The 288,358-nt window shown below is 40.4% G+C and overlaps 1 protein-coding gene across 2 annotated transcripts; it reads right to left on the bottom strand.

Annotated features, from left to right (window-relative positions):
* Positions 1 to 88,541: 88,541 nt before the first annotated feature.
* On the bottom strand, positions 88,542 to 267,428 carry LOC149169744 (uncharacterized). Of its 2 annotated transcripts, XM_089428791.1 has the most exons (10): positions 267,301 to 267,428; positions 266,811 to 267,159; positions 266,640 to 266,717; positions 177,731 to 178,408; positions 177,324 to 177,435; positions 144,471 to 144,562; positions 144,163 to 144,337; positions 89,382 to 89,552; positions 89,160 to 89,260; positions 88,542 to 89,019 (listed from the first exon to the last, which is right to left on the bottom strand). In XM_089428791.1, the coding sequence occupies exons 2-10, from the start codon at positions 267,102 to 267,104 to the stop codon at positions 88,948 to 88,950; spliced, it is 1,773 nt and encodes a 590-aa protein (XP_089284917.1). In that variant the 5' UTR covers positions 267,105 to 267,159; positions 267,301 to 267,428; the 3' UTR covers positions 88,542 to 88,947. The 2 variants fall into 2 exon arrangements, with proteins under 2 accessions (XP_089284917.1, XP_089284916.1); XM_089428790.1 differs by lacking the exon at positions 267,301 to 267,428 and having other exon boundaries at positions 266,811 to 267,275.
* Between the last annotated feature and the right edge of the window lie 20,930 nt (positions 267,429 to 288,358).

Genomic DNA, 288,358 nt, shown 5'->3' with positions numbered 1-288,358 from the left:
ATTTCATGCTTACAATTTCAAAAAATTGTTCTTGGCTTGATCAGTTTTAATAGATTCAATACACTAGGATTTTGAAGAGAGACACAATCATGTCACTATTCTTCAGAGATCCAAACTTGTCAATTTTACAATGAGAAACTTGGATGTCTCACGAATCACGAAGATGGCATTTCGAATGTTAGAGAGGTAATGCAACTTGAATATGAACTTCTTTCAAATTGTAATAGGCTTGATTTGGTTACCTTTGATTAGGATCTCAGCATATTTCAAATGTCACACCACATAACCTTTGCTTGCTTCCTATACCACAAGGAACTCGACTTTGATCTTGGTTATTAATCCTGAATCTTCATTATAAAAATTTCGGATGTTTGTTTCCTTTTTACAGAGGTTCGCTTCCAGCACTACTATAAAAATTTGGGCTCATCCTCTTACGCCACAAGGGTCTAAAAATGTGTCACTAGAACAAAGAGATACATACAGACCCTTTACCACTGATAAGAGCTCTCATGATCATCATAAGTCTTCTTGTGAATTGAATTGGGAAAAAATATTTGACTGCGCTATAACCTAGCTCTGATACCATGTTGAAATTTTATTGTAAGATTGAATTTCTAATCATGATAATTAGTAGTGAATATATTATTGTTCCCTTGTTAGATTTTCTTTATTATTCATCAAGTAATTATCAATTTGTGTACAAGAAAATAAATAACATAGTGCACAAGAGATGAGACACTAGAAATTAGGCCAGAGGCTGGGGAAAAACTTGTTGACCACTACGTGTCAACAACCTATAGCAGTACACCCTTTTTTTTCGCAAAAGGGATAGCGCCTGATCGATGTGTCTGTGTCATCCAACTATCATCATCGGCCTGACTTCTAAGATGCAATGTAGACCCATTTTTCATGTGTATAATGCAAATAATCTCAACAGACCCGTGTCATGTATGTAACGACCTGGGTAAACCTACCTTTCTAGTGACGATCTCCATTCCAATAGGTTTTTCATCTCACCGATTCATTTTCGAATAATCGGCAGAGTTCTTCTCTCCAGTCTTACCCCAAAGTTGGAATGGATTTTGTCGCTAGGATCTTAGAAGAGTCCTAATGTTCTAGATCGAGTCTATGTAAAAGTAATTTGGGAATAATCCTAACTATTGGGTTAGATCATTTTATTACAAATTACTTAGTCTGTTAGATTATACTTGTGTCGCAAAAATGGGTAGTCTGTGAGGGTCTATTACAAACGGGTTTTCCCTTTATGATGTAAAAAATATGAAAATCATAATGTAAAGTGCCTTGAGGATTGGAAAAATAATTTATCCCCTCATAAGTTAATTAATTAAATTTTCTGGCCAAAAATTAATTAAAATCCTAAACCAGAAATTTAATTAATTCTAGGTCTTAGGTAAATTTAAATTCCCCAAAGGAAAAATTCATCGATCCTAAAAAAATAAATTTTAAGAGGTCTAGAGACTAAGGTAAATTAATTACTTTGATCAATTTTAAAACTTTAATCCCTAGGGTTAAGTCAAAGTCAAATTTTTGGGGAAATTAACTCAAAATTTTAATTTTTGAGTTAATTAAAATGCATTTAAATGAAATTTTTGAATTTCCTCAAAAATTAAATATTTCGACAGATAAGATTAAAAGAAATTTTGATCTTCATCAACGGTCGATATTACTTTGACGAGGATCACTCAAACTAGCCATTGGAGGATTTATCTTTAAATAGGAGGTCATTTGTCAGTCGATCCATCCAATCACTGAGTCGTGTGCTTAACAAGAAGCTCTTCTGTAATCTTTTTCTGGATAATAAAGAAATACATTGGGCTTAAATTCTGTTGGTGTTACTCTTCATGGGAATACTATAAGATATTTTATTTCATGCATTTTTTTTCTAAAGCCATTGACAATAGCTTTTGAAGAGTGATTTGAGTACAGATATCTTGTTGAGTCATTGGGCTTTGAACAATAATTTAAATTTTGAACATAATAGCATATATCTATATTTGTCTAAGTTTTATTATTATTTTCTCACTCTATTTTTAATGGATGGATCGCGTTTTGCATGGAAATGTTGATTTAAATCATCGGATGTTAGGGCAAGTTTTTAGTTGGACCAACCAACTCCTGATTTGTGTTTCCTGAATAGCCCAGCTAAATTAATCTTAGGCTTATCATAAGATTTTTTTGTTTTATTGATGCATGAGGGTTTCGAATTAGCACCTCCTTTAAAAAAAAAAAAAAAACGATGTGGCATAATGATAGATCTGGCTACTTAGAGTCTTCAGCTTGTAATTATTGTAATTATTTAACTGGTTTTTTGAGGATTTTTTTATCATTGTATATATCGTTTCTGGGGGTTATTATCATTTGCAGCTGCAGATTTGAATGAGAATTTTTGTTTCAAGCCAAGTTTAGGCCCTGGAGGGTAAGATCTGACCTCAATATCATTTTGCAGGGGCATTATTTTTTACAATTTGAACGTTTGAAAAAATTAAATCTGTGGATTTTATGAGTTCTTCCTGAAAGGAAATCTGAAGCAGAAGTAAATTGGTTAAACTTAAATTTCTGGAAATTGTTTAAGGGTTTCTTGGGCTACCATATTTTTTAGTATGCTACCTTCAAGCTCCTCAAAAGTCGCAACTCCTCTTTGCTGCATTTTTTCCATTTTGTTGTTGCGTCTTTTCTCTAGAAAAATTTCGAAATATTTTGTTGCATGGGGTTTTCTATTTTTTGTTGCAATCTCCCCCCTTTCGCTGCAAATTTCAAAACATTCATCTTCTTTTCTCTGCGTTTTCTTCTCCCCCCCAAATCCACGGTTTCTTTCGCTGCACACAAACCAAACATAACACTTCGATTTCCTTTTTTTTACTTTATGTTTTAAAATGCGTTAGGGTTAGTTCCTTTTTTTATAATTTCGATTTCATATTTATTTTGTAAGGGTGGGGTGTTTTACAAATTCAATTTTATTTTTTAGTCTTTTCAATTTTTATTTTTATTTATTTTTTTTATGACTTTAGTTTTGTTTATATTTTGATTCCTCTTTTGATTTTTTTTATTTTAATTTTGTTTCATAAACAAAAATTTTAACCATTCAAAAACATTTAAAAAACTAAAAATTAAAAAAAAAAAATCATTTGGTGACTTTGGAATTGCGAATGAAATAAATCAAAAGGAGAATTTAAGCTTTCACATTTAAAAAATTAAATTTTTATGTGGCCTGCCACCCTTTAAAAATTTAAATTTAATTAAGGTTTTTTGATTTTATCTTTGGTCACATAAAAAAAATTAATTAAACATTTGCTTCATAAGCTTAGCACATTAAAAAGTTACCTAAAGGATAATTAAATTCGAATCTAAAGTTTTTTGGTGTCTTTTTGTGTTATGTGTAAAATTTTAAATTTTGTGGTATTGATTTCTCTATTGTCAAATGTCATTAATGATATCTAAAGATTGACTATAGGAGAAAGACAAATTTTGCTAGATCTGTGTTATTGGAGAAAATCATTTTAAATCTAGAATCGTATATTTCTTAAGTTTCATAATTATTCATGTTATTTAATTGCTAGAATATCTTGCATGATAAAGTTTTCAACATTTACATTTAATCATTCATGATCGTCACTTTCATCACATTTATAAATTGCTCTGGATAACTTGTTTTCATTTGGTTTATGGTTAACTGAATATTAAGGCACTGGTCTGAAAATAATTTATATCTTGTAGTTGTGTCTTGCTTGTCTTAATTGCTAGATCTATCTATCTCAGTTAACCAAGACTTGTTTCACATTCATCAAGTTGTTTATCTTTAAGTCTCCTAGAGCCTGTGTTCCACAGGCTATCCTCATTGATTCACCCTAGGTACTACCCCCCTTGACTTGTATAGGAGAGAGTCTAAACATAGTGAATAAGGATTAGAGTGACAACCCTTACTCTGAACATTGTCATGATGCTTAGACACTTTGTGCAACAACATTTTTTGGCGTCGTTGTTGGGGACAAAGTTTTTATGTCCTTGGTCCTCTCAATCTCTTCTCATCATTTGATCCTTTCATCTTCACCAATTCATCTTCATCTCATTTTCATCATATCATCTTTTGTGTCTAAGTTAGATTTCTGTCCAGGTGGTGACTCCACTTCCTTCATCTTCTACAGGGGCTTGTACTAGGAGGAATCTAAGCAAATTGGCTAATCCTTCTCTGGATCTTGAAAGGGCTCTCAAAGATAGATTACACAAGCTCTCTTCTCGTGCACTCCTTGACAATCTCAGCCAAGAAGCTCTCTGTGACATCCATTCACTCTTCTTGAATCCTCCTGTTCTAGACATCATGGATATCTATGAGCCTTTTAACTTTGCTAACATCTGGGGTTATCCCCATCACCTTCATAATATTGGTATAGACAAGTTGCCTGCTTTCCAAGGAAATAATGCAATCACTATTAAAAATAATTTATGTGCTTTTCATACTTGGTGGGCTAAATTCGCTAATGCTCATAATTATGAGGATGGGAAAATGAAATTCTTCGTCTTGACCCTTGAGCAGTATGTTATGGATTGGTTTAGGGATAGGCCTGATCATAACATTGATTCATTTAATTCCCTCCTTAATGCTTTTAGAGAGAAATGGTGATAAGAAAGAAGATCGATTTCTAGCAAAATACATTAGCATCATTAAAAAGAAAGAAAATGAGACGCATGAAGAATTTAATAGAAGGTTTAATGCCATGCTTAAAGAGATATCTATTGATTACAAACCAACTGAGAAAATGCTTCTAGAATATTATCTCGATGCTTTCAATCCTAACACTTCTTATGAGCTAAGGAGGTCCAAGCTTGGTGACTACAAGGCCTGTCAAATCACAGTTGAAGAGCTGGAAAAAGATAAGAAGGAAAAAGAAGTCGAAGAAGGACCTATGCAAGAACTTCTTAAGAAGTTGGAAAATATGGATTTAAATCAAGTTGGGATGATTGTTGATCATGCTAAGGAAATAACTACACTATAGTCTAGGTCGATTCAAATGGAAAGAGCTCAATTGAAAAATCATCAACCTAGCGATCTGAATAATAATAATCGAAATAATTGGCAGAAGAAAGGTCGGTCTAGTGGGCAGATGCCTCCTCACTCTCTTGAAACGAATAATCTTATGGAGGAGATCCCACCTTATTGTAGAGCATGTGATGATCTTCATGAAGAAGCCACTTGTCTTGTTATCAAGAGAATCATGCATCATGAGATGTTTGGAACAAATAATCAGATAAATGTGGTTGGTAAAGAATCTCATCTATCGCAAGAGAATTGGGAAGAGTTCAAGGGAAATAGTCAATCTATCAGACCTTTCACATCTTCATATAGCATTAATAATTCTGGTCAAGAAACTCATGTCTTGGTTAAACTTTTTAATGAGGAGCCTCCTCCTAAGTGAGTTCTTGAAATTGCTAAGGACAAGGGGCTAACCTATCAAAGAATAATTCAAAATGATAATCAAATTAATTCTCAAAGTCTTAACCCCGGATCAGCTTCTGGTGTGAATATTGATTTAGAAAGTTGGTTTAAATACTCTAAATTTTTGGTTCCTATCACCGAAATAGTGAAGATCCCCTCCCAGAAGGCCAAGTTACTAAATGTTATTGGAAGTACCCAAGTGAAAGAAACTCAAGAGGAAAATCTTGAGGCTTTCTACCAAGATGCTCCCGTGTATTTGCAAAGTATGGAATCCGATAACAAAGGGCATTCTCATTTTTTCATTACTTTTCTTATTAATAATTGTCGGCCATATAACTATATGCTTGACTTTGGTGCTTCTGCTTGTGTGATGACTAAGAGAGTCACGGAACAGCTTAATTTAAGGATATCTATGCCTTACTACAACATATGTGCCATGGATTCAAAGAAAATTGAAGTTCATGGGTTAATTAAGGAGTTACAAGTCCATTAGTCTGTGTACCCTAGTATCATGATTGTCATGGACATAGTTGTGGTTGATGTGCCTGATGCTTGGGGTATGCAGATGTCTAGGAAATGGGCCTTTGATTTAGGAGGAATCATACTGAACTGGCTATATGCTACAATTCCTTCCCCTAATGGTCAAGGATTTCTTAAATTAAATAGAGAGCCTAAAAGGAGGTTTCGTGTTGAAGATCCTAAAAGTCCCCATAATGAGATAATATGTGAACGACCAAACCCAGGGAATTATGTTATTTTATATAATTCAATCATTCCTATAGAGGTCAAGATTGATAAAAAATAAGGTGACTTAAAAAATAAAATTTGGCATTTGTACTTTGATGGTGCAGCATCTAAGCATGGTAAAGGTATGCGAATTGTCTTGAAATCTCCCCTTGGCCATATTTTCAAATTTTCCTATCAATTAGAATTTGAAGCGACCAAAAAAGTGGTTAAATATGAAGCCTTGTTGTTAGGTATTGAAAACGAAAAAATTTTGAAAGTCAAATTGCGGAGTATCAAGGGTGATTCAGATTTAGTTATCATGCAAATAAAAAATAAATTTACATGTAAAAATCAAAGATTAAGAAATTATAGAAATGTTGTGGGGGATACCATGGAGTATTTTGATGCTATCAATCTTGAAGCTATCCCAAGAGATCAAAATTGTTTATTTGATGAGTTAGTTGTTGTTGTTTCTACCATGCAGTTGTCTGATAAATTAATTGAAGATAAAACTAAGACGGATATCAATTTTAAACCTTATATCCCAAACAAATCTGAACATGGGCAAGCCTCTGATAATGAAACACATGTTATTCACTTTTTAAATAATTTGGATAGTTTTAGGGTTTTCAAGTAAACTATGCGGAAGACAGATCCAAACGACTTAATTTTCAGATAGGGAAGAGTCCTACCATATGCATGATTGGACATGGCACATCTGAAAAACAACATACAGATTTTCCTGAAGTAGGAAAATGCTCAACATGCACTACATTGAACGCATATGATGCCATGGGCCATCCTTTGTATTGTATTCCTAACCCTATACCATTTTATTTCAGTATATTATTTTATAGGTAGATTTATGTTTTTCATTTTATTAGGATAGTTAATAAATGAAGAGCTTATATATTTCCTGTGCTTAATATTATATGATGATTTTTGGATGGATGCTACTTATGTTATCTTGTGTTTTGCATGGATGCAGATTCTAGATTCTCACATTCCTTTGGTGCAGCAACGTGTCCCCAAGTAGAGCTAGATGTTGACCACTATGTGTCAATGACCCATAGCAGTACACTGCCTTTTTTCGCAAAAGGAATAGCACCTTATCGATGTATCTGTGCCATCCAACAATCATCATCGGCCTGATTTCCAAGATGTTATGTAAACCCATTGTGCATGTTTATAATGTAAATAATATCAACAAACCTATGTCATGTATGTAACGACCTAGGTAAACCTACCTTTCTAGTGACAATATCCATTCTTGGAGGTTTTTCCTCTCAATGATTCATCTTCAAATAATCGGCAAAGTTTTTCCCTCCAGTCTTACCCCAAATATGGAATGGATTTTGTCACTAGGATCTTAGAAGAGTCCAGTGTGGAATGGAATAATCCTAACTATTATGTTAGATTATTTTATTACAAATTCCCTGATCTGTTGGATTATACTTGTGTCGCAGAAATGGGTACCCTGTGAGGGTCTATTACAAATGGATTTCCCCCTTATGATGTAAAAAATATGAAAATCATAATGTAAAGTGTCTTGAGGGTTCGGAAAATAATTTATCCCCTCATAAGTTAATTAATTAAATTTTCTGGCTCAAAATTAATTAAAATCCTAACCTGAAAATTTAATTAATTCTAGGTCCTAGGTAAATTTAAATTCTCCAAAGGCAAAATTCGTCGGTCTTAAAAAATTAAATTTTAAGAGGTCCAGGGACTAAGGTAAATTATTTATTTTGATAAATTTTAAACCTTTGATCCCTAGGGTTAAGTCAAAATCAATTTTTTTGGGAATTATCTCAAAAATTTAATTTTTGAATTAATTAAAATGCATTCAAATGAAAATTTCAAATTTCTTCAAAAATTAAATATTTTGACAAATGAGATTAAAAGAAATTTTTCTCTTTATCAATGGTCGAGATTAATTTGACGAGGATCACTCGAACTAACCTTTAAAGGATTTATCTTTAAATATGATGTCATTTGTCAGTCAATCCATTTGATCTCTAGGTCGTGTGCTTTACAAAAGCTCTTATGTAATCTTTTTCTGGATAAAAAGAAAGACTTTGGGGTTAAATTCTGCTAGTGTTACTCTTCATGGGAATATTGTAAGATGTTTTATTTCATGCATAATTTTTTCTAAAGCCATTGACAATAGCTTCTGAAGAGTGATTTGAGTACAGGTATCTTGCTCAGTCGCTAAGGTTTAAATAATAATTTAAATTTTGAACGTAATAGCAAGTATCTCTATTTGTATAAGTTTTATTATTATTTCCTCACTCTATTTTTAATAGCTGGATCGAGTTTTACAGGGAAATATTGATTTATATCATCAGGCGTTAGGGGAAGTTTTTAGTTGGACCATCCAACTCCCGATCTGTGTTTTTTGAAGAGCCCAGCGAAACTAATCTCGGGATTATCATAAGATTTTTTTTGTTTTATTGATGCATGAGGGTTTCGAGTTAGTACATCGTTTTAAAAAAAAAAAAAAAAAAAAAATCTATGTGACATAATGATAGATCTGGCTACTTAGAGCCTTCAACTTGTAATTATTGTAAATATTTAACTGGTTTTTTGGGGGTTTTTTATCATTGTATATATCGTTTCTGGGTGTTGTTGTCATTTGCAGCTGTAGATTTGAATGATTTTTTGTTTGAAGCCAATTTTAGGCCCTGGAGGGTAAGATCTAGCCTCAATATCATTTTGCAAGGGCATTATTTTTTACAGTTTGAGGGTTTGAAAAATTTAAATATGTGGATTTTATGAGTTCTTCCTAAAAGGAAATTTGAAGCAGAAGCATAATGGTTTAACTTAAATTTCTAGAAATTGTTGAAGGGTTTCTTGGGCTACCATATTTTTCAGTCTCTTGCCTTGAAGCTCCTGAAAAGTCATAGCTCCTCTTTGTTGCGTTTTTTCCATTTTGCTGCTGCGTTTTTTCTCTATAAAATTTTCGAAATATTTTGTTGCCTTGGGTTTTCTATTTTTTCCTACAATTATCTCCCTCTCGCTGCAAATTTCGAAACATTCATCTGCTTTTCTTTGTGTTTTCTTCTCCCCCTCAAATCTATGGTATCCTTCGATTTCCTTTTTTTACTTTATGTTTTAAAATGCTTTAGGGTTAGTTCCTTCCTTTTTTAATTTCGATTTCATATTTATTTTGTAAGGGGGGTTGGGGGGCAGTGTTTTACAAATTCAATTTTATTTTTTGGGCTTTTCACTTCTATTTTTAGTTTTTGTTTTTTTTATTTTTATTTTTTGTTTTAACTTTTTACTTTAATTTTTTTTAATATGACTTTAGTTTCTTTTATTTTGTATTCCTCTTTTGATTTTTTATTTATTTTAATTTTGTTTCCTAAACAAAAATTTAAAACATTCAAAAACATTTAAACAACTAAAAATTAAAAAAAAAAATCATTTGGTGACTTTGGAATTGCGAATGAAATAAATCAAAAGGAGAATTTAAGCTTTCACATTTAAAAAATTAAATTTTTATGTGGCCTACAACCCATTTAAAAAATTAAATTTAATTAAGGTCTTTTGATTTTTATGTTTGGTCATATTAAAAAATTTAATTAAACATTTGCTTCATAAGCTTAGCACATTAAAAATTTACCTAAGGGATAATTAAATTCTAATCTAAAGTTACTTGGTGTCATTTTGTGTTAAGTGTAAAATTTTGAATTTTGTGGTATTGATTTCTCTATTGTCAAGTGCGATTAATGATATCTAAAGATTGACTATAGAAAAAAGAAAAAAAATTCTAGATCTGTGTTATTGGAGAAAATCATTTTAAATCTAGAATCGTATACTGCTTAAGTTTCATAATTCTTCATGGTATATAATTGCTAGAATATCTTGCATGATAAAGTTTTGAACATTTACATTTAAGCGTTCATGATCGTCACTTTCATCACATTTATAAATTGCGCTGGATAACTTGTTTTCATTTGGTTTATGGTTAACTGAATATTAAGGCACTAGTCTGAAAATAATTTCTATCTTGTGGTTGTGTCTCACTTTTCTTAATTTCTAGATCTATCCATCTCAGTTAACCAGGACTTGTTTCACATTCATCAAGTTGTTCATCTTTAAGTCTCCTAGAGCCTATGTTCCATAGGCTATCCTCATTCATTCATTCCCCCTAGGGACTACCTCCCTTGACTTTTCTAGGAGAGTCTAAATGGAGTGAGTAAGGATTAGAGTGACAACCCTTACTTTGAGCATTGTCACGGTGACTAGACACTTTGTGCGACAACAAAACCCACAAGGGGAAAACCCATCAATCTTTTCCACATATATTCTTCATCAACAAGAGAAATCCAATTCACATCTAACCTAACTAGAAGATCCAATTATCAATTCAACCCTCCACCAATTCTCAACATGAATTATATCATAGGATTTTAGTCCCTCAGTTAGCTCATATATCATAGAGGCCTATTCCATCAAATAGCTTGTTTGTCATAGAGATCAGGTCCATCATGTTGAAGAATGTAACTAGTATCAGTCTTCATAATTTGAGTCATGATGTAATATATTTCTCAAAATAAATTTTATTGGCTTATTAAAGCATGGGTTTCATGCTTGGGTCATCTATCCATAGGTCAAAGAACCCTTTGTTTTCTCTAGGAATTTTGAATTGAGTTAAAGTCATAATATCTATGTAAAATAGACCCTTCTTGGGCTCATTGTCTCAAAGAAAGAAAGTTTAGTTATGTCAAAAGTTAAGTCTTGCTTCTCCTCCATCAAAGTCGGCCTTTCCTTAAAATAAGTCGGACTCCTCAAGCAGCTTAGTCGGCCTCATGAAGGGACACCTCTACCATATATATAAAGGAGCATTCAACTTTGAAGTGAGCAACCAACGAACATCTATTTTTGATCTGTGATTTTTATGGAGAAAAATAAGTTCAAAGTAGCACAAAAGAGATGAAATATATATTAATGAAAGAGGGACCAAAGTTTGCTAAAGAAGTTGCAGAACCGAAGTTTGTCAAGGCTATTACAGGACTGAAAGCTTGCCCAAAAGAATTGCAGGATCGAGTTTTGTTAATATGTTGACAAGTAAGGGCCAAATGTCTTAGTGAACTGTTTGATGTTGATGTGTGAATATATGAACCAGGATAAGTCTATTTTGAAGGCTGACTTGATGGAGGAAAGTTTTTAGGGTCTTGGATGTGTCTCAACTTGATTTGATTCTACTAAAAAGAGTTTGACTAGGTTTCCCCCTTCATATGGGGTTTTCCCTAGTTGCATGCCTATCTCTAGTGTCTTTGTGACCTTATTGTTTAACATATCTCTTGATGATGGAAAAAACATAATAACAATAATGACAAACAAATTAATAATCACAAGAATTTGTCAAAGTATAAGAGAAATCAAGCTAAAGAACTAAGTCTAAATGTTGCCCTAGATTTCTCAACATGGTTTTAGAGCTTGGTTAGATTTTATAAGGGCAAGAAGAAAGCCACTAAAGGCTTCATGTCAAAGGAGAAAAATGAAGTCCAAAAGAAAAAAAAATCGTTCACTTTTCTACAAAACAGTTATTGTTGGTAGGTCATAGAACTGTGCTAGAACAACAAATATTTTTTTAAGGAACCAAGATGCTCGGATATAGGATCTCATCTGAAGTTTATATAAGAAACAATCATGAATATCATAGGTCTGAAGAAAAAGTGTCACGGGTCTGAGAGAAGAAGGGTGTACCACAAGTCCGAAGGGAAAGCAATCTAAATGTCATCCGAAACCACAGGTACGAAGGAGAAACATGGTCATCTGAAGCTACAAGATAACAGTCTCATCCACGTTACAATTTGAAGGTTATAGGTGTCATCCGGGTTAGATATGACATCCAAGATGCTGGTGTAAAGGTTACAAATTCCATTTGAAGGTACATTACAATCTCAGTCCTAAGTATGAGAAAATACCAGAAAGAATTTACTTATTATAAAACTACAGTCTCTATATACATAAGCCAAGATCCCTATAATCAAACTCTGTGGATATATATGTATGTAAAGGTTGAGCTCTATTCTGGTATAGAAAACTGACCTTCAAGAACAAGCAAGAGATTGGTAAAGCATTAATCATAGTGTCACACTCAAATCCTGTAGCAGTACTTTATACTATAACCAGAAGAATGAAGAAAATCTGAAGTTGCAGATGTGGACCCACCTTAACACCTTACAGTTGCATTAATCCTTTAAATAGGGATGACACCTAGCAAAGAATCTAGGCCATCCTGGAAAGGTTTATGAAAATTTTCTTACAATTGAGGAAACCCTAACCAGAGGGCAGAATATCTAACAATCATGGAACTTTGAAGAATGTTGGAAGGCACTTAGATCATTGGAAGTTAATCTTTGACTTTGACATCTTAAAAATCATGACAACAGTAAAAGTGAAAGGCAAAGAAGAAGAGCTTGAAGAAGCTACAGACTATGAAAATATGGAGAGAATCCTAGTTGGCATTGCATCTTGAGAAAAATCATGAAATTGCAGTACCTTTTGAAGGAAGTCTATGACCATGAAATCTTTGGAGTTTTCACTTTTGATGGCAACAAGAGACCCTTAATGGAAGAAATTGTAACTTGAATTGTAAAGAAGGCCTCATAGAAAGACGTTAGCTATGAAAAGACTAGCATCTATGGAAGTTAAAATATGAGGCAGCCTTTCAGTGATCATGGTTGACTAGGGTATGTACATTTGCATAGCTAAAATATTTTTGTTTAATTGTGTTAGGATTTCCTATATATGTCTTGATCATAGGGTTTGTACTCCTCATGAAGGTAATTTATTTTTGTAAACACTCTTGTTGATCCTTGGATTCCATCCTCCATTATTGCATAAAAACCCTATATTGACAAATTGACATCATGTTTTTGGTATCGCATGTTTTTCTTGGTTGTATCTGTCAATAAGTATTGCAGGTATAAAGATTATGGTTAAATTCATAGGGAACACTTCAATGAAGGAAACCCTACAAGGTTTATAATAGGAGCAACTCCAGGAATGTCTAAGACCATAAGAACTTCTTCATTAAAGGATACGATCATTTTGAAATCTATTACTAACTTTCTTATGTTTAGGTTCTTGAATCACAAAGATTCTTGTTAGGGTAATTAATCATCAGATTGAATCTACCTGTATCATATTATCTCTTATTGGATCATTTAGGTGAAACCCTAAATTTTAGGGTTCACTATAAAACCTTAGCCTCTTGATGCTTAGGGTGTGTTGATAGTGAAACCCTTAGTCTACTGTTGGGACGGGGTCCCTTGGGGTCAATTTTGGGCCAAAAGCCCAAGTTTTGGGAAAAAATCCCAAGTTTTGGGGCAAAAATCCCAAGTTTTGTTGTAAAGAATGTAAAGTCTCCGAAAGTTGTGGTCGTAGAGTGTGTAGATGGTAAAGTATCATAAAGGGTTTTACCCTTCTGTTATGTAAGTTGTATATACCTACCCATGGTACGTGAACCATGGGATTGTATAAGTAGGAGAGTCTTAGAGATTCTAAGGCAATAAAATGAAGAATGAAGATGTAATGGGTCATTAAGAGTAAGAGTGAGGAAGTCTTAGAGTAGAAGACAGACTCTGCAGCTGTGTGCGTAGAGTCCTAGAGTAGAGTCCGCAGCTGAGTGCGCTGGGAAGTCTTGGGTCTGTAAGAAGAACAGAAGCATTAAGAAAGAGATTATTCCAGCAATTACTGTGTTTTGTCTATTTATTTATATTATGAATGAATACACTATTATGTTATGATGAATGACAGGTTTATGAATTAGGATTGTAGTGATGCGTGATTTTACATGATTTACATTGTCATATGAACGCAAATAATAATAATTGTTTACGCGAAGAATATCTTGTTGCATGTTAATGTTATCAAACACTTAAGCTGATCTGGGTAAATACAGATGATCCAGGTGGATATTGGTGGCCACCCGCCAAGTCCACTTGGACCCCCACCATTTTTTCTTTCAGCTTTTTAGTTTCCTTAATTGTAGCACAGTTTACTATTTTTAGCAGTTTTTCGGGTCCTAAACTTCTGGAGCCGTTTTGAGGCCCTAAACGACATTTTTTTGGGAAAGTTGGGAGCAATGGGTCGATGGACCATGTTGCTCTTCCTAAAGTTGTATTTCTCGGATAGACCTTTCTAACAAGATATTGTACGCGTCAAACGGAGATCATATGCCAAAGTTACAACCCCGGGAAGTTGATGTACCAATTTACCCAAATGAGGCCCACAATTTGGCATTTCATCTTCTAGGGTTAGGTTTTTGGATGTTTAGGATTTTCCATTGTTTCTCAACAATAAATAGGCCTTTGAGCCTCATTGTAACACAGTTCAGAGGCATGTAGAAACCACATCTCTTCTCAAAGATAAGCTACCATCGCCCTAGCTATTTATTTCCATTTTCTGTTTGTAAGCATATCTCAGTATTTTACATTAATGAAATGAAGTATTATTTCCTATGCATCTTTGTGTTTATGGTTATCTCTGTAATTTGTTGCGTTCTTGTTTAAATCTGGATCAGTGGTATCAGAGGGGTCTGTTTTTTCTCTGTTTTTCTTTGCATGTCCCCAACGAGATCGGGATATAAGGAGTTAGCGCTTGAACTGGTCGAACCTTTGCAAGACTAGCCTCACAAAACCCAACGGCCTCCCATGGCGAATGAAAAGAAAGACGAGGGAGCAAGAGATCCTATCAAAATCTTGCTCGAAGAAGCCCTCGAGCGACAAAGGAACGCGATGATGGACAACTTTGCCCAGAACCTTCAGCGGCTACCCAAGGGCGACACATCGGCTTCCCACAGCTACTCTAGAAACACCACAACATTTAAGGTACAAGTTAATTTTGAAATCCCCATATTCGAGGGTCAGATAGACGTAAATGTTGTCAATAAATGGTTAAATCTGCTAGAGGGTTATCTTTCTATTCATGATTTTTCCAGTTGGGAAAAGATTATTTTCGCTTTTCTCAAAGTAGCCCCCCACGTTAAAGACTGGTGGGAAACCTACTGCGAGCAGAAGGATGAAAGTACCGGCTCACTATTTTCAGCTGCACCCACCTAGAATTCATTCCGAGATGCCATCAAGGAGCAATACTACCCTGTCGGAAGCTATGAGGATCAACACATAAAGTGGACCACGCTGCGGCAAGGAAGGGACCAAGACATGCCGGAGTTTGCTAATATTTTCCATACCCTTCGCACAAAGTTGGGTATCAAGGATTCAGAGCAGCATTTGATACTCAAATACCGCAGCTTCCTGCACAAATACATCCAGGAAGAAATAGAATTCCTTAACATCTCCTCGCTCAGCACGGCATACCGATATGCCGTCAAGGTTGAGCAAAGTTTAAACAGAAGAAGCAAGACTTTGGAACCGCAAATTTGAAGAAAGGGAAAGGTGCCCTCAAACCGCAAAACAAAGGACAAAGCCAAGGCAGGGTGACCCAATACAACCCACCAAAGCTGCAAGCAAAGAAAAATGTCGCGAAGCCGAAAAAGGATACAAGAAAATGGTGTGAGTTCCATAAGAGCTCCACTCACAACACAAGTGAGTGTCGGGCCAAGCAGTCACTAGTGGCTGAGCTAAAGGTTTTAGAATCAGATGCATGTTTTGACTCTGAGTTAGAACCTAACAAGGGGAATGAAAAAGAGAAGCAGATTATCGATGCGGAGCCCAACGCCACCATTGCCACCACAAAGATCTAGAAGGAGGAACCCGAAGATCCAGAGGAGGAGGAGCATCTATTCCACTCCCAAATGTGGGTAAAGGGATCCTCGCTACAGTTCATTGTCGATAGCGGGAGCCAAAAGAACCTCATTTCGGCAGAGGTCGTGAAGCGGCTAGGCTTACCAACCACAGCACATCCACAACCGTACACCATCAGGTGGCTTCACCAAGGACGGGATCTTCGCGTGAGCCAGCAGTGTCACCTTCCATACAACATCAAGCCCTTCACGGATGAGGTATTGTGTGACATTGCTCCCCTTGAAGTTTTTGATGTATTATTAGGACAACCATACTTGTGGAAGCGACATGCTGTGTATGAATCAAGGCCCCGTGCTGTTATTATTACTTTGGGAAATAAGTTGTATAGGATACCGGAGGTAGCACTGCCTACCGCCATCTCTTTGATTACTGCAAAACAATGCAGTAAGCTCATTTCCAAAACCGGGAAATTTGTTTTCCTGATGATACACCCTCAAGAAAAGAAGAAGACAGTGGCCACGACCTCTAGACAGGGCCCCTCTGCACAACAACTACAGATGGACAAGGTCATGGAGGAGTATGAGGACATCTTCACCTTCCCCGCAAGGATTCCTCTACACTGTTAGGTCAAGCACTCCATCAATCTGACCCCAGGTGCGCCACTGCCTAATGGACCAATCTATTAGCGCTCCGTTCTGAAGAATGATGAAACCAAGAGGCAAATTCAGGAGCTGCTACAGAAAGGTCACATCCGTCCGAGTTCATCGCCCTGTGGGAGCCCGATCGTGTTGGTACAGAAGAAGGATGGGACTTGGAGGCTCTGTATTGACTATCGGGAGCTGAATAAGATCATTGTCTGTAATAGGTACCCGATCCCACGGATCAATGAGCTCCTGGACCAACTGAAGGGGGCAAAATATTTCAGCAAGATTGATTTGAAGTAAGGATATCACCAAGTACCAATCGAACCCTCTGATGTGTGGAAGACTACCTTCAAAGCCAAGGAGGGCCTTTTCGAATGGTTGGTTATGCCTTTCGGATTGATGAATGCTCCTACAACCTTCATGAGGCTAAGGGATGACATCTTGCAGCCATTCACCAACTCATTTGTAGTGGTATACTTGGATGACATCCTGATCTTCAGCCAGAGATGGGAAGATCACCTCCAACACATCCGACAGGTTCTCCAAACACTGCGGCAACACAAGTTATGTGCCAATTTGGAGAAATGCACTTTTGGCATGACCCAAGTTCAGTATCTAGGATACATTATTGATGAACAAGGGGTGCATGTGGATCCAGCCAAGATCCAAGTCATTCAGGATTGGCCCTCTCCAACCACTCTAACAGAGCTCCACAGCTTTCTAGGTCTTGCCAACTTCTACCGCAGGTTTGTGTTGGGATTTTCTCATATCACTTGGCCCTTGAGTCAAGTCACCAAGGGAGGAGAGAAAGCAAAATTCTTTTGGTCTGAATCTCAATAGAAGGCATTCACAGAGTTGAAAGACCGCCTCTACTTGGCACCAGTGCTCGCATTACCAGACTTGCAACAACCATTTGAGGTTGAGATAGAAGCCTCTGACTATGCTATTGGGGCAGTCATTACTCAACACGGGCATCCAGCACATATCACAGTGAGACACTTTCAGACACAGTCTGGAAGTATCCCACTTATGACAAAGAGATGTATTCTATTGTGCAGGCCTGACGACAATGGAAACATTACATTTTGGGGAAGGAAACGGTCATCCACACAGACCACCGACCCCTCTAGTTCATACAGACCCAAGGGAAATTACAGAATGATTGCCATCAGAAGTGGTCCACATGCCTGCAACAGTTCCATTTGAATATCAAGTATAAGAAGGGCAGCACCAATAATGTTGCAGATTGCCTTAGTTGACCACCGATCATGTCATTAACCACCGTGCTCAACTCTTGTGGGCATGAGACTTCTGATTGGCCACTTCTCTACAAAAGCAACCCAGACTTTGGCCACAGATACCAGACACTCTTGGAGGGTTGACATGTTCCAGATTTTCACCTCCAGGATGCCCTGTTATGACACCTAGGTCACCTTTGTGTTCCTTCAAGCGAGCATGCCAAGATGACTTGGGAAGCACACTACAGTCGGGCTGCTAGGCATTTTGGGGTCGAGAAAATAGTGGCAGCACTATAGAAGTATTTCTACTGGCCAAATCTTCGACAGGATGTTGGGAAGTACATCAAATCATGCACTGCTTGTGCCACTGCCAAACCGACAGTCAAGAAGCAAGGCCTCTATACCCCACTGCCTACCCCTAGTTGACCTTGGGAATCCATCTCCATGGATTACATGTTAGGCCTTCCTTCCACTAAGCATGGAAACGACAGTGTTTTTGTGGTCGTAGACAAGTTCTCGAAGATGGCCATTATGGTGGCCTACAAGAAGAATATCACTTTGGGATCCCACAGTCTATCATCTCAGATCAGGATAGCAGGTTCCTCAGTACATTTTGGTCTAGTCTTTGGTCGATGCTAGACACCAAACTCACTAAGTCAACAACCTTCCATCCTCAAACTGATGGCTAGACAGAGGTTGTCAACAAGATTATTGTACACATTCTACGCATGTACAACTCAAAGAATCCACGCACGTGGGATGACAGCCTCCCCTATGTTTAGCGCAGCTACAACTGGCCTCTCCACAACTCGACTGGCCACAACCCTTTTCAGGTGGGCTTGGGATTCCAGCCACTATGTCCCATTGATGTGGCCATGCCATTTGCAGCTACTCACGCAGATTCAGCTCATGTCCAGTCCGAAACAGATAAGGCAAACAGATTCATTAAGCACATCCAACATATTCACCAGCAAGTCCATGACATTCTGGATAAATCAAATGCCAAGTACAAGCAGCGACATGATCAACATCGGGTGCCACACAAGTTTCAGGTGGGCAACAAAGTCTGGTTGCATTTGGAAAAGGAACGCCTTATTGGAGCCTATCGGAAACTCAAACCACTCTGATATGGTCCTTACACCATTACCAAGGCTGTGGGAGACAATGCATTTGAGCTCAGCATTCCCCCAATCCTTGGCCTACACCCAGTGTTCAATGTGGACCGCCTTCGGCCATACTTTCCACCATTACTAGACACATCCGACATTGCAGAACAGCTCACACCCATAGAGTTAAATCCAAATTGCATGGAACAAGATGCAACTAATCGAACAATGGACACACAAATCAAGCACACTCATCAGCGGAACATCCAACTATATCGAGTAGTCAAAGTAGGCCAACTGCTTCACCAGGGCAAGTGGCTCACCAGGGACCAAGTTCAGCAGAAGTTTCCTCATCTCATGGAGGAACTCAACGCAATGGGGACCATTGCTTCCTAAGGGGGGAGAAATGATACAGGTGGATATTGGTGGCCACCCGCCAAGTCCACTTGGACCCCCACCATTGTTTCTTTCAACTTTTCAGTTTCCTTAATTGTAGCACAGTTTACTATTTTTAGCAATTTTTCAGGTCCTAAACTTCCGAAGTCGTTTTGATGCCCTAAACGACGTTTTTTGGGAAAACCGGGAGCAACATGGGTCCATAGACCTATGTTTCTCTTCCCAAAGTTGTATTTCTCAAATAGATCTTTCTAACAAGATATTGTACGCATCAAACGGAGAACGTATGCCAAAGTTACGACCTCGGGAAGTTGATGTACCAATTTACCCAAATGGGGCCCGCAGTTTGGCGTTTCATCTTCTAGGGTTAGGTTTTTGGATTTTTATGGTTTTCCATTGTTTCTCAACAATAACTAGGCCTTCGAGCCTCATTGTAACACAGTTTAGAGGCATGTAGCCACCACATCTCTTCTTAGAGATAAGCTACCATCGCCCTAGCTGTTTATTTCCATTTTCTATTTGTAAGCGTATCTCAGTATTTTACATTAATGAAATGAAGTATTATTTTCGTTGCATCTGGATCAACAGAACTAAGGGTAATTACAGAGGCGCGTAAGTGATTGATTCACCTATTTAAGGTCCATGAAAGATAGTCGTAAACCTTCGCGAAGGTCTAGAGGTTGATAAAAGGAAGTTATATCGATAAGTCTTAAGGGCTTATCGATCTGCGTGAAGGCAGGTTTAGGGCATAGAAAGACATCATGCTCAGCTCTGGGTGCGAAAAATTGGTTCCAACATCAACCCATACTGCTTTGGATGAGACTTCAGTTCGTGCTTCACTGGTTGATGCTGAAATGGCCAGTAGTGTAGGGATTTGTTTGGAAAGCTTAACTCTGAACCTGGGTCAGGACCCACTAAGCCAACTGATCTGAAATCACCCATAAATGACCTCAGAGAAAATAATGAAGGTATTACAGACTCATGTGCTGGGGTGTGCCTATTTTATTTTATGCAACGGATCAATAAGATTGCAAAATACACAGACACTGAAACAGTAAGAGAAACACAGTAAGCAAACACATAAAACACAACAAGCTTAATAAGGAGTTCACCCAATCCTCCTGGGCTACGTCTCCTTGTCCAGCCTTCAGTGGTGGCCTTTCTATTATGTCTTAAAGTAAAGTTTTTAAAATAAGGAGCTCAATTTGAGTCTCACTTTAACAGATGATGATCAGTAGGATTATACTTGGATTCCCCAAGTCTCTAGAATACATAGACTCCCCTTATTGAATCTTGACCTCAACTGGTCTCAGTGGTATGAGTCCAATTTAGTACTCAATACCTGACAGATATACACAGAAGAGTTGCTTGAACCTCTCAAGCCTTCTCTGGAATCCACAGACTCTCGAACTCTCTCTGTCTCTGTCTGCTCGATGCTACCTTTGCACTGTAGGTCAGCTCAGCTTCTTTGTTCTCTGCACTTAACTTCTTTCTTGCCTCCCAGCTTTCTACTTCTCTTTCTCTGCCTGCCTTTACTCTTTGTCTGTTCATGGCTTAAAGCCAATCTGCTCCCTGACTGTTCATTTCCGCTTCCCAACTTTCTGGATCTCGTGCCTCTACCCGCTGGAATTCCCCAGCTCTACGTCATCATCATTGTGTAACGCTTCATAGAGAGGTGGCCACTTGTTTTCTCACAAACTGAGTGTCAGTTCTCTTTGAACGGTCGTTATTTCCGTTGCTCCAAGATTGCCCGCAAAATTGATTCCTCTGCCAACTCATCGATCATGCCAGACCTCAAATCTTATATAACTCAGCCTATTTCCCCTCGAATCCGGTCATCCATTGGATCATTTCTCTGTCGTTGATCTGGAGCCTCCAGATCTTGCGGTCTCCGTCCATATCGCACGGGTAAGTAGCATGACCTTTACCCACGCAATGTGAGTGGTTTTCTCTCTCATCCGCTGGACGCATGTCACCCAGTGTATGGCATTGGGCGAGACCCAGTCGAACCTTCTTACTGCTTGAAGCCCTTCCGATATCCTACCAGTTTTAGCGCGGGACCCGCCTTCTGACGGAATCAACGATTTCCATACATTTTTATGTTGTTGCTCGTGACCGAGCGCTTGGGGCTTTTCTTTCACTGAGGGGGATGCCCTGTGAAACTGCCTCTGTTTTTGGATTTGACCTCCTGTTTGTCAATTTGTGCCAGTGCATGGTTACCATGGGCCAATGGTCTGCGCGCTTTGACCAAGGGTCCTCGTTGTTTCGTGCTGACCACAAATTGCCATTGTTTAGAGGTTATTTCTGATAAGCTCGATATCCATAAGATTTTGAAGCTTTACATAATTTTAAACAGTCATGAAAACTTAGAGAATGTTTAAGGATCCAATTCGGATCACAGCTTTCCCACTGAAAAAGATTTTGGACCACCAAAAGTTGGTTTTCAAGCATCGAATAAGTGAGGGTATAGCTATCTCACTTGTCCCATCTCTATCCACTTTGCACTGCTTGACTTTGAACCTTGGAGTCCAATCTTGAGGTACTCAACATCTCCCCTGCACGTCGTCCTTACCTTTATGTCTAGAACTGTATCTTCCTGCAATTCATTGAGATATTCAGGTAACAGATCATCAATAGAAGGCAATTGACTCTACTCTTCGGGATCTTCAATTAATGAAGGTTCAAATAGTCTCAACCTATCTGCATTAACGACTGAGTAGATGTATATGTAAGCTAGTAAATCAAGGTGAAAATCATTCTCACCAATTTTCTCAAGTATCTTGAAAGGTACATACCTTATTGGCTTTAGCTTTTTACCTTCACCTTGCATTCTGTCTTTGCTGTATACAACTAGACTTGATCACCAACTTGGAAACTATGCTCCATCCGATGCTTGTCATGCCTTGCCTTGTATTTGGCTTGGCTCTTTTCCAGTTGTTCGTGTACTGCCTGGTGAATCTCTTGGATTTGTTCAATGAACTTGGTTTCCTTGTCCACATCACTGTGTCCATCTACTGCTATGTCTTTACCAAAGACAAAATCCAAGGGAGACCTTGGTGTGAAACCAAAAGAGGTCTCAAAAGGAGATCTTTGTGTAGAAGACTGTTCTTCTGGGTTGTAAGCATGCTGCACATAACACAAATGTTCATCCCAAAGTTTGGGATGCTTGTTGCAATAGCCTCTAAGCAACTGGATCACTGTCCAATTGACCACTTCTGTCTGGCCATCTGTTTGTGGATGAAAGGCTATGCTTTTCTTTAGTTTGGTGTCCATCAGTTCCCACAGACTTGACCAAAACATCCCAACAATCGGGTGTCTCAATCATATATAATGGAAGTGGGTAATCCAAAATGAACCCATACATGCTGAAAGAACAACTTTGTAGTTTGTTCAGTTGTAATCTGTTTGTTACAAGGTATCAAAACACACAATTTGCTGAACCTATCCACAACAACATATAAATAGTCATGACCTTTCCTAGATTTAGGCAGTCCTCCAACAAAGTCCATGGAAACACTTCCCCAAGGATGAGAAGGAACTGGTAGTGGAGTGTGCAAACCTAGTTTTCTATTGCTAGGCTTGCTTTTAACACACATGGTACACCCTCTTACATATCTAGAAACTGTCTCATTCATTTTTGGTCAATAACAAAATCTTTGCAGCTGTGCAACCATTTTACTTACCCCAAAGTGACCTAATATTAGAGAAGTGTGTGCTTCTCAAATTATCTTTACTCTTTCAGTTTGTGGAATGCATAGCTTCCCACAATGATACAAGAGTTGGTCCTTAATGTGATAATCCAATTCTTCTACTCATTTGCCTTGACTTAAAGTTTCATATACATCTTTAAAATCTATATCTTGAGCATATTATTCAATGTAACTCTCATGCAATACTGAGTTATGCTTAAGTATAGTAGATGCGTTTATAATTGGTCTAGATAACATATCTGCAACTTTATTGTGTATGCCCTTTTTATATCTGATGACTAAATGAAATTGTTGTAGAAAACCCATCAATCTATAGTGTCTTGATTGTTGCAACTTAGTTTGGGAGTGTAGATATTGGAGTGGTTGATGATCAGTATGTATAACTGTCTCTTTGCCCATTAAGTAATGTTTCCACTTTTTCATAGTCTGTACTAATGCATACAATTCTTTATCATATGTGGGATAGTTAACTACTGCAGAATTAAATGTCTCAGAATGATAACATATGGGTTTACTATGTTGTATCAACATTGCTCCCATGGCATAGTCACTGGAATCCGTTTGGATCTCAAATGGTCTTTGAAGATCGGGCAGTGCTAGTACTGGTGTTGTACTAATCTCTTCTTTCAAGGTGTCGAAGGCTTTCTGCTGTTTGCCTCCCCACTGAAACACCTTGTTCAATCTTGTTAAAGCATGTAATGAAGCTACAATTAAGGAAAATTTAGAAATGAACTTTCTCCAATATTGTGCTGCTCTTAAAAAGCTTCTAACTTCTGTAGCAGATTTGGGTTTAGGCCAGTTTACAATGACTGCCACCTTAGAGGGATCTATCTTCAATTCACCACCCCCCACTATATGTCCCAAATAATTCAAAGATGTTTTGCCAATTCACATTTTGAGAGTTTAACATAAAGTTTTTCTCTTTTCAAAACATCTAGTGTCTGCTTAACATGCTTTAAATGTTATTCCCACATTTTGCTAAATATAAGAATGTCATCCAGATATACAATAAAAAAATCATCAAGAAAAGGTCTGAGTACATCATTCATTATTCTCATGAAAATAGAAGGGGCATTAGTTAAGCCAAAAGGCCTAACCAGCCACTCCTACAATCCCTGCTTTGTTTTGAAAGCAGTCTTCCATGCATCTTGTTCTGCAACTCTGACCTGATGATATCCACTATGCAAGTCTAATTTGGAAAAATAAACAGCTTCCTTTAACTGATATAATAGATCATCTATGTGAGGAAGGGGATAACCATTTTTTATTTTTATCTTATTCATTGCTCAGTAATCAATGCACATTCTCCACGAGCCATCTTTCTTTTTCACCAAAATGATTAGAGACCCACATGGTGATGTGCTAGGTCTGATGAACCCCTTCTCGAGAAAATCTTGCACCTGCTTCTTGATTTCTGCATTCTCTAAACCAGACAACCTGTACATTTCAATATTAGGCAATGGATCATCTTGCTGCAAATTAACATCATGCACTATTTCCTTTTTGGGTGGCAGACCTTTAGGTTCTTGAAACAAGATATCATATTCTGAAACAACTTTCTCTAAATCAGCTTGTTGTTTAGCATCACAGCCCTCAAATACATTGGTTTTATTAGGTTTCTTTTCCTTTACGACCATCATTAAAAATTGTTTGCATGAATTTACAATTCGTTTCATCTGCCCTGAGTTTATGAGAGTATAATTATTCTTGAGCTTATCAGCTCTTACAATATATTCGATTCCATCTTTAACGAGGAGATACTTGTTCTTAGCTCTATAGAAAATAGCTTTTCTATAATACAAGTAGGGACTTCCCAAAACAATTCCACATATATCCAAAGGAACTATATCTAACTCAACCTCATCTACAAATGCTGACCCAAAAGAAAACTTAAGTTTACATTGTCTAGTCACTTGTAGTTGTGCTTTGTCACTTAACCAACCTAATGGGTATGGTTTCTTATGAGCCATAGTCAGTAATCCAAAATTCTTTACAATTGCTTCAAAAATTAAATTTACTTGTGAGCCACTATCAAACAAAGTGTCAATTTTTTAATGCTTGGAAATAACTCGAATATGGAAAAGCTCATGTCTTTTTCTCTCATTTTATTCATTATTAGTAGATTGTGTAGAATTACCAGTAGATGCTTAAGAATTTTTACCTTTTATACCTATGGCTACAATGGTTGTCTCATCTCCTGAGTCTGACCCCAAATCTTTCTGAATAGCTGCAGCAGTCTTCTTCTTCTTGCCCTCGAACTTCTTAGGTCTCAGCACCGGATGCAGGATCCAACAGTGCTCATCATCATGCCCATACTTCTTACAGTGAGTGCATGAAGACTTTCTTTTCTATGCAGTATTGGCCTTCCTTTCTTTCCATTTCTATTTTCTTTTCTCCTTATTCTTGCTTGCAATGACCTTGGATGATCCCCCAACTTCTAAGTTCCCATTCTTTCCTCTAGCTTCTAGATGCGTAGCTTGAACAGATACCTCATCTATACTAGTGGGATTAAACATGAGGATAGTGTGCCTCATGTAGCTGTGTAGACTACCTATGTACTTCAACAGAGTCTCAGGTGAGTCTAATGAAATTCCTAGAATCAAAGCTCTTTTCCTAAATTCTTGGGTGTAACCTTGTACACTTTTCCCTTTCAATTGGCGAAGAGTTTTCCATCTCATCATGGCTTGCTGCATGTAAGCTAGTGGATAGAACTGTTTTTTGATTGCAGAAACAAATTCACTCCAGACAGAACCATGTTTCTTCATGTGAGCTTGTGTCCTGCCTTCCCACCATACCAAGGCAATGCCTCCGAGGTGTAGGCTAGCCAACTGAATCTTACTCTTGTCTAATTCGATACTCTGCACTCTGCAATAAACATCAATCTGTCTGATCAAATTATCCAGCTTCTCTGCATTCAACTCTCCATCATATATTGGTAAATCAAATTTAACATCTAATTTAATCAAAGATGTCTTCTTTTTATGTTTAGGGCTATTAGGAGGTGTGAGAAAGTCTTCTTCTTTCCCTTTGCCTTTTGAGTGGTCATGGAGGAGAGACTATTCTTCTCCTTTATCTTGTTTGGAACCTGATGAATCTTCATCTTTATGTTTCCTAAATTCCCTATACATTTCCTCTACCATGGACCTCATGGCCAGGAAACTATCTATAAATTGGGGTTCTCGTCCCAACGGACTTTCTTCTGACATTTTCTTCTGATGATAGGCTCTTCCAATTTCCGGGTTAGTTTCGACCAACTCTCCTCCTAATTTAAGCTTTGATCTAGTTAGCATTCAACAACAAAATCTAGCACAAGCTTGTCTAACCTTAACAACCTAGAGCTCTGATACCACTTGATCTGAAATCACCTATAAATGACCTCAGAGAAAAAAATGAAGGTATTACAGACTCATGTGTTGGGGTGTGCCTATGTTATTTTATGCAACGGATCAATAAGATTGCGAAATACACAGACACTAAAACAGTAAGAGAAACACAGTAAGCAAACACATAAAACACAACAAGCTTAATAAGGAGTTCACCCAATCCTCCTGGGCTACGTCTCCTGGTCCAGCCTTCAGTGGTGGCCTTTTTATTGTGTCTTAAATCAGAGTTTTTACAATAAGGAGCTCAATTTGAGTCTCACTTTAACAGATGATGATCAGTAGGATTGTACTTGGATTCCCCAAGTCTCTAGAATACACAGACTCCCCTTACTGAATCTCGACCTCAACTGGTCTCAGTGGTATGAGTCTAATTTGGTACTCAATACCTGATAGATATACACAGAAGAGTTTCTTGAACCTCTCAAGCCTTCTCTGGAGTCCACAGACTCTTGGACTCTCTCTATCTTTGTCTACTCAATGCTGCCTTTGCTCTGTAGGTCAGCTCGGCTTCTTTGTTCTCTGCAATTCACTTCTTTCTTGCCTCCCGGCTTTCTGCTTCTCTTTCTCTGCTCGCCTTTACTCTTTGTCTATTCATGGCTTAAAGCCAATCTGCTCTCTGACTATTCGTTTTCGCTTCTCGGCTTTCTGGATCTCTTGCCTCTGCCCACTAGAATTCCCCTGCTTTTTGTCATCATCACTATGTAACGCTTCACAAAGAGGTGGCCACTTGTTTTCTCATGAACTAAGTGTCAGTTCTCATTTAACGGTCGTTATTTCCGTTGCTCCAAGATTTCCCGCGAAACTAATTCCTCTGCCAACTCATCGATCATGCCGGACCTCAAATCTTATATGACTCAGCCTATTTCCCCGTCGAATCCAGTCATCCATCAGATCATTTCTCCGTCACTGATATGGAGCCTCCAGATCCTATGGTCTCCGTCCATATCACGCGGGTAAGTAGCATGATCTTTACTTGCGTGATGTGAGAGGCTTTCTCTCTCATCTGCTGGATGCGTGTCACCCAGTGTATGGCATCAGGCGGGACTCAGTCAAACCTGCTTACTGCTTGAAGCCCTTCCGATATCCTGTCGATTTTAGTGCGGGACCCGGCTTTTGATGGAATCAGCAATTTCCATACGATTTTATGCTTTTCCTCATGACCGAGCGCTTGGGGCTTTTCCTTCACTAAGGGGGACGCCCTGCGATAGCACTAATCACGTATCAGAAACTGCCTTTGTTTTTGGATTTGACATCTCGTTTGTCAATTTGTGCCAGTGCACGGTCACCATGGGCCAACGATCTGCGCGCTTTGACCGAGGGTCCTCGTTGTTTTGTGCTTACCACAAATTTCCATTGTTTAGAGGTTATTTCTGATAAGCTCGATATCCAAAAAAAATTGAAGCTTGACATAATTTGAAACAGTCATGAAAACTTAGAGAATGTTTAAGGATCCAATTCGGATCACAAAAAAATGGTTCTGTTGTCGTGACCAGGATCTACATAAAGAGATGTGTGATGTCGCATCACTAAAATCCAACAAAGAAAGAAATTGAGGAGTGGTTGGACAAAAAGATCCATGAATTCGTAGCGCAAGAAAATAGAAATTTGTGATTGACGAAAGAACAATGGTTGGACAGGTATCTGTGCACAAAGATACATGAAATTTTATTTTTTTCCTTCCTGATCAAACTATATGAGTGGATCGCTAAATCGGTAGACGGTCAGGGAAGGTGGAGGCTTTACGGTCCAATAGTGTAAACCTCGGAGCTAGTGTGGAGATTGGAAGCCTCTGAAGATAAGATCACGCGTGTTGTCAATCACTGGCTTGATCATGTCATCGGACGGTTTGTGACAGAATTCGCGGTCGATACCACGGTCAGCTACGACGAAGCAGAGCAACGCTTCTTCAAGGGATCGCAAGGTAAGTATTTAAGATCTTTGAATACTTGAATTAAAATGCTCTTGTGTGAAAAGTTGGTTATGCAGTTACCTTGATGTTTGGAGCTACGCGAAGTGGAAATTTATTCATGGATAGAGGGATAACAGGCCCTGAATATAGCCTGTTGATTGAGCCTCCTCTGAGCGACGATGAAGGAGCGACATAGGCTTCACCGCAGAGCGTTTTCCAGTTAATAAGGCAAGGGTTCCTGTGAATACCCCATCCGCCCACACCACCTCCATCTTCACCTCCATAGCATACACCTTCGCCCACACCGCCACCACCTCCGCCACCATTCAACATGGTGAATGCAGTAAAGTTGCCCGTTTTCAAGGGCTTGGGAAATGAGGACCCGGACCATTTTTGGTTCGTTGCAAAGGATTTGTGGGCAAACCCTAGAATATTACAGATGATCAGATGATGAAAACAACACTGGTTACTGCTTTACAGGCCTACGCGCTAACATGGTACATTAAGTATTGCACCGATAACCCAACCACTGTGTTGGTAGACATTCAGACTGCATTGAATAAGGAATTCAGTAGGCCCAAGTCTGAAGCGCATTCAATCGTTGGATTTAAGGAAATAATGATGAAGCCTAGCGAGACACCCTGGGAGTTGGATTAGAGATTAAAATGCAAGATCCGCGAAGCTAACATGAATCTTACGAATGGACAGCATCGCGAATGGTTTGTAGCTTTGCTCTTGCCTCACCTAAGGGTTCCTTTATCACAATAAAATATTGGGACCCACGCAGAAGCCCTGGAAATTGCGATGAGACTACATGAAACGTCGATTCAGGACGCTGCTTTGGGAGTGCATTAGATTCATGTGGAGTTGCAAAATCTTTGCCTAGAGTTCCAAAATCTGAAGAAAGATAGAGCGGCTAGACCAGAGGTGCGCGAAGAAGTTTGGTGTATGAAGTGTAAGAGCCAAGGGCATGATAAAGATCACAGCCATGTCTTCGAAAACTATGTGGCAGGCGGAGGGCCAATTCCTTTGAGGCTAGAAGCTCAAGCAGGGCCAAGTATAGGGCCCACGCTATGGTGCACCATTTTTCAGGTAGCTAGAAAACATGTGACAGAAAATTGTCACTTTCCGCAGAAATTTGTATAGACATCGCAATAGCTCTTCTGCAACTTTTGTAAATTGGTGGGTCACGATGAGCGCAACTATTGTAGCTATGAGTTAATGATGGAGAGAATGCCCATGTATCGAATGCAGATAGACACTCGGCCTTCAGATCAAAACATTGGGGGAGCGTGAGGAGGATATTAGGGGTGTAGACAAGGCTGAGGTGAAGGAGGACCTGCGAGAGGTCTGAGACAAGTTATTTGCTACAATTGTGGAGTGTCAGGACACTACGCACGAGAGTGTATGAACCTGACGCACCTATCATGCCAATATTATACTCAATTTGACCACGCGATAGAAGACTGCCTTGTATTAATAGCTAAGATGCATGAAAAGGGGATGCAGCCTCTGCAGCCTACCCAAAACCTACACATGATGAGGGTTGAACCACACGAAGAAAATCCTAATGTGAATATAGTACTGCGGAGTGGAATGGCGACGGGCAAAGATAAGGAAAAGCAGCCTGAAGAAAGTGAATGGGTCTACAAAGCTCGAGAATAGGAGGTTGGATTTGATTTAGAGCGCGTGAAAGAAACCTTCATGGAAGCGAAGAAAAGCTTTGCTGAGGCTTCTACCTCAGGAAGTCAGGATAATCAGTCTGAATAAATGGACCCATCCATGCTTACTACCTTTTTGGAGACCTGTATGAAGTTGTTACGTGATAGCAAGGCCATGAAAGGATTACAATAGTTGATAAACAAATGTGCCGATAAAGAAAATGCTCTAGAGGGACCGCGCGTGGTCAAGAAAATTGGTAAGCATAAGGAAAGAACAGGGCGTGAGATAAGGCTCACTGCGCAAATATGGGAGTATGAAATGGATCAAGTTATTCTGGATTTGGGGTGGAATGCAAATGTTTTTCCTAAACAGACGTGGGAGAGAATGGGGAGACTTGCACTGCAGTGATCTCTAATTCAATTAAGGATGGAAAATCAGCAAAATATTATCCCCATGGGAAGATTTCAGGGAGTAATAGTAGATATTGAAGGCACGAGCACGTTGGCTAATTTCGAAGTGATAGAGATTGTCAATTATAGCAATCCATACCCCGCGCTCCTTGGGATCGACTAGGCTATTAACATGAATGGGGTGATCAAGTTGAAGAAGCAGACAATGTCATTTGAGAGGAAATCGCTTCGCATAGTAGTACCTTTGGACCCTGCAGAAGGACCGTGTTATACTAAGCCAGTCAACGATTATGAAAGTGACGATGATTTGGAGTAGATCTACAAAATAACAGCACGAGACCAAGATTGGGTGAATCCGACTGCAGATGGATGCATTACATGGGACCGCGAAAGCTCCTGTACATTGGATTCGTATGAGGAGTTGGAACACTGGCAGAATAGGTTGTAGGAAGCATCTACATTGCGTTGTAACATGATGACTAAATCATTGCGTTGTGTACCATTGGAGGTATGGAGTTTACCTTATTATGATGGTCTAACTGACGTGGATAAATTTTTGGATGCATTTGAAAGGGAAGTGCCTAAGAAGCATCGCTTCCAATCATTGCATTTGGCGTTGCACATTATGCCCACAAGATGGTGGGGTACACATAAAGACAATTTTGATGGATGGCGTGAATACAGAGGAATGATGAGCGTGAGGTTTGGTCACCCAAAAGTATGACTGACAGAGAAATATGATGGGAGGAGTGATCCACGTGATCACTTAGCAAAATGGACTGATGCTTATGGAGTAGATCTACAACCAGAGTGGGTGCATTTCTTTTGTCACACTTTGGATGTAATACTAATGAATGGTACCTGGAAACAAAGCTCCACCACGACACGAACGAATGGGATATTTTGAGACAAGGGTTCCTGATGACATTCATCTTTGAGGATGGATTTGAATGCATTGACGAAGCATTACAGGAGGTCAAGATAGCAATATTCAGAATACCGTAGGATCCCTTAGATTTGATTCAACCAGATTGGACCACCTAGTTGCGCCATGCGCTGGAGTGCTACAATGTGACTGCTAAAGAAGAAGAGGATCCAAGGAACATTAATATCCCCGAGGCAGAAGGCGACCGCGAAGTCAAGGGGCCACAAATAGAGAATCCAGATATCACAGCAATGCTGAAAACTAGGAAAATGAACATTGGAACAGAGGTGAAGACGAAATTTGTGAAGATAAGGGACTACTGGGATAATGCTATGGTCGATAAGGTCACTGAGTTTCTCCACGAATATCAGGATTTGTTCCCTACAAAGTTTTCAGACTTGAAGGGAATAATCAGAAATGCGGGAGTGATGAAAATAACTTTGAAACTAGATTCAAATCTTGTTAAGAAGAGGCCATATCGCCTTAATCCTAAGTACAAGGAGAAGGTCTGTCTGGAGTTGGACAAGATGTTGGCAGCAGGTATTATTGAACTAGTGGAGGAATCTAATTGGGTGAGTCCAATGGTAGTTCAGGAAAAGAAGCAAAAGGATGAAATAAGAATTTACGTAGATCTTAGGAAGTTGAATGATGCTTGCGTTCATGATCCTTTTCTAACTTTGTGCACAGATGAGGTATTGGATAATGTTGCTGGATAGGAAGCATATTCGTTCACAGATGGGTTCTCTAGATACCATCAGATAAAGATCGCGCCAGAAGACAAAAGTAAGACTACCTTCGCGATTGAGTGGGGATGCTTTCAGTATACGGTAATGCCTTTTGGACTTAAGAATGCATCGGAAATCTTTTCATGTGTAGTCATTGCGGCATTCAAAGAGTTCATTCACAAGTTTTTGGAGGTATATTTTGATGATTGAACAGTGTTTGAACTAGTAAAACGCCATGTAGCTAGTTTGCGCTTGATGGTGGATACATGCCGAAGGTATCAGGTGTGCTAAACTTGAAGAAGTGTTTATTTTGCATCCCTTTCAGAATCTTGCTGGGTCATGTAGTGTGCAGACAAGTACTAATGGTGGACCCTACTAAGATCGTTGTCATAATTAATTTGGAGGTGCCAAGGAGTGTTAAACAGTTGCGCACTACGTTGGGTCATACTAAATATTATTGAAAGTTCATTAAGAGTTATGCTCATATTACTGCGCCGATGGAAAAACTGTTGAAGAAGGATGCTACATTCTGTTGGAATGAAGAATGTCAGCGGAGCCTGGATGTGTTAAAGGAGAAGATGGTCACCACACCGATCCTAGTCTTCCCGAATTGGAAGAAGGAATTTCATGTGCATGTGGATGCATCATGTATTGCGTTGGGAGTAGTACTGACATAGGCTGGTGAAGGAGAATTGGATCACCCAATAGCATTTGCAAGCAGGAAGTTGTCGAAGGCTGAAAATAATTATTCAACAACAGAGCATGAAGGGTTGGCTATGGTGTACATGCTCCAGAAGTTCAGACATTACTTGTTAGGCAGACACTTTAAGATGTATACCCGTCATTCTGCATTAAAGAACCTAGTCAACAAGCCTGTGTTGGGGGGGAAATATGCAGATGGTTGTTGTTGTTTCAAAAGTATGATTTTAAAGTCATTATGAAGCTAGGGTGATTAAATGGAGGGCCCGATCATCTATCGCACATTGAAACAGGAGAGGAGCCTACTAATTTGGAGGAAGAATTTCCTGACGTGTAGCTCTTTGTGGTACGTGTAGCAGACAATCATTTTGCAGATATTATCCACTCCCCAACTACAGGAACGACTCCAAAATGATACACTAGTCCACAAAAGAAGGAATTGGTGGTGCCTGTAGCAGATTTTTCTATTACTGCAGGTTACTTGTATAAGATGGGATCAGACGTAATACTGTGACGCTATGTGCCTGATTTTGAACGAAGCAGTATCCTAGTTGAAGATCATGGAGGACTTGCGGGAGGCCATTATGCGGGAAAAGCAACAGCACAGAAGATTTTACGCGTTGGGTTGTGGTGGCCAACACTGCATAAGGATTCCAAAGCTTATTGTAGGGTGTGCGATGCATGTCAGGGAACTGGTAGGCCATCACGAAGGGATGAGCTACCTTTGCATCCACAAGTATCATTGCAGCCATTCAAGAAATGGGCAATTGATTTTGTAGGACCGATTCAGCCTCCAGGAAAGAAGACAAGTGCGCAATATACCATCACCGCGACCGAGTATTTCACCAGATGGGCAGAGGCGCAACCCGTGAAGTATTGTACAGGGGAAACAGCTAAGAAGTTCTTATTTGAATATGTGTTGACCAGGTTTGGTTGCCCGAAGATTTTAATGAGAGATCACGGTACACATTTCCTTAATGAAACGATTTGCGCACTGATCGAAGAATTCCAAGTTTATCACCGGAAGTGTACTCCTTATCATCCTCAGGCTAATGGGATGGTTGAGGCATTTAATAAGATATTGGAGAATGTGTTGACAAAGGTTCACAATGCACAGAGGAATGATTGGGACATGTGCATACTAGCTACGTTGTGGGCTTATAGAACTACCTGTAAGAAGCTTACTGGTCAGGCGCCTTTTAGGTTGGTCTATGGCATAGAGGCTATAATACCTATGGGGTACATTGTTCCTAGTCTACGCATAGCAGCATTCACAGGGATGGCAGACCGTGAATCCTTAGAAGAGTAGCTTGCGCAGCTAACAGAGCTTGAGCAAGATAGGTTTTTGGTTGGATTCCATCAGCAGGTGCAGAAGGAACGCGAAAAATCATGGCATGATCGGCACATCAAACTGCGCACCTTCAAGGTAAATGATTTAGTTTTATTATATGATAGTAAGTTTGATAAATTTCCAGGAAAATTTCAGATGCACTAGCTGGGGCTTTACGTTATCAAAGATATTACTGATGGTGGAGCAGTTCAGCTTGTGAAATTTAATGGAGATCCATTTCCAGGAAAGGTAAATCGCAGCTGATTGAAGCCATACACCAGGGATCCGGCTCGATGACTACATGATGGTAGCACAGTCTTAGAGCTCCAGGCAGCTGCAAGGAAGCGTGGGACTATAAACTACACTGCATGGGTTGTAGATTTGTGTGATCAGAGGTCTACGCGAAGCAAGAGGATGTCACAATACTTGAAGAAGTGCAAAGGGAGTTGCGCTATAGGAGGGGACATCACGCAGTGCAACCAGAAAGTGATCGTTATCATCACTTTTCATGATTTGACTACCAAAAGGTGGTTAAGAGGAGCAGGCCGCAAGCATTTAAGGCATTTAAGAATGAAATCAAATGTAAAATCTTTGGAAATCTTCCGCCAATCTCGCATTTATGGACGGATTTTGGGGGGAATGGTCGAATTTGAATTCGAAATCACCTATAAATTACAAGTGGTCATCTAGCGAGAAACACTTTGCATTTTGAGAATTTTTTATTTGTGTTGTCTGTTGCGCATGAACGTAAGTTCTTTGAGGATTTTCTCGCAAGCCCCATGCTTGCTCAGTATCCTGAGTCAGACCAAAATCTTATCCACAACATCATACTAGGACCAAGACCTACAGAAACTGCAAGCGCTAGAGAGATTTTTGCCTCTGAGGGAGCTACCCCTAAGGCTGTGAGTATGGAGGTTCCAGCGACAGTGCTATGGTGCCGAGGTCACCTAGGCTGAAGCCTACGCCAATGACCTCAACTTGGCCGCGCTCCCTAGTGATTTCCTTCACACACTACAAGAAGGTGTGATCACAAAGATTAAGACCCGAGAGCAGCACGCGCTAAGCATGATCAGTGAATATAAGGTTAAAAATGAACAAATGTTCGTTGAGAAGACAGCAGTGCTAGAAGCATGGAAGAAAGTGAAGGCGTAGAACGAGTAGACTGCAGCCATGGTGGCCGAAGCATGCAGGACAGTCCCTGAACTACATATCCCGGAGGAAGCGTCATGGACGCCAAGATCAGGAAGTTGGCTGCAGGTGTGCACAAAGCAAAAACAGAAGTGATTAAGGTTCAATTTTAACTGAACTTGAAGATAACAGAGCTCGAGTTGAAGTCACAGCCTTCAACTCCGCTAGAGGTCATAGAACAGTGAGAGGCAACTGTAAAGGATGGAGTCGTAGCAGTAGATGTCGTGGTGGCTGATTGCACTGTTCTCTTTAAGCAGTCCATGAAGGTAGTCAAAACGTTCCAAGAAGATCCTAACCTACAGAGGTTGAACACAAAAGCTCATGAATTGCAGCAACAATATGACGAAGCAAGAGTGACGGTGCACACCATCACTATATCACAGCTACTCACCAAGCTGCATGAGGCAAAACAGTTGCTCAAATAGGTGGAGGTAGCACAAAGGAAAGAGGCAGTCCTCAAGGCTAGATTGGGGCCTTAGCTAGATGAGGCCTATTTTATCTCTACCACCATTGAGGAAAATTTGGCCAGCTTACAGAGAACACTGCATAAAATAAAGGAAGATAGTGCAGGACCAGCAACAGAGCAGTTGGTGGAGCATATCAAACAGGCAGCCATGCAGAGTGCGGCTGAGGTCACAGTGGCACAAGTAGAGTTGGGAGGTCTCCGCAATAAGATCTCCACGCCAACAGAGTGACTTAGAGGCAAGTCACGATATTTTTGTTGGGGGCCTAGTTGGACAGGGTCCCCTAGGGTCAATTTTTGGGCAAAAGCCCAAGTTTTGGGACAAAAAGCCCAAGTTTTGTTGTAAAGAGTGTAAAGTCTCCACAAGTTGTGGTCGTGGAGCGTGTAAATGGTAGAGTGTCATAAAGGGTTTTACCCTTCTGTTATGTAAGTTTCATAGCCCTACCCATGGTCCACGAACCATGGGATTGTATAAGTACGAGAGTCTTAGAGAGTCTAAGGCAAGAAAACTAAGAATGAAGATGTAATGGGTCATTAAGAGTAAGAGCGAGGAAGTCTTAGAGTTGAAGAGAGGCTATGTTGCTGTGTGCATAGAGGCCTAGAGTAGATTACATAGCTGAGTGCGCGGACCCCTGCAGCTGAGTGCGCAGGGAAGTCCTGGGTCTGTAAGAAGAACAGAAGCATTAATAAAGAGATTATTCCAGCAATTCCTGTGTTTTGTCTATTTATTTCAGTTATGAATGAATGTGCTATTATGTTATGATGAATGACATATTTATGAATTAATACTACAGTGATGCAAGATTTTACATGATTTACATTGTCATATGAACGCAAGTAACAATAATTGTTTATGCGAAGAATATTTTTTTGCATGTTAATGTTATCAAACACTTAAGCCGATCTGGGTAAATACAGAACTAAGGGTAATTACATAGGAGTGTAAGTGGTTGATTCACCTATTTAAGGTCCACGAAAGACAGTCATAGACCTTCGCGAAGGTCTAGAGGTTGATAAAAGGAATTTATATCGATAAGCCTTAAGGGCTTATCGATATGCGCAAAGACGGGTTTAAGGCATAAAACGACATCACACTCACCTCTGGGTGTGGAAACTTGGTTCCAGCATCTCTGGGTGAGACTTTAGTCCGCACTCCACAGGTTGATGTCGAAAGGGCCAGTAGTGTATGTATTTGTTTGGAAAACTTAACTCTGAACCTGGGTCAGGACCCACTAAGCCAACATCTACCTAGGGTTTGTTAATAAAATATAGAAATGAAATTTTACTCTTAATGTTTATGGTTTGTTAATGTTATGAAACCCTATTCCTTTAGGGTTTGTTATTAATGTTTAGTATATATAATGAAACCCTAGATTCTTAGGGTTTGGTAAATTAGGGTTTATGATCAAAACCCTTAAAAGTAAATTCCTAGGAATGAAACCCTAGGTTTATTATCTTCCACATAACTGAAACCCTACTTTGGTCAAAATTGTTCGGGTTTGATGTTTTTATATCTAGGGTTTACAGTAAAACCTTAGTAGAATATTGATATGACAAAACCCTAGATATGAATTGCTAGTTTGTTAATTTGATTGTTAATATTCATTTATGAGATCTAGGGTTTGTAAAAAAAACCCTAGTAAAGTCTAACATGAAATTCTATGAGCATATTGTTGAAACCATATATGTATAATATGATTGGATTACTAACTTACTTCTATTGATGATATCTAAGACTTTAAGCCTTGGTGAAATAATCTAAGGTTTGCAACAAAAATCGTAGTAAATAAAAGATATAATCCGTGTGATTATGAACCTAACTAATTAATGTCTAAAACTTTATTATGCTTCCATTGTAATGACATGTTATATTTGACTTCATGTTTCTACGTATTTGTACTTGGTTGTACTTGATGTTGAAGATTTGTAGATACATAATCTTCAAGATGTTGAAGACGTTCATAATTGAAATGATGAGCATGTTGGATAAATGGAGTTGTAAGAATGATGATGACATAAAAGATGAATAAATGACCTTGTTGTCATGAGAAAGAATGATGTTCTTGAAGAAATGAAGCTTTGAAAGTTTGAAATGTCTCTGATGATATGATAAAGAACCTGTAAGAATGAAGTTTTTGATCTGCTTAAGTTAAGAGGGATGTTAAATGAAAGTGTAAGTCTCCCTGAGTTGAAAGGGAGGGAATAATGTGACATCTACAATAAAGACCCTGAAGAAAGAATTAAGATCATGGCTAAAGCATTACAGATAGATACTCGTAAATGGAAAAGTTGTAAACAAGACTTAGATGTTCTGGAAAGGCTGAGTTTGGTGTTGTTGAAGAAGTTAAAGAGGAAAGCATCCGTCAATGAAATGTGATTGGATTATATGATTTAAGCAGCATCAGAATGATTAAGGAACCTTAAGGTTTGTAAGATATATGTATATATTGAAAGATTATTATTAATTGGGGTTGTGATTGTGTAGGATCTCTCCATAATAAGATTGAATGTTTTTGAAGCATGCATGGACTAGTGGATATATCTTATTTATTTTATAGGGAGAGATGAAGCTTCTTGGGGAGAAAAGATGCTTGGGAGTACATTTCGCCAACCTATGATGATGTATAGATCCCAAAGTAGGGAGGGTGGCATTGGTGTTGGAGCTCTGACCTTGGATACGCACCTAGATCCCAGGATTGGTGTTAGAGTGGAATCCTAATGGTATCTAGAATGGTTGAAGCTTGGAACAAAGCTTAGTCCCACTCGATTAGATACCTTGGTCAAGTATCTAATCTGTAGCACTGTGTGTTGTGACTCTTCATAGAACCTATCATTTTGATATCTTCCATGTACCATTGTATATATTTAATTATGAATACCTCCCTAGTTAAGAGGGAGTGTTGAAGAATGTAACTAGTGTCGGTCTTCATAATTTCACTCATGATGTAATATATTTGTCAAAAGAAATTGTATGATTATTAAAGCATGGGTTTCATGCTTAGGTCATTTGTCCATAGGTCAAAGCACCCATAGTTTGCTCTAGGAATTCTAAATTGAGTCAAAGTTATAATATTTATGTAAAAGAGACCCTTCTTGGGCTCATTGTGTCAAAGAAAGAAAGTATAGTTATGTCAAAAATGAAGCCTTTCTTCTCCTCCATCAAAGTCGACCTGGCCTCAAAATAAGTCAACCTCCTCAAGCAGCTTAGTCGGCCCCATGAAGGGACACCTCTGCAATATATAAAAAGGAGCATTTGACTTTAAAGGGAGCAAGCAATTAACATCTATTTTTTTATCCGTGATTTCTATGGAGAAAAAGAAGTTCAAAGTAGCACAAAAGATATGAAATATCTATTAATGAAAGAGGGAACAAAGTTTGCTAAAGAAGTTGTAGAACCGAAGTTTTTTAAGGCTATTACAGGACCGAAAGGTTTCCCAGAAGAATTGTAGGATCGAATTTTGTTAATATGTTGACAACAGCCAAATGTCTTAATGAATTGTTTAATGTTGATTTCATCTGAAAATGGGGCACTTAGGCTTCTTGTCTAACTTACAAGAACCTCCCTCACTTCCAAAGCTTCAAATTTTCCCAAGTCCTAATGATTAACCAATGCGGAATTAAATATATGCTTGAACACAAAGGTGTATGCTGGTATTCATTTTAAATTGGTTATATGCTTTAAAATCTGTTGTTTGTGATGATATATAAGTGTGCTTGAACTGATATATAAATACATATAACAATAAATAATGCAGCAGTAAAAACAAACACATAAGATAACAATTTAATTAGGAATTCACCCAAAACTCTTGGGCTACATCTCCATGAGCTCTAGTCAACTCAACTAGGCTCTCTAGGATTATGGTATAAGTCCTTTTTACAAGCTCTTGGCTCAACTCCTGCTATTTTTCACAAAACCAGTGGGTTCAGACACCATGTTATCCCCTGGCCCTTGAAGCTCTGGCTTTTGGCTTTGGCTCTTGGCTCTGGCTCTTGGCTCTTGGTTCTGGCTCTTGGCTCTGACTCTAGCTCTTCAGCTCTGGCTCTGGCTCTAGCTCTAGCCCTTGGCTCTGGCTTTTTCTACTCTCTATCAGTTTACAGCTCTCTGGGATTTTCACTTGACTTCTAAGTGACTCCCTCGTCTGATCTTTTTGCTTCTGTGCTGCCTGTTTCACCTTAGCTTCCTGCTTTGGCTTCACTTTTAGTAACAAACCCCCAACAACCTCAACGACCCCTGTCTCTATCGTTCTATGGCTTTTTAAGCCAAATCGGCGATGTCGGTTCATTTTCCCTCTCGGGCTCTCGGGCTTCCCGCTTTGATCCACTCAAATCCTCTCTCTAAGCGTTAGAAATCATTACTAAATGCCCTCAGGGATGGTGGTCACCTATTCTGTAACGAAAGGGGCCATCGGGCCTTTGAAATCCCCAAACTTTAGCGTTCTCGGCTTACACAGGAAAATACACTAAACACGAGAAAGATCCGCAGAAAACATTGTTCATCGGACTTCAAATCTTCATAAATGCGCACTATATTCCTATCGGGTCCGCCTGAAATCACTTATCACAAGTCGCAATGCCCATTCCATGGCCTCACTTTGTATTTAGAAAATACATTAAAAACATTGAAAATATCGTAAAAATGGATTTATGCGGACTTGGAATAATGTATGTTTTCATTTAGGAACCCCTGCGGGTCCAAATTCATCACATTGGCGCATTCCTTCACTTTTCATTTATTAAACAAAATATGTGAAAATACATAGAAAATGCCTTTTGACAGATCTCAAAATATATTAACTATCGCCTATAGCCCCGTCGAGTCCGGCTATCGCATCGCATATATATATATATATCTATATATATCTATATATATATATATATATATATATATATATAGAGAGAGAGAGAGAGAGAGAGAGAGAGAGAGATATATATAATGGCCCTGCTCCTTTCCAATGTTCCGACGCGATATCGCGATGCGACTTGTCACAATCGCATATCGCATAAGCCCCAGGCTGTTTGGTAAGTGCTCCTTTGTAATCGTCGATTGTGATATCGTGATCGCAATTGTCACATAACATGCTCCGATATCCACCGCCTGCCACTGCCGATTGCGATTTTCCGATCGGATCTGGACCTTTGATTGGCTAGATCCGACGGCTCCTGTTCATTGTTGGTTTAAGCCTCCGATAGGCCTTATTTCCACTATTTCTTCATATTTTTGGGTCCCAATAGTGGTTTTCCGCCTTTTTTTGAAGGTTCTCCTTTTGCACTAGTTTTGAATATTTTTTAAGATTTTGAAGACTTAGAGGGTTTTTAAGACCCATTCTTGGGGATTTTGCCTCTTTTTCCAAAGGAAAAGGGGCAGCTTCATTTTGTGATAACTTCTGCACCCTAAGTCAGTTTTCTCCCATTCAAGTTGCAATAGATTCAGAATGAGACGATCTCTGCAATGGGGCTAGTTCCAGGAACACTCAGACTCAAGAGTCTATCCAAAATCCATTTTGGATCACACCTTTCCACTAAAAGAACGTTTGGTCTCCAAAAGACTAATATACTGCTCTGAACAGTAAATGAGAGTGACTCACCCTCTTCTTTCAACCTCCCTACACTTGCCTTTCATAGTGCCTCTGAACCAAAGTTTTTGGCCACTTCCCTTCTTGGATGGCCTGGTCTTGCTGGGAAGAGTTATCTTCCTCCTTGCCTTCCCGCAAAACTCCTGCTGAAATGATTATAGAAGGTAGTTTGAGCTTATCTGCCTTGATCATTAATCCAAGGGGGCTCAAACAAAGGTGAAGTACATCTTCTCCACAAAAACTTTCATTTGTACCTGTTTGAAAAGTTGTCAACAACAACTATTAACAACAACAGAAATACAAGCAACAACTGGATGGCCTAAACTCTTCAACAAAGAAACATATTTCACTTCTTGTGAACACCTCCATGTCTTACATTTGCATAGAAATGATGGACTAGGCGACAATCTCACAAAACATGCCCTTTAAAACAAATGACCCTTCAAGTCAAGCATGTAGAAAAAGACCATTTGGACTCTTTTTCAAAACATGGAACATTTCATTATTATCCCCATCTAGGAGACCAAGTTAACTTCTCCCAAGTTGACATTGCATCACATGCATGTTTACAACAAAGTAATCAACCCTTCAAGTTAATTACACATACATGTTCAAATACAAGGAAAACATCAACATCCCTGTGTTCATGCACCTCAAACTCATGCATGCATTTCATCTTTCAACTTTCGCTTAAGCACACTGTACTTTCGAAGCTGAAATGAAATATAATGTTGCAACAACAAAGTGAGTCTCCTACCCAACTTCTCCATTCGCCTACTTGGTAACATCCTGCAACTTGCATCCTTATTAACAAAGAAATACAAATAGATGCATTAATAGACATGCAATCCTTAATCGGATAAGAGCTCTAACCATTTCTTACCAATCCCTTTCAAAGGTACTACCTCTGTTTTCACATCAGCATCAACATGTGAATCATTTTGAGACACATCGCTCATGGAATCTTCTCTTCCTTGCCTGACATCTTCTCTTTCCACTTTCTTTAGCTTTGGTGGAAGCATTGCTGGATTCAGGGTCCAACACTTTGCAACAAGATGCCCTTGCTTATGGAAATAAGTGCACTGCATGTGCATCCTCTTGACAGCATGATTTGCCTTGTCCAATGGACCTTAGGCTCCTTGATTATTTTCCTTCAAAAGTTTCCTGTATGTGGCCATTCTCTTCCAACATCTAGAAATGTTATGGTTATCCAAACCACAAAAGGAACATGCAACTCTTTCCCCATAATTATGTGGAAATTTACCATGCTTTGCAAAATCAAAAGGAATATGATTAGAACCAGATTTATACCTGCCTCTTTCACCTTTATTGCCTTCATGAGGAGGTGAATTGAGTGAAGAAGTAGCTCCCTTTGGAACACCATCAATCTCTTCAAGGTTATCAGAGTTTCCACAACTCTCTGGTTCAAGTGTGTGCTTCTGAACACCTACATCCTGCAAATGATGTTTCAAGCCATTGCATTCCTCTTGAATATGACCTTCACACTTCTGAGGTAGAGGACATGAAATGAAACTCCTTCTTGGAACTATTTCAATGGCCTTCATGGCAGCTTTGGAATTCTCTCCATAAGATTGTCCATACCCAAGACCCAAATGCTTAGGCCTTTCCTCAACCATGACTGGTTCAACAATACCTTGTGCATGCTTACCCAAGCCTTTTCCTTCATAGCCCATCTTGGACATTAGCTTGGAACCTATGCCTTTAGTATGTTTTTCAAAAGAACCAATGTAAGAATTCTCAGAAGAATCTGTAGACAAACTGGAATGGCTTACCTCTTCTTCAAGCTGATACTTGACTAAGGCTTCTTGGGCAACAAAGAGCTATGACTCCAATTCATGCATCCCCTTTAGGTTCCTATTTGCAATATGAAGTTGCCTCTCCATTTCCTACAATTTTTCAGAAAGCATCTGCTTCTCTTCCTCCACGGAATTCAACTGCTTTCTAAGTATGCTTCTCTTCCTTCTATCCTCATACATTTCTCTCACCATATCCATCATGATGAACAAGTCTTGCTTCATGTCTTCATCAAAGAAACTTATGAAGAAAGGAGAATTTGAGGACTCACTTGTAGAAGTTTTCATTATGCCAATGAACAAAGAACTTCAAACAAGATTAACAAAGAGCTTATTCAAGCAACCTTTTGCAACAAATCTCTTATGCTTCAAGGATTGCCTTCAGGTCCTGTGGGAATGGAAGAATGCCTTCAGCCCTTCTTCCTTCTTGTCCTTCTTGGACTGAGCTATCAATAGCTTTCCCTTTGCCTCTACAAACTCAGAAATTAGTCAGTCTGCAAATAAGCATACAATCAATCAGGCAATCAGTGCTTGACTACCTAACACCTTTCAGACAAGCAATCTTTGCTTTGTCAATCAAGAATTTTGATATAACCTTCTTTGAAGGTGAGGTTAACTAATCTTAAGCTCTGATACCACCTAATCTGAAAATGGGGCACTTAGGCTTCTTGTCTAACTTACAAGAACCTCTCCCACTTCCAAAGCTTTAAATTTTCCCAAGTATTAATGATTAACCAATGCAGAATTAAATATATGCTTGAACATAAAGGTGTATGTTGGTATTCATTTTAAACTGGTTATATGCTTTAAAATTTATTGTTTGTGCTGATATGTAAGTGTGCTTGAACTGATATATAAATACATATAACAGTAAATAATGCAGCAGTAAAAACAAACACATAAGATAGCAATTTAATTAGGAGTTCACCCAAAACTCTTGGGCTACATCTCCGTGAGCTCTAGTCAACTCAACTAGGCTCTCTGGGATTATGGTATAAGTCCTTTTTACAAGCTCTTGGCTCAACTCCTACTATTTTTCACAGAAACATTGGGTTCAGACGCCATGTTATCCCTTGGCTCTTGAAGCTTTGGCTTTTGGCTCTGGCTCTTGGCTCTTGGTTCTGGCTCTTGGCTCTGACTCTGGCTCTTCGGCTCTGGCTTTGGCTCTGACTTTTTCTACTCTCTATCATTTTACAACTCTCTGGGCCTTTCACTTGACTTCTAAGTGACTCCCTCGGCTACTCTTTTTGCTTCTGCGCTGCCTTTTTCACCTTAACTTCCTACTTTGGCTTCACTTTCAGCAACAAACCCCCAACAACCTCAACAACCCCTGTCTCCATCATTTTGTGATTTTTTAAGCCAAATCGGCGTTGTTGGTTCATTTTCCCTCTCGATCTCTCTGGCTTCCTGCTTTGGTTTGCTAAAATCCCCTCTCTGAGCGTTAGAAATCATTGCTAAACGCCCTCAGGGATGGTGGCCACCTATTTTGTAACGGAATGGGCCATCGAGCCTTTGAAATCCCCAAATTTTAGCGTTCTTGTCTTACACAGGAAAATACACTAAACACGGGAAAAATCCGCAGAAAACACTATTCATAGGAGTTCAAATCTTCATAAATGCGCACTATATTCCTATCAGGTCTGCTTGATATTTCTTATCGCAAGTCACAATGCCCATTCCGTGGCTTCCCTTTATATTTAGAAAATACGTTAAAAACATTAAAAATATCGCAAAAATGGCTTTATGCGGACTTGGAATAATATATATATTTGCATTTAGGAACCCCTTCAAGTCCGGATTCATTGCATCAGCACATTCCTTCCCTTTTCGTTTATTAAACGAAATATGCGAAAATACATAGAAAATGCCTTTTGACGGATCTCAAAGTATATTTGTAGAAATTTTGAATAATATAACACTTATTCATAGAGATTATCCTGATTATACACTATTTGCGGAATGCATGCATAATACATAACCTCCTCTACCATTGATCATCAATTTACGGAATTAAAAACAATCGCATGCACACATTGAAACATCAATCACACATATCAACACAATATGTAATGGGGAAAGCATACCGCTGAAAACCCCCAACTATCTGTATATTATGATGATAGAGAACATGTAACAATACATAGTACAATACTCCTCACAAGTACTCAGTACTATCTCCACCTGCTACACACAAACTAGCTCAAATCTGAACAAGTCACGGGTTCAAATCTCCTCCACTGTTTGCCTGCCTCTACTGCGCAATCCAAGTTGAGAATAGATCTGATCCAAGTTCGAATTCCCTTTGGCTTGTACTACGCAATCCTCATTGGCAATCTCAATCAATGATTGTGCAAATCTCATGCACAGCTATAGTCACAACTGATAGTAGACTCACCCTTTCACCCACCTCTAACACTTGTCTCCACTAAACTATCCATGCACTAAGTTAACTGATGTATTCTTTAGTTGATTTATGAGTTAATAATTAGTGAATTAATTAATAATTAATTCACATCACTCATCACTAGTGTATTTGGAAGTTAGACTAAATACAACTAGTTCAACTAAGTCAAACTGAACACAACTCCATCAACTCCTCAATCAACTCCACTAAACTCAATCACTTGAGTTCTAACTGAAGTCCATCATGCAATAGCTCAACTAACCCATAGGAAAAGTGTATTTCTTTCTGGCAGTTGCATGTGCCACATCCGTAGCTCGAACTGAAGTGCTGCAAGAGGATAAGATAATGTTTATAGTCCAAATATTATTAAGATCTAATAATATTCGACAGTTCTATTTTTAGACTGGCAGTCTAAAAATAGACTCCGCCCATATGTCTAAAAATAGAGGTCCATATATTTTTACCAACATGACCAATCATCCATAAATAGCGTCCTGCAACTCATAGACCATGATCCATATGTCTAAAAATAGACATAGTCTAAAAATAGACTTTGCGCCAAAAATAGCCTGCGGGCCCACTTAGTGAAGGCGACTTCTTTCCACTAAGCTCCATCATCTTGTTGCATTTTCAACAATATTAACTATAGCCCATAGCCCCGTCGGGTCCGGCTATCGCATCGCATATGCATATATATATGTGTGTGTGTGTGTGTGTGTGTGTGTATAACGACCCAACTCCTTTGCAATGTTTCGACGCGATATTGCGATGCAACTTGTCGCAATCGCATATCGCGTAAGCCCCGGGCCGTTTGGTAAGCGCTCCTCTGTAATCACAAATTGCGATATCGTGATCACAATTGCCACATAACATGCTCTAATATCCTCCACCCGCCACCGCCGATTGCGATTTGCCAATCGGATCCGGACCGTTGATCAGCCAGATCCAACGGCTCCTGTTCATTGTTGGTTTAAGCCTCCGATAGGCCTTATTTCCACTATTTCTTCATATTTTTGGGTCCCGATAGTGGCTTTCCGCATTTTTTTGAAGGTTCTCTTTTTGCGCTAGTTTTGAATATTTTTGAAGATTTTGAAGACTTAGAGGGTTTTTAGGACCCATTCTTAAGGGATTTTGCATCTTTTTCCAAAGGAAAAAGGGCAGCTTCATCTTGTGATAACTTCTGCACCCTAAGTCAGTTTTTTCCCATTCAAGTTGCAGTAGATTCAGAATGAGACGATCTCTGCAATGGGGCTGGTTCCCGGAACTTCCTTGGACCTTCATTTTTCTCAGTGAGGAACACTTAGACTCAGGAGTCTATCCAAAATCCATTTTGGATCATGATTCGTGAAGATATGAACCATAAGAAGTCTATTTGGAAGGTTGACTTGATGGGGGGGAGTTTTTAGGGTTTTGGATGTGTCTCAACTTGATTTAATTCTACTAAAAAGAGTTTGACTAGGTTTTCCCCTTCTTAGGGGTTTTCCCAAGTCTTAATGATTAACCAATGCGGAATTAAATATATGATTGACCATAAAGGTGTATGCTGGTATTCATTTTAAACTAGTTATATGCTTTAAAAGCTGTTGTTTGTGTTGATATGTAAGTGTGCTTGCACTAATACATAAATACATATAACAGTAAATAATGCAGCAGCAAAAACAAACACATAAGATAGCAATTTAATTAGGAGTTCACCCAAAAATCTTTGGCTACGTCTCTGTGAGCTCTAGTCAACTCAACTAGACTCTCTGGGATTATGGTATAAGTTTTTTTTACAAGCTCTTAGCTCAAGTCCTACTTTTTTTCACAGAAATAGTGGGTTTAGGCACCATGTTATCCCTTGGATCTTGAAGCTCTGGCTTTTGGCTCTGGCTCTTGGCTCTGGCTCTTGGCTTTGGCTCTTGCTCTTGGCTCTGACTCTGGCTCTTCGGCTCTGGCTTTGGCTCTGGCTCTTGGCTCTGACTTTTTTTGCTCTCTATCAGTTTACAACTCTCTAGTCTTTTCTCTTGACTTCTAAGTGACTCCCTCGGCTACTCTTTTTGCTTCTGCGCTGCCTCTTCCACCTTAGCTTCCTACTTTGGATTCACTTTCAACAACAAACCCCCAACAACCTCAACAACCCCTGTATCTGTCGTTCTGTGGCTTTTTAAGCCAAATCGGCGATGTCAGTTCATTTTCCCTCTCGGGCTCTCTGGTTTCCCGCTTTGGTCTGCTCAAATCCCCTCTCTGAGCATTAGAAATCATAACTAAACACCCTCAGGGATGGTGACCACCTATTCTGTAATGGAAGGGGCCATCGGGCCGTTAAAATCCCCAAATTTTAGCGTTCTCGGCTTACACAAGAAAAATCCGCAGAAAACATTGTTCATCGGACTTCAAATCTTCATAAATTCACACTATATTCCTATCGGGTCCGCTTGAAATCGCTTATCACAAGTCGCAATGCCCATTCCATGGCTTCCCTTTGTATTTAGAAAATACATTAAAAACATAAAAAATATCACAAAAATGGCTTTATGCAGACTTAGAATAATATATATTTGCATTTAGGAACCCCTTCAAGTCCGGATTCATCACATCGGCGCATTCCTTCCCTTTTCGTTTATTAAACGAAATATGTGAAAATACATAGAAAATGCCTTTTGACAGATCTCAAAATATATTAACTATCGCCTATAGCCCCATCGGGTCCGGCTATCGCATATATATATATATATATATATATATATATATATATATATATATATATATATATATATATATATATATATATAACGGCCCCACTCCTTTGCAATGTTCCGACGCGATATCGCAATGCGACTTGTCACAATCGCATATCGCATAAGCCCCGGGCCATTTGGTAAGCGCTCCTCTGTAATCACCAATTGCGATATCACGATCGCAATTGTCACATAACATGCTCCGATATCCTCCGCCCACCACCGCTGATTGCGATTTTCCAATCGGATCCAGACCGTTGATCGGCCAAATTCGACGGCTCCTGTTCATTGTTGGTTTAAGCCTCCAATAGACCTTATTTCAACTATTTCTTCATATTTTTGGGTCCCGATAGTGGTTTTCCACCTTTTTTTAAGGTTCTCATTTTGCGCTAGTTTTGAATATTTTTGAAGATTTTGAAGACTTAGAGGGTTTTTAGGACCCATTCTTAGGGGATTTTGCCTCTTTTTCCAAAGGAAAAAGGGCAGCTTCATTTTGTGATAACTTCTGCACCCTAAGTCAGTTTTTACCCATTCAAGTTGTAGTAGTTCAGAATGAGACGATCTCTACAATGGGGCTAGTTCCCGAAAATTCCTCGGACCTTCATTTTCCTCAGTGAGGAACACTTAGACTCAGGAGTCTACCCAAAATCCATTTTGGATCATGATTCGTGAAGATATGAACCATAAGAAGTCTATTTGGAAGGTTGACTTGATGGGGGGATGTTTTCAGGGTTTTGGATGTGTCTCAACTTGATTTGATTCTACTAAAAAGAGTTTGACTGGGTTTTCCCCTTCTTAGGGGTTTTTCCCTTGTTATGCACCTATCTTTGGTGTCTTTGTGATCTTCTTGTTTGACATCTCCCTTGATGATGGAAAGAACATAATAACAATAATGAAGAACAAAGTAATAATCACAAGAATTTGTCTATAAGAGAAATCAAGCTAAAGAACTAAGTCTAAATGTTCCCCTATATTTTTCAGCACATCAAATAGAATGCATGTCACTGAGATCTGGTCTATCAAATAGATCACATGTCACAAACATCTGGTCCATCAAACAGCTCGCATGTCACAGAGAACTGGTCCATCAAACAACTCATGTCACATAGATATCGTCCATCAAACAGCTCGCATGTCATAGAGAAAGGTGCCTTAGAAAACTCTCAGTACCACATAAAAAAGAAGCCATGGGAAGCTCACTCTATTTCATAATGTGCATCAGATTCCCATGCCGCAAACTTGAATTACTCTTCTACAAATGATCATCGAATTAGTTTCCAAATGGTGGAGGATATGTGACAACATATAGTTGTTTCTTCATCTGGAAAGGTGCCTCTTAGAAATTCGTCAACCAAAAGGGTCTCCCCAATGAAAAGTCTCAATTAGAATTCACACCATTTGGTGTGTGAGCCCTTCTGAAAATAAGGGCTAGCTATCGTATGTTCTTAGATATTTTCCTTGGCTACAATGGTCAGTCAGCAAAAGAGAGTAATGCACATGTACTTCTGGGTGAACAAGTGGTAATGCCTTGTGGAATGTTTAGCTGTGGAATGTATCAAGGTTATTCTATCGAAAGGGAGAGAAAAGTGAGCCTTTAAAAGAAGAGTAATAATATTAATCTAGTATAGACACACAAGCATATACATATGAATGAATCGTTGATCAACCAATGAAACAGTTCACACAAAAGAAACGATTGTTAAAACACATACAACACACCTTCAACAAGATAAGTACTAAAGCCATCGAAATAGTTTAATTTCCTTAGTACATATGAAAATGACATACATCACAAACATTCAAAGAATAGTCTTACAATATTTACGACATACGCATGAAAGTGTGTTGGCTCAATGAGCTTGGAAATTAAGAAAAAGTTTCAGGATACATCAGTGAAATGAACACCACTAACTCCAAAAGTGGAGTGTTAGAGTAGCCACTTGCTCCTCTAAAAGAACTATCTTCCTCTCTAATGCCTAGTAGGAGAAGCCAAGGTAAAAAATTCCTTTATATGAGCTATGAGGGTGTATATAAAACAAATGGTTGACCATTCACCTCCTTTGTGACTCTTGGACTAACATCATGATTGTTTGACTTCTCTATGACCTTTTGACTCCTTCATGAATTTTCACATTCTATAGATGACTCTTGGACTTCCACTTCATATTAGATTTCTCATACATTGAAATTACATATTCCACAAATGATTTGGCAAATGATGATTCATATACATCTTGACATCACAGTCTTGACAAGGCATTGACATGACATTGATGACATAGATTGCATGACAATATGGAAATGTCAAGCCATTCTTGTTGATATTATCATTATGTCTTCTTGAAATATGGTCCATGTTCTTCTTCCTCCTCCATAGGATTGAAAGTAGGGAGTCTTTAATGTGATCTTGATCTCCAATTGTTTTCATAATCTAGTATCCCTTTGCCTTGACTTGACTGATCAACTTGACTTTGCAACTACAAAGATGTCTTCTAGCAGGGTCTCCTTCTTCATCTCCTCCATCATCATCCTATCATAACATGATATAATACCTGCAATTGAAATCCATTCATGAAAAGATGAAATCAGTCCGAGAAACCTCTAGTCTAACATGCTTCATGACAACCACTAACTGAATTGGATTTGGGTGATAGGTTGAGAGATTGGCTCAAGGATTGCGCAGTTGTGCAACTCAGGAGGTCAGGGCCAAGACTAAGCAATGAGACTACGCAATGCACACTTCAGGTTGGCCAGGGCAAGACAACTATGCAGTTGAGGGGCTCAAGGGGTCAAGTTGGAGGCTTGAGGCTTGAGGTTGTGCACTGCGCAGTTCTAGAGGGACAAAGACCTAGGTCTTGTGTAGTTCAAGATCTTATACTAGAGGCTTAATGCTTGATACTGTGTAGTGCACAAACGAGGTAGATTAGAAGGCAGAGACTGCATAGTTCTAGAGCTCAAGGGTCAGGATTGGGCACTGGGACTGCACAGTGGACATTTTTGGAAGGCAGGGATTGCGCATTACGTAATTCCAAGAGGCAATGTCTGGGCTTGAGGGTTTAGATTGCACAATGTGAGGTTTAGGAAGGCTATGTGAAATGAAGTTGCTCGGGAATGCACTTTTCTGGATTTGGCTAAGTGTGGGATCAGTAACGCCAAAGTGAACAAGGAAAAAACTTGAGCATGATCACACACTTAGAATAGTTGACGACACAACATTGATCACTCAAAACACATAAACAATATACTTCCCTCCATGTGACGACATTGCGACATCTTTCCCCAAGTGCGACACTAAAGGTACACATTTGGGGAATTTTGAGGTCTAAAATGGGCCTCCTAAGAAAAATGTACAACCAAAATAAACTTGATAAGAACCAATAGGATTCAAGATGATGATGTCAACCATGGGGGATGATTCACCATTTTTGGATTAAAAAGGTAAAAATAATAAAATAATAAAACTATTTTTTCAACTCGTATTTTCAACTTATCTCCCTGAGGTTTTACTCAAATTTCGAGCGGGATTACTCGTTCGATGAAGAATTTAATTCCTCATCCAAGGAGTACCCATGTTGAATATTTTCGATGGACCCTGCTATATGAAAAATGAGAAATACATGAAAAACGTGATTGCAATCACATTTTTTTATTTATTTCTCATTTTATGTGTAGCAAGGTCCATCGAAAGTATGCAACATGGGTACTCCTTGGAGGAGGAATCAAATTCTTCATCCAATGAGAGTTTCCATTCAAAATTTGAATAAACCCATAGGGAGATAAGTTGAAAAAAAATTTTTTTCTTTTTTCCTTCTAAAATTTGATGATGTAATCTAATCTTATTTTATTATTTCCACTACTATTTTATAATTTGCTTAGGATACCCATTTTAGACCTCAAAACTCCCCTAATTCTTTGCGACAACAATGACGACACTTGTGCAATAGCGCTTGAAAATTTGGGAATGGGTGTGATACACGTCTACATGATAAGAATGACTCATTAGCACCAAGGTTACCCCTTGAAACAAATCAAAACTACATATGTATGATGCGCGGCACTCTCCATGCAGAAAAGACGACACTTGTGATAGTAAGAGGAAAGTGCAAACAACACTTACAAAATATGAACACATTGAAAGAGACACATCCCAGAATGAAGATAGTGTGAAAACATAACTTATTAAAGTGAAAACAAGAAAAAGGGAGATTTGCGAAAGGCAAGGTGCACAAAAGTGATATTTAGAAAAACTCACCGAAATAGAAGAACAATCACGACTAAAAGTGAGAGAATGTCGATGAGGATGCACATTGGTTGTCGACATAGGTTGAACATTGCACAGGCACTGTCTTGATGGACTTGTGTTATTCGTGTTCAAGCTTGCATAAAAGAGTGTGTAGATGAACCTGTCACGGACTGAGCATGTGTGAGCAGGTGCCTTTGACACTTACAAATTGAGAAGAAGGCTAGAATACTTACTAAAAATAACTAATCAACCATTAAGTGACTATGGAATGCACGGTCACGAGATCCACAGTAGGCTCCAAAATTCAAGTGTAGACCAAATTTTGGAGGGTGTTTGTCATAGTGACAACACTTAGTAACACACTGGCAGAACTCTAGCTTCTCTTCCTTGGTCAATTTTTTGTGTAGGGCTTACTTTTTTAGGAAGTATTGATTCATCGTACAGATTACTTCTATCTTCCCCACTTAACCCCGTTATGGATATATTCCCCTCCATTTCTTTCTTGATTGAACACATTCATAAGGCAAGTCATATGACAATGTTTCGATAAAGGAGAAAGGAAATGTAATTCACAAGATTAAGATATTCAAAGTATGAGTTTTCATCTCTGGTGTTTCTCCACTGCCAGTAGGCCTGGATAGTACCCCGACGGAGTCACTTCAGGAACACAAGCATTGCTTCTCTGCCAGCAAGCCTAGACAATACAACAACAAAGTTACTTACTTCACCTCCATGCGTAGGAATAGTTTCTCTTCCTTCACCCTTTATTTATTTTATTTTATAGGACTGTGCTTCGGCACTTATTTATTTCATGGGGTGGAAGAGGGATCCCGACTTATTGAGAGCAGAAGAGGTTGTTCCTTCAGAGAAGCATATATAAAACCTTTGATATGAGTTTTCTCATTAAGATTTTCCCCTTGTCCTTCTCTACTTGATTGGATCAGCGTGGAAAACATCAAAACATAAAGAACCGAGCATAGAAACAAGGCTCCTAGAAAAGATACGGGTGTCATGGTTTCACACAAAGCTCTCCTTACACAAGGATCATATTTTCCATCAAAACATCATCGACCAAAAGGTATGAAGCAAGACGAAGAAGAAGGACTAAATGTCAGTCAAACGTTGTAGTGTCACAAGACCCATTTCCATTTTGCCACATTGTCTTTCAAGCCGAAGGGAACATCCTTCATGCAAAGTCTTATCAAACAAAACACAAAATAAAGACAAGAAACAAGAAGGAAATAAAATCCAAGAGCCAAATTAAATGGAGGGTAAACTGGAAACAGGATCCAAGACAAAAGTAAGAAAACACAAGAAAAAACTACAAAGAGTGAGTGTATGATGAGTGTGCAAGGGGAGAATAGTATGCAACTAGACCTACTCCTAACCTAACCAACTAGAAGGTCGAGGTCAAGTGTAATGAAATTTCAAATGTACTCATCGTAGCTCCTCCCGACCTGCATGCACAAAGATACAAGAGATTAAAATAGATATAAGACAATGTGCAATAGAAAAGATAAGTGCTTGAATAACTTGCACAACAAATTGAAGGTCTTTCTTGTCAATAGAAAGATATGTCGTAACCACTACTTCTAACCAGCTCGCATTCTTATCTTTTTGATGAAAACCATAATTAAACAAACCTCGGAAGCTTCTTGCGAATGTACCTCCATTTGTACTACCCACCTTAACAAGCATGAGAAAAGATTGAAACTAGTTATTTGCAACGGAGCTTTCCAGGTAAGATTTCTCCAACCATTTAGTGATTGGATCATGAAATCGAGACAATCCTCTTGAAAACCCTGAGCTCTTTGAAAAAATGAATTTTTCATTAAAGGTATGAGATTAGGATGAGAATATTGTGAGGGAAAATTAATATGATCATGTTCAAAGGGCTTGCCAAGATAGTGAGGGCCTGACATAACTATCAGCGAGAGCTGAAGTGCCTCAACTACTTGACCAGTATATGAATAGTGATATGATAAACCATAGAGATTAAAGGATATAGGACAACTATCATGAAATAGGCTAGTAAGAAAATGATAAGTTTAATGACAATAGTCAGGATCAGAATTACGATCAGAAGGACCGGTCAAAGCATAAGATTCTTGATTATAATACGATAAAGATAGGTCACTCTGAACAGTTTCACAAATGCTCAGAATAATAGAATCATCTTCCTCGCATGATGAATGTAACAAACCATTTTCTTGTAACTAGTTACACACTGCACTAGCATCGTAATCGTTGAAAGAAGTGAACAGGAATGCTAGTATAGCAAACACATTAAACCAGTCACGATACAATGAGTGAAGGAGAATTTGATTCACCAAATAACTCATACATTCACTAGCACTCAAGAGGATTTTAGGTGTGATGAAGAAAAATATTAATTGTATAACATTCACAAGAAAAAAAAAAACCAGGGGCTTACTATTTTGAAATGCATCTGATTGACATGATTCATTTGGCCAAAGATAGTCTTTGAAATGATCAACTTCACAGTTTCATGCTTCTATGAGAGATACACACTACAAAACCGAGTTAAGCACAAGAGCCTTACATTGAGATGAATCAACTGGATTAGAATCTCGAGTCTGATAATAAAAAAAAAAATCTTGAAAGTTTGAAAGACTATATGAAAAATACCAAACATCTTTCAAGAAGAAATTTACATCCAGTGAAACCAGATCTGACTTAGTTCGGGGATCTTACCAGAGTCATGAGATGCTGACATAACTATCTGCGGAAGTTGAAGTGCCTCGAATTCCTGACAAGTCTCGAAACTTTCAAGGATTGTAAAATCCCATTTTGAAAATTGAATTAGATCATGCATCATGTGCGGATAGTTTCTACCAGTAACTTCAATTGGAACACTACTGACTGGATGGAACCCATCTCTATAACTGACTTGACCAAATTTTACAACTTCAATAACCAGATTACTTAAGTCTAAAGGTTCTTCTAATAAAAAATCTAGAGATGTATGAATCAGATAAATTTCATGAGCAAGTTAATTTGAAGTGTTTCCCTCATGCAAAATTGAAAATGACGAGTAGAGTGGATACTCAATAATTTGATTTTTCCTTTTTCATCATGGCTAACCTCACTACCTTGTGTCAATTGAGAAGTTAACATATCAGATGAAGAACTTGAAGAGCATGGAGTATCTTCATCAAAAGTAGATGCATCGCAAATAGTTGAGCACAAGGGATAGTAGGATGAAGAGGAAGTTTCGATAAGAACATCTTCTTTCGTTGGATGAGATTCTGTATCTAATTATTTCAACTCAAAATCTTCTTGAGGAACTGGAAGATCAGCTGGTGCACTTCAGCATTCATCGCATATTTCAAAGAAGTCATGAATATTAGAACGATGGTTGCCCAAGACTATAGATTAATTAAGAAAATCAAATTCATTGAATTCACTATCGAGATTAGTAGATTCAAAATCAACCAAGAATGGAAGGGAATCATCTTAACATGGGGAATTTTAAAAAGAGAAGAAAAATCAAAAATCCTCACATTTCTACTCCTCTACCTATGTAATATGACCACCTGATACTTGATCATAATTTGAACCAACAACTTGAAAATCAAGAGAGCATGAAGAACTAGTTGGTGGAGAAGAATGATCAAGTGAATCATGGTACAAAGATTCAAGGCATATAGATGATATAGGATGACAAATGTCCCTTGAAAAAGTAATACTTTCAATGGAACCAAATTCAAGATTGAGGTTAAGAATGCTAGTAACATCTTGAGGAATGGAAGGATTAGTCTTCACCCTATGCTCTATGAACCATCCCAAAGTTTCCTCCACTGGATTTGAATCATAAGAGGTGGATGAAGATTGAAGAGACAGATTGGCAATCTGATTTACAAATTTCCCAACTTCATCATTAATGCATAGAGGCACCCCAACCGGTATTGGAAAAGGAGGAGGACAAGGAACAAAAGGAATAGTAGGCTCATCCTATGAAATTAGAGGTGTCTTGTGATTTACAATAGTTGGGGAAGCGGAAACATCAGCGAGTTTAGATTCACCATGAAAATATATATGAACCAAACACTCAAACTTTTGTTTAAAGAAATCTCAATCCATGTCTTTTTCGGGAAATTCATAACAAAGGTGAAGGAATTGATTAGAAAACTCCTCAATTGGTTCATTATATTTCATTCTTAATTTATTAATTATTTTAATGACATCGTGGTAATCATTCCTATCAAATTCTAAATGAAGCTCCTTGGTGGTTCAAAAGAATGAATGGAAGCGGGTAGTAGGGTATGACACCATCAGTTAACTCGACCTTCAAGTATGAGGCAGAAAAGAATACAAGCCACATCTTCATAGTCAATTTCACAGTGTTCACATAACTTAAGAAAAAGAAATGCATGCACATTAATGAGTGTATCACCCTCACTATCAAACTTAAATTAAGGCAAGTCATCAAGTTGTTCCACGGAGATGAAAAGTTTACCAAGGGATAGGTTAGAGAAACATTATGGGATTATGATTTGGGGAGGGGACATTTGAGATAAGAGGTTCAAAATAAACTCAGCAGGCACAAATCATCATTTGGCCCTCCTTCTAGCGTCATTTGTTGACGGTGTTGGAAATCTTCAACCAAGAGGGTCTCCCTAATGAAAAGTCCCAATCAGACTTTGCATCGTTTGATGTGGAAGCCCTTTCAAAAATAAGGCTTATTTGTTGTATGTTCTTAGATATTTTCCTTGGCTACAATGGTTAGCGTGAGAAAGTAATTCACATGTACTTTGGGGTCAACAAGTGGGAATGCCTTGTGGAATGTTCAGCTGTAGAATGTATCAAGGTTCTTCTACCGAAAGGGAGAGAAAAGTGAGTCTTTAATTGAAGAGTAATTATATTAATCTAGTACCAAAGCCACCAAAATACTTCAACTTCCTTAGTACAGATGAAAACAACATACATCACAAGCATTCAAAGAATAGTCTTACAAAATTTATGACATGCATATGAAAGTGTGTTGGCTCAAAGAGCTTTGAAATTAAGCAAAAGTTCCAAGATACATCGATACAGTGAACACCACTAGCTCCAATAGTGGAGCGTTAGAGAAGCGACTTGCTCCTCCAAAAGAACTATCTTCCTCTGTAATGCCTAGTAGGAGGAGCCAAGGTGAAAAAGTCTTTTGCATGAGCTACGAGGGTGTATATATAACAAATGGGGTGACCATTCACCTCCTTTATGACCCTTGGACTACCCTAATGAATGTTTGACTTCTTTATGACCTTTTGACGCCATGACCTTTCACATTATATAGATGACTCTTTGACTTCCACTTTACATTACATTTCTCAAACATTGAAATTACATATTCCATAAATGATGTGGCAAATGATGACTCATATACATCTTGACATGACAGTATTGAGAAGACATTGACATGACATCGACGACACACATTGCATGATAATATGGCAATGTCAAGCCATTCTTGTTGCTTCTATCATTGTGTCTTATTGAAAGATGGTTCGTGTTCTTCTTCTTCCTCCTCCATAAGGCTTGAAAGTAGGGAGTTTTCAACATGAGCTAAAACTCCAGTTGTTGTCGCAAACTAGTGTCCCTTTGTCTTGACTTGATTGATCAACTTGTCTTTGCAGCTACAAAGGTGTATTTTGGCAAGGTCTCCTTCTTCATCTCCTCCATAATCATCCTGTCATAACAAGATATAATACCTGCAACTGAAATCCACTCATGACAAGACAACATTAGTCCGATAAACCCCTAGTGTAACATGCTTCATGACAACCACTAACTGGGTTGGAATCGGGTGATAAGCTGAGAGACTGGCTCAAGGATTGCACAGTTGCATAGCTCAGGAGGTCAGGGGCCAGGACTGAGCACTCAGACTACGCAATGTGCAGTTTAAGCTGGCTAGGGTAAGACAACTACACAGTTGAAGGGCTCAAGGGGTCAGGCTGGAGGCTTGAGGCTTGAGGTTGCCGACTACGCAGTTTCGGAGGGACAAAGGCATAGGGCTTGCACATTTGTCTAGTTCAAGAGCTCAAGTTGGAGGCTTGATGCTTGAGACTATGCAGTGCGTAGAGGAGGTTGACTGGAAGGCAGAGACTATGCAGTTTTGGAGCTCAAGGGTCAGGACTTAGCACTGACACTACGCAGTGCGTAGTTCTGAAAGGCAAGGACTACACATTGCATAGTTCCAAGAGACAGGGTTGGGCTCAAGGGCTGAGACTGCACAATGCGCAGTTCAGGAAGGTGTTGTACCAGCTGCAAGACCCTCCCAAATCTTGGCCTACACTTAAATCTCAGAGCCTACTGTGGATCTTGTGATCGATCGTTCCTTAGTCACTTATTGGTAAGATGATGATCTCAAGTTCCCCTCTTCGATCTTAAGCGTCATTCACATGTTTATCGGTATACAATATGTGTCATCTTTGGCGATGGGTATTATCGCTTGTCATGCAAGGGGAAGTTTGTTTTTCTTCAAGGGGAAATCTTTGTGAGAATGGGTTGTTCTCATCACATATACATTTTTCGCACTCATTCCAGCACTCTTACACAAGTGTCACCTTTATACTCCCAGAGTCTATCATCAGAGCCGCACTTGGCCTAAGCTGCCACAAAGGTTGTTTCATTAAGTGAAGTATGTTTTTACATGTTCTGGATGGTCTATATTGTATTACTGAGTGTCAAATTTTGTGATCGTAGTCAAGCTCTATCATTGTGCGCATCGGTTACACTGATCCGACACTTAACCAAATTCTGGAGTTCCCCTAGCAACCTAGCCTCATCCATATTTCCTAAAATGCACACTTCACATCTACAACCCTCAAGCTTTTACCTTGTCCGCTGGAACTATGCATTGCACAGAAAGCCTAGCCTCCCTTGGCATCCAAAACTGCGCAGTGGCTTCCTCCAGTGTCCTCCCCTCAGTCGAAACCCACTGTCTCCAAAAACTGCGCAGCTTTGTCCTTCAAGCATCTTAGTTGCCCAATCTACCTTGCATCCTGAAACTGCGTAGATGTGTCTGCCTCAGGCCTCATCCCGTAGCAGTTACTGCCCACTGAAACTGTGCAAATGTATCCTCCCAGGGCCCCATCCCGTAGTAGTCACTGCCTGCTTAAACTGCACAATTGTGTCTCTCAATGGCCATGAAGAAGGATGACATGTTGATTTCTGGTAGCATCGGATGTACTCTAAGTCTCAAATTTTGCAGGGAGGCTTAGGAACATGCATTCCAAAGAACCCAGAAGGCGTTTTGGGAAATTCCACCTAGAAACTCTTTTATTAAATTGATTAATTATTTTTATGGGACCCTAAGTCTAAACCTAGGAAAATAAAATAATTAATGGGTATTAATCTAACTGTGTGTGTAACTTCTAGAAGAAGACGAGGATCAAGCAAAAATGATCTTATCCATTGATTAGCTTCTAATCTGGGTCGTTGAATTTCAACGAGTAGATTATTTAAAGAGGCTTAAGGGTCATTTGGAAATACATACAAAGATTTCAAAAGTTCAATTTTCTAAAGTAGAGCGCCTGTCGGGAGATATTCGATAGTGAGTTGTTGTAGTGAGGGGCAGGGATAGTTGGGTTGGAGTATCTTCTCCAAAACCCAAAATAAGTAGCAAAGAGAAGTAGAGAGACATCAAAAGGGTTGATGCTAGGCTAGAAGGGCCCAGTAGAGCTTGACGTTGAGCCAGAAGGGCTCACGAAGAGACAGCGTAGTCATCTAAAGTAGAAGTCTGAGTATTGCAAAGGAGCTGACATTTTTGAGTCGGGAGGGCTAGAAACTGCTCCTGAAGGCAAGACGTTTCCCAGTAGAGTTGACGCAGAGCATTTTGAGGCTAAGCAGGGCCAGCGCAGAGATAGTCGAGGACAGTTGGTTCAGCTGACAGAACAACCCAGATTTGTTGGGTGAGGTAATCTCACTAAGTTTTTCTGCCAATTTATTTTCTCTATAACTGGATTGCCAAAATGGAATCCAAAGTTGTATTCAGAAACTACTGCTTAATAATATAAAACCCTCAGAGTTGCTTCACTACTTTTCCCGCATTGGGTTTTTCCAAGGACATTTGTCCAAAAAATATTGTCACTTGTGTGGATTTTTCTCTATTCTTATGTTCTTGTTTTGGGAAAATTAATTAATTAAGTGAAGGCTGCAGTTGTATTAGCTTAGAAATTTGTTGTAGGAAACAGTAAATAATTTGTTTCAGTAATTAACAGATAGGAGAAGTTTAATCAGTTGTTGCAATAGTTGATTCGGGTGGGATTCTCAAATTTTCACATGGTATCAAAGCGATTGCATGTGAAGCAAGAAGAACAGTGCCAAAGAACCCAGCGCTGAGCAAAAAAGGACGTCGAAAAATTTGCAGTAGGCAGTAGTTCGAATCCCCAGAGGGGCTTGCGTAGTCCTAGCCAGAGGACTGGATTTCGAGGTTGTCTCTCTCTGAGTGAGTCGACAAAGAGAAGGGCTTCCAAATCAAAAAAAAATTGTGGCAGAGGGAGCAACACTGAAGCCTCAGCATGACGAAGAGTTGGTGGGACGCAATTTTTCTGCAGGAAATTTGTTGGGCAAAAAATAGTCAGAAGAGAGAGGAGAAACACAGTGAGGGAATTTTTCCTCAGTAGACTTCCCGCCAAGGAGTCTGTTTTCTTATTGGCTAAGCAGCAAAAGTAAGAATCATAGAGGAGCATTTCGACATCTTTGTGGCAGAGATGGAAACCAATGGGCTGAGAGATCAAGACAGGTTGGATGGGGCATCCAACTACGTCATCTAGAAGGCAAGGATGTCATTCCTCCTATATGAGCATTCTCTCAAGACCTATGTCGACAGCATGGTGGTTGTGCCTGCAGATCCATATCTGCTAAAGAAATACCAGGCATAAATGGTGAAGGCCAAGAGGATGATCCTTGATGGAGTAAGGGATCACGTGGTTTGTCACATCGCTAGCAAAGGGAATGCTAAGGAGATGTGGGATGCCTTGGAAACATTGTATCAAGGATCTTTCGAGCAGTGGAAGATGTACATAGAGTAGAAATTGAGATCTTCACAGATGCAGAAGCAGGAGCACATTGATCTGTTCCTCACGAAGTTTCAGGAGACCTAGGACGAGTTAGCAGCTATGGGGTCTACACCTCAAGGGTCCGCGATGGTAAGACTGGCCCTAAATTATGTTTCTAGAGATTGGAAAGTCTTTGTCCAGAGTATCCCGGGCAGGGTGACTTTGCCAAATTGGGATGAGATGTGGGCAGCTCTTAAGCAAGAGGAGTTGAGGAGAGACTTGATCAAGTGTAAGATTGACAGAAACAGCAACAATAGATCAAAGCCCAAGGAGAAGGATGAGAATGAAACCCTTGTATCGAAGGGGCAGCAGGAGCAGTGGAGGCGGAAGAAGGACGTCTCGAAGATAACATGTTTTAGGTGTGGTGAGATGGGTCACTACGCAACATAGTGTCCTCTCAAGAAGAAGGACAAAGATGAGAAGTACAATTTAAAGGTTGCACCCACAAAGATCAAGAAGGAGTTTTCCATGATAGCTGAGATACCTCCAAGAGGGAGGTGGGCTGATTTGATGTTGCAGTTCGAAAGAGCTACAGATGGAGACGATCCTGGAGGAGCCCACCTCTCGGATCAATTCCTTGCTACGATAGCCCAACTCAGGAGTAGAAGGATGGAAAAAGTATCATTTTGTACAGAGGAGCGTTGAAGCGACATATGCAGTGGCTAGAATGCCAATTCTAAGCAGCATAGTGCATAGTTGCAACAGTGTAGGGAGGCATAGTGCAGTAGCAACAACAGCACAGTGGATTCAAAGGGACAGCGTTAGAATAGCAGCAGTCAGATCTTCAGCATCAAGATGCATCTATGTTGAACACTTGTTAAGAAATTTGGGATGTTTTTCTGTTGTTGATGCAATAGCAGTAGTAGTTTTCAGTGTAGGGGCAATTGGCAGTGGCACTGCTAGCAAAAACACAGATGCAGAAATTCAGAGGGAGTTTAGTATGGATGCAGTGTTGACAGTAATAGTGTCAGCAACAGTAGCATAGTAGTTGGTGGACGGTATGTCAGACATCAGAAGCACAGAGGACAATGTTATAAAGTCAAGGTGATGCTTCAGTGGGAGGCATCGCTAGAGCACATTCCTCACTAAGAGGGAGTGTTGATTTCTGGTAGCATTGGATGTGCTCTAAGTCTCAAATTTTGTAAGGAGGCTTAGGCACATGCATTCCAAAGAACCCAGAAGTGTTTTGGGAAATTCCACCCAAAAATAGTTTTATTAAAATAATTAATTATTTTTAATAGGACCCTAATGTCTGAACTTAGGAAAATAAAATAATTAATGGGTATTAATCTAACTGTGGGTATAACTTCTAGAAGAAGACGAGGATCAAACAGAAATGATCTTAGCCATTAATTAGTTTCTAATATGGGCCATTGAATTTCAACGAGTAGATTATTTAAGGAGGCTTGAGAGTCACTTAGAAATAGATACAGAGAGTTCATAAGTTCGATTTTCCGAAGCAAAGCAGCTGCCAAGAGATTTTTGATAGTTGTTGCAGTGAGGGGCATGGATAGTTGGGTTGGAGTATCTTCTCCAGGACCGAGGATAAGCTACAGAGAGAGGTAGAGAGACACTAAAAGGATTAACGTTGGGCCAGAAGCCCACGCAAAGGTTGACGCTGAGCCAGAAGGGCTCACATAGGGACAATGCAGTCATCTAGAGCAGAAGTCCGAGTTTTACAAAGGAGCAAACATTTCTGAGCCGGGAGGGCTGGAAACTACTTTTGAAGGCAAGATGTTTCTGAGTTGAGCTGAAGCAGAGCCTTTTGAGGCTAACGCAAGGCCTACACAGGTCTAGTGCAGAGATAGCCAGGGACAGTTGGTTCAGTTGCCGAACAGTCGGTATTTGTTCGCTAGAGCGAGGTAATCGCACTAAGTTTTTCTGCTAGATTATTTTCTCTGTAACTGGATTGTCAGAAGGGCATCCATATTTGTATTCAGAAACTACTGCTTAATAATATAAAACCCTCTGAGTTGTTGCATCGGTTTTCCTGCATTGGGTTTTTCCAGGGACATTTGTCCAAAAAATATTATGTCACTTGTGTGGATTTTTCTCTATTGTTATGTTCTTGTTTTGGGAAAATTAATTAATTAAGTGAAGGCAGCAGTTGTATTAGCTTTGAAATTTGTTGTAGGAAATAGTAAATAATTTGTTTCGGTAATTAACAGATAGGAGAAGTTTAATCAGTTGCTACAGTAGTTGATTTGGGTGGGATTCTCAAATTTTTACATGACATTCTAGATGACTCTCAAGGAGCTGACGAGAAAGATAAGCAACCAAGGAACCCTTTGGAGGGTAGGTATGGAAAACAAAGCACATCTTTTGAAATATGTCTTCAATGACATGCATGGTTGCAAGCACTAATAGTCATTCCATGTGTTTCGTCTTGCTCCCTTTCACCTGTTGGGTCAATTGTCGTCTTTTGGCATGTTTGGTTGTTATGTCATGTTTGTGAGCTTTCTTGGTGACCTCGATGGTTGGTCTTTGTGTATACAAGTCGTCATATCCATGTAAACATTTGTCGCATTCATACACAAAGTTTTAAGCATTGTTGCACAAGTGTCATCATGGTCATCCTAAGGTCTATGTCAAGTGTCGCACTTGTCACTTTTAGGTCTAAACAGTCTCACAAAGGGTAATGCTTTGTCTTGTTGTCCTGGTGGTCTATGTTGTCGTGTCATCAAAGTATGCTAAGTGTGTGATCACAAAGTTGAGTTCCTCGCAAGTTCACTTGCCTACCACACTTAGCCATTTCCTTGAAAATCCTTCCGATCGGACATCTCTCTCTCACCGAACCCTGACTGAGCTGCATACTGCATAGTCTCAACCTTCAGTGATGCTGCTCTACTACCTAAACTGCGCAGTGTGCAGATATTGTCCCCAGGGTAGCTGCAGTTCACAATCCCAGAGTTGAGCAACCCGCCTTCCTTCCTAGAATTGTGCAGAAACTGCTTCAAGCTCGAACTAAACTATGCATTTCGCAAGATTAGTCATCAAGCCTCCTCCCTACTTGTTGAAACCCTGCAATGCGCAGAGACCCAAGCCTGCTTTTCCTCCCAGAACTACGCCCCCTAGTGTCCTCCCTCAGTCGGGACTCACTAATCCCAAAAACTGTGTAGATATGTCCTCTTTGGTCCCTCTGTTGTCCAGTCTTTCCTTCCCTCAAAAAACTGCGTATACCTTCCTCCCAAGGTCTCATTTTGCAGTTGCCACTGATGATCTCAACTGCACAATCCTGCCTCCCAGTAGCCTCTACGCAATTTTTTTTCCCGACGGTGAAGACTGTGCTCAAGAGTTCCTCAATCAAGCCTGAGTTGCGCTCTGCGCAATCTCAGTGACCAATCTCCCTCCCTGTCACCTGGAACTGTGCAATGCGCAGTTGTTGGGCCCTCTTCCCAGCCAGTCATCTGTCCCTAACCCAGTCCATGGATAACAATGCATCATATTAGACTAGGAGGTTTTGGATTTGATGTCATCCCGTCATGAGTGAATTGCAAGAATAAGTACACTGTTAGATTATGGCCAGATGATGAAGAAGGAGGAGGGGCAAACATGCTAGAAGACTCACTTACAGTTGGACAGACAAAGAAGCTTATCAAGTACAAGCAAAGGGAACACATGCATGCAACCACCTCCCAAGACCAAAGATCATTGAAGACCCCGCATCATCAAGCTATGCGGAGGAGAAGAGAAAGTGCATCCAAGAACACATCTATCACTCAGCAACAACAGGACTTGACATTGCCATCTCAGCAAGCTATTCCATGTCAGCAGTGTCATGTCAAGTCGTGTCGTGAGTTGTCAAAGCCATATCACTACTATAAGCCATGTCCATTGTAAATTGAATGTAATGTAAAGTGGAAGTACAATGGACACACATAAATATGAAGAGTCATGTCAGTTGAAAAGTCATAGAAAGTTGAATAGTCATGAGGGTAGTCGAAGAGTCATAAGGGTCAAGCATCACCCTTGGTTATATATACCCCCTCAATGTATGAGCAAGGGAATTTTCACCTTGGCTCCTCCCACAAAGCATAGACAATTTCAGTCAGTTCTTTGAGGAGCGAGGAGTGGCTCCAATGTCCCACTACTGGGGCTAGTGATGTATGATGTAAATATGTGTCTTGGAAATTTTGCTTAATATAGAAGCATGTTCAGGCCAACATGTTTCCATGCATGACTTGTGGATGTTTTTAAGACTATTCTTTGAGCATTTGTAATTCATGTTTGTTTCACACATACTAAGATAGTTGAACTATTTCAGTTGTTTTAGTGCTTAACTTGTTGGGAATGTGTTGTATTGGTTGTCGTTGTTGTCACATCCTTGTGGACTACTCCGCAAGATACTAGACAGACCTTCCTCACTTACTATTTATAACGACTGTCACATCCGTTGTGGACTACTCCGCTGGACGATGGATAGGTCTTCCCTTGTACTTTGGTTTTGACAGTTGTTGCGTCCACTGTGGACTATTCTGCTCAATGTTGTACAAACTTTCCTGGTTCGTGTGTGGGTCTCTTCCTGGGTGGTACTATTACCTCTCACTTAGAGACTCACTTTTCTTCCCCCTTTTGCAGTAAGAGAACCTTGACACAGTTACATTACACACTCACCAGGCACACTTACCTTTTTGTTTGAAGATACCAGCGTAACACTCTCATGTGCTGACAGCTAGAGCCAAGGTAGATCTCTAAGTATATGGCAACCGGGCCTTTATATCAGATGGGACTCCTACACCAAACAATGTGAGATCTAGTTGGGACTTCATATCGGGAGATCCCCTTAGTTGACGGATTTCCAGCGCTATCAATAAAATGGCGCTAGAAGGAGGGCGAGATGACAAGTTGAGCCCATTGCATCTGGTTTGAATCTCTTATCTAAAATGGCTCATACACAAATCATACTCCTGGGTGTTTCTCCAAGTTTTCCCTTTATCAATTTTCACCCCCCCCCACCCCCGATGAGCTTCTCGATCACTTGTCCCAGTTAAAGTTTGATGGTGAGGACAGAACACCCATAACCAAGCATATTTCTAATTTTCTTCGATTTTGCAAACCTTACGAAATCAATAATGAAGAGTATTCTTACGTGCTTTTCTTCCTCACCCTTGAAGGTCATGCTAATTAGTGGTGTCATACCTTGCCACCTGTTCCATCCATTCCCTTCATTCTTTCCTCAAGGAGCTCCATCAAGCCTTCAGTAAGTATAACCACCGAGATGTTTGTGGAAGGATCAATCTCTTAAGAATGGAACCTAACGAATCAATGGAGAATTTTTCTGATCGATTCCTTCACCTTTGCTGTGAAATTCCGGAAGAAGGTTTGAAATGGGATTTCTTGAAACAAGAGTTTGAGTGCTTGGTTCTTCTCTCTTCATACGGTGAACTTGAACCTCTCGATGTTTCTTCTTCCCCAACTCTTGCGGATCATGAGGCACCTAAGATTGCAGAGGAGGAGCCTACTACCTCGTTTGTTTCTTGTCCTCCTCTGTTTCTAATCCTGATGAGGGTGCCTCCTTGTAGTGATCATGAAAATGGGAAATCTGCGAATCAAATATCTATTCCATCTTCTCATTCTTCTCCTGCGTTAATGGAGGAAATTCCAAAATGGCTCAGGAAGCCTATAGTGAAGACTCACTCCTCTAGTCCGCAAGAGGATGTCATTGTTCACAGCTCTAATCTCAAGGCTGATCCAGATTTCTATTATCCTTTATCTTCTTCACATCTTCACTCTATGTACCATGTCTTGCTTAGTCAATCTGTCTCACCAGCCATTTTTTCACATTCTCTTGATTCTCAAGCTACTGGCTCAAATTTTGATTAAGTACAAAGCAGTCACATTATGCAGGTAAAGGAACAGAAAGGTGATGACACTTGCAATTTTTCCTCTCTGTTTCAAAATTGTCTGCATCAAAATAATGAGTTTCCATTCTTGAGCAATTCTCAATCTTCTAATCTCGGTGGAAAATCCAGTACAATCAATTCTTTCAATCAACCCCCAACCTTGGGCAGTAATCATTCCAATGCTTCTGTATGTCATGACGGATGCCCAAGCACATCAAATGATCTTTCGGTTCCTCATGAAGATTTTAATTTGAATCTAAAATCTGCTTCGGTCAAAGAAGATGTTGCTATTGAAACTTCCCCTTCACCTCACTATCCCTTGTGTCCCACCATTCGAAACACATCCACTTGCGGCGGAGATACTCCATGTTCTCTTACTTCTTCATCTGATGTGTTATCTCCTTGATTGACACAAGGCAGCGAGGTTGTCCATGATGAAATTGAAAATAGTCAAAGCACAGAGAACTCTTCCCACCCCTCATCATCTCTTCTTTTGCATGAAGACAACCCTTCAAATCAGCTTTCTCATGAGATCTCACCAATGCATTTATCTTTGAATGTGCCATCAGAAGAACCTTTTCCATTGAGTAATCTGATTGTTGAAGCTGAAAAGTCCAGTAAGACCTGTGACAGAGGTGGATGCCATCCGTTGAGCAGTTTTGAAATTTGCAATAGCAGCCACCATCAAACCATGCATGATCTAGTTCAAGCTTCAAAATGTGATTCTACAATCCTGGAAAGTTTAGGGACCTATTAGGGAGTTGAGGCACTTCAACTTCCGTTGATGGTTATGTCAAGACCTCCCGACTCTGGTAAGCCCCCAAACTAAATTAGGTCTGGTTTCTCTCACACAATCTGTCTATCTGCATGGCTTCACTCAATGTGGATTCCCGCGTGAAAAATGTTTGGCATTCCGGGTGTGGTCTCTCAAATTTTCAAAATTGCACTTATGACCGAATTCATGAATTTTCCACAGTCCATTCGTCTTCATGCAAATCTCTCACATCAAACTCGGGTTGGGAGTGTCCATCTTTCATGAAGTCGTGGAGTTGTGAAGTAAATCATCTCAAGGGCTATCTTTGCCCGCAAGAATCATACATATCAAATTTCTCCCTTAATGGTCAGCTCCCTAGTCTTCTTGTGAATCTTGTATTGCAAATATGTCCTCTCATCGCACCAGAAATCCTCTTGAGTGATAATGAATGCAAAAGTTGTCACACGAATCAAGTTTTTCCCCATTCACCGTGTCTCCACTGGTTTCATGCATTCGTGGTGCTAACATCCTTTTTTAAATCTTTTGATGAATATGATGCTTGTACAATTTGTCACCAGTTGCAGGAAGGTGATCTGTCATATCTAGCTTGCAAGGTGTTAGGTTCCTATACCAATAGGAGTCATAATTTTGAATGACTAAGGTTAAGCCTTGTAATATTGTACATACCTTTACTTTCTGCAAATTTTTTCCATATTAAAAAATTAAAAAAAAAAATGTAAAGAGGGTATGTCCTAAAAGAAAAATCAAAGGACAAAAAGAATAAGAGAAGGTCAAAAAATGAAAATATATGAACCCCAAAAAACAAAAAGAGACCATGAAAGTGTGCAAGTCTAAATGCCACTACTATTTACTTTTATGCATAATAATGATTGTGTGCAGCTTGTTATTCATGCCACAATCCATGGTAATCAAACTGTTTAATCTTGGTTATTTCATGCTTTGAATTTTATGTTTATAGTTAGAGAATAAAATCTGACCAAACAGTTTAATCTTGGCAGATCATTAGATAGGTAGAGAAAATAAAAGGAGCTCATCAGTTTAATCTGAGCCCTTAGATGATATAAGGTTAGAATAAGATAGTTCATTTTATAAAAGATAAGATAAGATAAGGGTTTGCTAGCCTAAATGCACCCAAAGAAATGAAGAAAACATGTTAGGGTAATAAATGGGTAAGTAGAAGAAAGGTTGTTGAAGTTCAAAGTTGGTTGGATCAAAACACATGCATCATGCTTAGACACATATTTCAATATGCATAATCAATTATGGAAACAAAAATAAAGGTTTGAAATCTAATGTGATTAACTCCCCCTCATTCACTTTTCCCATTCACTTACTAATTCCGTATCTACAAGTATGTTCTAATTCTTTAAATCCTTCAAGTCAAAGAGGCTCAAAGCATTTCTCTAACTTTTGGTGGGACCAGACCCTCGGCTTAATGACTTATGGACATCAAGTGCTAGAATCCTCTTCATAAAAGTCATCCCCCTTCATTTCCCTAATAAAACCCCTTTTCCTAAGGTTAAACTTCATTTGCTTAGGAAAAGTAAAATAACTCCATGTTAAATCCATTTTCATTCAAAAAACCCACAAGAAAGTGTGTAAATATTACATTTTACATTATGCTATAAGGATATACCCACTCCGCCAATTTCATATTAATTTTTAATTTTATTATATAAATCCCAAAATACCTTTTCCCCTATATTAATTAAATCCCTACCCATAGTTTAACTATTAACTATAGTTTTATTCTATTACCCCCGATGAAACCCACTTAACCCATCAATTCTTTGTGAAGTGAAGTTAAATCTTCATTAAAACTCGTTTGATCCCCTAACCCCATGACTAACCCCGCAATAATCACAATCCACCGTAATTAAAGCCCCAGGAGCCCCCCCAAACTTCTGTCCATTTCCTTTGCGCTAGTCTGTCACCCGACTATCATCCGATCATCTGCACCCAAATCAAACGGTGCATAGCCATATCGGGCTTGCTCGATGCCTGGCCTTTACCCGAAGTTAAACCCTGTCATTAAACCCCACCCGATCGATTAAACCCGTGATTAAATTCTTAATTAATCACAAACCATCGAAGATTAAAGTCCTGCCTTCCCCCCACGACACCTCAGTTCATTTCATCCGCACACCTCCCTCGCCCAACTATCGTCCGATCACCATCCCCCTCATCTGACGGTCCACAGCCATATCGGCCGCGCCCGATGGCCGATCATTACCCGCCCGATAAAGTGGTTTTCCCTAGCCCCCCGACTGCTACGTGTCAATCGTTGGAGTAGATCGGATGACCCCTCCCAAATACTACCCAACCCTCATAAGCGGTGTGACGGCCTGGGAAACTACCTCCCCGCTCAATCCGAGAAACCACTCACTATTCATAATATAAAAATTCCGCGCCAATTTACCCATTACCCGTTAAAACCCCGAAAACCCTCATTTTCATGCCTTTTACTCAGTTACACAACGAAACCTATCAAACCCTTCTAGCGCCACCCTGAGCCTTTGAGACATGATTTCACCATGGATTCCTCCCGAGCACCTTCCAGACTCTGTCCACAGTTCTTCCCAGTTTCAGTACGGCCTCTGGTCACCTCCTCGCAAACCTGTGTTTTATTAACAAATTGTTGTATTTTGCAAGTAATTAGCAGAAGACCAGAGCTTGGATAAATAGTTTTGATACTAGTCACAAAACTTATTTACTCCAAGACTCGAAAGGAAATCTGTTTAAAAACCTTCATTCAGAAGAATAAAACTGTTATACACAAAACAGAGAAAGAAATCATTCACAGAAAGACATTGACTGTTAAAACAAAGGAACCAAACAGAGCATACAGTCAAAAGACAAACAGATCAAACATACACGAAGTTGATCAATATCCATTACCATATGTTGATACATATAAAAAACTAAATAATTTACTGTTGAAATACACAGCAAAAAATTAAAATGTACAGTAAAACTAAAAACACAGTGAAGGATATTGAAAAATCATCAAAGTAAAAGTCTATCAGTGTCAAAGAGTATCAGATGAAAGCCAAAAGTGAATGAAGCTTCCAGCCAGAAAGTCCAAACAGAAAAGAACATAAAGGGCTAAAAACCAAACCATAAAGGCCGCGATACCACAATAAATGGGACAGCATGAAAGCATTTCAATAGTTGTCTCTATCTTCTTGCAATAAAATATTTTTATTTCCTAGATTAAATCTAAAGTTAGTTTGAGATATTTTGTAATAATGTTTGTATAAATACTTCATAATTTGAAGTATGTAGTGTGGATTCTTAGACATTTCTATAGAATTTTGATCAATAGACTGTAAAACTAGTGTATCATTGACTGAGCCAGCAAGCTGGATTGATGAATAAAGACAGGATATTTCATAGGATTCATGTGTTGAGTGAAGTGCAGACAATTATTTTCTCATGTTGTTGTTATCTTTCTTAAAAAATTTCCACAATCTTTAATGTATTTCTGAATCTGAATGCTATAACTAGAACAATATCTCAAAATTTGTTTAATTACACCCTGTTTTAACAGTTATGCTTATAAATGTTTTCAACTGATATCTAAGTTAAGGAATTCTTAATTGCTCCTCAGTTTAGGTTGTTTCTTGTTAATCCAGATCAAAGGATTCTTAATTTCCCTTTGCTTTTGATTACCCTCTATTCCTCGTTTATATCTCAGTCTGAGAATTCTTAATTGCTCTCTCACCCTGATTAAAACCATTTCACCCCCCTGTCCCAAAGACCTGCACTTTACTCTGCTAGCTTGCCCTTTGAACATTCCCTTTAGTGATTTGATCCAGTTCTGTTGCCCTTCTATTGACTCCATATCCCAATGGTCTAGAGACATCATTCTATCCATCTGCTTCAAGGATTCCACCATCCAATCTTCAATACAAATCAAAAAACTTCCTGAACATTCATAACTAGTCTGAAATCCCAGCAAACAAAGCTAAATCATATAGAGAGAGCCCTCTCTGAGCCTAGGTTGGCTAGAGCCTATGCCCAAAAGTTGGTTTGTGGTTACCTCGGTCATTTTCTTTCTTTTAATAATTTCTAGAAAAACTTCTGAGTGATAACACAAGGTACTTGGTTCGATTGTTCAAAGCATTCGCAAGATTGTTCAAATTGATTTTTCTTTGTTTGTTGCAAACTAGGAATTTGATGCTTCAACAAGCTCATATGATAATTTCTCTATCTTTGGTGACTGTCATCCAGCTTATCATTTTCCCATCAGCACATCCAATGACAGTGGTTTCACACTCTTTAATCTTCATCGTTCAACATCTCTTTATTCAGATTTATGTCAAGCAGGTGAGGCACTTCAGCCTTCGCTGATAGTTATGGCGGGTCCTCACTGTCTTGGCATGACTGTCGAGAATGATCAGATCTATTTCTCCATATAAGATTCCCAATGTGATCTTGCTTCTCGAATCAAAAATTCAACTCTTCAAACATCACGAGGTTTTCAAGACATCCATCATGAATTTTACAATCCAAACGTTGAATGGCTAGAAAAATCTTACTTGGCAGGCTCTGTTGCAGGCAACAAGTTTCAATCCTTTGTCGTGCTCGCTAAGAAACTCAGTTAAAATGAGGACACACTTGCAAGAGGCTTCCCAAGTTTGTTGAAAAACGATATTCATCGAAAAAGTAAGCATGTGGATTGGATGAAAATAGTGGTTGTGACACATTTCTGCGCACGGGCACGACCTTCCATTTCCTGTGTAAGTTTTTCAAGTTTTTATATCTTATGTTGCACATCACCTTTTATCTGTTTTAACTATTCCTATTTTTGTGAATGCAGGCCGGGAACAATCACGGTGGCTTCACTGGAAATTTCATTTTGCGTGACCCCGACCTTCTAGATGTTAGGATAGGAGTAGGATTAGTTGCATCTTAGTTTTATTTCTTTGCATCCATTCCCTGTAGTTTGTCCTGGTTTTCTTATTTTGAATCTGCATCATGTTTTCTTTAGTCATTTTGTTATCCTATCTTTTGATTTTATTTCGTGGTTTTGTCTCTTCTTTCTTTTTTCTTTGTTCCCTTCCTTGTTGAGTTTCCTTTCATTTCCATTACACGAATAAGTGTTGTGTCCGGACCTGTTGTGGCTTCCAAGTTTGTATGTGGTTGAAGTTCAAAGAGTCTTGTGACACTCCGACATTTGGCTAATCCCGTGTCTGGATTCCTTGTAATTGGTTGTAACTTTTGGTCTATGAAGTCTTGATGGAAAATATGATCCGTCCATAAGGAGACCTTTGGTCCTACCACAAGCCTATGTCTAGTCTGGGAACCTCATGCCTATACTCAATTTTTTGCTTTGTTGTTTTCAAGCTTATCCAACTAGTAGAAATGGAGAAGGGGAAAAAAATCTAAACGAGCAACCCTAAATTAGAGGTTTTTATATGCTTCTCTAAAAGAACAACCTTTCATGCTCTCAAGAAGTCGGGATCCCTTTCTGCCCCAAAATAAATAAGTGTCGACGCACAGTTCTCTTTCAAAAATAAATAAAGGTGAAAGAAGAGAAAGGCTTCATGCGCAAAGAGGTGAAACGGGCAACTCCATCGGGGCACTGTTCAGGCTCGCTGGCAGTGGAGCAATGCTTGCGTTCCTACGTGACTCCACTAGGGTACCGTCCAGGTCTGCTGGTAGTGGAGCAACACTAAAGATGAAAAACTATACTCTAAAAATCTTAAGCTCGCGAGCTAAACTACCCTTCCCAATTCGAAACACTGTGATCTAGCTAAATCTTATGTTGTGTTCAACTGAGAAGGTACAAAGGGGACCATGTCTGCCCATGGGGTAAGTGGGGAAGCCAAAGTAATATGCACGATGAATCAATACTCCTTGAACCAAGACAAAGAAGTTAGTATTCAACCAGTGTGTCGCCAAGTGTTGTAGTCACTGCAACACCCTCCAAAATTTTGGCCTACACTTAAATTTCAAAGTCTACTGTGGATCCTATGATCGGTCAGTCCTTAGTCACTTATTGGTAAGCTGATGATCTCAAGCTCCCCTCTTCAATCTTAAGAGTCGTTCATGTTTTTATCTGTATATAGTATGTGTCATCTTTGGGCATGGGTATTATCACTTATCATGCAAAGGGAAGTTTTTTTTGCTTCAATGGGAAATCTTTGTGAGAATGGGTTCTTCTCATCACATATACATGTTTCGCACTCTTACACAAGTGTCTCATTTATCCTCCCAGAGTCTATCATCAGAGTTGCACTTGGCGTAAGCTTCCACAAAGGTTGTTGCATTAAGTGAAGTGTGTTTTTAGATGTTCTGGATGGTCTATGTTGTATCACTGAGTGTTCAAGTGTGTGATCATAGTCAAGTTCTATCACTATGCACATCAGTTCCAATGATCGTACACTTAACCAAATTTTGGAGTTCCCTTAGCAACCTAGCCTCATCGAGCTTTCCTGAACTATGCACTTCACATCTGCAACCCTCAAGCCTTTCCCTTGTCGGTTGGAACTGTACAATGTGTAGAAAGCCCAGCATCCCTTGGCATCCAAAACTACACAGTAGCTTCCTCAAGTGTCCTTCCCTCAGTCGGAACCCACTATCTCCAAAAACTACACAGTTTTTGGAGACAGACATCTCAGCTGCCCAGTCTGCCTTGCATCCTAAAACTCAACAAATGTGTCCTCCCAGGGCCTCATCCCGCAGCAGTCATTGCCCACTGAAACTGCACAGATGTGTCCTCCCAAGGACTCATCCTGCAACAGTCACTGTCCGCTTAAACTGCGCAATTGTGTCTCTCAATGGCCACGAAGAAGAATGACGTATTAGATGACACTCAAGGAGTTGAGGAGAAAGATAAGCAGACCAAGGAACCCAAGGTATGATAGAAGATCGGGGCCACATGAAGACTCCATCTAATGCATAACCTTTTGGAGTGTAGGTATGGAAAAAAATGCACATCTTTTGAAATACATCTTCAATGACATGCATGGTTGCAAGCACCGACAGTCATTCCATGTGTTTCCTCTAAGTGTCTTGCTCCCTTTCACTTGTTGGATCAATTGTCGTCTTTTGGCATGTTTGGTTGTTATTTCATGTTTACGAGCCTTTCTGGTGACCTCGAAGGTTGCTCTTTGTGTATACAAGTTGTCCTAGCCATGTAAACATTTATCGCATTCATACACAAAGTTTTAAGCATTGTCGCACAAGTGTCGTCACAGTCGTCCTAAGGTCTATCTCAAGTGTTGCACTTGTGGCTTTTAATTGTAGATAGTATCACAGAGGGTAATGCTTTGTCTTGTTGTCACAGTGGTCTATGTTCTTTTGTCATCGAAGTATGCTAAGTGTGTGATCACAATGTCAAATTCCTCATGGGTTCACTTGTCTCCCACAGTTAGCCATTTCCCTAAAAATCCTTCCGACCAGACAGCTCTCTCTCACCGGACCCCGACTGAGCTGCACACTACGCAGTCTCAGTCCTTAGTGATGTTGCTCTGTTGCCTGGAACTGCGTAGAGACTATCCTCAGGGCAGTTGTACTACGCAATCCCAGAGTTGAGCAGCATGTCTTCCTTCCCAGAATTGTGCAAAAGCTACTTCAAGCCTGACCTAAACTGATAATTTCACAAGATCATTCATCAAGCCTCCTCCCTGCGTATTGGAAGCCTGCAATGTGCATAGACCCAAGCCTATTTTTCCTCCTAGAACTGTGCAGAGGTTTCCCCCTAGTGTCCTCCCTCAGCCAGGGCTCCCTGATCCCAAAAATTGTGCAGATCTATCCTCTTTGGTCCCTCTACTGCCCAATCATGCCTTCCCTCAAAAGACTGCGCAGACCTGCCTCCCAAGGTCTCATCTTGTAGCTACCATTGATGATCTCAACTGCGTAATCGTCCCTCCCAATGGCCTCTGCGCAATTTTTCCCAACAGTGAACATTGTGCTTAAGAGTTCCTCATCCAAGCCTGAGTTGCGCTCTGCGCAGTCTTAGTGACCAGTCTCCTACCCTGTCACCTGGAACTGCACAATGTGCAGTGGTTGGGCCCTCTTCCTAGCTTGTCATCCATCCTGGGCCCAGTCCATGGATAACAATGCATCATCTTAGACTAGGAGGTTTTGGATTTGATGTCATCCCATCATGAGTGAATTGCAAGAACAGGTACATTGTTAGATCATGGCGAGACGATGAAGAAGGAGAAGGAGGGGCGAACATGCTAGAAGACTCACTTACAGTTGGACGAATAAAGAATCTTATCAAGTACAAGCAAAGGGAACACATGCATGCAACCACCTCCCAAGACCAAAGATCATTGAAGACCCCGCATCATCAAGCTATGCGGAGGAGAAGAGAAAGCGCATCCAAGAACACATCTATCACTCAGCAGCAACATCGGCTTGACATTGCCACCTCAACAAGCTAGTCCATGTCAGCAATGTCATGTCAAGTCGTGTCATGAGTTTTCAAAGGCCACATCACTACTATGAGCCATATCCATTGTAAATCGAATGTAATGTAAATTGGAAGTCCAATAGACACATATGAATATGAAGTGTCATCTCAGTTGAAAAGTCATAGGAAGTTGAACAGTCATGAGGGTAGTCAAAGAGTCACAAGGGTCAAACATCACCCTTGGTTATATATACCCCCTCATTGTATGAGCAAGGGACTTTTCACCTTGGCTCCTCCCACAAAGCATAAAGAGTTTCAGTCAGTTCTTTGAGGAGTGAGGAGTGGCTCCAATGTCCCACTACTGGGGCTAGTGATGTATGATGTAAAAATGTATCTTGGAAATTTTGCTTAATACAAAAGCTTGTTCAGGCCAACACATTTCCATGCATGACTTGTAGATGTTTGTAAGACTATTCTTTGAGCACTTGCAATTCATGTTTGTTTCACATGTACTAAGATAGTTGAACTATTTCGGTTGTTTTAGTGTTTACCTTGTTGGGAATGTGTTGTATTGGTTATCGTTGTTGTCTCATCCTTGTGGACTACTCCACAAGATACTAGACAAACCTTCCTCGCTTACTGGTTATAACGACCATCACATCTGTTGTGGACTACTTCGTTGGATGGTGGACAAGTCTTCCCTTGTACTTTGGTTTTGACGACTGACGCATTCGTTGTGGACTATTCCGCTGGATGCTCGACAAACCTTCCTGGTTCACGTGTGTCTCTTCATGGGTGGTACTATTACCTCTCACTTAGAGGCTCACTTTTCTTCCCCCTTTTGCAGTAAGAGAACCTTGACACAGTTACATTACGCACTCACCAGGCACACTTACCTTGTTGTTTGAAGATACCAGCGTAACACTCTCATGTGCTGACAGCTAGAGCCAAGGAAAATATCTAAGTATATGGCAATCCGACCTTTATACTAGATGGGACATCTACACCAAACAATGTGAGGTCTAGTTGGGACTTCATATCAGGGAGATCCCCTTGGTTGAAGGATTTCCAACACCATCAACAGAAAGCTGAGTGAGATCAAGTTGCTCAGGAATGCACTTTTCTGGATTTGGCTAAGTGTGGGATTAGTAAGGCCAAAGTGAACAAGGACAAAATTTGAGCATGATCACACACTTAGAACAGTTGACGACACAACATTGATCACTCAGAACACATGAACAACATAATTCCCTCAATGTGACAACTTTGCAACAGCTTTCCCCAAGTGCAACACTAAAGGTACACTTTGCGATGACAGTGACAACACTTGTGCGACAGTGCTTGAAACTTTGGGAATGAATGTGATACATTTCTACATGATAAGAATGACTCATTAACACCAATGTTACCCCTTTAAACAAACCAAAACTACATATGTGTGATGCACGATACTCTCCATGCCCAAAAGACGACACTTGTGACAGTAAGAGGAAAGTGCAAACGACACTTGCAAAATGCGAACAACATTGAAAGAGACACATGCCAAAATGAAGATAGCATGAAAACAGCACTTATTAAAGTGAAAACAAGCAAAAGTGACAATTGTAAACTTTAAAGCAACACTTGCGAAAGCGAAGATGCGCAAAATTGATAGTTGGAAAACTCATTGAAATAGAAGAACAATCGTGACCAAAAGTGAGAGCTTGTCGACGAGAATGCGCACTGAATGTCAACATAGGTTGAACATTGCACAGGCACTATGTTGATGGACTTGTGATATTCCTATAAACCTTGCATAAAAGAGTGGGTCGATGAACTTGTTGCAGACTGAGCATGTGTTAGAAGGTGCCTTTGACAACTTACAAACTAAGAAGAAGGCTAGAATACTTAATAAAGCATCGATCGATCATAAAGTGACGATGGAACGAACAATCGCGAAATCCACAGTATGCTCCAAAATTGAAGTGTAGACCAAATTTTGGAGGGTGTTTGTCGCAGCAACAACAGTAGGATAACTGCCCTGACAAATTGGAGGGACAAATGACACTTTAAAAATTCATATTTTTTCTTCTTTTACAAGGGTCACGAAGAACAGACCCTTTAACATTTTATTTTGCCTAAAACAAAGCATGAAGAACATGCTAGAAAATAATAATATATTTTCTTCTTTATTTTTTACATAAAATACATATTGATACAAGTACAATCATAATTATGAAAACCGAACCTAGTTGCATTTTCAACATATCCAAGGGTGATGAGGTGTCCAAGATGATGAAGATCAATATGAAGTCCATGATTTGAGGGTTGGCCCTCAAAATCACCTCATTTCCTCTTGTGGGGGCCTAAGATCTAGTTGGGGTGCCACAAAGTGGTCTCCGTGGGTCTCCAACTGCTAGAAGTGACCTCCTATCTTCCATCGTTAGGGCTTCCTCTAGTGCAACAAGCCCTCCCTAGTCTCAATGTGACACCATGATCATTTAGGCTCAGAATCCGCTATTTCCCATCATGGTGTGTCAAGGTTGGCCTAGGGGCATGATGAGTCCAGTTGTGTCATCCTAAAGAATCCCCATCTCTAGGTCAAAGTCAACCAATGCCCTAGGTATTGGAGGTGCTCTGTTACATGTTCTATCCAATGATGTTGCTAGGAGGCTCAAAAGTCTCAACACTTCACCTGTTTGTGCCAATGTACTTCTCTGAAGGGCTTGGGTACCTATGGAGTAGGTATCTAAGGCCTCAGTGGTTGAACCACCTAACAAGAACAACATAAATTCCAGTGAAAGTAACCAATCATTAGGGACCAAGATTAATAATGCATCTAAGTGAACCAAACTTGAATGTTAAGGGCAACTGAATACTTCAAACAAGGATCCCTTTCCAAAATCAAGACCCTAATCTCGCAGAGATTTTTTCTCCCTAGGAAGGTGTGGTTAAAGGTCATCCCTGTTAGGTGCTTCTGGCCCCTAAGAGAAAGTAACATTTCACTGGTCCACCCTTCAATTAATAGGTGTTAATGAATAGTAATTATGGCAATAGAGGGGAGAAGATTTCATGGCCAAGTGCCATGGCCAAAGGGACCCGCTAATGGGTGTGCCCACATCTTGAGTGTATAGATGTAAGGAGGGAGCATTTGTGGATGCATGATTTACCAACTTTATCTTTGTTTTCCACCCCTCTCGTGTGCCTTTTACTTCTTTATTTATCTTTATATTATTGCTTATAGCTCAAGGGTTAGAGCTTACTTTGTATGATGTAGCAATTGCATTACCCCTTTAAGATGAGTAAGTTTATCGCTCATCGAGGTTGGGATATGCAAGCATTTCGTCTTTGATGTAATGAAGCATGATGTGCTCAGCAACTGGATGATGGCCATATTAAGTAGGTAGAGCTCATGCTAAGCTTTTTTCCATGTGCTAATTCTTATGTCTTGACCATCTTTTGTATTTTGACTTTTATTTCTATGTTTTGATGTGCCCATGATATGCTCTTTCTATTTCTTTTAACTACATCAACCTCCAAGGGAAAAGTTTCCAAACCCTACTCAACGTATGTGAAAATATGAGTGTCAAATCCCAAAGAACCAATGACAAGTTGTACCTAAAAAATGAAGGTGAAATATAGGGCTTGTAATGTGGATGGAAGGCGTTAAGTATGATGCAAGGAAGGTGGAACATGGTATCTCAATCATGGCTTCCCAAGTAGTGCTCCTCGCATAACCCAAAGGGCCTTAAGGGAGGTCCAACTAGACTAGGGTCAAAAATTAACCTTATTGGTGAGGTGAAAGAAGAAGAATGTGGTCAAGGTTTGTCAATCTTCTAGATCACCCCATTATCCATACTAAATTCCCCAAAACAAACAAGTATAAGCACCCAATTGCAAAACAATCAAAGTACCTTTTGAATGGTAGTCCACCTTTGTCCGAGTGTGAATGTCAGATGGGTGAGAAGCACATGGGTGATACAAGTTGCAGAGGCACATGGCATATCATCATCTAATGGTGGTTGGCAAGGGCTACTAGTTGTTTGATTGATTTTCAAATGTAGGAGAAACAAATTCTCCTATGGGATTACCCATTTTGGTGGGTAACGTTTTCTTTCCAATAGCTTCCTTAGGAGAATGTGGCAAGAGACTAAGCTCACCACCTATTGTGATAGTATCAAACCCTAAGGGTAGACAAAAGTGGTACCATTCTTCTTGAATGCATAAGTATAGTATTAGATGTCAAATAATTCCTCCTATGTACAAAATATTGTAGATGTGCTTGTGAGGTCATCCTCACAGTAATCCAACCTCTCATCCATAGCCTTAGGCAACTAGTGAAACAACCTAAAACCTACAAAAACCCTAAATCCCATGAATAGACCTATTGACGATGTCACTTCACAAATATGACTAAGATGTTAAACCTATGCAACAAAATGTGATCAAATTTGCAATGATATTGTGTTTTTATTGACAAACTATGAATTTCTATTATTAGTCAATTTTCCTTTCACCAAATAGAAAAAATTATACTAAGCTTTAGAGTGGAAAAAACACCAAGTTATCACCAATTAGTTGAGAGCATCTTTACCTAAATAGAGTGCCCCTTCGAAAAAATCATACCAAAATTGTAACCATATCCATAAAATGTTCACCTGCTAGGCATGGTGTGAAGTGATGTTGTTAAAATTTGCAACTAGGGCCAAACTCCATGTGGGTCATCTTATTTATGGCAATTGATATTTTTCTTGGATCCCTCTCATCGAGAGGTGTAGGATTGATCTAAAGATCATCCGATTCCGATAAGTATTCATGGAGTTATGAATTTATTTGTGTTATAAGACAATTCGTCAAGGTCAGCTAGCAACTAAATAACACCCACATGTGCTCAACGTTTTAGGATAAAAGGAGATGACTTGAGAGTCATTTCACACACACTTCACTCTTGATTTCTATCCACATGTTTTGGGTTTTAGTGGAAGAGAAATCTAGGAGGATGAAGCCCTAGGAGTAGTCAAAAGGAGAAGGCCCTATGTTGCCCTAATGGAGATCATATCACAGCCATGGAAGGGATCTCTACGCTGTCCTAATGGAAGTCAAATAACAGCTATGGTAGATACGCTAACCTAGAAGAGACCTTACCTTTAATGCAGTCATTTTAACGCAGCTATCGAGGAAACCTCGACAAGATATACGCTGCCCTAGCCACAAGCTATGTGCCCTAGTTGCAATCCTATGATGCCCTAGACGCAGGCCTACGATGCCCTAGACGCATGCCAGTTCTTGCTGGAAGAAGGACCGAGGAATTCTGCTATAGGAGGCCGAGTTCTAGGGCCAAGAGGGCTAGCTACTAGACCGAGTAAAGAAGGAACAAAATGTTGGTTGTATGGGCCCTTTTGGAGGGACCGAAGGCCTAAACAGGAGGGTTGTAAGTGGTGTAATGGACAGTGAGTAGGGAGGATTTGTTTGGTAAGAAACTTCGTAGTCCTGGAAGCTTAGACGGCCAAGTTTTAGGGCAGTAATAGTGGTTACAGTTAGCCCTAACCAAAGGACCGAGATTACAGAGGAAGGTACAGAATTCGAGGACAAGGAGGACAGCAAATTGTTGATAAGCAAGGTATGGTTGTTCTATTGTTTTGATGCTTGTTGGGTTGCCGTATCAATGGGATAGCAACAACAACTTGCAGCAAACACATGGCAACATTAGCATGGTGCTACAATTGGGACAGCAGCATGGTACAGGAATTTTCAATGGGACAGCAGCATGTTGGGACAGCGACAATGATGGGACAGCGCGATGACATGCTAACAAATAGGACAGCAATGACATTGTGCACCAGTGGCACAATGGGACAGCAGCAACAGCGAGGTGCAGCAAGTAATTGGTGGCAAGCATGGTGCTGCAAACACATTGGGACAACTAGGTTATGATACTTGGTGGAGCATGGTACATGGGACAAGAAGCAATCATTATGCAACAATGAGATGCAACATGATGGGTACAGTGAGGTACATGATGAGGCAGCACTGATGGGTGCAGCAAGATGATAAGTTACAGCGAGATGTTGCAGTACAAGAAGGTGCAGCATAAGGCACAGCAGTATGATGATGAGGTCCAACATAGTGATGATGGGTGCAGCATGGTGCAGCACAGTGAGGTGCAACATGATGACGAGGTGCAGCACTATGATGGGTGATGAAGTCACCTGAGAGAATCAGTTGAAGCAACATGTCTTCAACTGAGTTCAGCTACATCATGTATCATCTTCTTAGAGATGATCTATGCTCTTATTTAGATAAGTCAAAGTGTTTGACTTCAGTTGTAAATGTACTATCTCTCTCTCTCTCTCTGCTGAACTATTGAAAAACATATAAGAAGAATTGATCAAGGGTTTCCCCACATTGGAGTTTGTCCCTAGCTAGCGCCACATCTTGTGTCCTCTTGTCTTGGCTTGTCTTCTGCGATCTATGTTTATGTTCTATCTACAATTTACTTTAACACTGATGTGATTGCTAATTTGGAAATGATATTGAGCTAACTGTGAAAATTGAAATAAATTGCTCTAAGCATAAAACATACCTAAAATTAACATGGTATCAATGCTGAGGTGCAGACAAAGCCCAAGCAAGAGTGAAAGAGCAATCACCGAAGACAGTTGGGAAAGGACAAAAGGCTCAATGGGTTCCTCATCCCCCTTCAAATTCACCAAGGGTGATTTCGAAGTGGAGAATATTATCAGAATGGCACAGCAGAAGCTTCTGATGACCTACCTTAAGATCACTTCAATGGGAAGTCCGGATCTCAGGGTCGAAGGAAAGACAGATTCCTTGTTTGTAATAAGTTATGCCATTATGTGAAAGAGTGTCTGAGGTAGGGGCACATCACTTGATGATGATAACGATCATTCCAGGGATATCTTCAATGATCGGAGGAATGACAGGTAATGCAAGTCATCAAGGAAATGGTCGACTCTTCAAGAAAGCAAGGAACCCTAGGTATGGAGAATCAAATATTGTTTCTGATAAGATAAAGAAGCGTTATCTTGTATTAGCCCTCTCCTTCAGAGTCTTTGGGAATCTGACTTATTGATTGTAGTGCTTCAAGGCACTTCATCAGATAGAAGGGTGCTCTCTGTAATTTGGTAGAGATGGAAACAATCATGGGATTATACTTGGAGTCAATGCCACCTATCCCGGAAAGGGTGTAGGGAATGTTACCCCTCAATTGAATGAGGGTAACTCGATTCATTTACGAGAATCTCTTTATGTACCTAATCGCAAGAAGAACCTGGTGTCCATTTCGACAATGGAAGTCAAAGGTTTCAGGGTAGCATTCATCGATGGAAAGGTACGTGTTTGAAAGTAGAATTTTCAAAGATGCTTTTACTCATGGGTTCAGGGTTGGCAATTTGTATCAAGTTGCAGGAAGTCCATTGGGGACCATGTCAGTTGACACATCTCATCTATAACACCGTAGATCTACTTTATGAGGCCCTACCCGATGTAAGTGAGATGGTGACAGAGATGCCTGAATTCAAAAAGAGCATGAAGGTACATGTCTGAGATGTACCGAAGGAAAATCTTACAAGGGGACCATTCCCTTCATATAGCAAGTCCACAGGTTTGGAACAACCCGAGGGGTTTGAGATTCATGATCGGGAATATCATGTATGTAGGTGGAAGAAAGCCCTCTATGGCTTGAAGCAAAACACCCCAGGCTTAATATGAGAGGATTGATAATTGTCTGATGACGCTGAGATTCACCAGGAGTGAAGTCAATCCAAACCATTGCTCAAAGGTTGTGGATGATAGACCTCTCATACTGGCACCTTCCGAGGACAACCTCTCTCTGACAGGTGCAGACCTCTCATTTGCAAAAGTAAGAGGGAGTTGGATTCCAGATTTGGAATGGTAAACTACAAGCCCGTGTTACCTCGATGGAGCTTAACTTTCAGAAGTTATGTGGTAGTGATGCCGAACCAGATTTGGGAAATGCCTCTGACTTTCATAAACTCATTCGCATTGATGTTCTTGGTGAACTTCTGTCTGAATAGATGTTTTGCAGTTAGCATGTTGGGCTCATATTTTGGTTGAGCCTCACTAGATTGGTGACAAGAATCTTCTCATATATCTTCGGGGCACAATCTCTCATGGATTGAGATACACTGCCGAAAAAATGAAGCTGCATGATAATTCGAATGTTGACTGGATAGGCAGTGTGGAGGATCTCAAGAGCACTTCCGAGTGTTGATTCTCTTTGGACTCTACTCGATATCTTGGATGAGCAGGAAGCAGAAGACTAATGCTTTAAACACCGCTGAGACCAAATACATAGCTACAAGTATGACCTTGTGTGAAGCTGTCTGGGTGCAGAAGCTCTTCAGTGAGCTGTTTGTACACATGACGGATACCACTATGATCTTCTGTGTCAACCAGGGGGATTTGATTGTTGAGGAATCTCGTATTCTATGATTGCTCCAACATATAGACATTAGATACTACTTTATCTAGGATATGGTATATCGATGAGTGAGGAGGCTCCATCGCATTGAGACTGATGTATAGGTCGCAAACATTCTGTCGAAGCCCTGGGGAAAGGTCAAATTTGTGACTTTCCCAAACGACTTGGAGTCATTGAAAGACCCTCTTATGAGGGTCCTGCATGATGCATGCATTGAACTCTGGGAGCTCCGGGGGGCTTGGGGTACTTCTTGGAGCAACAAACTACCATAGGGTGACTCAACCTCCCCTAATGGTGCTTTGTGTACAGGGTGAATGGCTCAACCTTCCCTTGTGATACCCCGTGGCGACTTATGGACAGGATGAGTGGTTCTCCTGTCGAGGCATCCTACCCATGCAGTCTGGGACTCATGGGAAGTACCTCTCATATGGCCAATGAGTAGGGAAATGGGGTTAGGGACCATAGTAGTATTATCGATGGACGCATCGTTGTATCTACCGTACTCCCTATGTTAGGATGACCTCCATTGATCTGGGATCAGTATGAGTGGTTTGAGACACTCTCTTTTGATATTGATCTGGGATCAATTGGAACTGACTTTGGGTCAGTAAGAGTGATATGACTCACTCTCTTGGAACTGATCTGGGATCAGTAAGAGTGGTATGACACACTCTCTTCATATGGAACTGACTTCGAGTCAGTAGAGAATGGTATGAGACATTCTCGATCAATTCTTCTTCTTCATGGTTCAGCAAAGTAGAGCAGTACAGTGCAGGGCACTGATGGCAGAGATAGTACAATCTGGCAGATGGATCAGCGGATGGAGTTCTCCTTAGTTGAGAGGGAGTGTTAAAATTGGCAACTAGGGCCAAAGTCCATGTGTGTCATCTTATTTATGGCAGCTAATATTTTTCTTAGGTCCCTCTCATCGAGAGGTGTAGGATTGATCTAAAGATCATCTGATTCCGATAAGTATTCATGGAGTTATGAATTTATTTGTGTTATAAGACAATTCGCCAAGGTCGGCTAGCAACTAAATAACACCAACATGTGCTCAACGTTTTAGGATAAAAGGAGATGACTTGAGAGTCATTTCACACACACTTCAATCTTGATTTCTCTCCACTTGTTTTGGGATTTAGTGGAAGAGAAATCTAGGAGGATGAAGCCCTAGGAGCAGTCAAAAGGAGAAGACCCTACACTGCCCTAATGGAGATCAGATCACAGCCATGGAAGGGATCTCTACGCTGCCCTAATGGAAGTCAAATCACAGCTATGGTAAATACGCAAACCCATAAGAGACCTTACCTTTAACGTCGTCATTTTAATGCATCTATGGAGGAAACCTCAACAAAATATACACTGCCCTAGCCGCAGGCCTACGATGCCCTAGACGCAGGCCAGTTCTTGTTGGAAGAAAGACCGAGGAATTCTGGTATAGGAGGCCGAGTTCTAGGGCCAAGAGGGCTAGCTACTAGACCGAGTAAAGAAGAAATAAAACGCTGGTTGTCTGGGCACTTTTGGAGGGACCGAAAGCCTAAACAGGAGGGTTGTAAGTGGTGTAATGGACAGCGAGTAGGGAGGATTTGTTTGGGAAGAAAATTCGCAGTCTTGGAAGCTTAGACAGCCAAGTTTTAGGGCTGTAATAGTGGTTATAGTCATCCCTAACCAGAGGGCCGAGATTACAGAGGAAGGTACAGAATTCAAGGACAAGGAGGACAGCAGATTGTTGATAAGCAAGGTATGGCTGTTCTATAGTTTTGATGCTTGTTGGGTTGCTGTAGCAATGGGACAGCAACAACAACTTGCAGCAAACACATGGCAGCAATAGCATGGTGCTACAATTGGGACAGCAGCATGGTACAGTAATGTTCAATGGGACAGCAGCATGTTGGGACAGCAACAATGATGGGACAGCGCAATGACATGCTAACAAATAGGACAGCAATGACATTGTGCAGCAGTGGCACAATGGGACAGCAGCAACAGCAAGGCGCAGCAAGTACATGGTGGCAAGCATGGTGCTGCGAACACATTGGGACAGGTAGGCTACGATGCTTAGTGGAGCATGGTACATGGGACAGCAAGCAATCATTGTGCATCTGATGCAGCATGATGGGTATGGTGAGGGACATGATGAGGCAGCACTGGTGGGTGCAGCAAGATGTTGCAGTACAGGTAGGTGCAGCGTAAGGCGCAGCAGTATGATGATGAGGTCCAGCATAGTGATGATGGGTGCAGCGTGGTGCAACATGATGACGAGGTGCAGCACTATGATGGGTGATGAAGTCACCTGAGAGAATTAGTTGAAGCAGCATGTCTTCAACTGAGTTCAACTACATCATATATCACCTTCTTAGAGATGATCTATGCTCTTATTTAGATAAATCGAAGTGTTTGACTTCAGTTGTAAATGTACTATCTCTCTCTCTCTCTTTGTTGAACTATGGAAGAACATATAAGAAGAATTGATCAAAGGTTTCCCCACATTGGGGTTTGTCCCTGGCTAGCGCGACATCTTGTGTCCTCTTGTCTTGGCTTGTCTTCTGTGATCTATGTTTATGTTCTATCTGCAATTTACTTTAATATTGATGTGATTGCTAATCTGGAAATGATATTGAGCTAACTGTGAAAATTGAAATAAATTGCTCTAAGCATAGAACATACCTAAAATTAACAGATGCCATGTTGTTTATTGATTAATTTCTTAAGTATTGAATAGTTATATGCCAATCAAGGAAAATAAATGTTAACACCAGTCTGTTTTTTAAAACTTGTGTGAATATACCAAGGACATGCCAAATCGAAATAAATGTAATTTTTACTCGATATTAGAGAATTTATTGCATTCTATTATGTCAAGGATATAAAGGATATTATATATGTTGTTATGAGCAGAGATCTATCTTGCATGTGAAAAACTTTACAATTAGATTTTATTTTGATTTTGAGCTGGTAAAGCTCACAGCTCAAGTATGCAATTCCATGTTTATAAGGCACCCAGTCTCACTGTAGCTTGGGAAGTCCACAATGACCACTAAAAATTTTTCAATCAGAACTGTCCAGCCACTTATGACTTTGCTCATGATGGTTACAGATTTATCAATAATTTCAATGGTCACGTAATATTTGCATTAGAGTGACATGCTGGTAATCGAGAGTCCTTCATTTTCCATTTTATTAGGTGATAGTCACCTAAAGTATATTTGCCATAAAGTTGTTAACATTTCATGAGATAAAATTGAAATTATTTTCCTAAAAAAATACCTGCTTCAGGCTTTTTAGTACATGTTTCTAGGTTTCTGATAGCAGCTTTGGATTGGCCAGAAATTCCTATTCCTAGATTGTTATGTCTTTGTACGTGGGGAGAAATAAGTGGAACCAAACTTACTCTCTTTATTGATATTTTTGGTAATATTTATGCAACCTAACTTTTCAGTGTAAATACCAATGATAGCAAAAGAAACAGAGAATAAAGCATGATCACTGCAAATAATCATATGGATACAAATATATGCAATTTTTAGTAGATTGAATCAATTTCCTATAATGACCCTCTGAACAAAGAAATATAGGACAACAGAATTTGCATTGGTGTTACAGTGTACACAAGATAAGAATACAGGGAATATTTATTACGGCAACCAATAATTCAGTCTCATCATGGGTATGGAATTTTCTTGTTATAAATGGAGGTATCCCGTTTAGAGAACTCCAGATCTTGTATTTGAACATCATAAAACTTCCAGCATAATATTATATGAGAATTTCAGCTTTCTGCAATCTACAAATGCTTGCACGACTCTCAAAAATCTCTTGGATAGTTGCATATAACATAATCACTAAAAGGTTGAAAACCCCGCATATTGTTTTACATTGGATTTTTGCAGTTTTTAATATTGAACACACTTTGTTGATCACTACTAATCATTCATCATAACCCATTTTTTACTTCAACTCCTTCCTTCATTATCAAATAACCTTTCGAAAACAAATCCCACCTTTTTCTGACTAGTTACTGATCTCCAATTTGTCATGATTGCTAAGGAATTCAATAATGCAGGGATATACATCATGAGCTGCCTGAGAACAATGCAACAATATGAAAGATGATTCAGAATTGCTTTTCCATTTCGGAATGATCTTTATAAAACAGAAAGTACAAGAAATATTATTGGCTACTGCCAGAAATGACCAATAAGTAACAAAGATGAGGTAAATACCAGACGTCCCCCAACAAGATCATAGTGACCATAATGAATATCATTCTCTCCACCAAAGAGCTTGTAAGTAACCGAATGCGAAGGAAAAAATTTTGCTGTATCTGTAGAAAGAAGAATGCAAAATATCAGGCCTTTAGTGTGCAATGGTGCAACCACAGATAGACTATCGTAGATGGCCTAATACAATAACTAAGCTTTGTTAGCCAGTGTTTGTGAGCACACCTAGTACAGCTTCTGGAGGGCAAATCAAGTCCTCATCTCCAGCCACTGCTAAAACAGGAGTTTCACATTTTCCTAAATTATCCTTGTAATAGATAGACCCTGTTCGATTCCGCAACCCACCTGGCCGAAAAGCTGTTGCAAGCTGTAAAATCAGTTTTGCCGGTACTGTACCTGTTACACAACCAAATTTTGAAGAAATAATGTTAATGAGCAACTGATGTTATCTTCTCTCGCCTTTGAGTACTGTATTTTTTCGCTATCAGTGGTACTGTTTAGAGACATTTTACAACTCAGAAGACATAACTATCAATAGTCGCAGTAATGTAACCACCAATAGATATTCTTTATACTAACTTCAAATCTTGATACTCCAGTTTATACAATACATTATTCTTACATTTCGTTCCAAGTTCCTGTTACTGCTTTCAATTGCATGTGCCTTCCTTTTGAAAAGAAACAATCTTATGCCTATTTTTCTAACATACTTCATGCTCTATTACTGATGAATGAAAGCCCTCAATCACTCATTTCCAACAAACAAGATTGCTTGAACTATCGGTACATTGTAAAGCCTGGTATGTGAACTGATGTGAGGTACTAGGGATGGTATCAAGATCTTCTAATAAATTCTGCTAGAGACTGTGATTGGCAGCTTTACCTTCAAGTTGTGTCAGCTGTGTGAGCAGCTATGTTTCAATCGATACTAAAGATTCATCATTGGTGCTGTCAGCAAACACACCCCTTTGTGCAGCCATGACTATTATAATAACTCCAGTTGTGGCCATAAATAAATAAATTGGAACAACACTATAGCTTAGGTACATGGAAGAAATTGCAATACATGTCCATAATATGTTATAGGATTGACACTATTGTTAGCAGTCAAGGTTACTCCAAAAGTGTTTACACCATGCTTGGGGTACTTCATGTGATATGGGGTGCACGGTGTATGGATGACCCTTGGTTGTCCCGTTATGGACATACACATGGTGGATGGCTAGTTTAGTGATTGCTTGGCCTTGTATGGTTGCTTCTGTCATTCTTTCTTGGAGCATTAAACACCTAGAGAGCATGCTGACATTCTTCATGGGTGGCTTGCTTGGAGGAGCATTGAACATCCTAGAGGAGGGCATTGGACCTTAGATGGTAAGGGGGCACTTGGTTTCTTGCATGGAGGCCTGTGCTTAACTTGAGAATACTTGGATTGACGGTGTGATCACATAGGTGGAGGGAACCTAATTCACAAGGTTCACCGGATTTGAAACATGAGGTTCAATTTTAGGTGAATATAAAAGCTCTGGCTCAGGTTCAAATAACTTCTATACAAATTCAGCCTTTGACAAGGATTCAATATGTCAACGGGACAATCAGTGGATCGCCACCAATACCAAGTGTCAAGATTAGATGAGTTCGAAAACTGGACAGAATTGCAAGTAATTTGATTAAGAGATGTATGGCATGACACCTACGCAATCTGTAAGCATTTTATGCTCCACAAGAAGGGGCTAGGCATTGATAAAACCAATGATTCAGCCATCTGATGCTTTGATGTAAGTGCAGATTATTGGTCAATGGAAAGTCCACGAGAATTACATGACTAAAATCACAGGGGCAAGTTATGGGTTACTCACAGATCCTAACTTATAATTAATAATAAAGTTATCACGTTGTAAAGTTAACATATATACATAATAAAGTGGTATATACATATTAAAAAAGAGGGTCAATGTTATTATAAATTTCATTAATTTTGTATATAATATATAATCTAAAATTAATATAACTAATAAAAATATATAATTTACTAATATAACACAGTTATAAATACACACAAATATGGTTATAAATATTTTGTATATATTTTGAACAATTGATATATATATATATATATATATAACCTGATGGCAAACCTTATCCTAAATTCAAATTTGAACTGAACTTCATTATCGTCAAGCTAGATCATCCCTTCCATGTGAGTTGTAGCACCTAGATAGATCAATCCACAAACTTTTGTGTAACTTGGAACAACCTGTGTCTATGTTATGAAGTGCAATTACTACAAGAGCTAAGAAGAAAATTAATAGAAAAATCAACCCACAATGTACAAAATGTTTGTAATGAAAAGTTCTATTATCGTGTTATGATCTCATAGTTCAACAACAACAATGAGAGCAAGGACTAGCCTTATATAATATCGCTAGTAACAGTTAGTTGAAACCCTCTCTCATAAAAATAATATATATATAAACTTGTCATCCACCACCTGGAGACTAGGTTCTTCATGAGAAAATATCTTTTACATTACAAATTGTCCACACGCAGGGTTCAGCTTGCTTGATTTGACCACAGAATTGATGTGAACAAGCATGTATCACTTGCTTTGGACTTGGAAGAACATAAGATGATGAATAGTGACCAAATGGGGCACAACAACTTGCATTAGAAGTTCCAATGGCTAGTAGATGAGGGTGGTGTTGCTTGAATGAAGGCCTGACTTGCTTGATTGGGGTTGATTTGGTTGAAAGAGGGCTCAAAGTGCTTGGAAGGAAGCTCAATCCACTTGCAACAGCTAGATATTGTCCACTTTTGCTCCATTATTGAACTAGATTGACCATAACAACCTCAACATTCCACTTGGAAAGCAAAATGGTTAGCTAGGAGAGCTCGACTTGACTTGGATGACGTCCCATTTGACACTGGGATGCCACAACTAGCTCACATTGACTTTAGATGTGCTCAATCAGGCAAATAGTAACCCAACGACTACTTTGACCTCCCCAACAGCTCTCTTGACCCACACATGCCACTAAGGTAGGACATCAAACTTGCATGAATGGCTCATTTTCTAGATCTGTTAGAATTCTACAAACCTAGCACCCAACACTTAAATTCCTGGTAGAAAAAATTGATCTACTGATTTAAATGCACAGCTAGGTTCATACCACAATAAATTTCAGTGGAAGCAAATATACCAATCTCAATCACAATGACACACAAATTTCTACCCAATCACAGTTCTTCATTAACATAACTTCGGAACATACGTGGGCTCCCACCCTGGGAAAACGGCCCAACTGAGAAAACACATAATACAAATAACTTGGGATCTGATCTAGCAGATCTGCCCTAGATCAGTGCTCAATCTCCTTTGTAGATCTGGATTTTCAAGCTCCCTCTAGTATTTCCTTGAACCTGACACATTGGAGTATCACACTCGTCCTCCTAAGGCTAGTGTCATTGTATAGTGTATCTTATCTCTCTCCCTAGCCTTTCTTTTAACTTTACATTGAGCTAAATCCCTAACCATAATCTCTAAAGTGGTTGACAGCTGAGATTAGATCTCGCCTAACTTGTGATCAATGGTTGAGATAAAAACAAAGTCACTAAATCAATTTTCCTTAGTTTTCCTAAGTTTACTTTAGCTCAATGAACCAACATAATACTTATGTGCTTTTTCTAAGTTATAAAGCAACTTGTTCAACCTAGAGCAAGTATCCTAGAGAGATCTTATGGGCGACTTCTACACGCATATACACATAGGCCTGTGCATAAGTCCATGCCTGCGCTACAAACTTCAACACCCTCGCTTAGCAAGGGAGGTACTTTTGCCCCCTTGAACTATTCTTTGATCATGTTCCTGTATCTACAGTCACAGTTGCTCCTTCTGAACTGGAAGCCTTCTCTACTACTTGGTCTGGAAAGATCCTTGACGTCCAAATCTCTTGGCATTATTCCTAGAAGCCTGTTGTTCTAGATCATCCTATAAGGTCATCTCATACCAAGAGACCTTCTTGATAGAATTCGAGGAAAATGCTAGTTGCTCCTCACCTACTAAAATTCTATTGCAACAACTGGAATTAATTCTTCTAACTGTAAAATTAATTATGTAATTTATTGCTACAACAACAACGAATTAATCACATTGCAATCTTCACAAATAAAATATTGCGTTAAATAAAAGCACTAGAAACTGAGAAATGCTAGTGCACACATAAAAATGACACCATTATTTTTGGACAAAAGTCCACGGAAAAACCCAATGTGGGAAAACCGGTGCAACAACTGAGGGGTTTTATTATTAAGGAGCAATGAGAAATTTTGAGTACAATCTATGGATGCCCAACTGGCAATCCAATCAGCAAAATAATCTAGCCAAAATATCTGTGAGGCAAATACCTCAACACCACGCCTAATCCAACTCCGACAACTAGCAAAACTAGCTAGTCATACAGCTTCTGAGTGAGCCTCTGCGCAGTGCTTGTGCGGCCCCTAACTCACTAAGCTCTGGAATTGCTGGAAAAATGACATCCTATCTGACTCAGCCTCCGGAAGGAATTTGCTTGGCCTACTGGAGAATTTTCGAACCAACTGCAACTGAATTACCCTTCCCTTTAGCAAAATTGATCTCCCTCTGAAGCTATTTGCGTAGCTTCTCTGGGATATACGGCCCTTCTACTACTGACTCTCTGGAACTAGAAGACTTTCCCTAGACTTACTATCTCTGCCCCTATCTATCTTTGTGTCCCCTCTCTGGCTCAAACTCTTCGGGCAAACTATTGTTGTTCTCTAGAAAGTCAAACTACCCAAGGAAATCGATCTCAAGTGTACTCCAGGTTCCTCCATCTACCCATCGACTTCTTCTTATAATCCCAATGTGGGACTCCAACGGCCAAGATTAAAACTTAATCAATGGCTGAGATTATTTCCTAGTCGATCCATGTGAGTTTCTATAGAAATCTCACATTCTTCAATGTCTTGTTGTTAATTAATCATTTTCCCTAAGTTAGACTTAGGAAAAATTTATTATTAATTAATTAACTTAATTAAGGCATTTCTAGGTGGATTCTCTTGAAAAAAATTGGATTATTGAGTCCTAGTGTTTCTTAACCTCTATGACAATTGTTGAGACTGGAACACCATTTGATGCGACAAAAACTAACACTCCCTATTAGCGAGGAAGGTGTTCTAGTGTTGAACTGCTTCCAACACCCTATCTCTGCATCACCCTTTGTACAGTGCTAATGTCTGGCCATTGTGGCTGCCTACCACTACCCAGCAACCACCGCGCAACTATGATGTTGCATCTGTGTCGGTGTTGACACTGCTATATTGTTGCCAACTCTGCATCTGCACTACAAATCCTCCTCATCTGTTCTTGTTGCTACTGCAGCTGAGAGGTATTTGAAATACTGAATCAACTGTGTCTTTGTGCTGCATTTGTCTCTTGAGCATCTGACTGCTACTAGCCTTTGCACTGTCCACTGAGGAATCAGCACTGTTGGTGACTCTACTACTAAGCCTCCTGCTCTGTTGTGAACACTGCTATGCGCTCCTTAGCATCTGACTACTACTAATCTACAACTATCACTCTAGAATCTGACTGCATCAACTGACACTGATCCATCCTACTACTAAATATTGTGGGCCCTTATAGCAAGATAATGATCCATGAGGAAGACACCTCAATGGACCCTGCCCAAATATGCGCAAATCTGGGACTATAGCTTCATATTGCCCCACCTCACTCTTGTAGGTATAGTTGCAAACATGGCAAAATCTTCCTCCAACCTAGAGGACAATTTGTCTATCTCTGCGGATGTTGCCGCCTAGTCCTACTTGTCCTTCTTCCTTTGAGGACACTGAGTACTATAGTGGCCAAACTCGCCACACCTGAAGCAGTTGACCTTAGATGGGTCCTTCCTTTTCTTCTTCTCCCCCTTGTCCCTGACTGGAACCCTTTGATGCAAGGGCCACATTATCTTCCTCCTCACCTTTCGATCCCTTAATGCTGCTTCTACTGATGGAGGTCTTCACAAGAGCTCACCTCATCTCCTGCTGCTGCAGGTCTGACCACATCTGATCCCACCCTGGTAATGTATCTCATCCCAAAATGCCTTGGACGAAGATTTCCCATTCCTCGGAGACACTGTTCAAGGCCAAACACACAAGCTCTGTAGTTTGAGGCACCTCCCCAACAATTGCAAGTTGATCCTGGATTTCCTGAATTCTAGTGAGAAAGGGAACAATGCCTTCACCCTTATGCATCGTGAGGTTTCTCATATTTTCCTACAGGAACATCTTCCGTTACTCAGAAGGATTCTAATATAGCTGAACGAGAGCATCCCACATCTCCTTGGCAGTATTCTTTCGAGATATATGTGAAACTATATGGTCCTGGACTCCATCCAAGATCATCTGCTCTGCATTGGCCATTTATTTCTTATACTCTCGGAGCTGATCTACATCGGTTGATATTGCCAGTACATTTCCTCCATAGGTCCTCAGGCCAAATTTATCCAATAGGAAGGATATCCTGGCCATTTAAATGACATAGTTGGAGGCTTCCTCCAACCTATCCTGATCTCTAAACCTAGTTGTGGCCATCTTTGATACTAGAATGGAAATTTCCCTCTTTCACCTACTCAGTGGTTGAATTTTCTATTCGCACTCCTTTTGGAGTGAGAAAACCTGCTTGCAGCGACTACCTGCTGCAACCATCTTTGATACTAGAATGGAAATTTCCCTCTTTCACCTACTCAGTGGTTGAATTTTCTATTCGCACTCCTTTTGGAGTGAGAAAACCTGCTTGCAGCGACTACCAGCTGCAACTAGAAATATGGATTTCTGAACTAGAAACCCTCTGAGAGAAATTCCCTCTATGTGTGCGCTTTCTCTTCCCCTCGACGTTGATTCTGCTCTAGCAACTGCTGCAAAACCCTTCTGCACCAAAACAAGGAATCTATCGAGTGAAACCACTGAATTGTTGCTCCCTCTGCCTGCTAGAATCACTCTTTTTGGAAAGCCGAATTTTTCTGCCAATCCTACACTGAAAAATCAAATTGTCTAGCAATTCGCACTACCAGGCTAGGCACTGTGCAATCCTCAAAAAATTTGTCCTACTGCTCCCTCTGAACAACAAATTTTCTTCTTCTGCTTTTGACCTTCCCTGTCTTATCAAAATCACTTTGATACCATGTGAAAATTTCAACTACTGAAATTCTATTGCAAGAATTGGAATTAATTTTTCTAACTATAAAATTAATCATGCAGTTTATTGCTACGACAACAATGAATTAATCACATTGCAATCTTCACAAATAAAATACCACGGAAAATAAAGGCGTTGTAAACTGAGAAATGATAGCACGCACATAAAAATGACACCATTATTTTTGGACAAAAGTGCCCAGAAAAAACCCAACGTGGCAAAATCGGTGCGCAGCTAAGAGTTTTCATTATTAAGAAGTAGTGAGAAATTCTGAGTACAATCTATGGATGCCCAACTAGCAATCCAATTAGCAAAATAATCTAGCCAAAATATCTATGAGGAAAATACCTCAACACCACGCCTGATTTAGCTACCAACAACTGGCAAAACTAGCTAGTCATACAGCCTCTAGGCATTGCTTGCACAGGCCCTAGCTCGCTAAGCTCCATAACTACTAGAAAAATGGCACCCTGGCTGACTCTTCCTATGGAAGGAATTCGCTTGGCCTCCTAGAGAATTTTCGGACCAACAACCATTGAATTACCCTTCCCTTCAGTAAAATTGACCTCCCTTTGAAGTTATCTGCATTGGCTCTGCGTAGCTTCTCTAAGTAATGTTACCCACCATTTTTCCTAAGAGAATTTTCTTCTCCAAGATGGTCCTCAACCGGCAGTCGGCAGCGAGCTCATTGTGCCATTTCTCCACCACCTAAGCCAGTCATGTGTCCCTCGCCCATCTGCCATGATTGTATGTTTGAAGGTGGGCCTCCCGAACCTAAAGGTATGCCTTGTCATTTGATAATTGAGTATTATAGTTTGCTTATCATGCACACTTCTAGGCATGGATTATTGGGGGGATTCAGCGGAAAGAATGGGTTAGGTCTTTTCTCTTGTCCCTAGACCCCTTTTGGATATTAACCTTGCATTCTAGTCTAGTGGGATCTCTTTTACTAACCATTTGGCTGTAGGGATGGTATTTCACGAGAAACCCTGATTTTGGTTGAGTGGTCCGGCTCCCTTATCCGCTTATATTACCCTTTGTCCACTCACTATTACCCCATTCATCATTTCTCCCACCTGGATCCACATTCCTCCACTAGAGCCACATAGGGTTACCTCGCCCATTCCCCTTGCCCACACCTTGGGTCAAGCCTGGAATGATGCCCCAGAGGTTGATGCAGCGACAAAGAAAGACAAAAGCATATTTGGCCACATTCAATAGGAAAATGTACCACAAAAAGCAAAAGATGGTCAGGACAAACACATTTAGCACGTGGGCAAAAGCCAATACATGAGCTCTACCCTATCATCATGGCCATCACCTTGGTTCCTACAGGTTCTATGAACCTCCTCCTTCATATAGGAACCCATGATTGTCCCAACCCCTGGTGGGCAATGAACCACCCTACCTTAAAAACGGGTATTCACTGTTATATCTTATGCCTCATGCTCTTAGCCCTTGAGCCTCGAGCAGTTAATCAAAGAAAATCATAAAAAGGCAAAAGGCATATAAAGAAGGGTGGAAAAATCAAGGCCAGGGCACCTCATGTACCATGATTGCTCCCTCCTATACATTATAAACCCAAGTGTGGGCTTCCCTTTTATTAGCTACCCTTGTACCCCAGCATGTGGCCCAAGGCTGCCCCTTCTCATCCCTTATTTCATTCACCTATCCATCACATGCCACCACCTTTTGAAAGATGTACCTTAAACATATTATCCCCTTTAGAAGTAGAAACTACCTAATAGGATACTTGGCTAACACCATTTGGAGTTTAGGAGATATTAGCATATCCCGAAGCCCATTATGGAAGGGCAGGCCATTATGGAGTTCTCACCTGTGGTCCATGGTTGGTAAGCTCATTTACTCGATTTCCCTAATGACTTGTTGTACTGGAAGGCTAGGGGACGCATTGGATCTTATGCAGGATTGCAGATGGTCTCCATCTTAGGTTTGGTCTCCCTATACGAGGTCCTAATCCTCTAGAGGGCTACATTGGCACATGTAGGGTGTGTGTTGAGAGCCATGGGCCTCCACAGTAGTAGACAGCACTCCATGGATCCCCAAGGATGGTCAGAGATGCTCGAGATACTCCCATTGGATGAGGAAGATGCACCTGGTTTACCTTTTCCCAAACGGCCCCACAGATGTACCATGCACTTGGCGGTTGATCCAGGACTTGTAGGACGATGTGGCATCCCCTACACTATCATCAGAGCTCTTGCAGACGATCTACAGGGATCTTAGACTCATTTGGAGACCCATGAGGTTATTATTGTGCCCCCACACCCATTGGGAGCACCACGGGTTTATTGTTTGAAGAACAAGGGACCAACCCCTTGTCCATCACTTTTGAGGGTCCTACTCTTCACTATGGCACCCATGGACCTCATTGGGCCTCTTAGAGGGCCCTACGACATGCATAGATTATTATTTGACCTCTTGAGAGGCTTATTCTTTCATTTGTGAGCTAGTTTGGTGGGTTTGTCACCAAGAGTTAGATTATTAGAACATTATCATATTTTTGGGGCTTATGTAGGCCAAGGAGGCTAATTCGAACTCCTCATTAGTGTATAAATACAGGTGAGATGAGTTCATTTTCTTGTCATCACTTTGGATTGGATCTCTTCTCTCTCTTCAGAATTTTGCACCTTTCTTGGAGGATGAATTGGAGCTTTATGGATGAACTTTAATGTGTGAATTTGGTTTATCTTATCTTAGAGCTTCTCTATTGTCAAATTGTGGATAGTTGGATACGTTCTATTACATATAAGTACATGCTTTTAATGTTATTCTTGTTTTACTTTGTCATATACATTGGAATGGGATTTTCACTATTTTTAGGGCTAATTGTTGCATGCATTTACTGCTTAAATTGTTGAATTTTGTCTCTATATAGCATCTCTCAATGTATGGGCCATGTAATTTGAATGAAATCTCCTAGGGGTAATTCTATCAACGAATTTATCTTAATAAGCCATCACCTTTTGCACATCAAAGTATAAAAGCTGCAAGATTTCTTTTCTTTGACTTAAAAGGTCGGCGAAGTAGTCTTGAGGCCTCCTTGACTAAGAAACAAAGGCCCTCACTCATATTTATCATAGACTCCATTCTCCCAAGACAAAGACACTAATCTACCAAGAGGTGGTCACCTAAAATCAACTCCTTTTCACCTTTTCTTAGGTCTAGCCAAGTTGGGTCACCTAGGGTATCATTTTCCGGACAAATTAGCCATCCAAAAAGTTCGATCTCCTAGCCTCTCCTGCACTGGTGTCTCCTCTAGGCCACCTCCAATTTTGAATTCATTCCAACGGTAGAGTTGTGAGAAAAGCCAAGCCCTAGCTTCGAGATCAATCTTTGCCCTAGCATCCCTAAGGCTAGTGCCTCATAGGATCAATTCAACATCTTTAAGTGAATATTCTTTCCTTGATCCTTTCCCCCGCCTTGTCTAGGTTAAGAACATCATTGGTTGTTAAACTCTTTCCCCCTAACCTAGGTTAGGTCCACTGGGTCCCGTGAGGTCCCATTCCTTTGAAAAGACAATTCTTCAAGAACCATTCTGGATACCAATTTCAATAAGGATTTTAGGAATTGGGAAACTCCTTCACAAGTCATACTCCCCAAACCTAACCCTCAAATCCTCCCATCCTTCTCCTAGAAGACATTGTACCTTTCTTAGAAAGAAAGAAAGCTCTATCCTTCAACCTCTTCTGGAAAGGGATCATTTGGGTCACTCCACATCCATCCATTGATTTATCCTTCATTGGTGACTCCATAATTTATCGGGTCTCTTGCCATCGGTGAAAGCCCATAAATAGTAGGGAGCCTTAGCTGAGGTGACAGTGGGCTAAGTCTCCATTGGTTGTCATTGGTCTAGCATTTTCCCTTTAGGGAGCCCCCTTTAGGTCCCCTGCTAATTTGAGCAGTAACAGGTAATACGGCCCTTCTACTGTTGACTCTTCGAAACTAAAAGACTTCCTCTGGACTCACTGTCTCTTCCCCTCTCTGTCTCTGTGTCCCCTCTCTAGCTCGAACTCTTCTGGCAAACTATTGCTACTCTCTGGAAAGTCGAACTGCCCAAGGAAATCGATCTCGAGTGTATTCCTCCATCTACCCATTGACTTCTTATAATCTCACTGTGAGACTCCAACAGCCAAGATTAAAACTTAATCAATGGCTAAGATTATTTCCTAGTCGATCCGTATGAGTTTCTAGAGAAATCTCACCTTCCTCAATTAATTGTTGTTAATTAATCATTTTCCCTAAATTAGACTTGCGAAAAATTTAATTACTAATTAATTAACTTAATTAAGGAGTTTTTATGTGGATTTTCCTGAAACCTTTCTGGGTTATGGAGTCCTTTTGTTTCTTAGCCTCTCTGACAACTGTTGAGACTAGAACACTATCCGATGCTACAAAAACTAACACACACAATGCTTCTTTCCATTGCTCATGTGCTAATTCCTTCTAGCATTGTTATCGGTTTGTCTCGATGCTTTGAGACACCCATGAACTCTGTTGCCAATCTATCTCCCTGTTTCCCTCTATGGACTGACTTTTGCCAATCATGTTGGCTACACAGTCGGTATTATCCTTCGTACCATACTCTTTCAGTTGATTCCTACCGACGCTTCTACTCACAGACTATCGCAGAAGATCCTCTGCCTAACAACTTATGTTGGCCACTACATCCCACAATTACTCAATCATGCCTAGTGTGGCATTTTGCCCTGGGCACAATCCTCAACATTACTTTATTGCACCACTTACATCAATTACTCTTTACTGCTAGTTGTTGTCTTTCTTAGAAGTCTACGCACAATTCTCTTTTGTCCACCTTGACATTTGACAGTTGTACACAATTGCACCCACATGCCTAGTTGCTCCTTCATGTTACAATTTGTGCCCTGTGCTCGCCTACAATCCAACTAGTGCTTTAGCAGCGTTAGCTCCTACTGGTACTCTTGCGTGTCTACCCTCAACCTTCGACCCCTCTACACATCACTCACCTCTATGAACTAACTCATGGCCCTCATGGTTGTTCCCATGCAAGTTGACCTACCACTAAGCAACATCTATTCCTTACCCCATGGCTAACCACCCCACAATGGCCTATCTTTTGCCTGCCTCGTGGCTTGACCTGCAATGGTTGTCACCATGGGCTCCACTGTTGTCTCCCTGGCCCGACCTCTTGCCACTTGACCTTCACTGCCATTTGTTGCACTCGATAGTTCTATCAATGGCTAGTCCGTGGCTGCCTTGTCGGTCGTCTAATCAGCCATCTTGTGTGTGTATTTTGCAAGCCACCACTTGCACCCCTCGAGGCCTTATTGTTGCTTATCTCTACTCGCTCATTTTCCTACCCCCTACCGACTATTCCAGCACACTATGACTATTGTCCAACGACTCTGAAGATTTTTGTCTAGTCAGCGGCTTAACCAATGACCACTACCACCCGTAATTGTTGCCCTTGACACCACTTCCTGCATTTGCAACAAATACTCGTGCGTGACTAGTGGCGGCCTAACTCAGCATCAGCAGCTAGCTCTATCATGCCTCTTTAGCACGATAACTGACCACTCGATTTCACCTTTCCCTTTGTGCCTGTCACAATTTCATTTCTCCCGCCACTGCCTCCCTCAATGGTGTTGGCCTTCTTTGCAGCTGACAATGCCTTCTAGAGGCTATATAAATCAATTTTTTTTTGTCGGCCTGACTACTAGTTGATTCACTATCCCCGTGTTGTTGGCCTCCCTGTAAGTTGTCAGCCTAGCTCTTCACTGTCGCTCAGCTTTTCCTCGACTCCACCACAGTGGGTTTTGTGGCAACTGGGTGTGGCAGTTGGGTGGGTCATTAGGCCTGTCGACAACCCACAGTCGCCACCCACCCCTCAAGCTTTCTCTTTCTTTCTTTCTTTTTTTAAATCTTGTTGATTGGAGTACAGAAGTAAGGGTTCTTCTTGCGTAGGTGCTAAGGCTAGTAGAGGGACCCACAAGATAGCCACTTTAGCAAAATATTAATTTATTTAACTATTTCCTAAAGTTGGAATTAGGAAAAAAAAAAAATTCCTAAGTTAACTTATGATTTAATCTTAGCCATTGATCACGATTTAATCTCAGTCTTTGAGAGGGAGATTAGGGTTTAGATCAATATTATAAGAGGAGATAGAGCAAGCTAGTGGCAAGTCAGTGGAGCACAAGCAATGTGTGTCAAATCAGCAAATGAAGAGCCACAAGTTTCGGCAGATCATAGTGACACATGATCAAAGAAAAAATAGAGTGACGGTCAAATTCTTACAACCCCAGCGCAATCATACCATTCACATGTGCACATGAGAGAGAGGATTTGTGCTCGCACGTGTGCACAATTTAGTTAATCTGCACAGAGATTTTGCAAATCTAGTGTGCAGGCAAAGGGTGTAATATCCCGTTTTAGAGATATCCTCCAAAACCCCAGTACGCTCCAACCAAATACGTACAAATGATATAATAACTGGGAAACTCAAAATGATAAAAATGACAGTGGTGCAATATATAATAATATAAACGTGCAATATAAGCAGATACTCAAGAAATGCAAAGAGAAATGCTAAGCCATTTTGTTACACTAAGCAATAAAATGAGTACAGGAGGTGATCAGAAAGATGGCACCTCGACTTGCACAAGGCAAGTGAAGAAATACACTCAGAATAGCAAAGGAATGGCCTCTCTCAGAATTGCGTGGAAGCTACTGGAGAACTGTCGTGCTACTGCTGCTGCTGGAAATCAAATGAGGATTTGGGGTTGTTCCCCTCCTCGGAAAATGTTGAAACTCTGGAATCGGACTCTACTCAAGAAACCCAGAAAGCTTTCCTAGAATAGTCGACCCCTGAAAATCACCCCCTTGGGGTTCTGCGTAGTCCCTCAATGCTCCGCGCTACCACTGAATGAAACCCTCCAGAAATCTACCTGAAACCTCTGCCAAAACTCCCCAATATGCAAGGGCTGATCCCTTATTCAATCTCCCAACACAAATCCTACTGCAAACCCTCAATCAAAAACTCCTGCCAGAAAGAACTGCGTCATCCCTCTCAGTGTTGCGCAGTCTTCCAAGGTGCTCAATCCTCCTGCCAAAATGCTGATGAAACTACTGCTGAAATGCTAATGGAAATACCTTGCTCGAGCAGGCACTTGAAGTCCCCCGGGGCTAAGGGTGAGATCTCCAAACGGAGACACTCAATGCACTAAACAGTGCTGCAGACTAGCTAAACAGCCAGTGTGCTCTAAGTCGAAGTGACTATCTCAAATGCTCATAACTGAATGCCAAAATGAGGAAGCTCCTCTCTCCTTTATAGCCTTTGCCTCTCTCAATCCCAAGGCCCACCTTCTCCAGCGCAGTCCCTCTCTTGCCACGTGTTTCTTCCCTACTGCGCAGTCCCTCCAAGTGTCTGCGTGGGCTCCATTTCTGCGTCCCCCTTTTGGCCCCCTTGGCTCCCCTTTAAGTCACAACGTTGTGCTACTAGGAAGTGACTTTTATTCTAAAAGTGAGTCATGTCCCCTTTCCCTCACCTTTTTATTCATAAATAACTATAGAAGGCAAAAATTAAGCAAAATCAAATATTCCAATTAGCCATGGCTAATTAGGAATATTACAATCTCCCCCGGCAAAATGTTGCTTGTCCTCAAGCAACTGCAGTGATGGATGTTGCAAGATTTTCTCACTCCCAAGTGGCATCCTCATCCGGCAAATTCTTCCACCTCACCAAGAATTCCTGGACCATTCTGCTTCGCAGCTGCCTCTCCCTGGTATCAATAATAGCCTCTGGCTGCAACACCAAATGCCCCTCATCATCCATGGGTGGTAGCTCATCTGTCACTGTCACCTGTTGCCCCAATGCCTTCTTCAGGCATGATACATGAAAAACGTTATGAATCTTGCTGCCTTGGGGCAGCTCCAACTCATATGCAACCTGTCCAATCCTGCGTATCACCCTGTATGGCCCATAAAAGCGGAGCTTGAGCTTCTCAGCCCCCTTCTGCTTCAGTGACGACTATCGGTATGGCTGTAATCGTAGGTAGACAATGTCCCCTACCTCAAACTGTCTCTCCTCCCGACCCTTGTCAGCATACAACTTCTGTTGGTTCTGCATTGTAGCCATGTTATCCTTGAGAGCTCGAAGGATATCCTGACTCTCTTGGATCCAAATCTTGGCTCTCGGAGCCTTGCTATCACCAAACATCATGTCAACAAAAGATAAAGGATGATACCCATACAAAGCATAGAATGATGACATACCAATGGACATGTGATGTGTAATGTCGTAGCAGTACTCCCCTAGATGCAGCCACTTCAGCCATGCTCTCTACTGCCCACTGACCTAGTTACGCAAGTAGCCCTCCAACCACTTGTTAACTATCTCTGTCTGTCCGTCTGTCTGTGGGTGATAACTGGTGCTCGGTGTCAACTCCATACCCACTAGCCGAAAAAGCTCCTACCAAAACCCACCCATGAAACGGCTGTCTTTGTCACTGACGATGGTCTTAGGAAGACCATGTAGCCTGAAGACCTCTCTGAAGAACAGCTCGGCCACCTGTGCTGCAGTGTAGTGTGCGGATATGGCAAAGAAATGTGCGTACTTCGTCAGCCGGTCAACGACGACAAAGATACAATCCTTGCCCTATACCATGGGCAACCCTGTGATGAAGTCCATCGAAATACTCTCCCATTTTCCCTCCGGAATGGGAAGAGGCTGCAATAAACCCACGGGATGGCTCATCTCCCCCTTGTTCCTCTAGCAAACGTTGCACTCCCGGATATGTTGGAGTGCGTCCTCCTTGAGGCCCTTCCATGAGAACCTCTCTCTAATGGCCCTGTAGGTTTTGGTGAACCCCTGATGACCGGCCAATGGTGTTCTTGAGCTGAGATCCCTTAGTCAAGAAGATCCGATCCTTGTAGTAGATGATCCCATCAACCACCCTGTACCTGTCATCTGCCACCTGCCCATCCAAAACCTCACATGCAAACCTGTCCTTGGAGTACTCTACTAAGAGTCAAGCCCTCCAGTCTGTGTCCAAGCTCAAAAGAGACAACGTGGCTAGTCTACGTGAAAGAGCATTTGCTACCACGTTGTTCTTACCCTTGACATACTCAATGTCAAAGTCATATGCTTGGATCTTGCTGATCCACTTCTGCCGCCTCTCCTGTAGCTGCTTCTGGTCCAAAAAGAATCTGACGCTGTTGTGATCAGTCCTCACCCTAAACCTGTTACCCACTAAACACTGTCGGAACTTGGCCAATGCATGCATGATGGCCAGCATCTTCTTGTCGTATATAGAATACAACCTCTCGTGCGGAAGGAGCTTCCAGCGCTCATAGGCTATAGGGTGACCTCCCTACATCAATACTGCGTTGACCCCTCTCCCGACGCGTCACACTCCAAAACAAATGGCTGTGTGAAATCTGGCAATGCAAGCACTGGGCAGCTGCTCATAACCTCCTTGAGCCTGTCAAAGGCTCGCTGCGCTGTATCCAACCAACTGAAAGCCCCCTTCCTCGTCAAATCTGTTAGGGGTGCAGCAAGCTGTGAGAAACTCTTGACGAACTCCAGTAGTAAGTACAAATGCCAATGAACCCTCGTAGTTCTATCACGTTCCTCGACTCCGGCCACTCTCTAATGGCCCTGATCTTCTCCTCGTGGACTCTCACTCCATCCACCCCTATGATGTGCCCCAAATACAACATCTCTGTCAACCCAAACTCGCACTTGGAGAGTTTGGCATAGAACTGCTGCTCCTGCAAGATACGCAGCACTGTCTCAATGTGTTGGAGATGCTCCTCCCAAGTCCTGTTGTAAATGAGAATGTCATCAAAGAATACCAACACAAACTTCCTCAAGTGACTACGGAAGATGTGATTCATGCAGGACTGAAATGTGGCGGGGGCGTTGGTTAGCCCAAAGGGCATCACCAAGAACTCAAAGTGCCCATAGTGACACCTGAAGGCGGTCTTGGGAATGTCCTACTCCCTCACGCGAATCTGATGGTACCCAGATCTCAAATCAATCTTTGAGAAGAACCGTGCTCCTCTCAACTCATCCATTAACTCGTCAACCCTAGGTATGGGGTACCTGTTCTTCAGTGTCTTCTTTTTCACAGCCCTGTAGTCAATGCACATCCTCAATGTGCCGTCCTTCTTCTTCACCAACACCACGGAAGAAGCGAAAGCACTCGTACTCATCCGAATGTGCCCAAGAGCCAGCAACTCCTGGATAGCCCGCTCAATCTCATCTCGATAGGCCTTGGGGTGCCTATAGGGGGTGGTAATCACTGCCTGTATGCCCTGCTCAAGCTCGATGGTGTGCTCAAACGCCCGGTCCGGTGGCTGTCCCGGCAGAATCTCCCCAAACACTATGGCATACCGGTCAAGGATGGACTGTATCTCCGGATGTACCATCTGCCCTGTAGTCCTTGCCTCTGATGCACGCAACTCTATTGCCCACTCTATGTCTCCCTTTCGGAAGACTGCCTCCATTCGATGAGCCGAAATAGTCTGAGGCGGATATGTGTGCTGACCCCATATCTTCTCATGCCTCCCTGTCTTCTCATCATCCCACTCCATCTCTAGGGTCTTCCAATCTGTCATGACCTTCCCTAGAGTGATAAGCCACTGAACACCCAGTATCACATTGGTGTCCGGAATATCGACCACGAAAAAGTGGTCAGTCAGTGTGTAAGTGCCCATCGTCACTGATAGCTCTGGAACATAACGAGCACACATCATGGTCTGATCTCCTGGGACCAAAACCGAAAACCCATCGAAGCTCTCTGTCTGTATACCTCTCCGCTCAACCATCTGTGCATCGATGAAGTTGTGGGTCGCCCCACTGTCAACCAAAACTGATACTCGCTGGCCATGTACTGTCCCCCGTACGCGTAGCGTCAAATACTTGGGAACTCCTCGCAGTGCTGCAAGGGCCCCTCCGGTAGGTGCAAAAGATGCACCACCTGCTGCTGGCAGTGGAGGTGGCAAAGGTCCCTGCATGGCATGACTGTCTCCTGCCTCCACATCATCCTCATCATCCTCTTCCCCACTGCTCTCGGAGAAGACCTCAATAAAATGTGCTTTGCCAGCAGCACATCTATGTCCTGGTGCCCACGGCTCCTGACAAGTGAAGCACAACCGCTTCTTCTTCAGCTCCCTCCTGGCATCATCGTCAATCTGCGCTCGTCCTGGATTCCCCTTTGGAGGTGGAATCCTCACATCCTTCCCCTTAGACTGGAAAGTCTGTCTCTGGGGGTAAGGTGTCCGGGTCCTGGGTAAGACATCCTGTAAGTCCTAGGTCCTGCTAATGGCGTCCTCGAGTGTGGCTGGTCTAGTGGATTGGACTAAACCCCGAAGTGGCTCTGCTAAACCCTCAACATCCATATAGATCCTCCGTGTCATGGATAGATCTGGCACCATCACTGAGACCCTTAAGAAATCAGCAATGTAGGTCTCTGGGCTCCCTGTTTGTTTGAGCCTCGTTAGCTCAACAAAATGCTGCTCTAGATCCTTCTGATCAAATCGCTCCAACAATCTCCTAGTGAACTTGGCATATGTCGTCACTGTGGAGTGTCCGAATGTAACCATCCCATGAAACCACCAATCCTGACCCTCACCATCCAAATGCAACGTTGCCACCTTGATGGCCTTTGTCTCCAACATCTGGTTAAGTTGGAAATAAATGTCCAGCTTCTCCACCCAAGACTTTGCTAAACTATTTGATGAACCATCAAACGTAGGCAAGTGGAATCTACTCGTTGCACGGTGGGTGTCACCATCATGGTAATGTCGGTACCCTTTGTGATGGTCGCGGGGTCTACTATCCCGCTGGAGCTGAACAAAGTCTCTGAATGAAAGAGCATCCCTGAACTCCTGCCCATAGGCCTGGTACTCTGCAAAATAATCGCCCATATGACCGGGCTCTACCTCCTGCTGGGCTCCAGCCCCCATGTCTGCTCCTAAGAAGGTGGGCATGGTAGAGTGTGTAGGGGCATGCGAGGCCACCTGCTGCGCAGTATCACGCTGCTCTGGCAAATGATGGGATGCACCTGATCCCTCACCAATCTGAAAAACCCGTGGGCTCTCACGCTGTCTGGCCTCTACTGCCATGAATCTCTGCCCCATCACCTCAATCTGCCTCGACAGATCCTGCACTGATTTGAGGAGCATATCCGCAAATCTCTTCCCGTCCTCGTCTGCCATCGGATCCTTCTGCTCTGCGTCCACCACAGGCTCCTCCTGTTCTGCGTCCACTACCGGAACACAGTCTCCCTCTCCATAGGTATTTTCCAACCTACACCCAGTGTCTCTGTATCTCCTACCTCTGTAACAGATGTAGGGTTTTTCCCCCGGTGTCATAGATTGCTAGCTCCACAGGCTGAGCCAGATCTATGCTCTGATACCACTGTAATATCCCGTTTCAGAGATATTCTCCAAAACCCTAGTACACTCCAACCAAATACGTACAAATGATATAATAACTGGGAAACTCAAAATGATAAAAATGACAGTGGTGCAATATATAATAATATAAACATGCAATATAAGCAGATACTCGAAAAATGCAGAGAGAAATGCTAAGCCATTTTATTATACTGAGCAATAGAATGAGTACAGGAGGTGATCAGAAAGATGGCACCTCAACTTGCACAAGGCAAGTGAAGAAATACACTCAGAATAGCAAAGGAATGGCCTCTCTCAGAACTGCGTGGAAGCTGCTGGAGAACTGTCGTGCTGCTGCTGCTGCTGGAAATCAAATGAGGATTTGGGGCTGTTCCCCTCCTCGGAAAATGCTGAAACTCTGGAATCGGACTCTACTCAAGAAACCCAGAAAAACCCAGAAAGCTTTCCTGGAATAGCTGACCCCCGAAAATCACCCCCTTGGGGTTCTGCACAGTCCCTCAATGCTCTGCGCTGCCACTGAATGAAACCCTCCAGAAATCTGCCTGAAACCTCTACCAAAACTCTCCAATATGCAAGGGTTGATCCCCTGCTCAATCTCCCAGCACAAATCCTACTGCAAACCCTCAATCCAAAACTCCTGCCAGAAAGAACTGCGTCATCCCTCTCAGTGCTGCGCAGTCCTCCAAGGTGCTCAATCCTCCTGCCAAAATGCTGATGAAACTACTGCTGAAATGCTAATGGAAATACCTTGCCCGAGCAGGCACTCAAAGTCCCCCAGGGCTAAGGGTGGGATCTCCGAACGGAGACACTCAATGCACTAAACAGCGCTGCAGACTAGCTAAACAGCCAGCGTGCTCTAAGTCGAAGTGACTATCTCAAATGCTCATAACTGAATGCCAAAATGAGGAAGCTCCTCCCTCCTTTATAGCCTTTGCCTCTCTCAATCCTAAGGCCCACCTTCTCCAGCGCAGTCCCTCTCTTGCCACGTGTTTCTTCCCTACTACACAGTCCCTCCAAGTGTCTGCGTGGGCTCCATTTCTGCGTCCCCCTTTTGGCCCCCTTGGCTCCCCTTTAAGTCACAACATTGTGCTACTAGGAAGTGACTTTTATTCTAAAAGTGAGTCATGTCCCCTTTCCCTCACCTTTTTATTCGTAAATAACTATAGAAGGCAAAAATTAAACAAAATCAAATATTCCAATTAGCTATGGCTAATTAGGAATATTACAAAGGGATTGATTCATCTTGGAGGATTGATCAGTTCTTGTAATAAAAGGGAAATTTTCTCCCTTGTTGTAATTCTCAGAAGAAAATCCTTTGCTGAAGAAAATAATAAAGACACACAGCATTGCAGGTTTTCCTCGGAGTTGGGGTTTCCTGGGTATATCTTGTCTTCTATGGTTTGATGTGTTTGTCTTCTTATTTATTTTCCATTATGCATATTAAGTTAGAAAATTCATTCTATTTGTGGTTTAAGTTTCCAAAATATCAGTTGTTTGTGTTTCTAGGTTTTTATACATAGAAGATTGTTAATCAGTTTATTGGGTTTTAAGGAAATCTAACATGGTATCAGAGCTCAGTTTGTGATTCAAGACCAAGCACAAATTTTATCTTCAGGAGCAAATCATCAAATTGATTTGGACATTAGGGTTCTGAGCAATGCACATTGATTCTAAAAGTGTGTTTTGTCTTCAGTGGTTTGATTTGGTAGTATGGCATATCAGGGCCTCAAATTTGAAGACAAATTGGACGGTGCATCCAGCATTTGTTCTTGGTGTGAAAGGATAGCAGTGGTGTCGAAGGAACAAGGGGTTTGGGATGTTGTTGATAACATCCCAACCGCACCTACAGATCCTCAGTAGTTGGCTCAACATAATAAAATGGATCTCAAGGCAAGAATGATTATCCTGGAATGAGTCAAAGACCACATTATCCCTCACTTGGATGGGAAAAAGAAAGCTAAAGAAATGTGGACCACCATTATTGGTCTCTATCATGGTTCAAGTGAGGCCAGGAAGTTGGTACTGAAAGACAAGATCAGGAGCATTAAAATGTCCAAGTTGGATTCTATGGTCTCTTACCTCACCAAGTTTTCCAAGGTAAAGGAAGAGTTCGTTGGTAAGGGTGAGACAATTCCAAATAAAGATCTAGTGAATTTTTCTCTATTGGGTTTTACCAAGTCGTGGCAAGCCTTCACAGATGGATATGTGCCCGAGAAAACTTTCCAGATTGGGAGTGTTTGTGGGGTTACTGTGTCCAAAGAGATTCACAGACAAGCTCAAGTTGGATCTCGTATTAAAAGTGAGAAAGATGAAGATAATTCCGCTCTAGTCAGCAAAGGGAAAAAAGAGCAATGGTGGTAGTGAGCCGAGTTCTAAGGGAGAGAAGAAGAAAAAGGATCTTAGCAAGATCAAATGGTTTTCACGCCACCAGTTTGGGCATTGTTACCCACCACTTTGTGGGTGATATCCCTAGGAAATAAATTTTCCAAGATGGTCCTCAACCGACACCCAGCAACCCCTTGCAGCCACCAAATAACTCGATGTGCCATTTTATCTACCACCTGAGCCAGCCATGTGATCCCTCGCCCATCTGTTATGATTGTATGTTTGAAGGTGGCCCTCCCGACCCCAAAGGTGTGACTTTTCATTGATTTTAGTTGAGTAATTTTGTTTACTTATCATGGACACTTTTGGGCATGGATTGGTGGGGCATTCAGCAGAAAGAGTGGGCTAGGTATGTACTCTTGTCTCCTATGCCCGATTCGGTGGTTAGCCTTGTATCCTAGCCCCGTGGGATCTCCTTTACTGGCCACTAGCTTTAGGGTTGGCACTATATGGGAAATCTCGATTTTGGTTGCATGGTCCTGCTTCCCGATACCATATACATCACTCCCCTCGTCTCATTTTAACCCCATTCATCACTTTTCCCGTCCTGGTCCACATTTGTCCACTAGGTCCACAAAGGGTTAGCCTACCCCTCCCCTTGTTCACACTTTGGGTTGGGCCTGAAAAATGCCTCAGAGATTGATGCAACCAAAAGGAAAGAAAAAAGCATAATTTGGCCACTCTCAAGAGGGAAATGTACCACAAAATGCAAAAGATGGTTGGGACATACAAATTTAGCACGTGGGCAAAAACCAAACATGAGCTCTACCCCCTACCTATGGCCATCACCTTAGTTCCTATGGACCCTACTACCCACCATTTTGTGGGTGATATCGTTAGGAGAAAAAATTTCTCCAAGATGGTCCTCATCCAGTAGCCAGTAGCCACCAACTAACTCATTGTGCCACTTCTCTGCCACCTGAGCCAGCCATGTGGTCCCTCACCCATCTGTCATGATCGTATGTTTGAAGATGGGCCTCCCGAACCTAAAGGTATGCATTGTCATTTGGTAATTGAGTATTGTAGTTTGTTTATCATGGACACTTATGGGCATGGATTAATAGGGGGGTTTGGCGGAAAGAATGGGCTAGGTCTGTGCTCTTGTCCCCTAGACCCCTTTTTGGATATTAACCTTGGATTTTATTCCTGTGGGATCTCTTTTACTGACCATTTGGCTTTAGGGACGGTATTTCATGGGAAACCTTAATTTTGATTGTGTGGTCCTGAACCCTCATCTGCATATATTACCCCCTTTCCACTCATTATAACCCCATTCATCATTTCGCCCACCTGGGTCCACATTCCCCCACTAAGGTCCACATAGGGCTAGCTCTCCCCTTCACCTTGCCCACACTTTGGGTCAGGCCTGGAATGATGCCCCGGAGGTTGATGCCGCTAAAAAGAAATGTAAAAGCACAATTGGCCACATTCAACAGGAAAATGTACCACAAAATGCAAAAAATGGCTAGGACAAACACATTTATCACATGGGAAAAAGCCAATACATGAGCTCTACCCCAATCATCATGGCCATCACCCTGGTTCCTACAGGTTCTATGAGCCTCCTTCATCATTTCGGAACCCATGATAGTCCCAACCCTTGGAGGGAAATGAACAGCCAAACCTTAAAAGGGGGTATCCACTGCTATATCTCACACATCATGCTCTTACCCCTTGAGCCACGAGCAGTGAATTAAAGAAAAATCATAAAAGAGCAAAAGGCATATAAATAAGGGTGGAAAAATCAAGGTCGGGGCACCTCATGTACCACGATTTCTCCCTCCCATAAATTATATACCCAAATGTGGGCTTCCCTTTTATTAGCTACCCTTGTACCCCAGCATGTGGCCCAGGGCTACCCCTTCTCATTCCTTATTCCATTCACCTCTTTATCACATGCCACCACCTTCTAAAGGATATACCTTGGACATATTATCCCCTTTAAAAGTAGAAAAAACCTAATGGGATACTTGGTTAACCCCATTTGGAGCTTGGAGACATTAGCACATGCCAAAGCCCATTATGGAAGAGTAAACCATTATGAAGTCCCCACCGGTGGTCCATAGTTTGTAAGCTCTTTTACTCGATTTCTTTGATGACTTGTTGTACTGGAAGGCTAGGTGACGCATTGGATCTTATGCAAGATTGCAGGTGGTCTCCATCTTCGGTTTGGTCTCTATATACAGGGTCCTAACCCTCCAGAGGGCTACATTGGCACATGTAGGGTGTGTGTTGAGAGCCATGGGCCTCCACAATACTAGACATGGATCCCCAGAGATGTTAAAAGATTAGCTCAAGATCCACCTATTGGACGAGGAAGATGCACCTGGTTCACCTTTGCCCAGCCAACCCCACAGATGTACCATGCACTTGGAAGTTGACCCAGGACTTGTAGGATGATGTGGCATCACCTACACCATCATCTGAGCCCTTACAAATGGTCTACAGGCATCTTCAAGTCATTTGGAGACCCATGCGGTTATTATCGTGCTCCCACGCCCACTGGGTGCACCACAGGTTTATTCTTTGGAGAACAAGGGTCCACCCCCTTGCCCATCACTTTTGAAGGTCTTATTCTTCATTATGGACCTCATCAGGCCTCTTGGAGGGCCCTACGACATGTATTGTTTATCATTTGACCTCTTGAGAGGCTTATTCATTTATGAACTAGTTTGGTGAGCTTGTCACCAAAAGTTAGGTTATTAGCACATTATTTTATTTTTGGAGCTTATGTAGGCCTAAGAGACTAATTCGAATTCCTAATGTGTATAAATACAAGTGAGATGAGTTTATTTTCTCATCATCACTTTGGATTGGATCATTCTTCTCTTTAGAGAATTTCGCACTTTTTTTGAGATGGTGAATTGGAGCATAGATGAATTTTGATGTTTGGATTGGAGTATTTTTATCTTGGAGCTTCTTTATTGTCAAATGTTGATGGTTGGATATGTTCTATTACATGTAAGTACACACTTTTAATGTTATTCTTGTTTTACTTTTGTCATATGCATTGAATGGGATTTTCGCTATAATAGGGCTAATTGTTGCATTGCATAATTGCAAATTTGTGGAATTATTGTTTCTATATAGCATCTCTCAATGTTTGGGCCATGTATGTGAATGAAATCTCCTAGGGATAATTCCATCGGGGAATTGATCTTGATAAGCCATCTCCTTTGCCAAGCAAAGTATAAAAGTTTTGAGGTCTCTTCCTCTTGCCCTAAAGGTTGAGCGAAGAAGTCCTTAAGGCCTCCTTGACCGAAATACAACATCCTTTCTCATCATTATCCTAGACTCCATTCTCCCCAAGGATTAAGGCACTGATCCTCCAATAGGTGGTCACTTAACGAATACTTTTCTTCACCTTTCCCTCTCTCTTCTAGGTCTAGCCAAGTTGGGTCACCTAGGGCATCATTTTCCCGACAAAATAGCCCAAGAAAAAGTTCGATCTCCTAGCCTCTCCTGCGCTAGTGTGTCCTCAAGGCCTCCTCCAATTTTGAAGCCATTCCGACAGTGGAGTTGTGAGATAACCCAAGCCCTAGCTTTGAGATCAAACTTTGCCCTAGTGTTCCCAAGGCTAGTGCCTCATAGGATCAATTTGACACCTTTAAGTGAAAATTCTTGCTTTGATCCTTTCCCCCTCCTTGTCTAGGTTAAGAACATCATTGGTTGCTAGATTCTTCCCCCTTAACCTAGGTTGGGTCCACTTGGTCCCGTGTGGTCCCACACTTTTGAAAAGTCAAATCTTCAAGAACCATTCGGGAAGTCAAGTCCAATAAGGATTTTAGGATTGGGAAACCCCTTCATAAGGCATATTCCTCTAACCTAACCCTCAAATCCTCACCTCCTTATCCTAGAAATCTTTGTACCTTGCTTAACAAGAAAGAAAGCTCTATTCTTAAAACCCTTCTAGGAAAAAGGATTATAAAGGTCACTCTACATCCATTGGTTGATTCATCCTTCACAAGTGACTTTCTATATACCGAGTCTCCTCCCATCAGTGAAAGTCCATAAAGAGTAAGGAGTCTTAGTTGAGGTGATAGTGGGCTAAGCCCCCATTTTTGCCCTTTGTTCGAGCAGTTGCCCTTTAGGAGTCCTTTTTATGCCCCCTGCTAGTTTGAGTAGTAACAATGCCAATACATAATCAATATTGAATACCAATATTAGTCATTGAAAGTCACTATGCCCACATAGCACTATCATTTCACATCAACACAAATCACCATTATCAAGTACCAAATAAAAACCCTAACTTGTTATCACCGTGAATTCAATCAATCCACAAGCCAAAGCATATCTATGAATTGTCAAGCATTATGACAAAATTCCAATACTACTCATCTATATTAAGTCAAGTCAATAAGACAAATCTTGTCAAACCCTTGAAATTGTTACCAAACACTGTCATATACTAGCTCAAGTGATCAATTTAAGGCAAACAACATACCGATATGCATATTTCAATCCCCTGCAAACACAAGATTAGCCAAGACATTCACATTCTCTATAATAAGTCAATCATTATGTAGATCTAAAAAACTTCACTGCTCATAAAACTCTCCATCATTTGTTCCATGTTTCTAGGTTGGTCATACTCTTGTTGCACTCTTGGTTTCTTGCATAAGATTTTAGTTTTTTTATCCTACAAGCTTAATCGCACCCATAGGCCTTCTTCCATGCGGTTGTGAGGCTTATAACCGCATCCTTAAGCCTTTCTACCAGCGGTTGGGGCTTGTACTAGGAGAAACCTTATCTGCTCAGTTCAAAACTTGCCAAAACCGTTTTCCACAACATCAGATGTTTATTCAGAATCCTTCCTTCAACAGTCAAGTTTCTTTTATTCATTTTCTACAAATAATCGGTGTTGGGATCTTTGAATGGGAAGCCACTTCAGTCATCATAATTCAAAACATCAACCTGTCTATCATAATATTGTTATGCATCAACAATACTATTAGGTCACGAAGTCAAACTAAATCAGGTTCTAAACATATATTTATCATAGTCATAACATATCAGCATCAGCTACTTCATCATCACATATGAACATGACATCAAACATTCATCAAGGGTTAGTTCACATAATTTGGGGCAAGTGTATCTTCATACTACAAAAATCATAATGACAACATCACTTCTTTATCAAGTCAAGGCATCCATTCATATTTTCTGAGCTTATCAAAAACTAAATAATATCAGCAAGAAGATCCTGAGAATCAATCTTATTGTTACACTCTTATCACCAAGGTTACCATGCTTATCACAAGCATTAACAATAGTATCAAGTCATTATATCAAAATCAATGCATCTAGGAAATTCATCATGTCTAAAATGTGAGATACTTGTCAAATGCCAAGTAAACCAATATATGCATGAGCCATTTATGAAGGTGATATTCTCATCATACCTTAGAGCTTAACTTGCCTTCAAATCTTGCAGCGGAATCACAACATTGAAACAATACACCATACATACCTTGTAGTCTGTTAGGGTCCTATAATAATAGGACTCATAATTTTGAATTGGCTATGGTTAGTCTTATAATATTGTACATACTTTTGCTTTCTGCAAATTGTTTCCCATATTAAAAAATTAAAAAATGTAAAGAGGGTATGTCCTAAAAGAAATATCAAAGAACAAAAAGAATAAGAAAAGTGAAAACATATGAACCCCAAACAAAAACAAATCATGAAAGTGTGCAAATTTAAGTGCCACTACTTTTACTTTACTGTGCAAAATAATGGTTGTGTGCATCTTGTCATAAATTCCACAGAGCATGATAGTCAAATAGCTTAATCTTGACTAGTTCATGCTTTAAATTCTGTGTTTATAGATAGAGAATAAAGATCTAGCCACATTGTTTAACCTTGGCAGATCAGTGGTTAGGTAGAGAAATAAAAATGTGCTCATAAGCTTAATCTAAGCCATTGGAAGTTATCAGGTTAGAATTAGATAGTTTGTTTGACAAAAGAAAAGGAAAGAAAGGGTCTGCAAGCTTAAATGCACCCAATGAAATGAAGAAAAAATGTTAGAATAAGTAAAGGGTAGGTAGAAGAAAGGTTGCAAAAGTACAAGGTTGTTAAAGCATAAGCACATTTATCATGCTTAATCATATGTTGCAGTGTGCAGGGGCAGTTATGAGAGTAAAAGGATGCTCACAAGCTTGTTTGATTAACTTCCCCTCATTTCATTTCACCCCCACTACATATTTGCTAATTTCCCCTTATCCCATTAATTCTTATGAATATACCTTTTTCCCTTCGTTTTGACCCTTACCCCTTGGTTTCACACATTTCCTTAGCAAATTACCCTCCAAAGGTCATCCCCCTACCCTGAACCCCTTTTCCCTAGTGTGAAACCCACTCCCCATTAAAAAAATCCTCTTCCCCCAATTCGCATTTTTTCCAAAAAACCCTTTTAACCCAACACCTCTGGTGCAGTTAAGAAAACACTGCCACATTCAACCCTAGTCCCACTTTATTAATCCTACTCATTATATTTTAATCCCCACTTTATTCATTAATTAATTACAATTAATTGCAGTGTTGCGGGGGAGCGCCCCCCCCCCCTTCGAACCCGCTCCCGAAGCGCGCTCCGGGCGGGAGCGGCTCGGGAGCGGGTCGGGAGCGCGCTCCCAAAATCGCTCCCGGACGGGAGCGATTTTCGGGAGCGCGCTCCCTTAAAAAAATTTACGCTCCCTGCTCTGATAGGGAGCGTTTCAGGGAGCGATCGCTCCCGAGCTCCCGGAGCGTTTTTTAATGCCCGGGAGCGATCGGGGAGCGATCGCTCCCTAATCGCTCCCGGGCATTAAAAAACGCTCCGGGAGCGATTTTTAACCGGCCGGGAGCGGTTCGGCGGAAAAAAATTCCGCCGGACCCGAAAAATTAAAAAAATTTAGCTAATTTTTTTTGTTTTATAAGCCCAATGGGCCAAAAACTTGTCATTACAACTTTGTTGAGCAAGTGATTGAGAGCTTGAGCAAGAGATTGAGAGCTGGAGCAAGAGCTGAGGAGCAAGGAGCCAGAGCTGAGGAGCGAGGAGCAAGTGCCAAGGAGCGAGGAGCAAGCTTGCAGAGGTATGTAACTTAATCATTTAGTTAGTTTAGCTGGTTAGGTAGTTAATTTGGTTAGTTTCATTTACCTGTTTGAGTTTAAAGATCATTAATTTAAATTAAATTAATAAATTAAATGAATTAATCCCAATAAACTAAATTAATTTGCAGATTCAAGACTCAAACCCTACAAACATCAAACACGATGGACCTGAGCATTTTTATTGGCATTTTCCTCTTCCTGGTCCCCTTTCTGGTTATTATGGTGGTGGAGAGTAGGAAACGGAGGGGGCCTGACCCTGAAGAGGTGGATGAAGAAGCCGGAGGAAGTCAAATAGGTGAAAACCCCAGTGAGGAGGATGTGGAGGGTGAACATGAGGGTGAAAAAACTAAACAAGACCAAACTCCATTGTGGAAATATGTTCAGAGGCCTGAAACAGGGAGAGGGGGTGGAACCACTAAATTTCATTGCCCCCATTGCAACACTGATTTCACAGGCTCATACACCCGTTTGAGAAGACACCTTTGCGGGAAAAGGGCATGGGATGGAGAGAAACAAATAGGAATCAGAACTTGCAACGGGGTGTCAACAGTTGATAGAGCCAAATACATAAAGGAAGAGGAGGACGCCCAATACAAAGCAAAAAGATCAAGGGGTTTCTTTGAACCAAGCTCACAAAGAACTCCTTCAGCATCCTCCCAAGGCAGTGGATATGGACATGGAGGCTCAGGGTCATCATCTTTACGCCGTAGAAGCATATCAGATTTCCTTGATGAGGGGTGTAGGAATGATGTGGATTCAAAAATTTACAGGTTCCTCTATGCAAATGGGATACCATTCAATGTTCTACGCTCACCTTATTGGCACGAAATGGTTTCTGCCATAAATGATGCCCCTAAAGGATACAAGAGCCCTGGGTATGACAAGGCAAGAACAGTTGGCCTTGATCATGAAAAAGCAAAAATATCACATTCTTTGAATAAAATGACAAGTTCTTGGACTGACAATGGGGTGTCCATTGTATCTGATGGATGGACAAATGTAAAAGGCAAGCCATTGATAAGTGTTCTTGCTGTGTCCCGAAGTGGTCCCATTTTTCTAGCTGCACATGATTACTCAGACAAGTTCAAGACCGCTATCAACATTGCAGAAGCATTGCTTGAAACAATTGAGCGTATTGGCCCATACAATGTCATCCAAGTCATCACTGATAATGCTCCTAATTGTAAGGCAGCGGGAGCAATTATTGAGGATAGATACCCGAACATATTTTGGTCTGGATGTTTGGTTCACACATTGAACCTTCTGTTGCATGATATTGTCAAAAACAAAAATGAACAATACCAATGGATTGGGGATTTGTACAAGAGAGGAAAAAAAATGATAAAATTTATTACAAATCATAGCAATACCCATGGCCTTTTCCGCAGTCACTCGAGATTGGAGTTGCTGAAGATTGCGAGGACTAGATTTGGTAGCTATTACCTCACCTTCAGGCGCCTTTTGAAGGTAAGAGAGGGTTTAGCTAGCATGGTATCAAGTCCAAATTGGCAGGTGTTAAAGGAAAGGGCTACAAATGTAGCTGACATTGCAGGTTTTGATACGGTGGAGGAGGCCGCTCTTGATGGGCAGTTTTGGACAGCTGTGAGACAGGTATTGGATTTCACCAAGCCAATTTATAACATGATTCGGTTTGCAGATACAGACAAACCGGTGATTGGCGAGGTGTATGAGCAAATGGATACCATGTTGGGGGAAATAAAAGACATTGTTAATAACAGAGATCCCGACTTGTACAATCTGATTCACGATTGTGTGTGTGAACGGTGGAAAAAGCTTAACCTTCCACTACATTGCTTGGCGTATATCCTTACGCCAAAATACTACTCAGATTCTTGGTTGGGCAAACCTGCAGCAGGGGGTGGTGTTAGGACCAAACCCCATTTAGATCGAGAGGTAACTAAAGGATATCTGGATGCATTAGAAAAGTTGGTGCCTGACAGGGAGGAATGTGCAGCTGTGCGCCTTGAAATAGGCAGATACTTCACTGGCAGTGGTTTGTATGGTAACTTCCATGCAATGGACGACAAAGATAAATTTGATTCTCTCACATGGTGGGAAACATATGGCGGCGACGGACTTTTGCGAAAATTGGCATTGAAAGTTCTTGCACAGGTTGTAAATTCTTCTTCTGCAGAGAGGTGTTGGAGCACCTACAGTTATATACATAATGTGAAAAGAAACAGGCTCAACGAAAACCGAGCAGAAAGCTTGGTTTATGTGCACTACAATTTGAGGTTGTTGAGCCATTACTGTGATCGGGCCAATGAAGATCCCACATATAAAATTTGGGACAGTCACCCTGAGGACGACAATTTAGAGGATGGCATTGTACATATGGAAGAACTAGAAGATGAGCTTGTACGGGATGAAGCTGAAGCAGCTGCAGCAGCCATGCCACCTCCACCTCCACCATCCAGTAGCAGTTCTCGGGGCCCGAGTCTTGTTCCATTGCTGTCGCCACCTCCATCGACACCCTCGCGTGGAGGCTCGAGTTCTGGTCGTCGGTCTGGGAGGGAGACTCCTAGAAGACCGCCAAGACCTACTTATACTCCTGGAGACTCTCGTGGCAAGGGCCACTTGTAGATTTACACTTTACTTGTCTTTTTTAGTTTCTATTAGACTTGTCACTTTAGTTTTCATAACTGTTCAGTGTTGAGTTTTGAGTCCTTGACTCTTGACTCTTGACTCTTTCATATCATTATGACATTATGATATTTTTTGTAAACATTATATCACTGTGACAATGAAAATTTGAAGTTTGAAGTTGGGCCTTGGCAATTATAACTCATTGGTAATGATTGTGAATTATGAATATGATGCTTTGTGAAAGACTAAAGTTGTTTCATTTCATCTCATTATTCATGTTTCATTTTATAAATTTTTAACATTTCATATCATGTTAACAGTTAGAAGTTAGGACTTAGAAATATCTTCGATATTACTTCTTGTAATGGTTAAACTTGGCTTACAAGTACAACTTGTTACTTTGGTGATCAATGATGATAAATGTTATTGAATTGAATGTTATTTTAATTTATTATTTTACTAAGGTTGATGACGATTATAATTTCTAGATGATTGATGTGATATGGTTCAATGATCAATTTATGTTTTTTTATGTTTTTTATGTCTATTTCATCATTCTACATGTTTTTGTTGACATATATGTATCAAAAATTAAAAAATATAAAAAATATATATATTTTTAAAAAATCGCTCCGGGATTCGCTCCCAAACCGGGAGCTTCTGAAAATGGTCGCTCCCGCTCCCGCTTCCGCTCCCGCTCCCCGCTCCCGCTCCCGCTCCCAAGTAACACTGATTAATTGTAATTAATCCCCGAGCCCCGCAAATCTCCACCCCTATTGCCTCCGTGTAGTTTTACCACGCGACAATCGTTATATCTTTCACCTCCAGATCTGACGACGCACATCCATATCACGCTAATTCCCTTTCCGATCTTTACCAGCTCGAGAGCACGCGAGATTCGCAGTTTTGCTCAAGCCCTTTTCGGCTACGTAGCAGCTCCAGGCGAAATCGCGTGCTCTTGGGAAAATACCGCCCGACTGCCAAAAGCAGTGCAATGGCCCCTGAAACCGCCTCCCCGCCAAAAGCTAAACCATCCAGTGTTCATTATGAATTCCGTGCCAAATTCTAACCGTTGTCGATTAAAAGGCCGAAGAAGCCCATTTCGGCTCCTTTCACTCATTTGCACTGTGAAAGCTACCTAAGCCTTCCTGCGCCACCCTGAGCCACTACAACCGAATTTGACCACCGATTTCCTTCTAAACATGCTCCAGATGCCCAATTCAGCCATCCAGTGCACAGTGAAAGCAACCGTACCCTCTACAGTCACCTTTGAAACTAGTTTGCAACCTGAACCACCAATTTCCAGGTATTTAGAGAACAAACCAGAACGGCCCTCTCAAATTTGAAAATGTACAGTCAATTCAAACATTAATTAATTGAATTTAGTTAATTATCCCTGAATTTGAGAGTATTTCCACCCGAATACCCAAACCCCTATTTTGCAAACTGCAAATTACCCTTTTACTCCACCATAGTTTTCAAAGTTTCACTTCTACAGCCTGTATAAGCCTGATTTACACTTTCCCCCTAAAAAAATTGCTGCTCAGACCTCTCTGGACGTGAGACCACTGTCAACCCCTCACGTGAAAATAGACCATTTCGCACTAGCCGACAAGGATTTCCAAATAAAAGACACGGCTACTCCAGCCAACCTCCTGAAGCTCCACTGTTGGAGTAAGGATAGATTTCTAAACCATGCAGATGACATCCACCTTTGGGAATCCAATTTACCCAAATACCTATTCCCAGAAGTCCACCGATTCCCTGATATAGTACATTTTTGTCATGCATGTTATATTCCTAGCCAAAGGGCTATTGTTGCCCCAAACTAGCAACTCTTATTCACCATCACTCCAGAGTCTATCAATCAAATGCTGCAAGTCCAACCTAGCCCTAATTAGACCCCTCTATCCATTAGAGACCTATTGGACTTATACATCACACTGGACCTGGTTAAGTTAAGACAAATCTTCCAAACCTTCATCATTGAAGACCGCCATACTCCCATAGATACTCCACCTTATGCTGCCACCATTTTATCAGAGACTGCCAGACACATAATCACCATGCTCTCATGCATCCTAAGATGCACATCAGATGAGCGTGTGGATGAGGTCATCCTAGCCTTCCTGTCCATTTTTACTCCAGGCAAGCCTCCTGCTATCATGTACAATTATGCTCAATTCATTGCAAACAGAATGCATGAGCAATTCACCAGACTGCCCACTGAAAGAGTTTTCAAATACTCTTCAATGTTGTTTTATATGTTTTTGTATTACCAAACAGATAAGTTCCCTGTACGCATCCAGAAGCTGGATACCAAGGGAAAAGAGAGATCAGTGGTCTACTGGACACGCTTGGTCCAAAAATTTTCCACAGCATTTACTTACAAAGACTTCATAGACTCATTTGTATACCCAGTCATGAACATGCTGACTAGTAACACTCAACCTAGGATCAGCCAAGAGATCAAGAGGGTGCTACAATTGGCTAAGAACAGCAAGGTGGGAGACTGGTACTTGTACCAGAACCACACTGAGATCAGAGTTTATGGTTGCCAACTAGCCCCCTATAAGTTGCCCAAATACCTCCCTATGAGGATATTTGCACTTGAGTACTTCAGACAAATCATCAACTCTGATGAGGTCCACTTCCTATCTGCTAGGAAGAAAACCCAATTTAAGGTGAAAAACCAATTGGGCCCATTCATTTGCAACAACAGAGAGGCCGGACCAGAGGCTGACAAAATACTACAGCAGATGAAATTCAACAACAGCTTCATGTGGTAGTATGACCCTCATGGGGTTATAAATAAACTTAGACTCAGAGTCAAGTTGGGACCATACATCCACCACCCAAGACCTGACATTGAACAATTTGCCAACCAATCTGAGTGGGTGGAAAACACATTGATTGATATGGACAGCACAATTGTGGATGTTGAAAACACACTGATTGATCTTGAAAAACAATTTGACCAGAACTCTTTCCTACAGGTCCCAGAACTAGGGGAGCCAATGAACATTCCTCCTATCCTTCAGACCCTAGCCAATGAGGAGAAGAATCCAAAGAGGAACAGGGAAGAGGCATCCAGCTCTGCCATGGAGACTACAGATGAGCTGTTTGAGCTCAGAAAAAGGCCCAAGTTGAATCATGTGTCTGAACAGGGGGGGGCCATTGAATCAGTGGAAATAATTGACACTGAAACAATGGGGCAGAGGAGCAAAGGCACGGCTGCATCAAGTGAAACACAGCAGCCATCAACCTCCAACACTCAATTGATTGAAATACAACAAAGTGTTGAGGTTTCTTCCTTTGTCAGGCCAGCTGACAGGGAAAAGGATATCAAAGACAGGTTCAAAGAAATAAAGATGAGGAATGAGAAGTTGGAGGTAGAGACATATGACCAATACTTCAAACATACACCACCCAACCAGAGCAAATTGATGTCAGCCTTTGACATCAAAGCTGGAAAAATGCAAGTGTCATTTTTGCAGCGCACTGTGCAGCAACAAAGACCTCGGCTGACTATAAGAAGACTAATTTTGGGGTGATGACCATGGGATGTTCATCCCATTGACCAAATAGAGTTCCACAAATAGGTTGGAGAAATAATTTACTCCACCCTTACAGGAAAGGCCATGGCTGCCCACAAGCTGTAGGATTCACTGGATAATGTGACAACCCAGTACAAATTGGAGAAGGCCTCTTCACAGGCCAAAGACAATAGGATAAAGTTATTGGAGGACTTGGTCATTGAACTAGGCCATGATCCAAGTGACATTAAAGCCACAGAGAAATTAATTAAAAAGAAAAATGAGGATATAGCAACCCTCAAGAAACAACTTAAGCTGCCTCATTTACAACACCCACAGACAAAGGAGGTCCTGGAGAGTCAGGCAAATCATGAAGAAATGATGGACCTAGTGCTGCAACTGAATGATCAGTTAAAAGAGATGGAGAAAGAATTGGATAGCTTGATTCAGCTCAAACAAGCTAGTCTTGATGATGCTCCTGCAACTGTCATCCCAACGGTTACCACTGTTGTACCTTCTACTTTGGCAGCATCATTGGCCCCAACTGCTCCAATGGCCACAGCACTACCGGCATCTACACCAACTACATCAGCGACAGGGTCAACAACAATAAGCTCGACAGGTGATGAAGCAAACAGGCTGGTTAAGGCAATGGAAGAAATGTCCATTCAGACCACTGAGGTGAACAGGCTTAAGGAGAAAGTGACTAGCCTGGAGACAGACTACAAGCTTGCCCAAATCATGCACAAAGAAGAACAGCAGAAGTCTACAAGAATGAATGAACGAATCAAAAGCCTGGAGAAGGCGTTGACATTGAATGAACCTCTAGGTCAGGCTAAGGAACAATTGTAGGCCAATATCATTGACTCTGTCAATGATATTTGGCCATCCATCCAGGTTATTTTTGAACAGATTGATTTAATAAAGCAGTGTACAGAAGCCATATAACGAGTCAGCAGAATTTGGAAACATGCCAGAGGAAGCTACAAGGATCATTCACTTCCTAAACTCCAAGAACAAGTATGAGCTGCGGGAATTAGAGATACCTAACAGAACAGGTATAAATTTGGAACTTAAAAGGGTCGTCACCAAGAGGAATTTAATGTTAAACCTTGAAGATAAGTGCCAAACCATGCAACTGGCTATAGACAAATTCATCGTTAAGTTTGAAATTTTGAGACAAAAAGGTTTACCGAATCCCTTGGTAATAAATGATAAGTTGATGACACAGGAGGACTATAACAAAAAAATCCGAGAAGTGGCCAAAGATCAGGTGAATACTTCATCCACGAAGGGCATACCTACTAGCAAAGTATTATATCAAACTTTTGAGAATTTGTTTTACCTCCAGCGTGAGGTAAAACACCTTTTTCTCAATAAGCCTACTTTTGCCAAGTACACAGAGACAGATGAGATTTTCAAGAAAATGATCAATATCCAATTACCAGATACTGAGACATGGGAGAAACTAAATGATTAACTATAGAATACAAAGTAAAAAATTAAAAATGTAAAAAATGTACAGTAAAGTAAAAGGGCACAATAAAAGGATATTGACAGGTCAGCCAGGTGAAAGTGTATCAGTTGAAAGATCAAAGTGAATAGAGCATCCAGCGTGAAGACCATACAGCAAAGCAGATTAAAGTGCAAAATATCAAAGATTAAAGCCAGCACAACCTAATAAACAGGGACAACAAGCATTAGTTCAATAATTGTCTCTATCTTCTTGCGTGAAGATTTTTCTTTTTCCTAGATTAGTTTCCAAGACAGTTTGGGATATTTTGTAAAATATTTTTGTATAAATACTTCATACTTCGAAGTACTGATGTGTGGATTGCTATACATTTGTAGAGTTATTTTGATCTTAAACCTAGGAGTTATTGTACCAATTTTCAAGTCAACAGACCGGAGCAAGTAATAAAAATATTGCACTACAGGATTCATGAGATGAGTTATTGCAGTGAAGCATCTTCTTTGTCTAATTTTGTTGCTTTCTTATGTGTTTCATAAACTTAAATGTTATCTAAATTTGAATGAATTAACTGAAAATTTAACTCGGAATTTGTTTAAGTATACTCTGTTTTGCAGAGTTAATCATTTATATGTTTTCCTCTGATATCCGGATTTGAGAACCCTTAATTGCTCTCCCATCCCGGTTGACCTCTTTCATTTCTCTTCATAATCTGGCCTAAGGAACCCTTAATTGCTCCCTGGATCCGATTGGAACCCATTCCACCATCAAGCCTTTGAAATTTGTAGTAACTCCTCTATCTTGCCCTGTAGACATTGTTTTTAGAACTTGATCTAGTCCTATTTGTCTGGCATTTGACCCCATAGCCCAATGGTAAAAGCAACCCTCTGTTCATCTAAGTAAGTGATCCCACCACCCAAATTCAAAACAAAAACCCAAGCTCAATCATAACTAGCCTAAAATCAAATAACTAAACAAAGTTAAAATCAAAAAGAGAGAGCCCTCTCTGAGATTAGGAAGGCTACATCCTGATCTCCAAAGTTGGTTTGTGGTAACCTCTATCATTTCTTTTTCTGACAACTTAGGAGAAATTCTGGAGTGATAACATAATTGGTGACCATACTGGGGACTTCGATCCTCAGTCTAATAAAACTTTAAGGAAACCTTAAATTTTATCTTGAAGCCCCTTAAAGTCATTTTATAAGTTGTTCTTGAAAGGTTTCATAAAAACAATTAAAAAATTAAAATTCTGGCTCCCAAGAAGACTCACTATACCAGGGAAAATCTAGATCCAAACCCTGCTAATATAGTTGATGACCCAGACAGGATTTTAAGAAAACCAAAAAAGGTAGAAACTCAAGCAAGTAGTAGCCAGTTAGTTAAAGCAAATTCACTCCCTGAAGAATTATCAACATTAGAGGAAATTCCATTTGATTTGTCATTTGATCTCTCATTGTTTAGAACTAAATCAGAGAATGCAATTCATGAAACTGTGTTAGACCCTAATTTTATTCAACTCATTGAATAAAAAAAGGTGCCTATCCATCCGGATTTAGATAAACTTGTGTTGGACACTTTTGACAAGTTAGAAGCTTTAACCTCTACATTGATAAGCCATATAGATGATGCTTACCTTCAACAATCTGTTGAACTAGCTGCCCTCACTGCTGCTGCCTCTGAAATTTCTGCACAATCTTCAAACACTGTAGATACACCTTCATTTACCACCACTTCACCCATTGTATCCACCACAGTCCATTCCCCTAAACCAGTCATTCATCAGCTTCCTATCCAACCAAACTCCTCATCCTCATCTAGTTCATCTCCATCTGTTTCAAGCCCTTCCTCAAGTACCAACACTTTACCCCCTAGTCAAGCCAAAATCCAAGCCATGGCAAACCGATATGCACCTCTGGTTTTACCTGCACAACTCCATGCCATGCCCCAAGATTATCAAAGAAAAATCTTTTTGTTTGATGCTACTGGTCAGTATACTGCCCAATAGCTTGTGAACAAAATCACTGACTATTTCGAATTGCATGAGATAGATGAAGCTGATGTCCAAATGAGGTTGTTTGCCCAAACATTAACTGGGGATGTTAAGAAATGGTTCAAAGCTTTGCCAGCTAATCATATTGCAGATTTAGCTGCTTTTCATAGATTATTCATTGATAGATGGGAGAGAAAGAAAAACCCTCTGCAAATACTTTCTGAATATGATAACATTAGAAGAGCTCCTAATGAGTCAATTCAGGATTATTGTACTAGGTTCAATAGCATCTACAATGCAATCCCTGCTAATATTAAGCCTCCACCTGACCTAGCATTAATCAAATTCCCTAATGGTTTTGACACTGACATGTCATACCAGTTAAGGGAAAGAAACCCTAAAACATTGGAACAAATGCAAAGTAATGTTGTTAGTGTAGAGGCCAACCTATTAGCCAAGAAAGCTAGAATGAGAAATGAAAAGAGAGTTGTAATTAAAGAGGAAACTTCCACTTTTGATGGTAAAATAGATAGTTTAGCAAAGAGTGTAGAGAGAATAATGGATAGATTAGAAAACATGGAAAGAAAAACTCAGTGGGAGAACCAACAACCACCCCCAATAAGAAACCCCAACTTCAGAAAGAACCCTAACACTAGAAAGAATGCTATACCAGATCAGCAAATTAGGCCACCCTTCCAAGAAAACTATGCTGAGGGTTCACAGAGCCATGAAGGAGAGGATGACACCCAAATAAACTTATTAGGAATCAAAAATGAAGATGTTGTTTTTCTTACTCAAGAAGAACAGGAGTTGTACATGTTGCAACAATTGAAATTAGAATCTGGTGAGTCCTTTGACTTTAAACAAGGTTATGAGTCAGCTATATATGAAGTTCACAAACAGTATAGATTAAGAAGTAAAAAGAACAATGAAGCTCCCACTAAAAGATAACAGAAGCTCATGTCACTAAAATTTTACAAATCCTTCCTAGGGGAACACGGGAGACTTCTACCCCAAAAATTGTAGATATAACCTCCACTAAAACTCAAACTGAAACAATTACTAAAATCAATCCAAACAAGAGAAATCAAAGCAAAACAACTGAAACACAGACTGAATTGCCTAGTACTGAGAAACAAGATAAAAACACACAAACTACATTTGTTAAAGAAGATCTCATCCAAACAAACGAAGCTCAACTCCCTTTCAACCTCAAGACTGAAATAGCAAAATTGAAGATATCAATTCCTTTGACCGAATTAGTAAAGAATGAATCATATAGATCACAGATAACTGAAACTTTAAATATAGGAGAGGGAGAAGATGTTGTCAATTTGAACAATGATCAACCTGAGTTGGCCCTGAGGTGAATGGTACTCATCAACAAGGGGGAATCCTTCCTTTCTACATTAGCCTGAACATTCATGACAAAATATTACATAATGCTATGCTAGACTTAGGGGCATCCCATAACTTGATGCCAAAAGCAATCATGGAGAGACTGAACTTAGATATCACCAGACCATATAAGGATTTGTTTTCCTTTGACTCTAGTCAAGTTAAATGCCTTGGCTTGATTAAAGATTTATGTGTAACTCTAGTCCAATGCCCAGCAAAGAGTATTGTGATGGACATAGTAGTTGCAGACATCCCACCCAAATATGGAATGTTGTTATCTCGCTCATGGGGAGCAAAATTGCAGGGATCCTTGCAGTTAGATATGTCATATGCCACCATATCTGTTTTTGGCCAACAAAGAAAATTGTATAGAGAGACCTTGATGAAATACATGGTGAGTAGTGCTGAAAAACCACAAAATTTCCCTATATACTCCATGCATTCTGATATGGACTCTTTCATCTTGTACAATTCAGACCATGACAAAAAGGAAATCATAATTGAAGAACAGAAATACAAAACAGCTAACAGTGAAAACATTTTTCATGAGTCCCTATGGCACCTAGATTTTGATGGATCCGTGAACAGGTTAGGGGCAGGTGCAGGAGTATGGATCCACAATATGGAGAATAATCATGTCGAAGGTCATGCATTTAGGTTAAATTTTAAATGCACAAATAACATGGCAGAGTATGAAGCTCTGATCTTAGGTTTACAAATGGTTAGAAAACTTGGAGCCAAGAGAGTTTCTATAATTGGAGACTCATAATTGATTATTAAATAAATTAATAGTGAATACTCTGTAACAATCCCAGACTGAGTCAATATAGAAAGATTGTCCTAGATTTGATCAAAGACTTTTTGGAGACAAACTTTGCTGCCATTCCTAGAAAACAAAACATACAGGCCCATAGCCAGCCCCTTTTTCTAGCACCTGCAAATTGCCCTTTCAACCCAACCATCAGTACACTGCAGAAGTGAGACATAGGCCTGTCATACCAAACAATTTGAAGTATTGACAGATTTTCTCACAGGATTCCCAAATTTATCACTTCATGAATGCTGAAGGTGAGTTTCATAATTGTAATATAGATACAGACTATACAGTAGACAATGACATAGATAGTGGGATAGATGTAAATATTTTAGATATAGGTAAACCTACTAATTTCACTAGATTAGAAGTAGATAACTTAGAAAATGTAGAAATAGAGGAAATAATGAATGATGATCCTGAAATTCTTAATCTTAAAAATAATTTTTTTCCTAAGGGATTAGTCCCATTAGAAGATTTGTTTGACTCAAACGATGTAGCTAGGAAACCGAAAATGGAGCCTTTGAGAGCAGATATAGAAGAATGTAACATAGGAACTGCGAGAAAACCAAAACTCATTAAAATATCAAAAGCCTTACCTCCAAAGGAAAAGGTTAAATAAATAAATCTGTTTAAAGAGTTTCAAGATGTATTTGCATGGAGTTATGAAGAACTAAAATCTTATGACACCAGCATAATTCAACACAAGATACCTATTAAAGAAGATCATAAACCTTTTAAACAGAAACTTAGGAGAATTAATCTAGTTCTTATGCCATCTATTCAGAAAGAAGTTAAAAGAATGTATGATGCCCAAATCATAGCCCCATTAGATATTCAAATTGGGTTTCAAACTTAGTCACTACTAGGAAAAACATTGGAGAAATCAGACTATGTGTTGATTTCGGAAATTTGAACAAGGTCTCATTGAAAGACAACTATCCTCTACCAAAAATGGACCATATCCTTCAGAGGGTAGTAGGCTCATCCCGAATTTCACTGCTTGATGGATTTTCTGGATATAACCAGATCTTAGTTCAACCAGAGGACCAAACCAAAACTGCATTTACTACTCCTTGGGGTACCTTCATGTATCTGAAGATGCCTTTTGGATTAATGAACGCAAGAGCAACATTTCAAAGAGCTATGGATATAGCTTTTGCCAAGGAGATCCATGACTTCCTAGTAGTTTACCAAGATGACATCACAGTCTTTTCTAAATCTGATAATGAACACCTAGATCACTTGAGAAGAGTTTTCATTAAATGCAGAAAATTTGGGATTTCCTTAAATCCCAAAAAGACACTCTTTGGTCTAGAAGAGGGTAAACTGTTGGGACATATAATATCCAAAGATGGAATTAGAATAGATCCTGCTAGAACAGAGGCCATTTTGACCATCACCCATCCTAGAAACATTAAAGAGTTACGGTCATTTCTAGGAAAGATAAATTTTTTTAGGAGATTAATTTCAAATTTAGCAGAATTGATTAGAGAACTAAATAACATGTTAAGAAAGGACTCAGCACTTAAATGGATAGTGGAGGCCAAACAGTCCTTTGAAGCCATCAAGGAAGCCCTAACCAAGACTCCAATCCTTATAAGTCTTGATTTCCACAAAGATTTTATAATTTTTTCTTTTGCTTTAGAACACACTATTGCAGCGGTCTTGTTGCAAAAGAATGACCAAGGATATGAACAACCAATTGCATTTTTTAGTAAATCCTTAAGAGATGCCACACTCAAATACAACATTATGGAAAAACAAGCATTAGCTTTAGTAAAGGCTATTAAAGACTTCAGAGTGTACATTTTGTATTCTCACATCATTGCTTATGTTCCAAATTCAGTAGTTAAGGACATTTTGACACAAAATGGGCCTGAAGGAAAGAGAGGCAAATGGATTGCCACTATTTTGGAATATGACATAGAAATAAAGCCCACTAAACTTATCAAAGGCCAAGGTTTAGCCAAACTTATGGCTTAATCGAACTATCAGGCCCTAGATATAAATTTCATTGGTTCCCTAGATGATCAAGAAGAGATGGTGACTCCACAAATCAGTGAAACTTTTACTGATTCATCTTGGTATGCAAATATCATATTTGTATTACTAAACTTACAAGCTCCTCCTGGTTTAACAAGAACTAAAGCTAGACTTCTGAAAATGAAGTCGTTAAAATATTGTATCATAGATAATGCTTTGTTTTGGAACCCCGGATGTGGGTGATTAATTGGAATTTAATGGAGATTAGACATGAGAACGGCAGACGACCGAGACACATGGCCACCCGCGTCCCCATCCATGCCAATTTATGGCGAGCCACCATCAACCTGCAGGCGCCATTAAGCTGGTGCTCAAGTCGAGACACTCGCGGCAGACTTAAAACTATGGCTTCTGCAAGCCTGAACTCCTTCACCCCTTCCCCACTCAATTGCTCTTGCCCCCCTGATGCTGCAGAGCCGAGCTCTCACACGACAACAGGGAGGCATTGTAGGCTTATCAGCTATGTTGATCTAGGGAATGGCTTCCATTTCTCCCATACTCCTCATTGTGCTCTGAATTCTTCACAAAATACCACTATTCCTCGCCTGAATAGCTCTATCAACTCCAGCGTAAACTCTGCCTCACCCTCTTTAATCAGTGCTAATACTAATGTCATCTCGGCCCACACCATTTCCAGCCATCCTGCCCGGAGAGCCATGACGCGTCTTTGCCACCAGATGCGCAGCAGGAGAGGCAGCAGTCACGGCCAAAACATTCCCCCCCCCCCCCTACGCTGCCTCCTCCTGAGCCGACGTCCCCTTCTTCCTCCCCTTCGTCTTCTCCATCCAGAGGTCACCTTTCTGGCAGATATCCCGCCACCCGTAGTGGAAGAGATTGAGCCCAAGCCTATGGTGCGAGCAGAAGGAACGCAGCAACTCAAACGACTAACTCCCCTGCCCCCCCTCATCTGTCGCACCATTCGACCCAACTCCGCTTCCACAGTACCTTGAATCAGCCTGTTATCATTGCCACTGTCATAGTGGCTTTCAGTGAAGAAATTCGACCGCAGGATGAGCAGGATGCTCAGACCCATGACCCAGTCCCAGAGATAGAGGATAACAGAAAGCAGAAGAAGGCAAAGGAGAAGCAAGCCATCAGAGGACGGAAACACTCGAACAGCAGGTCTGCTTCGCCCGGTCGCAAAGATGGCCATGACAGCACTCCGCAGGGTGAGGACATCTCTGGCGGCAAGCATGCAGACGAAGGCAGTTTGGGTGGCACGCAAGCGGAAGGGGGCATCCCTGGTGGCACATCTGCAGCAGTGGAGGACCGGGATGAGTACAGATGTCTCATTGTGGAAGAGCCTCCACCAAGTGACACCTGCCCAAGAGGCTCCATGCAGCGAGTTGTACAAGACGCCAGGTTTCTTTTTCAATGATTCATGGGGTTTTTTTATGATTTTTCAAACTATGTGGTTAATTTTGGTAAAATTACTGTTTATGTTGGTTTTGAACTGGGACCCCTGCGTGGGCATCTTTTTTGGGTTTTTTTGGACTGGTTTCCCCTCAAAGGGCAGTCCTGTTTCAGTTTTTATTGACTAATCATGACATAACTCTGTTCTGCACCGCAGAGGCCGGAGCCTCGTTGTAATTTTACTGGTTTTTTAATAGAATTAGCATTACTTAGAAAAAAATGCTTTGTTTTGGAAAGACAATGGTGGTATCCTTTTGAATTGTTTATTGAAAGATGAACCTGATAAAATCATGCAAGAATTTCATGCAGGGGATTGTGGAGGACACTTGTATTGGAAAACTACCGCTGACAAAATCCTGAGGCTGGTTTTTACTGGCCCACCCTGTTTGCAGATGTTAAGAAACATGTGACCTCCTGTCATAAGTGTCAGATATTTGAGGGAAAAAGAAAGCTTTTACCTTTACCTCTCAAACCCATCTCCACAGAAATGCCATTTCAACAATTGTGGTTAGACCTCATTAGAGAAATACACCCAGCCTCCTCAGCCCAGTATAAGTGGATTTTGGTAGCCACTGATTATTTTACCAAATGGATAGAAGCCATCCCTTCTAGATAAGCTACAGACTATGTCATTATCTCATTCCTAGAAAACAATATCTTGTCAAGATTTGGATGCCCCCAAAAGCTCATTACTGATAATGCAGCTACTTTTAAGTCCAAGAAAATGGTAGATTTCTGTAACAAATACCACATCACCCTTGGCCACTCCACTGCCTATTACCCTCAAGGTAATGGACTTGCAGAATCCTCTAACAAAAGCCTGGTCAATATCATTAAGAAATTACTGGAAGACAACAAAAAGACATGGAACAAAAAGTTGGTCAATGCCTTATGGGCAGATAGACTAACTACTAAGAAGTCAATTGGTACATCTCCTTATCAGCTGGTATATGGAATGGATGTTGTTTTTCCATCATCTTTAGGAGTACCAGTGATGAAGATCATCCAAGAATTACAGGTGGAACCAAATGATATCCAGAGAAGAATAAATCAAACCATACACTTGCAGCAAACCAAAGAGGAAGTCTATGTAAAATCACAAGTAATCCAGGACAAAATCAAAAAGATATTTGATAAAAAGACTAAAGCTGATGATTTTTACATAGGTGATAAAGTTCTTAAGTGGGATTCAAGAAGAGAAGACAAGGGCAAACATGGAAAATTTGATTTTCTGTGGCAAGGCCCTTATGTCATTTATGGTTACAGAGGTAACAATGCCTTTTTCTTGAGAGAGATAGATGGATCAGATCTACCAGGAGGACCTGTCAATGGTAGAATGTTGAAGCATTATATATCCACAGATTAACAATAGTTCACTTTACTTTGATCATTGTATATAACATTGCAGAGTTTAGATTGGATTGGATGGTAATATTTTGAAGTTGAAGCCCGGAGAGAAGGCCCTAAGCTTTGAAAGGTTCACCATCATAAGTATCAATAAAACAGAATCACAGAAGAATAGTTTACAAGGTAACTTCAATCACATTTTCAAAGGCCACTGATCTTCAAAGTTCTTGACATTTCACCATGAAATGCCATCCCCATGTGGAGCCACTGTTAGGGTCCTATAATAATAGGGTTTATAATTTTGAATTGGCTATGGTTAGTCTTATAATATTGTACATACTTTTGCTTTCTGCAAAATGTTTTCCATATTAAAAAATTAAAAAATAAAGAGGGTATGTCCTAAAAGAAATATCAAAGGACAAAAAGAATAAGAAAAGTGAAATAATATGAACCCCAAACAAAAATAGATCATGAAAGTGTGCAAATTTAAGTGCCACTACTTTTACTTTACTGTGCAAAATAATGGTTATGTGCAACTTGTCATAAATGCCACAACCCATGATAGTCAAATAGCTTAATCTTGACTAGTTCATGCTTTAAATTTCATGTTTATAGATAGAGAATAAAGATTTAGCCAAACTGTTTAACCTTGGCAAATCAGTAGTTAGGTAGAGAAATAAAAATGTGATCATAATCTTAATCTGAGCCATTGAAGTTATAAGGTTAGAATTAGATAGTTTGTTTGACAAAAGAAAATGAAAGAAAGGATCTGCAAGATTAAATACACCCAATGAAGTGAAGAAAAAATGTTAGAATAAGTAAAGGGTAGGTAGAAGAAAGGTTGCAGAAGAAAAAGGTTGTTAAAGCATAAGCACATGTATCATGCTTAACCATATGTTGCAGTGTGCAGGGGCAGTTATGAGAGTAAAAGGATGCTCACAAGTTTGTTTGATTAACTTCCCCTCATTTCATTTCACCCCCACTACATATTTGTTAATTTCCCCTTATCCCATCATTTCTTATGAATATACCCTTTTCCCTTCATTTTGACCCTTACCCCTTGGTTTCACACATTTCCCTAGCAAATTACCCTCCAAAGGTCATCCCCCTACCCTGAACCCCTTTTCCCTAGTGTGAAACCCACTCCCCATTAAAAAAAATCATGTTCCCCCTCATTAATTTCCCTAAAAACCCATAAAAACCCTCTTATCCTAAGTTTTATTCCCCTCCCACATTATTTAATTAATTCCCCCACTTCGCATTTTTCCCAAAAAACCCTTTTAACTCACCACTCTTGGTGTGGTTAAGAAAACCCCACCACATTCAACCTTAGTCCCACTTTATTAATCCCACTCATTGTATTTTAATCCCCACTTTATTCATTAATTAATTACAATTAATTGTAATTAATCCCCCGGGCCCCGCAAATCTCCACCCCTATTCCCTCCGTGCAGTTTTACCACGCGACAGCCGTTAGATCTCACCTCTAGATCTGACGGCACGCATCCATATCGCATTGATTCCCTTTCCGATCTTTACCAGCCCGAGAGCATGCGAGATTCGTGGTTTTGCTCAAGCCCTTTTTGGCTACATGGCAACTCCAGGCGAAATCGCGTGCTCTCGGGGAAATACCGCCCGACTGCCAAAAGCAATGTGATGGCCCCTAAAACCGCCTCCCCGCCAAAAGCTAAACCATCCACTGTTCATTATGAATTCCGCGCCAAATTCTAACCGTTGCCAGTTAAAAGGCCGAAGAAGCCCATTTCGACTCTTTTTGCTCATTTGCACTGTGAAAGCTGCCTAAGCCTTCCTGCGCCACCCTGAGCCTCTGCAACCGAATTTGACTGTCGATTACCTTCCGAACACGCTCTGGATGCCCAATTCAGCCATCCAGTGCACAGCTAAAGCAACTGTACCCTCTACAGTCACCTTTGAAACCAGTTTGCAACCTAAACCACTAATTTCCAGGTATTTTGAGAACAAACCAGAACGGCCCTCTCAAATTTGAAAACATACAGTCAATTCAAACATTAATTAATTGAATTTAATTAATTTTCCTTGAATTTGAGAGTATTTCCACCCGCATACCCAAACCCCTATTTTGCAAACTGCAAATTACCCTTTTACTCCACCAGAGTTTTCAAAGTTTCACTTCTACAGTCTGTATAAGCCTGATTCACACCTTTCCCCCTAAAAAAATGGTTGCTCAGACCTCTCTGGACGTGAGACCTCTGTCAACCCCTCACGTGAAAATAGACCATTTGGCACTAGCAGACAAGGATTTCCAAATAAAAGACATGGCTACTCTAGCGAACCTCCTGAAGCTCCACTGTTGGAGTAAGGATATATTTCTAAACCATGCAGATGACATCCACCTTTGGGAATCCAATTTACCCAAATACCTATTCCCAGAAGTCCACCGATTCCCTAATATAGTACATTTTTGTCATGCCTGTTATATCCCTAGCCAAAGGGCTATTGTTGCCCAAACCAACAGCTCTTATTCACCATCACTCCAGAGTCTATCAATCAAATGTTGCAAGTCCAACCTAGCCCTAATCAGACCCCTCTATCCATTGCAGACCTATTGGACTTATATATCACACTGGCCCTGGTTAAGTTAAGACAAATCTTCCAGACCTTCATCATTGAAGACCGCCATACTCCCACAGATACTCCACCTTATGCTGCCACCGTTTTCTGAGAGACTGCCAGACACATAATCGCCATGCTATCATGCATCCTAGGATAAACTTAAGATGAGCATGTGGATGAGGTCATCCTAGCCTTCCTATGCATTTTTACTCCAGGCAAGCCTCCTGCTATCATGTAAAAGCATGCTCAGTTCATTGCAGACGGAATGCATGAGCAATTCACCAGACTACCCACGGAAAGAGTTTTCAAATACTCTTCAGTGTTGTTTTATATGTTTTTGTATTACCAAACAGATAAGTTCCTTGTACGCATCCAGAAGTTGGATACCAAGGGAAAAGAGAGATCAGTGGTCCACTGGACACCCTTGGTCCAGAAATTTTCCACAGCATTTACCTACAAAGATTTCATAGACTCATTTGTATACCCAGTCATGAACATGCTGACTGGTAACACTCAACCTAGAGTCAGCCAAGAGATCAAGAGGGTGCTACAATTGGCTAAGAACAACAAGGTGGGAGACTGGTACTTGTACCAGAACCACACTGAGATCAGAGTTTATGGCTGCCAACTAGCCCCCTATAGGTTGCCCAAATACCTCCCTATGAGGATATTTGCACTTGAGTACTTCAGACAAATCATCAACTCTGATGAGGTCCACTTCCTGTTTGCTAGGAAGAAAACCCAATTTAAGGTGAAAAACCAATTGGGCCCATTCATTTGCAACAACAGAGAGGTTGGACCAGAGGCTGACAAAATACCACAGCAAATGAAATTCAACAACAACTTCATGTGGCAGTATGACCCCCATGGGTTATAAATAAACTTAGACTCAGAGGCAAGTTGGGACCATACATCCACTGCCCAAGGCCTGACATTGAATAGTTTGCCAACCAATCTGAGTGGGTGGAAAACACATTGATTGATATGGACAACACAGTTGTGGATGTTGAAAACACACTGATTGATCTTGAAAAACAATTTGACCAGAACTCTTTCCTGCAGGTCCCAGAACTAGGGGAGCCAATGAACATTCCTCTTGTCCTTCAAACCCCAGCCAATGAGGAGAAGAATCCAAAGAGGAATAGGGAAGAGGCATCTAGCTCTGCCATGGAGACTACAGATGAGTTGTTTGAGCTCAGAAAAAGGCCCAAGTTGAATCCTGTGTCTGAACAGGAGGAGAACATTGAATCAGTGGAAATAACTGACACTGAAACAATGGGGCAGAGGAGCAAAGGCACAGCTGCATCAGGTGAAACACAACAACCATCAACCTCCAACACTCAATTGATTGAAAGACAACAAAGTGTTGAGGTTTCTTCCTTTGTCAGGCCAGCTGACAGGGAAAAGGATATCAAAGACAGGTTCAAAGAAATAAAGATGAGGAATGAGAAGTTGAAGGCAGAGACATATGCCCAATACTTCAAACATACACCACCCAACCAGAGCAGATTGATGTCAGCCTTTGACATCAAAGCAGGAAAAATGCAAGTGTCATTTTTGCAGCCCATTGTGCAACAACAAAGACCTCGGTTGACTATAAGAAGACTAATTTTGAGGTGATGCCCAGGGATGTTCATCCCATTGACCAAATAGAGTTCCACAAACGGGCTAGAGAAACGATTTACTCCACCCTTACAGGAAAGGCCATGACTGCCCACAAGCTGCAGGATTCACTTGATAATGTGACAACCCAGTACATATTGGAGAAGGCCTTTTCACAGGCCAAAGACAATAGGATAAAGTCATTGGAGGACTTGGTCATTGAACTAGACCATGATCCAAGTGACATTAAATCCATAGAGAAATTAATCAAAAAGAAGAATGAGGGTATCGCAGCCCTCAAGAAACAACTTAAGCTGCCTCATTTACAACACCCACAGACAAAGGAGGTCTTGGAGAATCAAAGAAATCATGAAGAAATGATGGACCTAGTGCTACAACTAAATGATCAGTTAAAAGAGATGGAGAAAGAATTGGATAGCTTGATTCAGCTCAAACAAGCTAGTCTTGATGATGCTACTGCAACTGTCATCCCAACAGTTACCATTGTTGTACCTTCTACTTTGGCAGCATCATTGGCCCCAACTGCTCCAATGGTCACAGCACTACCGGCATCTACACCAACTACATCAGCAACAGGATCAACAGCAACAGGCGCGACAGGTGATGAAGCAAACAGGCTGGTTAAGGCAATGGAAGAAATGTTCGTTCAAACCAGTGAGATGAAAAGGCTTAACGATAAAGTGACTAGCCTGGAGACAGAATACAAGCTTGCCCAAATCATGCACAAAGAAGAATAGCAGAAGTCTACAAGAATGAATGAACGAATCAAAAGCCTGGAGAAGGAGCTGACATTGAATGAACCTCTAGGTCATGCTAAGGAATAATTGTGGGCCAATATCATTGACTCTGTCCATGATAATTGGCCATCCATCCAGGGTATTTTTGAACAGATTGATTTAATAAAGCAAGCTACAGAAGCCATACAAAGAGTCAAAGCAGAACTTGGAGACATGCCAGAGGAAGCTACAAGGATCATTCACTTCCTCAACTCCAAGAACAAGTATGAGCTGCAGGAATTAGAGATACCTGACAGAACAAGTACAATTTTGGAAGTTAAAAGGGTTCTCACCAAGAGGACTTTAATGTTAAACCTTGAAGATAAGTGCCAAACCATGCAACTGGCTATAGACAGATTCATGGTTAAGGTTGAAATTTTGAGACAAAAAGGTTTACTGAATCCCTTGGTAATAAATGATAAGCTGATGACACAAGAGGACTATAACAGAAAAATCTGAGAAGTGGCCAGAGATCAGGTGAATACTTCATCCATGAAGGGCATACCTACTGGCAAAGTATTATATCAAACTTTTGAGAATTTGTTTTACCTCCAACATGAGGTAAAACACCTTTTTGTCAATAAGCCTACTTTTGCCAAGTACACAGAGACAGATGAGATTTTCAGGAAAATGATCAATATCCAATTACCAGATACTGAGACATGGGAGAAACTAAATGATTTACTGTAGAATACACAATAAAAATGTAAAAAATGTACAGTAAAAGTAAAAGGGCACAATAAAAGGATATTGACAGGTTAGCCAGGTCAAAGTGTACCCCGTGAAAGTGTATCAGATGAAAGATCAGAGTGAATAGAGCATTCAGCGTGAAGACCAAACAGCGAAGCAGATTAAAGTGCAAAATATCAAAGAATAAAGCCAGCACAACCTAATAAACAGGGACAGCAAACATCAATTCAATAGCTGTCTCTATCTTCTTGCATGAAGATTTTTCTTTTTCCTAGATTAGTTCCCAAGACAGTTTGGGATATTTTGTAAAATATTTTTGTATAAATACTTCATAATTCGAAGTATTGATGTGTGGATTGTTGTACATTTGTAGAGTTATTTTGATCTTAAACCTAAGGGTTATTGTACCAATTTTCAAGTCAACAGACTGGAGCAAGTAATAAAAAGATTGCACTATAGGATTCATGAGATGAGCTATTGCAGTGAAGTATCTTCTTTGTCTGATTTTGTTACTTTCTTATGTGTTTCATAAACTTAAATGTTATCTAAATTTGAATGAATTAACTGGAAATTTAACTCAGAATTTGTTTAAGTACACTCTGTTTTGCACAATTAATCATTTATATGTTTTCCTCTGATATCCAAATTTGAGAACCCTTAATTGCTCTCCCATCCCAGTTGACCTCTTTCATTTCTCTTCATAATCCGGCCTAAGGAACCCTTAATTGCTCCCTGGATCCGATTGGAAACCATTCCACCATCAAGCCTTTGAGATCTATAGTAACTCCTCTATCTTGCCCTGTAGACACTGTTTTTAGAACTTGATCCAGTCCTGTTTGTCTAGCATTTGACCCCATAGCCCAATGGTAAAAGCAACCCTCTGTTCATCTAAGTAAGTGATCCCACCACCCAAATTCAAAACAAAAACCCAAGCTCAATCATAACTAGCCTAAAATCAAATAACTAAACAAAGTTAAAATCAAAAAGAGAGAGCCCTCTCTGAGATTAGGAAGGCTAGATGCTGATCTCCAAAGTTGGTTTGTGGTTACCTCTATCATTTCTTTTTCTGACAACTTAGGAGAAATTTTGGAGTGATAACATAGTCTTCAGATACTTGTGCTTCTTGTAGCTCTTATTTGTCATCGGCAGCTGTAATTTCTGGATGCTACTTTGAAACCTTTTCATTAGGTACCTTCTTTTGTACTAGCTCTCTTTTCCTGCACCTTAGATGATCCTCAAGAAGGATCTGCTTATCACATCTCATCAGGAGGTTAGAAGTATTCAAATACTCAAATATGCAGGAAGTATAAGCAATAATCAAAACAATAAGTCAAAACAAGAATAGTGTCACAAAGAAATAACATAAATCTGAAAGGTACTTATCTTTAACAAGAAGTGATCATCTCCCTCTTGAACCAGTGTTCAAGAGTCATTACCGTCCATTATCCATATAACAATGTTTCCTTCAATATATCCATCGACTTAATCAATAACCAAGGCCTAATTGAGACTTAGCCCAACTAGGGTTATGCTAAAACAATTCCTCATTGATCACGCTAAGGTTTCTAGACGGAAAAACTCCAGCCCTTATCACAAGGTTTCTTACAAACCCTAACCTCATGATATCCATCAAACCATAATAATCAAATTGCCTAGGGTTTCCTTCAAACCCTAGAATTCTTTTAGGTCTCCTCCATCTTCTCTTGCTTCCATCAATGGTGTCTATATATGGGTGATCTTCAATGACTTTTCTTCAACCCAGCTCTGATACCATGTTAATTTTTCTTAGGGCTATATTGTTCTTTGCTTTAGATAATTGCATTTCATCATTTACACATTGAATTCACCCCACAACATTATAACATTATTCAACAACATATGCAATTATGTAGAAAGAACAATATCATCAACAATGCAACGGAACATAAAGGAACAATAGAAGAAAAGCATTCACACATAGAGACACCAAGATTGGTCGGAGACTAAGGCAAAACCCCACAAGGGAGAAAAGAACAATAACATCAACATTGCAGCAGAACATAAAGGAACAATAGGAGAAAAGCGTTCACACACAGAGACACCAGGATTGGTCGGAGACTAAGGCAAAACCCCACAAGGGAAAAAACCCTTTCAAATTCTTCTTCTTATTAGATTTTCATTGAATGTTTCAGCAAAGAGAGAGTACAATGATCCATATCTTCAACCACAAAACAATCCAGCGAAATCAACTAAACGCATCCAAGATATGAACCCAACAATGCTAGTAATCAAAACCCTAATTCGGAAGTCTGCAGTCAACTGTCATCAATTGTCGGAATCTACAGTCAACTACGGTCAACTGTCAAAATCAAACCCTGGGTTCTAACAACATGGAGAGAAAGATGTGCATGACGCTGAAACCCTCCAACAGCACACATAGGCTTGCATGCCTGCAATTGCAACTGAAAATATCTTGTAGCATCGTTGTGGCTAAGAACCAAAAACCTAATCACATGTGCGAGCTTTGGACCCTGTAATTTCAGACCTATGCGAACCAACTTCCACAAACAAACCTGTGTGAACCAAAACAAAGAAAGAAGAATTATTGATGATCTCCAAATGAGGGTCACTTGACTTGCATTTATAGCCATCCAAAGGTGTCCAATTTCGCTTTTGGGCCACCCTGTCTTTTTTGTGCACATGGGGGTTACCATATTAAAATATATTTTTCCTTAACCAAATTAAATTCTTCCAAGGGCTAGTAGGGGTCTTCCTTGATGAGGAAGATTATCCAAAGGAGGGAATTTGTCCATGAGCTGCCAAAATCAACATGAATCTGGTGACAGGTTTTCAGGCCCTGTGCAGGATTACTAAACTTTCTTTTAATTACTTGAGATTTTCTTTCCTCCACTAGTGTAACCCATCCCTTCAAATACCTATCCAACATTACTCCAATCCTGTTCTCAATGCCATTGAACAACTGAAAAGCCAATTTGCATTTAATGCCAAAGACAACAACCTTAACAATTGTAGAATAGCCCACTGCCCAATGCCTCTACTTATCAAAATCACTGCTAAACTAGAGGGCACCATGTGTATAAGTAACAAGTTTCATCAAACATATGGATTATAGAACATAAATTATACATTTGGTATTGTAACACCCTCTTCAAGCTTTTGGTAATATAATAATAATTAACCTGCCTCTCCTTATGAAGCACCATGTTGATATCTAGCATGTTAGCTCATCAATTTTTTCCTTATAGACACGGACCTGGAAGTTATTATTATTCCTTTAATTCCCCTTTTAACTATAATTCTTCTCTCTTGTTATTTTATTTCCAGACAGAAAACTAGTTTGCACCTTGCAGCAACCAATCTGTATTCTTTCACAAGTCAAGCCACAAGACAGCACAAAGGGAAAGAACTATAAATAGAACAAAATTGAGCTAGAAAGAATGCTCCATTTAAAGAGTTCTTTGTCACCGACAGAAACTCAATGTTTAGATGGTACAAAAGACATATCCTTGGAACTCAGGACAAACTTAAAGGCAATTTTAAGATATAATTGTTCTACGAATAACATAGTAAAGATATGTCCTTACAAAAGTTATTCAAGACAAGCTTCTTTAACAGCTCTGGATGCATCATATTCCGAGCAGACACCTGGGGACTCAGCCAAGCCAAAGCATAAGGAGGTTGTGATGCAAGTGGATATATTGCTGTCATTAATGTTCCTAGTGGAAGAACAGGAACACTAAGTGCCTGTGCTGGATCTGCCTGTATGACCAAATATAAATGTCAGCAAATGAAGGTAGTATATTTCTAAGTAAGAAAACGAATAGGAGAACATTACTCAGGTCACTCCAACTGTAATCATTCCAGGTTTAATCTGAAAAAACACAGAACTTACAAGAGGAAGCAATAACTTCAGTGAGGAATTGGAAACCGTGTAATCAAGTGATGATCCCAATGTAACAACAGCTGCTAACCCACTTTGCTTTCCTGGAAAAAATGCAGATCTGTGTCAAAGTAGTACCAAGCTCTTCTCAAAATTCATAGCATCAAATCAAAGAAAAACACAACACAATAAGGCCATATATTCTTCTGCTGCATACATACAGCAAAGACTGGGAAACGCCATAATGTTATTTCTGAACAAGAATAACAAATTACAATTGAAAATTTGGGTTTGTTGGGCAGTGATATAGCAGCATGGTGGAGCGCCTGTACCAACAATGAGCAAGGTTAAAACCGAGAATGATCACTGATTGTGCTAGTGTTGTTTCTATACAGATGAGGCCAGCTGAAAGTTCTAGGTCATTTTGATGGAATAAACACCCATGTCACAGCTCTCAGCCAATGGTAGTTGATTGTTAAGCTTGTCATATATGGACTTTTGTCTAGTCTCCATTTGGAAAAAGGGGGCTTAACTAATGATTAGCTAAAAACATAATATTACTCTTTAGTTCTACTAAAGTAAATACATCAGTGGTGATAATGATACTGAGGTGGGATATAGGATGGACATGAGATAGATTGATGGTATGTGAAAACCAGCACCCTGACAAATACTGAAACAAAAATAGCATTTAGTATGGGTTACCAGTGTGTAAAAAATTACAATTGCTAAAGCCATTAGGAAAGAAGAGTCAAAACACAATGAACATGTAAACAACTCAGAACAAATATTTCACGAGTATCCTTGGTACCCACACGAATCAAAGGATCACATTATAATACCTCACATAATTACAAATGGAGCAGAACCTCAAATATATAGGAATGGTATTTTAGATTAGCTGACCCCAAACCCCTTAAAGTGGGACCACAAAGCCCACCTAACCATGAATCTGGGCTATAACCTCCCACTAAAGCTGTCATAAATAACATTAATGACCACTGAGGAACCACTAAGTTGAGCTTAACCGCCATTAAACCAACAATCCCCAAACCCCCCTTGAGTTTCACTTGACTTAGGATAAAGAAAGCAAAGGTGCTATGAAGATATTTGACCAAATGAACATTACATCCCAACATCCCCCATGAATATACACTTGGAATAGATGTGGTAAAAAAATGTCCAAATAATGATTAAAATACAGCCTCCTTAATGTTTAATTGGATAGGAAATACAATAGTAACCAATATTGATGACAACCTAAGTCACCTGACATGGGGACATGGGAAATGAAGGACACGAGGATTCGAGTGTCGGACACGGACACATTGACCCCCTGGAACAAGACACGTTAGGACATGTTATATATTATTTTATTAAAATATATATATATATTAAAAATTAGATATTTCTTACACAAATTCTCATTCATAATACAAATTCATTGATTCAAACATAGATCTTCATCTAGATGTAAGTTTTACAAAATTACAAAGTAACATTATGCATACAAATACAATTGTGACATAAAGCATATTCATCAATGATCCAATAGGAGAAAGACAAGATACTGTAGTTTTCTCATTAAGTCATCAAAATCAAAATGTGTTACATGTTGATTTGTGTAGCTTGGGAGGTACTCCAAGCCCCAGGGTTTAGGGTTTGGAGAACAAAGCACCACAAGGGCAGCTTGTGGGCTTGGAACACAAGTGTGGAGTTTTGCACCCATTGTGATTTGGGCCAAAACCGTGATGGAGGCATGACATGTGATGGATGAGGATGATAGTGCTCAATGATACGATTCCAACACATTGAGAATCGTCCGAATCCGAGTTGTCGTTAGAGAGAAATGAATTTTTGAAGTTGACTAGGTAATTATTGGTTACCAAGTCATGTAGGCTTGGTGTAAAAGAGAGCCAATAGATGTGTCACTTCAAATGAGACGTTGAGCCCTTAAAGGTCTATAAATTAAGGGTGAATGATCATTGTTTTGGCATCCATTATGTGGCAATACATCTCCAAGTGAGCTCTGAAATTTCGGTGAAGCAAAGGAGACTTAAAGACAGTGTGAAAGAGGCCTGAACGATCAGCGTGGATTTTCTGTTTGCTGTAGGTGACAGCATGAAGGAGAAGGGCTGTTTTAAGGCGTGAACAGGACTGTCTTAAGTGCGGATTAGGGCCAGATTGAAGGGCTGTCTAGGCCGAGGAGAATAGGAGGATAACACTGCTCTTTAAGGGTATTGTTTGGACCTGTTGAGGAGACCGAAGTTACAGCAAGTTGCTGAGCTAGGCCGCAGGCCATAGTCAGCAACTTGAGGCTATTCCAAGACAGCCTTGAGGTGGACAAGGCAGAAAAGGGGCAGCATGGCACTTGGAGGATCTTTTTTAGGTGGAACGCAGCCCTAGAAGTGTGTAGATTGCTGACAGCGTGGAGGATAAGGGCTGCATATTGTGCCCTAACCAGAATTGCAGAGTGCAGCAGTCAAGCATGGTGAAAAGCAGTGTTTTGGAGAGATGTATTGGGTCAAGGCTTGACCATGTTTGGATCAGTTTGTTGAGCAGCCTGTTGGTGCCATGTGGATGACATTCCGTGGTGGTGAAGTGTCATCTTAGGAGCAGAATCAACAGTGAGTTGATTGGGTGTCATAGAGCTGGTTGGAGGGTAGTGAGTTGGCTACCCAAAGTAGCCCTAGAGCAGCAGACAAGAAGGACGTTGTTGGTGCGTGATTGGGTGAAGTATTGCAGCCTTATGTGCAGCACTTTGATGGACAAAAGTGACTGCTAGATTGGCAGATTGGAGCTCGGGAATTAGGCCTACCCAGAGAGCAGTTTGATGAGCCCATGTTCATTGTAGCAGACATGACTTGCAGCAGTGATAGGAGGCAGCCCTCTTGGAGTCTCAATGTGTAGATGCCTTGATGGACTAAGGCACTACTAGTGAGCAGTACGGGAGCGAAGGACCGGCAGGACAAGATATGACATAGAAGCTGCAGCGATGTTTGTCATTGTATCTTGTATACCATAAACTGTTGTATTATTCAGATTTGGTTTAATATAACGAGATTGGGATTGTACAATATTGTACAATTTTGTTTAAAACTATGTATATTGTGCATATGTGATTTACTGCTTTATATTTCCGCTGTGCAAAGTAGTTTATGGTTGAGATTCTTGGTTTGGTAGCGTCAGTGATTTTAAGACTCTAACCTAGACCCAAGGTTGTGGGAATTCAACATGGTATCAGAGCGTGTCTGAGCTACTTTGGAAGTAAGTAAATCAAAGTAGTGCGCAGCGAAGTACAGCGTAAGAGGGAGCTGGTCACATTGTGAGTAAAGGGTTCACTACAATGTCGAAGTTGCAGGCAAGTATCCGATATGAGGACAGGTTGGAGGGGTTGTCCAACTATAGTCCATGGAAAGAAAGGATCAAGTTGATCTTGTAGGTCAACAGGATCTAGGATTTTGTCGAGAAAGAGATCAAGAAGCCAACTAACCCTATGGAGCTGGAATTATGGGAAGATTTGGACACGAGGACGAGACTGATCATTCTAGATGGTGTGAGGGATGCCCTAATACCTCATTTGTCCGAGAAGAACACCGCACATGAGATGTGGGTGTCTCTTCAGAATTTGCTCCAGAATAAGAACGAGAACCGTGGATTGGTATTGGAGGATAAGGTGAATTCTACCAAGATGATAAAGGGTGAAAGCGTGACCTCGTATCTTACGAGATTCTCTCAGGTCAAAGATGAGCTTGCTACCATCGGTGTGACTGTCTCAGATGGAGATATGGCAAGGATTGCCTTGAAAGGGTTTACCGAGGAATGGAAGCCCTTCATCAAAAGGATCGTTGCCAAGGAGAAGTTGCCAAACTGGGATAGGCTATGGGATGACTTCATTCAGGAAGAGTTGTGAGATGAAGATCTTCAGCCAAAGCAAAAAACTTCAGATGATGACATGGCACCTGCATCACGAATGAAGGATAAGCAAAAGGACTTGAGTAAAGTCAAGTGTTTCAATTGTGGCGAGATGGGTCATTTTTCGTTGAGATGTCCGATGAAGAAGAAGGGAAATGATGAGAAGAATAAAGGAAAGAAGGTCGCTAGTGTTGCCACTTCAGCAGAGATGGGCGATCTCTCCAGGAGATTAGAAGAGGAGGACTTTGCTATGATTTCTCATTTCTCGCAGAGTACTATCATGGAGGATGGATGGTATGTAGACAGTGGTGCAACAAAGCATATGACAGGGTCGCAAGAGGCTTTCGAGACTCTAGTTGGATGGGACTCAAAGTTGCACATGGTGTTGGGCGACAAGAGTCAATTCAAGATTCAAGGATCGAGTATTGTGCCATTTAGAATGGAGACAGGACGTATGATGCAGGTCCAGGATGTACTGTTTGTACCAGGACTTAGATATAGCCTGATTTTGGTCCCGATGATTGAGAGGAAAGCATTTGAGGTCCTATTCCAGGATGGAAAGGCAATACTCAGACTCAGAGGCTCTAATTCCGATGGGATTGTACTCGGAGTTAGAGGGCATGGTCTCTACAGGTTGACAGCCAAGCCTTTGGATCATGGAAAGAAGCAAGTGGAGCAGGTACATGTTCCAGAGAAGCAAGAGCGGATGCAGGCTTCAGAGGAGAAGGTACAAGTTCCTGAGAAGAAGGTACACATTCCCAAGAAGGTCCAGGTTCCAAAGAGTCAAAGTGAGTCTAGTTCGAGAGGGAGTTTGCAAATTCAGAGGGAGACTCTGCAACCCAAGAAGAGCACGTGGACAGTGGTGAGCAAGGGTGCTCCTACAATTGCCAAGAAGGAATCATGGAAAGAGTGGAAGACATTACAGGATAAGAAGAAGAAGCAGGTTGTTTCCAGCAGTGACAGCGACACTTCTAAGAAGGGCGTAGTTCACCGTACAGGAATTGTTGCAATTGTGAGCGCCAAGAGTTGGGCAAGTGTTGCGAGCAATGATGATGATGACGAGATACTTCCTAGTCTTGGAAGTACCTCCCTCGCTAAGAGGGAGTGTTGATTTATATAGCTTGTGCGGTACTCCAAGCCCTAGGGTTCAGGGTTTGAAGAGAAAAGCACCACAAGGGCAGCTTTTAGGCTTGGAACCCAAGTGTGGGGTTTTGCACCCATCGTGATTTGGGCCAAAACCGTGATGGAGGCACGACAAGTGATGGATGAGGATGATACTGCTCAATGATATGATTCCAGCACATCGAGAATCGCCTGAATCTGAATTATCGTTAGAGAGAAATGAATTTTTGAAGTTGACTAGGTAATTATTGGTTACCAAGTCATGCAGGCTTGGTGTAAAAGAGAGCCAATAGATGTGTCACTTCAAATGAGACGTTGAGCCCTTAAAGGTCTATAAATTAAGGGTAAATGATCATTGTTTAAGTATCCATTATGTGGCAATACATCTCCAAGTGAGCTCTGAAATTTTGGTGAAGCAAAGGAGACTTTAAGACAGTGTGAAAGAGGCCTAAAAGGTCAGCGTGGATTTTCTGTTTGTTGTAGGTGACAGCGTGGAGGAGAAGGGTTGTTTTAAGGCGTGAACAAGGTTGTCTTAAGTGCATATTAGGGCCAGATTGAAGGGTTGTCTAGGCCGAGGAGAATAGGAGGATAACATTGTTCTTTTAAGGGTATTGTTTGGGCCTATTGAGGAGACCGAAGTTACAGTGAGTTGTTGAGCTAGGTCGCAGGCCATAGTCAACAACTTGAGGCTATTCCAAGATAGCCTTGAGGTGGACAAGGCAGAAAAGGGACAGCGTGGTACTTGGAGGGTCTTTTCTAGGTGGAACACAGCCCTAGAAGTGTGTAGGTTGTTGACAACATGGAGAATAAGCGCTGCATATTGTTCCCTAACCAGAATTGCAGAGTGCAGCAGTCAAGCGTGGTGAACAGCAATGTTTTGGAGAGATGTATTGGGTCAAGGCTTGGCCGTGTTTGGATCAGTTTGTTGAGAAGCTTGTTGGTGCCATGTGGATGACATTCCGTGGTGGTGAAGTGTCATCTTCGGAGCAGAATCAACAGTGAGTTGATTGGGTGTCATAGAGTTGGTTGGAGGGCAGCGAGTTGGCTACCCAAAGTAGCCCTAGAGCAGCAGACAAGAAGGATGTTGTTGGTGCGTGATTGGGTGAAGTATTGCAGCCTTATGTGTAACACTTTGATGGACGAAAGTGACTGCTAAATTGGTAGATTAGAGCTCGGGAATTAGGCCTACCCAGAGAACAATTTGATGAGCCCGTGTTCATTGTAGCAGACGTGACTTGCAGCAGTGATAGGAGGCAGCCCTCTTGGAGTCTCGATGTGTAGATGCCTTGATGGACTAAGGCACTACTAGTGAGCAGTACAGGAGCGAAGGACCGGCGGGATAAGATATGACATAGAAGATGCAACGACATTTGTCATTGTATTTTGTATACCATAGACTATTGTATTATTCAGATTTGGTTTTATATAATGAAGATTGGGATTGTACAATATTGTACATTTTTGTTTAAAACTGTGTATATTGTGCATATGTGATTTACTGCTTTATATTTCCATTGTGCAAAGTAGTTTATGGATGAGATTCTTGGTTTGGTAGCGTCAGTGATTTTAAGACTCTAACCTACACCCAAGGTCGTGGAAATTCAACATTACATAGGTAGTAGCAATGCCAATGACAAATAGAAATAGAAAATACAAAACAATGACAACCCTGAAGGCAATAGGTAGCTATTGAGTCATCAATCCTCATCATCAAAATCAGCATCACTATACTCATCATCATGGTCACCACTGCACTCCTTTGCTGCATCCTCCTCCTCTGTATCCAATGTCATCTTTGCATCTGCTAGTGTGGAGGATGACCCCTCTACAGTATCACCATCATCAAAAGTGACAGGCGCTAGCACTGGCTCATTAAGATACAAGTTGGCCAATGCCAACTCAACGTTGTTTTCCAAACCCATATCATCACGAAAGAAATCCCACATCTTTGTCTTTCCCTTCAACCACTCATCCATCTGTCTGTAAACAAGACGAAGGCTGGCGTGCACATACACCATTGTCTTTGCCCTGGACTGCTCAAGCCTGCTCTTCTTGACACTATACAAATTCTCATATGTGCTCCAATTCCTTTCGCAACAAGAGGATGAAGTCACCTGAGAGAGGAGCCTCATGGTTAATCATTGTAGAGGAGGGCTTGTTGCCCCATGAGTTTCCCACTTAGAATAGGGCTTCTTAGCCCCCTTGTCTCTAATCACATCATATCCTGCAAATCGACTAGTGCCAATGGAAAACTCTACAAAGGCATCCTCCACCTCATCAAGGGATGCTCTATCCTGAAAAATCTGCCTCAATGCATCTTTCCTCCCCTGTGAAATTTCATCATCCATGTGAGGAGGGAATCTGTGGAAAGGTCCACCATTGAGTCAGTTATGGCTGTAGTATTTTGGGTTCAATGAGTGAGCCAAACAATGTAAAGGTGTGCAATTCTTGTCCCATCTGCTAACAAGAATATCCTGTATGGTGGTGAAGAAGGCCTCTGATGATGTCTCATACTCAGGGCACTCACTCTGTAAAATAATGCTCCTCACAGACTCAATCATGGAATCCCATCCCTCATAAACCTCTCCTAGGATGGGTTGGTCTGTATCTGCAAATCGAAGCAAAGAAATGATAGGGTCCATGATCTGAATAAGTAGATCTACCCTCTCCCACCAAGCATCATCTAACACTATGTCCTTCACTCTTTTTGAGGCTGCTTGATCTGTCTTTCTCCAAAAAGACCAAAACTCTAAAATAACCATGGCCCCAAGAGCGGTCTTGACCTCCCTCAACCTCTTCAACATGATGAATGAAGAGGCAAACCGTGTATCCGCAATCTTCAACAATGATAGATTTGTGTACTCCTTCTAGATAGAGAGGGCATTTGTATGATTTTGTACAAAGTTGCAAATATGTTGTGCATCCTCAATGATGCTTCCAATCCAAAGCACATTAGAAGCAATAGATTTAAGTGCTAAATTCAAAGAATGGACAATGCAAGGTGTCCAAAATACTTGTGGATATTTAGCTTCCACAATCATGTCAACAGCCTTGCAAACAGGTGCATTATCTGTAATGATTTGCACACAAGTATCCACACATACATCTTCGATAACTTTAATAAACAACTCACCCATATATTGTGCATCCTTGTATTGTCCAAGTGCATCCACTGATTTCAAGAAAAATGGACCATTCAAGGAAGACACCATGAATTTGATGAATGGGTGTCGTGCTAGATCTGTCCATCCATCAAAAACAATGCTAACCCTAGATGTTGGCCATGTTGATTTAATAGGCTCAAGCATTTTGTCCACCTCTTTCTTTGCCTTCGTCAACAATGTGGTTCTAAGCTTCTCTGACCCAGGAGGCACATACTTTGATGGAGCCCCTTGAGTTAGAACTCGAAACATCTCAATAAATAAAGGTAAGCGTGCAACAATAAAGGATATGAAGTTCAGAAAGAAATAAAAATGAAATGGTGAGATCAAGCTCTTCCCGTTTCTCTTTCTGAAAAATCTTGTCCATTGGACCAAGTGCCATTGTCTTTCTTTTTGTTGCTTGTCCCCCACTAGAACTCTCGAATGGAAATTTGTTGTTGCTTTTCCTCAAGAATGGAAGGGCATCATCATTCTTGTTTTTTTTAGATGTTGCAGCCACCTTTGCCATACCAACATTAGCCTCTTTTTCCATTTCTTTCCTCGCTAAAGACACCTGTGTACATGTTGCAATTCCACAACTTGGTAAAGCCAACAAATGAGCTTTCACATAATAATATGTGCTCATGAAATGATTGTATCATTGTTGCAATAGTTGTATTTCCAAGCAACATTGCCTCCTCCCTTCAACTTGTTGCCTGATCCTTTCTCTCTTGTGACATATTTCCACAAGGGATATTTGATATCTTGGGGTTGTTGTCTTCCCTCAACATTTGAAGTTGTTGTTGCAGCCCCACTTCCAATAGAGGGAACACTTGCAGACCCTAATGAAATTTGAAGAGGAGGGGCATCTCCAATGGGGACATTCTTCCCCTTTCTTTGCCCCTACCTTTTTGCCCTTGATTGAGCCATGAATGTTGTAAAAAAAATAAAGAAAAAATGCACATGTAAATTGTTGTAATAAAAATGCAAAAAAATAGAGACAAAATGCACTTACCTATTGCTTGAATCGCCTCCAAAATGCTCCCACACCCTTTGCTCTTCGCTCTCACACACCCAAGCAAACCAACACCAAGAGAAAATGAGAAATGTGATGTTAGAGTGGCCCAAATTAGCCTTTTACGCCATGCGGCAATCCAAAAAGTGGGACACATGTCCCAGAATCGGGACACGATCGGACACGTGTCCCACCGAATTGTATCTAATTCGCCCAATTCGAGACACGAGGGGGCTGAGGAATGAATCTGGGTTCATAGATAACAATCCATCAATCACAAGGTGAAGAAATAGATCCCAACGGAGAATAAATCTGCAAAAATTGTAGCCTCTAAAAAAACTTCATACAAACCTCTTTGGAACAAGTGAAGCAAAAAAAGAGTAGTACTTCAAAACAATAGCCTCCAAAACACCTTCACATGAAACTCTTCGAAACTAGTAAAGAAAACACATAGAAACTTAAATCCAAGTGTAAAAGAGCCTATGTACGAACAATCAGAGCAGGAAAACTGAAATCCCACAATGCTATCAACAAAAAATCCCCAAAAATAAGTTAAATAACAAAGTAGATGGAAAAAAGACTCATAACCATGCACTCATGATGACGAATATGCAAACCAAGAACCTAACCATGCACTCATCAACACAGAGAGATCCAAAAGAGAGAAAATGATTCTTGAATAAAATATAAAAAGCACAACCCACACTTTATAACAATGAGATGACACACCCTATCTACAAAAACCCTAGACTGATGTACACGTACTTTAAGTCATTAACACAATACTTAAAGTAATTTAAAGTCAAAAGATGGCGTTATTAATATGCCTAAGTTTATAGTCTAGATGATCTTTATGTTCTAACACCCTCCCTTAATGGTCAATCTAGAAAATACACCAAGTTCATCCCTAAATTTTACAATTTTTTTTGGGACCCAATGACTTTGTGAGAATATCTACAATATGATCCTATTCCAACTCAATTGTTCCATCTTCTACACGATACAAGAAGTGAGAGTGAGCATCAATATGTTTGTTATGCTCGTGGAAGACTATATTATTTTCCAACTTAAGAACTCCCCAATTATCACACTACAATATAGTAGACTCATTTTGTTCGATTTCAAATCTCCAAGCATTCGTTAAAGCCAAATTGCTTCCCATGCTCCTTCAGTTCCTGCCTGATATCATGCTTTGGTCGAAGAAAAGAAACAACATGTTGCATTGCTCCAATACCAAAGATTAAAAAATAGCCTAATGTGGATTTAGTACGATTCACTAATCTTGCTCAATCTAGATCCAAATAACCACACACTAAGGTTCTTTGTGTTTGCCATATAGAATGACAAAATCTATGTTCCTTTCACATTTAGCATCACTCTTTCTGTTGTTTCCTATTGCCTCAAGATCTAGAAAGTCTTGTGAGGTGCCTCACAAGGCAAGAGCCAAACTATGACACAACAATGAGGTGGATGCCATTGTCACCTCACCAATCCACCTATTGTCCCTAGTGGAATTTCACCACACGGGAGGCTTCCTAGTTTAGGTCACCTAAATGATATTCTAGATCTGGGGTTTGTCGCTGCAAAATCTAGCAGGCCTTGTAGAGGGGCACCCTACAAGGCATACACTAGACCAAGTGACAACAATAAGGTAGTAGCCCACTGTCACCAAAGCTACTACCCCATGCTCTTTATGGATTTTCACCAATGGGAGGAGTCCCGGTAGGTAGGTCACCTAAGAGATTTTTTATGCTTCAAGGTATGGAGCGACTAAGAGGCTTCTAAGGCAAAGGCACAATTTAAGTACAAGGCTCCAACAATAAAGAAGCAGCAATTCACTTTCCAAGTAGAGGCCAAAATGAGTAAACACAAGACATAGGGTTTGATTGATAAGTAGTGAGTTGGGATGACCTAAGGCCAGGGTGTTAAGAAAAGGTTTTCAATGATGAGCATTATCAAGATAAAGACATATGAAATCTTCAATAAGCCCTCAAGTCGAAGCTATAACCAAACTAGGGTTTTATGCTAGGGAAAACAACTAGGGCAAGAGAAATTATGGATGAAAATGGAAGGGATGGCCACCAAAGGGGAATGATTTTGAGGCAACCACTCCACCCTAACCTTCCAAGACCAAAAATTCCTTTTCCCAGCCAATTCGCACTAAGCCCTAGTTGGTTGCTTGGCCTTAAGAGGGTTGAATGAAAGAGGGGAGAGAAAAATCAATTTGATGGATAAAATTTGAGTTGATCATCGAAAGACATGGTTGGTGCCTTGTCCTTAGGTTGATGGAGTCTACGAAGGTGATGGATTAGCCAATTCTTTTGAAGGAGTAGGGATGTTTGATGCCCCTAGGACAAACCCTAACTATTGCCTTTGTGAGGAACTAAACCTAAGTTGCACAAAATGTTGAAATGTCTAGAAGTTTCCGAAACGGGTATGGTTGGAAATGTGACCCCCGAAAATGGAAACACCAACGAAAATATATATATATGTAAAATAAAATTACAAATACGTTAATAGTGCATCATCTTGCAAGAAAAAAAAAAGAATGAGACACATAAATGACATTTAGAAGGAAAACTTAGTCTATGTTAACTCTCAGAGATGATTACATGATTCAAAATCCAAAATTATCCTTTATAAATGAGGTTATACATCCAAGATTCAAAAATCAGTCATTATACATGAAGCTTTACATCTAAAATTAGCCTTTATACATTGCTATATGTGCTGAAAATGAAACAAAACATGAGCTAATGGCAAGTACCGTTACATATCTTATAATCCTCATCCTCATCTTCATTAACAAAAATAGATCAAGGTGCTTTTTTAGTAAAACTAGAGCGTGGATTGATTAGAGATAATTAGTTTGTGGAGTGACCAGAGAAAATTTAGTGGTAAATTTAATATTTTTTGGCCCCACACTCCTCTTGGGTGCCTGAGTGAGCCTGCGAAAGGAAAAAAAGTCACAAAAAATGTAAAATTTGGGCATAAACAAGGAAGATTTGGGCAGAAACGACGATGTTTCAATAGTGTTTCCAAATCAGGAAATGCCATCCACGCATTTCAGTCGCGTTTCGATCATGTTTTGGCATTTCGGGTATGGGTATGCCACCTTGGGGGCCATTTCCTGCAAAATAGGATTAAAGTCACTTGGGAGAGCTATAATCAAGAATCACCAAGGGAATGTCATTCACATTTCATATATGAGTAATGCATGCAATTATGACATCTAGATTCTATAATATTGATTTTCAATAAATTAGGGCATAATAGAAAAACCCTAGATCATCAATACATTCCATACATTAGACATAAGCATAAAGATTATTCAAAAATAGGCACACTTACAAGATGAAAATGCATGAACATTCCATTATCAATCCAAGACAACTTCTCCAAAGTCAAGAATGAGCTCCAATAACCAAGTATACTCCATAGGTCACATCTTGCCAAAGAATAAAAGAGGTCGAAATTCTCCTAAGAGAGGTTGAATTGTCCAAGAGATGATGATGAAAATGAAATAGTCCTCTCCTCTATTTATATGAGGAGGATGAGTTGTAATTTTTCCTAAAAGCACCTAAATGAAAAGTAAAATCACAATGATGCATTGGGTTGCAATCCAACCAACTAGCTCTTAAAATAAAAGCCCACATGTGTGAAGCTTGAGCCATGAGGCCTTTAGCGTTGACGTCATCCATAAAAGAGGCTCCAAATGCCAAGCGTTGGTGCTCTAGAGTGCCAAGTGTGATGTAGAAGCACCTAAAAATCATCCTTTGAGGGTTGGCCCACAAATCTCTGTCAACAGCTCTCGATGGTCCCCAAAATCCACTTGGGGCACCACAAAGGGGTCTCCTAGGTCTCCAACTATGAAAAGTATCTATCTTTGCTCTAACGTTCAGTGCTTTCTAGCTGCTACTAGCCCTCCCAAGTCTCTGAAGGTGAGACATCCTCATCTACGCCCTATTTCAGATGCAATCCCTCACAAGGTGTTAAGGCCAGCCTAGGGGGCATGCTAGGTCCAAGTGTGTCATCCTGAAGAATCCATCTAATATAGTGCAAAGTGGCAGAACGTTCTGGGTGCAAGCGGTGCCCAGGGATAGGTATGATGTGTTGCTACTACTCGAAGACCCAAGGCTCTCAATGCTTCACCTGTCAGTGCCAATATCCTTCTCTGGGGCTTGGGTACATGTGTGTAAAGTGCCCAGGTCATGGGTTGTTGAACCACCTAACAATCACAACATAAAGTCTAGTGAAAGCAAACAATCATTAGGGACATGTTGATAGTGCTGGACCCGCCAACATTCAACGAATCACCCCGGTATGAAGTCCCAACTAGACCTCACACCATTTGGTGTGGGAGTCCCATCCGGTATGATGGCCTGGTTGCCATTATCTTAAAGATTTGCCTCAACTCTTACTTGTCAGCACAGGAGAGTGGTCTGCTTTGTCTTTCGAGAAGTGAGGTTCGCGTGCCTGGTGATTGTAAGTGTCACTTGTGTCAATGGTTCTTTCACCGTAGAGGGAGAGGGTGGGAGTGAGTCCCAAGTCGGTTGGGAGTAGTCCCAACTCTGCTAGGAACACACAACACAATAGGACATGCACAGCTTCTGGCAGAACAGTCCACACGGATGCGGCAGTCACAACACATAAGGTAAGATAACACGTATAACACTCAGCGGATTAGTCTGTGCAAGTGCAACGGTTGTTATAGCAAGTTTTATGTGAAAGGTCTGTCTGATGTCCGGGAGAGTAGTCTACATGGGCGAGACAACGTTAACAGCATATACAACACATTTTCATTAACATATGTGTATTACAACAAGTGAATTAATTCAAGTGTTAAACACAGGTTAAAGCAACATGCATTACAAGTGTTAAAGATTAGTCTTACAACAGATACAATACATGCGTGAAAACGTGTTGGCCTATTAGCAAGCTTCTAAATTAAGCGAAAGTTCCAAGACACATCGTTACACCATACATCACTAACCCCGCGTGCGGGGCGTTGGAGCCACTACTTACTCCTCAAAGAAAATATTATAGACTCTCAAGGCTATGCGGGAGGAGTTGAGGTGAAAAGTCCCTTGCATGTACAAATGAGGGGGTATTTATAGCCAAGGGTGAAACTGACCCTTGTGGCTGTTCAACTACCCTCATGACTATTTGACTTCCATGACTTTTCGACTTTACATGACTCTTCATACAACAAGTGGGTCTCTTGGACTTCCACGTTACATTACATTGATTGACAGTATGGCCCACAGTAGAGATGTGGACGACATGACTCATGACATGACTCGACATGACAGTGCTAGTACATTCGTGCTGTTGCTGGTGTGCATGTTGAGTTGCAGTGCTACTGGGTGATGGATGTCCTCATGGTGTGTCACAGCTTCACCTCCGCATGGCAAAGTGCACGAAGTCTTCGATGGTCATTGGTTCGCTTGATGTTGCATTCACACATTGCTCCTTGCTTGTATGTTGGTAAGCTTGACAAGTTCATCCGTTCGCGAAAGGTGCATGTTCGTCTGTCCGTTCGTTCATGAACACATCTTGCATGTTTTCTCATCCGTCCGTCCGCGAACACATCTTTGCATGATCATCCGTTCGCAAGCACAACTCTTTGCATGCATCATCTGTTCGCGAGCACAACTCTTTGCATGCATCGTTTGTTCGTCCGTTGGTGAACCTGTCCTTCTGCATGTGCTCCCTTTGTTCATCCCATCCGTCGTCGCGCCATGTTTTTTGTGTACCTGTGTCTGCAGTCACTCATGACGAGACGACATCAAATCCATAAACCTCCTAGTCTACCATGATGCATGATCATTTCAGATACGGGTGACCGGAAGAGGTGACAAGGTTGCGAGGCGAGATAGAGGCTCTGGGCACCACTGATGGAAACTGCGTAGGAGTCACTGAGTGATGAAGATGGGCAATCCAAATCAACAGTGACTGTCCGCGTGTTCTGGCTCAGCTAAAGGACAAAACTGCGCAGTTTTTGAGAGGAATAGTCTAGGTTGCGGAAAGGTTGGGCAGGCAAAATCTGCGCAATTTCCGGAACGAGTGGGCAGCAGGAGCTTGGCAGCAAAAACTGCGCAATTCCTGAGGGGAACTAGCAGTCAGCTGCTAGGTCACTAGCAGCAAAAACTGCACAATTTCTAAGGGGAACTGGCAGTCAGCTGTCGGGAGCTTGGCAACAAAAACTACGCAATTCTTGGAGGGAACTAGCAATCAGCTGCTAGAGCTTGGCAGTAAAAACTGCGCAATTCCTGGAGGGAACTGTCAGTCGGTTGTCAGGCGCTGCTGGCAGGAAAAACTACGTTGATGCTGGGAGGTTGGTTTGCTAGTCAACCTTTGCAGTTTCTGAGCTAAACGGACTGCTGGGCAGCAGAGGACTTTCTCATGAAAACTGCGCAATTTTCTGGGTGAGCAGCCGGTCGACTGTTGGGAGGGATGGCTGGAAAAACTGCACAACTTTCTGAGGGAGACAGGAATGGGCACTAAGTTTCTGTCCGCCTATCTGAGCAATTTTCTCAGTCAGCGGAGTGTTGATTTGCGGTAGCATTGAATGTGCTAGAGAGGCTAAGGCACATGAGATCTCCAATATCCAGAAAGGGTTTGGGCAGATTCTAAACAGTTTGGGAGATATTAAAATAAATAATATTTTTAATGGAGTCCCTAAGTCTAAACTTAAGGAAATTAAAATATTAATGTGAATTAATATAAAACTGTGTTAGAATGGTCTAAAATTCATGGATCAAGCCAAATCTAATCTTAGTCATGGATTAAGGACTTAATCTCGATCGTTGGTTTGTCAACGAAAAAAGTATAAGAGGAGGCTTGAGGGTCACTTGGAAAACACACCAGAGATGAAGATTTTGACTTTCTGGGGCTGGGTTTGCTAAGAAAGTTGAGAGAGTGATATGGAGTTGCAGCTGAGCAGCAGTGAATACAGAAGCAGAGAGGTAGAGACAGTGTCGGGAGGAATAGCATAGCAGCTGGGAAAGCTAACGCAGAGGGCAGAAGCCAGAACTGTCAAGAACAGGTGGAACCGTCAGGAACTACCGGAACTGTCGGGAAAGCTGACGCAAAGGGTAGAAGCCGGAACTGCCGGGAACAGCCGAAACTGTCGGGAACTGCAGGAACAGCCGGGAATGCTGATGCAGAGGGCAGAAGCCGGAACTGCTGGGAACTGTCGGAACTGTCGAGAAATCTGACGCAGAGGGCATAAGCCGGAACTGTCGGGAACTATCGGAACTACCGGGAAAGCTGATGCAGAGGGCAGAAGAGGCTGACGCAGTCCCTAGAGGCTGAAGCTGGAGCTTTTCGTGGGGCAGATTGGAGCTGAGTTGCCGAAGTGTTTATCTGGGGTTTTAGCCAGAGCATCTGTCTTTGAAGGAGAGGTACTATTGTCGAGAATTTTCTCTGTTGGGTGAGCCAGATTTGGCACCCAAATTGTATTCTGAAACTGCTTAATAAATCATACCCTCAGATAGCTGCACTGGTTTTCCCGCATTGGGTTTTTTTGGGGACGTTAGTCCAAATATAATGGTGTCATTTGTGTGCTTGTTTCTGTTTCCTTCAGTTGATGATATGTAATGTGTTAAGCATGTACTTGTGTTTATTTTCAGTATTTACATGGTAAATAACTTGTTAATTAATCAGAACAAGTAGGAAGGAATAAATTAGAAAGTACATGGAGAGTTTCTGACTGTTAGACTTAGAAACTTCAACATGGTATTAGAGCGTGGTTGCAAATCACAGGAGAACTGAGGACATCAGCCGAGCAGAGCAGCAACAGCAAAAAACAGTTGTCCCAAGTGACAGAAGTTGTTCCTAGCAGCAAAACAGCAAGGAAGGGGTGACGCAGTGCCTGCGTCATCAAGTTCGGGCCAAGAAGAGGTTGCACAGAGGCTGAGGGAGGCAAAGACAAGCTCACGCAGAGCCACGCAGAGGCCAGGAGGGCTAACGCAGTTGGCTTAGGGAGCTAGTTTGTCGGTGTTGGGATTGCGCAGAGCCTAGGAGCTCTCACCTTCAAGTTGTTGGGGTTTAGGAGGCTATGGATAAGTTGCAGAGTGGAGTTGGTGGGGTACTGTTGTCAGAACAGTACCTAACAGGGCAAGGCCAAGGAGGAGGGAGTTGCTACCGAGGGTTTCTAGCCGAGAAATCCAGATCAGTGATGCAGTTGCACAGACGATCAAAGTAGGGGGCATCTCGACATCGGCAGAAGGATTTCCAGGAGGGAAATCAAGGCTCAGAGGGAGTCACATTGAGAACTTCTAGGAGGGAAGTAGAAGAGCAACAGAATGGCACTACACGGAGTAAGAGACCAGGACAGACTGGACGGAGCCTCAAACTTCATAGTTTGGAAGGCCAGAATCTTATCCGTACTTAACAGAAATCGTGTCAATCACTTCACCTTGAAGACGATAGCGGTCCCAGTTGACCCAGCTGACAATCACAGGTATGTGGAAGCAATGTCGAGGGCCAAGAGTATCATTCTTGACAGGGTCAAGGATCATATAGTACCACATATTACCGAGAAAAATACGGCACGGGAGATGTGGGAGGCCTTGACCAAGTTGTATCAACATACTTCCGTGCAGAGGAAGATGCTCCTAGAAAATCAACTGTGCTCATACCAGATGCAGAAAGGAGAACAGATCGACACCTTCCTCAGTCGATTGAAGGAGATCCGAGATCAGCTGACTTCCATAGGGGCCACACCAAATCCAGAGTTGATGGTCAGAACAGCGCTGAATGCAGTCTCAGAAGACTGGGAGGTGTTTGTCCAGAGCATACTGGGCAGGGCAGCCCTTCTAGATTGGGAGGAAATGTGGGCAGCTCTTTGCCAAGAATATATCAGGAGGAAGACCAAGACGGGAAGCAGCAGCAAGGGGATCAGAATCAAGAAGGAGGAGGAGGTGGATGCTTCCCTAGCATCTGAGGGTAAGCAAGAAAAGCAGAAGAAGAAGGACCTCTCCAAGGTCAAATGCTTCCACTGTGGAGCTAGGTCATTATGCAACCTAGTGTCCGAGGAAGAAGAGCAAGGGAGAGGCTTCCGAGACCAAGGCAGCACCAGCAAGGGCAAAGAAGGAAGTGGAGACAGACAATGACTGTGCCATGAGTGCACACACACCACTTGATCGAAAGTGGGGAGACATCGAGTTGTAGTCAAGAGGACTACAAAAGATGAGGGGCAGGATCCTCGAGTTACCCAACCTCTTGGATTATACCTGGCTACAGGAGCCCTGAAGAGGAGTAGCAGGACTGGCGGATGTGGAGAGAAACGAATGAGGATGGAGCGGCAAAGAGAGCTACAGGGCAGGATTCCCAGGACAGTGCGAGGCTAGCAGGCTGCAACAGTGCGAGAGGCACGGGAATGTTGCACCAGTGCAGGATGGCACAAAGAGGTGTGAAACGGTGATAGATGCAGGGAGTTGTTGCAGCAGCGCAGAGGTCAAAAAGGGAGCACTTGTCAGCGATAGAGGGAGCTTCAACATCGGGAGTGTCTCTAGCCTGACAGAAATGTTATAGTTGGGAGATCAGTTACTTACTTCTCAGTAACTGAGTTGCAGTGCAGCAGTTAGCAGTGGCGATACTATGGGCAGCATGATGAGAGAGGATGCAGTGCAGACGCAACAATAGTAGTTGCAGGGCCATGGGCAGCAGCATAGATGCAGAGGGAGCTATCGTATAGACGCAGCAGTGGCAGTGGTAGAGCCATGGGTGGCAGTACGAGATGCAACAGTACAGATGATGGGCAGCAAGCCTAGCATCAGGGACCGATCCCGGATGATCAGAGTAATACACAGTAAGGAGAATTGCTAGAGCACAGTCCTCACTAAGAAGGAGTGTTGATTTGGGGTGGCATCGGATGTGCTCTAGCCACAATATTTGGTGGAGAGGCTAAGGCACATGAGATCTCCAATACCCAGAAAGGGTTTGGGCAGATTCTAAACAGTTTGGGAGATATTAAAATAATTAATATTTTTAATGGAGTCCCTAAGTCTAAACTTAGGAAAATTAAAATATTAATGTGAATTAATATAAAATTGTGTTAGAATGGTCCAAAAGTCATGGATCAAGCCAGATCTAATCTTAGTCGTTGATTAGGGACTTAATCTCGGTCGTTGATTTGTCAACGAGAAAAGTATAAGAGGAGGCTTGAGGGTCACTTGGAGAACACACCAAGAGATCAAGATTTCGACTTTCTGGGGCTAGGTTTGCTGAGAAAGTTGAGAGAGTGATCTGGAGTTGCAGCTGAGAGGTAGTGAATACAGAAGTAGAGAGGCAGAGATAGTGTCGAGAGGATCAGCGTAGCCGCTGGGAAAGTTGACGCAGAGGGCAGAAGCCAGAACTGCCAGGACCAGTCGAAACAGCCGGGAACTGCCGAAACAGCCGGGAAAGCTGACGCAGAGGGCAAAAGTCGAAACTATAGGGAACAGCGGAAACTGCCAGGAACTGCTAGAACAATCGGGAAAGCTGACGCAGAGGGCAGAAGCCAAAAATGCCGAGAACTGCCAAAACTGCTAGGAAAGCTGACGCAGAGGGCAAAAGCCGAAACTGTCGAGAAAAACTAGAACTACCGGGAACTGCCAGAATTGCCAGGAAAGCTGACGCAGAGGACAGAAGTCGGAACTACGGGAACTGCCAGGGAAGCTGATGCAGAGGGCAAAAGAGGTTGACGCAGTCCCTAGAGGCTGAAGTTGGGGTTTTTTGTGGGGCAGATTGGAGTTGAGGAGTTGCCGAATTGTTTATCCGAGGTTTCGGCCGGAGCATCTGTCTCCGAAGGAGAGGTACTACTGCCAAGATTTCTCTATTGGGTGAGCCGGATTTGGCACCCAGATTTATTATGAAACTGCTTAATAAATCAAACCCTCAGATAGCTGCATCAGTTTTCCCGCATTGGGTTTTTCCGGGGACATTAGTCCAAAAATAACAATGTCATTTGTGTGCTTGTTTCTGTTTCCTTCAGTTGATGATCTGTAATGTATTGAGCATGTACTTGTGTTTATTTTCAGTATTTACATGGTAAATAAATTGTTAATTAATCAGAACAAGTAGGAAGGAATAAATCAGAAAGTACATGGAGGGTTTCTAACTGTTAGACATAGAAACTTCAACATGGAGCAGGCAAGGTTTGCAGCCTCTATGCAATTTTTGAGGGGAGTCAGTCTCGGGGTGGCTGTCGAGTCAAACTCTTTGGTTGACCAGCATGAAGGTTGATTGATTTGCTTGCAGACAGTGCAACTTGAAATGGCTTGCTTGGTGCTTCTGCACTATTCTGGGTGACAGTCGATCGAGTCAATGGTGGGGTGATGGTCCAGCTGTCAGAGGGGAATCTGGTCGTCAGAACTTCAACAAAGTGACTAAGTGTGTGAACGAGCGAAAGATGCATACATGATCTTGCAAACACACACTTACATGACTTGATGACAAGACGACTCAAACCATCCAGACACACATGCTCAACATGATTGACCGACGGTGTAAGCGACAAGCGCAACACTTGTGATTGATCATTGGTCGACTGTGACGATGCTTGCGCGACAGTGAATGTGACTCCATGTGTGAGTGCGACAGATGTTTTCATAGCGAACACAACAAGTACACACGAAGCGAAGACTTTGAGTATAACCAGAACATAATCGTAAGCATGACTTTGACATCAACATCCAAAAAAATTGGGCGAAATGATCAAGGAAGGTGGGTGCGAAGACTCACACAAGCTCATGGAGTGAACCCGATTGTATACAGTCATCAAGTGAAACTCTCAAGGGAGGCTCCGAAATTGGGTGCAAGCCAAAATTTTGGAGGGTGGTTATAGCCGCTACAACAAGACGATAATTGAACTAAGCTTGAATAAGTGAACTAAGCTTGAATGTAAAGGGGTATTCAATACTTCAAATAAGGTTTCCCTTCCAAGTTCGAGGCCTTGAGCTTGAAATGGTGTTTCTTCCCTACATAGGAGTGCCTAAAGAACCCTATTAGGTGCTTTCAACCCCCAAGGAGAAGTAATATTTCCTCAACCCACCCTTCAATTGATAGGTGTTAGTAAATAATAATGATTGTATGGAGGGGAAAAGACTTATGGCTGTTAAAATTGGCAACGACCAAATTCCACCTTAGGACAACTCATATGATGGAGGTGATTATTGCATTGGATTCCTCTTTTCGAAAGGTCCAATTTTGATATAAAGATCATCTCATTCTGACAAGCAGAAGTGGAATTTTGAATTTATTTTCTCTCATGCACAAATTGCCAAGGTCAACCTCGGTCAAATGTTGGCTCAAGAAGTCAACGAATTGTATAAATAGGAGTGACCTATCTCCTCATTTGGACATCACTCATCACATCATTTCATCTCTCTCTCTTCTCTTGATTAGTTCGTACAACTTGGGCAGCCTCTCTCTCTTTTTCGCACGTGTGGCAGGAGACCGAAAATTTCAAGGTTGTGCAAGCCGAATTTCAGATAAACAAACCAGCATTGACTAGGGCTCATTTGACCTTCTTTGAATTCAGTTTTCAGGACAGAATTTTGATTTTCCTAGGCTGAGTTGCTGGGCACACAAATCGAGATGTTTTGGGTAGTTTGACCAGTGTAGACTTTTGCATTGACTTCAAATTTAACTGCAGAAAATTACAACAATGTTTCTCGCTCCTTTGATTAGGTTTGAACGAACTGTTTTGGGCCGACTTTGACTCTCCTTGAAGGCCAAATTGGACTGTTGTTGACCAAGCTGCTTGGAGGATGTTTTGGTGCTGATTTGACCAGCATTGACTTTCTGGTTAGGGTTGCAGGTGAATGTTGTTGACTGTTGATTTTGACAGGGTTGTTTAGTCTATGTATTGGGCAAGTGAATTTGATCTATGTACTCTCTCTCTCTGTTGAATTATTGAATAATAAGAAAAAGATTTGATCAAAGGGTTTTCCCCACATTGGGGTTTTTCCCTGGCATCTGCCAAATCTTGTGTCCTCTTGTCTTGGATTGTCTTTTGCAAATGGTTTTTATGTTCTATCTGCATTTATAGTCAATGTGATTAAGTTAATGTAATTGCTACTGGATATAATTGGAAATTGTGGCTGCAAAAGGAACATTGAAGTAAATTGTGCTAAAGCATAGAACATACCATTGTTATCTAAAATTAACATGGGATCAAAGTGAGGAAAAGAATTCACTAAGGGAAGTTGTTGGACAAAAACTTGGAACTAGTCCCAATTACAACTACATCTTACTTCAAATCCGAGGACAATCTTCAGGACAAATTCGACTATCATGCATGAAAGATGTCTCTGCATTTGACTTCGGAAGAAAATGATGACATGGACTATGTCAAAGGAAGAGTAGTGGAGCCTCCTTCAAATCCATCCGCAGCTGCACAAACAAAGTACAAGAAAGGTGAGGTTAAAGCTAAGAAAATTATTGTTGATTCTATTCACAAGCCTTTGGTTGCCTATATTTCTGATTTGTTAACATCTAAGGAGATGTATGACAAGTTGGTTGGGATGTTCAAAGTAAATAATGCAAATCAAGTTCTCTTTCTCAAGAACAAGTCGAAAGACATCAAGATGGATAGAGGAGAATCCATTCAATCCCACTTCATGAGGATTACCGAAATCAAGAATGATCTCCTATCTATTGTAGAAATCATTGGTGACAGGCTGCTCACTCTTATTGCACTTGGAGGCCTTACAAGTGAATGGGATGATTTTAACACTACCATCCTCAACAATGACAGGATTCTGGGATTTGATGAATTATTGGCTAGATGCACTCAAGAAGAAATAAGAATGATAGAAAGAGACAAGCTCTCAAATGGAAACAATCCTACCACCTTCTCTGCTCATACTAAGAGGAAGAACAATGCTAGTCCAAGAAGACAAGGTCAAGGGTTCAAGTCAGGATTCAAAGAAGGAAGGAAAGGAAGATGCTTCAATTGCAACAGATTTGGCCACTTCGCTAGAGAGTGTCCTCACAAGAAGGATACTCTAAGAGATGATGACAACAATAACACCAACTTTGAAGGCAATGGCAATCAAAGGAACAACAAGTTCAACAACAAATGAAAGTGTAATGCTCCCGCTACTTGAAATGGAAATGGTCATCCTCCCAACAAGTTGAGAAACTCCAGGTATGAAGAAGTTAATGTTGTAAAGCAAAAAGAATTTTATCTTATTTATGCCCTCACTAGCGCCTCCCCTCCAGATACATTGGATCATTGATTGATTGATAGTGGTGCCTCAAGGCACTTCACTAGGTACAAGAGGCTCTCTCAAACTTGATTGAAAAGAAGACAAATATGGAGATTATACTTGGGGATAATGCCACTTATCCCGTGAAAGGAATTGGGACTATTACTCTTCACTTAAATCAAGGTCAAACCCTTCATTTTCAAGAAGTGTTGTATGTACCTGATCTCAAAAAGAACCTCGTCTCTATTTCTGTGATGGAAGATAAAGGTTTCAAGGTGACATTCATTGATGGGAAGGTTGATGTTTGGCAAAGGAACCCGAGAGATGCATTCACTCTTAGATTCATGGTTGAAGGTCTTTATCAGGTTGAAAGAAGTCCATTGAGAGCAATTACTTGTGAAACTTCTCTTCAATCCAAATTATGGCACCGAATACTTTCTCACCTTCACTACAAGGCCTTACCTAATGTAAGGAAGATGGTCATAGGTATGCCCGAATTCAACTTAGATCATGAAGGTGTGTGTCAGGGTTGTGCAACTGGAAAACATACAAGGGGACCATACCCCTCAAGTCAACATCAAACTACCGATATTCTTCAATTGGTCCATTTTGATATATCAGGTATGTTGTCCATGACATCTTTGGGTGGATATTTGTACTATGCAATTTTTGTGGATGACTTCTCTCGCAAAACATGGATCTATTTCTTCAAGAAAAAGGGCGAAGTGTTCAAATGGTTCCGCTCTTTCAAAACCTTGGTCGAGAATCAAACAGGGAGAAAAATCAAAATATTGAGGACTAATAATAGGACCGAGTATGAATCAAATGAATTCATTGACTATTGTAGAGAAGTTGGGATTAAGAGGGAGACCACTACTACATATAATCCTGAGAAAAATGGAGTTTTTGAAAGGAAGAATCGAACTATCATAGAAGCCATCCATGCCATGCTTCATGACAAGGACTACCAAAGTTCTTATGGGGAGAAGTTGCCAACACTGCTGTGTATGTTCAAAACACATGCCCACATCAAGCATTGGACTTCAAGACACCCGAAGAAGTATTCACCAGTAAGAAACTTGATGTTTCTCATTTTAGAATTTTTGGTTGTCCCGTATATTTTCATGTGCCGAAAGAGAAAAGAAACAAGCTAGATACATCTGGGAAGAAAGGAACGTTTGTGGGCTACAGTGAAACTTCGAAGGCATATAGAATCTATGTGCCTAGTCAAAGGGAAGTGGAAATAAGTCATGATGTCATTTTCGATGAAAAATCTGCCCTTAGGAAAGTATGAGATCTTCCTATCCTTAGAAAGGACAATGATGATGATGCAGGAAAGCAGGATGAACCTCCGACTGATGACCCGATGCCCAATGTTGAAGGTCTGATGGATCACATTGATCCACTTCCTAGTGAGCCTTCTACTTCAAGAAAAAGACCTTTGTGGCTCAAAGACACTCTTGAAGATGCTGAGAAACATATTGCACCGAGGGGGGCATTTCGTGAAAGCAAGAAGTCGAACGGGTACCAAGGGTACTTAGCTGCCATGAGTACCATTGTCCAATCTGAACCTTGTACATTCAAAGAAGTCGTGAAACACCAAGTTTGGAAGAATGCGATGAGCGAGAAGTATGAGTCGATCATGAAGAATGATGTTTTAGATGTGGCTCCTAGACCCTAGGACAGGTCAGTGGTCACTTCAAAATGGCTTTACAAAATCAAACATGGAGTTGATGAGAGTGTTGAAAAGCTCAAGGCCAGATTCATTGCTCAAGGCTTCTCTCAAAAGGAAGGAGTAGACTACAATGAGATATTTGCTCTGGTTGCCCGATATACCACCCTCTGTTCAATCATAGCCCTTGTTGCCTCGCAAGGATGGAGCCTACACCAAATGGATGTCAAAACTGCCTTCTTGCATGGCTCACTTAAGGACGAAGCCTATGTAGAACAACCCAAGGGGTTCGAAGTTCAAGATCCAAGACACATGTATGCAGGTTGAAGAAAGCCCTCTACGGGTTGAAACAAGCCCTCAGGGCTTGGTATGAGAGGATTGATAGCTATCTTATGAAGTTGGGATTTACAAGAAGTGATGTTGACCCGAACCTATACTTCAAAGTTGAAAAGGACAAGCCTCTCATTTTGGTCCTTTATGTGGATGACTTTTTTCTGACAGGTGATGACCCTCTCATTCATCAATGCAAGAGGGAGTTATTGGGAATCACGATTGTCGTTAAACCAAAACCCGCAGGTGTTAGTCAACAATCGCATTACGAGAGATAAGGATCCAAAAGAGGCAGTTAGTCCACGTCACGAAACACACGAGGAGCGTTGGTTTATCCAATGTCCAAGAATCTCCCCCCCAACGCAAGTCGGGTGTGTATCGAGCGCATGACCTACACTCTGATGCCACTTGTTGGGAATCACGATTATCATTAGACCAAAACCCGCAAGTGTTAGTCAACAATCGCATCGCCAAAGATAAGGATCCACAAGAGGTGATTAGTCCATGTCGCGGAACACACGGGGAGCGTTGATTTATCCAATGTCCAACAGGAGTTGGCTTCCGAGTTCGAGATGAAGGACCTAGGACTAATGCACTACTTCCTAGGACTGGAGGTCCGGCGAAAGCCAGGTGAGATTTTTCTTTCTCAAAGAAAATACAATGTGAAGTTACTTGAGATATGTGGGATGGTGGATTGCAAGTCCGTATCTACTCCGATGGAACTCAACTTCAAGAAGCTATGGGGAAGTGCTGCTAGGCCCGGATTAGCGAATCCTTCTGAGTATCGTCAACTTGTGGGGGGCCTGATGTTCTTGGTGAATTCCCATCCTGACATATGCTTCGTTGTGAACACGTTGAGTCAATTTATGGTCGAGCCTCATCACATTCATTGGATTGTTGCTAAGGATCTCTTGAGATATCTCTGGGGCACAATCCAATATGGACTGAGATATACTATCGAGAACTTGAGGCTTCATGGATATTCAGATGCTGACTGGGCTGGCAGTGTGGTGGATCATAAGAGCACGTTTAGGTGTTGCTTCTCTTTGGGGTCTGCTTCAATATCTTGGATGAGCAAGAAGCAAAAACCAGTTGCTTTAAGCACCGCCGAGGCCGAATACATTGCTGCGAGTATGACCTGTTGTGAAGTTGTTTAGTTGAGGAAGCTCTTCAGTGAACTATTTGAGCACGTGCTAGATACCATAGTGATCTTTTGTGACAACTAGAGTGGGATTCGCTTATCAGAGAATCTCGTGTTCCACGACCACTCCAAGCACATTGATATCATGTACCACTTTATCCGGGATATGGTACAACGAGGAGCAATAAGGCTCCAACACATCAAGATGGATGAGCAGGTCGTAGACATTCTCACGAAGCCTTTGGGGAAGGTCAAATTCTTAACCTTCAGAGAAAGATTTGGAGTCGTGGAACAACCCCCTATGAGGGTCCCGTATGAGTTGGACACTGAGCTCTGGGAGCTCCTAGGGACTTGGGGTACTTCTTGGAGCTATGAGCAACCATAGGGTGAGTGGTTCACCTTCCCCTACGATTGTGGACACATGTATGTAGGGTGAGTTGTTCACCTTCCCCTACGATTGCGGACACATGTATGTAAGGTGAGTTGTTCACCTTCCCCTACGATTGACATATGCATAAGATGAGTGGTTCACCTTATCCTATGGCATATGAGCAAGATGAGTGGTTCACCTTCTCCTGCCGATGCCCCAGCACACATCCTACCCATGGAGTCCGGGACTCATGGGAAGTACCTCTCATCTGGCCAATGAGTTGGGAAAAGATGGTTAGGGACCATAGCACTACCGATGGACGCATCGTGTACTGTCATACTCCCTATGACTAGGATGCATGGTGTTCAACAACTTGATTTGGGATCAAGGACTGACTTTTGTCAGTGGAGAGTGGTAAGGTCTTATGACTCACTCTCGATCACTTCTTCTTCATTATTACTTCATGGTTCAGCAGTGCAAAGCATAGCAATGATGATAGAGATAGTACATGATGACAGGATGGCATGATGATGACAAATGGATTGGCAAGTGGAATTCTCCCTAGTTGAGAGGGAGTGTTAAAATTGGCAACTAGGGCCAAATTCCACCTTAGGACAGCTCATATGATGGATATGATTATCACATTGGATTCCTCTTTTCGAGAGATCCAATTTTGATATAAATATCATCTCATTCTGACAAGCAGAAGTGGAATTTTGAATTTATTCTCTCTCATGCACAAATTGTCAAGGTCAACCTCAGTCAAATGTAGGTTCAAGAAGCCCAATGGATGTCTCCTCACCCTCAATGAATTGTATAAATAGGAGAGACCTCTCTCCTCATTTAGACATCACTCATCACATCATTTCATCTCTCTCTCTTCTCTTGATTGGTTCGTACAACTTGGGCAACCTCTCTCTCTTCTTTGCACATGTGGCAGGAGGCCGAAAATTTCAAGGTTAAGTGCAGGCCGAATTTCAGAGAAACAGACCAGCGTTGACCAGGGCTCATTTGACCTTCTTTGACTTTGGTTTTCAGGGTAGAATTTTGATTTTCCTAGGCCAAGTTGTTGGGCACAAAAATCGAGATGTTTTGGGCAGTTTGACCAGTGTTGACTTCTGCATTGACTTCAGATTTGACCGCAGAAAATTACAACAGTGTTTCTCTCTCCTTTGACTGGGTTTGACCAAACTATTTTGAGCTGACTTTGACTCTCCTTGAAGGCCGAATTGGACTACTATTGACCGAGCTGCTTGGAGGATGTTTTGGTGTTGATTTGACCAGCATTGACTTTCTGGTTAGGGTTGCAGTTGACTGTTGTTGACTGTTGATTTTGACAGGGTTGTTTTGTCTATGTATTGGGCAAGTGAATTTGATCTATGTACTCTCTCTCTCTCTGTGCTGAACTATTGAATAATAATAAGAAGATTTGATCAAAGGGTTTTCTCCACATTGGGGTTTTTCGCTGGCATCCGCCAAATCTTGTGTACTCTTGTCTTGGCTTGTCTTTTGCACATGTTTTTTATGTTCTATCTGCATTTACTGTCAACATGATTGATTACTACTGGATATAATTGGAAATTGTCATTGGGTCGCTAAAGGAACATTGAAGTAAATTGTGTTAAAGCATAAACATACCATTGTTATATAAAATTAACAATGGCCAGGTGCCATGGTTAAAGGGACCAACATGATGGGTATCCACATCACGAGGGTATAGATGTGAGGCGGGAGCAATCGTGGATGCATGAGTTACCAACTTGGCCTTTGTTTTTCCACCCCTCTTGTGTGCCTTTTACTTTTGCTTGATTTTTCTTTGTATTACTGCTTATAGCTCAAAGGGTTAGAGATTGCTTTAAATGATGTATAGCAGTTGTATTACCCATTTAGGATGAGTCATTTCATTGTTCATCTGGGTTGGGACATGCAATGGTTTCTTTTATGATGTAATGGAGCAACATGTGCTCAGGAACCGGGTGATGATTATAATGAGTGACATAGAGCTCATGCTAGGCTTCTGCCCACATGCTAATGTGTATGTCCTGGCCATCTCTTGCATTTTGATACTCTTTTATTTTATTTTGTGGCCATGATATGCTCTTTTCTTTTCTTTTAACTACATCAACCTCCTAGAACAAAGTTTCAAGCCTAACCTAGGTATGAGGATGGATGGGTGCCAAATCCTAAAGAACCAATGGTCAGTTGAAGCCGAAGAGTGGAGGTGGAATATGGGCTTATAATGTAAGATGGAACATGGTAAGTATGGAACAGGGATAGAAGAAACAGCATTATCTCAATCAGAGGTTCCTGAGTAGTGCCCCTCCTATACCCATTAGGCCATTAGGAAAGATCCAACTAGACTAGGATCAAATATTAACCCCCCATTTAAGGTGAGGGAACAAGATCATGGTCAAAAGCCCTCTTTCTTCCAAGTCACCCCATAATCCACATCAAATGCCCAAATACAAACAAGCATAAACACCCAATTGCAAAATGAATAAAGTACCTTTTGATCAGAAGCCCACCTTCATCAATGTGCTCTTGCCAGATGGGTGAGAAGCATATGATTGATGTGGGTGGTGGAGATATAATGGCACGTCATCGGCGAGTGGTGGTTATCAGGCGCTGCATGGTTGGTCAATTGGATATGAAGTATGGGAGAAAATTTCTCCTATGGGGTTACCCATTTTGGTGAGTAATAGTATCCATAACTTCATTGATAAAAGATATGCAGAGCGCCTCAATTGTTTGTATATCCAGTGACAAATTTTCAAGTTTTAGTTGCCAATGGAGGGAATATTGATTTTGTGGGAAAACGCCACAACAATAAAATGAGTATGGGTGAAAATAAATTGGAAAGCTCAATGTATGCCATTCCAATTGGAGGTGTAGATGTTGTTCTAGGAATTCAATGGTTGAGAACATTGGGTATAATTTCTACAAACTATAATGAATTATTCATGAGATTTGAATTGGAAGGAGTTCAATATGAGCTCAAAGAGTTAAAATCTAGACCTTGTCAAGCCATTAGCTCTCATAGAATAAAAAAGCTCCTAAAAAAGGGTAGCAATGTAATTGTGGTTTATCTATATTCTATGGAAGTTAAGCAAGAAGATGAAAATATTACCGAGGAACTAAAAAGGCACTTTGAAAAAGCACTATAGGATCTTCCAAGAAATTCCCAAAAGTCTACCTCCATCTAAAGATCATGAACATCAAATTGAATTAATAAAAGCAAGCACTCCTCCTAATAAAAGGCCTTATAGATATCTTCATCAAAAAAAGGTGAGATTGAGAAAATGGTAAAAGACAGGCTAGATTCAAGTATTATTCAACATAGTAGGAGTTCATTTTCAGCTCCAATTAGCCGGATTGGTTCCTAAAACGCAGACAAATTGCAAATTGAACTCAAACCAGGAATAGAACCTATTGTCGGGAAGCCTTATTGTATGTCAACTCTTGAATTAAAAGAATTGCATATGCAATAAAAGAAATTGTGAGATCTGGGGTTTATAGACCGAGCATGTTATGACCCTTCGGCCTTATATTAAGGCCCTAATAAGCATTCATTATTAGTTTAATTGTTATATTAAGAGGTCGGCTAGAACCTTTCATGGTACCATTTTATTATAATTTCACCTGTCTCCTATAGATATATATATATGAAGGAGACCTAGTCTTAGGATCATGAAATATTATCTTGTACATTGTATTCATTGTAAAAGGAGGTTTCCCCATGAAGAGGACTATAATTATTGGTTTCTTATCAATTTTAAGGCACAAGGTTCATAACATACATATTGCATTTGGGGGGTCACATTTCCAAGTGTTCCTATTTCATAAGTTTCCAGACGTTTCCACATTTCATGCAACTTAGCCTTGGAGTGTTCCACATGAGGGCATTCCTCTTCTAGTTGTCCTATAATATATTTCCATGACCTAAGGTTTGAAAGGTCCACCCAACTACATGTCATATTTATATGCCGCAAATTCTCTCAATATATGACATTGATGTGGAACAATCCTCTAGATGAGTGCAATATTGCTTGTAAAGTATGCCAAAGGGTCCATATTAACCATCCTAATGGTGAAATATGCCTTCGAATATGTGAAACATGCCTTAAACCATGTATCCTACCCCCAAAGACCTCAAAGGTGAAATATGCCTCCAATTATGTGAAACATTCTCAAACAATGTGTTCCTACCCCAAAGTCCTCCTCAAAGGTGAACATGCCTTTAAATATGTAGAAATGCATTAAATAACATATCGTCAATCCAAAAGGGGTCATCGAAAGTAAAATACACATCAAAACATGTAGAAGCTCCTCCGACTATGTAGAGATACAATATTTTGTCATGTGAATGGTATATTGGATGATTTCTCACTCTCATCCATGCTAGTGTCCTCATCTAGGTGTACTTAGATTTTACCTTGGGGTTCATGCATCCCCCAAGACCTTTCCTCACTTGATCTAACCCTAAAAGATGTAGCAAGTTTATCCAGAGTCCAGACCATAATCGCACTTGAAGTGTCCTCCTAGTCACTTCTCATCATCTGCAACTATGCTTGATCTTCAACTTCGCACAGGGGTTCACTTGTTCATGCACTTCCTATTGACTTTAGGAGTCCTCCTAAGATAACAAAAAAAAGACTAATGACTTCTTTGAAGCATGAAAAATGAACTGTGTATTTTCATGTGGTAGCATACCCATCAATATCAGCTAGATTGATTCAATTGGCATCATGCCCTGATCATTTGAAGACCATCAATGGAAATGCAACGACCATCATCATTGATGTAGGATATATGAATTAGATGGTTCCGACAGCCATTGTTAGATGCCTTTGGAAACAACAGTTATTGTAATCAGCTTTATAACTATACATGATGGTTATAAAGTTATAAAAAGCTCTGAAAAGATATTGAATGAGAAGAGAGTTAGTGGATATTGTACATATTATTGTGGTAATACAACATTGTTCTATTTTGCTGCCATATCTCTCTTTCTCTGTCCACTCCATTTGCCTGAATGTATATGTGTATGATATTATACTGTACATCATTTTGTGTATGTCCTTGATCCTTTCTCTGTTGATTGGCATGAGAATGCCATTTGTGACTTTAAAAAATGTTATATTTTTCCCCAGAATCCATTTAGTACTAGATAGTTGGCCTTCGTAACAACATAGTGGTATAAGGATCGGTTACATTGCATTGGATTTATGGATGGATGTTTTGTGGTTTGTCACGAAACATGTAATGTGGAATTGTAAAGTTGCCAGATCACTTTGGGCTTGGATTGCTGCTGAATATAGTGTTCGTTTTGCTTCTTACATTCACTCAGTATGTTGTGTGTTTGGGGGCAAATCAAAGATCCAATAGGCAGGCTGGAGTATGTGGGATGTGATAAAATTGAAAGTCATCTTTTCCATATGGAGAGACAACATTGTCTAGCAATTTTTCATGATATGAATTCTAAGTTCAACCTAGGAGAAATTTCTGCATTTTGATAAGAACCAGCAATCCAGATTTCAGCTCGGAAAGTTGTCTTGAGAGAATGTACAGATTAGACTCTTCAAGTTGAAGCCAAAGAAGACAAGCTATCTCTCCTTTTTAAAGCAGGTAGGTGAACCTTGTGCAAAGGCTCTTTGGCTGCTGGATGTGAAAATATTGATGTATATGTACATTGATTTTTAGTGAAACATATGATGCATTTTCAAAAAATACCATTAACTAGTAAAATTACATGGGCATCAAACAATACAAACTAATTAGGAAAGCCGTAAAACAGCATGCACTAGCAAAATATGGCATTCATTTATTCAAATCTAAAATTTTATTATTCTCATGAATCCAGTAATAAAACAATTGCTCAAAAATTGACAGTTAGCTTTGTTTTGAAATGCATAGAAGACTGAAGCAAATGCATCCATCCTTCCATCTTATAACATTCAACCTGTCCTAGCAGAAGATGACAGATGTGCATAAAGCAAAATTCCTCCCATAGAATGACCAATGGCAAATAATTTTCCATCCTTTGGCTTGCTCTGATTCCGAACGTATTCCATCTGCACAATCCATTATAATTTCAGGTATTTAAAATATTTATTGTCAATCAATTTAGAGTTCATGTCAATGCTGGGAAATGATTCATACACTTGACAGAGAAATTCCATGTAACAATCAATGAAAGAAGCATCACAAGAATCAGAAAGATACCTTGGAACTATATTTCAATACCTATAGCAAGAAACTGAATAGGTGCAGGGATAAAACTTAAAAGGAGGATGACAATAAAGTAAGTCATACAGAAAGGACCACTGCAATTAAGATCTAAGCAAGTTGAAAGAAAAGTCACCTCACCACTGCAGGAATGTCCTCTTCTAAGTAGTTATCAAAGTCCCAGTCATATTTTACAATCAGATCCACCTGCTTCTGAAAATCATCTATTGTTGAGATGAGGCGCTCACGCAGATCAACGATCTGTGATGGAACAGAACGCTGACCTTCCTCAAGCATCTTAACTAGCCTCTCACTCATTTCTACAAATTGTGCAGTAATAGCAGAGTTTTGCCTCTCCAACAAGAGATTGAAAAGTCTTCCTTTGATCTCATTGAAGCGTTCCGACAGTTGAGCATCTTCCAGAAGTTTTGATATCTGATCAACTAATCTAGCAGACATAACCTTATATTGACTTTCATTCACAAGAAATGTCAGTTTTTCTGACAATCTTAAAAAAGTTTCCAACAATCTGGCCGCCAATTCTGATTTTTCCCAGGTTGTTTCAATTTTCTCCTCTTTAGCCCTCATGTTTCCAGATTCTACTTGAAAGTCAATTTTTGTGAGATTCCGATCTGATCTGGCTAAGAAATCATTTGAGTTATCGCCAATCATAGTTTCCATCAACTTGACTGAAGCATCATCGTTAATGTAAGTTTCATTTACTGTAGCCTCTCCTTCTCTTTTGCTCAATCCAGCACCTCTGACTTCCAGAATCCATGTGTCAAATCCTTCTTTTGACATATGGCGAGCCAATGAAGCCTAAAAACAAGTACAAGGACAAGCCAAAAAAACAAGAGACAGATATGCATATCATACTTTACTGTAGCTGAAATTGAAAACAAGATCTCAATGAAAAATATTTGAGAACTCTTAGAAATGGAAACAAGAAGTTACACGCTGACATCAATAGTCTTAAACTGTATCCATAGATATTAGTAAAGAACCACTAGAATGACACACAAAAGCGTTTGAAGTGTCCAAACCAGTACTCTTAGAAATGGAAACAAGAATTTACTCGCTGACATCAAAAGTCTTAAAATGTACCCATAGATATTAATAAAGAACCAATAGAATGACACACAAAAGCACTTGAAGTTTCCGTACCAGTACCCTTTGAAAAGGAAACAAGAAGTTACTTGCTGACATCAAAAGTCTTAAACTGTATCCGTAGATATTAGTAAAGAACCAATAGAATGAGGCACAAAAGCACTTGAAGTTTCCATACAGGTATTCTTGCCTTTGACTATAGCATACAATTCCTCGTGAACTTATATATTGATAGATCAAGCACACCAACTTTTGAGATGCAAATTTGAACAGATGACTCCATTGTTTATCATAGAAACATATGCCATTGCAATGGACTCTGCAGCTTGAAATTTCCTTGTTTTAAAATGCACAAAACCTTTAGTAGTTAGTTGCAATATGTTACAGACCCGTGTAATAAAATATTAAAATGCACTTGCACAAGATACAAAGATATATTTTAATAAATGTAGGTAATTCATAGGTGATGATACAGTTGGATGATGTGATATCCTCGCATGGTGTTGAAGAGATGGATCACGATGAATCAATGTTGCCAAAATCGGTAAGGGTCGGAAAATGAAAAAATCATAAAAATTGGGAAAACATCAGTAAAAATCGGCAAACACAAACACACAACAACAACAAAAACAAAAATTACAGGAATATTCACTTTTTTCCAATTTTTTATTATCTAACGCATCCACAACATCAAATAAATGCAGTTGCACATAAATATTAAAAGGAAACTTGTATATAAGATTCATAAGAAATCATGTCTCGAATCTTGTGTCCTAACTCAGTCTCAAAATATCAAAGAAAAATATAATAAACGCACCTCATCATCATGAGTCATCTACAATGAAAACAGATACATAAACTAGTGATTTCCTCTACCGAGTGATGCAGGAACCGTGCTCCCCCCCCCCACACACCAAACTTGTTGAGAAATCTAGGGCATTAGGTGAGTTAGATTCTTCCAGTTGATTTCTCTTAACTTTGACATTCTCTTGTGATAGTTTTTCACTTTTATTAGTTTTTCTTCTCAATTTATTATGTTCATCAAAACAAATGCCAGATAATGAAGATCAAAACAGGGACACAAGATGTAGGCACAAGGACAGGGAAAAACCCCTTAAGAAGGGGGAAACCCAGTCAACTCTTTCTCTAGTAGATTAAATCATGTTGAGACACACTTGACCCTTTGACTAAAGAAATTGACCTACTCCAACCACCAAATCAGTTCCTTCCGCAATTGTCTCTACTGTTGAGAAATCTATAGGGCAATAGTTAAGATGAATTCTCTATTCTTGATAACTGCTTGCGATGTTTTTTTACTTGTTCTTACTTATTAGCCTCTTCTTTTATTATTATGTTTGTTCTTATCATCAAACAGCTACCAAAACAAAAAGAACAATAATACACAAAAACACAGGTATAGGCTGCAAGCCAGGGCCAAAACCTCTCCACTTGAGAGGAAAACCCGTAAATCTCTTCTCTTCTTATAGATTCTTCAATTGACGAATTCCAAGACCTCTAGACCAATACCAATACACTTCCAAGACCAAGTCCAACCTTCTTGATGATGTGCTTCCTTTGTTTAATTCAAACCCAGTCAAATCTCTTCCAATAACACAACTTCGACCCCCAGCTTAGATATTCGTCCTCTACTGCAGGTCTGAAATTTTCGGTCCCTGCAACTGCTACAGCATCCACACGTGTGAGCAAAAATTAACCTTCCAAGGCCTCCCAACAGCTTTGCTTGACTTGCTTCCTTGTCTAGGGCTAGAGAGTGACCTAATAGGCTCCTCTTCTAGCAACTTCAATCTTCTTCTAGCAACTTGAGAATTTCGACCTTGCATCAACAAACCCAAGATCTTTTTCGCACGTGTGAGAGAGAATTGGCCCAAAAACTTCTTCCTTTATCCTTCTTCTTTGCTAGCCTTCTTGCTCTTCTTCTTCGCTTAGATGATCATAAGTGAATATGTATCCAAGGGAGGTCGAGTTCCTTCCTTTATATAGGCTTCAAGGTGGCCGAGGTTCCTTAAAATAGGTCGACTTCTTAGTTGGCAAGCTAACTGAGGGTATTCTGTACTTTTAAATACAAAAATAATTCTTTTTACAAGTTACAATGTGTCCGATGGGATCAACATATGACAATGACTCTTTTGACTTCTTTACCTAGGACAAACCCTAGAAGCAATCAATGGGTGCTGGACCTCTTAAATAAAATACCTTAAGCATGAAACCCATGCTTCAAAATAACAATAATAATTTTTCTTTTATTTTACAATATATAAGAATCAAAAGTACATTTCATATTTATGAAGACCAGACCTAGTTACACATTTTTCAACACTCCCTCTTAAATAGGGAGGTATTCATAAATGATACATGGGCATTCTCAATCGAAAGAGATCTCATAAGAAGAGTCGGATTGCTAACTCATCTGTTTAGCACATATCAACCAGCATTGTCACATAGCAAGGCCTTGACTAACAGCTCTATCTCTTCACAAGATCAGAACACAATGCTGGCAAGACCAATGATTTATAGACACCTCCATCATTGTCTCTCAAGGTACAAACCCCACCCGAGTGTTCACAGGGTATGACCTTCCAGGACTATTCTTATCTTGGATTCCCAGTCCTCAAAGAATATTGGTCCTCTACGACTACTCTTATCTTGGATGCCCTACCTCATCCTCAAAGAGTATCGAATGCCAGATGCTTACACAATCCTCCATTCTTTCTTCCTAAGTGAAGACAAGAATGATGTGTCTACCTCTCCCTCTTGTGAAAATTCCTGGACTCGAAGGAACCCCTACCGCAGCAAATCTAAATCCACTTCACCTACTTGATTTTTAAATTATATTCATCAAGTTATTCTTCTGAATACTAAAGCAAATTACTTCTACAGCCTACACTATTTAAATATTTGATCTCATGAAACAGAAAACAGAGCAAAGAACAAGATACATAGGACACACTTATTTTTGGACACAATAGTCCCCGAAAAAACCCAATGCGGGAAAACCAGTGCAGCAATCTGAGGGTTTATTATTATGCAGGAGAAATATCTGAATACAAAGCTAGGATGCTCATCTAGCAATCCTTTACAAAGAAAATACTAGCAGAATATCTGAGTGAGTTTTACCTCACTTCACCTGGCAAAATTCTGGCTGATCCGGCACAAGACTGGCTAACCCCGCCTATTTCTGCATTGGCTCTGCGTCACCTTCTCTACCCTCTGCATCAGCTCTCCCAATTGTTCCGATAGTTGCCGGCAGTTCTGGATTCTGCGTGACAGGGAACTTTTCTGCTTCAACTCTCCATGCTACTGCACTGCCTCTACGTCAACTCTCCCGGCTATTCCAACAGATATAGAATCTGCATGACAGATAGATTTTCTGTGTCAGCTCTCCCGGCTACTATGTTGCCTCTCTATTTTGCTTTTTTCCTAAAAGTCCTTCTCCCGGATTCTCTCTGCGCCTCAGCTACAAAATCTCCCCAATCGATTTTCCTCCTGAGAACTTCTCACCTCAAAAAATCGATTTCCTCAATCTCTTTGTGTGTTTTCAAATGAACCCCAAGCCTCCATCTTATACTTTTCTTGTTGAGTCTTCAACGGCTGAGATTAAGTCTCTAATCAACGGCTAAGATTAAAACATGACTTGATCCGCCTTCTAGATCATTTTCACCCATAGTTTGATTAATACCCATTAATATTTTAATTTCCCTAAGTTTAGACTTAAGAACTCCATTAAAAATATTAATTATTTTAATAAAATACAATCCAGGTGGAATTTCACCAAACGGTTTATGGGTTCTTTAGAACTCATGTGCCTTAGCCTCTCCACCAATGTTCAAGGCTAGAACACTTCCGACACTACCAAAAACTAACACCTCTCAACTAGGGAGGATATATCAACTAATCCAAGCTTGTCTCTCAAATACACAAGCTTCTTATTAGGAAGAGATTTGTCAAGATGTCAACTCCCTGTTCATCAATGGAGATATACTGTAGTTGCAACACACCATCCTGCACCAGATTTCGAATGTAGTGATACTTGTTGCTTATATGCTTTGTCTTTCCATGAAACATTGGGTTTTCAGACAACCTTATACAGTTGGCATTGTCACAATGTATCACTGTATAGTCCATTGGTCCTTCAAACAAGTTGGACAACAGTTTCCTCAATCAAACAGCTTCTCTGCTTACTTCACAGGCTGCAATATATTCAGCCTCAGCACTACTCAAAGCAACTGATTCTTGCTTTCTACTCATCCATGAGATCATGGAGGATCCCAAACTAAAACATCCTCCAGTAGTGCTTCTTCCATCCTGCTCACTGCCTCCCTAGTCGGAATTTGTATATCCAATCAAGTGGACATCATTCCTCTTATCATACTTTAGGCAGTAGTGGATTGTTTCTGTGAAAATTCTTGAATCTAACACATCAAAAACCCCTATTGCAATTACTGGTTTACAATCTCCTACTTGTTCTTTACATTAACAAGTTATTTAATTACATAAACATTGAAGTAAACAATATTGCAGCATTCACAAATATACAGATCATGCACTGAAATAAACTGAGACAATAACACAAGGGACACCGTTATTTTTGGACAATTGTCCCCGAAAAAACCCAATTCGGGAAAACAGGTGCAGCATATAGAGGGTTTGTATTATTAAGCAGATTTCGTGAATACAACTAGGGTGCCAAAAATAACTCACCCAACAGAGAATATACTCTGTAGTAGTACCTCTATCCGGAGACAAATATTCCGGCAAATCAGCAAACAGATGATCAAACCCCACAACGACTCCAGTTGTTCCTTATGCTGGACAACAAAAGCTGCTCCAAGCACTGCTCTAGAACTGCGTCACTCCTCCAGGAGCTGCGTCACCCTCTCCTGGGTCAGAATCTACTGATCTGCTCCCAGTCTGCCCCACAGAATCTCCCCAGCGCTGCCTCTGAGGCCCAGCATCAGCCTCTAAGGCTTATGCATCCCCTGCGTCAGCCTTCTACGTTTGCATCAACTCTTCGGCCTCTGCGTCAGCCCTTCTAGGGCCTGCGTCGTCTCTCCTCAGTAAACCTCGCCCCAGAAAATCAAATTCTTTGATCACTTGGTGTATCTCCAACTGACCCTCAAGCCTCCTCTTATACTTTTCCTGTTGAGTCTTCAATGGCTGAGATTAAGTCCCTAATCAACGGCTAAGATTAGAACTAGCTTGATCCTCGTCACTTAGAACTTTCTCACCCATATTTTATTAATACACATTAATATTTTTATTTTCCTAAGTTTAGACTTAGGAAATTGTAGAAATTTCACCTGTAGAACAAACCGATATATGCAATGTCCTAAAGCATAATACTTGTTCTACTTCTACAAAACATTAAGTGGAAGCATAATCGAATTCATGAGCAACATCAAGTAGAAACATGCATAACTGATCAAGAGAAATAATCACACATAACACAAGATATATCCAGGGGAAAGCACCAGCATAAAACTCCAACCATGTATTATCAATCAAGTGGAAATCCTCTTCACAATACAAAAAGAATTAGCTCTCAAGCTATTCAGTTCTCAATGAACTATGAAATATGAAGATATGTCTCATGAACCACCCAAGCTCTGTTTATATAGGCTTCCCCTATGGTCCTTACGTAGTTTGCTTAGGAAATAATAGCAAAAGCACATGCTATTATTTCCAACATACCAAAAACAACCAATGGTCCAACTACGTATTCCTTGAGAACACTAGTTCCTCAACCATGCAAAAACTACTTACTAGAAATAGTTAAGCATCTGATAGTATATTGTCCCACATCTGATCTCAACTGGGTCTCTGACAGAACTGACATGCAACAATTATCCATGAGTGAATTCTCAGTTATCTAAAATAATAGTTGTCACATGCATGCAAGCATTAACAAACTATATTTTATTATTTTAACAACTTGTTAAAATAATCTAACTAGACTTGACTAGTTAGAACTAAGTCAACTGATTCTCTCATTATAGAACTAAACCTTATCTCCTTTAATCAAGGGATAAATTCCTAAATCAAGGGAGAAAATAATTGCATGATCTCACAAAGACTTCAAGTTTAATTTTTCATAATTAATTAACTCATGGAGATTAATTAATTAATATTTTAAACTGTTGTTAAGACCAAAATTAATTTTACTTCCTATAGATAGACTAGGGACTGCTATAAATAGGAAGGGACCCAGAAATGCTATTTTTTAAACTTTCTATTTTTAGCAATTTCACCTCTCACCCAATGTGGCCAATGACCTCACTGGCCAAACTGTTATTTTTAGACATGCTATTTTTAGACAAGCTATTTTTAGCAGGTCTATTTTAGCACATTCTAAATTTAGCATTTCTTGTTGCACATTTTTCAACACTCCCTCTCAACAAAAAAGGCTTCCTCTCGAACCCGATCCTGTAACTCTGGAATGTTCTGCATGCAACACATCTACTCGGTCCACTTGCTCAACAACACTTGGAACAAAAACACTCCCAACTAACCACTCTGTTGGGCTAGGAACATACTCTGATGCTAAAGCTCTACCTGCTGCTGACAAGTGCTCCCTCTCTGACATCTGCGCTACTGCAACATCTCCATGCATCTCGCACCATTGCACACCTCTCTGTGCCACCTAGCACTGTGCAAAACACTTGTGCCTCTCGCATTGCTATAGCCTGCTAGCTATGCGTTGTCCTGGGATTCCCTGCACTGTCGCTCTCTCTGCCGCTCCATCCGCATCTGTCTCTACCCAATCAGTCAGTTCCTGCTACTCCACATCGGGGCTCCTGTAGCAAGGTCTCATCCAAGAGGTTGGGTACCTCAAGGATCCTGCCCCTCCTCCTTGGAATGATCACTCTATATCACCCCACCTCCTACCTAGAGGTATCGCTGCATGTGATCCCTCAGCCCACCTGGCTCGAAGTTTCCCCCTACTGGAGGTCTCTGCATGAGTAGATGTCTCTACTCGATCTTCATTCAGCTTCCCCTGTTGTGGCTGCTCCACAACCTCCTGAAGCTGCTGCACCAATCATGGCTCCTCCACAATCGTCTGAGACTTCTTCTGGCTCTGCATGTTGAAAGGTAATATACCCTCCCTCTCAACCACCAAGTCTCCATCAGTTGCGTTGCTGCTTAAGGCTTTGCATGCATCTTGAACCTCAAGAGCATACAAGTTCTTGACCCATGAACCAATCTGCTTCACCTATCTAGTGATGATGTGTCTAAGGAAAACCTTTCCCTTACTGAAGACTACATCATAGCCTCTGTCTTCCAGCATCGTGATCGACACCAAGTTTCTCTTCAATCCTGGTACATACTTGACATCAATCAAGGTAACATGAGATCCATGCTCCCTCTGAAAAATAACTGTGCCTACACCTGAGACACTATACTTCTCATCATTACCCATCACTATGAGTATCTGGAGATTTTTCTCCTCCAAAGTACTGAACAAACTCTTGTCGTCGGTCATGTGGAAAGAAGCTCCACTATCAAGAAACCAACCACTTCCCACCATGGATGAAACCATGCATGCGAAGAGTGTGAAATCCAACTCAAACTGTGCAGCGAGTGCTTCACCTTCAGATCCTTCCCCGGATCCCTTCTTGGATTTCCTCTGTGGACAATTTGCAGCATAATGGCCCAACTCATGACAACGAAAGCATCGCACTTTCGATTTGTCAACCTTCTTCCCATCATTGGAAGAACTGGATTCGGAAAGAGAAACCTTCTCCTTCCCCTTCTTCGCCTTACTCACTAAGGCACAGTTCTCCTAATCATGCATGGATGAAGAACTGTCTCTGGTGCTCCGTCTAATCTCCTCCTGCATCAAATCCGACCATAGTCGTTCCCAATCTGGCAGTTTCTCCCTTCTATTCACCGAGTCCTGGTAGCTATGCCAGCTCTTAGGAAGGCCAAGGAGTGTTAGACTCACCATATCCTCATCCGATGTCGCGACCCCTACACTTACAAGCTCATCCCTGCATGTGATGAGCTTGGTTAGACACATAGAGATCGTCTCATCCCTTTCACACTTGATCTTTCGAAATTTGTCCTTCAGTGCCAGCTTCCTCTGATCATTGTTATTCTGATATAAATCTTTCATTGTTTTCCACATTGCATGCGGAGTCTCCTTCCCATGGAGGTTCGAGACAATGTGATCTCGCACTCCCTCCAAGAGAATTCTCCTAGCTCTAGCCACACACTTCCTCCATTCCACCTGCTCAGTCTTGTCAATAGGCTTGGGAATTTCTTGATCAATGAAATCCTTAAGGCCATTATCTTCCAAAACTGCCTCCATGCGATCCTTCCAAGCTATATAGTTTGAGCTACCATCAAGGGCATGCTCAAGCCTCAAACCATAAAACGCCATCGATGAAATAGATGTGATAAGAACTTGAGATCTATATCCCGAATAATAAACTTCGAATTTCTCCTGCTAGTATACTGTTTTTGCTTGATCACATGTGCTCTAATACCATGTAGAATTTTGTAGAATTTTTCTACACATCAGCTAGCTCTGATACCATGTAGAATTTTTCTACAAATCAGCTAGCTTTGATACCATGTAGAAATTTCACACCTATAGATCAACTTGGTAATGCGATGTACTAAAACATAATACTTGTTCTACTTCTACAAAACATTAAGCAGAAGCATAATCAAATTCATGAGCAACATCAAGTAGAAACATGCATAACTGATCAAGAGAAATAATCACACATAACACAAGATATATCCAGGGGAAAGCACCAGCATAAAACCCCAACCATGTATTATCAATCAAGTGGAAATCCTCTTCACAATACAAAAAGAATCAGCTCTCAAGCTATTCAGTTCTCAATGAACTACGAAGATATGAAGATATGTCTCATGAACCACCCAAGCCCTGTTTATATAGGCTTTCCCTATGGTCCTTAAGTAGTTTGCTTAGGAAATTATAGCAAAAGCACATGCTATTAATTCCAACATACCAAAAACAACCAATGGTCCAACTACGTATTCCTTGAGAACACTAGTTACTCAACCATGCAAAAACTACTTACTAGAAATAGTTAAGCATCTGATAGTACACTGTCCCACATCTGATCTCAACTGGGTCTCTGACAGAACTGACATGCAACAGTTATCCATGAGTGAATCCTCAGTTATCTAAAATAATAGTTGTCACATGCATGCAAGCATTAACAAACTATATTTTATTATTTTAACAACTTGTTAAAATAATCTAGCTGGACTTGACTAGTTAGAACTAAGTTAATTGATTCTCTCATTATAGAATTGAACCTTATCTCCTTTAATCAAGGGATAAATTTCTAAATCAATGGAGAAAATAATTGCATGATCTCACAAAGACTTCAAGTTTAATTTTTCATAATTAATTAACTTATGGAGATTAATCAATTAATATTTTAAACTGTTGTTAAAACTAAAATTAATTTTACTTCCTATAGATAGACTAGGGACTGTTATAAATAGAAAGGGACCCCAAAATGCTATTTTTAGAACTTTCTATTTTTAGCAGTTTCACCTCTCACCCAATGTGGCCAATGACCTCACTGGCCAAACTGCTACTTTTAGACACGCTATTTTTAGCTGGTCTATTTTAACACATTCTAAATTTAGCATTTCTTGTTGCACACTTTTCAACAGAAATCATTAAAAATATTAATTATTTTAATAACTCCTCATCCGTGTGGAATTTCTCCAAACGATTTATGGGTCTTGGAGATCTCATGTGCCTTAGCCTCTCAACCAATTTTCAAGGCTAGAGCACATCCGATGCTACCCAAAATCAACACTCCTTCTTAGCGAGGAATGTGCTCTAGCAATGCTTCACCATAAAAACATCACACTAATCCTCTGCATCGGTCCTCTGTGTTGTTGCTTCCTGTACTGCTGCCCATGACACTGCCATTATCATTCCTACATTTGTATTGCAGCTCCCTCTCAAAATGCTACCTCATCTTGCCCATAGCACTCCCACTGCTAACTGTTGCACTACAACTAAATTACCGAGAAGTAAGAAACTGACTTCACCCAAACACTGACATCCTAGTCAGTCTGAAAGCCTCATGATGTTGAAGCTACTTCTGTTGCCACTACGTTGCCCCAACCTCTTTTGTGCCTCTCGCATTGTTGCAACCTCCACTGTGCTGCTACAAACTTATACACTCTAGCATTGCCTTGCCACTCCATCACACCTTGCTCCACCCGACACCTATCATCATGCTACTGTCTTTAAGGTCTCCTATAGCCACATGTGATCCAAGAGTTTGGGCACCTCAAAGATCTTGCCCACCTGTAGTCCTTCTGACTACAGTGCCATGTCTCCCCAAATATTCTCTAGAGGCACATGAGCACTCATGACACAATCGTCATCAATCTCGACATCCTTCTCCGCCTTTGCTGGAGCAGCCTTTGAGTCAGAAGCTTCTCCCTTGCCTTTATTCCTGGGGCACTGAGAGGTATAGTGTCCCAGCTCCCCACAGTTGAAGCACTTGACCTTGGAGATGTCTTTCTTCTTCCTCTTCTGTAACCCCTATTGTTCTGTTGATGCGAGAGTTGCATCCTCCTCCTCCTCCTTGATTTGAACTCCCTTACCTCTACTCCCCGCCTTGGTCAGTCTCCTGAGCTCTTCTTGTCGAAGAGTGTTGAAGTTTTTAAGTCTACTTAGTTAGAAACCCTCCATGCACTTTCTCTGATTTATTCCTACCTACTTGTTATTTTACTTAACAAGTTATTTACAATATAAACACTGAAAATAAACACTAGTGCATGCTCAACATATTACAAATCAGCAACTAAAAGAAACATAAACAATCACACCATATGACACCATTATTTTTGGACTAATGTCCCAGGAAAAACCCAATGTGGGAAAACCGGTGCAGCTATTTGAGCCTTTTCTTATTCAGCAATATCATAGTACAATCTGGGTGCTGAAATTGGCCTACCCAACAAAGAATTTCCTTGGCAGTAATACCTCTCAGTTTCTAACAAATCTCCTAGCTAAAACCCCAAATAATCCTTCTGGCAGCTACTCAGCACCAATCTGCCCCAGAAACCCCAGCATCAGCCTCTCTCTGGACTACGTCAGCCCCTCTCTGCCTAACGCTAGCCCTGCATCAGCCTTAGGAGGCCCTGTGTCAACCCTCTGGCCCTTTGCGTCAACAACGCTAGCCTCTCTGAGGCTCTGCCCAACTCCCGGCTGCCTTTGCGTGGCCCTGCGTGAGCCTTAGCTGGCTCTGCATCACTCTCCCTGGCTACTACGCTATCTCTGCCTCTCTATCTCTTTGTACTCAATGCCCCTCAGTTGCAACTCCCAATCACTAATTCTATCTCTGTTAGAAAACCTCGCTCTGAAGAATAGAATGACTAATCACTCTGGTGTATTCTCCAAGTGACCCTCACGCCTCCTCTTATACTTTTCTCGTTGACATATCAACGGCCGAGATTAAGTCCCTAATAAACGGCTAAGATTAGATCTAGCTTGATCCATGTCTTTTGAGCCATTCTAACACAGTTTCATATTAATACACATTAATATTTTATTTTCTCTAGGTTTAGACTTAGTGACTCCATTAAAAATATTAATTATTTTAATATCTCCTAAACTGTTTAGAATCTACCCAAACCCTTTCTTGGTATTGGAGATCTCATGTGCCCCAACCTCTCCACCAAATTTCGTGGCTAGAGCACATCCAATGCTACTCCAAATCAACACTCCCTATTAGCGAGGACTGTGCTCTAGCAATACTCCTCACTGAGTATTACTCTGATCATCCGACATTGGTCCCTGTGCTGATCCTAAGCCTCCCTGCCCAACATCCTCTGCACTGTTGTATCCTGTACTACTACCCATGGCTCTGCCACTACCACTATTGCATTTGTACGACAGCTCCCTCTGCATCCGTGCTACTGCTGGTCCTTTCTCCGAGCACTGCACCTCTCCTCATGTTGCATCATGCTACCCATTGCTGCACTGCAACTCAGTTACTGAGAAGTAACTAATTGATCTCCCAACTCTGACCTCTCCGTTGGGCTAAAGACCCTCCTGACGTTGAAGCTTCCCCTGTCGCTAACAAGTGCTCCCTCTCTGACCTTTGCGCTGCTGCAACAACTCCCTGCATCTCACACCGTTGCACCCCTCTATGCCATCCTGCATTGGTGCAACACTACGTGCCTCTCGCACTGCTGCAACCTACTAGCTCACGCTGTCTTGGGACTCCTGCACTGTAGCTCTCTCTGCCGCTTCATCTGCATCCATCTCTACTCGACTCAACCAATCCTGCTACTCCTCTTTGGGGCTCCCGTAGCAAGATCTAATCCAAGAGGTTGGGTACCTCGAGGATCTTGCCCCTCATCGCCTATAGTCCGCCTGACTACAGCTCGATGTCTCCCCACTTCCGCTCAAGTGATGCGTGTGCACTCATGGCACAATCATCGTCTGTCAAAACTTCCTTCTCTACCTATGCTGGCGCTGCCTTAGTCTCGGAAGACTCTCCCTTACTCTTCTTCAACACTGGGTTGCATAATGACCCAGCTCCCCACAGTGGAAGCTCTTGATCTTGGAGAGATCTTTCTTCTTCCGCTTTTCCTGCGTTCCCTCAGATGCTAAGGCAACATCTTCCTCCTCCTCCTTGACTTTGATCTTCTTGCTGCTATTACCCGTCTTCAACTATTGTCTGATCTCTTCTGGACGAAGAGTCGCCCACATCTCATCCCAAGGTGGAAGTGTCCCTCTGCCCAGTATACTCTGGAGAAAATACCTCCCAGTCTTCCGAGACAGCATTCAGGGCTATCCTCACCATCAACTCCTGATCCGGCATGGCTTCTATAGTAGTCAACTAATCTCGGATCTCATTCAGTCCTCCGAGGAAGGTGTCAATCAGTTCTCCCTTCTTCATCTGATACAACCTCAACTGATTCTCAAGTAACATTCTTCTCTGCACAGAAGTATGTTGGTACAATTTCTTGAGGGCCTCCCACATCTCATATGTCGTTTCCCTCCCGGAAATGTGTGGTACTACATGGTCCTTGACCCTGTCAACGATGATGCTCTTGGCCCTCGCCATTGCCTCCTTGTACTTGTCGTTATCATTCGGGTCGACTGGGATAGCTATAACCTTCAAGGCGAAATTCTTGACAAGATTTCTGACAAGTATAGATAAGATTCTAGCATTCAGACTGCGAAGTTCGACGCTCCGTCCAATCTATCCTGGTCTCTTACTCCGTGTAGTGCCATGACGCTCCTCTACTTCCCTCCTGGAAGTTCTCTGTTCGACTCCTATGAGACTCTACTTCCCGTCTGGAAGTTCTCTTCTGGACTCTCTCTGAATCCCGATTTCCCTCCTAGAAATCCTTCTGCCGCTGTCGAGATGCCCCCTACTGTTATATACCTAGGGGGGATAATATGGGGTACCAAGGGAGGTACCCAAGGTAATAATGTAATAATGGGATGGGCCATAGTAATAAATAAGGTGGTTAACCCATGTCATGTAAGGGACCACAAGTAGTTAATAATAATGTAATGGGCCCATGGTATTAGTGGATGGTATGAGGGAACCATGGTAATGATGCATGGTATTGTATGTATGAGGCCTATATAGAGGCTAGAGACTCCACATGGAGAGATATGAAGTGAAGAATTATTGTATGAACAAGCATATGGCTTGTGGAGTGTTCTCCTTCCTTAAGGAGTGAATGTATGGTGTTGCCCTACCTTAAGGGTGTTGATCAATAAAGAATCATTTCATATTATTTTTGGGTTTATTTGCATATTTTCGTATCTGATCTATAATATTCTTGGGTTAAATCTACAACACCTACTCTAATCGCCTTGTGCAATCGCATCACTGATCCGAATTCCTCGGCTAGAAACCTTCGGCAGAAACTCCTCTTGGCCTTGCTATGTCGGGTACTATTCTGACTACAGTACCTTACCAGATTCACTTTGCAATATTCCCACAGCCTTCTAAACCCTAGCAACCTAAAGGTGAGAGCTCCTAGGCTCTGCACAATCCCGGCACCAGCAACCCAGCCTCCTCAACCAACTGCGTCAACCCTCCCAGCTTCTGCGTGAGGGCCTCTTTGCCTTCCTTAGCCTCTACGCTGCCTCTTCTCGGCTCACCCTTGATGAAGCTAGCACTGTGTCACCCTTCCCTTGTTGTTGCTTTGCTAGAAATAGCTTCTGTAACCTCGGGACAACTGTTTTCTGTTGATGTTGCTCTGCTCAGTTGATGTCCTTAGTCCTCTTGTGATCTGCAATCACGCTCTGATACCATGTTGAAGTTTCTACGTCTACTTAGTTAGAAAGCCTCCATGCACTTTATCTGATTTATTCCTACCTACTTGTTATTTTACTTAACAAGTTATTTACAATGTAAATACTGAAAATAAACACTAGTGCATGCTCAACATATTACAGATTAGCAACTAAAGGAAACAGAAACAATCACACCATATGACACCATTATTTTTGGACTAATGTCCCCGAAAAAACCTAATGTGGGAAGATCGGTGCAGCTATCTAAGGCTTTTCTTATTAAGCAATATTATAGTACAATCTGGGTGCCGAAACTAGCCTACCCAACAGAGAATTTCCTTAGCAGTAATACCTCTTAGTTTCTGACAAATCTCCTGGCTGAAATCCCGGATAATCCTTCCGCGGCTACTTAGCACCAATCTGCCCCAGAAACCCCAGCGTCAGCCTCGCTCTAGACTGCGTCAGCCCCTCTCTACCCAGCGCTGGTCTTGCGTCACCCCGGATGGGTCTACGTCAGTCTTAGGAGGCCCTGCGTCAGCCCTCTGGCCCTCTACATTAGCAACGCTGACCTCTTTGAGGCTCTGCGCAGCGCCCGGCTGCCTCTGCGTGAGCCTTAGCTGGCTCTGCGTCACTCTCCCCAGCTACTGCGTTGCTCTCCCAGCACTATCTCTACCTCTCTATCTCTCTGTAATCAATGCCCCTCAGCTACAACTCCCGATCACTAATTCTATCTCTCTCAGCAAACCCCGCTCTAGAGAATAGAAAGACTGATAGTGACGCTCACTATGGTGTATTCTCTAAGTGACCCTCAAGCCTCCTCTTATACTTTTCTCGTTGACATATCAACGGCCGAGATTAAGTCCCTAATCAACGGCTAAGATTAGATCTAGCTTGATCCATGTCTTTTGGACCATTCTAACACAATTTCATATTAATACACATTAATATTTTATTTTCCCTGAGAGTTTAGACTGAGCGATTCCATTAAAAATATTAATTATTTTAACATCTCTTGAACTGTTTAGAATCTGCCCAAACCCTTACTGGGTATTGGAGATCTCATGTGCCCCAAACTCTCCACCAAATTTCGTGGCTAGAGCACATCCGATGCTACCCCAAATCAACAAAGAGCTGCCCACATCTCCTCCCAACAGGGGAGAGTTGCTTTGCCCAAAATGCTTTGGACAAACATCTCCCACTCCTCCGATACTGCATTCAGGGCAGTCTTGACCATGAACTTTGGATCCGGTGTAAACCCCACAGAAGTAAGCTGGTCGCGAATCCCTTGCAACCTGAGAAAGAATGGATCTATCTCCTCTCCTTTCTGCATTTGATATTGCCTCAGCTAATTCTCCAAGAACATCGTTCGTTGCACGAAAGAGCCCTGGTATAAGGTGGTTAACGCCTGCCACATCTCCCTTGTTGTGTTCTTCTCATCAATATGTGGTATTACATGATGCTTGACCCCATCTAGGATCATGCATTTTGCCATCGCCTGGGCCTCGTCATACTTCTTCGCTACATCAGCGTCAACCAGGATAGCTACTACTCTCAAGGCATAGTCCTTGATGCGATGTTTATCGAGGATTGCCAGGATCCTGGCCTTCCTAATGACAAAATTGGAAGCCCCGACCAATCTGTCCTAATCCCTCAATCCGTTCACTGCCATCTCCTCTTCTCTAGACTCCCTCTGAGTCCTGATTTCCTTCACGGAAATCCTCTAGCCAAATGTCGAATCACTCCTCTCCAATCCTCCTTTGCTACTGCAACCCGGATCTAAATTTCTTGGCTAGAAATCTATTGAGGTAGTGCTTCCCTCTACCTTGGTTTGGTCTCCTTAAACATTTTCTGCACCAACAGAAACAGCGTCCCACCAGCTCCTCAAATCAAAATCTGCACAGCTCCCTTAGCCCCGACAACTCGATGAATCTGAGCCTTTCAGGCTCTGCGCAATCTCTGCATGGGCTGAATCTACTCCTCCCAGCCAACTGTGTCAATCCTTCCTAGTTCAAAAGGACGATGTGGCTTTGCGTGAGCTTGATTTGCACTTCTCTACCTCTGCGCTGGCCCTAATGGCTGACACAGCTACTGCGTGGGCTCCTCCCAACTACTACGCCTTCCTCTCCCAGCTCAGAATGCTGACGCAGGCACTGCATGAGCCTCTGCATCACCTCTTCTACACTGCGTCACTCCTTCTGCTTCTCCGACTCTAGAACAGTGTTGTCTCTCAGGACAGCTACTTCTCTGCTGCAAATTCTCAGATTTCTCGGCCGGTGTCTTCAGTCATCTATGATCTGCAATCTCTCTGATACCATGTGAAAATTCCTAAATCTAAAACATCAGAAACCCCTAATGCAATTATTGGTTTGCAATCTCCTACTTGTTCTTTACATTAACAAGTTATTTAATTGCACAAACATCGAAGTAAACACTATTGCAGCCTTCACAAATATACGGATCATGCACTGAAATAAACTAAGACAATAACACAAGGGATGTCGTTATTTTTGGACAATTGTCCCCGAAAAAACCCAATTTGGGAAAACGATGCAGCATCTAGAGGGTTTGTATTATTAAGCAGATTTCATGAATACAACTAGGGTGCCAGAATGGCTCACCCAACAAAGAATATCCTCGGCAGTAGTACCTCTACCTGGAGACAGATATTCCGGAAAATCAGCGAACAGATGATCAAACCCCACAGCGACTCCCACTGTTCCCTATGCTAGACAACGACAGCTGCTTCAAGCACTGCTCTGGAACTGCGTCACTCCTCTGGAGTTGCATCACCCTCTCCCGGCTCAGAATCTATTAATCTACTCCCAGTCTACCCCATAAAATCTCCCAAATGCTGCCCCTAAGGCCCAACGTCAGCCTCTACAGCTTCTCTCCCGGCACTACACTGCCTCTTTGCTATGTATTCTTCAGCCTCGGATGAAAATCCCTTGCTGAACTGCCCCTCGCTGCAACTCTAATCACTAACTCGATTTCCTCAGCAAACCTCGCCCCAGAAAATCGAATTCTTTGATCACTTGGTGTATCTCCAACTGACCCTCAAGCCTCCTCTTATACTTTTCCTGTTGAGTCTTCAACGGCCAAGATTAAGTCCCTAATCAACGGCTGAAATTAGAATTGTCTTGATCCTCGTCACTTAGAACTTTCTCACCCATATTTTATTAATACACATTAATATTTTTATTTTCCTAAGTTTAGACTTAGGAACTCATTAAAAATATTAATTATTTTAATAACTCCTCATCCGAGTGGAATTTCTCCAAACGATTTCTGGGTCTTGGAGATCTCATGTGCCTTAACCTCTCCACCAATTTTCAAGGCTAGAGCACATCCGATGCTACCCAAAATCAACAGTTCCTTGCAGATATCTCAGTGTATGCTTGGCTGATATCCAATGATCATGCTTCGGCTCAACTTGGAACTAACTGAAAACATTCACTACAAAACATATGTCTGGTCGACTATTCACCAAGTACATTAGTGAGCTAATTAATTGTTCATACCTGGTTGGATCCATAGGGCTTGATTCAGAACTTCTTAGCCTCTTCAAGTTTGTGATCATGGGGTTGTCATAAGTTTGCAATCCATCATGTCAAACCTCTTCAGCATCTTGATCACATACTTTCCTTGACCTAGATAAATCTCATCAGGTCCCTGCCAAACTTCTAGTCCCAAATAGTAGTGCATCAGCCCTAGATCCTTCATGTCGAATTTTGCTGCCAGTTGCTTCTTGCACTCTTGGATTCGACCTTCCACACCTGTCAAGAGAAGATCATCCACATAAAAGAATGATAACAGGCTCATTCTTCACAACCTTGATATAGAGATTCGGATCAGCAAAACTCTTTGTGAAGCCCAATCTTTGTAGGTATGCATCCATCCTAGCATACCATGCCCTTGGTGCTTGCTTAAGGCCATATAATGCCTTCTTCAACCTGTAAACATAAGCCTCTCTATCTTTGACTTCAAATCCCAAGGGTTGCTCTATATAGACTTCTTCATCAATGGTGCCATTCAGAAATGCAGTCTTGACATCCATTTGGTGGATGTTCCATCCCATCGATGCTACCAAAGAGACCAACGAACATATAGTTGTATACCTTGTTGTAGGTGCAAATGTCTCTTCATAGTCGATGCCTTCTTGTTGAGAGAAGCCCCTAGCCACAAATCTTGCCTTATATTTATCAATACTTCCATCTGTTGCATGTTTAATATTGTAGAGCCATTTGAAAGTTACCACAGATTTGTCTTCGGGCTTAGGCACAATCTCCTAAACTCCATTTTTCATTATTGATTGGTATTCTCCATTCATGGCATCCTTACATTCTTGGTGTGTGACAACTTCTTCAAAGGTGGATGGCTCTGCTTCTATCAATTTTGACATATAGGCTGCATATCCAAAATATGTTTCGGGCTTCCTACTTTCCTTTAGAGTAGACTTCAACCAATTAGGTCTCTTTCTAGTTTCAGGGATGACCACCAGTTGCAAAGGTTCATGATTTGGTTCTTCTTCCTCCCTTGTACCTTCCTCTTCAAATATAGGAAGTTCTTCGTCATCAAAGTCCATCGGGAGATCCTTTGATTTCTTAAATGCAATACTTTCATCAAATATCACATCTCGACTAACTTCTATTTGGTGTCCTTTTATGTAGATCCTATATGCCTTTGAAGTATCACTGTAGCCAACAAATGTTCCTTTCATGCCTGAAGGATCCCCAATTTCTCTCTTGTCCTTCGGTATATGAATATAGACAAGACAGCCTAAAATTCGGAGATAGTCCACACTTGGTTTATTCCCAATGAATGCTTCTTCGAGAGTCATGTTATCTAGTGACCTGTGGGGACTTTGATTTTGAATGTATACAGTAGTTTTAGTTGCTTCACCCCACAAAAAGTTCAGCAAACCTTGATCATGTAACATGGATTTTATACTTTCTTCAATGGATTGATTCTTTCGTTCTGCAACTCCATTTTGTTCAGAATTGTATGGGACTATCAGCGCCCTCTTAATCCCAATCTCCCTACAGAAAGTTATGAGTTCCTTTGAAGTATATTTTCCTCCATTGTCGAATCTTAAGATTTTTATCCTTATTTTTGTAAGGTTCTAAACTTCAGCTTTGAATTCTTGAAATTTTTCGAATACTTCATCTTTGGATTTCATCAAATAATTCCAAGTTTTCCTTGAATGGTCATCGATGAATGTAACATAATATAGATGACCTCCAAGATACTTTGGAGTCATTAGACCACAAACATCGAAATGAGTGAGATCCAGAATTTCTTTGGACCTTGAAGCACTGCTTCCAAATGGTCTCTTGGTGTTTTTTCCCAATGCACATTCCTTGCATACTCCTTCATGATCCTCCTTGAGTTCGCGGATGCCATTTACCATTGTATTTAGAGTTGGTAAAATTTTGTAGTGAAGATGACCAAATCTTCTATGCCAAAGTTCACATGGGCTAACTTTAATTTGACACAAAGCTTGAGTGTGGATAGTTAACAATTTGTAGAGTCTTCCTTCACGGATTCCAATAATCTTTGCATTTTCAATACTAGATTTTTTTATCCCACACTACAACCTTTCCATCTATGAAAGCAATTCTATCTCCCTTATCTTCTAGACATGAAATGGAAAGTAGATTCTTATGCAAACCTGGAACAAATAAGATGTTGTTGAGATGAATATTGCCTCCATTCTCCAGCTCTAGCGAGGTTGATCCAATTCCTCTCACAGGATAGCTCTTCTTGTCACCAAGCTCAACAGAGTAAGAAGATTTTCCTCTTGAAAATGTTTTTAGTTGCTTCTGTTCACCAGTCATATGTCTTGATGCTCCATTATCGATCACCCAAATATTTTCATCTCCAAATGTGCCAGTGAGTGCAGAGAACAATCATTCATCCTTTGGAGATGTCTTGGTCATATCCTTCTTGAGAAAGAATAGGAGATCCCATAATTCTTTGATGCCCTTAAGAAACCTTAGCTCTGATACCATGTTGAGAAATCTATAGGGCAATAGTTAGGATGATTTCTCTATTCTTGATAACTGCTTGTGATGTCTTTTTACTTTTTCTTACTTATTAGCCTCTTCTCTTATTATTATGTTTGTTCTTATCACCAAACAGCTAGCAAAACAAGAACAATAGTACACAACAACATAGGATATAGGCTGCAAGATAGGGCCAAAACCTCTCCACTTGAGAGGAAAACTCGTAAATCTCTTCTCTTCTTATAGATTCTTCAATGAACGAATTCCAAGACCTCTAGACCAAGACCAATACCCTTCCAAGATCATGTCCGACCCAGTGAAATCTCTTCTAGCAACACAACTTCGACCCCCAACTTCAGATTTTCAGCCTCCACTGTAGGTCTGAAATTTTCGTTCCCTGCAACTGCTACTGCATCCAGATGTGTGAGCAAAAATTAACCTTCCAAGGCCTCCCAGTAGCTTCGCTTGACTTGCTTCCTTGTCTAGGGCTAGAGAGTGACCTAATAGGCTCCTCTTCCAGCAACTTCGATCTTCTTCTAGCAACTTGAGAGTTTTGACCTTGAAGTAGCAAACCCTGGTTCCTTTTTTCCCACGTGTGAGAGAGAATTAGCCCAAAAACTTCTTCATTTGTCCTTCTCCTTCTTCGCTAGCCTTTTTGTTCTTCTTCTTAGCTTAGATGATCAAAAGTGAATATGTATCCAAGGGAGGTCGAGTTCCTTCCTTTATATAGGGTTCAAGGTGGACGAGGCTCCTCAAAATAGGCTAAATTCTTAGCTGGTAGGCCGACTTGGTCTTGGAAGGTATTCTGACACTTTTAAATACAAAAATAATTATTTTTACAAGTTACAATGTGCCCGATGGGGTCTTCAACATATGACAATGACTCTTTTGACTTCTTGACCTAGGACAAACCCTAGAAGCACTCAATGGGTGTTTGGCCTCTAAATAAAAGACCTTGAGCATGAAACCCATGCTTCAAAATAACAATAATAATTTTTCTTTTATTTTACAATATACAAGAATCAAAAGTACATTTCATATTTATGAAGACCGAACCTAGTTACACATTTTTTAACATCTGCAACCAAAGTTCTTTGCTTCTTCTGTAGGCTTCAAAATTTCAACCCTCCTTCTACAATAGCCTCAACCTTCCTGCTTCAGATATCTCGGCCTTCCTTCTGTATTATCCTTCGCTACAAGTAATCTCGGCCCCTCCTGTAATCATCTCTGCAACAAGGAACTTCGGCCTCCCTATAATTATTTCTGCAACTAAAATTTTCGGCTTCTTCTCTATAATAGTCTTCTGTAGATAAGATTCTCGACATCCTTTCATTTCTCGAGGGAAATACTAGGCTATTTATACTTGTTAGTCATTGTGCTTTTGAGCCAACATGAACAATTGACTTGAAGCCAACCTGTAGGCTTGTAATGAAGGCCAACTTAATTATCTTTTGTTTGGAGGCCAGCTTTGAACGATGAATGGTAATCATTTTGGGAGAAGGAACTCATTTGGTGGAGGATATATTTAGACACAAAAACATTTTTCCTTTCTTGACCTTAAGGAGCCCAAGAAGGGTCTCTTACAAAAATGACTTTGACTTTGACTCAACAAAAATTCCTAGAAGCCTACAATGGAGGCTTGACCTATTGACCATTGACCCAAGCATGAAACCCGTGCTTTAATAAGTCAATAAAAAAAAATTATAAATAATTTTCTTTTTCTTTCTTATAACTCACATACAATTATTAAGACCAACATTAGTTACATTCTTCAGAAACAAAACCCTGAAACCGTGCACCATGCCGAACCACAAGCAAAGCATGCTTAGAACCACACTTCTGAAAAACAAAACCATGCTTCAGGTTGGATTTGCATGGTTCCTAAAATTTTGGACTGCTATGTGAGGAACCATGCTTCCCAGACACTCCCAAGGTGCTCCCTTAATGCTTCGTAGACACTTCCTAGATGCTCCCTAATGGTAATGTTAATTAAAGAAGAATGAAAATGAAAGGTAAATGATAATGTCACTTTTACTTAAATTTTTTACATTACCATGAAATGATTTATGATGTTTGAGAGTGGTTCCAACCTCATCAGACTTCATATGGAAAAAATAGAATTTCATACCCCATGAGGGGGGTAGAGCTCATGCTAGGATCTTGCCCACATGCTAAATAAATCCCAACCATCTTTTGCATTTTACATTATCTTTCTATTGTGGCTTTATATGCTTTTTATCATTCTTTCAATTGCATCAACTTTCAACGCCATGTTTTTGAGCCCTGACTCAAGGATGTAGATATAAGGTGCCAATCCCAATGACCACTGACAATCAACCCAAATATTGGAGATTAATAATCGGGAAGGATGGAAAGTGACAAGTAAGGATTACCCTAGACATGTTATATCAATTAGTGTCTCCCCAGTAGTGCCCTTTCTAAACCATAAGGCCTCAAAGGACATTCCGCTAGACTAGAGTCAAAGACTAACCTCCTAGGTGAAGTGTGGGAACAAGGATACAATTAGGAGTGGTCAATCATCCAATTTGCTCTGTGATTCATATTAATAAGCCCATAACATTAAATGAAAGCACATGATTGTTAAAATGGTTAGGGTACCTGTTGATAGATGACCCACCTTCATTCAAGAAGAATTCTAGATGGGAGAGAGCACTAACCAAAGCAATAGGTGGAAAACTCTAGCATACTGCTATTTGAAGACCATCGTAGCATTGTTCGTTGGTTGGCCATCAAATGAGGAGAAACTTGGTCTATGCGTGCAGAAGTCACTCACAATCTCCTTAGAACACTTGCTCAAATGCAAACAAGTTGCTATAGTAACTGAGCTTAGGTTAGACTTAGGAAAAGCACATAATTATTATGTTGGCTTATTGAGCTAAAGTAAATTTAGGAAAAGTAAAGTAAATTACTTAATGGATAAGTTTTAATCTCATCCCTTGATCTCAAGTGGGGAGAGACCTAATCTCGGCCACCAATCACTTTGGAGGTTAGGGTTAGGGATTTAACTCAATGTAAAGTTATAAAAACAAGGCTAGGGAAAAGGAGAAGATCCCATACAGCAGCACAAGATTGAGAGAGGCATCTCAGTGAATGTGTTGGATTTGAGGAAGGGGCAACAAGGAGATCCAGATCAACCAACAAGGATTTGATTAGTTGAATCAAATCTAGTGTTGTGCGTACTTCTTCAGTTGGTCCATTTTCCCAGATAGGGATCCCAAGTAAGTTTTGAAGAATTTCAATGAAGAACAATGACTAGGCAAATTATGTTATGTCATTTTTGTGATTAAGATCGGCAAATTTGCTTTCACTAAACTTTTATGTTAGGAACCTAGCTATGCATTTAAATCAATAGATCAGTTTTCTACTAGTAATTAAGTGTCGACTGCAAGGTTTGCGAAAATTCTAACATTTTGGTGGGTAATAGTGACTAAACACACATGTGTGAACAATGTTGGTCGCCCTATAATTTGAACCATTCAAGTTGATCCAACCTAGGATGAGTTAAATTTGGTAGTTGAAGCTCTTCCTCAAATTGTTGGGAGAGATGATTTTTCTAGTCACCATTGTCCATGATCAATTGTTCCAACCTGTACTTGATTTAGTAGTTCTAAGTAAAGAGTGCTTCCTTTTTGCAAGCATGATACTTTTTGACTATAAGAGCTAGAAGAGGATTGAAGGAGTTGGCATTTTTTATCACAATTTTAGATTTTCCCATTTCTTTTTATTCAATGAGAGACATTTTCCTTCTTGCCCTACAATATTTTACATTCCTCAATAGTGCCACTACGCTTCTTACGATAGATGAAGGATTTGTTCTTCCCATTGCTTGTAGAAGGAGCAATACTAGTTATCCCTTGTTTTGACCACTATTGTTGGCATAGGCTTAATGCTTGAGAGAGAAGAAGAGGAATTATAAATGCCTTTTTTTTAAGAGGTCTATGAATACCACTAGGTGAAATTGTGAAATCTAGCTTCAATTTTCAATGCATGCTAAAAAGCTTGTTCTAAAGAGATAATAGGTAAGAGCTCTCTTTCGATTCTGAGATTAGGAAATAAACTCAACTTTAAATGTCTTTTTAAGATCTTGTAACTATAGTTGGATGGAAAGATGGTTGAACTAATCAATGTACTATTGGATTGTGCAATTGTTGGTGTTGCAACCAACATGCATGCATGGTGCTCCTTCAGCCAAGAGGTTAGAAATGCTTGTGATTAAAATCATCCCCACTAATGTGTAGGTTGTTGGTTTGTGTTGGCAAGTAGCTGAAACTAATACTACCACCAAGTAAGCGTATAGTCATCAATATGCACTTTAACAACCAAAAGCTTTGGAGCCCAATGAAATTTGACTAGGTCTTGAAATAAGTTCCAAGACTTCTAATATAGGTGCCCAACCTGTCCCCGTTGAGAGATCCATCAAATTGCAAGATGGAGATTTTTGTGTCCAGCTTGAAAGTCAGTTGGATAATGAAGATGATTGAAGGCACGTGCTACAGTTGTTGTTGTGTCACCATAATCTGCTAGAACACTTTTATCATGTCCTGCATTTTTTATGAGAAGTCATTCTGTCATTGCCTTTGCTTTGTAAGTTGTTCAGATAGTAACTCGTTCTATTGGCATTGTTGTTCTTGAAATTGATCAACCAAAAACTAATCAACGTTAGCTAGATGAGCAGATTTCAAATATTTCGAAGCACATTGTGAAAGCATACAAGTTTGAGAAATACCAAAACTGCCCAAAGTCTTTTTCAAAATGAGTTATTTAAAGAGATTCAACATTTGTTGATAAACTTTTGTTAGAAATGGAGAAAATGAGTGTATTTCAAACACATCGGAAAAACTGCAAGTGGCATGAGAAATCTCAAAGTTTTGGTTGCTCAAAAGTGGAAACTGTGAATTACAAAAGCTTAAATTGTATGCATTTGTTGGAACACCATTGAAATAGTTGAAATATAATATTCTCCATAAAAGCAATGGAATTGCCCATAAACATTGCAAGATTATGTGGAATTGAGAAAGTGAGGGTGTAGAATTCTTCTTCAAATATCTCATTTCGAGTTTCGCTTCCTGATGCTTGTCTAAGATTCTCATCACAAATTTGTCTAGTTGCTTGAGTCATTACATCAAGTGCAAACTTTCTCCTTATTTTGCAAGTTGCCATGCACTATACCTCCCCATCTTTGAGAATTAACACCAAAACTTAGTAGAAATTGTTGCTGCAAAATCTAGTAGGCCTAGGAGAGGGATGCCCTATTTGGCTTAAACTAGACCAAGAGACAACAATGGGGTTTGTTAGTTTTTGTAGCTTTGGACAGGTGTTTTAGTCTCGACTTTGGTTAGAGAGGCTAAGGAACACATGATCTCTAGAACCAAGAAAAAGTTTCAAAATAAAACATCGAGAGATGGCTCAGTTAAGTTAATTAATCAATATTTAAATATTTCCTAAGTCTAACTTAGGAAAAGTGATTAATTAACAGTAATTAATTGAGAAAGGTGAGATTTCTCTAGAAACTCACATGGATCGAGTTGGAGATGATCTTAGTCGTCGATGGGGATCTAATCATGGTCATTGGTTCGCCAACGAGAGATTATAAGGGCAACTCGATGGGTAGGATGGAGAACACACCAGCAATGTGACTTTCCTTGGCAGATCGAGCTACCCAATTGCAGAGATCGAGCAAGGGAGAGAAGTTTGAGCCAGAAGGAAGGCAGGGTGAGATTGAGGGAGCAACAGAGCAACAGTAGTTGGGAGGCCGAATTATTTCTATAGAGAGGCCGAGCAGCCAGTGCGAATAGCTAAAAGACCCAGATCGAAGTGCTGGAAAGTGATCGTTTCAGTTGTTGGAGGTCAGGGGATCACTCGGAAGGCAGAGCGAGTCACTTCCAGAGCCAATGGGAGACAGGAGGACTCATCCAGAGCAGCTAGCTAGCAATGCAAATTATCTAGGCCTAGTAGTGTCCATTTCTGGCCAGTGCGAGTTGTCAGGAGGAAGTGCGAACAAGGTCAGTAGGGCCAAGTTTGGTTGCAGAAGGAAGGAATTTCCTCCAAATAATTTTGGCAGTATAGTTTGCTGGAGGATAGCCAAATTGGCATCTAGATTTGTACTTAAAAATTTTGTTGTTGCATAATAATAATAAAACCCTCATTTGTTGCACCTATTTTCCCACATTAGGTTTTTCCGAGGACATTTGTCCAAAAATAACAGTGTCATTTTTATTGTGTGTCTGCTCTATATTCCTTAGTTCCAATCGCAACGTTTTTATGGTGAAATTGCAGTTGTGAATTTATTCGTTGTTTGCCATAGCAAATAAACTACACTTAATTTTTAATCAGTTAGAAGAATAATTTCCACTTCTTGCAATAGAGTTGAAAATTTCACATGGTATAAGAACAGTGTTGAAGACAGATCAGAAGCTCAAAAGCGAAGAGGAAATTTGAGTAGGTTCAGAGGGAGTTTTGCAACACAATTTCTGTGTCTACGCAGAGGGCCAGCCAGGCAATTCGAATTGTTGGGCAAGGGTTCAATTTCTAGTTGCAAGTGGCAGGAAAAGTTCAAACAAGCCAATAGTAGTTCCAGCAGGCAATGGTGTTATCGGGGAGCAATTCCGGTGAGCAGGTCAGAGATTTCATTGAGCAGATCTTAGCGGAATCGTTTTTGTAGCAGTTTTGCAGGAACAGAATAAGCGTCAAGTGGAAGAGAAAATAACACACGTAGAGGATTTCCAAAATTCTCCAGTATGGCCATGGACAGATTTGATATTCAAGTGGATATAAAACTGTCTTCTAGATTGGAGGACGAATTTGCTTGCTTGACTAGCTCAGCTTCACAAAGAGTCTGGTATATAGATAGTGGAGCATCAACTCACATGACAGGAGTTAGAGAATATTTCTCTAGCTACAATGAGGAGGAGATGGACTTCCAAATAAGGATGGGAAACAGGGCTAAGTGCACTCCAGTAGGGAGAGGTACCATTAACATTCAGAGGGATTCAAGGGCAAGCACCAGTGTTACAAATGTATTGCATGTGCCAAGATTAGATATGAACCTAATTTCAGTATCCCAGTTACAGGATAAGTGATATGATGTCCACTTTGTAGGAAAGAAGGTGTTCATCAAAAACCACAACTCGAAGAGGGTGAAACAGATTGGGGTACGAAGCAACAAATTGTACAAGTTGCAGTTAGACTCTCTACTGGCACTAGTGAGCAATGGCAATAACAGTGGGAAAGACCTTAATGAGTTATGGCACAAGAGGATGGGAAATTTACATCATGGAGCACTTAGAATGCTCGAGGAGACAGTAAGAGGTGTTCCAGAATCAGGCACGGAGCATGATGATGTGTGCAAGGGGTGCGTGCTTGGGAAATATGCTAAGGCAACATTCCCAAGAAGTGACAACAAATCAGATGGTAGGTTACAGCTTATACACTCAAACATTTGTGGCCCTATGTCCACTAGATCTCTCAGACGGTAAGAGTACTTCATCACTTTTAATAGTGACCGTTCCAGGAAAACCTGGATCTACTTCTTAAAGACCAAGGATGATGTCTTCAATCACTTCAAGGAGTTTAAGGCTCTAGTGGAGAATGCGACAGGGAAGATCAAGGTGATTCGCTCAAATAACAGAGGTGAGTACACAGATAGTGACTTCACGGGTTTATGTGTGAAGGAAGGCATCAGGAGGGAGTGGACAGCTCCATACAATCCACAGCAGAATGGAGTAGCAAAGTGGAAGAACAGGTCTATAGTTGGGGCTACAAAGGCGATGTTATATGACCAGGACTTGCACAAGTTTCTGTGGGCAGAGGCTCGTAACACGGTTGTGTATATACAGAAAAAGGTTATTCATAGGGCATTGGGGAAGATAACACCAAAAGAAGTCTTCTCAAGGAAGAAGCCAAGAGCCAGCCACTTCAGGATATTTGGTAGGATATTTTATCGTCGTGTGCCAGATGAGAAGTGCACCAAGTTAGATCAAACTGTAAAGAAGCGGTACTTCGTTGGGTATAGAAAAACCTCTAAGGCATACAAGGTCTACATTCCTAGCAGTGGGAAGCTTATCATGAGAGGGAATGTAAAGTTTATGGAGGACAGAGCCTTCAAGAAATCTCGTGAGATGCCTGTAGGTGATCAGAGTGAGCCAATAGAAGCTCCATTGGTCCAGCAACAAGGGCAGCCGCAAGGACCACTGCAAGGACAGACACAGGGATCTAGTATTGTTATCAATACGAGCACATCCTCAAGTGCAGGGGGTCCAATGAATTCGCAGCAGAGACAGGATGAGGAGTTGGTCAATCCTCCCACCACCAGTGGTCGCACCAGCAGGGAACTTCGTCAGATATTGAGAGATGCAAAGGAGTTCGATGGATCTCCTAGGACGAACAGAAGAAAACATAGATAGTGGGACAGGTACCAAGCATTTGTGGCACAAGTTTGTTGAACCCTCTAGCTATCAGGATGTCGCACAACATCAGGTGTGGGTAGATGCCATGGTAGAAAAGTATAGTTCTATCATGATGAATGATGTTTGGGAGGTAGTGTTGAGACCTGAGGACAGGTCAGTTGTCAGCATTTGATGGATTTATAAGATTAAGTACATTGTAGACGACAGCGTGGAGAAGTACAAGGCTAAGTTCATAGCAAAGGGGTATGCGCAGAAGGAAGGGATAGACTATGAGGAGGTCTTTGCCCCAATTGCCAAATATACATCCGGTCGGTTATATCTCTAGAAGCGCAGATGGGATGGCAAATTCACCAAATGGACGTCAAGACAGCGTTCTTGAATGAAGTGATAGAGGAGGAGGTATATATAGAACAACCAAAGATCTTTGAGACACATGAGAGGGTCAGGCATGTGTGCAGACTGAACAAAGCTCTATACGGGCTCAAGCAGGCTCCCAGGGCATGGTGTGGTCGAATTGACAGATACTTGCACCAAATGGGATTCGTCAAGAGTGACGTAGATCCCAACCTTTACTATTTGATGGTAGAGGATGAGCCACTCATCCTATTGTTGTATGTGGATGACCTCTTCTTCACAGGGTCATCGGGGCTCATAGAGGACTGCAAGAAGAACCTGGTAACAGAGTTTGATATGTAGGATTTGGGACTGATGCATTACTTCCTAGGCTTATAAGTGTGACAAAAGGATGGGGAGATTTTCCTTAGTCAAGGGAGATACGCTACAAAAATTCTGAAGAGATTCAAGATGCAAGATTGTAGACCCATGTCTATGCATATGATCACAAACTGGAGGAAGATTGATGCATCAGAGGACGAGGACATTGACTCCACCTTGTACAGACAGCTTATTGGTTCCCTGATGTATCTGGTCAACACTAGGCCAAACATATGCTTTGCGGTCAACACTCTCAGTCAGTTTATGGTGGGACCAAAGAGAGTGCATTGGACAACAGCAAGGCACATTTTGAGGTATTTGTGCAGCACAGTCGAGTATGAATTGAGGTATTCTCGAGGTGATGGTGTCAAACCATGTGGATTCACATATGCAGATTGGGCAAGCAGTTCAGTGGACAAGAAGAGCACATCCAGGTGTTGCTTCAGCGTTGGATTAGGGGTGGTTTCTTGGTGCAACAGGAAGTAGAAGTCAGTAGCACTGAGCTCTGCAAAAACAAAGTATATGGCAGCTAGCACAGCCACGTGCGAAACTATATGGATTCGGAGGTTGTTGGTGAGCTTGTTCAGTCAAAAGATGGAGGCAACCAGTATCTTCTGTGATAATCAAAGTTGCATCAGGCTCTCTAAAAAATCCAGTGTTTCATGATAGGTCGAAACACATAGATATTTGATATCACTTCATCAGAGATTGTGTGCGGCATGGAGTGGTCCAACTACAGCGTGTTCCCACAGAAGAGCAGGTTGCAGATATACTCACAAAAGCTCTAGGGAGAGCTAAGTTCGCATATTTTATAGGAGTCAACCACTTTAGGATATTTGGTATGATAGTTTATTGCCATATGCCAAATGAGAACTGCACCAAGTTAGATCAAACTTTAAAGAAGTGGTACTTCGTTGGGTATAGAAAAACCTCTAAGGCATACACCATCTACATTCCTAGAAGTGGGAAGATTATCATGAGAGGGAATTTAAAGTTTATGGAGGACAAAGCCTTCAAGAAATCTCGCGAGATGCCTGTAGGTGATCAGAGTGAGCCAGCAGAAGTTCCATTGGTCCAGCAGCAAGGGCAACTGCAGGGACCATTGCAAGGACAGTCATAGGGATCTAGTACTGTTACCAATACCAGCACATCCTTAGGTGTAGGGGGTCCAGTGAATTCGCAACAGAGGCAGGATGAGGAGTTGGTTGATCCTCCCACCACTAGTGGTCTAACCAGCAGGGAATTTCGTCAGAGATTGAGAGATGCAGAGGAGTTCAATGGAGCTCCTAGGACGAACAATAGAGAATACAGACAGTGGGACAGGTACCAAGCATTGGTGGCACAGGTTGTTGAACCTTCCAACTATCAGGAGGCCACACAACATTAGGTGTGGGTAGATGCCATGGTAGAAAAGTAGAGTTCTATCATGACGAATGATGTTTGGGAGGTAGTGTCGAGACCTGAGGACAGGTCAGTTGTGGGCACTTGGTGGATTTATAATATTAAGTACACTGCAGACAACAGCGTGGAGAAGTACAAGGCTAGGTTCGTAGCAAAAGGGTATGCGTAGAAGGAAGGGATAGACTATGAGAAGACCTTCGCCCCAGTTGCCAGATATACATCTGGTCGGTTATATCTCTAGCAGCGCAAATGGGATGGCAAATTCACCAGATGGATGTCAAGACAACTTTCTTGAACAGGGTGATAAAGGAGGAGGTATATATAGAACAACCAAAGGGCTTCGAGACACATGAGAGGGTCAGGCATGTGTGCAGACTCAACAAAGCTCTATACGGGCTCAAACAGGCTCCTAGGGCATGGTATGGTCAAATTGACAGCTACTTACAATAAGATGGGATTCGTCAAGAGTGACGCAGATCCCAACCTTTACCATTTGATGGTAGAGGATGGGCCACTCATCCTATTATTATATGTGGATGGCCTCTTCTTGACAGGGTCATCAGGGCTCATTGAGGACTGCAAGAAGAACTTGGTAGCAGACTTTGATATGTAGGATTTGGGACTGATGCATTACTTCCTAGGCTTATAATTGTGACAAAAGGAAGGAAATTTTCTTAGGAGATACGCTACAAAAATTTTAAAGAGATTCAAGATGAAAGATTGTAGACCCATGTCTATGCCTATGATCACAAACTGGAGGAAGATCGATGCATCAAAGGACGAGGACATTGACCCCACCTTGTATAGACAGCTTATCGGTTCCCTCATGTATCTGGTCAACACTAGGCCAGACATCTGTTTCACGTTCAACACTCTCATTCAATTTATGGTGGGACCGAAGAGAGCGCATTGGACAGCAGCAAGGCACATTTTGAGGTATTTGTGCGGCACAATCGAGTATGAATTGAGGTATACTCGAGGTGATGGTGTCAAACTATGTGGATTCACATATGCAAATTGGGCAGGCAATTCAGTGGACAAGAAGAGCACATTCAGGTGTTGCTTCAGCGTTGGATTAGGGGTGGTTTCTTAGTGCAGCAAGAAGTAGAAGTCAGTAGCACTAAGCTCTGCAGAAGCAGAGTATATGGCAGCTAGCATAGGCACGTGTGAAGCTATATGGCTTCGAAAGCTATGGTGAGCTTGTTTAGTCAAAAGATGGAGGCAACCAGTATCTTTTGTGATAATCAAAGTTGAATCAGGGTCTCTGAAAAATCCAGTGTTTCATGATAAGTCGAAAGACATAGATATTTGATATCACTTCATCAAAGATTGTGTGTTGCGTCAAGTGGTCCAACTACAGGATGTTCCCACAAAAGAGCGAGTTGCAGATATACTCATGAAAGCTCTAGGGAGAGCTAAGTTCGCATATTTTAGAGAACAAATGGATATCGTGGAGAACCCTTTTTAGTAGAAGGAAGACGGGAGTTTTGTTCTCAATTGCAACAGTGGCAGCGACAGCAGCAGCATGAGATTAGTTGCAACACAGAGTAGAGTTGGCAGCAGTACAAGTAGTACAGTGCAGCATCAATAGCAATGCAAATGCAGGTTGGTTCAGCTCAGTGGCAAATGAATCAGAGTTGCGCAGCATCATGGTGGACAATGCCAGATTGTCACAATTGTCAGACATCAGCAACGTGTATGGAGGACGTTACGGAGACAGAGTGAGAGAACACCTTCCTCTCTAAGAGGGAGTGTTACTTTTTGTAGCATTGGACATGTGCTCTAGTCTCGACTTTGGTCAAAGAGGCTAAGGAACACAAAATCTTTGGAGCCCAGAAAAAGTTTTAGGAGAAAACACCTAGAGATGGCTCAATTAAGTTAAATGATCAATAATTAAATATTTCCTAAGTTTGACTTAGGAAAAGTGATTAATTAACATCAATTAATTGAGAAAGGTGAGATTTCTCTAGAAGCTCACATGTATTGAGTTGGAGATCGTTAAACACATACATGGCGGAGGCAATATGAAAGATAAGCATTAGATTGCTTTTCTTATTCACAATGATACATATTTATAATACATAGGAGTGACCCTTGGTTTCATATTCCAAGTGGTCCCTTGTACTCCTTTTGGCTGTTCAGCTTCCACACCAACCCTTAGAGGATTAGGTGTCCAACATTCCCCCCCTTAATCCGAAGGGTTATGTATGAGTCCAAGAAGAGAGTTATAATAGAAAATGTGCAGAAAATGCATGGCAGCACTAAGCTAAATGTGCTCTCTGAAATGTTGGTATAAAGGGTGGTGGTTTAAGGATGACTACCAACACTGGAACGCTTAGTGCAGTTCCCAGAACTCTTCCAAGTCTGGCATGAAGCTCAAGTCTTTTGCTAGAGGAAGTGCTCCTGATGTTTTGAAGAGGGAAATCTTCAACCATGAAAGGGAGGTCTCACCCCGCATAAAAGGGAGAACCTCAACCTGAAAAGGGAAGTCTCACCCCGCATAAAAGGGAGAACCTCAACCTGAAAAGGGACATCTCAACCTGTGATGGTTTAAGGATGACCAACAACTCTGGAATGCTTAATGCAATCCCTGGAACTCTTCCGAAACTGGCAAGTAGCTGAAATCTTCTGCTAGAGGAAGTGTCCCCAATTCTTTGAAGAGGTATCACCGACTGAAGGCATGCTCAGGGGCATCTTTGTCTCTGGCTACAACTCTGAATCTGGTATGGCAGGTTGTGGCTCAGGCTCGTTTGATGTGGCTTTGAAGCTTGTAGATGACCATCATTTCCCCCCCTGTCAGATACAAGGTGAGATGATGGAGAAAACTCAACTGCAAGACTGTTCAATACTCTAGAACAAGTTCTAACATATGACTGGAATATCTTCTTGGCTGTTGATGCCCATTGCCAAGAAGCGATCCATCCAAGATGAATCTTTGTTCTTGCAGGAGGTTTGTTTCTGAAGCATCTGTTTGAAGAATCATTGGTTTTATGACAGTGCTTACATGGATGAAGATCAAAACAATGATCTTTCAGATGGCCAACTCGGTCACAGTGTTGGCATTTCACAATCTGTTGTTGTTGTTGTGGAAGAGGAACAGAATCTGGAACAGCTGAAGGTGAACTGTCATGAAGGAATCCAACACTCTGAAACTGAATGGGCTTTGAGTAATCTGGAATATGAAAGGAAATTTCCTTATCATATCCAAGACCTGTTCTATGCTTGTCGCTGACAAGCTTTTCCCAAGGTCTGATGACGGGTTTGGGAAGTGCAAACTGAACTTCTGCATCTGCATGTAACTCTGCTACTTTATTTGGCACTGGATCTAAATCAATTGTAACATTATTTTCTTGCTGTTTATGGGAGTCTATTTCAATCTTCTGAACAGAAACAGGTTCATAATGATGACTCCATTGCTGTAATTCTTCCTGCTGTAGTTGAGATTCAAGCTGCAAAAAAGCAATGTTTTCTTGTGCATGTTGTAAAGATGTTTGAATATCTCTGAGAGTGTCTTTGCTGACTTTAATTGTGCTTCCACCAGTAGATAAGATTAGAGTGCTTAATAACTCTAATAATCCATGAATTTTCTCCATTATTCAAACAATCAAATCAATAAATGACCAAAAATGCACTTGTAGAAACAATAATGGTTTTAGAAAATTAATTTGCCAACTTTTCAACACGAATTAATTTGCACTGATCTCTGCTCATGTTCTCACTTCACAATGTCTTGTGCCTCAATTTCTACACAGCGAGCCCGATATCGCTGCCTTAACAGAATGTCCAACTTGACAGGTTTGTAGCCCACAGGCTCTTCTTTTCCAACAATAACAAGACCCCAACAGAAATGAGATTAGCTTCTATATTTCATCGACCATACACCATATAACACTAACACCCCTGCACAATAGCCTTCAATGCAACCAAGGCTCTCCCACAACAAAATGACTTGATTTGATCAATGTGCTCGTTACCTCCAAAGTAGCGTGCTCGGCATCCCCTCCAAATACTTTTTAATCAAATGACTTCCTAGATCTTTAATGATTGCTTGGCTCGATGCCCTTCCATTACCTCTATTTTTTTTTCTTTTCTATGATATCCCATAAATTAGGAAGCAATATCAGAAGAAGAATTATGTTTGGAACACCAAGATAGAGAATATGATGAACAATGTCAGAGGTAAACAACGTAGATAACGTATAGGGGGTTCGGGCCCCACGTAATGGGCCAGCGTATATGACAGCGTAATGGGAGAGCAAAACTATGGGAGCGGATGGCATTCAACGTTGAACTGGTGGTTTGAGGGAGCGCATTGTGTAGTTGAATCAGGGGGGAGTGGTATGGATACAGACGGCATCATCAAATCTAAATTTCTGATAGAATGGGTTTACTCGAATATGTCTTCTGTTATTTTAGAGCCGATTGTTAAAACACTTGGAGTTTCCCATTACTATGCTGGCGTCACGGGCTCTCCGAAAGCCACAACGTTTATTGGAGCAGCTACAACGTGGAATGAGCAACCGAAGGTCTGTGTATTGGAGAGGACGGAGGTCTGCGTATTGGAGAGGCCAGAGGTCTGGCAACAGAACGCTTGGGAACAGTGATGGTCAACACTCCCTCTTGAGCACCGTGTTGCTGGGACTTCCAATCCAATCTATCAACAAACACAGATGCTGATCACATGCTCCTGCGAATTCCAATCTAATCTATCAACAAATTCAGATAATGATCGATAGACGTATCATAGCAAGTGACCAGGAGGCCGACTGTGAAGCAACGCTATGGGAGCGGGACTGTGTATGGGAGTGAATTCAAGTTTTGTATGTTGTATGAGTACTGGTTGCAGCGATACCACAACGAACAATGAAAATGTAATAGCGTGTATGCAGAGAGAGCGTCCAAACTACAATGAATGGTGGTAATATGGCGGAGGCAATATGAAAGATAAACATTAGATTGTTTTTCTTATTCACAACGATACATATTTATAATACATAGGAGTTGTTGACCTCTACCGGTCAACTCCCCATGCAGTACACCCCCTTTTTCTTTGCAAGAAAGGGGCAGCACCTGATCAGCGTGTCCGTGCCATCCTGCAGTCATCAGCAACTTGATCATTCTGATTGTAAACCCAGTCTGCACGTATTAATTGTAAATAATCTTAGCAGACATGAGTCAATGTATGTAATTTGCCTAGGTGGACCTAACTTTCTGATGATAATCTACGTCCCGGAAGGTTTTTCGTCTCACCGATCCACGGATCGGCAGAGTTTTCCTTCAAACCTGACCCCAAAGCCGGGATTGATTTTGTCATTGGAATTTTAGGAGAATCCTAGTGTGTTAATCTGCTAGATTATAGTTGTGTCGCAGAAACTGGGTGTTTTGTCAGGGTCTGTGTTAAAGGGTTTTCTCCCTTAAGTTGTAAATCGTAAAAGTCGTGATGTAATGTGTCCTAAGGGTTGAGAAATGTTTAAATCCCCTCGTGAGTCCTAAGTCCTAGGTCCTAGGTGATGTGTCTGAAGGCTTAGTTCGATGATCCATTTAATAAAAATAATAAAATAATAAAAAAAAATTAAAATTAAAAAAAATTAAAAAATAATAAAATAATAAAAAAATCATAAAATAGAGCAAAAACCCTAACTAATAAAATAATAATATTTTAAGTTAATAAATCGACGGATGAGATCAAGAGATATCTTGATCCTCATCAACGGTCGAGATCATTTCTACATGGATCAATCGAACTAGCCGTTGGATCATTGCCTTTAAATAGGGTGCTAGGAGTCATTTTCAGATGGAATCTGATCTGAGTCTGGTGCTGAAGAAGCTCTCTTGTAGTTCATTTTTTTGTGCAATAAAGAAGACTTTGGGGTTAAAAATCTTGCTGGTGTTACTCTTCTGAAAATGCTGTAAGATTGTTCTATGTGTTCTGCATAATTTTATTTTCAGTCATTAATGGTAGCTTAACGAAGATTGATCTAGGCACAGGTATCTTGCCTGATCTTTGGGGTTTGAATGATAGTTTAGATTCTGAAATACATTGGCAGGTATCTCCATTTGATCAGGGTTTCACTATTGTTTTCTCCTTCTACGTTGATGGTTGATTTTAAGTTGTGCAGGAAATCCTTTTTTCAGATTACTGGGCGTTAGGGGAAGTTCTCGGCTGAACCAGCCAACTCCCGGGTTGCGTTTTCTGAAAGAGCCCAACCAGTTCTTGATCCCAGGCTTATCATTCGAAATATATTTTTATGAATGCATGCAGGGTTTTCTGAAGCGTTTTACATTAAATTTTGATAATAATTTTGCTCTTATTGTCAAATCTGGCCGTTAAGGGGCCAAATCTGTACATTAATAAACTGTTCTAGGGTTTTAATTTTTCTGATCTAGGGTTCAAAATTCTGTTTATTGCACATATTATGTTAGGGTTTTTCTTTTCTCTTGCAGAAAACAGGCACGTGTGATCCAGAAGAGTCTCGAGGGTTTATAAAAAATTGATCATTTGCAAACAAGAAGTGCTCAGATATCAAAGCTGCACAACGGGTGAAATAAAGTCAAAGGACGCAGCGGTTTTTAATCTATCCCGCATCAGGCAGCAACTTTCAGAAAATCTGCCGTCGACTCAGGTATTTACTCTGCAACGTCTGCATATTTCCCTAAGCTCGTCAACACGCCTAAATCGATTTCGAAAACCAGGTAAAGTTTGCTCAGGTAAGTGCCAAAATTGATTTAAGTCTTTCATTGTTTGTCACATTCTATCCTGTCGAAGTTTTTCTCCATGCGTTCGGTGATCTCCTTTGAGCCAGGGTTACGATTATCGTTCTATTCATCAGAGTATATCATTTGATTAAACGCACTTTCGGTTTCCTCATGAGATTCGCGTGGCCAGGTTGTAGTTCTTCAGGGTTTCAATTCTTCAAGCGCCCATTGCAGACATTCGCTGTTTACGTGATTAACCTTCAGTCTTTTGATATGCCACAGTCAGTCGCAGTTAATGTTTGATTTTTGCAGTTCAGATCTCAACGCTTGCCATCCGCAGGTTTTACTCGCTGGAATCCGCAGGTGAAATTGATTCACGCACAGGTAATATATTGTTGTTTCGGTGGTTTTGGATTTGGGTTCCGTCGTAGGGTAAAGCATATTGCTGTCGGCTCTTCCTTTATTTTGATAATCGTTTGCAGTTTTCGATTTAGGCTAACGTAGATTTTATTTTATTTTAATTAGATTTCATTTAGTTTTATTTTAGTAACGTATTTAGAATTTAGTCTTTTTTTTTTTTTTTTTTTTATAGTTTCATATAAATTCAAAAAAAAATCAAATAAAAAAATGTGACTTTGCCTTTTTAGAAAGTGGCTTTAGTTTGATTAACTTAGTTTTTATTTTTATTTTTTAGATTTAATGATTTTAGATTTTTATTTTTAGATTTGTATTTTAATGTTTTAGCTTTAGTTTAAAATTTGCATAGTTTTGTTTAGATGTGAAATACTTTTTTTAATATTTAGTTCTTAGATTAAATTTTAATTAGTCTTTATGTTAGATTTTAATTTATTTTTATAGTTTAGTTTTAAATTAATTTAGTTTTAGAATTTTAATTTTTTAGATTTTTAATTTTCATTTTTATAATAAAAAATTGAAAAAGATTTAAAAAATAAATAAATATTTTGAAAAAAATAAAAAAAATTTGTGGAAAATTCTCTTCGTCAGATCCAGTCATTTTCAGGAATTGTCGTATCTTTCATGCTGAGATCTAAATTTACAAGTCGAGATGCGAATATGATATCTGGTTAATGGTTCATGACTCGTGGTGGTTTAAAGCATTCATCTTTTCAAATTTCTCAGTTGCTGGATATCGTTTTGATCATTCTATGAGCATTTTGATTTAGCTGATTCCTTTGATGATAGATGATTGCTTTTCATGGTCCATCTTTTTATATCATTTAACAAGTAATCATTTTAATAACAATCTCTTAAGGCACTGGTCTGCTAAGTTAACCAAATCCATCGAGCCTTTTTTATATCGTATCTCGTGTTTCCCAACCAACTGGTCGACAGTTGGCCTCATCATCTCACAGGGACTACCCCCCTTAGCCGCGGGAAACAGGCTCAAACGGAGAGACCGGGGATCAGAGTGACAGCCCCCGGTCTGAGCGTTGTCGTGTCAATCTGCGCGACAACATTTTTTGGCGCCGTTGCCGGGGACAGAGTTTTTCTGTTCCTGGATTTTCATCATTCATCTTTCTCATCTCTCAATTGAGCTGGCAGATTCAATATTTTGGCATCTTTTCATCACATATCAGCAGCATCTCTTGGGTTTGTTTCTTGTTTGGGTGGCGACTCCACTTTCTCATTTTTCCCAGACAAGAAGCTTTCCTCATATCTGTTTTGGATCTTGGAATCAGATTTATTGTTCAAGTGGCGACTCCACTTCTTCCATCTTTTGATTTTCTTGAGCAGAGGTCTAGTTCTATCATTCATCTCATCCCTTATGGATTATTCATGTAAACCGTGTCGTTTTACTCACCGTCTCCATGATTTTCCGGAGGAGGCCCTTCCTGAATTACCTATTTTTTCAGATGGTGATCCAATCGCTGCTAAAAGGCATATTGACTTGTTTATTCGCATCATGATCATATACTGTAGATCCCCTCAATTTAATCATGACGATATCAAAATGCGTCTATTTGTCCTTTCTTTAGAAGATGATGCTTTGAATTGGTTTAACAATTTTCCTAAGGATTCTTTCACTTCTTTGGTTGATATTATCAATGCTTTTGAAGATAGATATTGTTATCCGGACAGCTTGCCTTCTTCCTCCAAAATTGTGCAACAGAATGTAAGTAATTTGATAAGAGGTCCAGCTGAAAGATCCCAGGATGATTCTTCATGTCAGAATGTGTCATCCACCGAAAATATTGCAGATCAAGTTCATGATAGTGAAAAATCAGGGACAGATGACAATGAAAGGGAAGAGCAAAAGAAAATTTTATTAGATCTAATGATGTGGGTGAGAAATATGGAAATCAATCAAACTAATTATGTCAATGATGTAAAAAACTTTATGCACCCATCTGGAAAAACGTAACAGGGAGATTGAGGTCACGCAAAGTCACCATGCTAAAGAAATTGATGCCATAAAAACTAATTATGAAACAGAAATTAGAATCATGCAAAGCAGGTTGTCAGTCTTAGAGGAAAATATGGTGACCATGAAAGTTGATCATAATAAGGAAATTGACTCTATGCAAAACAAGTTATTAACTATGGATGAGGAAATGACTATCATGACTTTCAATCATAATAATCAAGTGGCTGACATGCAAGCGAACCATAAAGAAGAAATAAATTTCGTGCAGCATTGCTTGATGGACGTAAAGGAAAAGAACAATAAAGTGATAAAAGATATGCAAGAACACCATGCGAGACAGATCAATGCTATAAAGGTTGAATACTCTAGACAGATGGATGCCATCAAAATACAAGTTCAAAATTTTCAGCAATTGGCAGAGGATGAAAGAAACCAGATGACATCAATAGATCAGGAGCCTTCTCATTTGTTGCAACAAGCTCCATCTTATTATTGGGAGGTTGTTGATTCGATTGAAAGATGGTTGATTGAGGGTGATCCAGACAGACTTAAGAATGATAAAGATCAGATGCAAGATGAAGAAAGACATAGCACGCATATCTTACATACTTCATCTGATAGCTTTGAAACAGAAAGTACCAGGTCATCAGTAATTCAACCAGCCAGAAAGAAGAAGCGCAAGAGAAAGAAGATAAGACGAAGATTTGATACATCAAACGGCCGCGAGCAGCTTGATTTTCGAATAGGAAAGAGTCCTACCATATGCAAAATTGGACATGGCACATCCGACAAGCAGCCGACAGATTTGCCTGAAAGCAGGCAAATGCTCAGTATGCACTATATTGAACACATCTGTTGCCGTAGGGCATCCTTTGTATCGTATTTCTAACCCTACTCCTCGTTTTTCCGCATTTTTATTTCTGCTTTAGATAGTTAATAAATGAAGAGCTTTTATCTTTCCTGTGCTTAACGTATATGATGATTTTTTGGATGGACGCTACTTATTTTTGTGTTGTATGGATGCAGATTCTAGATTCTCACATTCCTGCAAGCAGCAACGTGTCCCCAAGTAGAGCCAGATGTTGACCTCTACCGGTCAACTCCCCATGCAGTACACCCCCTTTTTCTTTGCAAGAAAGGGGCAGCACCTGATCAGCGTGTCCGTGCCATCCTGCAGTCATCAGCAACTTGATCATTCTGATTGTAAACCCAGTCTGCACGTATTAATTGTAAATAATCTTAGCAGACATGAGTCAATGTATGTAATTTGCCTAGGTGGACCTAACTTTCTGATGATAATCTACGTCCCGGAAGGTTTTTCGTCTCACCGATCCACGGATCGGCAGAGTTTTCCTTCAAACCTGACCCCAAAGCCGGGATTGATTTTGTCATTGGAATTTTAGGAAAATCCTAGTGTGTTAATCTGCTAGATTATAGTTGTGTCGCAGAAACTGGGTGTTTTGTCAGGGTCTGTGTTAAAGGGTTTTCTCCCTTAAGTTGTAAATCGTAAAAGTCGTGATGTAATGTGTCCTAAGGGTTGAGAAATGTTTAAATCCCCTCGTGAGTCCTAAGTCCTAGGTCCTAGGTGATGTGTCTGAAGGCTTAGTTCGATGATCCATTTAATAAAAATAAAAAAATAATAAAAAAAAATTAAAATTAAAAAAAAATTAAAAAATAATAAAATAATAAAAAAATCATAAAATAGAGCAAAAACCCTAACTAATAAAATAATAATATTTTAAGTTAATAAATCGACGGATGAGATCAAGAGATGTCTTGATCCTCATCAACGGTCGAGATCATTTCTACATGGATCAATCGAACTAGCCGTTGGATCATTGCCTTTAAATAGGGTGCTAGGAGTCATTTTCACATGGATTCGATCTGTGAGTCTGGTGCTGAAGAAGCTCTCTTGTAATTCATTTCTTGTGCAATAAAGAAGACTTTGGGGTTAAAAATCTTGCTGGTGTTACTCTTCTGAAAATGCTGTAAGATTGTTCTATGTGTTCTGCATAATTTTATTTTCAGTCATTAATGGTAGCTTAACGAAGATTGATCTAGGCACAGGTATCTTGTCTGATCTTTGGGGTTTGAATGATAGTTTAGATTCTGAAATACATTGGCAGGTATCTCCATTTGATCAGGGTTTCACTATTGTTTTCTCCTTCTACGTTGATGGTTGATTTTAAGTTGTGCAGGAAATCCTTTTTTCAGATTACTGGGCGTTAGGGGAAGTTCTCGGCTGAACCAGCCAACTCCCGAGTTGTGTTTTCTGAAAGAGCCCAGCCAGTTCTTGATCCCGGGCTTATCATTCGAAATATATTTTTATGAATGCATGCAGGGTTTTCTGAAGCGTTTTACATTAAATTTTGATAATAATTCTGCTCTTATTGCCAAATCTGGCCGTTAAGGGGCCAAATCTGTACATTAATAAACTGTTCTAGGGTTTTAATTTTTCTGATCTAGGGTTCAAAATTCTGTTTATTGCACATATTATGTTAGGGTTTTTCTTTTCTCTTGCAGAAAACAGGCACGTGTGATCCAGAAGAGTCTCGAGGGTTTATAAAAAATTGATCATTTGCAAACAAGAAGTGCTCAGATATCAAAGCTGCACAACGGGTGAAATAAAGTCAAAGGACGCAGCCGTTTTTAATCTATCCCGCATCAGGCAGCAACTTTCAGAAAATCTGCCGTCGACTCAAGTATTTACTCTGCAACGTCTGCATATTTCCCTAAGCTCGTCAACACGCCTAAATCGATTTCGAAAACCAGGTAAAGTTTGCTCAGGTAAGTGCCAAAATTGATTTAAGTCTTTCATTGTTTGTCACATTCTATCCTGTCGAAGTTTTTCTCCATGCGTTCGGTGATCTCCTTTGAGCCAGGGTTACGATTATCGTTCTATTCATCAGAGTATATCATTTGATTAAACGCACTTTCGGTTTCCTCATGAGATTCGCATGGCCAGGTTGTAGTTCTTCAGGGTTTCAATTCCTCAAGCGCCCATTGCAGACATTCGCTGTTTACGTGATTAACCTTCAGTCTTTTGATATGCCACAGTCAGTCGCAGTTAATGTTTGATTTTTGCAGTTCAGATCTCAACGCTTGCCATCCGCAGGTTTTACTCGCTGGAATCCGCAGGTGAAATTGATTCACGCACAGGTAATATATTGTTGTTTCGGTGGTTTTGGATTTGGGTTCCGTCGTAGGGTAAAGCATATTGTTGTCGGCTCTTCCTTTATTTTGATAATCGTTTGCAGTTTTCGATTTAGGCTAACGTAGATTTTATTTTATTTTAATTAGATTTCATTTAGTTTTATTTTAGTAACGTATTTAGAATTTAGTCTTTTTTTTTTTTTTTTTTTTTATAGTTTCATATAAATTCAAAAAAAATCAAATAAAAAAATGTGACTTTGCCTTTTTAGAAAGTGGCTTTAGTTTGATTAACTTAGTTTTTATTTTTATTTTTTTGATTTAATGATTTTAGATTTTTATTTTTAGATTTGTATTTTAATGTTTTAGCTTTAGTTTAAAATTTGCATAGTTTTGTTTAGATGTGAAATACTTTTTTAATATTTAGTTCTTAGATTAAATTTTAATTAGTCTTTATGTTAGATTTTAATTTATTTTTATAGTTTAGTTTTAAATTAATTTAGTTTTAGAATTTTAATTTTTTAGATTTTTAATTTTCATTTTTATAATAAAAATTTGAAAAAGATTTAAAAAATAAATAAATATTTTGAAAAAAATAAAAAAAATTTGTGGAAAATTCTCTTCGTCAAATCCAGTCATTTTCAGGAATTGTCGTATCTTTCATGCTGAGATCTAAATTTACAAGTCGAGATGCGAATATGATATCTGGTTAATGGTTCATGACTCGTGGTGGTTTAAAGCATTCATCTTTTCAAATTTCTCAGTTGCTGGATATCGTTTTGATCATTCTATGAGCATTTTGATTTAGCTGATTCCTTTGATGATAGATGATTGCTTTTCATGGTCCATCTTTTTATATCATTTAACAAGTAATCATTTTAATAACAATCTCTTAAGGCACTGGTCTGCTAAGTTAACCAAATCCATCGAGCCTTTTTTATATCGTATCTCGTGTTTCCCAACCAACTGGTCGACAGTTGGCCTCATCATCTCACAGGGACTACCCCCCTTAGCCGCGGGAAACAGGCTCAAACGGAGAGACCGGGGATCAGAGTGACAGCCCCCGGTCTGAGCGTTGTCGTGTCAATCTGCGCGACAACAGGAGTGACCCTTGGTTTCATATTCCAAGTGGTCCCTTGGACTCCTTTTGGCTGTTCAGCTTCCACACCAACCCTTAGAGGATTAGGTGTCCAACAGAGATGATCTTAGCCATCGATGGGGATCTAATCATGGTCGTTGGTTCGCCAACGAGAAATTATAAGAGCAACTTGATGGGTAAATGGAGAACACACCAGTAGTGTGACTTTCCTTGTTAGATCGAGCTACCCAGTTGCAGAGATCAAGCAAGGGAGAGAAGTTCGAGCCAGAAGGAAGGCAAGGTGAGATTGAGGGAGCAACAGAGTCATTACTAGTAGAGTTTCTCAGCAGCAGAGCAGCAGTAGCTGGGAGGCCGAATTATTTTTTTAGAGAGACCGACCAGCCAGTGCAAGCAGCCAGAAACCCAGTTCGAAGTGCATGAAAGTGATCGTTTTAGTTGTTGGAAGCTGAGAGATCCCCCGGAAGGCAAAGCAAGTCACTTCCAAGGCTAGAGGTAGGCAAGATCGTTCATCCAGAGCAGCTAGCAAGCACTACGAATTATCTGGGCCTAGCAGTGCGCATTTCTGGCCAGTGCGAGTTACCGGGAGGAAGTGCGAGCAGAGGATCAAAGGGGCCGAGTTTGGTTGTAGAAGGAAGGAATTTCCTCCAAATAATTTTGGCAGTATATTTCGCTGGATAGCTAGATTGGCATCCAGATTTGTACTCAAAAATTTTGTTGTTGCATAATAATAATAAAACCCTCATCTATTGCACCGCTTTCCCACATTGGGTTTTTCTAAGGACATTTGTCCAAAAATAACGCTGCCATTTTTATTGTGCGCTACATATTTCTCAGTTCCAATGTTATATTTTGCGCAATATTTTTATGGTGAAAATTGCAATTGTGATTTTATTCGTTGTTTGTCGTAGCAAATAAACTACACCTAATTTTTAATCAATTAGAAAAATAATTTCCAGCCGCTGCAATAGAGTTGAAAATTTCACAAGTGGCCCACTGTCACCATAGCCAAAACCCCCTACTCTTTATGGATTTTCACTAATGGGAGGAGGCTCGTTAGGAGGGAGATCACTTATAATAGATATTCTAAGGTTAAGGTGTGAAATGATGTCGCTAGGAACTCTTCAAGAAAGACACAATTTATGCTCAAGGCTTCATAAGGAAACAATTCGCTTTCTATGAAGAGACCTAGAAATAAGGGCACAAGACCTCAGGTTTGATAAATTTGATAAGTTTTTGAATAGCCAAAGATCAAAGACAGAAGAAAAGGTTTCTCACAATGTATACCAGTTATGCCAAGGTTCATGAAACCTTTAAGGAAGCCGTTAAGTTGAAGAAAGGAGAACGAGGGTTTCTATCTTGGGCAAGAAACTAGGGCAACGAAATTTATGGATGAAATTGAAGTGGATGCGCACCAAAATGATAGATTTAGTGGCAAATACTATCCTCTTTATGTTTAGACTCTCCAACCACCAAAATTACTCTTGCCTAGGGATTTGCACCAAGCACTAGTTTCCTAACTTAGCCTCAAAAGGGCCAAATTTATAGAGAGAAAATATGGATAAAATTAAGATGTGTTCACCAACCAAATGGACTATTCCCTTGTTCCTTGTGAGTATGGAGTCCTCAATGCATTAGATCAGCCAAAGAGCTTCTAAGGAGGCTAAAATTTTGATGCCCTAGCCAGCGAAATTCCTGTAGACCCCAAATGTGGGTTTGGGGCACAAAATTGGGTCTCATGGGTCTCCAAGTGGTGAATAAGCCTGATTCTTCTCAAACGTTGAGGGCATTGAAGATGGTGTTATCCCTCCCATGTCTCAAGGCATGAAACAAACCTCATTTGGACCCTGGATCAACTGCCAAACCATGTGATCATTGTCAAGTTGGTTGGAGGCAAGCTGGTCCATGTGCATTATCCCATGAATAATAAGCAAATGTTGGAACGTTGTGGATGTTGAAGGTGCCCATGGATGCAAATGATGTTCTACAACTATCCAGAGTCCCATAGCTCTCAACGCATCACCTGTGGGCAACACTGCGGGGGAACGTCCCCCCCCAAATCCGCTCCCGAAACATGCTCCAAGCAAGAGCGCAATGGAAGCGACCCCAAGAGTGTACTCCCAAAGCACCTCCGAGTAGGAGCGCATCAGGAGCAACCCCACGAGCACGCTCTCGAAATTCGCTCCCTTTCAAGAGCGCAATTCCTAAAAAATATTCCACTCCTTGCCAATTCGAGAGCGATAAAGAGAGTGATCGCTCTCATATCACTTTCCTTTGCTCTGGGAGAAAATTTTAAGTGCAGGGGGGGCGATATGGGAGCAATCATTCCTGTGGAAAAACAAACACTCCCTCCCTGCAAAAAGACATGCACGACCTACTTGGAGGACAAAATTTTTTGGAGGGAAAAGGAGGGACCAAAAGAAAAAAAAGGCCTCCTCCCCTCCCACATTGTATCATTTTCATGAGCTTGAGAGAGATTGAGAGGATTTGAGCTTAAGGAGCTTGAGAGAAAGGAAGATTGAGAGGGTTTGAGCTTGAGGAGCTTGCAAGGGAGATTGAAGGCTACCATTTGAGAGAGCTTGGGAGATTGAAGGCACCACCATTGTAGAGCCAAACAGTTAGGGTCTAATCCCATTCTTTTTTTTTCCATGTAGCATTTGTGTTTTTTATATGTTGAATGAAAGATGTTCTCTTCTCCTACTCTTTCTCAATTCCCATTCCTCCATTTTATTGCAAGCAAGAAACTCAAACTTCACCAAACATGATGGGTATATGGCTTAGCCTTCTCTTGTTGGTTCCTTTTTTTGTTATGATGATGGTGGTGGGGATCAGAAGAAGAAGTGATGATGATGATGAAGAAGTGGGTAGTGGCGGATTAGGAAACCATGGAAAAGAGGAGTACCAAGAGGAAGAGGAGGAGGATAATGAGAGTGGAGATGATGCTAGAAAGAAAACTAAGGTAGACCAAACCCCCTTATGGAAATATGTTACTAAGCTTGTAGGAGGGAAAGGGGGTGGAACCACTGAATTTACATGCCCCCATTGCAAAATCACTTACACGGGTTTATATACCCATGCCAGAAAGCATCTCTGTGGGAAAATGGCATGGGATGGAACTAAGCAAATAGGAATCAAAACCTGTCTAAGTGTGTCAACACAACAAAGAGCCAAATACATAAGAGAAGAGGAGGAAGACAAATCTAAAAGATCAAAGGGTAAAGTTGAACATGACACCACTAGCCCACATAGAGCAAGAACTCCATCAACATCCACCCATGGTAGTGGATATGGAGCCATAGGCACAAACATCTCTTTAAGGCGTAGAATAATATCTGAATTCCTTGATCAAGGGTGTAGAAATGATGTGGATGCAACATTGTGTGGAGGTCATGTGCTTTCTAGCCCTAGATGTGGTCATCCCACTATGTAGGATGAGACAAAAAATTAGAAGTTGTTAAAATATGCAACTGTGGTCAAATTCCACTTTGGACAACTCACCTGATGGAGATAATGATTGCATTGAATTCCTCTTTTCAAGAAGACCAAAATCGACCTAAATATCACTCAAATCGGATAAGGGAAAGTGTAATTATGAAGAAAAATCCCACATGTGCATATTTGATAAGGTTGGCCCTAAAGCAAAGTGGACCACCTTGAAAGGCTCTAAATACAAGTGCCCTCTACCTCATTTAGACACAATGATGAGACACTCTTCTATCTTGGTTTTTGGATCGCACAGGTCTGAGGCTCATTCGCAGAGGATCAGGTTCGCTCTGAGGTGAAATTGCAGGGTCTGAGGCTCGCATCTTTGATTTAGGGTTTTGGGCCCCAGTCGCAGGCACATAACAGGAAGGATTCAATTGTAGTCACATGCACAGAAGTTCATCCATGCGACTGGGGGTTTAGTGTTTCTGCAATCCAGATCTGACCCCAGTCACTCGCATGCCAAGCTTAAGGGAGCGATTGGGAAAGCTATAGTCGCTCACATGTCACTGTGATATTACTCCTATTTGTTAAATTACTTTAAACAAATTACTTGTAGTTTCCTATAACAAATATCGTAATACCTAGATAACCGGATTCGCCCTAGAGGCCCCTCGAATCCCGAATCCAGCGAATCCGATGCAATTCTGTCCAGATTCGTGTCCAAATCCAATGACACGTCGTGTCCTTTCCTGACTCGTCGAATCCGAGGTCGTGTCACGATTTTCATCTGCGTGTCACGATTTTGGGAATCGTGTCCTGTTTCCAGGACTCGCTAAGCTCAAAAAGCGACCTGCGCGGGTATGAAAAGGGCGTGTTTGCTCATTACAGCCACGCATATTTTCATTTGGCAAGTGTTTTGTGAGCTGTTGGCAAGTGGAGAAGGGTTTGCAGCAGGGAGTAGAGCATTCAGCAAGGAGAATCGACCACCAGGTAAGTGCATTTCTGATCTCACTGTTTGTAGAATGCAATTTCTTCCATAAACTAATGAATGGGGTGGTGAACCATTAATGGTTTACATTATAATAGTATGGACCCTGCGGTTGTTATGAATGGGGTCGATTTGTAATGAAATAACTTTATATCTGGAATCTATTTAATTATGTGTATTGTAACGGCAAGACATCCTTTTTTTATGTTAATTTTCTTTCACACAAGAAGAGGCAAGTGTTATGGTGTTCCATAGACCTCTGCTAAACTGTTTGGTGATCTATCCATCCCCCAAAATGGCTCCTTTTTAATAGAAGTTAACCAAAGAGAACAGTGTCTCAGTGGTCGTTGGTAACCCGTTCTCAGAATACTCTGGCAACCTTGAATTTCCAAAAGACATGCTAAAACTGTCTCTGTTTTATGATAAATCATGTGGAAACCATCTGTTAAGTTTGAGTGATGGATGCTATCCTTAACAACTAGGATTTTGTTAAGCATTAACCATCCAAGCACCCTGCAATTAAAGGAGAGGGGTTTACGGATATCTGAACACCTGCTGACCTATCTAACTTCAACATTTTGACTAGCCCATATTTTGGTTTACGGATATCTGAACACCTGCTTACTATTGTTACACAGTACACTCTATATTTTGGCACTCATTTTTGGTGGATATCGTTTAAAAAAACAATTTGAAGCTAGTCCTGTCATGTATGTCTTTCTTCCTCGGGATATACTATCAAATTCAGACCACCACAGCTCCAAATTGGCAGTTATCTAGTCCTGTCATGTATGTCTTTCTTCCATGCTTTTTCTGGCAGCTGTTGCTGTCCTGAGCGAGTAGAACTGCTGCTGTGGTGGTATGAATCTTTTGTAAATTGTTTCCATTATTTCCCCGTGTTTAAAATAACCCCTACAAGAGAGTAATTTTGTTCTAAATAGTTCCATCTCTATTCACAGCAATTGCTTATGATTGCAAGGTGACCAATACAGGGGGTTTTGTGTGTTAAATGTGACTGGCATTTCACCTCCATTTTTTTGCACTTTTTACAGCAGTTTGTATATGATTTTTTATTTACAAATTTGTGCATGCTTTGTTCATTTCTTTTACAGGTAACAGTATTCATGGCTCAATCAAAGGCAGCAGTTAGGGGGCAAAGGAAGGGCAAGAATGTCATGGGTAGAGATGCCCCTCCTCCCCCAATATCATCAGAGTCTATTGCAAGTAATGTTGAGGGAAGAGGACTTAAAGACAATGATAAATATCCATTGTGGAAATATGTCACAAGAGAGGATGGGCCAAACAACAAGGGAAAGGGAGGAGGCAATGTGCAATGGAAATGCAACTTTTGTAACATTTCTTTCAAAAGCACATATTACCGTGTGAAATCACATTTGTTGGCTTTACCTGGTTGTGGGATTGGAGCTTGTAGAGCTATTACTTCACAAAAGAGAAAAGAATTGGAAAAGGAGGCCAATGTTGGTATGGAACATGTGGCTTCAAAATCAAAAAAACCCAGGAATGAAGACCCCCTTACATTTTTGAGGAAAGCCACCACCAAATTTCCATTTGAGAGTTCTGCTTCTACCGGGGGACAAGCATCAAAAAGAAGAGCACTTAGTCCAATGGACAAGATTTTCCAAAAAGAGAGACGGGAAGAGCTTGATCTCACCATTGCCTTCTTCTTCTATCAAAACTTCATATCATTTAATGTTGCACGTTCACCTTTATTTATTGAGATGTGTCGAGCTCTAACTCAAGGGGCTCTAGTAGGGTATGTGCCTCCTGGGTCAGAGAAGCTGAGAACCACATTGTTGACGAAGGCAAAAAAAGAGGTGCAAAAAATGCTTGAGCCTATTGTAGCATCATGGCCAACATCTAGGGTTAGCATTGTTTCTGATGGATGGACAGATCCAGCACGACACCCAATCATCAACTTCATGGTGTCTTCCTTGAATGGTCCAGTTTTCATGAAAGCAGTGGATACACTTGGCGAATACAAGGATGCACAATTTATGGGTGAGTTATTTATTAAAGTTGTTGAAGATGTAGGTGTTGATTCTTGTGTGCAAATCATTACAGATAATGCACCTGTTTGCAAGGCTGCTGGCATGATTGTGGAAGCTAAATATCCACAAGTTTTTTGGGCACCTTGCATTGTCCATTCATTGAACTTAGTACTGAAATCCATTGCTTCTAATGTTCTTTGGATTGGAAGCATTATTGAGGATGCAAGACATATCCATAACTTTGTGCAAAATCATACAAATGCCCTCACTATCTACAAGGAGTACAGCAATCTATCATTGTTGAAGATCGTTGATACACGGTTTGCATCTTCATTCATGATGTTGAAGAGGTTGAGGGAGGTCAAGACCGCTCTTGGGTCCATGGTTATTTCTGAGTTTTGGTCTTTTTGGAGAAAGACAGATCAGGTAGCCTCTAAAAGAGTGAAGGACACAGTGCTAGATGATGCTTGGTGGGAGAGGGTAGATCTAATTATTCGGATCATGGACCCTATCATTTCTTTGCTTCGAGTTGCAGATACAGACAAACCCATCCTAGGAGAGGTTTATGAGGGATGGGATTCCATGATTGAGTATGTGAGGAGCATTATTCTACAGAGTGAGTGCCCCGAGTATAAGACATCACCAGAGGCCTTCTGTGATACCATACATGATATTCTTGTCAGCAGATGGGACAAGAATTGTACACTTTTACATTGTTTGGCTCACTCATTGAACCCCAAATAATACAGCCATGAGTGGCTGAATGGTGGACCTTCCCGTAGATTCCCTCCTCACATGGATGCTGAAATCTCACAGGGGAGGAAAGAGGCATTCAGGCGGATTTATTAGGATAGTGCATTGCTTGCTGAGGTGGAGGATGCCTTTGCAGAGTTTTCCACTGGCAGTGGTCGATTTGGAGGTTATGATGTGATTAGAGACAGGGGGGCTAAGAAGCCCTATTCTTGGTGGGCAAATCATGGGGCAACAAGCCCTCCTCTTCAGCAGTTAACCATGAGGCTCCTCTCTCAGGTGACTTCATCCTCTTGTTGTGAGAGGAATTGGAGCACATATGGGAATTTGCATAATGTGAAGAAAAGCAGGCTTGAGCAGTCCAGGGGAGAGACAATGGTGTATGTGCACACCAACCTTCGTTTTATTTACAGGCAGAGGGAAGAGTGGTTGAGGGGAAAGACAAAGATGTGGGATGTCTTTCCTGATGATATGGGTCTGGACACCATTGTTGAGTTGGCATTGGCCAACATGGATCTCAATGATCCAGTGCTAGCGCTTGTTAGATTTGATGACTTAGAGGGGTCAACCTCCACACCAGCAGATGCAGAGGCGACTATGGATACAGGGGAGGAGGAGGATGCAGAGGAGAGCAGTGGGGACCATGATGATGAGGACAGTGATGCTGATTCTGATGCTATTGCTGATTGATGCCTTGAGGCTTGTATACCTGTAGTTGTTTTATATTTTCTATTTCTATTTGCCATTGGCATTGCACCAGCACTACCTATGTAACACATTTTGATTTGATGACTTAATGAGAAAACTACAGTTGTCAGTGTGTTTATCTTACTATCTTGTAGTTGTAAGTTGTCTTTCAGTTATGAATTATGAATCATGATTTAAATTTTTAATAGATTTATCATTTATGTGACCAGTACAACTGACATTTATTTGAATTTTGTATGTACTATGCATGCTAATAGCTATAGATGAAGATCTATGTTTGAAATCAATAAAGTTGTATCATTAATTAAAATTTGTGTAAGAAATATCTAATTTTTAATATATATATATATATATATATCTATATATATATATATATATTTTAAATATATATATATATTTTTTTAATAAAATAATATATAACGAATCCTACGTGTCCTGTTCTGGGGGGTCAACGTGTCCAAATCATATATTTTTTTAATAAAATAATATATAACGAATCCTACGTGTCCTATTCTGGGGGGTCAACGTGTCCGAATCCGACACCACGAATCTCGAATCCTACGTGTCTCGAATCCCCGTGTCAGGGGACTAAGCGTAATACATACATTGCAGCCTTCACTTAATTAAATATTATGCGGAAACAAGAGACTGGGTAAGAAAGAAAATATAACACAATTGACACCTTTATTTTTGGACAAATGTCCCCGGAAAAATCCATTGCGGGAAAACCGATGTAACAGCTCTGAGGGTTTTATGTTATTAAGCAATAGTTTTTTAATACAACTCTGGATGCCCTCCCGACAATCCAATTACAGAGAAATACAACTGGCAGAGAAGAATTGTGAGATTACCTCACTCTACCCAGCAAATCTCGGTTTTCCAGCAGCTGAATCCACTGTCCCCAACTACAACTACGTTTCCCCTGCGCAATAACTGCATGGAGTTCTCTGAGGCTCTGCGTCAGCTCAACTGGGAAACATCCTACCTTCTGGAGTAGTTTTCAGCCCTCCCAGCTCAGAAATGTCAGCTCGTCTACAAAACTCGAACTTCTGCGTCAAGCTCTGCGTGGGCCCTTCTGGCTCAGCGTCAACCCCTCTAGTGTCTCCATGCCTCTGTCTGCTACGTATCCTGGGCTCTTGAGAAGATACTCCAACCCAACTATCCCTGCCCCTCAACTACAAGAAATCTACTTGGTCAGAATTTCCTCCTGAGAACTTCTCACTTTAGAAATTCTATCTCTTGATCTCTCGGTGTGTTTTCCAAATGACCCTCAAACTCCTTTAAATAATCTTCTCGTTGACATTCAACGACCCAGATTAAAAGCTAATCAATGGCTAAGATCATTTTAGCTTGATCCTCCTACAATTAGATTAATACCCCTTAATATTTTTAATTTCCTAGGTTTAGACTTATGGTCCCATTAAAAAATATTAATTATTTTAATAAAATTGTCTCTAAATGGAATTTCCCAAAACGATTTTTCGATTCTTTGGAATACATGTGCCTAAGTCTCCCTGCAAAATTTGAGGCCTAGAGCACATCCGATGCTACCCCAAATCAACACTCCCTCTTAGCGAGGAATGTGCTCTAGCAATATACATTGTTGCATACTGCTCTGACTCTGAAGCATCGTCCTCTGCGTTGCTGATGTCTAACATGCTTTCCACCAACTACTGCGCTGTTGCTGCAACTGTACTGTTGCTGACACTGCCATTGTCAACACTACATCCGTACTACAGCTCCCTCTCAAGTGTTGCATCTGTGCTACTGCTAGCACTGCCACTGCACTGCAAATTGTTGCTGCTACTCTATCAGCGACAGAAAACATCCAAAATTACTGAACTAACTGTGTTCAGTATGATACCACGTGAATGTTGGATCCTGACTGCTGCTAGTCTCTGCAATGACCCTCTGAATATATTGTGTTGTTGCTGACCTCTGCTTTGTGCCATCTGCACCATTGTCAACTCTGCTCTGCGCTGCTCAGGCTCTGGCGCTCCTAGCCACTGCAACTGTCTCTCCGACACTTCTCGACACCATCTGACATTAGTCCATCCTGCTACCACAAAACTGGGCTCCCGTAGCAAGGTATTGATCCAAGAGGTGGACTCCTCAAGGATCCTGCCCATCTGTAGCTCTTTCGAACTATAGTTCTAAATCAGCCCAACTCCCTCCTGGAGGTATCTCAGCTGTCATGGAGAACTCCTCCTCTTCAATCTTTGCGGGCGCAACCTTCAGATCGTGCTTTTCATCCTTGTCCTTCTTCTTGAGAGGACACTGAGTAGCATAGTGACCCATTTCACCACACCTGAAACACTTGACCTTCAAGATGTCCTTCTTACTTCTCCGCTGCTCCTGTTGTCCCTTTGATGCAAGGGTTGCATTATCCTCCTTCTCCTTGGGCTTCAACCCACTGCTATTGCTTCTGTCAAGTTTAACCTTGACTAAGTCTCTCCTCAGCTCCTTTTGTTTTAGAGTTGCCCACATATCATACCAATTCGGCAAGGGTGCTCTACCTAGGATACTCTGGACAAAGACTTGCCACTCATCTAAGACAAAATTGAGGGCCAGTCTAACCAACTCCAAATCCTGAGGTGTATGCCCCGCAACAGACAACTCATCACGGGTTTCCTTCAACTTCGTGAGGAATGGATCCAAACGCTCCCCCTTCTGCATTTGAGCAGATCTCAGCTTCTGCTCCAACTACATCTTCCGCTACTCAGAAGATCCCTGATATAACGTGGCCAAGGCATCCCACATCTCTTTAGCAGTCCCTCTGCTAGTGACATGTGTAATATTCCTAATGGAAATTTTACAATGATAACAAAGACATGCACAAATAAATAACACAAAAAATTTCATAAATGCATACACATAAACCAAAAATTTCTGCAAATCCCCAAACTGGCAAAATTTTATTAATAATATCTGTTGTGGTACAAATCATTTGGAGAAATTGCACCTGGGTTTGCACAAGGCAAGTTACAAGCACCAAGTGATGAGTACGAGAAAGCCAAACGACTGCAATAATCAACACCTCCAAAAAACTATGAATATGCTCCAAAACTGCACTGTTGCCTGACTTTGCCCCCTGATTTTCCCACTCTAGAGTGCCCAGAAAATTCTATAAAATTAAGAGAGTACTCCTTGCCCAAAACCCAAGAAAACCCAAAAAGGGTTTCCCTTTCAACTTTCAAAATTTGACCCTTCACAGCTTGGCCCTCCACCAAATTCGAATTCTGTTACTGTGGCTACTCTTGTCAAACTCTTCTCTCCAAACTCTAGCAATCCTCCTCAAATTTCCCTCCCAATGATTTCCCAACACCCCAGCTCCAAACTCCCCTGGATGATGCTGTCCCAAAAGAGTCTCACTCCAATGACTGCACAGTCATGGAGGAGATGATGCAGTCTTGTGTATGATAAAGTGAGAGTTGCATGTAGGTTGGTCCTCTTGGTTGTAGCTACCCTCCACACTCATGAAAATGATCAAAGAACACTCATGTAGCTTCTTCAGTCAATTCCCCAACAACCCAGCTCCACAAACAACCAGTGAATCCTCCCTCTGTGCAGTGGTGGCTCCTAGATTGTGTGCTCTACTCCAGAAATGCGTGGGACCTGTAATTGATGCCTCTTCCAGTCTCAGTGATGAAGGAAAGCCTTCCTAGGGTGGCACTCAAAGTCCACCGAAGAAAGGTTGAGCTTCTCTTGTTGGGAAGCTCTTGTGCTAAACAGCACAATATTGGCTCCGCTGAACAGCTAAGGCAAATTCAATTTTCAAATAGACAAAAGACTTCTATTGCTCCCTCATTCCTTCCTTTTATAACTGTTGGCCATGCATTCCTTGTGGACCCTTCCACCAATTCGATTTGCCTCAAAAAATTCAAATTATTTCTTCCCCAAGTGTGTACTTTATGTGGGCCCCATATTCCACTATCAATTTAATCATTCATTTTCTCTAATGTTGGTGACCTCCATTTCCCCAAAACTTAAGTGGGGACTCCCTCCACCCACTTTTTCTAAGTTTACATGCCAAAATATTTCTCAACACCCAATTGCAAAATAGAAATTCATCTTAGCAAAATTAATTTAATTGGGGACATTACAACATGACACACTGCGTGATCCTTGACTCCATCAAGGATCATCCTCTTGGCCTTCACCATTTCTGATCTGTACTTCTTCAGTGGATCTGGATTTACAGGCACAGCCACCACGCTGTCGACATATGTCTTGAGGGCATGCTCATCTAGAAGGAATGACATTCTAGCCTTCCAGATGAAGCAGTTGGATGCTCTGTCCAACCTGTCCTAATCTATCAAGCCACTGGTTGTCATTTCTGTCAAAAATGTCGAAAATCTCCTCTCTCTTCTGCGTTGTTGCTGGGCTAACCTACGCACTCCTTGTTGGAGCTAGTAAAACTGCTACCCCTTTCTGTTTCTCAACTCTAGAGAATTCAAATTCATTGGCTAGGAATTCTCTGAGGAAGAAATTCCCTCAGTCGTGCTTCTCCTCTTTCTTCTGACGATCTTCTGCCTAGCAAATTGCCGTAAAAAAATCTGCGTCCCACCGCACTCCTCAAGCTAAAGCTGAAGCACTGCTCGCTTTGCCCTAACAAAAATTCAAACTGGAAGTCCTCTCCGTCGACTCACTCGAAGAGAGACTACCTTGAACTTTCAACCCTCCGACTAAGAACTACGCAAAACCCTCTAGGGTTTCAAACTGCTGCCTCCTACAGCTTTTTCGAACTCCCTCTTCTGCTCAACGCTAGATCTACCGACTCTGCTCTTCTTGCTTCACCTGCAACTCTGATACCATGTGAAAATTCCTCAACCGGAATCCCTACTACAGCAACTGATGATATTACTCCTATTTGTTAAATTCCTTTAAACAAATTACTTGCAGTTTCCTACAACAAATATCGTAATACATACACTACAGCCTTCACTTAATTAAATATTATGCGAAAACAAGAAACTAATCAAGAAAGAAAATACAACACAATTGACACTGTTATTTTTGGACAAATGTCCCCATAAAAACCCAATGTGAGAAAACTGGTGCAGCAGCTCTGAGGGTTTTATATTATTAAGCAGTAATTTCTTAATACAACTCTGGATGCCCTCCCGGCAATCCAGTTACAGAGAAATACAACTGGCAGAGAAGAATTGTGAGATTACCTCACTCTACCCGGCAAATCCAGTTGTTCTGGCAGCTGAATCAACTGTCCCCAGCTACAACTACACTGCCCCTACGCAGTAACTGCGTGGGCTTGCGTGAAGCTCTTTGAGGCTCTGCGTCAGCTCAACTGGGAAACGTATTGCCTTTTGGAGCAGTTTCTAGCCCTCCCGGCTCAGAAATGTTAGCTCCTCTGCAAATCTCAGACTTCTGCATGGGTGACTAAGTTGCCTTTGCGTGAGCCCTTCTGGCTCAGTGTCAAGCTCTGCGTGGGCCCTTTTGGCTCAGCGTCAACCCCTCTAGTGTCTCTCTGCCTCTCTCTGCTGCGTATCTTGGGCTCTGGAGAAGATACTCCAACCCAACTATCCTTGCCCCTCAACTGCAAGAAATCTACTCGATCAGAATTTCCTCCTGAGAACTTCTCACTTCAGAAATTCGATCTCTTGATCTCTCAGTGTGTTTTCCAAATGACCCTCAAGCTCCCTTAAATAATCTTCTCATTGACATTCAACGGCCCAGATTAAAAGTTAATCAATGGCTAAGATCATTTTAGCTTGATCCTCGTCTTCTTCTAGAAGTTACACCCACAATTAGATTAATATTTTTAATTTCTTGAGTTCACACTTAGGGTCCCATTAAAAAATATTAATTATTTTAATAAAATTGTCTCTCGGTGGAATTTCCCAAAACGCTTTCTGGGTTCTTTGGAATGCATGTGCCTAAGCCTCCCTGCAAAATTTGAGGCCTGGAGCACATCCAATGTTACCCCAAATCAATAGTCACCTCCTTCGTGCAACCGAGACCTAAAAGATGAAATCTCAGGCTTCTGAAGATTTCGCTCAGTGACCGCAGGGTTCAGCAATTGACTGCAGACAGTGACAGTTCATTACAGTCTTCAGAATCAGAGTTTTGAGCATATACATTGTTGGGTTCATTTCATGGATGTTGTAGTTGTTTTGTTGGTTAGTTGCATAGATGAAGATATGGATCATTGTACTCTCTTTTGCTGAATCATTTGATGACAATCTAAGAAGAAGAATTTGCAAGGGTTTTCCCCATAGTGGGTTTTGCCCTGGTCTCTGACCAATCTTAGTGTCTCTATGTGTGAATGTTTTTCTTCTATTGTTCCTTTATGTTTCGTTGCATTGATGATGATGATATTGTTCTTTCTACATAGTTGCATATGATGATGAATAATGATGTACATTTGGATAATGTTATGATGTTATGGGGTGAACCTAATGTGTTAATGAATAAATGCAATTATCAAAGCGAAGAACAATATAGCCCTATGAAAAAATAATAGAAGTTTCTTGTGGAAGAAGAAATTTTAGACTATAGATTTACATGTTTTTCTAGTTTGTACTTTGTAGTACTTTTTATAACTATTGACTCTTTCATATTTATTATGGCATTTTTTGTAAACAATATATGACAATTTAAGTTTGAAGTTTGAAGATGGCATTTATAACTCATTATTAATGAATTATGAATATGATGCTTCATGAAACATTTCATTTCATGTTTGAAACTTTGATATTCTTTGTTATAGTTTGGTTACTAGTAATGGTTACAAGTACAACTTTAGTGATGACAAATGTTATATATTGAATTTAGAAACTTTGAAACTTTAAGGTCGATGAGAATCGAGATGTTGCAACTTGTGGACCTGCGGTTTATGAAGTATAACTACTAGATGAATGATGTTATATGGTTTAATCCATGTTTTTATGTTTTTTATCACTAATTCATCATTCTACATGCTTTTGTTGACATATATGCATCAAAATATATAAAAATATATATTATATAAAAATTGCTCCCAAAATCACTCTCGGCCCGGAAGCTTTTGAAAATGTCACTCACCACTCCCACTTCCCATTTTTGCTCCCACTCCCAAGTAGCCTGGCCCATGGGTGTCAATATATCCCTCTAGAGGACCTAGACCCCAGTTAATTTGCTCAAACCTATAGATGGAAACACCTATCAATTACACACAATATTTAGTGCTACAACTTTCACCATTAGGTACATTAATCATTATTGCATCTAAATAAACCAAGGTTGAAAGAAATGGGCAAATTAACACTTCGTTAAAGTTTCTCTTCCAAAATCGAGGCCTTAGTCACATAACGGTGTTACCTCCCTAGGTAGAAGTGGTTAATAGACGATCCTATTAGGTATTCTCAACCCCCAAGGAAAAGTGACATGTTCTTGGTCCACCCTTCAATCAATAGGTGCCATGTGAATAATGATAGGACGGAGGGGAAAAGACTTCAAGGCCAAGTGTCATGGTCAAAGGGACTGGCTATGATGGAGTAAGTCATTTTGGGTGTATAGATGTGAGGAGGGAGCATTCGTGGATGCATGAGTTATCTCGATCTTTGTTTCTCCACCCCTCTAAATGTCTTTCACTTCTTTTTTATTCTTCTTTGTATTATTGCTTGTAGCTCAAGGAATGAGAGCTTGCTTTGTATGATGTATAGAAATTATACTCCTTTTAGGATGAGGCAACTCATCAGCCATCAAGGATTGGGGCATGCAAGGGTTCCTTGTCTTCTATAATATAGAGAAATATTGGCCCAGGAACTTGGTGATGGCCATATGAGAGAGGCAGAGCTCATGCTTAGCTTTTGCCCACATGCTAATTTGTAATTCCCGACCATCTTTCTCATTTTGATTTTTCTCTTGTTTTTCTTGTGGCCATCATATGTTCTTTCTTTTTTTTAGTTGTATCAACCTCCCAAGGTCCATTTCCAGGCCATACTCAAGTATGAGCATGTGTGGGTGCCAAATCCTAGAGAACTAATGCTCAATTGAACCCAAAGAAGGGACGTGGAATAGGGGCTTGTAATGTAAGATGGAAAGTGGTAAATATGGAATAGGGATAGATGGGGATAAGCTATCTCAATCATGACTTCCCATGTAGTGCCCCTTCCTAAAGCCATAGGCCATTAGGGGAGGTCCCACTGGACTAAGATTGAAAATTAACCCCCCATTTAAGGTGAGGGAACAAAACTATGGCCAAGACCCTTCTTTTTTCTAGCTTACCCTATAATCCATGTCAAAATGCCCAAATACAAACAAGCATAAGCACCTGATTGCAAAATGAATAAAGTACCCTTTCATCAAAATCCCACCTTCCAACATGTGTTCTTGACAAAGGGGCAAGGAGACATGATTGATGAAGGTGGTCGAGATATGAATGGCACATCATGTAATATTCCTAATGGAAATATACAATGATAAACAAATGAAACATAACCAAAAACACACAGAAAATTACTCAAGCATCAGAACACCATTTTAAAGCCAAAAATTGCGTTGTTGAGCCATTTTATTATAATATGAAGAGGGTACAATGAGGTGTTGGAAAGAGTGCACCTAGGCTTGCTCAAGGCAAGCTAGCTAAGCCCAAATGAATAAGAAGTCCCCCTCAAATATGCTATTGCTCTATCTCCTGGCTCTGCGTTGAATTGCCCAGAAATATGTTGTTGGGTGTGAAGATCTGCTGCTAGGGCCTCCTCCGATGCTCAGAAAATTCTGGGAAATTAACCTCGGCCTCTCCACCAATAACCCACAAAAACCCACGAAGGAATTGGCCAAATGTTGACCTCGGAATTTCGGCCCAAATTTCCCCTAGCTCCTCTAGTTGCTGCCTGGATTGGGACCCCTGTTTGACCCCTCAAATCTGCCCAAAAAATTCTGCCAAATTATTTCTGAGGTCCTTGTCAAAAACCCAAAAAGGGTTTGTCCTAGTTTTGATGCTCCAAAATTGACCCCAAATGCTTGGCCCTCCTCCACAAGCAAAAGATGTAGCCTGTAGCAGATGTTGTGTTTGTTGCTCCGCCAAAATGCTGGAAAATCCCCCACAACACTTCCCCGGACTCCACCTCAAGTTTTAGGCCCAAACTCCCTTCACTCCTCAACTCCCAAGTGTGTCTCCTCCAAGCACTGCACAATCCCTATGCTGTTGCTATGTCTCCTCCACACAAACTCGCACTCCCACTACTGGTACAATCAGAACAAGATGGAACTCCCTCCTTGGGCTGGCACTCGAAGTCCATCGAAGCAAGGGTTGAGATCTCCACTCAGAGACACTCATGTGTTAAACAGCACTTGCAAACTTGGCTTCTGCTCAAGCGTGCTATATCAAAGACAAGTTTCTGAATAGTTGAATGAATGACCAAAATAAGTGCCTCTTGCTCTATTTATAATTCATGGCTCCTTCTCTCCTTATGGTCCCCACTCTCTCTCTCTCTCTCTCCCCTAATTCACACTCCCTTCTCTTTCCTCTCTCTTCCAAGAGTGTGAGTTCCCTCCTTGGGTTGAATTTTTCTTTCTTGTGGTCCCCACTTTCCACTAGAGCCGCAATATTCTCTTTTCCTCCCAATTCTTGGTGCCAGAATCGCGCCGTCTTCCCAAACTCATCTCTAATGCTGAAAATCAAAATTGGGGATATTACAATCCTCCCCACCAAAAATTGTTTGTCCTCGAGCAATCCCTGAACCAGCGCCTCCTCTGTCTGCTAATCACCCTATCACCATCAGTAATACCGAGGTCCCAAACATGCCACTAAGTCATCCCAAGTCTTTGCACTGTCCTGACATGAAAGAATCCCTCAATACTAGGATCCCAATCCATCCTGTCCCACCTGAAGCTCCCCTCGCTCCACTCACTATCCTGCCCGGTATAAGTACCAGAAGTCCCTGTATACCATCAATGAGAAGGGGATCATGATAATGTGGCACCATGCCCAACTCCTCGTGAAGTTGTCCTACCACGTAAGCCATCCCATGCACTCCAGGAGTATACCCTCGAAGATACCACCCAATCCCTGCAGAGATTGTTGGGTTGTGTTATATTCTTTCCACGACTAGCCCACGTAGTTAACCGGGGTGTTAGAAGGGGAGCGGAGCCCCCCCTTCATTGCACCAATTGCGTAGCAAGGGGGGTCACAGGGGGTTTGAGGGGTGCAGGTAACCCCACTCTATGGGGTTCGGGGCAGTGCCCCAGAAAATTTTGTTTTTGGACCCTATATTAGGTTGGATGGACCTACCTATGGTTTTGTGCATGATCTTTCGCACATGGTTTTGGACGTGATGGTTTTCGGTCCATGGTTTTGGACACGATGGTTTTCAGTCCATGGTATTGGATGCTTTGTCATGTATAAATATGTATTGTAACATTGAAAGGAACATAATGAAAAATCAAGCTGGTAGTCTCGGTTTTGGGATCCAGGGGAAAATCTTTGTGTATATGTGTTTTATGTGTTATGCTCTCGCATTGTTTATATTCTGTGTCTTAGAATTCATATGCAGGTAATTTCTGTACGAGGTTAAAACCTACATTTGGTATCAGAGTTGTTTTGGCTTCAAGGGGACGCCTTTGTTGCTGAGGGGTTTCGCTCGAGCCTGTAGTAGACCTTGTTCAGTGGGAGATCTGTGAGATCGATTGTGGTGGTGAAAGAAGATGGCGAGCAGTGGAAAGATAAAAATCGAGAAATTTAATGGTCAGAGTTTTGAGTTGTGGAAACTCAATATGGAGAATCTGTTGGTGGATAAAGATCAGTGGATCGCGGTAAATCCGGGTACTAAACCAACGGGAGTGTCCGATGAAGAATGGAAGAAGTTAGATCGGAAGGCAAAGAGCACAATACGATTGTGTGTCTCGGATCCAGTATTGTTGAATGTATCTAGAGAAGCTACAGCTAAGGCTTTGTGGGACAAGTTAGGGACTTTATACCAATCTAAGTCTCTGGTGAATAAACTGTTCCTACGGAAAAAGCTGTATAACCTGAGGATGAAAGATGGAGACTCGGTGACAGAGCATCTGAACGCATTTAATACTGTGGTAAGTCAGTTATTATCTATTGATATTAAAATTTCAGATGAAGATAAGTGCATCAGTTTGTTGTGTTCCCTACCAGATTTGTGGGATAGTCTGGTTATTGCAATAGGTAGCAATACAATTGCCTTGCAGTTTGATGAAATAGTCTCATCCTTGCTGACGGAGGAGATGAAACGGAAAAATATGGAGAGCCAGAATGGTGATGCCTTGTCTGTACAAGGACAGTCCCAAAACAGAAACAAAAATAAATCATCGAGTGGGAGATCTAAATCTCCAGGAAACCCTGTAAAGGTGGTGTGCTAGAAATGTGGAAAGGAAGGGCACTACAAAAGGGACTGTAAATCTAAAGCTCCTGGATAAAGAAAAAGGATCTAATGATGCTCCTTTTGCAGAGGCGAAAACCACCTCAGATGAAGGTGGGGATGTGTACTTGGCTTCTTCAAGTACACATGTAGATCATGAGGCATGGTTGATTGACTCAGGTACATCCTTTCACTTCACTCCCCATAGAGAGTGGTTCCGCGAGTATGAGAAATATGATGGTGGTGGTGTCTTCTTGGGGGATGACAGGAAGGCTAGAATCATTGGTCGTGGAAAAGTAAAGTTTAAGTTGCAAGGTGGAAGGGTTAGAACACTTTTGGATGGTCTGCATATTCCTGCATTAGCCAGAAATCTGATTTATGTAACCAAGCTGAATGTACAGGTGTAAAAACAATGTTCGAGAAGGATACCTGCAAAATGGTTTGGGGGGCACTGGTATTGATGTGTGGAGTTCGAATTGGAACTCTGTACAAGCTGCAAGGTAGCACTGTTGTTGATGGGTGCAACAATTCCGTGGTTCCTAAAAGTGGAGCAGAAAATTTAGTGGTCTCTGGAGAGAAGACCATGTTGTGGCATCAAAGGCTTGGACATATTGGAGAGAAAGGCCTTCGAATACTTCATGGTAATGGTATGGTAGAAGGTATGAGTAACTGCTCTCTAGATTTTGATTTCTGTCAAAATTGTGTATATGGAAAGCAGAATCGGGTGAATTTCCCCTCTAGTGATAAGAGGGCGAAACAAATATTAGAGCTTGTGCACAGTGATGTGTTTGGACCTGTGAAGGTTCCATCACTGGGTAAGTCTGTGTACTATGTATCATTTATAGATGACTTCTCAAGGAATACATGGATATATTTCCTTAAGAAGAAATCTGAAGTCTTTGACAGGTTTAAAGAATTTAAGGCTCTAGTGGAAAACCAGACAGAGAAGAAGATAAAGGTGCTCAGGACAGCTAACGGTGGAGAGTTTTGCAGTAAGGAATTTGAAGAATTCTGTAAAAAGTGTGATATAGCACGGCAGAAGACTACTCCATATACACCTCAGCAAAATGGAGTTACAAAAAGAACGAACAAGATGTTGATGGAAAAGGCAAGAAGCATGCTCAGTGGTGCCAGGTTAGGTCAGGAATTCTAGGCAGAGGCAGTGGAGACAGCATGTTACCTGGTCAACAGATCACCTTCATCAGCGTTGGAGGATAAGACGCCACAAGAGGTATGAACTAGTAAAAAACCCTTTCTTTCACATCTGAGAGTATTTGGATGTGATGCATATGTACATGTTCCAAAGGAGAAACGAAACAAGTTGAATAGCAAATCTGAAAAGTGCATCTTTATTGGGTATAAGAATTGTTTAAAGGGTTATAAGCTTTGGAACCCAGTAACAAAGAAGGTTGTGTACAACCGAGATGTGGTGTTCAGAGAGGTGAAAGATGTTATTAAACATGAAGTCCAACCAAAGGAACCTGAGAGGATAGAGTTTGAGCGAAAGGAGGAAGAATCAGACTCTACAACAGAAAAGGAATCAGAAGATGAAGAACCACAAACTCCAGGTGTGAGAAGATCAGTTCGAGAAAGAAGGCAGACAAAAAGGTATAGTCCATCTGCTTTCTGTTCAAATTTTGCTTTATCTATTACTGATGATGATCCCAGAACTGTGAAGGAAGCAGTAGATTCAGAGGATGGAAAACTCTGGAAAGAGGCCATGGTTGATGAAATGGCATATTTGCACAAAAATGAGGCTTGGGATCTGGTGGAGTTGCCAGCTGGAAGGAAACCCATTGGCAGCAAATGGGTGTTCAAGAAGAAGACAAATGCAGAAGGAAAGGTGGAGAAATACAAAGCTCGGTTGGTAGCAAAAGGTTATTCCCAGGTGTCGGTAATTGATTTTGATGATATTTTTTCTCCTGTTGCCAAGGTAACTTCTATTAGATTACTTTTATCTGTTGCTGCTGCTTTTGATTTTGAGGTAGAACAGATGGATGTGATGACAACATTTCTTCACGGGGATCTGGAAGAGGAGATCTAAATGAAGCAACCTGAAGGCTTTGTGGTCAAGGGTAAGAAAGAATTGGTATGCAAGTTAAAGAAGTCTCTATATGGGTTAAAACAGTCACCAAGGATGTGGTATCAGAAATTTGATACATTTATACGGGGACTTGGCTTCACCAAAAGCAAAGCAGATCACTATGTGTATTTTAAATTCACTAGTGACCGTGTTATTTATCTGGTCTTGTATGTGGATGATATGTTGCTAGTTGGAAATGACAAAGAAATTATCCAAGATTTGAAGACCCATTTGTCCTCCAAATTCGACATGAAAGATCTTGGTGCTGCAAACTATATTTTGGGCATGGAAATTAAAAGAGATCGGACAAAGAGGAAGCTCTGGTTAAACCAGAGGAAGTATGTCGAGACAATATTGCAAAGGTTTAATATGCAGAATAGTAAACCGGTGAAGGTTCCTATTCCTGTAGGTGTAAAGTTATCTGTTGAATAGTGTCCCAAGACACAAGAAGAGGAAGAGGACATGTCTCGTGTTCCATATGCAAGTGCAGTCGGTAGCCTGATGTATGCGATGGTCTGTACTAGACCAGACATTGCACATGCAGTGGAAGTATTGAACAGGTTTATGTCAAAACCAGGGAAGGAGCATTGGACAGCAGTGAAGCGGGTTTTCAGGTATTTGCATGGCACTAGTGATTATGGTTTGTGCTACCAAGAAAAACCAGGATTGGACAGAGTGTTGGATATTCGTGGCTTTATTGATGCACACTGGGCTAAAGATCTGGTTCAAAGAAGATCTACAAGTGGGTATGTGTTTAACCTATTTGGAGGTGCAATCAGTTGGATGAGTAAGAAACAAGCTGTAGTGGCACTATCAACTACAGAGGCAGAATACATGGTAGCCACTCATGCAAGCAAGAAAGCAGTTTGGTTGCAGAGATTGTGTTCAAGTATGGGGTTAGTACAAGAAGCTATAAGGATAGACTGTGACAGCGAAAGTGCAATTTTCTTGGCAAAGAACCCTGCATATCATTCAAAAACAAAGCACATTGATGTTCAGTATCACTTTGTGAGGATATGATAGAAGACAAAAAGGTGTTGTTGGTAAAGGTGGACACTTTGAAGAATATTGCAGATGCAATGACAAAATCTGTGAGCTCTGAGAAGTTCTCTTAGTGTAGAGAAACAATGGGCATTGCAGAGCTGGATAAATGACTAAGCTCTCTTGTGGCCCCCTGTGGAAAGAAAACAACAAGTGGGAGAATGTCGGGTTGTGTTATATTTTTTCCACGACTAGCCCACGTAGTTAACTGGGGGGTTAGAAAGGGGCGGAGCCCCCCCCTTCATTGCGTCGATTGCGTAGCGGGGGGGTCACAGGGGGTTTGAGGGGTGCCGGTAACCCCACTCTATGGGGTCCAGGGCAACGCCTTGGAAAATTTTGTTTTTGGACCCTATATTAGGTTGGGCGGACCTACCTATGGTTTTGTGCATGATTTTTCGCACATGGTTTTGGACGCGATGGTTTTCGTTCCATGGTTTTGGACACGATGGTTTTTGGTCCATGGTATTGGATGCTTCAGCATGTATAAATATGTATTGTAACATTGAAAAGAACATAATGAAAAATCAAGCTGGTAGTCTCGGTTTTGGGATCCAGGGGAAAATCTTTATGCATATGTGTTTTATGTGTTATGGTCTCGCATTGTTTATTTTTTGTGTTTTAGAATTCGTATGCAGATAATTTCTATACGGGGTTAAAACCTACAAAGATAGCGTCTCGCTCACGTGGGCTTCCCCTGATATCATCCTGCTGGACCACCTGCCATGCTAATGAAGTCCCTCGCGCCATCAGTGACTCACTAAAGCCCAGTGGAAGATCTACATGATCCCCCCCTATAGTAGCCAACGCATCCCTAAAGGTTATCGAGCTGTGAAGAGAGGTGATGATCAGGTCCCCTGCTAATCTCAGAGTGGTGCCACCATGCTGAAGTTGCGCTACTCTAATTATGACATACTCCCCACCGTGTGCGGACTATATCCTCTTCTCATGAGGCCTAGTGGCGAAAGATCTATGAGAGCCAAGGTCATCCTACCCCAGCATCCCCATGATGCCAATATCTACCCCTCCACTGCCAATCTCGACCTTGAGCCATAACAAGATAAGTCTGCCTTGCCATGCTGTGGAGGTCTCAGTGATCCCCCATGTGTCAAACCCAAAGTGAATTGGATCACCCTCTGCCATGACCCTGCTCATCACAAAGGGGAGTGATCCACCTGCCAACTGGGTCCCTGGATCCCCCAAACATACGGGGAGCTCATAACTCCCTCTCCTCATAGGATGTCATTGCGCAATGCTGCTATCTGCTAGAACCCATCTGGCCCTCATCTTTGACCCCTGTATGTATCCCCTGGGTGGACCCCAAGTATCAGGAGTATGTCCCATGCATGCAAACCTGCCCTGCTCCTGCCAGACCACGCAGAGAAATCCGCTATCCCAACTCCTGACGATACACCTAGACACTATTCGGAGTCTGGGTACCCTCTTGAAGACGAAGTCTACCATCCACCGTCCCTCAAGTGTGAGCTCAAGGGTGGAACATATGCTACCTCGGCTATCAACCACACCATCCCTAAGCTTGTATCTGACAACTCGTGCACCTACCAAGGGTCTCAATTGGAGAGTCTCCTCCTGACTCATGACACGCGGTGTCTCATCCAACTATCTAGGGTGAGCCTCCCATGCCCTGTTGCCTGAATGGAGAGTGTCAAGGGGAAACAACCAAACACTCTTTGACTGTAAGCAACACTAGAGGATGATGGGCGGGTATGTCCCAAAGGGTATGATCAAAAGTTTGTCAGAATGCTCAAGAGTGATCCTACGGACGACACTCTCTCCACCTCGGATCTGCTGATAACTCTCTTGAAGCCCTGTCTAGATCAATGCACCAGTCACTCCCCGCGTGTACTCAATGTGATGTAAGGCACTCCTACTCCACAATGCGATCCAACACACTATGGTACACCACCATGCATCTCCATGTCCACCTATAGTCCACTGCTCAATACTAGATGCTCCCACACATCCCTGGATGTGATGGCCTAGAGTTGTGTCTCTACGTGTCGGCCCACACCTGATCGATATCATCACCTCCACCATCACATCACTATACCTGCCGATGAATGGATCTTCACTCCAAATCCCCCTTGAGGGATCCAAGAAGTGAATCTCCCTATGTGTCAGCAGTGATGCTACCATTGCACTGCTCCTCTGCGTCCTTTGTGCCCCACACAAAAGTGAAGAGTCCCCAGCTCCATACAAGGCACCGTCCGGTGGCCTGCCAATGCCACCTCCTCTGACAAACTCCTGCCAAAGTATGTTGATCACCCCGTGATCCCGTGTACAGACGTCATACCAAGACAACCAAAGGAGTCTATCCATAAACTGGTTGGCCACTGGTGTTGACCGAGACTCCCCTAGCAAATGTGCACGCTCAACTGCTAGGTCAACTGTACCATCCAAGTTGTAGCCAACCGGCATACCTAGGAAATGATAGGTAGTCCCACCCGGAATCCAATGCTAGTCTGAGCTCAGTCTTTTGAAGTCCATCAATCTTGCAATTTGTGGAATGTTGAAAAGGATCAAGGTCTACATTCCTTGTGGAATAGGTGACTAGCCCTATTGAAGAAAGTGAAAAAAAAAAGACCTTTGTGCATATTCTATCATTAAGTAAGCGTATTATCTCTGTCTCAAAAGGAAGCATTCTATATCAATTCTCATTAGAAGGAACACTTGAAGGAAGCAGTTTATAACAAGAGTTGACTTATCGCCTTGGAAGCCTCCACTACAGTCAAGAAAAAGCATCTATCATTTTGGGACTAGCTTGAAGTCCTCATCTAACTCAAGTATTGATATTACTCTTTATGTTTTAGTCATCTAACAATATGTATTCAGTTTGCAAGAAAAAGCAAAAAGCTCAATGGAACATCAATCTTTCAATCATGAAAGACAAAGGTATGTAATCTTGAGGTATGTATAGCATTCATTTATTAAGAGTCTAGCATGAAATGTTTTAGGGTTTAGTTGCTTGTATGATTCTAGGGTTTGCAAGCTCTCATTGTGTCAAAATTGTTAATATCTAGGATTCTAAACCCTAGATAGTACATATGAAAACCTCATTTGCTTGTTCCCTCTTAGAAACCCTATCTCATAATGTCTAGGGTATATGGCAAATCTTTGCAAAAATGGAATTGAATGATGTCTAGGTTTTGTACTAAAAAACCCTAGGAATTCATCTTCTAAAATTTAATGGAAACAATAGATTATACTCTTGTACTTGAATACTTTTGCTAGTAAATGTCGCAGGTACATAAAAGAAATGTTGAAGAAAAGCCCTTCTAGAAGAATCTTTCACCCTCTCACAAGAAGATAAGTATTCTTTATATTCTTCAATATTTGGATTTCTCTACCTCGAATATTATCCTTTCTCTTGTATTTTCCTTTGAAGGAAAGCTTGCAGGTATATTCTAAAGAATAAGGATTGTGACAAAATTATGAGCGAGTCCTTCAATAGGAAACCCTACAAGGTTTGTAATAAGAGCAACTCAAGGTGTGTAAAATTGCAAGATTTGAAGGTACGGTCATTTTAAAATTCTCCCATGTTTAAAGTTCTTGCTATAAAATAATGAAAGATTCTCATAGCATTAGGGTGATTGATCTCTAGATTAAATCAACCCTCTTTTACTATGTTTTTCTATCTTCGTAAAACCCTAACCTTTAGGGTTCACTATAAAAACCCTAGCCTTTTGGGTTTGTTGATGAAACCCTAGCTCTTTAGGATTTGACAAATTAGGGTTTATGACAAAACCCTTATAATAGATTGATGTAATGTAAAATGTTTTCGCTATGATTGAAATCAGTTGTTGATATCTAAAGTTTGGTTTTGATGATGGAATCTAGGGTTTGACAAAACCCTAACAAAGATTGTTGTGAAAGTTTAGGGCATGAAAAGTGTAACTCTTGTTGATTGTAAGCCTATCTAGGTTTAGGTTTTGGACATCTAACGATTGATCTTTTATTCAAAACCCTAGATGCTCTCGATGTGATTACATGCTAACCCTATTTTGATAAAGTTTATCTCATGCTCTTGTGCTTGGTTGTACTTGTTGAAGATTTGCAGGTACAAGATGTTGAAGATGCTTACCTGCCTCTTATTTGATGATAATGAGCATGATGGAAAGAGGGAGACGTAAGAATCTTGATGGCATTAAAGTTTACATTAATAGATGACCTTGTTGCCATGTAAAATTAGAAGGAATGATATTCTAAAGGTTGAAGTTCTTCGATGATATGCTGATGTGAAAGAAAGAGCTTGTGTGGTTGAGTTGTTGATGAATTTGTCCCCTAGTAGAGAAGAAGTTTGGATAAAGGAAGCGTATATATCCCCAATTAAGAGGGAGGGCATATTTTGAAAATAGTGAAGACCATGAAGAAAGAATGAAAATCGGAGAAAGGCTAAAGCACTACAAATGGTTATTCGTGATTGATGAAGTTGTGAACAAGAATTGGACGTTTTGGAAAGTGTTGAAGTTGAGTTTTGTGTTGCTGAAAAAGGAAGCTTGTCGAGATGTGTCTAAATATTGTAATGACCTAAGAATCATCAGAATAATTGATGACCCCGAAGATTGTGCTAGCATACAAGAACATATAAATTGATAATTTGATACTGGTTGGGGTCATGAAGCTCTAGTACAAGCCAACAGATGAACAAGTAGTTGATGTATTGACAAAATCTCTTCCAAACAAGAAGTTAATTTATTTTAGAAGCATGCTCAAATTAGTGGATATCTCTAATTTGGTTAAGAGGGAGAGATGAAGTACCATGAAATTACCTGTATGTTGGTACTTGGGAGGACATCTTGGCCTGGTTAATATTGAGATCTTAGTTGATCTCTAGATCCTAGTGAGGGAGGGTATCTTGAGGATCTCCAGTTTAGTGATGATATCTAGATCCCTATAAGGGTTGGTGTCAGGGCATGGAGGCTTAGATGGTATCTATATCTTGTTGGATTGATACCAGGGTTGTAGAATGATGGTACCTATAATGGCAGTTGCCTAGATGACACCTTAGTCCCTGTTGGGAGGATACCTTGGCAGATAGGGTATCCCTAGCATTGCATATGTTGTTGTACTCTTCTTGGAACATTCCAAATTGAGGTCAACCTTGTACCAATTGAACAATTATGAATACCTCCCTGGTTAAGAGGAAGTGTTGAGAAATGTAACTAGTATCAGTCTTCATAATTGTATTTGGGTCATGATGTAATGTATTTGTCAAAAGAAAGAAAAAGAAAAATTTGTTGTAAAATAAAATTATTTATAAGAATGGGTTTCCTGCTTTGTTTCTAGGTCAAAGCACCCATTGAGCTCTCTTAGGGTTTGTGTCATAAGTCTTAGTCCTTGTCATCACGTAATAGACCCTTATTGGGCTTCTTATGTCAAGAAAGAATTATTATTTTTATGTAATTGGTCATGTAAACCCTCCTCCAACAAGTCGGCCTCATTAAGAGAGCTACAACCACTATAAATAGAAGTGCTACTCGACCTATTTGGGCATCAATCATCGATGACTTCAATTTGCAACTCTAGAAGGAAGAAGGAAGTGTGAATAACATAAAGAAGAGCCTATCTCATAGCAAGAAGTGAAGGAAAGCCTAGGGAAGAAGGAGAAGGTCTGTAATTTGTCTTTTTTCTATCACACGTGCGAAAGGACTGAAGCACTGCAGGGCCAAAGATTTTGCCTTGTCTAGAAGAAAGATTCTTGAGGGTTGGCTTGATGGATGGAGGAAAAGTCTTTGTCTTGGTCAAAGGGTCTAGGTTGTCTCATTTGATTTGGTTCTAAAAGAAGAGAAGAAGAATTTATGGGTTTTCCCCAGGAAGAGGGGTTTTGCCCTAGCTGAGTGCCTACATCTGGCATTTATCTTGATGATAAGAATATAATTATTGCAAAGAAGAATTGATAAGCTACATCACAAGAAAGTGTCAAAGAAAGAAAAACCAAATAAATAAAACCCTAGCTATGTTGCCCTAAGGATTTCTGAACACGGGAATAGGGAGTATTTTAGCGAGTTGGAGGAGAAGGATATGCAGGTTCATATCAAGCTTGGAGATAATGGAAAATACGCAACCAAGGGAGTTGGTATTGTCAACTTTGAGAGGGAGTCTAGGAGCTCTCTCCATCTCAAAAATGTTCTCTATGTTCCAGGGGTAAAGAAGAACTTGGTTTCAGTAGCAACCCTTGAGGACAAGGGATATGATGTCATCTTTAGCGGAGGTAAGGCGTACCTCAAGCATCTAGCTTCTGGGACAGTGAAGCAAATAGGTGTGAGGATGAGGAACCTTTACAGGTTGCAAGTAGAGACTTGCGCAGCCTTGAGCAGCAAGGCAAGATGTGAGCAAAGTAGGGATGTTGGAGAGCTTTGGCACAAGCGCATGGGACACTTGCATCATGGGGCACTGAAAATTCTACAGCAAATTGCCACAGGATTACCAACATGCAGTTTTGAGAAGAGTGGAGTGTGCAAGGGGTGCACGCTTGGCAAGTATGCCAAGTCTCCCTTCCAGGATCAAGAGAGTAGAGCCACAAGGATTTTGGAGCGGGTGCATTAAGATGTGTGCAAGCCTTTCTCTTCTCCATCACTCATGAGACACAGGTATTATGTTACTTTAATTGATGATTATTCTCGTAAAACCTGGATATTCTTTATGAAAAAGAAAGATGAGGTCTTAAACCAAGTTCTTCGAGTTTAAGACCTTAGTTGAAAACCAGACAGAGAAGAAGATCAAGGCAGTGAGAAGTGACAATGGTGGAGAATATGTCTCCAATGCCTTCAAGGAGTTGTGTGCAAAGAAAGGCATTAGGAGCGAGTTGATGGCACCTCATAAAACTCAGCAGAAACGGGTGGTTGAGAGAAAGAACCGCAGTATTGCAGGAGTGACCAAGGCCATGTTGCATGATCAGGGACTGCCTATGTTCTTGTGGGCAAAGGCATGCAACACTGCAGTATTTCTGCAAAACAAGAGCCCACATAGGATTCTTGGACGAATTACACCAGAGGAGGCTTTCACAAGCAACAAGCCTAATGTTTCATACTTCCAGATCTTTGGCATGGAACCCAAACAGAAAAGGGTATTCTCATGGGATGTAGTGAGACAGCTCAAGAATACAAGGTGTATCTTCCAGGACTCAGGAAGACAATTCTCAGGCGAGATGTGAGATTCCAGGAGGATTGACCTCTGAGAGATTCCTTGGAGTATGAGCAAATTGCAGTACCTAAGGAGGAGCTACTCGCTCCCAAGCAAGAGCCACATCCAGGACCACAGAGCCAGTCTCAGCCAAGTGATAAGAGGGTCGCACAGCAGGATCTATGGCAAGATGAGGAGGAGAGACTAAGCCAAGAGCAGGTAGCTACTCAGCCAGAGACTTTTAGCACAGGGAGGAAGAAAGCCAAGTGGGTCGAGAGGTTGATTCGGAGGTCTAGGAGTAGGTTGAAGCTCCTACCACCATGTTCAGGCAGAGCAGACAGCCACAGGGGTACACAAGTTATATGGCATTGATGACAGAGTTGGTGGACATTGAGCCTTCTTCTTACGAGGCAGCTTCTCAGCAGGTTTGACAGGGTGCCATGGTGGAGGAATATTCCTCCGTCATGAAGAACGATGTTTGGGAGATTGTGCCACGACCTAAGGGAAAATTGTTGATTTCTGGTAGCATCGGATGTGCCCTAAGCCTCAAAATTTGCAGGGAGGCTTGGACACATGTATTCCACAATACCCAGAAATCATTTTGGGAAATTCCACCCGGAATCAGTTTTATTAAAATAATTATTTATTTTTAATGGGTGCCTAAGTCTAAACTTAGGGAATTAAAATAGTTAAAGAGTATTAATCAAATTGTGGGTGAAACTTCTAGAAGAAGACAAGGATCAAGCCAAAATGCTCTGAGACATTGATTAGAATTGAATCTGGGCCGTTGGTTCTCAATTGGAGGATTATAAGAGGAGGCTTGATGGGCATTTGGAAAACACATTGAGTCAGAGATCAGAGATCGAATTTTTGAAGAGAGCAGCGCAGCAGTTGCCGGAGAGAAGTTCGAAGTGATTTCTTGCAGTGAGGGGTAGGGATAGTTTCGGTTGGAGATTTCTCCTGATCCGGGAATACTCAACAGAGGAGGCAAAGAGAGATCCAGGAGAGGCAGCGCAGAGGCTACGCTGGGCAACGGTGGCTAACGCAGAGGCGGCACAGAGCCTTAAGGAGATCTGTATTTTTGCTGGAGAGGTCGATTTCTGAAGCTTGGAGCCGGGGTGTGAGATCTAGAGGACTGAATCGAAGTCTCAGAGGCAAATCGATCAACAGAAGGGGTGACACTGTCCCTAGAAGCTGTGACATTGGGCCTATGCAGTGACTGCGCAGAGGCAGCAAGGGACAAGCCATTCTGTGGCTAGATCAGTCGAGATCGCCAGTGATAGTGTGAGGTATTTCTCACTAATCTTCTATTAGTCATATTCTCTGTACTGGATAGCCAGCAAGGCATCCAGAGATTGTATTCATAAAACCACTGCTTAATAATACAAACCGTCAGCTGTTGCACTGGTTTTCCTGCATTAGGTTTTTCTAGGGACATTTGTCCAATAATAATTGTGTAATGTGTTGTGTATTTCTTTCTTGCTCAGTTACTTGTTTCCGCATATAATTTTAATCAGTGAAGGTTGCAATGTATTAGTTTCTATATTTGTTGTAGAGAGCAGTGAATAATTTGTTCAGCAATTAACAAACAGAAGGAACTTAATCAGTTGTTGTAGTAGAAATTTGGGCTTCCAAATTTCCACATGGTATCAGAGGTGCAGGTGAAGCGAGAGCATAGCCGGAAGAACCCAGCGCTGGAGAGGAGGGTTGAAGTGTTGCGTAGGCAGCAAATCGAATCCCCAGAGGGATTGCGCAGTCTAGGCCAGGAGGGCAAAATTTTCGAGGAAGGGCTCTCTCTGAGTGAGTCGACAGAGAGGTAAGACTTCCAAATCGAAGTTTGCCAGTGTCATAGGTAGCAGCATAGAAGATTTAGCAAAGAGGAGGTTTGTGGTGTGACACGGTTTTCTGCAGCAGTTGTTGGGGCAAAAAAATGACAGAAGGAAGAAGAGAGACATTGTTGAGGGAATTCTTTCTCAGAGGACTTCCAACCAAGAAGTCTGAATTCTCATTTGTTGAGCAACAGCAAGGAGCAGCAGATCTACTAACTCCAGCAGGGAGTGCGTAGGCCATCCCAACAGCACAAAGGAGAGAGGAGGTAGTTCGACATTTCATTGGCAGAGATGGCAGCTAATGGGTTGTGAGATCAAGATCAGTTGGAGGGTGCATCTAACTATGTGATCTGGAAGGCAAGGATCTCATGCCTTCTGGATGGGCATGATCTCAAAACCTATGTCAACAGTGTGGTAGTTGTACCCGTGGATCCAAATCCGCTCAAGAAGTACAAGGCCGAGATGGCGAAGGCCAAGAGGCTAACCCTGAACGGAGTGAGGGATCACGTAGTGTGTCACATTGTCGTCAAGGATACTACTCGGCAGATGTGAGAAGCATTGGCCACGTTATACAAAGGATCTTCTAAGTAGCGGAAGATGTACTTGGAGCAGAAGATGAGATCCATGCAGATGCAGAAGGGGGAACGCATTGATCCGTTCCTTACGAAGCTTCAGAAGATCCAAGACTCGTTGGTAGTTGTGGGGTCAACACCTCAGCCTATAGAGATAGTGAGGCTAGCCCTGAACTTAGTCTTAGAAGAATGGCAAGTGTTTGTCCAGAGTATCCTGGGCAAACAGAGATTGCCAGATTGGGAAGGGATGTGGGCCGCTCTTCAGCAGGAAGAGATGAGGAGAGACTTATTCAAGTGCAAGCTTGATAGTAGCAGCAACAACAGTGGGACAAAGCCCAATGCAACCCTTACATCTAAGGGGCAACAGGAGCAGCGAAAGAAGAAGAAAGATGTTTCAAAAATCAAGTGCTTCCGCTGTGGTGAATTTGGTCACTATGCTACATAGTGTCCTCTCAATAAGAAGGACAAGGACGAGAAGCATGATCCGAAGGCTGCATTTGCAAAGATCGAGGAGGAGGAGTTTGCCATGGTTGCCCAGATACCTCCAGGGGAGAGGTGGGGTGATCTAGAACTGTAATTCGAAAGAACTACAGATGGGTAGGATCCTTAAGGAGTCCACCTCTTGGATCAATACCTTACTACGAGAGCCCAAATCAAAAGTAGCAAGATGGGCAAGTGTCAGTTGGTGCAGAGGAGTATCGGAGTGACAGTTGGAGTAGCTAGGAGCACCAGAGACTAAGCAGCACAGAGCAGAGTCAGCAGCAACATAGAGGCTTCAGAGGGTTAGCGCAGAGACTAGCAACAGTCGGAACTCCAAAAACAGATGCATCATACTGAACACCTATTCAGTAATTTTGGATGCTTTTCTGTTGTTGACGCAATAGTAGCAGCAGTTGGAGATGGTTGCAATGCAGATGCAGTGTTGGCAGTGGCAGTGCCAGCAACAACACGGATGCAGAAATTGAGAGGGAGTTGCAATACAGATGCAGTGTTGGCAGTGGCAGGGTCAGCAGCAGTACAGATGTAGCATTTGCGCAGTAGTTGGTGGGCAGCAATGTTAGACATCAGCAGCGCAGAGGGAGATGTTTTAGAATCAGAGTGATGCTTCAGCAGGTTGCATTACTAGAGTACATTCCTCACTAAGAGGGAGTATTGATTTCTGGAAGCATTGGATGCGCTCTAAGCCTCAAAATTTGCAGGGAGGCTTGGACACATGTATTCCACAATACCCAGAAATCGTTTTGGGAAATTCCGCCCAGAATCGGTTTTATTAGAATAATTAATTATTTTTAATGGGTGCCTAAGTCTAAACTTAGGGAATTAAAATAATTAAAGGGTATTAATCAAACTGTGGGTGAAACTTCTAGAAGAAGATGAGGATCAAGCCAAAATGCTCTGAGCCATTGATTAGAATCTAATCTGGGTCGTTGGTTCTCAACTGGAGGATTATAAGAGGAGGCTTGATGGGCATTTGGAAAACACATTGAGTAAGAGATCAAAGATTGAATTTCTGAAGAGAGCAGCGCAACAATTTTCGAAGAGAAGTTCAAAGTCATTTATTGCAATGAAGGACAGGGATAGTTCCGGTTGGAGATTTCTCCTGATCCGGGAATACTCAACAGAGGAGGCAAAGAGAGATCCAGGAGAGGCAGCGCAGAGGCTAAGCTGCGTAGCGTAAGCTGACGCAAAGCCTTGAGGAGATCCGTATTTTTATTGGAGACATCAATTTCTGAAGCCAGAAGCCGAGGTGTGAGACAGGGAGGACAAAAACGAAGTCTCAGAGGAAAATCGATCAGCAGAAGGGGTGACGGTGTCCCTAGAAGCTGTGACGTTGGGCCTACGCAGTCACTGCGCAGAGGTAGCAAGGGACAAGCCATTTTGTGGCTGGATCAGTCGGGATCGCCAGTGATAGTTTGAGGTATTTCTCACTAATCTTCTGTCAGCCATATTCTCTACACTGGATAACCAACAAGGCATCAAGAGATTGTATTCAGAAAACAACTGCTTAATAATACAAACCCTCAGCTACTGCACCGGTTTTCTCGCATTGGATTTTTCCAAGGACATTTGTCCAAAAATAATTGTGTAATGTGTTGTGCATTTCTTTCTTGCGCAGTTACTTATTTCCGCATATAATTTTAATTGGTGAAGGTTGTATTAGTTTCGATATTTGTTGTAGGAAGCAATAAATAATTTGTTCAGTAATTAACAAATAGAAGAGACTTAATCAGTTGCTGTAGTAGAAATTTGGGCTTCCAAATTTCCACAAAAATTAGTGGTGGGATCGAGATGGGTGTACAAGGTGAAGCATGGCACAGATGGGAGTGTGGAGAAGTACAAGGTCGGGTTTGTGGCCAAGGGTTTCTCACAGATTGAGGGCATAGACTATGATGAGACCTTTGCCCCAATAGCACGGTATTCATCCATTAGGACTATTCTGGCACTTGCAGCACAGATGGGGTGGAAGATCCAACAGATGGACGTGAAGACAACATTTCTCAATGTAGTAGTTGAGGAGGAGATTTATATGGAGCAGCCAGATGGTACACTCGTATTGACAGTTACTTTCAAGGATTGGACTTCACTAAGAGTAAGGTGGATGCCAACCTATACTACATCATGGTTGGAGAGCTTCCGCTCATTCTAGTGTTGTATGTTGATGACCTTATATTGACTAGAGCAGACATCTTGATCCAGGATTACAAGGAGGACCTTGCAAGGGAGTTTAAGATGAAGGATATGGGGGTTATGCACTATTTCTTTGGCTTGGAGTTTTGGCGGGGTGATGGTGAGATCTTCGTGGAACAGGGTAAGTACATTATAGAGATTCTTCGAAGATTTCATAAGCAGGATTGCAGGCCCACGGCCATGCCTCTAGTCACAAATTGGAGGAAGGTGGATGATAGTAGAGCAGAGCGAGTGGATGCTATAGTATACAGGAAGCTCATCAGGTTGTTGATGTACTTGATCAACACACAACCTGATATTTGTTTTGCAGTCAACCAGCTGAGTCAGTTCATGTTGGAACTGACTAAAGTTCACTAGGTTGTTGCAAAGCATGTGTTAAGATATCTCAGAGGCACAACGGATTATGGATTGTGGTACAAACAAGTTGATGGAGTGAGGCTTGAGGGCTTCACAAATGCAGATTGGGCAAGGTGCTCCACAGACAGGAAGAGTACTTCAGGTGGCATCTTCAGCATTGGGTCAGCAGTTGTTTCCTAGTATAGCAACAAGCAGAGATCAGTTGCACTCAGTTCAGCAAAGGTCGAGTACATGGTTGCTAGTTTGGTAGCATGTGAGGCTATTTGGATGAGGAAGTTACGTGTGGGGCTTTTGAGACAGAGGATGGAGCCTATTATGATCCACTGTGATAATAAGAGTTGCATCAAGCTCTCTGAGAACCCAATGCTTCATGATTGCTCAAAGCATATCCAGATCAAGTATCACCATCTCAGAGATTGTGTGCAGAAAGGGATAGTGAAGCTACCGTACATTCCAATAGAGAAGCAAACAGCAGATATCTTGACCAAGGTGTTGAAATATGTAACTAGGTTCAGTCTTCATAATGTCTGTTGTAATCATGATTTTATGTATTTGATATTAAAGAGAAAAGAAATTTAATATTGTCATTCTTGAGGCATGGGTTTCATGCTCAAGATAATATTATTTATTGGTCAAGCACCCATTGAGTGCTCTAGGTTTGTCATAGAATTATGAAGTCAAAAGAGTCATTGTCATACATGTAAGACCCCTTTGGGAATATTGTATCTTGTAAAGAAAAATTTTATATAGTCAAAAGTGTCATAAAGACCCTCCACGACCTTGTCAAACAAGTCGGCCTACAAGAAGGATCAAGTCAGCCTCATGGATAACAATTCGACCTCCTAAGAAAACTATATATAGGAGAGAACTAGACCTACTATGGACACTCACTCATTCCTCATCATCCAAGCGAAGCAGGATAAAAAGAAGAAGAACGAAGTTTTTGGGTTTATTCTCTATCTTTTCCTCACACATGCAAAGATTAGGGCAACTTTACTACAGCAAAGTCGAAATTGCAGAAGAAACTGCTAGAAAGTCAAAGTTGCAGAAGAACCTGTTGGGGAAGATCGAAGTTGTTGGAAGGTCGAAGTTGCTCGAAGTTGTTGGAAGGTCAAAGTTGCTGGAAGTTGTTGGGTCGAAATTGTTGGAAGCTGCTAGATCAAAGTAGCTGGAAAAGTTCATCAAGAAGGAGAAGTTTGACTTGGTCTTGGAGGGGTCTTTGACAAGGGTCTTAGGTCTTGGAATTCATCATCTAAACATTGTATAAGAAGAGAAGAATTCTTGTGGGTTTTCCTCTCAAGAGGAGAGGTTTTAGCCCTGGTTTGTAGCCTACATTTTGTGTCCTCTTGTCTATTTGATCTTCATAGTTTGGTAGTTGTTTGATGATAAGAATATAATAATAATCAAGTGAAAGAAAAAGTTAATCAAGTAAAAATACATTACAAACAGTTATGAAGACAAGAAGAGGCAGATTGAAGATAACATCATTAAAGAAGGATACATAAGGGTCGAGCACAAGGAAATCATTAAGGAAGACTAAGAAGCACCAAGGAAAATTACTCATCTCAAGGACCACATCATCACAAGGAGAAAAAGACCTCAAGGAACCTACCTCCAGTCAAAGAAAGAAGGACTACACTTTTGAAGCATTTTGAAGTCTCCATATTTTACATTTCTACATTCTAAGAAAGCAAGAAGAAGCATTGCCATCGTCATCAAAGAAATCAAGGTGATCTCCCTCTATTTAAAGAAAGAATCACATCTCAAGCATATCATCTAGAAAAGAAGTATTGCCATCTTTAAAGAAGGAAGACATCATCAAGGAAGCAATCATCTTCAAGAAGACATCTTCAATTATCATCATCATCAAGAAGGCATCAAGTTGAAAATATCATAATCGAGGAGCATCTTCACTTGACAAGGCTCCATCACCAAGCCATCTCAAGAGCAAGCTCAAGCACTATCGAAGTATATGAAAGGAGAGATAAAGCTCAAAGAATCCTCATAGAATCAGTCAAGGATTCAGTCATCCCTTATGTAGCAAAGATGGAGACATCGAAAGAAATCTATGAAAAGTTGGTAGAATTGTTTTCTGTAAGCACTGCAAGAGAAGTTATATCATTGAGAACCGAATTATACAAAATGAAGGTATCAAAGGAAGAAGGGGTAGCCTCATACCTTATGAGGGTGTCACAAATAAGAGATCAACTTCAAGAATTAGGAGAAATAATGTCCAAAAAAGAAATGACCACTATTGTGCTCAATGCACTACCTAATGAATGGGGCAACTTTATATCAAGTATCTATGGAAAGAAGGAAGCCACTCCATTCAATGAACTTTGGTCATTATGTAAGATTGAAGAAACTAGGTTGAAGGCAAAGAGTGATGTTGGATCAAATGAACAAGTTCAAGCATATGCTACCATGGCTAGGAGAAAATGAAAGTTTGGAAAGTTTGATCCTCGGAAAAAGAAGAAGATCGATATGTCAAAGATACAATGCTATGAGTGTAATGAATATGGGCACTATAAAAGGAATTGTCCCAAACTCAAGAATGACAACAAGAAGAGAAAGGAAAGAAATAAAACCCATATCACCGAAGAAGTAGAAGAGCCTGAAAAGAAGAAGACAAAGAAAGAGGAAGTGAAAGATCTCTACTATGATTGAGATAATCTCCTTCACTTAGTTCTTTTCAGTTATAGAAGAGAATAAAAAGCATCACAAATATGATAGGATGCATTATAGCAAGATAGAGATGACATCATCATAGAAACATGGAAGGATAGCTGAAGTAGAAAACATGCATGGTTGTAGCGATCATCTTGATAAAAAGGAAGTAGCTCATGGCATCTCCATTGGAAGCATATAAGGACAACCGAAGTAGCAATCTATATGGTTGGAGAAAGTCATCTAGCAAGATAGAAGATAAAGAGATCATCATACATCATCATCATTAGAAAGGAGCATTTGCAGAATGAGGATCATTAAGATCCTCCATTGGAATCTTTGTTAGAAGATTCACCTCTACTTAAGAAGAAGCAAGTGTCTTGCAGATGGTCTACATTCCACATTATGTGGGATCTACAAGTTAAAAGGATGACGATATGATGACAAAGATGTGCAGCATGACAAGTTGGTTGAAGTACTTTCATCTTCAAGTAAGGAAAGGAAGAGGTATGTATATATTTGATAGATAGATAAATTCATGTCATCATATGGGTGCAGATAGAATGGGTAGAATGCTCTATCTCTTGAGCATGATAAAAGAAGAAGAAACTCTTCCTTTAGAAAGATACATGAAGGCATGTAGTCAATATGCCGTGAACTCTTCTACATATTGACATGATATGACCTCATGGAGAATATGAGGTGGTTGGCATTCATAGTTCCTATGATGGAGGAACTATGTATAGACAATCCTGTGGAAGTAATATGTGAAGAGAAGGTGAAAGAAGAGTTCATGAAAGATGTATCTATAGTCACATAAGATAAGATAAGTGATCAACATCTGAGAACAAGAAGGATTAGCTATGACATCTCCATAAAGAAGGTATGAAGACCTTGATAGGTATGTTGAAAAAGGAAAACCTTGGTAATATGTGTCTTGGAGATGGATTCATACATGTGCAGGATGTTGATGTTGCAAGAAGTTGATATCATAACAAAAGGCCATCATAAAAATGTAACTTTGACTTGATGTTCATTTTGATTTTTGAAAACCTCTGGTTGGGTTGTTACAGGGCTACTGAAAGAAGGTTGTAGAAGTCACCTACAACTAAAACTCATGTGATTGGATGGAAGATCCTGAAAGAAACATGACTTGGAAGAGGTAGTTGTATGAAGAAAAGCCAAATGTGGACTAGAAGATCACTTTCTGATGAAGAGAAGGATGACATGACTATTGGTTCAATACTATGGTTCATTGAAGGGAAAGTGATGGAGAAGATGGTCGATGCCCTACGATAAAGTGATGATGAAGAAGGCTCCATGATGAATAAGATGACATGATGCAGAAAGAGGAGCCCTACAAGCAGCTGATAGTACCATGATCTCCACCAAAGAGCAGATAGTTGTTGTTGGAAACAAGTCCCTAGTTGAGAGGGAGCTTGGGCAAGTCCCTTGTTAAGAGGGAGCTTGGGTATATTCATTTTATAAGAATGATTAGATCCTCCCTGGTTAAGAGGGAGTGATGGATATGGCTCTCTACTTCATGTGTCATGCACTAGACTAGGACTAACAACCGTAAGTCTTAGTGAAGGCCATGAGGGAGAGATAGACACATCATTCTTGTCTTCATGTTATGAAGAAAGAATGGAGGATTGGGTAAGCATCTAAGTTTGATTTTGATACTCTTTGAGGATGTGGTAGGGCATCCAATAGGCAAGAGTAGTCAAAGAGCAAATTCCTTGAAGATGTGTTATACCAAGACAGGGATGGTCCTAAAAGGACATACCTTATAAATATCCAGACGAGGTATGTGCCTTGAGAGACAATGATAAAAGGTGTCTATTAGTTATTGTCTCTCCAGCATTGTGCTTTGATCTTGTGGAGAGATAGAGTTGTTAGTTAAGGCCTTGCTATGTGACAATGTTGGTTGATATGATGAGATACACTGATATAAGCCGATATGATAGCTTATGAGATGGCTTACCAATTCAACTCTTCTTATGAGAATTCTTCAATATGAGAATGTCCAAGTACCATGTATGGATTATGAATACCTCCCTAGTTAAGAGGGATTGTTGAAATATGTAACTAGGTTCGGTCTTCATAATGTCTATTGTAATCATGACTTGATGTATTTGATATTAAAGAGAAAAGAAATTTATTATTGTCATTCTTGAGGCAAGGGTTTCATGCTTGAGATAAATTCATTTATAGGTCAAGCGCCCATTGAGTGCTTCTACGTTTGTCATAGAATTATGAAGTCAAAAGAGTCATTGTCATACATGTAAGACCCCTTTGAGAATGTTGTATCTTGTAAATAAAAAATTTATACAGTCAAAGGTGTCATAAAGACCCTCCAAGACCTTGTCAAACAAGTCGGCCTCATGGATAGCAATTCGACCTCCTAAGAAGCCTATATATAGGAGACAACTCGGCCTCCTATGGACACTCACTCATTCCTCATCATCCAAGTGAAAAGAGGCAGAAGAAAGGCAAGCGAAGAAGGATAGAATGAAGAAGAACGAAGTTTTTGGGTTTATTCTCTATCTTCTCCTCACACATGTGAAGAATAGGGAAACTTTACAACAACAAAAGTAAAGTTGCAGAAGAAACTACTAGAAAGTCGAAGTCAAAGAAGAAATTGTTGGGAAGTCGAAGTTGCAGAAGAACCTGTTGGGGAAGATCGAAGTTGCTAGAAGTTGCTGGGTCGAAATCGTTGGAAGCTGCTAGGTCAAAGAAGCTGGAAAAGTTCATCAAGAAGGAGAAGTTTGACTCGGTCTTGGAGGGGTCTTTGTCAAGGGTCTTAGGTCTTGGAATTCATCATCTGAACATTCCATAAGAAATCTAGTTGCCCCTAGATTTCTCAACACAAGGCACTGGCAAGAAGTAGTTTTGTTCATTTCAAAGATAAGTTGGGAGTTGTACAGAATCCCTTCCTCACTAAGAGGGAGTGTTGAAAATAGTAGCAAAGAAGGGTTCGTTGATTTATGCCTTAATCAAAGGGACCACAACGAGTTTCTCCTTAGCATGCTCGAGTTTCCTAAGAATTGGGATGAGTGATGAAGTAGTTAATTAATGCGCATAAGTGGAAGGCCAAGTTTATTGTCTTCTAGTGCGGGTTAATTTGGGAAAAGGACAAGTGACTGAGTCTCAAGTTCTAGAATTGAGATGAGACGAGTTGCATGAGTTAGTTCAACTTAGTGATATAATTTGCCAAATTTAGCCATTCGAGTTTCTTAAAAGGAGGAACGAAGGCATAATTGTAATCATTATTGTATGCACTAGCTTGCGTGTGAGCTTGTGAGAGAGCGTGTCAAGCAGGAGGCTTGTGCGAGTTCATAGAGGGAGAATTTGCCTTGGGAATGTGCTAGGAAATAGGAGGAATTTCCTAAGAAATAGGAGCTCCTCGTGCGCTAGGAAATGGGAGGCTATTTCCAAGATTTGCGCAAGGATTTCAAAGCTCATCCAGGCAAGGCAAGAAAGCATAGGGATCAGGGGTCTTGCAAATTGTTTCAAGCTTAGTTCAAGCAAGGAGATCATTGTATTCTCTATTGAAAAAAAAGAGTGTTTTGTAAGAGATATATTGCTCATTCTTCTATCAATAAAATTCTCTAGCAAGCAGAAGGATTTCCCAGTTGGGTTCCCTAGAAAAATTGTGTTTTTGAATTGTGTGATTGTGTATTTATTTTTGTTCCTATTCCGCATCAAAATAAGTAGGGAAATTTTGTGTCTATATGAAAAGAAACTAGTTTTCAAATCGTTCATATTAGCAGTTGCAGAATTTCGCGGATTTTCTACGTTATAGTTTGTTAATATAATGAGTTGGATTGAAAATTTTAAAAAGTTATCTATTGTGCACTAGTTGATTTGTTGTTGTGTTTATTTCGTTGTGCAAAGTAGTCTTGTTCTGGCATTTGAGTTGGTTGTGTCAGAGATTGTAAGACCCAAAAGTAGATTCTCTAGTGTCGTGGAAATTCAACACTTAAAAGTTTTTAGGATTTTATGATTGGCAGGATTGCAACATTTCCATTGAATTGTATGGAACGACATTTAATCAAAAGCACCCTGTCCTCTATGTACCTTGATATTTGTGGCACTGATTGTTGAACTCCTCTATCATGACCCTAGTAAAAATGTACCCTTCACTCGAGCAAAATCCTTGTTTAGGCATGTTAAGCTTTTTCTATCTTATTTTAATGCTTTGAGGGTGATATTTATAAGGAAGAACCCAATATAGGCAATGACCTTGATGTTATGTAGCTATCTACTGTAGCAATATTTTTTGGACTCTACACACCATTTAGAGCCTCTTTGTGAATGTATTTTGGTTCAAAGATGGATTGCACTCAATGTTATTTTGTTTATATGCACCCTTACTTGCTATATACATGAGAAACTTTGCATATATGTGCATAATGATTTGGATTCATATGTATGCACATGAATTATATGTTTTTGTTCAAAAATTGAAAATTTATGTATTTTTTGGTCAACCAATCTTTTAGTCTAGTTTTTTTCCCAATTTCGGTCCAAATCAAGTTTTTGGGGTCAATCAATCAAGTTTTGATAACATCTTTGAGGATGTCCCAACGATTTTCCATCAAGTAAACAAGGGAAAATCCATTGTTTTCATTCCCATGATTCATCTCAAATGATAACTCATACACTTAATTCCAAAACTTGGTATTAAAGCTTTAGTAACAAGGTCAACATGAGAGAATAAAGTAATTATTAATGTGACACAAAATTCTACCACTTGATTCCAAAACTTGGTATTTATAACATGGTTAACATGGGTAGAAGGTTTTTATAGTCGTATAAACATTTCCCAAATGCCACAAGTGATTATTGATATGGAACTCAATCATGCCATATGGATATGTCATTTAGAAATAACTTGTAATACATGAAACATATAACAACCACAAGCCAAAGAGGGCCCATGAGACATGACACTAATACCCCTTAAAATGTAAAATGATAGTCCCTAGGTGACGGAGGATGCTATAATATCAACCTTGGCACTTGAACCTCAAAGGGGGTGTCCAAATTGTTAAAACTTTTTGTGCAAAATGCATCGCCAACAAACTATTTATTATTATTATGATTGAATTATTGCACTGAGAGAAGCAAGGTGTATTCTACAAGTTAGTATGAAGGACATGTCTAATGTTAGTGCCCAAGGTTAACTTGGCATGTGGCATAAATTGGTTCAATACATATTTTAAAGATAATAAAATAGTAACGTAGATCAAATATGTAACATCTGTGCATATAGATAATAATATTCCAAAAATAAAATTCATTAGGTTAAAAGGAAAATTGTAAAAAAGAATATATATAGAGGGGGGGGGGATCCAAGGAATTATCTCAACCACTTATCACCAATGTTGTTAGGCTTTGTGTTAGTTCTGTGTTAGAAAGTCTTGATTTGATTCCCCTTGGGTTAAGCACAATAATATATGCTAATACGTTTATCAAGAATGTCATTCACGAAAATGAGGAAGCATCCCCTTGATTTCCCATGAGGTCTTCCTAGGAAATATGTATATACAGGCCTACTTCTGTATGCAACAACTTTACAAGAGATGCCATCCACAAATGTAGGGAAGCAAATCTTGGATATCCCCACAAGATTTTCCTTCAAAATCAAGAGAGAGAGAGAAGTTGATACCCAGTGGGCTAGCTCAAGTGATTGAGTGCTTTGAGCTTTGTGTAGAGCTCTCAAGGTCAATCCTCTATAATGGCGGCTGCAACATGCCTCACTCAATGTTTATAGGATGTTAGGCATCATCATCAATGCTAACATGTTTACAATGGTACCATCTATGAAATGCACAGGGGCTTTCCTAGAACCATGGGCTGACCCTGAGGTAGTGGTAGCACTTGTGATTGCATGCAACTAGATTATACTAAAAAATTTATCAAAGTCTACCACATGTTTCTCTCTTTAAAAAGCCCAAAAAGTTAGCTCAACCAGATGTCACCACTCTTGTTAGACATTTAGCTAGTTTCATGCCAGATTTATATCTCAAATTTTTGTTAATCGATAAGAGTTAACATGGATCTACTCTGTAAATGAACCCACCTTGTCTCCGAACTGTTGTCCATGTAGAATTGATCACATAATGCAATAAACCCAAAAGAAATTACTCATACCAGAGATTGTTAAAATCTTGGGATTATTTGCATACCCCTGGCGCAAGGTCGAATCCAGTGGCATTTGTTGCAACGCCTGAGAGAAGAAGAAGTGGATGGTTCCTTGCAGGGGCCTGGACATGGACAAAATTTATTTGAGAACCATCTATTACGAATTAAAAAACAAGGAGTTGACTTTATTTGCTTAATAAATATATAATAGCAACCTCTGGAGGAGGATTATAACGCCAGAGTGCGAGCCTCCAATTACTGTCTGGTACGGCAACATAATGCAATTCATCCGCTGTGCAAATTTGGGGCTTTTCCATTTCCAATTTCTCCACCCCCACACCGGACGCTCTGCAGAAGCTCCTCTTCTCCGTCTTCATCTTAAAACCGCCCCTTCTGCAGCACCATTGACTTCCATATGGAGCGCCTAGATAACACAAAATTGGGAGGACTGGTTGTTGAACACGATAAACAGAAGAAGAACGCATCGCCATGGCCATATTCATCTCCATGCGATTCTCAGACTCAATAATGTCCAGTTTCAGCCCTTTCAAAGAATATCAACATCTGTGTAATGTTTTGTTTAAAAAGGTCTCATGTTAAATGCAAGCAAACGCAATTATGGGAACACAACGAAATTAAATGAAAGAAATTAAAAAATGAAGAGCTTTAAGGAAAATAGCAGTGTGGCGCCTTATCCCATTGTACCTTTGTATACTTTTAATAGTGAACTGCCGACTGTGGGAACTCATTCATGAAAAAACTGTTCAAAAATGACAGGCAACAATGACACGTCGGGGAGTGGGACAACAAAGCAAGTTCAGAATCTTTAAGACACATTTGTTTACTGAATGGTATCTATAAACACCGTCCATTATGTCTTATTGATTTATCAACCTTTTTTTCTATTCATTCTTTTTTAATTTGATTTATCAACGTTTTTTTTTTCTATTCATTTTTTTTAATAATGGGATAGTTTATTGAGGAAACGGTTTTTTTTAATTATTTATTTAGTTTTTATTCAAATTTGGATAAAGATTTTTAAGAATGGTAATTTAAGATGTTTATTGGTTGAGTTAAAAAGTGTTTCAAGGATTTTTTAATAATAATTTCAATTGAAATAGTATTTTTAGATTTTGACCCAAAAAAAATTAAGGTATTGAATTTATTTATACATTCAAAAACATATTTTAAACAACAACAAATCATAATCTTGCTTGAAATTGTAGAAAAATGTTTATTCTATTAGTTAGAATAAGCTATTTTTTCATTTTCTCTCCTTTCTATAGATTAGTGAAATATATTTTAATTTTAATTCAATTTAATATACTTTAATTGTTTTTTTTTTTATATTTGCCAATCAATTTTGTTTAAGATTTAGAAAGAATATGTTAGATTTGTAAGTTTGTATTGTATAATTTTAGGCCTTATCTAAACATACTACGTTTTGGAGTTTTTGACTTGTTACTTTTTTTTCGCCAAATCTTAATTTATGTTGTTTAAAATGGGTTTTTGACTACATATATGGATTTAATACCCTGAAAAAAGGCACTTAAATTGTGGAGAGTTTACAACTTAAACTTGTGATTCCAAGAAATCCCTACATATTTCTAAGTAAATTAAGAAAGGAGTTGTCTTTAGTGCGACTTTTTGGACTTTTTGGTGCCGGAATCCAGTGGAAAAATTTGAGGTGAAATCTTGAGTTGTGTTATTTAAACTAGTTTTTTGACTTGTATATATGGATTCATCACCCTCAAAAACCCCTAGGGCACTTCAATTGTGCAGGGGTTACCCATCAAACTTGTGATTTCATTAAATTCCTGCCGTATTTTAGAGAAATTAGACCAAAAAACCCACTGGAAAAGCTTCCAAAAAGTCACACTAAAGACAACTCCATTAAGAAAAGGAGTTGCCTTTAGTGCAAATTTTTGGACTTTCTGGTGCCAAAATCCGGCGGGAAAAATTGAGGTGAAACCTTGACTTGTGTTATTTAAACTGGTTTTTTGACTTGTATATATGGATTCAACACCCTCAAAAACCCCTAGGGCACTTCGATTGTGCAGGGGTTACTCATCAAACTTGTGATTTCAATAAATTCCTGCCGGATTTTAGAGAAATTAGACCAAAAAACCCACCGGAAAAGCTTCCAAAAAGTCGCACTAAAGACAACTCCATTAAGAAAAGGAGTTGTCTTTAGTTCGACTTTTTGGACTTTCTGGTGCCTGAATCCGGCGGAAAAATTTGAGGTGAAATCTTGACTTGTGTTATTTAAACTAGTTTTTTGACTTGTATATATGGATTTAGCACCCTCAAAAACCCCTAGGGCACTTCGATTGTGCAAGGGTTACCCATCAAACTTGTGATTTCAATAAATTCCTGTCGGATTTTAGAGAAATTAGACCAGAAAAACCCACCGAAAAAGCTTCCAAAAAGTCGCACTAAAGACAACTCCATTAAGAAAAGGAGTTGTCTTTAGTGTGACTTTTTGGACTTTCTAGTGCCAGAATCCAATAGAAAAATTTGAGGTGAAATTTTGACTTTTGTTATTTAAACTGGTTTTTTGACTTGTATGTATGGATTCAGCACCCTCAAAAACCCCTAGGGCGTTTCTATTGCATAGAGGTTACCCATCAAACATAATTTTCACCTTTCAAACTCTTTACATTTGTTCAATTCTTAAATCTATTTAAATATTCAAAACTAGGATTTAAATAATAAAAATTTATAATCTAGCTAAAAAATTTATTTCGAATTGTAAGTTTGTATTATATAATCTTCACCATCCAAATCCTTTAAATTTTTTCAATATCTTTGAATTTATTATACATTGAAAAATACAATTTAAATAAAATACAATGTAATTTCATTAAGAATTATATCACCAAATTTTAGTAAAAAATACAAATAAAATCTTTATTCGACCTAGAATAGACAATGATGGGGTGTATTGTTAAGTCGCTTCATGATGTGAAGGTCACTGGTTCGAAACTACGTGGGAAAAACCTAGTCATGGTAAGGATTGGTGTGGCCCCTTAAGTCACACTTTCTCAAACCAAAAATCATGTTAAGAGTTGGTGTAGAATAGACAGTGATGAGGTGTATTGTTAAGTCACTTCGTGATGTAAAGGTCACTGGTTCGAAACTATGTGGGCAAAAATCTAGTCATGGTAAGGGTTGGTGTGGCCCCTTAAGTCACACTTTCTCAAACCAAAAGTCGTATTAAGAATTGGTGTAGCCCCTTAAATCACACTTTCTCAAACCAAATTTTAAACCTATAATTATCTCTAGAAAACACAAAACTTACAAACAAAAAATATATATAATAATTAAACTGCATTTTTCAATTTTAAAAAAATAAAAAAAAATAAAAAATAAAAAATATATATATATATATATATATTAAATATATAATTTTAAAACAAAGATATTAATTTAAATTTTTAATTTTTTAATTAATTATAAAATAATATAAATTTGAAATAAAATAAAAAATATTTATGAAAACAGAAAAAGAAATTAATTAAAAATAATATATAATTTAGTGGAAGTATCTGTTCTTATGTGTATTAATTGGAATGGCAGGTGTATTAAAGGTTTGGGAAGCTTGACCATCACGTGCATTAAATGGACAAGCATAACAAAGGTACGCTAGTGTGACATGGGTATGGGTGATATGGGTTTAATATGGTATTCTTTATGTTTCTTGAAAATTAAATATGATATCTTGTCGAAAGTTGTTTATGACAATTGGTATGGGTGATATGAGTTTAATATGGTATTCTTTATATGTCTTGTCAAAAGTTGGATATGGTTTTTAATTATGATATCTTGTCCAAAGTTGGATATGGTTTTTTAATTTTTGTTGAGCAGGTATTTAAATATTTTATAGTTTTATTTTTAATTTGGGTGGTTGAAAGTACAACTTGTTTTTTTTTCATTTTTGTGTAGGGATATGGATATGTGGGTCTAGTATGATTAAATTAAAAGAGTACATGACTTTTGGATAGAGATTCACATCTTAGTGTGTCTTATGTTGGAACATTAAGTGGGGAATCAATATTTTTATTACAATTAGTATTTATTAATTTTTAGAGCATTAAATAATAAAGAAACATTAACACATAGAAATAATAGTGCACACAAAATTTTTAGGAGGAAACTTTTCCGAGAGAAAAATCATTGAACGCTTTTCTAATATGGTTTATGAGTACAATACAAGGGAAGCACCAATTGCCCAGTACCCTGGAAAAGTGTTCTAGTTTTATTAGGCAACACCAACTCCTGAAAGGATGCTCCTACACCATGTTTTACTAGTACCCACTAGAAGGACGCTCCTATGCCTTGCAAGCTCCAACTTTCCCTTGCACTACCCTACCACCTTGAAGTGTTTTCAAGCTACAATTTGAAGGAGAATTCACTATTCTGCCTTGCACCACCTAACCGCCCTCAAAATATAAATTAAGAATGAAGTGTGGGCTCACATACCAGGGACAATGACCCACTTACAATGATCTTCAATAATAATAAAAACTTGATTGCTTAAGTGCATTTCAGATTAACAATGACCTCATATTGTTGCTTGATGTTGTGACCATGAAACAGAGCAGTATGTACCTCATATCCTTAAATTGTAAACAACTGAAGTACCTGAACAAATGTTGCCTTCAACTTGTTGTAGATAGACCTGGAGATGATTTTACGCCTCTACGTTTATTTGTTGAAGATTATTTTGTTGTTAATAGATGCTATATAAATAGTCCTCGAGATCAGTGAATATTCATCACAGTTTCAAATTTCAAGCTTCAATAGAAACATCCACGAACAACCTTTAATTCAAGAGCCAAATTGGGCACTACATAAATAATACAAGGAAGATCAAAAGGGGGTCTTTTGGACTGACTTCAGAAATATTGATTCATAAGTGGTCAAACCCTTAGAACTGATTCCACAATGTGATGTACTGAACAATGACGCTTCAACATGTTTGTGGCATGTGCTTAAGTTATATATATATATATATATATATATATATATATATCACAAAGAATAACCTAGCTTTAGTACTTGCATCAGAGATGGCCGAAATTGCCAATTGTACAGAACTAATGCTAGTGAAAGCAAGGTGTGTCTTAATCACAAGAGATATCTTATATTATATAACAGTGTTTTGTTGTCTTCAAGATCTTTGAACCCTGTCAAAGGGAATGGATTTAATCAAGTCTTAATTACAAATTCCTCGCATACATCTCCAAAAGAGACAAAGCTCATAAAAGGTGATATGACAAGAGTTTGGCCTGCTTCACTAGGCTGCAAAGGAGTTGAGCCAAGTCGCAGAGAAGGAGATCGCAAGATATTATGGAAATAAACTAGTGCCGTGATGAAACCCTTATAATCCTCAACAAAAAACCCTTCACAAAATTTAGATCCCAATAGAAATTCCCTTTAATTATTCGCGGATCTACTATAGATGATATTCAAGGAATGTGCTCAGAATTTTCTCAAAAGAAGAGGACTAAAATCAAGGGAAAACATTGTATACTGAGGCCTGAAATCAGAGTTAGGTCACTGTGTATGGAGGGCCACAAGCATGTGTTAAATAGCCTTAGTGAATTAGCACAGAACCTTGCCACTAGACAGTCTTTGATCAAGATGTGAACCCATCAAAACTCCTGCAAGAAAATTTAAATACCAACGAAACCCAATACCTAGAGGGTGTACCAATTAACCCATAGAACGATAAACCCTTTAAAATCTAGAATGCAAGATGCCCTTTAGATTTGCAATAGTTCATCTTCCATTGGCATCTCAATAGATGTTTACTTGGATGTCCACAGGTCACAGAGAAAGAATATGAGTCTTATTTATGCACATAGAGCGTAGATTGGCCTTCAATTTATAATCATGAGGAGAGAATACAATGGTGCCAAGTCGACCTTCCATAGTTTTTTATTTTTTATGGACCAACAAATATTTCAGATTGAAACCGACTAATCTTGGTGGGGGGGGGGGGGGGGGGGGGGCACATTAGTTATGGAGTTACCCAAATCCATTATTAAAAAATTCCTTAGCCCATGTGCACATTAAACAAGGTTTAAAGTTAGTTGTTACATAACAAATTAATCTGGTCATACCACTTGACTTTTGGGGTTTTTGACTAAGTTCATGGATCATTAATTTCAAAAAGTAATATCCCCATAATCGCGAGGTCTCGCTAGACATACCATATACCTTCGGAATTAGTATCACGCAGAGAATCCAATAAAGGTATGACTCAAGAAACCATGATTTTCCATGTCATTTTGGTCAACAAAGATGAGGTATCTTCTGGTGTTGCTTGGGTTGACATCAATGACAACCATATTTCAATAATCTCCCCCTTTATCATTGATGGAAATACATGTACTCCCTTGTGACCACTTCTCCCCCTGACACCATGCATTTGATCTTCCTGACCTATTTTCTCTCCCCTTTGATATCAATGGCAAAGGGTGACTCCCCTTTACATGCTGCCTACTTCTCTTTTCCTGTAACATGCCTTTGCTCCCCCTACCAGCCAAATTGAAAGAGATGAAGATCAATGTGGACCTAGTAAAATCTCGAGCTTATGCAAAAGATACTCAAAAATTTCTCCAGGTAGAGGTTTAGTGAAGATATCAGTTGTCTTCTCCTTAGTCCCAATGTATTCAACCTCGGTGTTCTTTTCTACAACATGTTCTCGAACATAATGATATTTGATAGCAATATGTTTCATCTTTGAGTGCATGACGATATTCTTAGAGATGTTGATAGCACTTGTGTTGTCACAAAACATTCAAATGGGCTCATCAAACTTCGCCTGGAGATCCTGCAAGGTTTGTTTCACCCAAAGAACCTAAGTACAACATGTTGTTTATGTTATATATTTTTCTTTCGTTGTAGATAAGGGGACTAAAGGCTATTTTTCACTCAACCAATATGTAAGACATCCACCCAAGTAGAAAGTTGCTCCACTGGTGCTCCTACAATCATCAATGCAACCAGCCCAATCTACATATGTATAAGTTGTAATAACCAAATCATTTCCCTTTGGATACCACATTCCAAAATCAATGGTTCCGTTAAGGTATATGAAAATCCTTTTTACAGCAAGCACATGAGATTATTTTGGTAATGCAATCATTGTCATTGATCAAGAAAGAAATCCAAAAGTAACTTTCATTTTTGGTTTGATTGCTTAGGAATTGAGATAATTGAATTTCACGAAAATAGTTTCATTGGCTCATGAAGTTTTGAAGTACTAATAGATCTTGTAGGCATATTTGACTTATAGTTCATCAAATGGCACATGGATCAATTCATTGCACCTTAAGCATATTCCTCGAAGAAGATCGAACATGCCTTTTATATCGAGACTAGGAATTCCTAAGAATTCGTTCAACTTGTCCAATTGCCTGCATCACATCTGGTCTAGAAGATGTCACATACAATAGACTAATTGATATATATAAACTTTGATCAACATCCTTGCTCAATTTACAACTTATCACCATGGGAGTGCTAACTAGTTTGCAATCCTCCATTTGAAATCTCCTCAACATGTCCTAGATATACTTGGATTGAGAGATGAAGATTCCATCATCTTCCAGAGGGATTTGAAGTCCCAAGAAGTAAGTCAATTCTCCAAGTAAGGACATCTTGAACTCGTTTTGCATGTCATTAGAAAACTTCTTCCTCATCTTGTCATCGTCACTGCCAAAAATGATATCATCCACATATACCTCTATGAGCATCAAGTTATCTTGTCTGATCTTTATATATAAGTCTCTATTGGCATTTCCTCTTGTGAAACCTTGCTTCTACAGATACTTGTCTAAGCGAGCATACCATGCTCTTGTTGCTTGCTTGAGACAGTAAAGTGCTTTCTTTAACATGCAAACTGAGTCTTTCTTATCAGTAAGCATAAATCCTTCGGGCTGATTTATCTAGAATTATTCTTCTAGTTATCCATTCAGGAAGGTTGATTTGACATCCATCTGATATACTTTGATTCTTCTTGAACAAGCATATTCCAAGAACATATGGATGGCTTCCATTCTAGCCACTGGAGCAAATGTTTCTTCGAAATCAACTCCTTCAACTTGTGAATATTCTTTGCAAACCAATATGGCTTTATTTTTGGTGACATGTCCATATTCATTCATCTTATTCCTAAAGACCCACTTTGTGCCTGTGACATTTTTTTCATCCGATCACGGCACCAATTACCATGTATCATTTTTTTCAATTTGATCAAGTTCTTCATTCATGGCCTTGACCCAATGGTCATCATTGCTAGCTTCATAAAAGTTATTGGGACCAATGGTGGATAATAAGGCAAAATGTATTTCTTCCACCATATGTGCTTGTCGTCTTCTTTTGCTTCCAGTTCATGCATCTATATCTCCAATAATTTGTTCTAGCAGGTGATTTTTCTAGTACCATCTCTTAGGTGCCTTAGAAGATGCTTGAGAGGTTTGTTGATCAGTTTCTCCTTGCTCAACTATTGGTTCCTCTGGTTCTTCTTCCAATGGATATTCTTCCTTCACCTTCTCTTCTTTCCTTGGTTCTTTTGTTTCTTGTTCTATTGAATCTTGTTTGGTTTGTGTCCTACAACCTTCATCAAATGTCACATTGATGCTTTCCACTATTTTGTTGAGTCTCATATTGTAACACTTGTACACCTTTCTTTTGGTGGAGTACCCAACAAATATGCCTTCGTCCACTCAAGAATCTAGCTTGCCAATATTCAAGTCATCCCTCTTTATATAGCATTTTCTCTTGAAGACTTTGAAGTGCTTGACATTGGTTGGTCTTCCTTTCCATAGCTCATAAGGGGTTTTGTCACTGTTACTCCTAAGCATTCCTCTATTTAGAACAAGAATTGTGGCTTCTATTGCTTGGACCCATAATATATTGTTAAATTTTGAGTCACTTAGCATGGTCATGGCCATTTCTACTACAATCTTGTTCTTTCTTTCGACGACTCCATTTGGGCCGAGTTATCCTAGCTACTGAGAACTGTATTTTAATGCCATGTTCTTCATAGTAGTGCTAAAATTTCTTAGATGTGAATTCACATCCGTTGTTTGATCTTAAGCATTTTATCTTCAGATCAGTTTCATTTTCAACCATTTCTTTGTATATCTTGAAATGCTTAAAGGCTTATGATTTCTTCTTTATGCAACTGATAGTTGTCATTCAAGTATAATGTAACAACCCCTGGTTAAAAGTTGATGTAATAAAAGTTAATAAAGGCAAAATAAGACCATGGTTAAGGGACACTTATTCCAAGTTGAATGGTGGGCAAAACACCCTAGTGGGTGTCACTTCAATTTATTATGGCTAAGGAAATTGACAAAGGCAACGATAAAGGCTGTGGAAAGGAAAAATGACATTTTTGGCACATTTATTTATGAAAATAAAGGAAAATAGGAGAAAAGGAAGGTGAAAGGTCACACGCTGCATGTGAGGAGGAAAATGAAGGAAAATAATGGAAATTGAAGAAAATAGAGGCCTCGTTGATGAAAAGGCTTATGAGGATCATTTGGAAAGCTTTTGGCTTAGGCTTGGTCAGTGTAACCTCTTAGTTAGTTTAGTTTTGGAGCTCCCTCATTTTTCTCTCTCTCACACACTCTTGGACACTTAGAGTTTTCTTAGAGTATTCTAGCATTGGAGCAAGGAAGGGAAAAGCAAGCAAAGGAAGGACAAGGAAAAGAAAGGAAGTAAAAGAGAAAGCAAGGAAGAGCGGGATCAAGAAGCTTCAGTAGGAATACTTACAGGTAACATATTGCATGTGTGATTTCCTAGCTAGTTTTCACATGCATGGCTTTGCATGTTGGTATTTGGTTCTCTAGTTGTCGGTGTCATGGTTTTGCCGAGTTATGATAATGGTTTCAGCGTTTCCTTTCCTTTTTCCAGATAACCATGATGTGATGGGATTATTTGTTATGAAACCAGCTCAAGAAAAGATAGAAAAGATAGATCAACGCCTTAGAATTCAGCCTTTTCGAGGTGGCAACCTCCTTTACATTACATAAATGAACAATTCTTGGATGATTCAAATGACAAAACCTCCTTTCTATATATAGGAGTCTAAGAAGTCACAATATAATCCAGCCGACCTAACAATAATAATATAAAGCCACAAAAATAACAATAGAGGGATTCTATGGGGCACAGTAATAACAATATGGGGGCAATAGGGCACAACAATATTAATAAGGGGTATAACTACAATAGTAATGGGGTAATCACTAGTATTATAGGGACCCAACATGCCCCTCTCCTTCAAAAAAGTGTTGTCCTCAACGCTTGAGTAGTTCTGGATACTTCTGCATAAAATTCTCATCCTCCCATGTGGAATCTTCAGCGGATAAGTTCTTCCACTTGATAAGATACTCTGAAATTGATCGATTTCGTAGCTGTCGAGTTCTTGTTTCTGTGACTGCTTCCGGTTCCAATATAATTTTTCCTTCCTCGTCAAGTTCTGGCAATATTGTTTGAACTGGGAGCTTGTCGCCTATAACCTTCTTTAAACATGAAACATGGAAAACTGGGTGCAATCGAGAAGCTGCAGGAAGCTCCAATTTGTATGCCATAGTACCAATCTTTTGCAACACCTTGTACGGACCATAATACTTTGGTGATAATTTATTATCCTTCTTAGCTTGCTTGAGGGACATTTGCTTATATGGTTGTAGCCGTAGGAATACCCAATCACCTACATCAAAACTTCTTTCACTGCGATGTTGATCTGCCTGTTGTTTCATTCTATTTTGTGCCAACACGAGGTTATCCTTTAAGAGTTGGAGGACTTGTTGTTGATGTTCGATGTGATGTTCCACTGCCTGAACCTTAGAATTTTCTCTTAAATATGATGTGATGGATGGTGGTTGATACCCATAAAGTGCCATAAATGGGGTCATTTTTGTTGCTGTATGGAAGGAAGTGTTATACCACCATTCAGCCAGAGGCAACCATTTGACCCATTGTGTCTGTTTATCAGATACAAAGCAACGAAGATATCCTTCCAAACATTTGTTTACTATCTCAGTTTGCCCATCAGATTGAGGATGATAAGATGAGCTATGAGCTAACTGAGTACCAAGACAAGAAAATAATTATGTCCAAAAATTTCCAGTGAAAATGGGATCTCTGTCACTTACAATAATCTTTGGGTTTCCATGTAGCTTTTGAATTGTTTCCATAAATGCAGTAGAAACTGTACTGGCTTTAAATGGATGTGATAATGCACAAAAGTGTGCATACTTGGTAAGTCTGTCAACTACCACCATGATGACACTCTTTCCCTCAGACTTGGGTAAACCTGTGATAAAATCCATTGAAACCTCCTCCCAACGTTGGCTTGGAATGGATAAAGGTTGTAATAGACCCGGTGTCTTAATTGTTTCAACTTTATTTTGTTGGCAAACCAAACATTCCGCCACAAACTTTTGAATATCTGATTTAAGGCCATCCCAAAAAAAATTCCTTCTTAACCCTGTGGTAAGTTTTTAAAAATCCTGAGTGCCCTCCTAAGGGAGAAGTGTGCAATTCCATAAGAATCTTTTGTTTTAGCTGGGAATTCTTACAGAGGTATAAGCGATCTTTGTACCATAACGAATCATTTTGCCAGCTAAATGTATCAGACGTACTGGAATCTTGTTGTAACTTTCGAATAAGTGCCCACACTTCTTCGTCATTCTTCCATTCCTCCCTTGCTTCGTTTATCCAATCTGGTTGGATAATAGAAATGGCGCACAACAATGCTTCCACATCCTCATCCTTTCTTGAGAGTGCATCTGCCACCACATTTTGCTTCCCTTTTTTGTAGATGATTTCAAAGTCATAACCCAACATCTTTGTGACCCACTTTTGTTGCTCTTCAGAGGATAATCTTTGTTCTAAAAAGTATTTAAGGCTATCATGATCCGTTTTTACCTTGAAGTGTCTTCCCATTAGGTAGGGTCGCCATTTCTTAAGTGCATGGAGTATTGCCAACATTTCCTTCTCATAAATAGCTTTGCTTAAAAACTTTCCCTTGATTGGACGACTTTCAAAAGCAATGGGTCTTTCATCTTGCATTAGAACAGCACCAATTCCATTTCCTGAAGCATCACATTCCACAATAAAGGTTTTTGTGAAGTCCGGTGTAGCTAAGACCGGTGCTTGGCACATTGCCTCTTTAAGATGTTCAAAGGCCTTTGTTGCTTCCGGAGTCCATGAAAATGCATCTTTCTTCAATAATGTTGTTAGAGGTGCTGCTATTCTCCCATAATTCTTAACAAACTTGCGATAATACCCTGTCAACCCAAGAAATCCTCGCAGATGCTTTATGGATGTGGGGATTTTCCATTCCTTAATGGCTTTAATTTTGCTAGGGTCTACCTTAACTCCTTCATGAGATACAATATGACCCAAATATTCCACCTCCTGGACTCCAAAGAAACATTTGGATCTTTTTGCATATAATTGTTTCTCCTCCAATAGTTGTAGCACCCTGTCAACATGTTCAACATGATCCTTCCAAGACTTGCTGTAGATTAGTATATCATCAAAAAATACTAACACAAATTTTCTAAGGAATGGTTTGAAAATTGAATTCATCAAACCTTGAAATGTTGAAGGTGCATTGGTAAGGCCAAAAGGCATGACCAAAAATTCATAATGACCCTCATGAGTTCTAAATGCTGTTTTCGGAATGTCTTCAATCTTCATTCTGATTTGATGATATCCTGAACGAAGATCCAACTTGGTGAAGTAAATTGATCCATGCAATTCATCCAGTAATTCATCAATGACAGGAATGGGGAACTTATCTTTAATAGTGAGCTTGTTGAGCTCCCTATAATCTGGACACATGCGCCATGATCCATCCTTCTTGTGCACCAATACTACTGGAGCAGAGAAAGAACTTTGACTCGGTTGAATTATACCAGCCTCTAGCATTTCTGCAACCATACGTTCAATTTCACTCTTTTGGACATAGGGATATCTGTACGGCCTGATGTTTGGAGGAACACTTCCTGGAATCAGATGAATAGCATGATCATGATCACGCATAGGTGGGAGACCTTTGGGAGTCTCAAATACCTTGGAATGATTGTCCAGGACTTTTTGGAGATCTGGAGAAATAGATGATTCCGATGTGGAAACATCTAGCAACATAATTGTGCAATTACACCTCTTTGCTCCTTTTTTAGAAGCTTTGTCATACTATTAGAGCTGATTATCTTTCCTGGTTTCCCTGCAATACCCCTTAATTCAACTTCCTTTCCTTCCGTAGAAAATTTGATGAAAAGTTCTTGAAAATTAAAAGCTATTGTACCCAAGGATTGTAGCCATTGGACTCCTAGTACAACATCAGCACCTCCCATTGGAATGGAAAGCATTGGGCTAGTCAATACATATTCTCCCATGGATAGCTTGATATTATGGCACTTTCCAGAGCAATTTATTGTTCCTCCATTTGCAATCATCACTTGACACTCTGGTGCTGGATATAGGAAGCAATTCAATTCTTTTGCTACCTTACAATGAATAAAATTGTTGGTGCTTCCTGAATCAATCAACACATATACTTTTTTCTTCTTGATTTGTCCTTCTATCTTGATGGTTTGAGGAGTGGTAATTCCCGCCAATGCATTACAAGATATGGTCGGATTTATTTGTTCTTCATCTAGGCTTTGTTCTTGGAGTATATCCTCTTCTTTTGACCTTTCTTGCTCCTTTTCTTCTTCCTCTTCACAATCTATGTAGAATAATTTCTTCTCAGCACACTTATGACCTTTAGTGTATTTGCTATCACAACTGTAACAAAGCCCTTTTGCTCTTTTTTCTTCCAATTGTTGTGGTGTCAACCTTATAGGTTGTGGAAGACTAGGGGCAACAACACTTCCGTCTTTATAGTTGTGAGTGGTATGCTTCCTGGTTGCCATAATTTTGCTTTCCATTTTTCTTGCTAACCTGAATGCCTTCTCTAATGAATCAGGTTCCCAAAGGCGAACATCATGTTGGATATTATCCTTTAAAGACCCTATGAACACATCAATCCTATGCTCCTCTGGAATATCTTTTACCCTTATGTTCAATTTTTGGAACTCCTCAATGTGCTCCATTATTGAACCCTTTTGTTTGAGACTTATCAATTGGCTAAAAAAAGTGTTGCTTTTTGTATCCTCATAATGTGCTATCAATTCTTCCGTAAAAATTGCCCAAGTGATAAATGGTTTACGAGAGCAAAGCCATTGATACCATACAAACTGATTTGGTTCCAAATATAAAGTTGCCATACGTACCTTTTGTGTGTTTTGCACATTATTGAGATCGAAGAATTGTTGCATCTGTAATATCCATGTGGCAGGATCCTTGCCATCAAACTTCCTCATATCGATTTTTGGAATATGGTGAGTCTTCGATCCAACATTAGCGTCTATGGAATCATGATTAACATTTCTTTTGTTCTCATCATGAGTTTCCTTTAGTACCCTTTCACCCTTAGGGACCATTTCTTGTAGCAACTTATTCATATTTATCTTCAATTTGTCCATGTTTGTCTTCAAATCTATCTTCAAATCATCCATCTTAGCTTCCACGTCAATCATCTTAGCTTCTACGCCTTTCTTTAAACAGTCCATCTTAGCTTCTACACCTTTTTTTAAACCATCCATCTTAGCTTCTACATCTTTCTTTAAACCATCCATCTTAGATTTTGTTCCTTTTTGTGCAAGGGATAGTTGTTGCACTTGGTCTTGTAATTTTGATATATCATGTTGCATTTCTTCCTCTTCTTCATGAGTCATGCTAGAGCTTTCAGGTTCCTTACTAGGTGTTTGCATTTTCTTTCCTTGGGGCATCAATTACCGATAATAATGCTCTACTATGCCCTTTGAATTCCTTCAAAATAAATTTTCAAACCAAGCTTAAGCAAAAATTTAAGAAAATCTACACACCTTTTTTCACTTTGTAGGAGCTCGATATTGCCTCTGATGTATCTCTGTACTTTTTGATCATCTAGTTCTAAATTTGTGAGCTGTAGTAGCCCTTTGTGTCCTCTTTCCAATGCCACAAGTCTGACCCAAATTGGATTCTCCAAGGAAGAGTTATGTGAAATCTCCCACAGTGACTTGCTTATAGACTAGTTCAGTAGAGCGAACTTGTACGACATGCCACGAGTCACTGTTTTGACCTTTGGATCTGAAACATGCATATAAGAAACTACAGTCCGTCCTCTTTCTGTACCTTCTTACGAAATTTCAATCTGATCCCCAGAGAGAAAGTTATGACGATTTTCCCCAGGTCATTTGTTTTGAATGTAATTCAGGAGTCTGCAAAAAGACCAACTTCCTCAGATCATATCTTCGCAAATATCGCGCGAAAAGCTCTGAAATTTGGACCGAAGGTTCAGCGTGATTTTTCTCAAATGGGTTTTTTTTGCGACTTTTGAAACGTCACAGAAAAAAAGTATAGCGAAAATTCCACGATGACCTGTTTGGAGCAACGAAACCCTAGAATCCAAAGCTCTGATACCAAATGTTATGAAACCAGCTCAAGAAAAGATAGAAAAGATAGATCAACGCCTTAGAGTTCAGCCTCTTCGAGGGGGCAACCTCCTTTACATTACATAAATGAACAATTCTTGGATGATTCAAATGACAAAACCTCCTTTCTATATATAGGAGTCTAAGGAGTCACAATATAATCCAGCCGACCTAACAATAATAATATAAAGCCACAAAAATAACAATAGAGGGATTCTATGGGGCACAGTAATAACAATATGGGGGAAATAGGGGCACAACAATATTAATAAGGGGTATAACTACAATAGTAATGGGGTAATCACTAGTATTATAGGGACCCAACATTATTTCTTGATTTTGAGCTTTGGATTTTCACGATGGTTTCGGGATCCACGACGGAGGTGGTCTCAAGAAAATTCCCAAAGGCCTAGGAATCCCTTAACTAGTTTTGGCGGGATAAACAGTAGACCCTGAGGGTGGAGTATTGGTTTATGGCCTAGTGATCGAGTGTGGATTGCGGTAAAGCTTGAGAGACAAGGAGACAGAAAATTCCTCAAGGACAGTGATCGAGTCCAGAGGCATTCCAAGCCTAGTTTTTTTTTTTTTTATCTCAGTGTTGATTTGGTGAGATCATAGTTTGGTGAGGGTGGAGGTGGTTTAACCTATGGATTCCTTTGGTTGTTTTTGGATTGTTTTATCCATGAAATCTCACATCCATGCTTGGAATATGGCATAGGGGTGACTGACTGAAAGAAAGATTACTGCTTAAATGCACTTCAAATGAATAATGACCTTAGAGTACTTTTAGATTTTGTGACCATGAAACAAAACAGTGTGTACCTCATATCCTTAAACTGTAAACAACTCGAGTACCTGAATAAATGTTGCCTTCAACTTGCTATAGATAGACCTAGAGAAGATTTTATGGCTCTGCCTTTATTTGTGAAATATGACTTTGTTGTTAATAAATGTTATATAAATAGTCCTTAAGATCAATGAATATTCATCATAATTTCAAATTTCAAGCTTCAATCGAAACATCCACAAACAACCTTTGATTCAAGAGCCAAATAGGCCATTGCATAAATAATACAAGGAAGACGAAAGGGGTTCTTCTGGACTAACTTAAAAAATATAGATTCATAAATGATCAAACCCTTAGAATTGATTCCACATTGTGATGTACTAAACAATGGCGCTTCAACATGTTTGTGGAATGTGCTCAGGGTATATTTATAGGACTAAGGATATATTTTGATCCTTAGATTACTCGTAGAGAATAAATTATCTTCAGTACTTGCATTAGAGATGGTCAAATAAAGATTGAGCTAAAGTTACCATTAAAGATTAATGCCTGTATGAGATTTTGATCTCCCTAACTTGGTCATCAACTTCTTGTTGGGGCTTAGAAAGACTCCAATAGGTCTGCAAAACAAATAGTAAGGAACTGAAATAGATCTACTTCATCTTGAATGGAATGAGGCTTGAATTGTGCACACTAAAGCCTTCATGAATCTTAGAGCATGAATATGGACTTTTTCAACCAAATGACACAAATTTTCGTTGGTTTAAGATAGTGTCGAATTCGTCAATGTCTTAGAGGCTTGGATTCTTCACACCGTGATAAATGATCAAAATTCCTTTGTTCTAGGGTTGAATATGTGCAAGAATATTAAAAAATTGCCACTGTAGAGGACTAATGCTAGTGAAAGGAAGGTGTGTCTTAATCACAAGAGATATGATGTTGTATATAACAATGTTTCATTGTCTTTAAGATCTATAAGCACCATTAGAGGGAAATTATTTGATCAAGTCTTAACAGGGCTACAAATGCCTCATGCAAGCCTCCAGAAGAGACAAACCTCAAAAAAGGTGATAGACAAGAGTTTGGCCTACTTCATTAGGCTGTAAAGGAGTTGAGCCAAGTCATAGAGAAAGAGATCACATGATATTATGGACATATACTAGGGCCATAATGAAACCCTTATAACCTTGCATGAAAAACCCTTTACAAAATTTATATCCCAACATAAATGCTCTTCAATTATTCACATATCTGCTACAGACGATATTCAAGGAATATGCTCATAATTTTCTTAAAGGAAGAGGACTAGAATCGAGGTTAAACAATGTATACTGAGGCCCGAAATCAAAGCTTGGTCACTGTGTATTGAGGGCCACAAGCATGTGGTAAATAACCTTTATGAATTAGCATAAAAACTTGTCACTAGATAGTCTTTGATCAAGATGTGAACCCATCAAAACTCTTGCAAGACAGTTTAAATGCCAGCAAATCCCAATACCCAAAGGGTATACCAATTAACCCACTTAACGATAAACCCTTTAAAATCTAAAATGCAAGATGCCCTACGGATCTGCAACAGTTGATATTTTTCTAGCCTCTCAATAAATATTTACTTGGATGTCCATAAGCCACAGAGAAAGAATGCGAATCTTCTTAATGCACATAGAGTGTATATTGGCCTTCTATTTATAATCATTAGGAGAGAATACAATGGTGCCAAGCCAACCTTCCATAGTTTTTAATTCTTTTAATTTTTATGGACCAACAATATTTCCTTCGCTTGCACCTTGTCTTCAATGTGTACCGCCTTTGGCCATACATTCCACCATTGTTAGACACATCAAACATTGTTGAGAAACTAACACCAATAGAGCTCAACCCATACTTCAATAGAACATGCCACAATTGATCAGATCATGGACACATAAATCAAGAGCACTAAAAAATAGAGGATCCAATTGTCTCAAGTTGTCAAAGTTGGCCAACTCTTGCACTAGGGTAAGTGACTCACCAGGGACCAAGTTCAACAGAAGTTTATCCATATCATGGAGGCACTCAACGCAATAGGGACCAATGATTCCTAAGGGGGGAGGACTAATCCAAGTGGATATTGGTGGTCATTCCCCTATTTCACTTGGACCCCAAACACTATTTCTTTCAGTTTCCTTAATTGTAGCATTGAAACTGACTAGTCTTGGGGGCCAAACACTAGTTATGCAATTACCCAAATCCATTATAAAATATTTCCTTGGACCATGTGCACATTAAGCAAGGTTTAAATTTAGTTATTACACAACAAAATAATCTGGTCATACCATTTGAATTATAGCAAAAACCAATCAATTTAAAATTGAACTTCACCCATCACAATGAATGATTAATTTTTCATTCAATCACATATTATATTAAAGACATTTAAAAAAGACTACCATGTATCATATCATTGTCTAGAGGCACATTTTATGGCCCAATATGAGGGTGATGTGTGATTATGTCTGTATCCAACATAGAGTTGACACTCGTTCTTTTAGAATTATGTAACAAAACAATGTTCGCCATAACAAAATGAATTATTTTCCATTTGAAATAAAGATTTAGTGATTTCAAATTATGAGAATAAAATTTAAAATCATTATTTTATATTTAATAATTTATTTTTCATAATTAACCATTTGAAATTTACATTATTTTTATTTTTTTTAAACAAGGCTATTTTTATTTTTATCTTTCATTGGTATATCCCAAATTATTATGGATCTTAAGCTATAATATGATCCCTCAATCATATTATTATTGATCAAATAACATTATCATTATAATTTAAAATAATTAATGTTAAATAATTATTAATATTTTTTTTTCAAGGAAATATCTTGGTAGATCCACCCAAAGTGATCACATCTAGTGGGCTTATTAGCATAGCATTAGGGCGTCAAAGAGAATTGACCCCGTGACCTCCCATTAGCGAGGTGCTTTTAGCGATGAAAACCCAACCATTTAAGCTAACCCTCAGAGCTAAATAATTATTAATGTTATTATTACTAATAACATTAATTAATAAATAAATTAAATAAGTAATAATTGTTAATGTTATTCGCTAAAAAAATTGTTAAATAATATTTTTTTATAATAATGAAATAATAATTTTTTTATAATAATGAAATATTAATTAATTAATTATAATTAATTAATATAAATATAAATATTAATTTAATAATATTATTATAAATAATTTAATTTATTAAATGTAATAAATTATTAATTAATTACTAATATTTAAAAATACAATTACACCTAAATAAATATGATCTCTCCGCACATGATAAATTTGGAATTAAATACGCTGCAAGGGATAGTTCAGTTGGTTGGCTTTTTGTCGCTAAGTACCACACCTATCGGGAGGTCACGGGGTCAAATCTCTTCGACGCCCTTAGGGTTAGGCCTTGCTAGATTGGTCGACAAGTAGATCCCTTTGGGTTGATCTACCTGGATTTTCCCGTGGATGTAGTGACCACTCAATGTCTGTGAATCCCACTTAAAAAAAAGATAAATTTGGAATTAAATATAATAAAAAGGAAGAACATTTAAAAACTCTCTTCCTAATACCCTTCATGCATGTTACCTCCATAATTTTCTAAACCTTTATTTTTCTAACAAACGTGATTTCTTACCTCTATGCTTTCATCACCCTTGTCTTGATGAGGCTTTTGGCTGAATTCACTCTTTATTTTGATGTTGGTCGATGATGCTTGGGAGTACGAGAATCGGCTGGATTGTTTATTTATTTATTCACTACTATTTTGAATTTTTGCAAGATTAAACAATGATTTCAAAAATTTATATTTATATAATGTTCTTCTCTTAAATGATGGGAAAATATATCATAATTCAATTGGAAAATCAACAATTCAAACAATTATTATTGGCTCTATCCGCCAATGCAGGTTGACTCGCCACTATTATTCAAAGAAAACCACACCACCAATAATTACCCACTGGTGTTCCATAAGAGGGCAAACTGTTGCTCTTGACTCATCACTATTATTCAAATGAAATGACACCACTTGTAATTACTTGCTGGTGGTCCATAAGAGGGCAGACTTTCACTCCTGCTAGATACCTCTGAATCTTGGGTCGTTAACCTCTTTACTTATGTCTAAGAAAAATGAGCTCTTAGATAAAGCAAAAACAATTTCAGGGCACACTCTAAGCCCATAATGTTATTCCATGACATCGATAAGTTGAATTGGATTTTAGCTTTGCATATGATAAACAAACACAATGATTTAGGGAAAAAATGGAGCTCCACTCTGAAGCTCCGCAGGGATTAGGTTAGGGTTACAGTTTCGCACTGCAGTCACTGTTGTAGCACTCACCTTCAACCTGTAGCGTGGCACTATCACCGTGATGGTTTTCGAATTGCTGCCAACCTCATCTCTGGTCTGTTACCCATGATCTCGTTTCTGTCTACAACTTGTAAAAATGGAGATTGATGTTGTCGATTATTCAGTTGACCCGAATCCCTGCGATCCTATTTGGTCACACCCTCATGTAGCACCGGAAGTGTCAGACTCTAGACCACCATGCGTACCTCCATTGTTGTGGATGGGATTATTGTCTATCCTTACAGATCCCAACCCCTCCATGCCCTACTAACCTTTCACTTCTCTCTCCATTGCCTCACCAGGTCTCGACTACCCACCTCTATCACCGACCACTCTCAACCTTTTGGTCTCCTGCATAACCCCTTCCCCATCATTCGACCCCCCTTCACTTGATACCACCCTACAACCTTCCTCATCCCTCCCTCCCTCTTTGCTAGGGTTTATACCTACTGGTGGATTACCCACCCATTATCCGATCTCATCCACCCTCCCTAACCCTGCCTCCGACCTAGGGCAATCATCTATCCCTTTCGGTTGTTTTGACATTCCAACCATCAATCCTCGGACTAGTACCCTCACCTCGTAGGCGGACATACAAGGTTCACGGGATCCCTTTCGGGACCATCCGATGGCTCCCGATCCGTCAAGGCGAAGAAGAACAATTGCGTCAAGGCATCTTGCAAGGACCTCTACCTCTGTTTTGGGGAAGGTGTCAATATGGGTGAAGTGGTGGACACGATGACGTGTTAGGGGCAGAACATATTCTGTTGCACGCCTTCGTCTATGGGTTATGGATATTTGGGGTAATTTGCTTAAGGAACTTCCGACTATCACCACTTTGGCGCGAGGATGGTTCACTCTCAGTTTTCACAGGGAGGAGTACACCAAATGGGTTCTGTCTCGTTATTGGCACATTGAATTGGCTCTAGATCTTCTTAAGAGATGGAGTCTTCTATTCGATCCAGAGCGAGAACAATTAGGTGCTGGACCGATTTGGGTTTGCCTACCTGGGCTTCCACTGCACTTTTGGTTGGAAT

This window comes from Pinus tabuliformis, chromosome 4_2, assembly GCF_031772625.1.
Source record: "Pinus tabuliformis cultivar Carrire ecotype Pingquan chromosome 4_2, CPIR1, whole genome shotgun sequence".
Taxonomy (NCBI): Eukaryota; Viridiplantae; Streptophyta; class Pinopsida; order Pinales; family Pinaceae; genus Pinus; species Pinus tabuliformis.
The sequence above is the reverse complement of the archived record's forward strand: the minus strand, read 5'-3'. Positions and strand labels throughout refer to the sequence as shown.

Bases quoted from the DNA above. Each gene is read 5' to 3' on its own strand.
- LOC149169744 (XM_089428791.1), bottom strand. From the start codon at position 267,104: ATGGAGATGAATATGGCCATGGCGATGCGTTCTTCTTCTGTTTATCGT. The intron at 177,436-177,730 runs GTGAGGTGACTT...TGGATTGTGCAG, and splicing joins AAGAGGACATTCCTGCAGTG to ATGGAATACGTTCGGAATCA. The intron at 144,338-144,470 runs GTAAGTTCTGTG...TTGGTCATACAG, and splicing joins TGAAGTTATTGCTTCCTCTT to GCAGATCCAGCACAGGCACT.